Source organism: Piliocolobus tephrosceles, chromosome X (assembly GCF_002776525.5).
Source record: "Piliocolobus tephrosceles isolate RC106 chromosome X, ASM277652v3, whole genome shotgun sequence".
Lineage (NCBI taxonomy): Eukaryota > Metazoa > Chordata > Mammalia > Primates > Cercopithecidae > Piliocolobus > Piliocolobus tephrosceles.
Window position 1 is genome coordinate 67,006,707 of NC_045455.1, and position 250,192 is coordinate 67,256,898.

Here is a 250,192-nt window from a genome sequence, read left to right on the forward strand (position 1 = left end):
TTGAGATGGAGTCTTGCTCTGTGGCCCAGGCTGGAGTGCAGTGGTGGCCGGATCTCAGCTCACTGCAAGCTCCGCCTCCCGGATTTACGCCATTCTCCTGCCTCAGCCTCCCAAGTAGCTGGGACTACAGGCGCCCGCCACCTCCCCGGGCTAGTTTTTTGTATTTTTCAGTAGAGACAGGGTTTCACCATGTTAGCCAGGATGGTCTCAATCTCCTGACCTCGTGATCCACCTGTCTTGGCCTCCCACAGTGCTGGGATTACAGGCTTGAGCCACCGGGCCCAGCCTACTCCTCCAAATTAAAAAAAAAAAAAAAAAAAAAAAGATTTAAAGTAAGTTCAAACTCTTTGGTCTAATTTTCAGTACTTTCTATAATCTGATCTGCTCCAACCTCAAACGTAGCATATTGTAGTAGAAAGTAAAGAGTGCTGAATTTGGGAAGTAAGCAAACCTAGGTAACACAAGTAGCAATGCTGGGATTGAAACTTTAGGTAAGATATTTGATTTTCCAGGTGTTAGTTTCCTTTGCAAAATAATGGATTTTGATTACATGGTCTCTAAAATCCCTTCAAACTTTAAAATTCACTGTTTATGTATCTTTCTTTCCTACCCCCAGTATATAAGATTTTGAACCTACATCTGATTCCCCAAGTCTGTGCTCATAAATTTTGAATGTGCCGCTTGCCACTTTCCCCCTTAAACCTTATTTTAGCTGCAGAACCGTTTTTTGACTTACTTACGAAACATATGACAGAAAATTATTTATCTTAGCCGGGCGCGGTGGCTCAAGCCTGTAATCCTAGCACTTTGGGAGGCCGAGACGGGCAGATCACGAGGTCAGGAGATCAAGACCATCCTGGCTAACACGGTGAAACCCCGTCTCTACTAAAAAATACAGAAAACTAGCCGGGCGAGGTGGCGGGCGCCTGTAGTCCCAGCTACTCGGGAGGCTGAGGCAGGAGAATTGCGTAAACCTGGGAGGCGGAGCTTGCAGTGAGCTGAGATCCGGCCACTGCACTCCAGCCTGGGCGACAGAGCAAGACTCCGTCTCAACAACAACAACAAAAAAATTATTTATCTTGAAATTTTGTAATATGCCACAGTTTCATTGATAGAAATAATTAGAAAAATGTAAAAAAAAAAATGAACTAATTTTAAAATCTGAGTTTAGGTCTCTCCCAGAAAAGCATCACAAAATTAAATACCCAGAAAAATGCATTAAAACTGCAGGATTGAAAGTTCTGATTTGGGAGGGAGTAGAATCCAATATATTTGCAAATTTGTAGTCAATAGTATGAATAACTTCTATTTCTTAGTTTTGCCCAGAAAATCTATTATTCCTCCAAATAGTTTGGATCTGTAGTATATCCAACTTTTTTTTTTTTTTTTTTTTTGAGATGGTATCTCACTCTGTCGCCCAGGCTGGAATGAAGTGGCAGGATCTTGGTTCGCTGCAACCTCCGCCTCCTAGGCTCAAGTGATCCTCCCATCTCAGCCTCCTGAGTAGCTTGGATTACAAGCACGTGCCACCATGCCCCGCTCATTTTTTATGTTGTTGTTTTTTTTTGTACAGCCGGGGTTTCGCCGTGTGCCCCAGGCTGGTCAAGAACTCCTGGACCCAAGCGATCCGCCTGTGTTGGTTTCCCAAAGTGCTGAGATTACAGGTGTGAGCCACCACACCTGGCCAACTATATTTTCATTTATTATTCTTTGAAAAATATTATTACTAAGTACTAACTGGCCACCAATGCTGTAGCTTGGAAAACTAAGCCATTCATTTAGTATGTACAAAACAGGTTGTATTAAAATTCAAGATGTGAAAATTGAAGAATGCTTCTATGCTTTTTTATACTATACATGTCGTTTCAGAAACTCTGAAAGTACATGCCTCTCTCTAGTCCTTTCACTGCCATAAGGATCTCAACATAAAATGAGGGTCAAGAAAAGTATTCTGTTACAGTGTCACTCTGAAAACTGTCAAACTCAGTATTTTTGGTCTGGTTTTGATATACATAAATGAAATACATATGTATACAGATTTTATATAACCATATTTACATATATCACATTTTTTCTTTGAAAGTAATGTTTTAAAATTGTAAACAGAATGTGTTAACTAGAGAAATGTTGGAAACCACAAAAGTATTGTCATCTGTAATCCCACCAGCCAGAGAAAAACCAATGTTAACACTCATGTTTCCTTCCTGTATTTAAAATATATAGTTGCTAATTACTACAGTTTTATATCTTATTTTTGTCACTCAGTAGTTTATAATGACCGTTTTTGCATGTTACTGAATAGTTTTGAAAACCTGTTTTTAATATCTGCATAGCATTCCAACATACAGATATACCAAAATTTATCAGTCTCCTCATTTTTAAACATTTAGATTGTTCCTCAATTTCTGCAATTATGTCAAGATATTTTTAGAATCCATACTCGTCAACTAATAGTCAAAATACTGTTGTTGGCTCTCTCTTCTGTCTTGTTCCTGTGTGTGTGTGGGCGGGGGGAAGTTGTTATTCCTTCTTCTCATGTACTCCGGCCTATACATGCCTTTCTCTCAACATGAAAACTCCACTCTGGACAATGTTATACAGCCTGTCCTTTCTCCTTTCTAAAACAGTATCATCCCTGAGTGAGGTCCATATTTCTGCAGCTCTCCTGCAGCAAAAGAATGTGAATTAAAGCCAATTCATGCTTGTATAAAGTCTGGATAGTGTATATTTTAGCTTTAACCAAAGTTGAAATCCAGGAGATTAAAACTCCACCAGCAGACAGACAAAAAATCATTTCTGTTAGCGATACTGAAAATATGACTTAGCACTACATAAGTAGAGAGACAGGGAGTGTGTGTTAACTATGACTTAGCTGATTTTGCCATGATCCTGAATATGCTATTATATGAATTGTTATTACATTGAAACATTACAGTATAAACATACAATTAGGAAGAGTAAAATTTAAGATTTTTAACTGGTAAATTCACTGAAAAACTATAAAATCCGCTGTCTAGTTTTTGACTTTTTATAGTATTATTTCAATAACTATCACATTCTGTATTAGCTTTGATATTATTTCTCCACTCATGGAGTAAAGTATAGAAATCAGAGAAGTGACACAGTGCTTTAAAATTAACTAGCCGGGCACTGTGGCACTCACATGTAGTCCTTACTACTCAGGAGGCTGAGGCAGGAGGATAGCTTGAGCCCAAAAGTCAAGGCTGCAGTGAGCCGATCACACGTCTGCATTCCAGCCTGGGCGACAGCAAGACTTCATCTCAAAAAAATGAATAAATAAAATAATAATAAATAAAATTACTCTCAAAAACTTTGAATAAGTTAAAAATCTTTTCAATTTAATAGCTTGTTTGGGAGAAGAGTATAACCTCTGTTGTGCCTTGGTGAGAGTTAAACATTTTTTTAAAATAATTTCAAGTTTCTGTGAAGCACTTGGGCCTCTATAATATCAACTTGAAATCTGAAGAAATGCTCATGTTAAAAATTATTTCAAATAGGCCGGTCGCAGTGGTTCACACCTGTAATCCCAGCACTTTGGGAAAATGAGGTGGGCGGATCACCTGAGGTCAGGAGTTCGAGACCAGCCTGACCAACGTTGAGAAACTCCATCTCTACTAAAAATACAAAATTAGCCAGTGGTGGGTGGGGGAGGGGGGGTGCCTGTAATCCCAGCTACCCCTGAGGCTGAGGCAGGAGAATCGCTTGAACCCAGGAGGCAGAGGTGGTGAGCCAAGATCGTGCCATTGCACTCCAGCCTGGGCAACAAGAGCGAAACTCTGTCTCAAAAAAAAAGAAAAAAAAATATTTTGGCCAGGTGCAGTGGCTCATGCCTGTAATCCCAGCACTTTGGGAGGCCAAGGCGGGCAGATCACGAGGTCAAGAGATTTAGACCATCCTGACCAACATGGTAAAACCCCATCTCTACTAAAAATACAAAAAAAAAAGCTGGGCGTGGTGGTGCACGCCTATAGTCCCTGCTACTAGGGAGACAGAGGCAGTAGAATCGCTTGAGCTCAGGAGGTGGAGCTTGCAATGAGCCGAGATTGCACCACTGCACTCCAGCCTGGCTACAGAGGGAGACTCCATCTCAAACAAACAAACAAAAAAATTGGCTGGGTGTGGTGGCTCACTCCTGTAATCCCAGCACTTTGGGAGGCCGAGGCAGGCAGATCACGAGGTCAGGAGATTGAGACCATCCTGGCTAACAGGGTAAAACCCCGTCTCTACTAAAAATGTAAAAAAAATTAGCCGGGTGTGGTGGTGTGCACTTGTAGTCCCAACTGCTCGGGAGGCTGAAGCAGGAGAATGGCATGAACCCAGGAGGCGGAGCTTGCAGTGAGCCGAAATTGCACCACTGCTCTCCAGTCTGGGCTACAGAGCAAGACTCCGTCTCAAAAAAAAAAAAAAAAAAAAAAAAAAATTTCTACCAGTAGCTCTGGACATTGTAGTCATAGAAGGGAGAATGTTTAGTGAAAAAAGTAAAGTTTTTAAGTGATACAATCCAACTCTCATTTTACAGAATAGGAACATGAAGCGCAGGTATGTGAAATATCTTTACTGCTCAAAGCAGTGTACTTTTTTTTTTTTTTTTTTTTTTTTTTGGAGAAAGGAAGGAGCTTCTAATACTATTATGGCCTACTGCCTGCCGGTAGATAAAAGGTTATAGGAATAATGTGTAGCCATCGCTATTGGACAAACCCAAGAAAGATCTTATTTTGATCCTAAGTATATATTTTCCCCTCAAGATTCTTGTTGGAGGATCCATTTCACCTTTATCTACTACCACAGACACAAAAGGGAAGTTCCTTTACACAAATTGATATTCATCCACAATAAAACCCATGAGAGAAGTTGGAGTTAGTTGGCAAAGCTACAGCATTTTACCACTCCTAGGAGGAACATTTACCTATATTCATATGTATGCATAGCTGTAGCCGCTCAGTTGTGCTTCAGAAAAATTCCATTTGCATACATTACCATGTAAATGGTGACCACTGGAGTTGTGTATCATAGGGACATTGCATATATGTTTTATATATCAAATTAATGAGGGTAGGCTAATTGCCATAATAGATCATCCCAAAAATATATAGTGGCTCAAAGCTGTTCTTGCTAAACAAGTTTACTACTTGTTTACTAGTTTCCAAGGTCTTTCTGTACCTAAGCATTTAGGAGCTAACTTCCAAGGTTTCCTTGGAGGGGTCAGTCTGTTGGGAGTTCTTTTTAGGGACAGGAGCTTAAAGTTGTTGATTTCTTTAGTTGACTTAAAGAGCTTAAAAGTAGTTGACTTCCATTCTCATTCCACTAGCTAGAGCTTAGTCATATGCCCACATCTTAACTGCAAGAGAGGCTAGGAAATAAAATTTATCTGTATGGTCATGAAGTAAGAACATGGATTTTGATGTCTAGCTGGCTGTCTTTGCTTACTTGAGTGCCCCCCTCCTTCCCAAATTCCTAAGTGGTTACCAAAAAATAAATTAGCAGACACAGTTATGCTTCAAATAGAAAAAGTTAATAGTGAAACAAAGGGACTTTTATTTAAGAATTAACCTCTATCCTTTACCTCCTTTAGGCAGAACTGTTAATTAATGCATACCAATAGTCAACTAGCAACTGAAATCTCAAAATGAGGAAAAACCAAATTTTTACAAGCATTACCTTTACATACATATTTAAATGCAGTTTGGCTTGGTTTTCTTATTCCATTACTAGTCAAATTCAGAACTCAGACTTATAGTTTCTTGCTTGTTTTAGGGGCTACCCTATTATTAAATGATGTTTGAAAAATACTCAGCTTTTTACAACAAAGATAGCAATTCCACAAATGAAAATAGCAGTAAGTTAGGTCTGTTTGTTTCCTTTGGATAAGTTGTCATAATCCTCAAACTGTAGTCAACTATTCAGTTTTTCATAGAAGCACTGCATGGTTGCACTTCTGAAATCAAAAACAGGAAGTATGCCATATAAATGTCAGTAAAACTAAAACTCAGTTCTATGGTTTGATGTTTCTCTTCCCCCTATATTTTCATGTTAATGTCTGATTTTATGTGTACTTAGAATGACTGCATAAAGGTAAATGGTAATCTTACCTGATTTGTTTTCTTTGACAGCCTAACACAGTTTTAGGTTGGGTATGGGGGGCATGGAGGAAACGTGTGAAATAACCTAATATTGTAACTTTCATGGAGGGAAAGGAAAGGACCAAAGAAACTGCTGTTAATTTGGCATCCTTAGAAATTGCTTTATTACTGCCAGAATACAGTATAGATAGATAAATAAAGAGGCCAGAGTCTTTTAACTATTTGAAAATCTACTACAGAAAAAACTGTTACACTTTGTATAGTCATATTTTGATACCTGAGCAATTCCTTGAATGTGTTCCACTACCTTAATTCCTTCATGAGACAACTAAGGAGTGGCTTAAATACTGTGAAAATCCAGGATATCCCTGCTTGTTCTCTGTGAAGTAGGAGTCTTCTTATAGTTCATTTAATATTTCCAATATAACATAATTCCACATAAATTTCTATAGAAATTCCAAGGAAATATTTAAACTGACCAGTCCAGAAGTTTTATATTACTTCAAATATTTCTGGAGAAATGTTACACATAGGTGTCTCTGTAACTTTAAAATGTTTTTCTTTAGGAAACTGTTTCTCCTCTTAGTTTGTACTTAAATTGAACACTGAAGGAACAATTTACAAAGTCACACGCTATAGGAGTGAAGTAACAAAAAATAGAGCCTGACTATCTAAACTCCCTTGTAAGACCACACTGACCCAGAAAATATGGCTTAAAGACAAAAAGGTACCCTGATTGTTTACTTTTTTTTTTTTTTTTTTTTTTTTTGCAGCATATGAGGCACTGTTGAGTATATATACAACATTTAAGGCATTATCTTTTGATTTAAAATACAGAAGAGATATGGGTGTATGTGAGAAGTAACATAAATAAGGGTATGTTAATTAAGTGCAAACTACACGTAATTGCTAAAGAGATATGGGAAATGAAGTTATTTAACTCTAGATTGATATTGGGTAGAAGTTTGCTGGAATAGGCAAATCTTTTTTTTTTTTTGGAGACTGAGTTTTGCTTTGCCCACGCTGGAGTGAAGAGGCATGATCTCGGCTCACCGCAACCTCCGCCCCCCAGGCTCAAGTGATTCTCCTGCCTCAGCCTTCCAAGTAGCTGGGATTACAGGTGCCCGCCACCATGCCTGGCTAATTTTTGTACTTTTAGTAGAGATGGGGTTTCGCCATGTTGGCCAAGCTGGTCTCAAACTCCTGACCTCAGGTGATCCACCTGCCTCAGTCTCCCAAAGTGCTGGGATTACAGGCGTGAGCCACTGTGCCCAGTCAGCAAATCTTACATAGAATTTTTTTTTTTGAGACGGAGTCTTGCTGTGTCGCCCAGGCTGGAGTGCAGTGGCGCGATCTCGGCTCACTGCAAGCTTCGCCTCCTGGGTTCACGCCATTCTCCCACCTCAGCCTCCAAGTAGCTGGGACTACAGGCGCCCGCCACCACGCCCGGCTAGTTTTTTGGTTTTTTTTTTTTTTTTTTTTTTTTTGTAGAGACGGGGTTTCACCATGTTAGCCAGGATGGTCTTGATCTCCTGACCTCGTGATCCACCCGCCTCGGCCTCCCATAGAATTTTTAAGGAGTAGTGAATTTGGATTGCCAGAGAAAAGATAACCATTCATTCATTCAGCAAAGGTTTATTGAGTGCTTACTGTGTGCCAGGCACTGTTCTAGAGACATAGCAGCAAACAAAACTGTTACAGAACAGGAACAGGCAGGTCATCTCCCAGGTATGACACTTTGATAGGAACACAAAATACAAATAGGAGAGTAGAAAGAGATGAAATACAAAGGGAAAGAGCTGGTATTGGGCTTATATTAATATTAAAAGGCCTTACATGCTAGATGTTTCTAAGTGGGAGAAACATGCTGGAAAGATACTTGGCATGAATGAACTTATGTCCCTATGTTCAGAACAGACTGCTTTCCCTTCTCTGTTGGTTGGCTCTTCTAGCCTCCTAGGAACCTTTATAATCACCTGTGTGATCCAATATAAATACTGCACATATGAAGGTTCCCAGTTGAGGAGTTTGGAAGCAAAAAGGGAAAGAATGGCTGGAATAGACTTCAATCTTCTCTCTCCTTTTATCTTCCCAATGGCTAGTAGAAAATACTATCATCAGTCTCTTCCTTGCAATAATCTCCCATATGATATTTGTCTGCATTGTGACTCAATTCCTGAAGGTTCTGTTCTTCATTCCTTTCTGGTAGAATAACTGAAAAGAAAGGAGATTACATTTACATTTGCTTTTTCTAGTCAATCAGGTTTTTCTTATTTGCCCAGCAACACCTCTACAGAGAGTTTGATGCAAATTATTTTACGTTTTATATAGGCTAGTGGGGACATGGGTATGGCAGGATGAGGCTATATAGTACAAGCTTGAGATTTAATAGCTTGAATTAAATGGGCAATTTTAAAAATGAAAAGAAACATATCTGCAGTGCCTTACAAAGAAGTAACTATAAGAAGTAACATCTTTAGTGATCATTTACCTATAGGGAAGAAATAAAATAAGGAAATGAACCTAAGATTCTAAACTTAAAGGTCCAAAAACTTGTGTTGTCACCAATAATAGCCAAGAAATCTGGAAGAAATACCTTGAAAAAAATAAACTTAATGTCAGATCTAAGTGGGATATTACTAGAAGACAGAGGACAAGCTTTCTTGATAAGCTATCTGGCCTGCTGATGTACCTGTGAAAGTCATCATCATACAGAAATTGAGTCCAGGCACAGTGGCTCACGCCTGTAATCCCGGCACTTTGGGAGGTCTTGAGCCTGGGAGTTCGAGACCAGCCTGGGCAACATGGCAAGGCCCCATCAATACAAAAAAATTTTTTAAAGTTAGCCAGGCATGATGGCACACCCCTGTAGTCCCAGCTACTCTGGAGGCTTAGGCAGGAGGATCACCTGAGCCCAGGAGTTAGAGGTTGAAGTAAGCCTGCACTCCAGCCTGGGTAACACAGCAAGACCCTGTTTCATTAAAATAAATAAAAGAAAGAAAAACTGATTGACACTCTATGGACTAATGAGGGAATGGAATGAAGATCAAATGTTTATATATGAACTTTGATTGCAAGATAAGTTATCAATTTCTGACAAAAAAATTGAGTAACATACTGTATTATTCCACATATATCAGTTCTAGAAAATGCAAACTGGTCTATAGTGACAGAAAACAGGCCAGTGGTTTCCTAGGGAGAGAGGTAAGAGGAGGCAAGGATTATAAAGAGGCAGGGGGAACTCTTAGGAATGATGGCTATCATCAGTTGTATTTCTTCCTTTCTAACTTGAATGTGGTTTATTTCTTTTTCTTGCCTGATTTCCCTGGTCAGAACCTCTGATGTTTAATGAAAGTGGTCAGAGCAAAGAAAATATCTTTGTATTATTCTTTATTTTAGGAGGAAAATGAAAGCATGCAGTTTTTCATCGTTACGCATAAGGCTATCTGCAGGATTTTTATAGATGTCTTTGTCTGGTTGAGAAAGTATCCTTCTATTCCTAGTTTGCTAAAAGGTTAGTGTTTTTGTTTGTTTTTAAATCAGGAACAAATACGGGATTTTGTCAGATTTTTTTTGTGTGTGTCTATTGAGATGATCAGATTTTCTTTTTTAGCTTAATATAGTAACTTACAATGATTAATTTTTAAATTTAAAGCAATGACATATTTTTGGGATAAACCTCATCCAGTAATACTAACTTTCTTATATTTTGTTGGATTTTACTTGTTTAAAGTTTAGTTTAGAATTATTGCATCCACGTTTAAGAGGGAAACTGGGCTATAGTTTTCTTTTCTTTTAATGGCTTTGTGTGGTTTAGATATCAGGGTAATGCTGGCCCCAAAAAATATATTGGGAAGTATTCCTTCCTCTTCAGTTTTCTGGAAGATTTGTGTGTAATTGGTATACACAGTGTTATCCCTAAGTGTTTGGAAGAATCCAAATTCTTAGAGAATATTTTTAACTATGAATTTAATTTTTAAAAAATAGATATATAGCTTTGGAGGTTATCTATTTTTTCTTTTTTTCTTTTTCTTTTTTTTTTTTTTTACACAGGGTCTCAATCTTTCACCCAGGCTGGAATGCAGTGGCATAATCAGGGCTCAATCTTGCGAGCTCAAGCGATCCTCCCACCTTAGCCCCGCAAGTAGCTGGGACTACAGTCATGTGCCACCACATCCAGCTAATTTTTTTGTATTTTTAGTAGAGATGGGGTTTCTTCACATTGCCCAGGCTGGTCTCAAACTCCTGGACTTAAGTGATCTGCCCACCTCAAACTCCCAAAACGCTGGGATTACAGACATGAGCCACTGCACCCGGCTCTGTTTCTTTTTGAGTAAGCTTTGGTAGTTACGTCTTTCAAGGAATTTGACCATTTCATCTAAGTTGTTGAGCTTTTTTTGCTTAAGCTTTTTTTGCTTAAGGTTTTTCATAATATTCCTTTGTTATCCTTTAAGTATCTGTAGAATTTGTCATATTTCACCTCTCATTCCTGATATTGGTAATATGTGTCTTCTCTTTTTTTTCCCCCTGAGCAGCCTGACAAAAGTTTATCAATTTTATTTATCTCAAAGAACCAGGGTTTGGTTTCATTAATATTCTCAATTGACTTTGTTTTCTATTTCATTTATTTCTACTTTGATCTTTATTATTTCTTTTCTTTTGTTTCTTTGTGTTTAATTTGTTCTTCTTTTCTAATTTCTTAAGGTGGAAGCTCACTGACTTGAGACCTTTAATATTTTCTAATAGAAGCATTTTGCTTATAAATGTCTTTCCTACATACTGCTTTAGTGGCATGCCACAAAATTTGATATGCTTTGTTTTTATTTTTGTTGAGCTCGAAATGCCTTCTAATTTCACTGCGCTCCTATTTTAATCAATGTGTTATTAGAAGGTTATTTAGTAGCATGTTATTTTGTTTCCAAACATTTGGGGATTTTCCAGACAGCTTTCTGTTATTGATTTCTAATTTTAATTCTACTGTAGTTAGAAGACATACTCTGCATGATTTGAATCCTTTAAAATTTACTGAGACATGTTTTATTGCCTAAAACAGGGGCTGGTAAACTTCTATAAAGGGTCAGACAGTACATATTTTAAACTCTGTGGGCCACATATGATCTTTGTCACATATTTTCTTCCTTTTTAAATAAATCTTTCAAAATGTAAAAACCATTTTTAGTTCATGGACTATACAAAAACAGACTACATTTGGCCTCAGGGCCATAGTTTGCTAACCTCTGGCCTAGAACATGATCTATTTGGGTAAATGTTTCACGTGTACTTTAAAGAGAATATATCCTCTATTACAGGTTGAGTATCCCTTATCCAAAATGCTTGGGACCAGAAATGTTTCAGATTTCAAAGTTTTTTGGATTTTCTGAATATTTGTATATACATAATAAGATATCCTGGGAATAGGACCCAAGATAATTGGGTCATGTTGGTGCTAAAAAAAATTTGGATTTTGGAGAATTTTGTATTTCAGATTAGGGAGGCTCAACCTGTACTGTTAGTTTGGTTACCGTGTTGTTTGAGTTTACTATATCCTTGTAAGTTTCTACTTGTTTTAGCAATCATTTAAAGAGGGGTATTGAAATCTCTGACTATAACTATGGATTCGTCTGTTTCTCCTTGCACTTCTGTCAGTTTTTGATTTACATATTTTGAAGCTTTATTATTTGAGACAAAACCATGTAGGATTATTGTATTCTTCTGATTAACTAGCCCTTTTGTTATTATAAAATGGCCTTCTTTATTCCTGGTAATATTATTTGCTTTGAAATCTACTTACTTCATGTTAATATAGCCACACCAGTTTTCTTTTGACTAATGCCAGCATCAGTATATCTTTTTTCATCCTTTTACTTTTTTTGTTGTTGTTGTTGTTTTTGAGACTGAGTTTCACTTTGTTGTCCAGGCTGGAGTACAGTGGCGTGATCACCACTCCCTATAGCCTTGACCTCCTGGGTTCAAGCTATCCTCCCACCTCAGCCTCCCGAGTAGCTGGGACTACAGGCATGCACCACCACATTTGGCTAATTTTTTGTGCAGACAGGATCTCACCATATTGACCAGTCTGGTCTCAGACTCATGGGCTCAAGTGATCCTCCTGCCTCAACCTCCCAATGTGCTGGGATTACAGGCATGAGCCACTGTGCCTGGTCATCCTTTTACTCTTAATGTTATTATGTCTTTGTATGTAAAATGTCTTTTTTTTTTTTTTCTGTCTCCCAGGCTGGAGTGCAGTGGCGTGATCTCTGCTCACTGCAACCTCTGCCTCCTGCATTCATCCAATTCTCCTGCCTCAGCCTCCCAAGTAGCTGGGATTACAAGCACCCTCCACCATGCCTGGTTAATTTTTGTATTTTTAGTAGAGACAAGATTTCGCCATGTTGATCAGGCTGGTTTTGAACTCCTGACCTCAGGTGATCTAACTGCCTTGACCTCCCAAAGTGCTGGGTTTAAAGGCGTGAGCCATCGCACCCCCAGCCTAAAATGTGTTTCTTATTGACATTATACAGTTGGATCTTGTTTTTTATTTTCCCCCCAGCATCCAAAATTTTTTGTTTCAAGACAGGGTCTCCCTCTGTCACCCAGGGTGGAGTGCAGTGGTACGATCATGGCTCACTGCAGCCTTGACTTCTGGGCTCAAGCGATCCTCCTGCCTCAGCCTCCTAAGTAGCTGGCACTACAGGCATGTACCACCACTCACAACTAATTTTTTTTTTGAATTTTTTTTATAGAGATGGAGTTTCACTTGTTGCCCAGGCTGGTCTTGAACTCCTAGGCTCAAGTGATCTTCCCACCTTGGCCTCCCACAGTGCTGGGATTACAGGCATGAGCCACTGCGCCCAGGCCAAAATCGTTTTAATAAGAGTAGAGGATCCAGGGTTAGTTTTTATAGCCTTGGCTGGCCCATCAGCCTCTGATGTGCTTGAACTTGGAGTGGTCACAGGGCTTAGTGTGGCTGTGCTGGGTTCCCAGGGCCTTGCCAAAATTTCAGTACACCTCTTGGCCCTTGTAAGGACCAGAGAGCAGGATGGTGCCACAGCCTTTGAGGGTGTCCAGGGCCAGCTGGTTGAAGGTGAGGATCTCGTCCCCAGCTTTGGCGATCTGGCTGCAGGCCCAACTGCTCACATGCAGTGCACACACCTTCAGTTTGGGCACGTCCTGAACCCATTATGGTCCCCACAACCACAGCTGTTTTGTTTTCCTGGCCAGAAAGCTTCATCTTCCAGGTCATCCAGGAAAGAGACAGAGATGGCCATTTGGTGCAACTCATAAATAACCTCTTCACCACAACTTGGTTGAAGGTAGAGTTTCTTCTGGCCAGAAACATATACAGCTTAACCAACAGCCTTCAGTAGATGTCCTGGCTCTTGGGCTCCTGGTGTTGAACCTTTCAGTCATTGTTGTGGCAGGAGACGATTTCCGTGATGGTGCTTCCTGTTCATCCAGGTCCAAAAGCAGTCTTGCTTTTTATCTGACAATCTGTGTCTTTTAAGTGGGATATTTAGATAATACACATTTAATGTGATTGCTGATATGATTACAGTCTATTGCCTTGCCATTTTTCTATTAGTTTCACCATTTATTTGTTCCTTTTTCCATTTTTTTTTTTTTTTTTTTTTTGTGATTCTATCTTATCTCCTTTGTTGACTTATTAGCTATAACTGTTTTGTTATTCTACTGGTTGCCTTAAGGTAGTATACATCTTCAACCTACCACAGTCTACCTTCAGTCTACCTGATGGTAAAAAATTATTTGTTTTCATATGTCTGAAAACATCTTTATTTTTGCCTTTGTTTTTTGAATGATATTTTGCTGAGTATCAAATCCTAGGTTAACATTTTTTTCTTTCAGTACTTTATGTTCTACTATCTCTTCACTTGCAATATTTCCAATGAGAAATCTGCTGTCAGCCTTATCTTTGTTACTCTATAACATGTGGCTGCTTTCAATATTTTTTATCATTGGCTTTGAATAATTTGATTATGACATTCTTTGTGTAGTTTTCTTCTTGTTGAGTTCTTGGATCTGTGAGTTAATAGTTTTTGTCCAATTTGAAAATTTTGGCCATTATTTTTTCAAATATCCCTTTTGTATCTGCTTTTCTCCTCTCCTTTGATGCCTTTGATTATGTTTACATTAGGATTCTGGAAGTTTGTCCCATAGCTCACTGATGCTTTTGTCATTCTTTTTTTTCTCTTTCATTTTTGAATAGTTTCTTTTGCTATATCCTTCAAGTTCACTAACCTTTTCTTCTGCCATGTCTAATCTGCTACAAATATCATTAGCAGATCTCAGATATTGTAGTTTTCATCCCTAGAACCACATCAAATTTTTTAAAATGTCTTTCATGTCTCTACTTTCTGAAAATATAGAATATAGTTATAATAATGTTCAATGTTTTTACTAGTTCTAACATCTTTCTCTGCTTAAGGTCACTTTCAGATAATTGATTATTCTCATCATTGTGGATCATTTTTCTGGCTTCTTTGCATGCCTGGAAAGGCACTGTGAATTTTATCTGTTGGCTGCTGGATATTCTTTTGTTCCTCTAAATGTTCCTGAGTTTTGTCCTGGGATGCAGTTAAGTTACTTGGAAAAGTTTGATTCTTTGGGTCTTATTCTTGTGATTTGTCAAGGAGTGCTCAGTCTATAGTTCATTACATAAGGAAGAATAATGCAATATAGCTAAATAATATACTTCAAGGCAATCTTTAAGTTTAGACTTAAGATTAAGTCTAATCTTAAAAGACTGAAAAAGACTTACTAAATGATCTTAGCAACAAATTTAATCCTCTAATAAAAAACATGAAAATAATAATTTCAGAAAAAAAAATCACTTTCATTAAAAACTGCAAAGCGCTAGAAAGAAAAAGTGAGAGGGACAGAAACTGAGAACAGTGGGTACTTCACAGATTAATTCTGTGAGTAAAGATGAGTTTTGTTTAAGAATTGGTCTCTACTATATGAATGTATTTCATTCTGAGGATAGTGGTTAAAAACAGAGACATTAGGGGCAGACAGACTTGGATGCACATCAGACTCCTCCACACGTTAAAACTCAACATGTATGAGCCTCAGTTATCTCATAGATCTATAAAATGCCATGTTATTTTACAAAGTAATCTAGAAGAATAAAAAGTCTTAATTTCACCAATTAAAATATACAGAAAAAAGGAACTTAACCATTCCCTGATAAGCAAGCAAACTATACATCTAAATTATACATCTAAATATTGTCCCCTTTTCTGGCACCCTCACAATTTTCAAACGGTTTTGAATGAATCAACAAACATTCACAATTTTAAAAAACACATCTCTAGTGAGAGTGTATGATTCAAACCCTATACACATATTATCCTTGCTTTTTTCCTTGTAATACAACTATTATTCTATCTATATCAGCTTAGTAACACTTAATTCTAGAGCCCCATAATTTTTCATTTGAATATAAAAGATAATGCTATCTCAAATAGATTCCAATGCTAAAATTTAATTCCATGTAACTCTTTACATAGACAGCATACTGTTGAATAGAAGCAGTCCAAAGTGAATTAATGCTTGAACCCGTAACTGACAACATAAGTTCATTATTCTTGAACAAATCTTACTTGGAAAAATCAGGTTAAATCATTTCCATTCCTAAAGTATGTATTAGCTTTTATGGCCAAATATGCCTTTTTCAAGAAGACAGTACAAAAGCTATATGAACCCCTTTTGTTTTATTCTACCAATCACTTATTTTACATTGTTACGTATTAGAAATTTTTGTTTTGCCTAATAACTGGAACTGAAAACTTACCACACAAAATAAACCAGGGACACTCTGTAACTCTTGACTAGGTTTTAGGTTTTTAAAAAGTAATGCAACTCATAATTTGGTAAGCATATTAGAATACCACTAGTTAGGAATCTTCAGTAATTAGAAATCAATGAACCTCTGCTAACTCATTTTTGTGACTTACATTTTTTTTTCTACCAATGAAGGCTTCATTTCAGAAGTATTGATTTGCTTATTTTTACTCCAGTTTTTTCATATTCCAGCAGCCTCTTTCATGTATCCTATCTATTCCTTTCTAAAATTCTACTGTTCTGAGCTCTGAGCTTTATGTCCCAAGCTTGAGAAACAACAACAACAACAACAAAAAACTCAAGTAGTCTACTTTGTATCTTGGAGAGTACTAAAATATTTTTAACCTTTTAATTCTGAGAACTGGGGTGCTTTGAAGTTACCCAAAAAACAGGTAGGAAGAAGAAAGAAAAGCCGAAGGGAAGGAGAGAGGGAGGGAAAAAAAGAGACCGTTCTAGGATGGCTTAAAGTGGTTTTGTGGGGTCAGGTAGATAACTTACATCTTACCTCTTGTTATGTGTAACTCTTTTCCTTTTGGTGTAATTGGAAAGACCCTCAACTAGGAGTTAAGAAACTCAGACTTTAGTTCCAATTTTGCTACTATCCTTCAATGTAATCACCAATCTTCTGAAATGGGATCAGGCATGAAGAACAAAATTATTACACCTGGGCCGGGCGCGGTGGCTCACGCCTGTAATCCCAGCATTTTGGGAAGCCGAGGCGGTTGAATCACGAGGTCAAGAGATCAAGACCAGCCTGGCCAACATGGTGAAACCCCGTCTCTACTAAAAATACAAAAATGAGCTGGGCATGGTGTCACGCACCTGTAGTCCCAGCTACTCGGGAGGCTGAGGCAGGAGAATCGCTTGAACCCAGGAGGCAGAGGTTGCAGTGAGCCAAGATAGCACCACTGTACTCCAGCCTTATGACAGAGCGAGACTCTGTCTCAAAAAAAAGAAAAAAAAAAAATGTATTACACCTGAGAGGGTTTACAAGTCTCTGGAGTCATAATGCATGGATAGTTGAAAAGTTAATACTCTTTGGAAAGGTGGGGCTATGGCCCTAGCCAGCACGTGAAATTATTCTCTTTATTTGTATAATAAGATTGTCTCATAGCATTAATAATGATGAAGTATGCATGATTACTAGGGCAAATATAATATAAAAGGATACTTCTAAATTTTTACTCTGTGAATTTCACAGTTTCTGTGACACATTTGAAGAGGGTGAACATCAGTCTACTCCTTGACATACACTACTATAAGTAGTCTTAGCTAAACTGTAAAAGAAAAATGAAGGCTGGGTATGGTGGTTCACACCTGTAATCCCAGCACTTTGGGAGGCCGAGGCAGGCGAATCACCTGAGGTCAGGAGGTCAAGATCAGCCTGGCCAACATGGCAAAACCCCATCTCTAATAAAATACAAAAATCAGTCAGGCATGGTGGCACGCACCTGTAATCCCAGTTATTCAGGAGACTGAGACATGAGAATTGCTTGAACCTGGGAGGCAGTGGTTGCACTGAGCCGAGATCCCAAGATGCCACTGCACTCCAGCCTGGGTGACAGAGCAAGACTTCGTCTCAAAAAAAAAAAAAAAAAAAAAAAGCCAGTGTGGTGGCTCACACCTGTAATCCCAACACTTTGGGAGCCAAGGCAGGAGATCTCTTGAGGTCAGGAGTTCAAGACCAGCCTGGCAAACATGGTGAAACCCTGTCTCTACTTAAAATACAAAACAGCCAGGCATGGTGGCGGGCACCTGTAATCCCAGCTATTCAGGAGGCTGAGGCAGGAGAATCGCTTGAACCCAGGAGATGGAAGTTCCAGTGAGCTGAGATTATGCTACTGCACTTCAGCCTGGGTGACATGGCAAGACTCTGTCTCGAAGAAAGAAAAAAGAAAAATGAAAAGAGGCATATTATTCAACCATGAAATGGCTTAGAACCTTGCCTCTGAAAGTCCTGCTTGGGGCAAGGGGGACTTTTGGTGTGCCAGCAGGAGTTAAAAGCCACTGAAAAAACATGGGGCATCTCCTTAGAGATCAGTCTCCATCAGAGATTTTGAAAAAATGTATAATCATTATATTTTTACTAAATATAGGAACATTATGGTAAGTAACACTACGTTTACATTAAATCTAAGACAAAACATGAAGCTAAAAAGAATTCTAGCTTGGGACCAAGTTTTTAAGGCAGTTGTTCACTCCTCTCTGCTATTAACCATACTTTTGTGGAAAAGTTTGAGGTAGAGTGACTTTGATAACTATTCAAGACTGGTATATTAATACCTCTACTAGTTACAAAGATGAATGGTGGTGATGGTTACAACATAATGAATGTATTTAATACCACTGAAGTATACACTTAAAAATGGTTAAGTTGATAAACTTTATGAAGTATTTTGCCACAGTTTTAAAATTTATGGAAAAAAACCTCTACTAAAGTTCAATATTATCAACAAATATAGACTATTATAAGAGGTTTTTATTTAATTTGAATATGCATTTCTGAATTGACTACTATATCCTGTATTCAGCTCATGAATCATCTGTTACTGTGCTCATGAAAACTATACTTGATTCCAAGTTTTCAAAATACCCATCATTCTTCTTGTGAAGAAGGACCTATGATTAACAGTTCTCACTTTTGTGGCTGTCAGCATGCCTGCATCAGTCAATACCTGCAACACTGTCCATTGTCCAGGATTCCAATCCTGGATGGAATGCACATAAATAAGCCTGTTAGAAATGGCTGTAAAATAAAGATAAATAGGATCTCTATGAAGCCACACTAGAAAATCTACTTCTAAGAATCCTTATAAGTAAGGCAAAAATTTAGCTATTATGCTGGGCGTGGTGGCACACACCTGTAATCCCAGCACTTTGGGAGGCCGAGGTGGGCAGATGACCCAAGGTTAGAAGTTCAAGACCAGCCTGGCCAACATGGTGAAACCCCATCTCTACTAAAAATATAAAAATTAGCCGGGCGTGGTGGCTGCACCCGTAATCCCAACACTTTGGGAGGCCAAGGCGGGCAGATCACCTGAAGTCAGAAGTTCAAGACCAGCCTGTCCAACATGGTGAAATCCTATCTCTACTAAAAATACAAAAATTAGCCAGGCATGATGGCACGCGCCTGTAGTCCCAGCTACTCAGGAGGCTGAGGCGGCAGAATTGCTTGAACCTGGGAGGCAGAGGTTACAGTGAGCCAAGATTGTGCCATTGCACTCCAGCCTGGGGTGACAAGAACGAAACTCTGTCAAAAAAAAAAAAAAAGCTATTAGATTTTTCGTTTTACTCATAGAAGAAACTTGGGTGGAATCAATATAAATGCCCCAAAATAAGGAACTGCTTAAATTATAGTACATCCTTATATTCCATAAGAAAATACTTATTTAGACATTAAAGTATACAACTGAATATTGCTAGAAAAAAAATATATGAACAACAAACAGATTTAAACAAAAAGTTTAATAACAAAGGGTGTTGGGGGTAGGTATTTCAGGCTGATGGGATTATTTTTTCCTACATCCTGCTTATTTGTACTTTCTTTAATACTAATTGCTTATAATAATAAAAAAAACCTGAAGTTTTCTGAAATACTTATTCAACATGAGCTTATCATTCACTTATTAATTCAACAAATATTTGCATTTGTTGAATTAATTCAAACATAGTCCTTACCCTCTCCTTACCCTCCCTCATGTCTCTTAATTTACAAGGAAAAAAAAAAAGGCATGATGAAACAATCTTGGAAATTTTTTACTCCTTTCTTTCATTCTTATTAATTACCCAGTCATTCCTTTTTGTTGAGGTCTCTGGCCCTTTGTTGACAGTATCTACCTCCCCTGCATTTTCTGCCATCGCCTCCCACTTCAGTGTCCATGTAGAAAACCCATTGAAAAACTATGAACTCTGACTCCGTAAAACCACTTCATTCAGTAATCCATACCCAAAGCTACAGCCTCTATCTTCTGATAACCAAGAAATTATTCTACAGCCTTCAAGTCCAATATATGGATCTCTGACTACAACTACTTATTCTTGCAGTTTTTTACTCCATTACTCCCTAAATACCTGCTTTCTTACCTAATTTTGACACCCATTCCTCAACTATTCTCATTTCTTCAAACTACAATCTCCCACGTTTTGTGTGTTTTCTTATCCAGCCTAGGTTCTCAGGTACGTCACCCTCTTCTGCTAACAACCTTCCTCCCTCGTTAATTCCCTCTTCCATTACCTAGAGCATATGTTTTGTACCATCTTACTTCAATTCAAACTTGCTACTTCACCTCTACCCTTATCTCTTTTATGACTCCTTTATCGGAAAAATAAAAATAAAAAGTAAAACCATTAGCTATGAACTCCCTCAACTTCCTGCTCTAGATTTACAAGTTATACATAAAACTATCTTACCTGTTCCCTTCTAGTCTCAGAGGAAAAGGGATCCTTTCTCTTTTCCAGGTTAATTCCTTTACCTGCACCTTTATCTCCTATTAGATCTCACTATACTTTATCCTTTCTTATTTCTCGTCTCTGATGAGTCTGTCTCCATAGTTTATAAAAATGTTAAGCTCTCTTCTCCTGTAGATCTCCTCCTCTATTCTGTAACCTCCTCCCTAAAATTATCTTTTGTTTTTAAGAAAATGTCAAGAGACTTGAAATACTACACATTTATTGTAACCTTTCTCTTTTTTCTTTTTTTCTTTTTGTTTGGGACGGAGGTTTGCTTTTGTTGCCCAGGCTAGAGTGCAGTGGTGTAATCTCGGCTCACCGCAACCTCTGCCTCCCGGGTTCAAGCAATTCTCCTGCCTCAGCCTCCTGAGAAGCCGGGATTACAGGCATGCGTCACCATGCCCAGCTAATTTTGTGTTTTTAGTAGACAGGGTTTCTTTATGATGGTCAGACTGGTTTCGAACTCCCAACCTCAGGTGATCTGCCAGCCTCAGCCTCCCATAGTGCTGGGATTATAGGCAAGAGCCACCGTACCTGGCCCCTTCCCTATTTTAATATACTTTTCAACTCAACACAAACAGAATTCTGCCACCATTGTTTCATTGAAAGTGTTCTGGCAAACATTACTAATGACAGAACTGCCAAATCCTTTTATCTTTTTCAGTTTACTTGGCCTGTCTTTACCTTCTGACACTCCTAACTTCTTTCCTTTCGAAACCTCTCTACCACTGGCTCCTTTAACTCTGAGCTCTGCTGGTGTTCCTGCCCCTCTCTCTCAGCCATTCCTTCTCAGTATTCTGCTGCTTCCTCTTACTTTGCCCGTTTACTAATTTTGGTTCTCATTTCTCTATGTTTAGTCTCTATGAGCAATGGCATCCATTTCCCTCATAATCTCAACTGCCACCTATTTAGTGATATCCATTTCCAGCCCAGGCCTTTCTCCTAAGCCTCAGTCGTGTATATTGAGCTCCTTACTGAACTTCCCTACTTAGGTATCCCATGAGTGCTTAATCTTTCATATTCAAAATGTCCTCACTGGACTTGGTGTCTCCCTCTCCTGTCCCAGCGTTCCATCCCACACCCATAAACACACACACACACACACTCTCTCTCTCTCTCTCTCTCAAAAGCCATGATCCTCCTCCACTCGTCCCTGTCCGGGTTAATGATACCACCATTGCACTCTACAACCAGGACAGGGACCAGGGAGTCATTACAGATTTTCCCCTCATCTTGTCATCCCAGTCATCACTACCCTAGTCCAAAAGCTCATGATTTCCCACCATGACTATAAAACCACACAAAAATACTTCCATTTAAATAACAATAAAGAGCATTTTTACAACATTCCCCCTAGTATTTCAATTATGAAATGACAACAGATTACCTTATTAGCAAACCATGAAGATATACAGCTTACACTATTCACAGTATTTAAAACCCTTGTTTATCGCAGTACCTAATACTGTTCAGCACATGGCAGCTTGTTGCTTATCAGTTCACTTCTTAATAAAGTGAATGTGGCATATTTAAAGATATCCGTAATAATTATTAAGCTATATGTTAAGCAGTCTGGGGGTCAATAACATGATATATAACAAAATACAATTATCACACCTTGTTAGTTCACCAGAATCTCTTTAAAACGCACCACCCACACATACCCATAAATCAGGAAGTAGAACTGCTATAAATGAGCTTCCATTCACTCCCACCCTACTGTCATGGATAATACTTAACCTATGTATGCTCCTTCACTTTCTAACCATTCCTCACCCCAAAATGATGAAAGTAAATACACCCTCGTGACCCCCTTAGAGGAAAAATAGTGTATCCTTAGGTGAATCAGAGGGACTTTGCTTCTCTAAGTCTTTCCTACTTTGCTCTCTGATGACTGAAAGATGAAACCTTCTGTCCCACAAGATATCAAACTGTAATTTTCCTGAAGAGAAACAAAGTACAGTATTAAATACGGCTAACTGGATGAACTGCAATCATGCTAATATATATAAAAGACAAACATGGAGCATTCTTTGGTCAACTGGGAAAGGAGTTGAGGAGACAGGTATATTGGTAAGAGGCCTTCAGAAGCAATGCCTTCCAATCATTCCTGATTTTTTTCTCAGTTTTCTTTAATGCACATGTATTTTATAATTAGGGGAGAAAATGTTCAAAAGCAAGTCCACAGGTCTAGTTTAAAGGTCAAATAAGGTGGGTGCCATGGCTCATGCCTATAATCCCAGCACTTTGGGAGGCTGAGGCAGGAGGATCACTTGAGATCAGTAGTTTGAGACCAGCCTGGCCAACATGGAGAAACCCTGTCTGTACTAAAAATACAAAAATTAGCTGGGCATGGTGGCTTGCGCCTGTAATTCCAGCTACGTGGGAAGCTGAGGAATGAGAATTGCTTGAACTGGGGAGGCAGAGGTTGCAGTGAGCTGAGATCACGCCCCTGCACTCCAGCCTGCATGATACAGCAAGACTCTGTCTAAAAAAACTGTAATAATAATAATTTTTAAAAGGCAAATAAAAGTTATGTACAAAGTGAATTACATCAAGTGGTTTAAAAGAAACCTTGAACTTAATTTAACTGTATATACTAACTTTTTTATATCTAAAAGCTTAAACTTTCAGAATTTCATTTTTCTGTAAAAGAAAGTAAACGAGCATAAATAAAGGTAGAGGCAGAATTGTTACATTCGGTCATACACTATAAAAATTTCTTATCAGAGGCCGGGCGCGGTGGCTCAAGCCTGTAATCCCAGCACTTTGGGAGGCCGAGACGGGCGAATCGTGAGGTCAGGAGATCAAGACCATCCTGGCTAACATGGTGAAACCCCGTCTCTACTAAAAAATACAAAAAACTAGCCGGGCGAAGTGGCGGGAGCCTGTAGTCCCAGCTACTCGGGAGGCTGAGGCAGGAAAATGGCGTAAACTCGGGAGGCGGAGCTTGCAGTGAGCTGAGATCCAGCCACTGCACTCCAGCCCGGGCGACAGAGCGAGACTCTGTCTCAAAAAAAAAAAAAAAAAAAAAAAAAAATTCTTATCAGAAAAGGGTTTTAAAAAGGGTTTTATACCTACTATATTAGTAGTCTTGCAGTTTATTAAAAGTATTGCAGTTCGGTCATGTCGGCTTTGGGTTGTTTTGCCAATGGCATAAACATCTAATTATTAAAAAACAAAAAACAAAGCCTCTATGCTGATAAAAATACATCCTCCAATAAGGGGGAAAAAGTTCTTTGATTAAATACATACGATATTTTTCTACATGGAAAGTTAAAATGAATTTAATCTTCTGTTTCATATCAAACCTATCTTATTTTTTAAGAGTTTGCTTAAAATTAGGTAAACAGTTTGTATATACTGTCCCAAGTTCACTAGGTCAAAAGTTAACAGTATGGGGTCATCAAGTAAATTAAACATTAACAGCAAAACTTAAAGGACTTAAATTAAAAACATAGGGTCTAATCCTATGATGAAAAAAATAAGGAAAAAGTATTCCTATAAGAGCTATAAACTGCTCACCTATTTAAAATAAATTACTTCTTCAGAGCTGCCTTAAAAGGTTAATTTATTTTAAACATATAAGAATTTCCTAGCCAAAAGGGATTTGCACTATAAGAAATAAATTTTATATATTAGGAATAGAAATGTAGTATGAGGCTCAACTGATCACACATCCTCAGTCATATCTCCTACAGACCAGAGTCTCAATTTTACTCCTGTTTATTAAAAATAAATAAGACATGAATGTAATAGATTCCTGGCTCCCTATCCTCCACAACTTCCAATTCATCCCAACTCAATACAGTCTCTGAGAAAGTCATAAGTTGTAATTTTTAAGTTTTTTACTCCTGCAGTTTACATTAAAACTTTCTTTTCATACATTTCCAATACATCCATTTCCATTATTTATGAGTCCTTGTTATGATCTAAAATTGTTCTGCAAATACAAGAATTGTAATGGATAGGACAAAAAGTTAATACCCACCCATGGTATATTTCAGACTATATAGTGTGTGTGTGTGTGTGTGTGTGTGTGTGTGTGTGTGTATATAAAATTAATACCATTCTGGGTGTCACTGTTTGAGAGGGGCCTTGTTAAACAAGAATAACCAGAAGAAGGAAACTAAGATGGTGAAGGGTTTAAGATCATAAAACAATTAAAGACACATTAAAGGATGTTGGAGAGTGGGAATTCTGCTGTCATCATGATTCAAAAAAATAATGATCATATTTAAAGGGTTATTGTAAGTAGGTAGGAAGAAATTTGTTCTCAGTAGCCTCACACTTAGACAACAGGTGGCAGTAAGAAGAGACATATTTTAACTCTTAAGATTCTATTATTCCAATCCTGAATAGGCTTTTATTAAGTTCTTACAATCCTTTATTAAGTTCTTACAAAGTATATATTATTTCAAAAGCAATGTTTCAAAACACTATTTAATATCTCATTTAAGGCCAACATTTTAACATTAATTTTAGAAAGATTAACAAAAACAAATGGGTTTATCCCTTTCCAGGAATCCTTATTGGTAAGTGAAAAAAAAAGTTCATACTTCCCGGCCGGGCGCAGTGGCTCGCGCCACTTTGGGAAGCCAAGGCGAGTGGATCACCTGAGGCCAGGAGTTCAAGACCAGCCTGGCCAACATGGCGAAACCCCATCTCTACTAAAAATTTAAAAATTAGCTGGGCCTGGTGGTGCGTGTTGTACCAGCTACTTGGGAGGCTGTGGCAGGAGAACTGCTTGAACCTGGGAGGCAAAGGTTGCAGTGAGCCGAGATCATGCCATTGTACTCCAGCCTAGACAACAGAGCAAGACTCTGTCTCAAAAAAAAAACGAAAAAGGTCATACTTCCTCAATAAGTGTTGATCATTATTAGTTGTAAATGAATTTTAGTTTAGTTCCACGATTTGTGGCCAAGAATATTGTAAGCAAAATAACTCCTCATACAGGAAAAAAAATCTTAACTCAGTATCTTCAGAGAATCAAAGTTGAAAATGCTATATATGAATCTGTTTTAACCACTTCTAGAAATTGGAGCTCTAAACCATGTAAATTTCCCAAAACAATTACATTTCCTGATGTGTGTATAAATTTTCCCCCATGTAACTAATATTGGTATCCTTTTAAAAAATCACAAAAAGTTTCTTGTTCATAAAACATTTATAGATAATTAAGTACCTATATTGATCTTCCATTAAAATAATCTACCCAACTGCAAAATAAATCTGTTTCTAAACAGTTTATTCTCTTAAGCTGATACCTAGGTAATTAAAGCATGTAGTTATATACTGTTTAAATAACCTCTGAGGAGAATTTTCGAATTGTTTTTAATCTGTCAGCTACAGGGAAAAGAAATTATCCAAGATACTTGACAGAACAAAGATACTGTCAACATAACTGTAAATCAAAATGTTGCATTTTAAAAAGGGAATGTAGATGGATAAATTTGTGGGAAAAGCTCATCACATTCTTACCAAGAAATTTCAGTAAATCTTGTGTAGGTATATAATTTCAGTAGCAGATAAGATGCTATATCTAATTAAATAGTTGTCCATCTTGAGGTCTGACACTTCACAGACCTTTTAAAAAGATAAAGAAGTACTTTTTATGGATTTGTTAATCCATTAAAAAAAAAAAAAAGTACAGAACAGCCCAGGCAACATGACGAAACCCCACCTCTACCAAAAAATACAAAAAATTAGGTGGGTGTGGTGGCAGGCACCTGTGGTCCCAGCTACTCAGGAGGCGAAGGTGGGAGGATCACTTGAGCCCAGGAGACAGAGGTTAAAGTGAGCTGAGATCACTCCACTGAACTCCAGCCTAGGAGACAGAAACCCCATCTCAAAAGAAAAAAAAAAAAAAAAAAACCCAGAAAATACGTAGGTGGTATTAAAATATATATATATGTACACATACACACTTAATTACTACCATAACCACACATCAACATACATACAAAATGACTGTTCACATCCTTTATTAGTTTCCTAATGCCATAAAATTACCATAAACAAATTACCATAAACTTAGTGGCTTAAAACAACAGAAATGTATTGTCTTACAGTTCTGGAGGTCAGAAATTCAAAATGGGTCTTAGCGGGCTAAAATAGCGATGTAGGCATGGCTACATTCCATAAGAGTCTGTTTTCTTGCCTTTTTCAGCTTCTAGAGCTCATGACTATTCTTTGGCTCATGGCCTCCTTCCACCTTCAGAGTCAGCATTGGCTTTCTCACATCTCATCATTGACACGGATTCTTCTGCTTCCCCTTCACACACTTAAAAGACCATGTAATTAGGCCTCCTCAGGTGATCCAGAATAATCTATTTTCAGATCATCTGAGTAACAACCCTAATTTTTATCTGCAACTTGAATTATCTCTCACCATGTAACATATTAACAAATCCCACATAGATTAGGACATGTACATCTTTGGATATCTTTGGTAGACCATTATTCTGCCAACCATATGTATGAATAATTTTTTCTTTACTTTTCTTCAGGAACTCCATGGACCATCATCCAACTCTGAAATGATATGCAAACTATTCACATATATGCATGATTCTAAAGAAAGGGTCTATAACTTTCAACAAATTTTCAAAGTTTAGGAATCACTGAGCTGGGTGCAGTGGCACTTGCCTACAGCCCCAGCTACTCGGAAGGTAGAACGGGATGATCACTTGAGTCCAGGAGTTTGAAGCCAGCCTGGGCAATATAGAGAGACCCTGTCTCTTAAAAAAACAAAAATCGGGCTAGCTAATAGAATACCAATGTTCCTTAGAAGAATAGTTTCGCAGTGTCAACAATGCAAAATTTTAGATTGGCTTTTTGATGTGTATATTTTTAACTATAATCATAAAACCTTGATATGGATTGAAATTTTTTTTCTTGTATTTTTCCTCTGTGTGTTTTTATAGACTGTGTATAGAGAGAGAGAGAAAAAAAGAAAACTTACCCATGTACAAGAGCAAGCAAATTATATGGATGTTCTTGGAACTCTTTTTAATATTGTAACTTTTTGTAAATTTGAAATTATTTCCAAAAAAAAGATGTATTTTTTAAATTAAGTCCATCTCAAAGAAACAAGACCAACAGGAAAATAAAAGGAACCCGAAAACCCTGCTAAGCAAACTTTTTAATACATTCAATAGTATATACTGTTTTCAAGTTACTGTTCAAATGTTTTCTTCAAGAGTCTGCATTCTTTCTTGAAAGATGAACAGACCTATAGCTTTCACAGTTTTATCTAAGTAAGTTAATATGTTGAAGCCAACATTGCATCAGTTGTAGCTTACTCATTACAAACGGCAGGAGGGAAAAAAAGCATAGACATTACAAGACCTCTGTTCTTCACACTACCCATATTTACCATCTATTTGCTGGTGACTGCATTTCAGTTTCCAAGAGCAAAACCCCAGATTTTAAATTATGACTTCAGTTCTACTCCTATGACAAGTAAAGAGGGGTATGCAGAGACACTAACTGTGAGTGGAAAGGGGTAGGGGAGGGATGATTCACTCTTGACTGTATTGAAGAAAGCAAGCTGACACTTCTGCCCTAATTGAGCACCTAAGTAATTGAGTTCTTTCTTCTTATAAAGTACATTACTTTTAGGGTATTAAAGTTCCAGGCAGGAATTCTTACTAGTTTTTAACCCACGAATTTAATGGTCTGAAGTAAAAGCGCTTTTTCCGTTTTTTCTTTGAAATGTAACTCAGGAATTTGCACCCCCTTGTGGTCAAACATAAATTTCTTAGTTTTCAAAAGACCATTTTTTACAGTTGGGCTCTCTGTTCAGGCACAGGAACTACTGTATGTTAGTTGGTTTTGTTTTCTCCCATTTTGGCAAATCAAGAAGCTTTCATGAAAGAATTTTTCTTACATAAGACTTTAAACACAATTGGACTTAAATCTTCTAAAAATGACTTCCACATAAACTTCAGTCTCTGCAAAATAGAGATAATTGCACCCACTTCATGAGTTACATGAGGATTCAATGGGAAAATGCATGTACCTGTTTAGCCCAGTGTCTGACACATATTAGGTCTTCAATAAATGTTATCATTTATCATCATCACTTTAGAATTCTCTTAACAGATTATATCTAGAAGGGGACTAAGATAAAAAATTCTACAGTGAGGAAACCAGATTGTGTTACTTATTTGTAAGTTCTATTACAATTTTACACATGTCTCCCAAATATGCCACTTATCCAGACCCTCCCAGCTGATTGTCCCCACAGGTATATTTTTCAAATATATACAATATGTAGTTATCCCTGGATGCTAGAAATTTGGATGATTTTTACTTTATATATTTTAGATGGGCCTGGGTTTTTTAACTTTAACAATCAGAAAAAGCAATAAATCTATTCCATTTCCATATTATTATTCTTATGAGATGGTAAAATAAAGTAACATCCTTATTCACCTAACAGGGATCATTATTCATATTTGGGAAAAATCATTATGCTAACCCCGACCGGTGTGATGGCTCACGCCTGTAATCCCAGCACTTTGGAAGGCAGAGGCGGGCAGACAGGTCAGGAGTTAGAGGCCAGTCTGGCCAATATGGTGAAACCCCGTCTCTACTAAAAATACAAAAATTAGCTGGGCGTGGTGGCGCGCACCTGTAATCCCAGCTACATGGGATGCTGAGGCAGGAGAACTGCTTCAACGCGGGAGGCGGAGGTTGCAGTGAGCCAAGATCGCGCCACTGTACTCCAGGCTGGGCAACAGAGTGAGGCTCCCTCTCAGAAAGAAAAAAAAAATGCTGACCCCTAATGGCACTAACTGTAGTATGATTTTTAAAACAACCATTAAAGAAGCCAGTTTAAAAGATCAATGACTGACAATAACATTTACTAATATTGCAAGCACTGTTGAAATTCCTTTAATATTAGCTCATTTACATCATTACAACATCCAATGAGGTATTAATAGTACTTGTTTTACAAAAGGTCCAACAGATAATTTACCCAACAAGGCCACACAGCTAGTAAGTAGTGGAGCTGGGATTCAAACCCAGGCAGTACAGTTCCAGAGTCAAGCCCACTTAAGTAGTGCACAAAAGTACCAGAGATTAAGTAGTGTATTTATACTACTATGCCATGTTACTTCTTGATCTCAAATTGCTAAAATCCATTTCTTTTCCAATACACTTCAATAATGCAAACCATGCTACGCTTCTCCCACTTCCTTAGTACTTCGGGCACTTTAATATCTACTGTCTTATTTAACATTCACAATGAAAGTTTTAAAATATTTACAACTTTATTATCGTTAATTGTCCTATCAGAGTGCCCATTTTTTTGAAAGTAGACAGGTTTGCCTAGATAGGGTGCTTCTACTTACCAGTTCTAAGACTTTGGGGCAGATTTCTTAATCTGAGCCTCAGGTGTCCTCATCTGTAAAGCGAAGATAATACCTACTTCATAAGGTTGTTGTGAGCAATAAACACGATTAATCCGTAAATCATTTATTTAGCACAGTGCACAGCACACAGTCAATACGTGGTAGCTGTCAGTTTACCAATGCGTTGCACAACAGAAACTCGTCTTTGCTGGATTCAGTTCACTTACCACGCCATTAAAAAAACAAACAAAAAAAACCTAAGTGACACGGAAAACTACCCATTCCTATCTCAAAAGTTTAAGAACAAGTTAAGACGTAAGAGAAACTGGTTTCAATGAAAGCGCCTTCGCAATAGGCAGCTTAGGGCCGGAAAGAAGGGCTTCAGCAAACTTAATCATTAACTTTAGGCAGGCGCGCGCGCGCACACGCACACACACACACACACACACACACACACACACACACACACCGTTGAGGAAGGAGACCACGCCTCCCGTGTGGGCTCAGGTTGGAGGGTACAGCGTGGTAGAGAACTTCAGGGCTGCTGAATCTGACAGATGTGGATTCATCCACTTCTGTGCCACTTGTGCTGTCTTGGGCAAATTACTTAATGTCTCTGAGCCTAGGTTTCCTGGTCTTCAAAACGAGAACAGTAATAGTTCCTACCTGGTAAAGTTGTTCCGAGGCTTAAGTGCGATAACCCCTGTAAAGCGCTGGCGAACGGCAAGAGCTCTACACGCCGGCGGGGCCGTTTTAAATGCACGTGTATCCATATGCAAGGTCTCACTGATACATTCCGTTGTTTGGAGTTTAGACACTGGCTGTAAGACGTTTTTCTTTTCTCCTAAGCTGTACCCGTATTTGTTTACCTCCAACGTAGATTAAATGCCTGTGGGCTGATAGCTATAAGTGGACCCTCGGCCCCACAGCCTCTACATTCATTTCACCTCCGTGGCTTTGCAAAAGCGCTACACGCACGCGCAATAAAAGAAGCAAGAGGACTGCGACCGTAGAAGCAAAGGGAGAGCCGCGCACAACTATGATTCTGCGCATGTGCACGGCGGGAGGAGGCCGAGAGTGGGAGTTTGCGCATGCGCGAAAATGTCGGGACAGCAAGAGAAGTAGGGGTTAAGAGGCGGTATTGACAGCTGTGGAGGCTGCCCGCGTTCCCGGCATGCCCCGGGGCGGCGGGGTTGGCTCTAACGAATTTGAATGAGGAGCCTCAGCGCTTTCGGCGCCATTTTCGAGTGATGCCTGATCTCATCAATCTAGCGGGAGAGACAGGATAACCTGTCCGAGAGTATAGCGCCACTATGACTCCGCCGGAAAAATTACTTTAAAAATCACCAAAAATTATTTGGAGCAAAGGGCAGTCGGCGGAGCTTCGCCGAGGCTGGCGCAGTCGGTAAGAGCCTGAAGAAGTAGCAGAGCGGGACTCGGGAGGTGGCAGTGGTGGGACCCGGAGGCAGTGGGGGGTGCAGGGAGTGGGCGCAGGGTCTGGTCTCAATCGCGAAAAATCCGAGAAAGTGGGGTTAGGGGCAACTTGGGCGTCTGCGAGTGGGCGGCGGCGAGCGGAATGCGGCGGGAGCGCAGAGACACGGGGCTGTGGGGGGAGGGGAGCTGCAGTTTGAGCGGGACCTGGACCGGCTGCGGCGGAGCAGCCGCCGCCCAGCGGATCTGTCAGCAAGACCCCCCGCCCGGGACCGGAGCTGGGGACGGCGCACGGCGGGGTCTCTGCAGGCAGCCGCTCCTTGACAGGAGGACTGGACGCGCGCCCCTCCCCCATTTCCGAACCGGGCCGCCTTTTCTCGCCTTTTTCCCGACCCGGTGATGGCCATCATCTCGTGACAAGAAACTTAAGGTCGACAGAAAATTCAGGACCCGGAGTCATGGGTCCCTCCGGTGGGTCGTGGCAACAGTCCCCCCCGCCACCGCCCGGCACCCATCTATCTATATTGTCTTTTGACGCTGAAGGGTGAGGTGCCCCAGGAATGAAAGTTTCCCAAGCCCTGGCTGCCCTCCCCCGGCGCGCCGGGTCCCCGTGAGGTCTCTAGGCAGGTAGGACTGGCCGCGGCTCGCGCTTCCAAGATGGGGCAGGGGCAGACTTTTGAGGTTGTAGCGGGCTCTTAGGAAAGATGCTGGACTTTAGCTTCTTTCTGGGGATTTTTGTCATTTGCTCTCGCAGCGTTGTCCTTTCTCAAGGGGGAGGGGTGTTCACGGGTGAGATGAAAGATGGGGCTTCGAGCTAGCGATTTCCTTCTCCTGGCTATTTCCTCCGAGTCGCACTTTTCTTAGAAGACTTTTTTCTTCCCCGGTGTTTGAAACATTTCGCAAGGAAAAAAGCAATCTGTTTAACTATTGATGTTTTCCTCCCCCAAAAGTCTTTACCCGAACAACTTAATGGTAATTTTGCGATCCCCACCTTTTCTTGACGCTGCGGAGGAGGGACGAGAGTTGTTATTTGTCTTTCCCTTCGGTGATTTTTCCCCCCCTTAGCTGGTGGTTTCTATCAATTCCTACTCCACAGCTCTTGAGTAATGTGAGCCAGTGACGGCATTAACTTTAGGTAATACTTTTATGGCCTTTGTAAAAATCCCGCGTTAAGGATGTATTAGATCTTGAGTTCTTTTCCGCGCTGGAGGCACCACTAGATTAACCCTTTGCCGGTGTATTGCGTGTCGGGCGCACGGCTCTGGGTTGCAAATATTCCGGAGATGCTTTTTGCAACAGCTATTCTGTTCAGTTGTTCGCAAAGAGGAATAACGCTTCCTGGGAACCGCAGTGACACCCTTCTTTAGGACTGCCTGCCTACAGTTTTTCCCCCTGGAATTGATATAACGATTGATTTATTTTTTATATTCTATGAAGACTAGGGGACCCGCCCTCGCTTAGAATGTTTCCCGGAGGAGAATAGAAGAGTGCAGTGTGATGTTTTTCAAATTGTGTCTAACGGAGCTCCCTAAACTCTGGACTTGTTACCCCCTGATTGGCTGGAAGGAAGCGGGCCTTGGGGGGTTTGAATGTTGAAGGCTAGTTTATAATTCTCGACTTTACGAAAAATTATGCTTTTAGCCAGAGAACCACGGAAATAGCTACGAAACGTTAGGACGAGAGTTTAGAAAAAAAGTTGGTTTTTAATAGTTTTTTTCTCTCAGAAAGGATTTTCGTGTAGTTCTCAAATGTATATTAAAAGTAAAACTGAAGAGGCTGTTTTCGCAAAATTATGTTTCTGCTGGTTGAAATTACAACACATTTATATATTTGTCACTGTTCTTTATTGGTTAAAAACTGAGTGAAAAATTTAGTTTTTTTTCCTTTGATAGGACTTTTTCACCTTAAACTACATATATTTGTTGGATGCAGATTACCGCACAGTTGTTTCTTTTATTTTGATACAAAGAAACTTTAATTTCCTTAATGTTCACGAATGGTCTTTTTAACATTTTCCATAAAAATTGAACATCTTGTTTAAAAAAACTTTTCGCATCTAGTGAAAATAGACATTTTTCTAATTCAGTAACTGCAGTGAACTAAAACTTTAATTTACAAGACATTCATGTTAATTTAGACAACAGGTAAGCACAGGTGCGTATATATTATTTCGTTCCTTTGATAAATCCATTATGAAGAAATATATTGTATACAACAGTGTCAGTGTGCTGTTTTTTATGTGGTTGATTTTCAGTTGATTTTTGTTCGATGTTGCTTGAGACAGCCGTCAATATATTTCCATTTATTACCGAGCTTGTCATTCCATTTAATTGCATCTTGATAAAAGGCAGGTGTGGTTTTCAAAGAAAAGCAGTAAACTCACTGATAAACAGCTGTAGATGCTTTAAGAAAGAATTGTTTTAATTTAATAGAAGTTTATATTCTTTTATGAATAGTAGTTAAAATTTTGAAGCTTATAGTGTGCATGTTCGCATTAAGTCAAATACGCATTGTTAAAAAATATTCAAATAAAAAATCTTATGGCTTTTATAAATCTCTGTAGGGCTGTAAATATAATTTATATTAGTAAGTGGAATAGCTGAGTTTATAATTCATACCATTTTGTACTGCCCTCATAACAAGAATTGTGATAACAGACCCCTTTTCATTACCTTTGTTCGGAGCTATTTATTTTCGGTCATCTTATGAAAATTTCATAAAAAGTGCTAATTATCTTCTCTATAAAATTTGATTTAATGAAATTATAGGAGATCTCATTTCTATTTTAAACGTAATTATACCTAAAGTACCAGAACTCCTGGGTTTTGCTTTTTACTGATGGTTTTTGTTTTGAGTTTTGTATTTTCATTCAAATTATGAGTTTTGGGGAGAGTTGGGGGCAAGCTTTAAATTCCACCAGGCTGGTTAAGTATAACCATACATTTTTAGCACTTTGGTTTATGAGTTTTTTTGTTTGTTTAGGGAGTAATGGGTAAAGAATTATATGTTTAATAAGCCATTTTTAAAAGAAGAGAGTGATTCCTTTATTTAAAATACATCACTTCAAACTTGAGAATACACTAGCGCCTAAATAAAATCCACAGCATTCAAAATATTTTCACTTTTATGTGATGCTATATAAAAGGAAGATTTTGGTTTTAGATTTGTGGGCATATAGATATAAGGTACAACAGATGTGTATTTTTTAATGTTTATGTGCACTTATCCATATTTCTCTGTAGAAATTGACAGCTGTAATTTGTATTATAAGGACTAGTAAAGTCATTTATTACCATAGGAAAGCAACTGCAGGGTGTGGTGTTGCTATGATAGGTCACCTTTTTTTAAAGCTATGTTTACATATTGTGGGGGAAAGGGGACTAGAGAGGGTAAGGTATCAGTCTTCCTGGTAGCATTGATTTTCATTTGTTTACCTCCACACTATTTTTAAAAATTCAAATAAAAGTGCAATTTCAGACTTTTAAAAAAATGCTGTTAACCTTAGCTGTACATTTACAAAATGTAGCCTCGAGTGTTTGTATGTAACGCTGCATATTTTTTCTAATCAGATTAATATCAGTTTTAATGTTTTGTATGAACTACAGCTAAGGATGAAAATTTTAAAGTAGCTTTCATAATCTGAATTCCTAGTTTCATCATGCTTTATGTAGTTTGTTTTTTTGTTTTGTGGAGACTTGTATATATTTTTGTTTGTTTGTTTATTGGTAGGTAGTAACTATTTAGAATGTCACAGAATACTTAAAGCCAGAAATATGGGTCAGTTGATTTGGTTTACAAAATGAAAAAAAATTCCTAGAGACTGTATTAGATAATTCTTGTATATGACACATTAGTTTTCTTCAAAAGAAGATTATAAATTTATAGTTTCGAAAAATTATTCTATAAAAATTTCTCTTATTTTAAAATATTACCTAAAATTGGCTCTTGTCTTTTTTTTCTTTTGTCTAATAAAGCTTAAAAATTCACATATTAATTTCTTTTTAACCCCTTTTTAGAAGACACAGATTTTTGGTCTTATTATAACTAGAAAACACATCTTAGAAAAAATTGTCATACATACAGTTTCGTGGGGGTTTTTGATTTTATTTTGTTTTTAATTCAGCAAACTTTGAAACATTGTATGCCAGGCAACTAATTTTGGCACATAATTAGAGCTCAAACTATGACTTGCTGAAATTTTGTAGCCCCAAATCTCATAACACCAAAGGAAATCAGTAATAAAATACCACTTTATTTCAAATAAGCATTGAAAATGAAATTAAGCATTTAATTTTTAGAAGTGACAGTATTTTAAAACTTTAACGTGATTGTCTTAAGAGTAACAAGATGGATTTTTAGAATATCACATTACTATTATATGTTTATTTATCTCGTTATTTGCAAGTACAAATGATTGTAGATCCTTCATATAAATATTACTTTCTGGTGGGGAACTGAATTTTTTTTATTTTTTTGACTCGGTTGGGTTTTTTGTTTTTATTTTTTGGTCTGTATAAGAGATGCTCTAAAGGATCTTCCTTTTAGAAAGACAAGTTTTAAGTATTGGAATTGATATTAAATATATATTTGAATATTATTAATATTTCTAATCAAATTATAAGAAGTTTACTATACCTTTGTTTAATCCTGCCTTATTTCAGTAAAGAAAATTTGTACTGGGATAACTCATAGTGGTTTCTAAGAATAAATAGGAAGCTCTATTTTGTAATAGATTTTAGATTTGAGTTTTACTATTTGAAGTTTTTTTAATATCATCTTTTTTATCATACACATTGGTTCATTATTTTATTTATATCCAAACCTCTTTTGCTTCTTATTGCTTAATATTTTTCGTCTCCTTACTATTTAAAAATTTAACATTTGGCATGTAGTACATTTTGTTTTCTACTATTTTCCTTCTATGATTTTTAAACTTAAGATACCTTAATTTTCAGAGTGCTCAAATATAGAAAACTGTCTTTTGAGGAAGACTGTATATAAATGATTGTAATTTTTTAAAATGTCATGGTATTTGGATTGGTGTTTGTAAGTTATGGATGATTGTGTGGGTTTTGTCATTAAACAATCAAATATTTGGAATCAGAGGAATAAAGGTTCTAGTTTTTTATTCTTTCATTTTTCTAAGCTATTCTTAAATATAAGTGGAAAATTTATTCAGAGCATTATGATTTACATGTAATACATGATACACCTTTGGTAATTTAATATTTTTATATAGTCGATTGCCACTGAATCATTATAATTCAGAAAGGTGAAACAAATGAAAAAAACACTTAACATATATTCAGCTACATCTCACTGCTACTTAGAAGCATTAAAAAACCATTTGGTCTACTAGTGGTCCATTTATTATTTGTAAATATGTTAACTTGTTAAAAAAGAAATAAGCTCCACATTTTGGTCTGTTAGGACTGTAATGTATTAAAATATTTGGAAATCCTGATGTTTTTCACTTAGGCTTGGCAATAGACTAAATCTGAAAATAATGGTAAATTCTTAGCCAGGCATGGTGGCGGGCGCCTGTAATCCCAGCTACTTGGGAGGCTGAGGCAGGAGAATCCCTTGAACCTGGAAGGCAGAGGTTGCAATGATTCTATATCGTGCCATTGCGCTCCAGCCTGGGCAACAAGAGCAAAACTTCGTCTCAAAAAAAAAAAAAAAAAAAGAATGGTAAATTCTGTCATCCTTAAAACATCTGATAATTTGGAGAGAAAGTTAAATTTTGTCCCTGTCCCTTCAGTAACTTTTTAAACTGTGGAATTTATGAGTTTTACAAGTACAAACTACGGTTCTGATATTTTCTTTATGAACTCCTCTTGTACCAGTCCTCTAACAGCTACCCGCATACACACTCAGCCATACTACTTTGAACATGAATGCCCTAAAGAGAAATGAAAGCAGAAACATATTAATCTGATTTGTTTGAAGAGGCTTCGGCGGATAAAGCATATCACAGGTGTTTCTAATCAAGTTATTTCTATTTTAAAAACATTTTCAAGTTAGAGCTTCCCTGAACATTGGCAAGATTGGGGTCATTTTGAAGACCATACCTCTGTGTTCAGGGATCAACTGTGGAACTGCAGGAGATGGAAATCTGTTGAGTGTCTTCATGCTATAATACATGACATTTTTATTGCAGGTTTTGACCTGTAGCAGAGAACCAATTCTGGAGAACAGCCTCACTTCTTTGATTGAATACTCACATAATGCATTGGAACATGACATGAGATTAAGGTATACTAATGAATTTTAAAACCATATAATTTTATGCCTTCGCAATATTTATTAATTGGACTAGACAATTGGTAAAGCTGAAACTTTTACGTGAACTAAAATCAATAAATAATTACTAATAAACAGAAATCATCATGTGAAGTGGCCATAGCTGAATTGTCTAGCTCACTAAAACTCCAGATTTTTTTATACAGTTAATGTTCTTTTCATCATCCTAAGGTGTAACTCCAACTGAATTTATTCCAAAAATATGTATATATAGTAATTTTTGTTTTCTTAAGGTTATTACAGTGTACTCAGTAAAATATGAACTTTTCATCTTATAAAATGGAGAGTTTAAATCAAATGGAATTTGGTGCTTAGCTGTTTGACAGGTGGTAGAGTAGTAGGTAGAGCCTGCAAAATTAGGTAAAATTGATGAGAATATTTTAAGAAAATGTAAAGTATTCCAAGTACTGCCCTAACCAAAAGTGGCAATATGGTCGAAACTGAAAAAACCACTTTCTTAAGCAGAAATTACTAGTGTCTTACTCAAGATACGCTGAGTAAAATAAGTTGTTAATATCAAAAGTTGCAGACTCTAAAAATAAAATTGTAGAATCCCTAAACCTCCAGTGATTTTTATAGTTTTAGTTGAAAATTTCAGATAGTATTTAACTAACACAGCTTTTATTTTCTAAAATAGTAATCTGGTATAGTGAAAATGAACTTATTGAACAGTATTACTAAGTATTACTTGGTTAATTCTTTCATAGTAAAGTATTAATCTTATATGTACGTGTGTGTGTGTTTATGTAAAAACTACTTGCTAAAGTAAGGTTTACTAACATAGTACAAAATTTATTTTGATTTTTTCACCTAAAATACTTATATACTTAGAGGAAATGTCAAAAGTTGTTTTCATAAGAAAATTATTATTTAGTCTTAAGAATGAAGTATATCATCATGATCATAGAACTGCTTTTAACTTCCAACAATGTAAAATTTTTAAAGGTGAATTCTGAGATGTGTTTAAGAGTGAATGTTGAAATACATATCAAAATACTAAAAACTGAAATTTGATATTTCTATATTGTTGGATATTAGGTAGATAATCCAGGAATTAATCGATTAACAGTTGACGTTAAACAAAATGTAAAAATGTTTAGAAATCAGAGTTTAATATAAGGGTGAAGTTTAAATACTTTTATATTGGTGTCATACTGTAATGTGATTGAGATAATTATAAGGTATAGAATGTCTTCATATGTTTGTTTTTTTTTTTTTTAATGAAAAAGTAGCTTAGTTTAAATAGAATGAAAATAAATACAATTTTTCCCTCGCTGACTTAACAAGTATTTTTCAGGTTAGAGAACATTAAGAAGAAAAGTGAAAAATATGGTTACCTGAGTGTCTGGGGAAAAAAATCCAGGTTCAGTTTATCACTTTCAGTGCATATCTTTAGAACAACCTTAATGAGTTAAATAGGAAAAGAGAGACAGCATTTGAGTTTATATGGTAGATAAGATATAAATCCACAGAGTTGTTCCAAATTTAGAGAGTTTATGATTTGTGATCTTTGAAGATATCGAAACTTATTTTGAACATAAATATTTAGCATCACATAATTGTTCTTCCTATAGTTATTTTACTAGGTTATAAACTTCTAATAATTTAGCTTAGTAAATAATTTCATATCTAGAAGAATCAATACAAATATTAACAGTTTACTTGTATTTGGTCAATTCTTACAGGGTGAGAAACTTTAACCTAATTAGGAGTATGTTATTTTAGGAGGCCAGCTAACAAAGGGTTTAACTGCTATGTATGATTGGCTGTCTTTTAACTACCCCTTGAAAGACATTTTGTAAAGATTTTGACTGTTTTAAATTTGCAAACCTGATTATCTAAATTTAAGCCCTGATATGTAGTTAATTGTGTGGGAATTTGGGGGAAGAGATTTATTGTGTTAATTTTTATCTTTTTTTCACTGATTTGTATCGCCTTTGTTCAATATTTATGTTTTTGGCTAAATGCACAATCAGGGTTAAATAACATTCACTTTTGGGAAAAATTCTTAGCTGTCCCTAAAATACAGTTATACCATGGTTGTTCCTGTCTTACTGAAATGGTTTTTTTAGGATAGAAAGAATATTTAAATGAACTAGAATAGAGGTAACTTAACATATCTACATATGAAGGAACTTAAAATTATTTGTTATTTGTCAGATGTATAATGCTGGTTTATAAGGATATGTTACATTTTAGGCAGTTTGTCAGCTATGACAATTTTAATAGAGGTGTTATATATTGCTTAGAATTTGTTAAATAATAGATACAATTAAATTTTTAAATAAAAGTTTTAAAAGTATTTATTTGAAGCCGTTTTGTACATGTGTGTGTTTTATGTGTTTTTTCTTAAACTAGCAAATAACATCCTTAACCTATTTCAGTTGTTTTTCTTCAAATGAGATCTAATGTATCAGAATTATATTTTCTGATAAGCATTTTTCAAAGGGTAATAATTAATGTGAGGGTTTAAAATTTATATTAAATACATTTTGAGGTGAAATTTCTATTCACAGCACCACAAACCATGCTTTTGATACTTCATTAACATATTTGATTTAGTTTTACTTTCCAATTTTCATTGTTAGAATCTTGGAGGAGATATGTGAAGCATGTTTCACATGTGGCTGCTGAGACTAATTAATCCTACTGGTTAATAGTTTATTAATCCATTACTGTTTCTAAGTGTCTAGATTTTTAAAAATCTTTCTTTAGGATTTGCTGTTAGTCTTTTTTATTTTATATCCTTTATACCAAACAAAGTATCTTATTATCCTCTGATCTTCAGAATTATTTTTTTTATTATTAACATTTTTTGTTCCTCATTGAACTGCTAAGCAGAAAAATTTTTCAATTTTGATAAAAATAGAAGATGGGGGTTGGGTTTTGATTTTTTACAAAATATCTAAATTTAAAATATTGCTACTGTTTCATACTCTTATTTTAAAATGTCTCAAACTTAGCTTTCTTGATTAAGTATTATTATTTAAACTTACTGGCCAGTTCTAGCCTATGTGGGTTTTTCTTTTTAATAGTTTATAAATCTCCAAATTTTTCTGACTTTTTGTATTTTTCTGAATCACAAATTGCTTAAGGTTCCAAAAGATGAGTTGCCTTTAGTGTTAAAGCTGTAAATCTATAAATAGCATCACATTACATTTAAAGGTAATTGAACAATGAATATTTCTATTTCTGTTACTCATCAATTAATACTATGTACTTACTGAGTTTTTAACTTTGTATTACACATTTAAAATAGGTAAATTGCATATGGAAGTTTTTTTAATGGGATTTATGCAAAAACATGGACTAAAATCTTACTTCTTTGCTAATAGTGTCTAAAGTCAAACATATGGTGGTAATTAGATATGGGGTTCTTGGGAGCCAGAGGCGTTTTGTAAGCAAAATAAAGTATCATTTCTTGATTGGAGTTTGACACTTTCTTATTTTCCAGGAGAATAGGTAGGGAAGTTACTCTCTTTATGAATTTACCCCAACATTGGTTAAAACTCTTCAGAGAATTTTGATAATTGAGCGGTTAAATCTAAACTTACAAGGGGAAGATTATTATATACATCATTAATTTCCTTTTCCTTGCATACATTATAGGTTCCCTTTCTAATCAAAACACCAATTTTGTCTTTTTTCTCTCCCCACCCCACTTTTTAAAGAAAAAATTATTTTAAAAATAATTTTATCATATAGTGATATAAGCAGACCTTGAGAGGTAGGTTGATCTCTGAACCATTTTTCCTCTGTGTCAGTTGTATAGTCTTTTCTCAGCTTGCTGTTTAAGAAGCAGCAGCAGCAGCAGCAGCAGCAACAGCAGTGAATAAACAAGATATCACCACAGCCCTTGTTCTTACCCCTTACAGCTGGGAATAGAGGCTGGGAGATCGATGCTGCTTGTCAGCTGTTGTGCAGAATAACATCAATATGCAATAATGGTAGCCAAAGGAGCCTGCACCCATGCGTTTTTACAAACCCAGGTGGGAACAGCCCAACTGTCACTGTACCACATACACAGTATAGAGAATACATTCTTTAGCAGAAAGGTTTCAGCATAAAGAGAGCAGTAGATGCTTGTAGTTCTTAGACTCTATTATTTTTTTACTATTTACTCTATGGCTTTAGTTCATTTAATTTTTATTCAGTTAATTCCATCCATTAGAATGGAAAACCTGTCTTGTTTCTAGAGGTATAGGTAGTATGTTTCATGTGTATATGGTATGTTTCATGTTTTCACTTTTAAGCAGGTAGACTGAAAAAAATTATAAGTAGTTGCTGATATCACAAGTTAGGTAATATATTGAGGATAGAAAAGAAAAGTTGGCCATGGCCACACAGGAGTGTTTCTTTCACTTTTGGACCATATTATCTTTGTTTTATAAAAGCCCAGTCTAACAAGGCCAAATTCTTGTTGATTTCACTATAATAGAAGAAAGAAAACAACATTCTATATTAACTTAGTGTTGTAAATAACTAAAAGCAGGCAACAGATGAAAACTTATGTCTTTTTCTTGCTACTAAACTATTTTTCTATTTACCATTTCTTACTGAAATATCTTTTATCTGAACTTTTTATCTAGAAAGCTCAGATGATTCTAAATCTTTTGGAAATTGGACTTTCTAATTTCAAATACTGTAGAAGAATGTTTTTATTTTTATAATTTGAATTTGCACAGATTTTTATAACCTAAATATTCAATTTTTTTTCTTCCTTTTACATCTAATTTCAATAGGTGAGAGTTACAGAGAAGTGTGGATATTGGATTTCTGTAAATGTTCTGAATTTATTTGTAGAATTCTTGGTGGGAAACTACTAAGGGGGTGTGTGTGTGTGTGTGTGTGTGTGTGTGTATAAAACCAAATGTCCTGTTAAAGTTTGACATTTGCAGTAGCTTTCTGTTGAAAAGGTAATCATAGTTGCTTTCTGGTCATCTTCATTAAAATCACTCCTGATCACTCTCACTCTTAATATTTTCCTGTGCCAATCACAGTAAATTCAGAACATTAGTTCCCTGCTAATATTACTAAAAAGAGCTTTGTCATAGTATGTGTCTAGTTATCTGAAAAAATAAATGAGCCCACAACCTTTTCTGGCATTGTGTCAGCCATAAATTGAGGTTACTTTTTCGTTGTTGTTGACTAATGCTAGAGGTTTTTAAAAATATATGTTTATGTAATTTAGCAGATAACATATTAACTACTGTTACCTCCCCTAACTAAAACATGAGTTACATAATCCTCTGTGTTGAAAACACCTCATTTTTAATCATTACTTACTACTTAATGCCTGTGAACCACCTGTATGAAAATAACCTAGAATTTAAAAAATAAAATAAAAACATTTTTCCAGACCTGGAATTTGCATTTTTTTACAAGGTCTAAGAGATTTTTCTTAGGAGCACCAACCACATTTGTGAGAAGCACTACCCAAAATGAACTTGGGGGAGGGATTGTTCATACCAACAAACCAGCTACTTTTCCTGCATATTTTTTTCCCCTCTTTGGTCATCTTGAATCTAAGCTTAATATTTAATTAGGAATCTTATTTCTAGATTAAGTTCTTGAGTCTTAAATTCGGCTGATTAAAAAATAGATTAGGTCTTGGTATTTCCTCAGTCATATGAGGAAAATCTGTGTTATCAGAGCTTTGTTTTCATGTAAGTGCCCTGGGCCAAATTTCAGTTTATTCTCTTTGTTTGGAACATTTAGTATACCTATGTTAAACCGATACTTGAAAACCAAAGGAATTGATCACTTACAGATTTTTAAATTTTCATATAGATAGTAGCTGTTTTTCTTAAATATGCTTCCAAATGTTGGAGGAAATATAAAATGAGGAACTTTTCATATGCTGCTTGTTGGAGCATTTAGCAATATCTTTGTAAAATTGAAGATACAATAGGCTTTCACCCAACAATTTTATTCCTAGATGCTCTAGATAAACTCAGACATGTAGAAAAAAGTCTTGGTTATTTGTAATTAGAAAAAAAATGAAAGCAATGAAAATGTTAAGCAAGAAGAGAATGGCAAATTGTGACATCGTCATGTGATGAACTGTATAGCTAATAAAATGAGAGCTGTGTTTGTCATCATGGGTGAATATCCAACCTCAACAAACAAAAATAAATTGCATAAAGGTTATATACAGAGTAACATGTATATAAAATATGTATGATATTATACCATTTATCGATAGCTTGAAAGCAATGATAAAATTGGACATCATCTGTATGTGTAATCAATTTTCATAAAAAACAAAGCAAAGTAAGCATGGCATAGTTTTAGATTTCAGTACAGCTGGATTGGGAGTCCAGAGATAGGATGTGGAGGTTCATTTTGGTATTCCCTTGATTTTTCTATGAATTTTGAAGCAAATGATTTTGAAATTTTTAAAAACATGCTGTTCTTCTTCTGTGAAGATTAGTCTACAATAAAACATATACTTGCAGTTCTCCGTTAAGAAAATGGATGGATTTGTCGTATTCTTTCTATTCTTTATCTTATAGTAAGTGCTTAACTATTAGTTGATGTAACAGCTACATCTTAGAATCATGACCCACAGAAACCAAACATGCTAACCAACTCAAATTACCAGCATATCTTTAAAAATATGTCATATGTTCCTTCCTTTGCGTACTTGGAATTGTGCAGTATACAATACATGGATTATAGATTATGCAATTGTGTGTGTGTGAGAGACATGAATCAGTCTTGGGATATGATCTTGAATTTATCTTAAAATATCTGCAAATATATGATGTCCTCTAGAAGCTCTCTGGACTCCAAGTTAGAGTTTTAGCTTTGACTAAAATTTTTGAGTTAAACTTCAAGAGGGCAATAGTAATAGAATAGCAAATTATAAAAGCCAATGATAAGCAGGATGTAGTGGCATGCAGGCCTGTAATCCCAGCTACTTGGGTGGTTGAGGCAGGAGGATAGCTTAAACTCAAGAGTTTGAGGTTGCAGTGAGTTAAGACCACACCATTGCACTCCAGCCTGGTTGATAGAGTAAGACCCCGTCTCTTAACAAAAAAAACTAACAAGAATGCTGCACTGGGCTGAAACATACAAATGCTGCTGGGTGTTTATAATCTGATTGTTCTGTGCTATATAAGGATCAGAATACAGTTGTGGCAACCTCAGTTGAAATGTTCTAACTTACATATAATGTGATGAAATTTTTAAAGTCTTCCCTCTTTTTCCTAGGTTTAATAATGATAGAATGAAGACCATAATAAAAGAGATCCCCACTTAGCTCAGCAATTCTTACCTTGTAAGTATTAACTCTTGAGTCTCCCTATCATTGTCATAAAAGGTTACTGTTTGGTGTCATGTTCTGGTTTATTTCTGATTTTTTTTTTTCCTGCTTGTCCTAGTATGCTCACTTTCTAGCCTCTCCTAGCCCCTCTACATGTTGAGATTTGATGTTAATTAATAGTTTAGAGCAAGAATAATGCCATTGCCCTGGTAAGTTATTTAGGGAAGTATTTTATACCCGGGCCCTATAATCTCCAAGTCTGAGTATCACAATTTTGAGCCCTTTTCCTTCAAAGGAATTAACAGATAAGTAATTGTCTTTTTTAGTACCATCATTTTTCAGGTTTATTGGTCTTATGGTTTTATAAATTGAGAGTATTCTCTCCACTTGAGAAATTATTTTGTAAAATTTATTTTTAATTTCATCAGGTTACACTTAAGACTTTGTGAAGAGCTTAACATTTAGCTGTTAAAACTTGAGGAGGTGGGAGAAACATGAAAGCAGTCCCTCTTCCTTCCCTTTTTTTTTTTTTTTTAAATTTATTCAGTGTATATTTCTTGAGCATCTACCATGTTCCTAGTACTTTTCTAGGAGCTGAAGGTATAGCAGTGAACAAAACAGATAAACAAGTAAGTACATAAATTAGAAGATTTCTGACATGGATTCAAAGTCAGAGGTTTCGGGTCGGGGCCAGGACCCTGCATCTTTAACAAGAGATGGCAGCTGATCTGTGGTCCATGCATAGTGTAAAGAACCCGCTCCAAAGAGCCAGGGAGCAGTGTCCAGCTGCAAGTCCCCCTTTCTTCTGTCAGGGAAGTTTGCAGAAGTGAATCAGTGGATAGCAACACCCAAGTGATACCTTCAGGGTAGACAGGAAGGCAGTCTGTTTAGTTGAAGGTCAGGAACAGTCACCTTAATTATTCAAGACATCATTTCTCGCCCTGGATTGCCCCATCACCTCCCAAGCTAAACCTCACATATTTCCTGCAAATATCAAAATGAGGATTTGTTTTTCTCCTTTTTCCTTCCTTTTATATATACACATGCATACCTCTTTTTTAGAATAAGAAGCATTTTTCCCCAATTCATTTAACTTTTGAGACACTTAGAAATTCTAAAAGAATAATTTTAACAAGTTAACTGAAATTAATATTATGCCTCTAGAAAAACTCACAAGATCAAGGACATATAAAATGCTCAGGATACTTATTTCCATAGAAGTATATTTGAGACCCTAAAATCAGTTACCAAAAAATGTCATTTCCATCCATTCCTTGAGCTAATTCTGCATCTCTAAAGAAAAACTGAAGGGCAAGACTTTCTGTTCTTAATGATGTTGAGGGCATGTCTCTGTTAAATGAAACAAGTGCTTCAGATGCTTTTATTACATTATCTCACAGTGACTCAAATAATGTGTATGTGTTGGGGATGACCTTATGATCATAGACAATCAGCCACTGAACTCAATAAGGTGAGAATTTTTAGGTGGGGGATCAATTAAATATTGAAAACTGTTAATAATAAGCCAGTTTGCAAAGTAGTAGCCAAATGCCACAGGTCACTTTCTTTTTCTGGTTTTCTCCCGGTTACATTTTTGTCTCTGGAAAATTAGAATGGAAACATTTGCAAATCCCTAAAGAATCCTATATAGTCCAGGCTTGAATTCCTTAATTAGTCCCTTGGAAGCCAGCTCAGCCCTTCTTCAATTTAACTCTTAAAAAAAGAAGTCTTTTTAATTCTTATTACACTTAGACTGGAGGGCAGTCCACTTTTCAAAAAGAAATAGGTATCATTTAATTTCTAACAGATACATAAGCACAGATAACATCACATTCTTCATTTCATCTCCTTTATAAATTTCTAAGCTAGCAGTCTTTCTTGGATACTCTCCAGCATCTTTTAAACATAAGCCATTTATCATATTTCATAGTTGGAATGCTTTCTGTTGTCTTTTCTAGGTAGATTCCCCTTAATCTTAGATCCTAAAATGGTGATGTTTCCAATTAAACAATACCCAGAATAATAGGTACATAGTGACTGACAATGGTGAGTGTGATTGTGTGTTCCCCTTCTCTCATTTTTTTAATGTTTGTTTAATGCCATTTTTTAAAGATGGGATATATATAAATAGGGATATATATATGTATAGATATATATGTGTGTGTATGTGTGTATATACATACATACATATATATATATATATATATATATATTTTTTTTTTTTTTTTTGAGACAGAGCTTCGCTCTTGTTGCCCGAGCTGGAGTGCAGTGGCACGATCTTGGCCCACCAAACCTCCACCTCCCGAGTTCAAGTGATTCTCCTGCCTCAGCCTCCTAAGTCGCTGGGGTTACAGGCATGCGCCACTACGCCCAACTAATTTTGTTTTTTTTGTTTGTATAGATGGGGTTTCTCTATGTTGGTCAGGCTGGTCTTGAACTCCCGACCTCAGATGATCTGCGTGCCTCAGCCTCCCTAAGTGCTGGGATTACAGGTGTGAGCCACCTCGCCCAGCCTAAGATGGGATTTTTTTTTAAGCTGTTTGTTTGTGGAATGTGGATGTTCTAGAAGTTGTAGAACAGTGATGTTCATGTATACAATGCTGTCAAACAATGGCAGTTTGGGATTCATTTTTACAAATTAAATATAGAGATGGAATATTTTTCAAGTTTATTTTTCAATTTAGAGATTACTTAAACTTTCGTTGCTTAACAAAAAATTAAGAAAGAATTATATGTCTTTTCTTTTTCTTTTTTGAACTATTTTTATTTTTCACATGGCATTTTTGAATAGATAAATTATATATTTCTGTTTGTAAATGTAAACATATGATTACCTGCAAAGGTAATGCATGTTTACATCTTTTATGTAAATTTAAATATATATTTGGTGCTTAAAAAACATCTTTAGGTACATTGTCAGCAGTTAAGAACATTACATCTCTCTTTTTAATAATCTACAACAATAAAAAATCTTAAAACATTGACTTTATAAATAGAGAAAGAAAAGATGAAGCAGAAAATTCACCAGTGCTGTCAATGTTAGTTCCATAAACGAAAATGATAGACATAAATTACTTCCTAATTCCAAAGACTTATTAAATTTGGCTGCTATCAAGAACAAGGCTAGTAAAAAGAAATAACAAAATATTTCTCACATATGACTATTTTTAGAAGTATTATCAAGTTAGCAATAAAAGCAATGGCATGTAATCATATCAGCCTAGAAAACATTGTCAATTGTTAAATTATAAATAGTACAAATGTAGGACTGACTGAAAATACTGCAAAAAAAATCACAATATTCAGTGGAGCAGTAAATAATCGATGATAGGGCAAATTATATAAAATCTGTTGTGCTTTCAATAAAATCATAATGATGTAATTATGTTATGCACTAGACATAGCCAAAGTTTCTCCTATTTTTAATTATTGTGATAGAAATTTACTGTTGTGTAAATTGCTGTATACCTGTGCCACTGATGAGGAAATTCTAATTATCTTGAATAGTTTTAAAAATGGGAATGTTTCTGGGAGAAAGGAATTTCCCAAAAGAGAAAAAATAAATTGCTCTTTTGGCAGTTGGATTAGTGGTGAAGAGTGTTATAATCCAAAAATTTCATAAAGGTACCAGCTATTGTCAGCATTTGGTAATAAAGAGAATGTCTTATAAACCTATTGATATGAAGTGCCATTAATTTAGTAAATATATAAAATCTAGGCTCTTGTGTATTCTATAATTTATGAATATAGAGAAAGTTCACAATATGCTGCAACTGTGTTTCATTGTTCAAATAATTGCTGTTTTTGAGAATTAGACATTTAATAAAAACGTCAGGTGTTCCTTGTCCTCATTCTTCCATATTTGTCTTATATATGTTTAGCAAAATGATTGAGTTAAATACGAGCTTTTATATTCAAACGATGGCTGTGTTTTTGCTCTTAATGAAATTGCAGCCATAAAATTTGATTTTTAGTGCCAAAATTATAAAAAGGGGTTGAGTTTGTTTCAACCCAAACAACTTGTTACCTTCAAGATGGATGATTCAAAGAGGAATAATAGGGAATTTCTTATTTATGAAGTTACTTGGTTGTTTTCTTAGGAAAACAAAAACAAAGTAGAATTTAACAGCATGGGGCCTGATTTAAATAGAAAATAAGTGTACTGATATAATCAACTCTGCTGTCATGGGGATTTCAAGTTATAAATGTAATAGGTAATATCCCCTGACTTATTCTATATATTTTTGCCCTAATCTACTACCTATCAGTCTGAAACTTGAGTTTTTAAACTTAATCTCCATGTAAAAACAGGAATAAATTGAATGCATAATTAAAATATATGTTGTCAATTATCATACCTTTTTGCCTAGACTATAAATAAGCTTCATTTTTCCTGTTATAGTCACTAAATTAATTTATGCTTATTTTTCCATTAAAACAAATTACTTTGGCTGGGTGCGGTGACTCATACCTGTAATCCCAGCACTTTGGGAGGCTGAGGCGGGCAGATCATGAGGTCAGGAGTTCGAGACCAGCCTAGCCAACATGGTGAAACCCCATCTCCACTGAAAGTACAAAAATTAGCTGGGCATGGTGACCGGCACCTGTAGTCCCAGCTGCTCAGGAGGCTGAGGCAGGAGAATTGTTTGAAACCAGAAGACAGAGATTGCAGTGAACTGAGATCACGCCACTGCACTCCTGCTTGGGTGAAGGAGTGAAACTCCGTCTCATAAATTAATTAATTAATTAATAACAAAAATTAGCCAGGCATGGTGGTGCACACCTATAATCCCAGCTACTCAGGAGACTGAGGCAGGAGAATCGCTTGAACCTGGAAGGCAGAGGTTGCAGTGAGCTGAGATCGCACCATTGTACTCCAGCCTGGGTGACAGAGCAAGACTCCATCTCAAAAGAAAAAAACAAGTTACTTTAAAATGTCTTATAAAATCTCAGTTTCTTATAGTAAAACTATTTGTAGCTAATGAAAATGAAGTTTTGATACATTTAACAGTACTACCACTAAGAATGCCATCCTTTCAAGTACTCTACCACTGGTCAAATTTCAGAACCTCAGTTTAAAATGTGTAGGGAGGCCAGATGTGGTGACTCATGCCTGTAATCCCAGCACTTTGGGTTACTAAAGCAGGTGGATTACCTGAGGTCAGGAGTTCAAGACCAGCCTGGCCAACATGGTGAAACTCAGTCTCTACTAAAAATACAAAAATTAGCCAGGCGTAGTGGTCAGTGCCTGTAATCTCAGCTACTGGGGAGGCCGAGGCAGGAGGATAGCATGAATGCAGGAGGCAGAGGTTGCAGTGAGCCAACATCAAGCCACTGCACTCTAGCCTAGGCAACAAGAGCGAAACTCCATCTCAAAAAAAAAAATGATTAGGAGAACAGCTGGGCGTGGTGACTCACACTTGTAATCCTAGCGCTTTTGGAGGTCGAGGCAGGTGGATCACTTGAGGTCAGGAGTTCAAGACCAGTCAGGCCAGCATGGTGAAACCCCCTCTCTACTAAAAATACAGAAATTAGTTGGGCATGGTGGTGCGTGCCTGTAATCCCAGCTGCTTGGCTGAGGTGAGAGAATAGCTTGAACCTGGGAGGTGGAGGCTGCAGTGAGCTGAGATCCCACCACTGCACTCCAGCCTGGGCAACAGCACGAGACTCCATCTCAAAAAAATAAAATAAAATGTTTAGGGAAACAATATCTGAGTTAAAATTCAGAACACTTCAATTTTAAATGTTCATTATTTTTAGTCTTTATATCCTAGGTCAACTGTTTGTTTCTTTATGCCTCTAGTATTTGGTGCCCTGTAGTCAGAACTTAAAACTGGTAATCTGTCTTCCAAATCCTTAACAAGATAAAATAGTAAAGTACACTGAATTTTTCTAAGTCAATTTTATGTTAAATTGAACTTTATTAATTTTATTTTGACTCTAGAATATTAGAATTAGAACCAGAGTAAACAAATGTTTTCCTTTATGTTATAAATTACATTTACGTTAATTAACATAAAATAAATTTCTCATCAGAGGGCAGGTTTCAACTTAGGACAGTAAGTCCTCACTTAAAGTAATGAATAGATTCTTGGAAACTGCAGCTTTAAGCTAAGTAACATAGAATAAAACCAGTTTCACCATAGGCTACTTGATAAAAACAAGAGTTAAGTTCCTACAGCCTATTTCTGGTCGCAAAGAACATCACCAAACTTCTAAATAAAGATCCAACACATTTCAACATTGTGAAATAAATGTGAGTTATGCATACATTTAAGAAAGATTAATAGAAACAAGATCATTACACAATTTTTGATGAGTCAGTGAGCGACGATGGTCATAGTGGTGGTGAGTTAAAATAAGGAATAAATGTTTGTAAAGCGGAAATTATAAGGAGCACCTTCTACCACCATGTTCAAAAACAAGCAATAACAAATATGGCATGCTTGCTGAGCACTTTAATACTATATCATTTGTTGTCGTGCATTTGTATGATTATTGTATATTTGACAAGTTTTTATTTTGCAATAATTTACATTCATTCATTTTCCAACCCACTTACTCCACTTTGGGGTTGCAGGTGGCTGGAGCCTATCCTAGAAGCTCAGGATGCAAGGTGGGAACAAACCCTGGATAGGATGCCATTCCATCACAGGGTGTCCTCATACCCCCACACTCAGCCATACTGAGACAATTTAGATGTGCCAGCTAACATAACATGCACATCTTTGGGATGTGGGAGAAAACAGACATGGGGAGACATGGAAACTCCACACACCGTGGCCCCAGACAGAAATCTATGTATTTCTCCTCTTCAGTGTTAAAAATGAAATGATGTTGAATGAAACAACATCATTTGAAGATCTTCTGTGTATAACTTTGTTCTCTGGCCCTAGATCTGTCTAAAAATTGTTTTTATATCTTTTCTCTAACCTATACATTCTCAGATCCTTCCACTGTTGTCATAGCATTAATTTCTAGACCATTAATATCCTGGATACCCCACTTTGCATCTGTTACATTTTGTTAGTATTCCTTTTAAAATAATTGTATATAGAATTGAGCCTATTAATGTGGCCACTTAATGTGGTATAGGTACAAAACACATTGCATTTATGAAGTTCTATAGTGCAGTCTGATTGCACTAGCTTTTTTTGTTTTCATCAATACTACTGGGTCGTGTTGAGCTGCAGTTCACTGAAACACTTAAGTGTGTTAGAATTTCAAATCCTACTGTAAATTTAGATTCAGTAGGCATTTATTGAATACCTGTTCACTACTAGATGTGCTTGTATAAATTTCTGCTGTTTATTTTACTGATAATAAGTTTAAAATGTAGAAATTGACCAGTAGATTTATTGTACTGAGAGTGATTTTATAGTTTAGGAGACATGACTAGAATTTCAATGAGAACAGATTGTGAGAACAGAAATAAATTTAAAAGAATTTCTAAATGGTTTTGTTAAATGCAATAGCAATTTTATATAAAGTACAGATGAACTAGTATTAGAGCACATGTAAGAAAATGTCTAAAAATGTTATTGGAAATAAAATTAGAGTTATAAATCATTAACAAGAAAAAACCATTATATACAGTTTATTTTTTCCATATTTCTTAAAATATATTAAATTCTAATATAGAAAGAAAACCAACTTAAGATATTTAAAGATTCCCATCCACTCAGATTTATTATATTCAAGTTGGATTATTAAGCAAAACATTTACTTATTTTGTCTCACCTTTCAACATAACTACTTCTTTTCATGGAAGACTGTAAGTATGGAGAGTTCTGGTATATCAAAGGCCAGTAGAGATGTTAAAGACCCACACCCCAGAATATAAGCCACCAGACTTGGAACTATGGTTGTTGTATAAAGGATAAGGACTGAATGATTCTGTCTTCGGAATATTTTTGTGTTTTTTTAGAAGCTCTTTTCTTTGGCTCTACATCTAGCCATTAGGGCTCTTTCTGTATCTGGTTAGGGAAAGTGGCTTTTCTTTCAGCCAGCAAATGTAAAAGCAGAGATTTAAGGGATGGAGTCACGATGGTATTTCCAGTGGACTAAGATAAAGGATTAAAGAAATGGCATGGTCTATACTAGTAAAGATTTCCTCACAGCTAGTCCATTTTGAATGGAGAGATAGGTATGGAATAGAGAAACCACTTATCTGGCCAGCACAGTATCTAATAATGAGAATATTCTGTATTCAAAAGTTCTTAGTGGTTGTTAATGTCTTAAAAGAGACCATTTAACTGGAATAGAAGTGTTTTCTTTGGAGAAAAGTAGGAAACATTGGATAGGTCATAATTATACAGACCTTAGACAGAAAGTAGAGATTCTACTTAGGAAACTAGAAATTACTTTTTTTTTTTTTTTGGAAACAAGGTTTTGCTCTGTCACCTGGGCTACAATGCAGTGCAGTGGCATGATTATGGCTCAGTGCTGCATCAGACTCCTGGGCTCAAGTGATTCTCCCCACTTCAGCCTCCTGAATAGCTGGTATTACAGATGCCCAACTGATTTTTAAGTTTTTTGTGTAGGGGGGCTAAATGATGAGAACACATGGACACATAGAGGGGAACAACACACACTGTGGTCTTTCGGAGGGTGGAGGGTGGGAGGAGGGAGAGGATCAGGAAAAATAACTAATGGGTACTAGGCTTAATACCTGGGTGATGAAATAATCTGTGCAACAAACTCCTATGACAGGCCTGGCATGGTGGCTCACGCCTGTAGTTCCAGCACTTTGGGAAGCTGAGGTGGGTGTATTACTTCAGGTCAGGAGTTCAAGACCAGCCTGGCCAATATGGCAAAACCCTATCTCTACTAAAAATACAAAAAAAGTTAGCCCAACTTGGTGGCACTGGCCTGTAATTCCAGCTACTCGGGAGGCTGAGGCAGGAGAATCACTTGAACCTGGGAGGTGGACATCACAGGGAGCCGAGATTGAGCCACTGCACCCCAGCCTGGACAACAGAGCATGACTCCATCTCAGAAAAAAAAAACAAAACTCCCATGACAAAAGTATACCTATGTAACAAACCTGTAGTTGTACCACTGAACTTAAAAGTTAAAAAATAATAATAAATTTTTTTTTTTGTAGAGCTGGGATGTTGCTATGTTGTCCAGGCTGGTCTCTCAAATTCCTCAGCAGTCCTCCAACCTCAGCTGCCAAAAGTGCTGGGATTACAGGCATGAGCCACTGTGTCCAGCCTAGATACATTCTTGAATATGTAAGTTTGGGAAGTTTTATTAATTGATTAAGGACTAGGAGGTTCAGCTAAAATGCAATTGGAGTTATAAGGTACTTAAACCTAGATTTAAGGTATGAAATCAAGAATGGCAAAGAAATCAATGAACTAAGGTCTTAAGGAATCAATTGGTTTTATTGACTCCCTGAATACAAGGGATGATTGACACAAGATGAAAATTGAGTGTTAAAGAATAACAATGGGCAATTATGAATAATTAGGACATAAAAGGAAGCAAAAGAAGAATGTAAAAAGAAAAAATGTAAATAGTGTATTTATTAAACCTTTTATATTACATTTCTTGACTAACATGATGTGTTTGTAATTTAGTCATTGTTAGTATTTAGGAAGTAAAATCATCAAATAAAATATGAATGATTTCTAAGAAGTTTAACTTTTTGTATAAGGAAATGATTATAAGAGAATCTAATATTAAAATAACATTTGGGGAGCTTGTATAGTCTTGACTTTCTGGAATAAATTTTCCAGATTGAAATCTACTTCATACACAGTTTTTAAGCAATCTTTCAGTCATTTCTTCATCAGAAGAAATAAAGGCAGTTTAGAAACAGTAAAAATTTATATTTGCCTAAACTCAACAACTAGGTTTTTTATATTATAAAACAGTCATTTTGGATTAAATCTGATTATTATTTTATTGAATGCCTATTCCTAACACTGAATTTTAAAGGTATCCTCTCTAGTTAATAGAGCCTTTTTGTTTTTAAGTATTTATATTCCAGAAACAAGAATCAAGCAAAAGCACATTTTAATCTTTCCTGTAAATGTTATGTATTTGGACACTTTATAAGGCTTTCAACTACATAGTAGGGTAATAAAAAATTACCATGTTTCCCCAAGCATGGTGGCTTATGCCTGTAATCACAGCACTTTGGGATGCCAACATGGGATCATCATTTGAGGCCAGGAGTTTGAGACCAACCTGGCCAACATGATGAAACCACGTCTGTAAAAATACAAACCTTAGCTGGGCATGGTGGCATAGACCTGTAGTCCCAGCTACTTGGGAGGCTGAGGTGGAAGGATAGCTTGAGCCTGGGAGGAGGAGGTTGCAGTGAGCTGAGATCATGCTACTGTACTCCAGCCTAGGTGACAAAAGAACACTCTGTCTCAAAAAATAATAATAATAATACCGTGTTTAGTGAAATTGTCATGCAATTTAGTTTAGACCCCATAACTCAGGCCTTTACATAAAGATATTAAAGAATAGCTATTTATAAATTTTCCATCTGGTATAATACTGACATACTGTGTATTATTCCACTGTCATTGAGCAAGGATAATCATTCTGTATCTCAGGCACTGTATATACACAGTTCCTTAGAGCTTCAAGTGCAGAATAGAATTAAGGCATATTTGGAGAAAGGAATTACCATTACAGATTGTGTTGATGCTGGATTGAAAGTAAAATTAAATGTTCAGAAAACCTAAAGTAACGTAGTGCCATATAAGGACATGTCTAAACAACAAACTAGCAAAACCATATTGACGGCATGTATTAGTATCTGAATATCCCTATCGTGTGAGTAGAAATAGTCTAAACTTATAGGCTCACGGAAATTTTAAATGTAAAATAGTCCCAGTTTGAAGGCATAGTACAAAACCTACTTTGGCAGCCCCCAAGTCAAAGATAAGTAGAAAGGAAAAATCAAACCATACCACATTGGGAGGAGATTATTATTGTTATTAAACACAAGAAAAGAAAGAGGTATATCTTCTCTATTGCCTGGAATTGTTCCACTAAATCTTTCAATTTGTTATACATTTAAATGAAGAATTTTCATTTTTTTTCTGGAGAATTGCAATAAACATTTTAATAGTTTAAATGTATCAGGCTTTCAAATATAAATCAGATAGTTAGAAATAAAAGGAAAATAGATAAGGAAAAAAATCTTCCTCCATGGTTGTTTACTAAACATCAGTGATAAAATTGCAGCGTTGTTACAGATAGTAACAATCTTTAGGAGATAAAATTATGCTGAGATAAATTGCAGCACATTTGCCCTTAGGAATCATGCAACAGAGAGAAAGATTAAAGATGCAGGAGAATATCTAAAGAAATATCCTTAAGTAAACAAGTGAGGATAAAAGAGAAGGAATTTGTCTTATGAACAGTGAGGGTTCATTGATGATAGAAAGAAGGAAGAGTTGTATGCGCACAGATACATGTTAGATAGATTTGGTGGGAACTGAGGAAATCTCTGATGCTTTCTGTTTTGTCAATGAAAGTAAAAATGAAAGGGAAGGTGTTGGAAGTTTGAAAGAAGAGAGGGGACACAGCTGTCTGATGTGTTTCTAGGAGAATTAGAGAATGAATGGACCAAGATTGCCAGAAAGCCCTTAAACCAATTTTAGATATAAAAGATAATAGTAAAAGAAAAATTATCTCTGTTCACAGATGATACAATCATGTATGTAGAAAACCATTAAGATTCCACCAAAAACAGTTAGAACTAATGAGTTTAACAAAGTTGTATGACACAAAATCACACAAAAATCAGTTGTGTGTCTGTTCACTAACAATGAACAATTCAAAAAGGTAATTAAAACAATTCCATTTACAAAACATCAAAAATAATAAAATATATGGAGATAAACATAACCAAGGAGGTAAAAGACTTGTGTACAGCAACTACAAAAAAAAAAAAAAAAAAAAAAAATGCTGAAAGAAATTAAAGACAAGAAATAAATGGAAAGGCATCCCACATTTATGGATTGGAAGACTTAATACTGTTAAAATGACAGTACTACCCAAAATGATCTACAGGTTGAATGCAATTCCTATCAAAATCCTAAATTTCATTTAACAGAAATGGGAAAATTTATTCTCACATTCATATGGAATCTCCAAGGACATGAAATAACCAAAACTAATTTTAAAAATAGAGTTGGAGGTCTCACTGCCTGATTTCAAATCCTCCTTCAAAGCCATGGTAATCAAAACATTATGTTGCTAGCATACAGCTAGACATATAGATTCATGAAAATAGACCCAAGGGCCCACAAATAAACCCTTGCATGTATGTTCAAGTGATTTTCACCAAAGGTACCAAGAAGTGCCAAAGATTCTCATTCAGCAAAGAAAGGACTGTCTTCAACAATTGGTATTGGGAAAACTGAATATCCACACCAGAAAAGAACAAAGTTGGAACCTTACCGTACACCATATACAAAAAGTAACTAAAAATTAATTTCTAAATCAAAGACCTAAGCATAAGAGTTAAAAATACAAAACTCTTAGAAGAAAAAGGGCAAAACCTTCAAGACATTGGATTTGGCAGTGATTTCTCAGATATGACACCAAAAGCACAGACAAAACAAGTAGATCAATTGGACTTCATCAAAGTAAAACTTCTGGCCAGGCACTGTGGCTCACACCTGTAATCCCAGCACTTTGGGAGGCCGAGGCATGTGAATCACAGAGTCAGGAGTTCGAGGCCAACACGGTGAAACAACACAAAAATTGGCCAGGTGTAGTGGTGGGCACCTGTAGTCCCAGCTACTCGGGAGGCTGAAGCAGGCGAATCGCTTGACGCTAGGAGGCGGAGGTTGTAGTGAGCCAAGATCACGCCACTGCACTCCAGCCTGGGCAACAGAACAAGACTCCATCTAAAAAAAAAATTTAAACTTCTATGCATCAAAGGACACTATCAATGTGAAAAGTCAGTCCACAGAATCGGAGAAAATATTTGCAAATCATGTATCTAATAAGAGATTAATATCCAGAATGTATAAACTCAATAAAAAGTAAACAACCCAATCAAAAAATGGGCAAAGGACTTAAATAGACATTTCTCCAAAGAAGGTATACAATTAGTCAAGAAACACAAGATGCTCAACATCACTATTCATTAGGGAAATGGAAGTGAAAACCACAATGAGATACCACTTCATTTTCACTAGAATGGCTATTATCAAAAACAAAACCAGAAAATACATGTTGGCAAGGATGGGAGAAGTTGTAAATTGCTGGTGAGAATGTAAGTGTAGCCACTGTAGAACACAGTATGGCAGTTTCTCAAAAATATTAAAAGTAGAATTACTGTATGATCCAGCAATTCCACTTGGGCATATACCCAAAATAATTGAAAGAAGGATTTCAAAGAGATATTTGTACACCATGTTCATGGCAGCATTATTCATAATAGCCCAAGACAGAAACAACCTAAATGCCTATCATCACATGGATGGACAAACAAAATGTATACACACACAATGGAAAACTATTCAACTGTAAAGAGGAAAATTTTGTTGCATGCTACAACCTGGATGAACCTTGAAAAAGTTATGCTAAATGAAGTAAGCCAGACACAAAAAGACAAGTACTGTATGATTCCACTTACATGAGATAACTAGAATAGGCAAATTCATAGAAACAGTAGAATGGTGATTTCCTGAGGCTGAGGGTTAGAGGAGATGGGTGGGCAGTTAGTGTTTAAGCAGTATCACTTGGAGAAGATGAAAAAGTTCTGGAGATGGAGGGTTGCACAACAGGGCAAACATATGTATACCACAGAAGTATACACTTATAACTGGTTAAAATGGTGACTTTTATATATATTGAACCACAATTTTAAAAATACAATTGACCCTTGAACAATGTGAGGATTAGAGGTGCCAACCCCCGTGCAGTTGAAAATCTATGTATAACTTGTGGCTTCCCTGAAACTCAACTACAGATAGCCGACTGTTGACCAGAAGCCTTGCTAATAACAAAGTCAGTAACACATAAGCTATATGTTATGTGTATTATATATATTATTAAAGTAAGCTGGAGAAAATATATTTACTTTTAATTATATGGAAGTGCATCATCATACAGGCCTTCATCTTCACTGTTCACATTGAGCAGGCTGAGGAAGAAAAGGGGTTGGTTTTGCTGTTTCTGGAGTGGAAGAGGTGGAGGAGGTGGGAGAAGAGGCCAGGCACATTTGATATAACTTTATAGAAATACATTGTAATAAGGCCAGGCGCGGTGGCTCAAGCCTGTAATCCCAGCACTTTGGGAGGCCGAGACGGGTGGATCACGAGGTCAGGAGATCGAGACCATCCCGGCTAACACGGTGAAACCCCGTCTCTACTAAAAATACAAAAAAACTAGCCGGGCGAGGTGGCGGGCACCTGTAGTCCCAGCTACTCCGGAGGCTGAGGTGGCAGAATGGCGTAAACCCAGGAGGCGGAGCTTGCAGTGAGCTGAGATCCGGCCACTGCACTCTAGTCCGGGCGACAGAGTGAGACTCCGCCTCAAAAAAAAAAAAAAAGAAAGAAATACATTGTAATTTCTGCCTTTTTTGCTTTTTTTATTTTTCTAAAAAAATGTTTTTATATATTACCAATCCTCTGTCCACCCATTGCTTTAGTTTTAGTGCCCATATTATAGAAGGGTTCATGTCATAAAATAAATCAAAAGTAGTCTTGAATAATTGCAACCCTTCTGCCAGACTCTCTAATGTCAGTGCCAGTAGTTTATGTCTGGCACTGCTTCTATGTTGTCTTCCTCATCATCTGGCACTAGTTCAGAACCAATCATTTCGATCAAGTTGTCTGTTAATTTATCTGGTGTGGTGTCTGTTAGCCATTGAATTTCTCAAAGATGCGTATCTTGAAACCCTTCACCCCCCCGCCCCCCTGCACCATACCTTTTTTTTTTGTCATATCCACAATCTCTTTCATGATTTCCTTGATTGTCTCTGTCACAAATCCTGTGAAGTCATATATATCATCTGGACACAGTTTTCTCCAGGAATGTGTTTAAGACTTGATGGCTTTCACAGCTTTTTCTGTAACAATAGTGGCATAATCAGTGGTATAATTCTTCCAGACTTTCATGTTATTCTGTCAGGGTTCTCTTCCACAGCATTGGTAGACATTTCCACAGAGTGCAATGTATAAATGAGCTGTAAAGGTCCTTATGACCCTAATACAGAGGATGAAATACAGAGACATTGTGGGGGCACGTAGACCACCTCAGTGCTTTTGGTGTTGAACTTGTGGTTCTAGGTGGCCAGGAATATTGTCCAATATCAAAAGAACTTTAAAAGGCAGACCCTTATTGGCAAGGTACTTCCTGACTTTGGGAACAAAGCATTGATGGAAGCATTCCAGAAAAAGCATTCTCGTTGTCCATATCTTCTTGTACAACCAAAAGACTGGCTGCTGGTGTTTTTTCCCTTTGAGGCTCAGGAATTAGCAGCTTTATGGCTAAGGATAGCAAACCGACTTCGTTTGTACAAAACAGTAGAGTTTGCCTATCTCTTCCTGCCTTAAATCCTGGTGCTTGCTTTTCTTCCTTACTAATAAATGTCCTTTGTGGCGTTTCTTCTGGAATAGGGCACATTTATCAGCATTAAAAACCCATCGTGGGCTCGACGCGGTGGCTCACACCTGTAATCCCAGCACTTTGGGAGGCCAAGGTGGGCGGATCATGAGGTCAGGAGATCAAGACCATCCTGGCTAACATGGTGAAACCCTGTCTCTACTAAAAACACAAAAAATTAGCCAGGCATAATGGCAGGTGCCTGTAGTCCCAGCTACTCGGGAGGCTAAGGCAGGAGAATGGTGTGAACTGGGGAGGCGGAGCTTGCAGTGAGCTGAGATGGCATCACTGCACTCCAACCTGGGCAACAGAACAAGACTCCCTCTGAAAAAAAAGAAACAGAAAGACCTATCCTTTCTCCCCAGTGATTTTCTTAGTGGTGTCTGGGAACTCTGCTGCCTCAAAGCTGTTTCTCCTGTTATGTTGACATTTTTAGAATGAAACCTCTTTCTGAAACCAAACCATCCTTTGCTGGCACTAAATTCTTCAGCTTAAGATCCTTCACTTTAAGTTGTCTTATAATGACTACTCTTTCTGAAAAGACACTATCTGGTATACTACCAACTAATGTAATAACTGGGACAGTGCCTTGCACATAGTAGGTATTCAATAAAATATTTGTTAAATAATTTACAGACATCTTTTGTGTTTGAAAAAAATTAAGTTTTTATCTGGAAAATGTACGTGATGAAGGGGACCCTGAAGGACAATTCCTTAATATAATTGATAAATACAAATATATGTTATATATTTCTCAAGTGAATGCAAACGGATTTATCTTTGTTACATGTTAAAACTTGTGCAGGCCAGGACAGGCGCAGTGGCTCACGCCTGTAATCCCAGCACTTTGGGAGGCCAAGGCAGGTGGATCACCTGAGCTCAGGAGTTCAAGACCAGCCTGACAAATGTGGTGAAACCCCGTCCGTCTCAAGAACAAAAAAAAAATGTGCAGGCCAGACATGGTGGCTCTTGCCTGTAATTTTAGGACTTTGGGAGGCCAAGGCAGGAGGATTGCTTAAGGCCAGGAGTTCAAGACCATCCCTGGCAACATAACAAGACCCTGTCTCTACAATAAAATAAAAATGTAAAGAGCTGTGTGTGGTGGTGTGCACTTGCAGTCCCAGCTACTTGAGAGGCTGAGGTGGACAGATCACTTAGGCCCAAGAGGTCAAGGCAGCAGTGAGCTACAATCATGGCACTGCATCCCAACCTGGTCAACAGAGTACTCTGAGATGAGAAATAAAACAAATCCTGTAGCTCTTGATCTTCCTATTCCCTACCTATTTCTGGTCCATTTACCAGGTAAGGAAGTATACTCCTAAAGTTTCCACTTACTCAGATGTAGAAATGAGGTTTGTTTTTTTTTTTCCTCTAAAAGATACAAAAACTACTCTCTTTAAAAAAAAATAATAAATAAAAAACAAAAAAAATGTTGTGCAGAAACTTGAGACAATAAGGAGCAGAGTTATATATGAAATCCAGGTTGCTTAGATAGGAGATTAGCTACATATATTTTTTATTAATGGGAAAAATACTCAGAAAAAATTCATATGGAATGTGACCCTGTGCTTTGTATAAATAATTAGATATTAGAATGGAAGAACAAATTTTAGGGCTTTGGTTGTGTACATTGCCTTACTATTCTGTAACAGATGTATTCTAACTTCAGCATAGTCATTTTAATGATGAGAGCATGGGGCAAAAAAAGATTGTCTAGGCTTGAGTGGTGGCACCACTAGGGTGGTGGCAATTTTCTGATATCTTTTAGATAGAAGGAATTTCATTTCTACATCTGAGTAAGTGGAAACTAATAGTTTCTTCCTTACCTGGTAAATGGGCCAGAAATAGGGAATAGGAAGATACAAGAGCTACAGAATTTAATTCTCATCTCAGGGTACCAAATTAACTCATCATCCCAAGGATTCATATTTTAGAATTACTGTATCAAATGATACCCAACTCTAAGGGAACTTGTAATATGGAGATCAATGTTGAAAGAAAATATTTAGGTTATTAATAACATTATTTAAGGGAGAATTGGTTTGTTTAGAGTTTTTTTTTTTCTTAACTATTTAGAATTAAAATAATTACATGTTTAATAAAATTAACATTTTATTTAGAATTAAAGTATTTTTCTTTAAAAGTATATTTGCATTTTGCTAGCTTAAGTTTATTGAAACTGAGCTCTTGTATGTCATTTCATGTTTTTCCCTTGATATGAAGTCTTACCTATTTGATGAAGATGTCTTTTGAAAGGTGTACTGCAAGGAACAAAATGTTTGTAAATTCTGCTTTTACCAAGGTAAAGATCAAATTTTATAAATTTACTTTTTTGTTTATACAAGGAAAAATAACTTCATATATTGAATATATTCAAAAGTTTAAACATTTAATTGTATTGCCCTGTTAAGCTGGCATGGCAAATAAATGCTTTTCTTTTCCTCATTTTATTCTTTGTGTTTCCTAATCTATAGCACTGTGCTGGGCACAGAATGGACTTCAGTTAAGTTTTTGGTGTAGAAATGTTTTATTTTTCTACTTAAAATCTCCTTTAAAATAATTATGCGTATTACATCAATGTTATAATGTTTAAACATAGATTTTTTTACATGCATTCTTTTTTTTCCTGAAAGAAAATATTTTTTATATTCTTTAGGCATGAATGTGTGTTTAAAAAAAACAAAACCTTGGAGTAAAGTAGCAGCACATAATGGTTTGTGGATTTTGAAAAGGTGCAGGCCATATTGTGCTGCCTCAAAAATACAAGGATCTGATCTTCTGAAGAAAATATGTTTCTTTTTATTCATAGCTCTTATGATAACAATGTCAGCAGTGCCTTAGCAGCACGTAAATATTGGCGTTAAGATTCTAAAATTATCTCCAGTATTAACTGTGCTGCTGAAGTAAGGTTGACCATACTCTACAGTTGCATTTTAATGTATATTAATGTTACTAATGTGTTTTCAGTTTTATTGATAGTGTCTTTTCAGTATTATTGATAATCCTGTTATTTTTAGTATGATTCCGTGAAAATAATACTAATTTTTCAGATGTATTATCTCTTAAAATAGTATAATTGCAGTTTTATAAGTGTATTGAATGCCATCAAGAGTTTTTTAAAAGAGCTTATGCAGCATTAGAGGAATTTTAATGTACATTTATATTCAACATAGACATTAATTCAGATTTTTTACTTGGGATAAAACAAATTCTAGTTTTCCCTTTGTTTTGAAATTACTTTTAAAATATGTCTTTATAGATAAATATAAAATATATTAAGCATTTTGAACAGAGCTTAGAAGACAATATTTAGTACTGTTTCTGAATATTTCTTTATATCTGAAGGGGAAAAGCCGTCAAAATATGTGAATTAAATACCTGAAATTTTGGTTCTCAAAATGCCGCACTTAACCATAACTTTAAAGGTAGGAAAACCTAACAAGTGACCAACCCACTCATTGGATAGCTGAGGAAACACAAAACTCAAATAATTTGCTACACATGGCAGATTCGGGTGTCAGTCCTATGTCTTCTAACTTTATAACAGTATACTGTTTTTTTTCATGTTTTTATTAAAATGTTTTCTTAAGTCCTTAGCCAAAGATTTTTGACAAGTCAAAAATAAGGTCTTGTTTACCTTACTTTTTTATATTGAAGATTTAACTCAGAGTAAGACCAAATTATGATTGTAGTTAATTTTATAGATATAAATATGTAAACAATTTTTTTTAATTTTTTATGTTTTTTAAAATTTCTATTAAAAGTAAAAGTAGATGGCTGGGCGTGGTAGCTCACACCTGTAATCCCAGCACTTTGGGAGGCCGAGGCAGGCGGATCAGGAGGTCAGGAGATCGAGATTATCATGGCTAACACAGTGAAACCCTGTCTCTACTAAAAATAGAAAAAAATTAGCCGGGTGTGGTGGCAGGCGCCTATAGTCCCAGCTACTTGGGAGGCTGAAGCAGGAGAATGGCCTGAACCCGGGAGGCGGAGCTTACAGTGAACCGAGATCACACCACTGCACTCCAGCCTGGGTGAGAGAAGGAGACTCCCTCTCAACAACAACAAAAAAAGAAAAGCAGAGCTGGGCATAGTGACTCATACCTGTAATTCCAGCACTTTGGGAGTCCAAGGTGGGTGGATGATCTGGGGTCAGGAGTTCGAGACCCACCTGACCAACATGGTGAAACCCCGTCTCTACTAAAAATACAAAAAATTAGCCAGGCGTGGTGGCACATGCCTGTAGTCCCAGCTACTCGGGAGACTGAGGCAGGAGAATTGCTTGAACCCAGGAGGCGGAAGTTGCAATGAGCGGAGATCACGCCATTGCAATCCAGCCTGGACAACAAGAGTGAAACTCGGTCTCAAAAATAAATAAATAAATAAAAATTTAAGAATTAAAAATAAATAAATAAAAATAGAGACAGGGTCTCACTATGCTGCCCAGGCTGGTTTCAAACTCCTGGACTCAAGCAATCTTGCTTTAAAGCTGCCCACTGTACTGGGATTACAGGCATGAGCCATCACCCCTGGCCTAATTTAATTAAAATCTGAACAAAAGGCCGGGCATGGTGGCTCATGCCTGTAATCTCAGGCCAAGGCACGTGGATCATGTGAGGTCAGGAGTTCGAGACCAGTCTAGGCAGTGTGGTGAAACTCTGTCTCTACTAAAAGTAAAAAATTAGCCAGGTGTGATGGCGGGCGCCTCTAATCCCAGCTACTTGAGAGGCTGAGGCAGGAGAATCACTTAAACCCAGGAGTCAGAGGTTGCAGTGAGTGGAGATCGTACCACTGCACTCCAGCTTGAGCAACAGAGCGAGACTCCATCTCAACAGCAATAACAACAAAAATCTGAACAAAAATGCTCATTTACGTTCTTTTCCTTATCTGTGGTGTTTTCAAGTCATTAAACTTATGATTAAAAGTCATTAAATGATGTTCAGGAGAAGATGAGTATATTTGTGTAGTGTATCATAACTCTGATGTTATTTTGTACAAGGAGTGTCTTAGAGTTTTCAGTTGTAACCATGCAGAAGATCTACAAAATAAAAGCAGTTGTTAATTAGTCCTTTACAATCAGAATTGTCTATTTTGGAAATGTATGAAGTAATTTAGATTTAATTTAAGAAATTATATTTGAGCCAGGTGCGGTGGCTCACGCCTGTTATCCCAGCATTTTAGGCAGGTGGATCATGAGGTCAAGACTTCAAGACCAGCCTGACCAACATGGCAAAACCCCATCTCAACTAAAAATACAAAAATTAGCTGGGTGTGGTATGGCGTGCGCCTATAATCCCAGCTACTCAGGAGGCTGAGTCAAGAGAATTGCTTAAACCTAGGAGGCGGAGGTTGCAGTGAGCCGAGATCATGCTACTGCACTCCAGCCTGGGTAACAGTAAGGCTCTGTCTCAGAAAAAAAAAAGAAAAGAAAAGAAATAAATTGTATTCGAGGCTGGGCGTGATGGCTCATGCCTGTAATCCCACCACTTTGGGAGGCTGAGGCGGGTGGGCATTCATCTGAGGTCAGGAGTTCAAGACCAGCCTGGCGAACATGGCAAAACCCCGTCAATACTAAAAATGCAAAAATTAGCCAGGCATGGTGGCGGGGGCCTGTAATCCCAGCTACATGGGAGGCTGAGGCAGCAGAATCACCTTAACCCAGAAGGCAGATGTTGTAGTGAGCCGAGATCACACCACTGCACTCACTGCACTCCAGCCTGGGTGACAGAGTGAGACTCTGTCTCAACAACAAAAAAAGAAATTGTATTCGAAAGCTAAAAAACCTTTTTGCTTAAATTCTAATTTGAAGATAAAATATTATATAAAAACTCTGTTTTTATCCAGCAACGTTTTGTTCCCAATATATGATACACAGTGGATAGAACTAAATGCCAGCGTTTACATGGAAACACTATCTTGGTGCTTTTAAAAATCATTTATCAAGCTCTTAACTTATTTTATTTCCTTTCAACCATTGCATGAAAGACTTCACCAAATACATAATTTTTGATTCCACTAAAAATATTCTAGGACCTAACACAAATGCTTAGAATATTTATTGAATGAGACCAGGCGCGGTGGCTCATGCCTGTAATCTCCCAGCGCTCTGGGAGGCCCAGGCGGGCAGATCACGAGGTCAGGAGATCCAGACCATCCTGGCTAACACAGTGAAAACCCTGTCTCTACTAAAAAATACAAAAAATTAGCCAGGCATGGGTGTGGGCGCCTATGTAGTCCCAGCTACTCGGGAGGCGGAGGCAGGAGAATGGTGTGAACCTGGGAGGCGGAGCTTGCAGTGAGCAGAGATCGGGCCACTGCATTCCAGCCTGGGCGATAAAGCAAGACTCCATCTCAAAAAAAAAAAAGAAAGAATATTTATTGAATGAATTACAAAGTTTACCCAATACTGCCTAATATTTTTCAGAACAACTCTGGAGTTAGGTATTGTTTGTTTCTTTTTCTTTGTATTCCTAAATGTATCTGAAGTCAGGTTTTAGAAAATTATATTCAATCTGCCTTCTAAATGACAAGAAAACATTTGCATTTTACATTTTCAGATGACTCTTTACATCTTTAAGTGCTCTTAAGCGTGAAGAAGGATCATTTGGAGCTTTTATAGCTAAATGAAAACTTTTCTTGTTTTTAATCCTGACAGTGGATTTAAGGAAAATTGAAATATTTGAGAAGTAAGAAAATACAGGAAAAATGCTTCATTAAAACTTATTGAAGTAGTATATACATTCCAGTCTCTTTTTTTTTTTTTTGAGACAGGGTCTCACTCTGTCACCCAGGCTGGAGTGCGGTGGTCGGATCTCAGCTCACTGCAAGCTCCGCCTCCCGGGTTCATGCCATTCTCCTGCCTCAGCCTCCCGAGTAGCTGGGACTACAGGCACCCGCCACCTCGCCCGGCTAGTTTTTTGTATTTTTCAGTAGAGACGGGGTTTCACCGTATTAGCCAGGATGGTCCCGATCTCCTGACCTCGTGATCCACCCGTCTCGGCCTCCCAAAGTGCTGGGATTGTCCAGTCTCTTCTTAGAGAAGAAGAGCTGGCCTGTCGATACCGAATGAAAAATAACATTTAGGAAACTCTCAACAGTACTGGATGTTTTATTTGTAGAGTTGTAATTTTGAAACACATAAGGAGCCAGCAGTAAAATGAAAGTTTATACCTTTCAGTGTTAATCTTACTTTGGCTTTTTGTTTTGCAAAACAAACTGCACATAGTTATATGGGGGTATATATTAAGTTTTTCATTTTGTCTTATTTGGAAAAAAATACTAATATTTTTCATTTAGGTTTCTTTTTTAATTGATGCCAAAGAGTTCCAATATTGAACATCTTAAGTCTGTTATTTGGAGTATGGATTGATTTTGGAGCTTACTCAGAGGACTACAGGAGAGTATCCAGGAGGTAGCAAGAAATGTATTTCAGTTATTCTATTTGCATTTTATATTCAAGTACAAATCTCTCAAGATCACACAGATTAATATGTGATAGTAGATTTGAAAACTTAGCCTAGCTGTAGACTAAGTTCCATATTTAATATTAAAGATTTTCTTCAGTTAGTTATGGATCTTTTTGGTAAATGCAGAGTTATAGGTGTTTTTAAGCCACTAAGTGTCATTACTGGTACATGCATCAGTTAGCCCTACTTGGATTAGCAAGATTATACTTTCATAAATTATTCTTTCTCTAAATATATTTATATATTTAGAAGTTGACATTCTAAATCAAATTGTATTTTTTTCCTTTTGCAGGTGGATAATTACTATACCTTCCTCATGGAAAAAGTTTTATTTAAAGTGTTGTTTCTCATTGAATGCTATCAAAAAGGAAAACAAAAATGACCTAAACTTTTGAGATAGATTTGGCTCTAGTAAGTATTCAGATATATCACTTGCATATCTGGGAGAAGAAATAAGAGACTATCATCAATACATTCCCATCTACTAAAAAATTTTATTTTACACATGTCAAGGGATTACTTCCATTTTATTACTAACAGCTTGAACTCTTTTAATGAAGACCTAACTCCTCCACCAGAAATTTAAGTTTATGTTCTTTCTTTGTTTACTTATAAAATACATCTCAGGTATTTTGGATGTCTTTTTTTTTTTAAGCCTATATGCAATGAAAACTATATTGGCAAAATAAATGTTTAAACCTTTTACGTTAAAATTACTGTGAAAGATGACAAGTTAGCTGCTGTTTTTGTCTACATTATACTGAAATTAAATGTTTATAATTTATATTTTGGGTTTATTTATTTATAAATCATGGAATTTATGCAAAAACATGAGTAGTACAGATTCTCCTCCAATTCTGTAGGACTTTGAATAATGTGATACTTTTCTTATAATTGGACCCTTGTGTTTTGAAGAAATGCCAACTGCTTGAAGAATCTCCTTGTTATTTGTATTATTTGCTATAGGGTTAGATGTTGAGAAATTCTGCTGACAAAAAATTTTAAGCCAGTTTTACACTAATATTCCTCGGTCTGATTTTTTATTGGATGTATTCTGTATCTTTTGTAATTTGTAACTTTTATCCACTTAGCACGAATGATTCTATTAAAGAAAATCTTTAGAAAGTGGTAGAAACATCAAATCGCCCCATAGTTTGCCTGTTTCCATATTTTATTATCTTACAATCTTCGGGAGTGCTTACACTTATGGAGCTAACATTTTCAGAATTACAGGTTCTCATAGTACCACTAAAACTTTTTTCCTCTTTGGACTGAATACCTGTGATTATAACTATATGGTAGTTTAAGTTTCCTTGTGATTAGTCAAAAATACCATTTTAGTATGAAGCAATGAAGTCTATTATTTGTTGTCCCATAATTGAGAAAGTTTAAATGTACCTTTTATTAAGAGTTTGTAAATTTTTGCTTAGTCTACACAGATTTTTATGTCAATTTGTTTATATTTTTATTAATGTCATTTCTGGAAGTGTGAAAATGTTAATGTTCGACAAGCAACATTAAAAATAGATTTGAAACATTTATATATAGAGAGGTACACATTTATTTACTGTTTAGGTGCTGAAGATTATCACTGAATAAAAAAGATATATCCCAGCCCCCATGGAGCTTGCTAATCTTGTGGGTAGAGGAGTGAGTTATGGAATGAATGGACAGAAAATCTGGTAGGTACTATATTTGGTATGGCAGAGAGTGACCAAAGTTCTGTGGAGAAAATAAGGCAGGGAAAGTGGGAATGATGTGATAAAAGTGTTTGTAAGGCAGAAGAGAGATATTTTTAAATAGTATGGTCAGGAAATACCCTGCAGAGATGTCATTTGAACAAAGACCTAGAAATAATAAGGGAACAAACCCATGTAGGTACCTGGGAGAAGACCCTTCTGAGCAGAGGAAATAACAAATACAGAGACCCTGAGGCTGAAGTGTTTTTTGTGTGTACATGAAACAGCAAAGAGGCGCATGTGGCTGTGATCAAATGTAAACAGGAAGAATAGTAGCTAATAGGATCAGAGAGTTGATAGGGGCCATATCTTGTAGCTGTTTAAGCTTTTTACTTGAGCTACAGATTCAGTTTTTCATACTTTGTTTGAGTAAGAGTCTCGCTCTGTTGCCCAGGCTAGAGTGCAATGGTGCAATCTCGGCTCACTGCAACCTCCGCCTCCTGGGTCCAAGCAATTCCTGCGTCAGCCTCCTGAGTAGCTGGGATTACAAGCACCCGCCCACCATGCCCGGCTAATTTTTTTGTATTTTTAGTAGAGACGGGATTTCACCATATTGGCCAGGTTGGTCTCTAAAACTCCTGACCTCGTGATTCGCCCACCTTGGCCTCCCAAAGTCCTGGAATTACATGCGTGGGCCACCATGCCCGGCCCAGTTTTTCATACTTCTTTAAGACAATCTTGGCAGGTGTATGTGCCTTAGCCTATTTGACGTCTGCAGATAGGACAGGATATTTTTATGAATCTGATTTGAGACCCCCCCCTGCCTCCATCAGACCACTTAGAATACAAACAGAAGGCCAGGCGCGGTGGCTCAAGCCTGTAATCCCAGCACTTTGGGAGGCCAAGACGGGTGGATCACGAGGTCGGGAGATCAAGACCATCCTGGCTAACACGGTGAAACTCCGTCTCTACTAAAAACAAAAAACAAAAAACTAGCCTGGTGAGGTGGCGGGCGCCTGTAGTCCCAGCTACTTGAGAGGCTGAGGAAGAAGAATGGCGTGAACCCGGGAGGCAGAGCTTGCAGTGAGCCGAGGTCTGGCCACTGCACTCCAGCCTGGGCAACACAGAGAGACTCCGTCACAAAAAAAAAAAAAAAAAATACAGAATGTTTAAATGGGTGGTTAATAGGTATATGTGTGATGATCAGGACTGCAAATTTTGCATTGATGGCTTTGAAATTGTTTTCTGCGTGATCAGTTTAGGTGGATCCAAAACTAATGACCCCAAGAAACACTGAATTTGCTCATGTTTGTCATATACCCAAATGAACCACAGTGTCTTTGATTCCTTCATCCTTGAAATTTCTACTATAATTAAGTACTTCGTTGTTTTTCACTTATTTCTATTTAGCAGCATTTTAACTAGTTCTTTGCCTCCAGCTGTTTTGGTTGTTGTTGTTATTTGTTTTTTGTTTTTGTTTTTTTGAGACGGAGTCTTGCTCGGTTGCTCAAGCTGGAGTGCAGCGGCACTATCTCAGCTCACCGCAACCTCCACTTCCCAGGTTCAAGCAATTCTCCTGCCTCAGCGTCCTGCGTAGCTGGGATTACAGGCATCTGCCACCACGCCCAGCTAATTTTTGTATTTTTAGTAGAGACACGGTTTCACTATGTTAGCCAGGCTGGTCTCAAACTCCTGACCTTGTGATCCACCCACTCGGCCTCCCAAAGTGCTGGGATTACAGGCGTGAGCCACCACGCCTGGTCACCTCTAGCTGTTTTAAACTAACAATTTCATCTTCGCTATAGTATATACTACTATTTTAATCTTCCTAATTTTTTTTCCCTATAGTATAAAATTTAAATTTCTAACTTTGATATGGTCTTGTCCCAACATTTTCTATGTTGTTTAATTTTTCTTCAAATTAACTAGCTCTAATCCATTTTTCTTTCTCTTTGCCTTTATTTATGCCATTTAATTACTCCAGTTCTCCCCCAGCTAATGCCTGTACATTTTTTTTTTTTTTTTTGATAAGGCAGAATTTCTCATGTGCACTGTTTCTTGACCTTAACAGTCTAACATTAACCATCCTTCCCATGGTATGACCTGAGGTATATAACACTTCTATCATTGTTTCTCATTTATTCATGTAGGTTAACCTTTTAAATGTGTTAGCAATATGGAAAAAAAAAAAGTTAAATTTAAGAAACTTCAGAACAGTAGCCTAAACATCACGTCCTGAGGTTCAGATATTAATTTTATACTGACAAGTTATATAGTTGGCTTTTTAAATTCTTCAAATGGTTATGTATGAACCAGTTATAATATATCCTTAAGATTTATGAACATTAAAAGAATAATTATCAGTTTTCCAATACTGTAAAAGCAATTAACAGATTCACTTTTTAAAGAAGTAATCCATATGTTTGTTATAGTATTATTTATAAAGCATTCAGTAATAAAAGGCTGATTAAATAACATGTTCAGTAGGATACTGTGCAGTTATTTAAAATATCAAGTGAATATTTAATGAGCTAAAAAGTTGTTCATTATTGAATAAGTAAAAGATTATCAAATAGTTGAATAGATTCAGCAGAATAATTCATATGCTAAACTGTTTTGCTGGTTTACTCTGGGTGAGAGATAAATCTTATTGGGGTGAGAGGGATCTTCTTGATTATAAATAAGCATGTATGATTTTTGTGATGGGCAAAGTGTTTTTTGAAAAGGAGAGAGAGAAATCCTTGAAAAATAAAAGATTATTTGAAGCAACCTTACCTCCACATAATTATTTACTTTGGAAATCTATAAAAGGGAGTTCTACTGTGTTCAGGAACTTTAGACATGATAATGAATTAACTGTCATAGAAGAAAACTTTCAAAGTCAGATAAGTTTAAAATCAGCTTCAGAGGAACAGCTTGCTCTTAAGTTCTCAAAGCAATATTGAAAAGGAATTCAAGAATTTACTTCTTTAGTTTGTGGTTGAGAGATTTCACTGTCCTTTCCCTGCTCTTCAAGCCCCCCAGACCTCGAGAAAAGGTAAGTGTAAGAAAAGGGATATTTAAATCTCTTAATTTGAAACTGTATTAGTAAACAAACTAGAGAAATACAAATCTGGTTTATTTTATACTGATAAAGATTTGATAATGCAATGAAACTTTTGTATCTAAAAATTAAGCATTTTTCTGTTAAGTTTAATTTTTCTTATAAATTAAAATAAAGTACTATATAGACATAGAAACCTCAGGAAGAGCAAAAAAAAAATTATTTAAAAATCATTTTTATCATCCAAAGTCAGTTGTTATTAGCCTTATATATACCCTTCTAGTTGGATACTTCGATTAGTGAATTTATTTCTTAATCCAATTCATTACTGTGCCAGGGACTAGAAAGATTATATTTACCTCTAGAGAAGAGGTTTAGTGCTATGCCTCTGGCTCAGAAATATTTTCCTTAAATCCGAATTTTATCTAAAAATTACCAACTTTATATCTATTCCATAGTATTGTAATATAAAAATGCCTAAGATTAGAATTTTTCCTCAAGATCGAGGATACAGAAAGATGCATCTTGTTTACTCTGGCTTCCTCCTCTACCATATCCACATGTCATCCCCAAGGATACCTTTTCATAGTGAAAAAAAAAATTTGAGGCAAGGGAGGTCATGAAGTATTCAGAGCAGGAGGGTAAGAAAAATAACTTCTGAAATACGTGTACTGGTCAGAATTTGCTTAAAGAGAGAAATCTGGCCAGGATGGCTCACACCTATAATCCCAGCACTTTAGGAGGCTGAGGCCAACAGATCACCAGAGTTCAAGAGTTCGAGACCAGCCTCGGCAACATGGCAACACCCTATCTCTACTAAAAATACAAAAATTAGCCAAGTGTCGTGGTGCACGCCTGCAGTCCCAGCTACATGGTGGGGGGCTGAGGCAGGAGAATTGCTTGAACCTGGGAGGTGGAGGTTGCAGTGGGCCAAGATGGCACCACTGCACTCCAGCCTGGGTGACAGAGCAAGACCCTGCCTCAAAAAAAAAAAAGACCTGTATATCAAATTATGAGTTTGTTTCTTCTTTTGTACTTCAATAGTTACATTTAGCAAAAAGCTGAGCTGTTATAAAATTGTGGAATTCACATTGGATATTCAAAAAAATTTCTTACTATTAATGACAGCCAATAGTTATGGACATTTCATTTTAAACATATGATTATAAAATGTAAACGACACAAATAATAAATGTTTGGTCTATCTAGTATAATATGTTTTTCTCAGAATGTGACCCATTTATGATGTAAGCGAAAATGATATGTCTTAATCCATTTATCTCACACACTTAATTTTATAATGTAAAAGAGCAATAGTAGTTTCATTCAGAAAGGCCAAGTTTAAGGCCAGGCACAGTGGCTCACACCTGTAGTCCCAGCATTTTGGATCACGAGGTCAGGAGTTCAAGATCAGCCTGGCCAAGATGGCGAAACCCCGACTCTACTAAAAATACAAAAATGTGGCAGGCGCGTGTAATCCTAGCTACTCAAGAGGCTGAGACAGGAGAATCGCTTGAACCCGGGGAGTGGAGGGTGCAGTAAGGCGAGATCCTGCCATTGCATACCAGCCTGGACAACAGAGTGAGATTCCATCCCAAAAAAAATGTTTAGAACCAGAGAAACAGCTGGGCTAACAGAATAAACTACATTATTTTGGAGGTCTAAAAGTCTGGCCATTTTAGAGGAGGGGTGTTTGTTGCCAAAACAGGCCTATGGTTCAGATTTGAAGTCAAACCCTCTGTTACGCCACTTTTGTCAGCATTTTAATGGGTGCTGGGCAAAAGCGAAACTTCGTCTCAAAAAAAGACAAAATTACTCAGTTAAGCTGTTATGCCATTTTTGAATTAATGATTGTTAGATGTATTTAGATACCTCCAAAACCCGAGGAATTTGGAGCTTTTCCTTTTTGTTTGGGTTTTGAGTTTTTCTTTTTCTTTTTCTTTTTTTTTTTTTTTTTTTTTTGCGGCAGGGTCTTTCTGTATTGGCAGTGCAATGGCACGATCATGGCTCACTACAGCCTTGATCTCCCAGGCTGAAGTGATTTTCCCCACCCAGCCTCCTGAGTAGTTGGAACGACAGGCATGCACCACCACACCCGGCTAATTTTTTAAATTTTTTGTTAGTGATGTGGTCTCACTTTGTCGCCCAGGCATGTCTACTTCTGGGTTCAAGCAGTCCTCCCACCTCAACCTCCCAAAGTGCTGATATTATGGCATTTGCCACCATGCCTGGCCTGAATTTGAAGCTTTAAGAATTGATAACTTGTTTTTTCTAGAAAGTTCTACATAGGTATAACCTCGGGAAAAAATTTGTAATGATTTTAAAATACTCCTTATATTCTGTTCATTAAGAAACCAAGTCCCTTTGATGTTTCTTTCTTTTCAATAATGCCAGATGGTTTTGGTTTCTGTATACTCAAGTTGGAGAATTTAATTTGGAGTTTATAGGTAAAGGTTCAGCAAATTTCAAAGCTGGCATGCAAATTAATTATTTATTTGGGTTAAACTGCTATTTGCTGATAAACATTTGTTCCCCCAGACCATTGTTAATTGGCAGTCTTGGTATGTAGCTCGTATCAGGCCACATGTAGAGTATGTAGATGAATATGAACCAACTAGAGTGGATTCAGAGAATGGAAACTATATGAGGTGTTTGAATGTCGTGAGGAGTGGCTAGAGGTACTGAGAAGCCTGCTTGAAAAAGGAAAAAAATAATAATAATAATCTTGAGGCTTGTTTATTCTTTATTGCACAAGAGGGCAAAACTGGGCAAATCAAGTTTCAGGGAGGCAAATACTCCAAAGCAAGGGTTTTCTACTAATAGTGGATGTGTACATTATAGAAATGACTGCCTTACAGGACCTTAAAATTGGTAAAATGGGAAAAACACTGTTAGTCAAGATAATAAGACATCTTTTGAAGTGAAGCAAATCACCATATCAGCTTGAACAAATGTAGCTTTAAAAATGTAAGGCAGAGCCGCGCACTGTGGCTCTCGCCTGTAATACCAGTATTTTGGGAGTCTGAGGTGGGCGGATCAGGAGGTCAGGATTTTGAGACCAGCTTGACCAACATGGTGAAACTCCGTCTCTACTAAAGATACAAAAAAAAAAAAATCAGCTGGGCGTGGTGGCGCGCACCTGTAATCCCAGCTACTCAGCAGGCTGAGGCAGGAGAATCACTTGGACCTGGGAGGTGGAGGTTGCAGTGAGCCGTGATCGCGCGGCTGCACTCCAGCCCGGGCAACAGAGTGAGACTCCATCTCCAAAAAAAAAAAAATTGTAAGGCATTAGTGCTAACAAAAGATGATTTTTGACTAAAGGAAATGGTAAGAAAGTTGGATTTTGTTTAAATTTTAGAATAGTTTTTACTAGAAATAAGCAGAGTTTTAACAGAACTGACAGTATTGAGACCTATAAAACAAAAATATTGGCCAGGCACACAGGATCACGCCTGTAATCCCAGCACTTTGAGAGGCTGAGGCGGGCAGATCATTTGAGGTCAGGAGTTCGAGATCAGCCTGACCAACATAGTGAAACCTTGTCTCTACTAAAAATACAAAAAATTAGCCGGGTGTGGTGGCTCATGCCTGTAATCTCAGGTACTTAGGAGGCTGAGACAGGAGAGTAGCTTGAACCCGGGAGGCAGAGGTTGCAGTGAGCAGAGATCGCTCCACTACACTCCAGCCTGGGTGACAGAGCGAGACTTCGTCTCAAATATATATATGCAATGAAAATACTAGGGCTGGGGACATAATTTTTAGATATATCTAAAAGTTTTTGTAAGTTAGCGCTTGTCTTCAAGAAGAAGATTTCTTGGAGGCAGTAGGAAACCCAGTATAGAACTGGATTATTAAGTAGTCATTTCCATCTTAAGACCATAAAAGCAAATAAAGGTGAAGAATCTGGATAAACTGGAAGGAATCAATTCCACAAGGATATACAATCATACACTTTTGATTTGGGGAGAATTGAGTTAATAATATCAAAAGAGGATTTTTTGATGTTTATATTCTAGGACGCTTAGACATTAGTGAGACTACAGAGCCATAGCTTAGGTTTAGAAGTACTACCCTTGGAATTCTTTTTCTGTAGTTAAATAGGAATTTAGCTTCAATTAGAGGTGTGTGTGTGTGTGTGTTTCCCACTACCAGGCACATGCTAAGTTATTGATTAAAAGGAGTGTTCACAGTAAGTCAGTCTTACTCTGAAATTGACAGTGAGTCAGTTGATTCTGGCATCATATATGCAGAAAATACTCATTCTGTACTGTCTTTGCCAATCTTTTGAACCTAAATTATTGTTGAGAGTTGATTAAACAATATCGCTTGGTTGAAAAGATTGTTTTTAGTGCATCCTTTAATGCAGGCTCTTCAGTTTTCAAGTACTTTTTAGACTACCTTGGTTCTCTTCCAAATTATAAGATTATGGATATGAGAAAGAATTGTAAATGAACATCAGCCCTGACACATTTGTTAATATTTATTTGCCCCTCTGGAAAATAGGCCAGTAAATTTTTATTATTTTATGTGATTATTATAGTGAAAAGAACCCAAACCATCAAATAAAAACATTTTAATACCTACCTGAAAGGGTTGTTGATTTTTCTAAAGTGTATATGTAAAACTCAAGGTTTATGTGCTATTATTAGCGGTAGAAATAGTAACTGCTAACACATTTAGTATTTATCCTTTGCCAGCAACTTTCACATTTATAAACTCATTTAGTCCACACAACCACCCTCTGAGAGAGGTCCATTGTTATCCATATGTTATAGGTAAGGAAACCAAGTCACAGAAAAATAGCATGCCTCATGTCACATAACCAGCAAGCCAGGGAGTCCAGATTCAAGCTCAGATGCTTTGACTTCGAAGTTCATGCTTTTAGAAATTATATCTACAGCTTCTATCCTGTAACCAATAAGAGGCAGAGGAGACAAAACTACATAAATAAATGCTTAAAATGATAGTGATGCCCTCCTTTTAGGTAGTACTTGTAGTTTCCAAAGTGCTTTTAGTCTTACTTTATTGTCTTGTTTAATGCTGGTATCTTGTTTAATGCTAGTTGAATGCTTCTTTCATGCCCAGGTCTTCACACATTGTACTGACTGCTTCCATTGAAATAGAAATCAGAGATAGTATGATAGGCTTTTGCGAACTTGTTTTAGAAGGGAAAAAAAATATTAGAGACGAATAACACTGACATTTTTACAACTTGTTTTTTGTAATGCCTTAAAGATAGGTTTGTATGTGAAAATACTAAGTACAAGTTATCTTCTCATATTCTCTACTGGTCCCACCACCAGGGAGTCATGCAATGAGAAATATATTTGAGTAACATTGGAGATGAGGTGTATATGTGTTCATGTCATGTGTGTATTTGTGGTACATGGATGTACATACAGACAAATGAATTTAATAGAGTCCTTAATGTAATGGCATAGTTCCCTGAGAAAACTACCTTCACCCTCAGAGTAAGTCTACACAATGTAGAGGTCATACTTGGTTGTTTTTAAAGTAAAGCACCAGGCCAGGCACCATGGCTTACACCTGTAATCCCAGCACTTTGGGAGTCTGAGGTGGGTGGATCACCTGAGGTCGGGAGTTTGAGACCAGCCTGACCAACATGGTGAAACCTTGTCTCTACTAAAAATAAAAAAATTAGCCGGGCATGGTGGTGGGTGCCTGTAATCTCAGCTACTGAGGAGGCTGACGCCGGAGAATCGCTTGAACTGGGGAGGTAGACATTGCAGTGAGCCAAGATCGTGCCACCACACTCCAGCCTGGGCAACAGAGTGGGACTCTGTCTAAAAATAAATAAATATATATATATATATATATATGTATATATGCACCAAATGTCAGTTAAGGACACTGTCCGTCTTTGGATGCTTACCAAAATCTAGAAGAGAAAATATACCTTTTGCAACTAAAAGGCTGCAAACTAAATAATCCAAATTCTAGACATACAACTTTCTTCATATTTCATGTCAATTTAAAGATTTGGACTTATGGCAAGGCTTAATAACAATCACTAATTTCATTCTACCTCTTGTAGAGCAATCATGGTAGTGTAGCAAATTCCTATTCATCCTTCATTTTCTTAGGTATTACCTCAGAAGGGCAACCCCACCTCCCACATATACACTTGTGTTAAAATTAATAACTGCCGGCTGGGCACGGTGGCTCACGCCTGTAATCCCAGCACTTTGGGAGGCCAAGGCAGGAGAATCAACTAAGGTCAGGAGTTCAAGACCAGCCTGGCCAACCTGGTGAAACCCTGTCCCTACTAAAAATACAAAAATTAGCCAGGCACGGTGGCGCATGCCTGTAATCCCAGCTACTTGGGAGGCTGAGGCACGAGAATCACTTGAACCTAGGAGGCGGTTGTTGCAGTGAGCTGAAACCATGCCATTGCATTTCACCCTAGGCAACAAGAGCGAAAGTCCATCTCAAAAAAAAAAAAAAAAAAAAAAAACTGCCTTTTCTCTACTGTCACCCTTAAAACAGTCTCATTATTGCTTATGTTAAATCACATTATTTACATGCTTCTGTATTTCCCTGCTATTAGCCTGTAAGGCTAATAGGCTTGAGCCCAGAGACTCTCTTATTCAACTCAGGTCATTTGGTGACTAGTATAGTAAATAGAGCTGGTTACCTCATATTCAGTAATATGTTAATTCTCTGATTAAAAAATACATTGATACCAATATTGGTATGGCTACTCAGAAATTATATTTTCAGTAGAATTCTCCTGGCCTCAATTAGATCAGATTTATAGATCATCAACATCACAGTTTCATTGAAGGATCAGAGAGGAAAAAAATGAGAAGCATGAAATGGTACTTACCAAGTACAATAATGTAGTTTTGCGTCAAAGATAAGTCTTTGTAAGGGCTCTATTTCTCATTGAGATAATGTGTCAGCAGAGGAATAAATTTTATGCTTCTTTTACTTCCTTGGTAACAAGGGCAAGAGAAACCTTGACAATATATCTGATGTAAATCTTAAGTCTCTTAGCAGTCTAAAATGGATTCCCAGATGTTCTTTCTGAGATGTTGCAAGAAAGCACTACAGAGGTCAGGAATTCCAGTTAGTTTTGCTGCTAGCTCAAGATACAGGATTTTTTAAAGTATTAAGTTGTAATACTTTCTAAAAGTATTTAATTGCTGTTCTTTTCATTTCATCATTCATCTGGTTGGCCCTATGGTTTCTCTACAGTTTATTCTTTAAGACAACTTCAAAATCCAAGGCAACCTTGCTTAGGCTGATGAATTCAAATTAGCTTGTATGTTAGAATCCAATAAGAACAGGAGTTAATAACTTCCTTGTTCTACCTCATTAAGAAACTATTTCATTTGTATCTGTCCCACCTGAATTGTAAGGCATGACCCCTTTTCCTAGCATTGCATTTGTGTTTTTCCCAGCATCTGAATTCTACCTGCCCACCCAGACCCACAGTACTCTGCCTCTGGATCTTGCCTACCTAAATCCGTATCTTTCAAATGCTTTGCCCTGAAATCATCTGGCTTTTGGACTACACTGGAAAATCGTCTGGCTTCTGGACGACTTTGTATAGGGACCCAAGATTAGGCCTTCCATGGAGAGAACTCCTTTTTTAAAAAGTAGTTGAGAATTACCTTTTTTGTTTATTTATTATTATTATTATTTTTTTTTTTTTGACACAGAGTCTTGCTCTGTCACTCAGGCTGGAATGCAGTGGCCTAATCTTGGCTCGCTGCAATCTTCGCCTCCCGGGTTATTCGATTCTCCTGCATCAGCCTCCTGAGTAGCTGGGATTACAGGCGCACACCGCTATGCCCAGCTAATTTTTGTACTTTTAGTAGAGATGGGTTTCGCCATGTTGGCCAGGCTGGCCTCAAGCTCCTGACCTCGTGATCCACCCACCTCAGCCTCCCAAGTGCTGGGATTATAGACATGAGACACTGTGCCCAGCCTAGTATTATAATCTTTTATATAAAACTGTGCTGCTTAATTTTCATTTTAATGTATTCATTTAGAATGTATAATTTTATAATTTGTGGTATCTATTTTAACTAAACAATTTTCTTCCATATATAAAGAAAACATTAAAATGAAAATATCTGACACAGTAGATAATATCTGTTTGAATTAATAATGATTTAATCTGACTTATTTAGCATGGCAGTTTTAAAAGATAAATCAGAATTTTAAGAATCCTATTTCCAATAAACAAAATCTTAGGGCCTTCTGTTTTTCAAACTATGTACTTTTCATATTCAGTATTTTTGTATTTAGCTTCTCTCAGTTGAAAAGATAAAAGTTCTCATAGAAATAATAAAGTCAGTTTTTTGGATTAAATAATCCTTTTTATAATCTTTCAATTATCTTACTTGCTGTTATGGGGGAAAATGGTTTAACAGGCATGTCTAAAGAAATAACTTAGGATTCATTGAATTCATACAAGAATTAAGAATAATATGCAAAATGAAGTAAAATTATAAATTAGAAGTGAAAACATTCATTAAATTAATTTGATGATTCTTATGTTGAGAATCTATAAGTTATTTTCTGCATTGTCCTCATTTTTAAAGTCTCAAACAATGGTCAGTTATGTGTGTACAGCTATTCATTCATCCAATATGTCTCTTTGTTCAGAGGCACTTGCCTCTGTTACTAGTCTCTTCAGTGTCATCGGGATGCATTTTATTAAGATAACAATTGAGCATGTACAAGAAGCTAAAGCTTACCCACAGGTTTAGAAGGCCATGACATGAATCAGAATAAAAGATTATAATGTGTTATAATAAAATTCATATTTGTGAATATTGTGATAAAGAAGTATTTAGGTAGCTTGGTAACTTTGCCAGAGAAATGATAGTGTAAACAGAAGCTTAAACTATTCCTGTTCCAGAAAAGTTAATTGTGGTCATATTCAAATACTTGAAAATTGGCTCTGCCATTGCTTAGTTGAAAGACTTTAAGTTACTGTCTTTCTCCAAGCCTTTAAATTTTAAATAAGATATTGAACTTGGCTTTATCTTGTCCTAGATTTTTATAATCCTAGAAGAGAATCAGCCTTCAATATATTCATTTTTGAAATATTTAGTACACTGGTGTATTACTTAAAACAGCAGATGGGAAAAATTAAATATAATCTCATAGATTTATGTGGAAAATTCAGTATCATCTTAGAATTCTGGAAATTGTGTTTAACTTTACCATTATAGAAATTATGTTAGATTTCATTTCTCTCACCCTTTGTCAGATCGACACTTTGACTGTGTGAGATATGATTAACAAAAAGGAAAGCTACCCCCACTGGAAGTTGTTAAAGGAAAGGCAATGTAAATGAAAAAAAAGAAAAAGAATTTCTAAAAGTTTTATCAGACAAAAATTTAATTGAATCAATGGGGCAATTTGGAGTTCTGGATGATTCTGTTAACTGAAGTTTACAATCATTTTAATTTTATTTTTATTCATTTATTTACTTATTTATTTACAGTGTGAGACAGTCTCACACTGTTACCAGGCTGGAATGCAATGGCGCGATCTCGGCTTACTGCAACCTCTGCCTCCTGGGATCAAGCGATTCTCATGCCTCAGCTTCCTGAGTAGCTGGGATTACATGCATGCGCCACCACACCAAGCTAATTTGTTTGTTTGTTTGTTTGTTTGTTTGTTTGTTTGAGACGGAGTATTGCTCTGTCGTCCAGGCTGGATTGCAGTGGTGTGATCTTGGCTCACTGCAAGCTCCGTCTCCTGGGTTCACTCCATTCTCCTGCCTCAGCCTCCCAAGTAGCTGGGACTACAGGCATCTGCCACCACACCCGGCTAATTTTTTGTATTTTTAGTAGAGACGGGGTTTCACTGTGTTAGCCAGGATGGTCTCGATCTACTGACCTTGTGATCTGCCCGCCTCAGCCTCCCAAAGTCCTGGGATTACGGGCGTGAGCCACCGCGCCCGGCTGTTTTTTTGTATTTTTATAGAGATGGGGTTTCACCATGTTGGCCAGGCTGGTCTTGAACTCCTGACCTCAGGTGACCCGCCTGCCTCAGCCCTCCAAAGTGCTGGGATTACGGGCATCAACCACTGCACCTGGCCTAGTTTTTAAAAAATTTTTTATTTAACACCTATAAAGCTTCTGGAGTATAATTATTTTAAACCTTGTTTGAATATTTTCTAAAACGTTAATAAAAACTATTTCAATATATTTTCTTGCCTTAATAAAGTGTATGCGGAATATCATTACATTTTATAAATAAACATGCACCTTATTATCAAGTCTTATGTAATACAGTAATGTCTCCCATTTTCCACGTATTTAGTTACACAAGTCAACTGAAGTCTGGAAATATTAAATGGAAAAACTCCAGAAATAAACAATGCTTAAGTTTTAAATTGTGTGTCATTCTGAGTAGCATGATGAAATCTTGCACCATCTTGCCTAGGATAGCAGTCATCTCTTTGTCCATTGTATCTATGCTGTAGACACTATCTGCTTGTTAGTCACTTAGTAGCCATCATGGTTATCAGATTCACTGTTCCAGGATCACAGTACTTGTGTTCAAGTAATCCTTATTTAATTCATAATGGCCCCAAGCCACAAGAGTAGTGCTGCCTGCATTTTTTTAAATTGTTTTATTTTACTATTATTCTTGTTAATCTTACTGTGCCTAATTTACAAATAAAACTTTATCATATGTATATATAGGAAAGCACATAGCATATATATATAAAGTTTCATACTATCCACAGTTTCAGGCATTCACTGGCGGTCTTGGAAGGTATCTCCTGTGGATAAGGGTGAACTACTACTGTATTCTGTAATGTAGGTACAGAGGTTTTAAAAATTGTGCTGAATGTGTTTTAAGTCAAGGATGTTTGATCGCAGTTTTTCCTAAGATTGACTTTTTTTTTTTTGGAAGTAGAGTGCTAGTGACTAATGCAAGTTAACTAAAGCTTCAACTTGAATAATTGTCACTTCCTTTAAGCAAAATTTCACTTCATTCCAAACTGAACAAAATTACGTTGTATTTATGATTTCACTACACATTTGAAAGATGCACACTCCAAAGGATTCAAATTACAACCTTTTCCATTATAGGCCTAGTGGTTGTTAGCAGGCTATATATTTGTAAATCTCTGCTACTGCCAGAAATTGTTTGGTTCAGAGGGGATTGGGTTATCAAGAATGACTGCTGCTTTTGTTCATGGCTGTGTTGTGTATAAGTGATAGAGTTGGACAGTTTTATTCATATGCAAATCTTTTTTTTTGGTTTGTTTGAGATGGAGTCTCGCTCTGTCGCTCAGGCTGGAGTGCAGTGGCACTATCTCGGCTGACTGCAAGCTCCGCCTCCTGGGTTAATGCCATTCTCCCACCTCAGCCTCCTGAGTAGCTGGGACTACAGGCGCCCGCCACCAGGCCCGGCTAATTTTTTTTTTTCTATTTTTAGTAGAGACGGGGTTTCACCGTGTTAGCCAAGATGGTCTCGATCTCCTGACCTTGTGATCTGCCTGCCTCAGCCTCCCAAAGTGCTGGGATTACAGGCGTGAGCCACCGCACCCCGCCGCAAATCTACTTTTTAATAGCATGATGATCTGAGGTGATAATTTGAGGTTTCAAGTTCTGAAAAGAAGAATGAATATAGTTTTATTTAATCTAAAATAATTATTGTTAAAATACTACTTTTAAATGCCTTAAGCATTTTCTACTTGCATTTTTAAAGTGACATTATCTTTATTATTAAGGGCCTATTTTAGGCCCAGTACTTCACTATAGTCTATAAAAGATGGTCCCTGTCAGCAAAGAACTGTAACCTATATGGGAGTATTATGCTAACATACAAGAAACAAGCAGAGAATAATGGAATGTAAACTCTGGCTTGCTAACCTAAGTGTGGTAGAAGCTTGAAGGAAATGTGGACTTAAACTTATCAGAGAAGACTTGTAAGAGGTTATGAAAGGCAAGCTGGCTGAAAAAGTGGTTAAGATTGATTATGTGAAATGAAGGAATGATAACTTGCAAGTGCAGAAAACAACATGAACCAAGACATGATGAAGTAGCAAGGAGTAAAGTAGATACAGTAGAATGAAGGCAAAGAGTAGGTACTAGAGAATTGAGTAGGGAAATGAGTATAACCATGTTTGAGATTGTTTTCTTTCCTTTGCATAAGGTACCCTCATTTCTAATCAAAGAAAACAAGGGTAGTCAGATTGCCTGCAGCCCTTCCAGAGCCATGGTGTGTTGCTTTGAAGAAAAAAAAAAAAAACTTGTAGGAAATACTGGAAGGAAACCTAGGCATAAATAAGTTTACCCTAAATAATTAGGGGTCTGTGGCTTTTAACTTAGCAAATCAGGTGAGAAATCTTGAGAGGAAAGGGTTAACTAGGCAAAATGCTATATCTAGGATATTTTTTGCCTTAAGTAAGATTGACTTTACCACTATGGGAGTAATTGTGAATGAATATTGTAATACTGTTGTTAAGCCAAAGAGAAATAATACTTTTTCAAACCTCACTCAGATTTTCATACGAGCCTTAGCTCAAGTTATTTACTCCTAGAATGTCCTTTCCCTCATCTTCAGTTGTCTAAAACTTAAGCTGTTTAACCCCTACATGAAATTTTTCCAGTTTACTTTTCCTCCTCAGCCAAAAATACCATTTCTCTCATTTAAACTTCCATACCTGACTTAGAAGAAATACATCCTGTCTTATAGGAAGGGGCCATCTTATTTTTTATTGTATATTCTGCAAGTCTAGCCTAGTGTCTTAAACATGGTGGGTGTAGAATAAGTGACCATTGATTGCTGAAAATCAGCAGTAATACCTTTATGGTAATGTGGTAGAAAGGCTGCATACCTGCTAAATACAGAAATATGCAGGTTATTTTCTGATAATTTAGGAGTGCTCTCTACCTTTTACTACTTCACTGATCAAAGCTCTTCTCATTCTATGTCAGCTATTAACTAATATTCATTCCTCAGGTCTCAGGTACCTTAAAATGTCTTTTTTTTTTTTTTTTTCCAGCAAAACCAGAAACATGTGGGTAGGGGTGTGAATAATCAGGCCTGTGAAATTTTGATATCCTTTTGGAGGTCATTATTGATCCAATTGATCATTTCTAACCTTTCCAATGAAGTGTGAAATTCTATAAAGTTTAACTGTTATTTTTTGGCCTTTATTTGTGTATCTCTGAGGAGATAGGTCGTGGTGGTAGAATAAAGAATCCTTACGTTTAAAAATACTTTTCCATATTACCATAAAGGTATTACTGCTGATTACCATAATGACAGAAACAAAAGCATTGAGGATCTGCTATAATTCTTTAAGGTAGCTCTAAAATTAATGGAATGTTTTTGAATGCCTAAACTTACTGGAGCCACCTTATTGAATGATATAGGCTTTCTCATAAACTTTCTTGGACAATTTTATAGGAGACCAAATGCCTTTCCTCCTCCTCCCAGCTCTGCCCTTCAAAAAGAAACCAAGTCACACCAAAATTTTCAAAAAAATCTAAGAAGTCAAAGAAAGTTGTGCATCAAATAAGTACCATTTATTTACTGCTATGACATTTAAATCATTTATAATAAGGATATATTTTATGTACCCTTATATAGCATTTATATACAATTTATAGGACATTTCTATCTGTTTTCCAGAACCCAATGTATAAGTTACGTTGATTGAAAAGCCTGTTGCTGTTGGTTTTGGTTTGGCTTTGAGGGTGGTTGACATATTTGTTATATTTACCTTTTAACCAAAAGTCAATAATTCAACCAGCAAGTAAATAATAATTCCTGTGGTAAAGCACTTTCCCTTCTATATTGATTTTCTTTATGACCTGTTTTCCAGGTGTAAATTTTGATACCGTCATTGCCGCCCTCCCCTCAAAAAAGGTGAGAACTGACTAAACTACTGGTACTTAGACCATGTGCAGAAGGAACTGAAAATGGAAACAAACACGTCTGTACAGAGCAGAGTGTCAGACAATAGCTCACTTTAGTAGAGGGCAATAAATGCCACATGAGATGATCACACCTCAGCAGAAAACTGTAAGTAACGGGGACTTGCAGGAGAATTGAACAGTTGTTTCTGCTTAGTAAAAATGTCTTCATTTTATAATTTGTGGCCTGCATGCTTGTAAATTAAGATGCATTGAGTTGTCAAGTAATGGACTTGTTTGGTTTGTAGGTAGGAATTTAAGCCAAAATTGAATGCAACATTCCCCCAAAAGTAACCTGGGATCTGTGCCATAAAGCCTAAGGCAAAGGTTACATGAATTTGGATTACTAGGTTAGAACTAGGCTATTGAGCCTTTGCCTAGAAAACCAATTAGAGGATTTTAGTCTTGATATAGCAGGGAATAGGGAGGCATTATACCCTATTGATTTGTTTGGAATTAAATGTGGCAATACTATATATAGAAATGTCTAAGAAATAAAGTATGATAGCAAGGAAACTGGGCATGTGACTATTGTAGTAATCTAGGGGTGAAGAAAACCTGAATAGCAATAGTGGCATGAGAATGGAGGTGAAAGAATAAATTTAAGATATTTCAAAGGAAAAAGTTGTTGAATATCATGATGGGTTGGATAAAAGGGAGGTGTAAAAGATTATACATTTTCTGTAATGGAAGACAATGGAGTTATCACTGAAAGAAAGGAGATAGTTAAGAAACTAGTTTAAGGCTGGGTGCGGTGGCTCATGCCTGTAATCTTAACACTTGGGGAAGCAGAGGTGGGTGAATCACTTGAGGTCAGGAGTTCAAGACCAGCCTGGCCAACATGGTGAAACCCCACCTCTACTAAAAATACAAAAATCAGTCAGACGTGGTGGCTCATGCCTGTAATCCAGCTACTCAGGAGACTGAGGCAGGAGAATCGCTTGAAACTGGGCAGTGGAGACTGCAGTGAGCCAAGATCATGCCATTGCACTCAAGCCTGGGTGATAGAGTGACTCTGCCAAAAAAAAAAAGAAAAGAAAAGAAACTAGTTTAAGAGGGGGAAAATGTGTTCCATTTCTGCAATGTATTTAAGGTGATATTTAGACATTAAGCTTGAAATGTCTTCATTTAAGGTCGCTGGATATACAGAACTGGAATCCTATGTAAAAGTCAGGCTGGAGAGGTAAATTTGGCAGTTACATAAGGCTGATAAGGGTAGAAAAGCTCACTGAAGCTCTTTATGAAGGACAGTGGGTCCCTTTTAAAAAAATATATGAACACACATTTATGTAAATAAACTATCATTAGGTATGTAATCTTAAACATTTCTAGAATTGAATAAGAACTCTCCCTTTTTTCCTTAGAGTGTCATATCTCAAGCCTGTACCTGTTAGAAAACCCCTACACTTGGCATCAATTATGAGAGTCAATGACTGAAATGTGTTAATACTCTTGAACCTTTCCTTCTCTTAATAAAACCAAGATCTTTCCCAGTTTTAGGCTAAGGGAATGAAATTGAGAACTTAAAGTCAAATAATTCAGTCAGTTAAAACTTTATAAAATTGACATGGCTTTAATTTCTCAAATGGAAAGCAAGTAATTGAATTGGGGGAAGTGTGCTAGTCTCCAGTTTCAAGAAACAGTACAGCACAAAGACCTGGCATTCTAGCTGAAGAGCTGTAATAATAAACAGAAATTTGAAAACCAGGAAGACAAGTTTTCCAAGAGTGCAACTGTGGCATTTCAAAGGAGATTTAACAAGAAATTCCGGAAGATGGCCAAAAATAGGTTTAGATAATTGAGATTCTCTATTTGAATACTTGTTTTTGATGGAGAAACACACTTAAGAGGAAATGAAGGTTCTAAGATCTGAAACTTTTTGTCACCCTAAAGCAGGTTTGCTTCTGAAGAAAACTATTAGCAAAAAAAAAAAAAAAAAAAAACAAATAGGAATTCAGTGCTGCTTAGATTGTAGGAGTTTAAAAAGTGACCAACACAACCTTTTTAGAAAATTAATTGAAAGCAAATATTTTTGTTTTCTAGGAGCAAAACCTTGTTTTCTAGGATTCCTATTCGTAAAATTAAAGTATCACTCTGTTTACCCAGTTATTACTTCCATGAAAAATAGCCTTCCAGCATCAGACAGAAATACGATGTTACTCTACATCTTTAATTGTTTTTTATTCCAGTCATAAAACAGCTTCTGAAATTGACTTTTAATATGGTCTATTTTAATGATATGTAAGGAAACATAAAATGTTAATCTGCATTTTCAAATTAGCCTTGTAAAACCTCAGTAATATGTCTTCTGGATATATCAGGATCTTTTGGACCATTTTACCTTAATTCTTGAACCACTTGATTAATCCAAATTCAGTAAACTTATGACCTCAAATTGAGTTACCCAGAACTAGGAATATTTCTGTATTTCATCCTACTTACATCTGATTTACATGCCTGGTCTGCTAACTTCTCCTTTCTTTTCATGACTCCTAAGTTATGGAGGTAAGTGAAGATTTACTATCAATTATAGTCATGTGACACTCATTTTGAACTTATATTCTCTTAGATTTTTTAATTGCTAACCATTCTGGTAGCATTATATTATTCTTAGCAAATTAAGTATATCCCAATTTTAACTGGACTATTTTACTATGCTTAAACATACAATTTTGTGTAATTTGCAACAAGTTTATATCCCTATATACATCTATATTTTCATCTCCTTTCTGTATGGCATTACGCAAGTAAACTTCTTCTTCTTTTTTTTTTTTTAATGGAGTCTCATTTCTTTGCCCAGGCTGGAGGGCAATGGTGCAATCTCAGCTTACTGCAACCTCTGCCTCCCAGGTTCAAGCAATTCTCCTGCCTCAGCCTCCCCAGTAGCTGAAATTACAGGTGTCTCCCACCACACCTGCCTAATTTTTGTATTTTTAGTAGAAACGGGGTTTCACCATGTTGGTCAGGTTGGTCTTGAACTCCTGACCTCAAGTGATCCACCCACCTCGGCCTCCCAAAGTGCTGGGATTACAGGCGCAAGCCACTGCACCTGGTCCCAAGTAAACTTCTAACTAAAAATACTCTTTCTGTAATCTGTAACTTGAGTCAACTCTTTCAGATTGTATTATTTAAATTATCCTCATCCGTCTTTGAATCTACTATAAATCTTGTTTTTCCAAGCATCTATTTACTGAGACTGTAGTTTACAAATGTTTCAAGCTCACTTGAGCTTGTTAGATGCCCAGCACGGTGGGGGAGTATGAAGACCACTATAGCACAGTCTCAGTCTTCATCTTAAAATAACTCATGGAACCTTAAACATTGCAGCCAGATTTCCTCAGAGGTCTCTTATTACAAAAAAAGGGTAGACCAGGTGCAATGGCACACACCTGTAATCACAACACTTTAGAAAGGTGAGATGGAAGGATTGCTTGCGCCCAGAAGTTTAAGACTAGCCTGGGCAACATAGTAAGACTTCATATTTACAAAAACATTTAAATATTAGCCAGGCATGGTGGCATGCATTTGCAGTCCGAGGTACTCAGGAGGCTGAGGCTAGAGGATAGCTTGGGCTCTGGATTTTGAGGTTACAGTGAACTATGATAGCACCACTGCACTCTAGCTGGGTGACAGGGTGAAATCCTGCTTTTAAAAAAAGCGTAAAACAAATCTCTCCTATTTGGCCTCATACGCATGAACCTGAAGAAATTCACATTCTTTCCAGAAGTGCTGTGAGATGATGAAGAATAAATAATATGAAATGAAACAGTTATTTGGTATGTTTTACCCTACTGATAAAAAGCCATTTGTTTAATAAAAAGCCATTTGCTTTAATGATTTCTGGATTTTGAGGTGTTGGTGTGAAATCTGAAGGTGCAGAAGACTACCTACCTAAAAGCCTTGTGTGGTTAGTCAAGTCTTAAGCACATTTTAGTTTTGGGAGGAAGGTCCTATTTATTTTGATATCTGTTTAGTTCTGTTTTCATTCTGTGCCATGCTTAATATCGATTGTCCATTTTCACCCATATAAGATTTTAGCCTTTTATCCATGGAAATATTTTTATGATTGGATCTCATAGTTTAGTTAAATATTAAGGTATTTTAGATGATGAGGTTTTTTGATAAAATTTGTACTTTTCATTTATAATAGGCCCAACAGAAACCCTTTCTTTTTCTTTGAGACAGAGTCCCATTCTGTCACCTAGGTTGGAGTGCAATGGCTTGATCTCGGCGGAGGCTGCAACCTCCGCCTTCTGGGCTCAAGCCATTCTCCTGCCTCAACCTCCTGAGTAGCTGGGGACTATAGGCACATACCACCATGCCCAGCCAATTTTTGTAATTTTTGGTGGAGACAGGGTTTCACCATGTTGTCCAGGCTGGTCTCCTGACCTCAGGTGATCCACCCACTGCAGCCTCCCAGAGTGCTGGGATTACAGACGTTAGCCACTTCGCCCAGCCAGAAATCCTAATAAGTCTTGAGGTATAGTTCTACGGCAAAGCCAGTGATTGTGATTGTTGTTGTTGTTTTTTTTAAATAGAGAGATGGGGGTCTCACTCTTTTGCCCAAGCTGATCTCGAACTCCTGGGCTCAAGGATCCTTCTGCCTTGGACTCTCAAAATGCTGGGATTATAACCACCAAGCCCAGCCCAGTACTTATGTTTTTTACTAGGTCATCGATATTCCAGAAATCTAAGTATTTTTAGTAATTTTTAAATTTCCTATCTTTATTTCTGAGCATTTGCTTAAAAATGCTAAGTCTGATGCCACATTGCTGTCTCCCGTGAGTCCTTTGGTTCCAAGAAGGTAATAAAATTTCATAAATGTATTTTCGAAAATTTCCTCACAGTAGCTTCTACATTGCTAAACTTGCCATTACAGTCAACTTTCCTAGCACAGAGGAAAAATAGCAGTAGAATATAGAAGATTGAGTGCTCTTAGCAAATCCTTTATTACCCCAGCATAGTCTCTAGTGGTGTAATTCTCTATTGATGTGAACATTCCTATTATTTATGATAGAGAATCAGTACAAAAGTTTATAAACCAATGAAGTTTGTCACTTGTAAATGGTGTAAAGGACAAATTAGAAACAGATTATGATTTCCTAAACCATATATTTCTCAAGCTGCTTTCTTGTGACCATTTTATACTACTTCAGGCTCCTGATTTCAAATACATTTTTAAAGCAACCTAAACAGGCCAGGCACAGTGGCTCACGCCTGTAATCCCAGCACTTTGGGAGGCTGAGGCGGGCGGATCACCTGAGGTCAGGAGTTCAAGACCAGCCTAGGCAACATGGTGAAACACCATCTCTACCAAAAATACAGAAAATTAGCTGGGCGTGATGGCATGCACCTGTAATCCCAGCTACTCAGGAGGCTGAGATGGGAGGATCACTTCAGCCTGGGACATTGAGGTTGCAGTGAGCTGAAATTGCACTATTGCACTCCAACCTGGGTAACAGAGTGAGACCCTGTCTCAAAAAAAAAAAAAAAAAAAAAAGGCAGCCTAAATTAATCTTGACTTTACCATACCCTAAGAACTCTTTGCAATTACAACTTGGATATTAAATCCAAGAGTAAAATTAAGCATTAGACCTCTTTTTCAGAAAAGATTTGTAGGGAGAACTTCTAATCACTTATAAGGTAAATTATTGAGGTTCAAGAATCGTAAGCTAAAATCTTGGTGCCTTGGCTAGGCATGGTGGCTCACACCTGTAATCCCAGTGCTCTGGGAGGCCAAAGTGGGAGAATCACTTAAGGCCAGGAGTTTGAGACCACCCTGGACAACATGTGAGACCTCGTCTCTACAAAAAATAAAAAATAATTACCCTGGCATGGTGGTATGCACCTGTAGTCCCAGCTATTTGGGAGGCTGAGGTGGGAGGATCACTTGAGCCCAAGAGTTTGAGACTGCAGTGAGTTATGATTACACCAGAACTCACTACAGCTTCCAATTCCTGCACTCCGGCCTGGTGACAGAGTATTATATAAAGAGTATTAAATAAATAAAATATTTGGTGCCTTGCCAGAAATGAAACTGTGATTGATAAAAACATGCTGGGGCCGGGCATGGTGGCTCACGCCTGTAATCCCAGCACTTCCGGAGGCCGAGGCGGGCGGATCACAAGGTCAAGAGATTGAAACCATCCTGGCCAACATGGTGAAACCCCGTCCCTACTAAAACTACAAAAATTAGCTGGCGTGGTTTTGCATGCTTGTAATTCCAGCTACTCAGGACGCTGAGGTAGGAAAATCACTTGTACCCAAGAGGTGGGGGTTGCAGTGAGCTGAGATCGCACCTTTGCACTCCAACTTGGGCAACAAGAGCAAAACTCCATCTAAAAAAAAAAAAAAAAATGCTGAAACAAACATAAGTGGGAAAATACGGGAGGCCCAACTATTTTCTTGTTTACATATAATATTTCCACATATTTATTGGGTACATGTGGTATTTTGTTACATGCATGGAATGTATAATGATCAAGTCAGGGTACTTAGGGTATCCATCAGTTTGAGATCAATTTTTTTTTTTTAGACAGTCTTGCTCTGTCACCCAAGCTAGTGTGCAGTGGTGCAATCTTGGCTCATAAGCATTCATGAAGAAGAGTAAGGGAAAGATGTATTGAAGGTAGAACACATACCAAAGCACCAAGTACATGGAGTTGTCTAGAGAGCAGCAAGCATTATGGCTTAAGCACAGTTGGGGCCTGGTTGCCCAGAGATGGCATGGTAGCAGATGAAGCCAAGAGTTAGGCTGAGTATAGATTTGGCTAACATGTATGCCCTAAATATGTAATGAAACAAGAAAAATGACAATTTCTCTTAATAGACAACTTCATTTCTTTATCTGAGATTGCTCTGGTATGTAGTCTCTGGTTTTGGTGTTTCATTCATGATGAGTGCTTCAGGGCTTTTTATCTTTTCAAAGCTATAGCATTCAGTTTTGTCTTCAGAGGGTACTGTTCTAGTGCTGACCAAATGAAAGCCTTCCTTTTAATAAAGTATCAATCAGTAAGCCGAGGACATTTGTTCCGTTGGCCAATTTTCGGTTATCAGGTTTTATAGAAACATACCTAGGACACACAAAAAGAAGCTTAATTATAAAGCATCCCTTTAATAACTAGCAAAACTATAACATAAATTTGACTTACAACCTCAAAGGCATCATACCTTCTCAAGACAGTTTTTTTTTTTTTGAAATTTCATTTACAAATCCAAATCAGTAATTTCTTTTTTCTTTTTTTTTTTTTTTCCTTTTGACATGGAGTCTCAATCTCACCCAGACTAGAGTGTAGTGGTATGGTATGATCTTGGCTCACAGCAACCTCCGCCTCCCAGGTTCAGGTGATTCTCCTGCCTCAGCCTCCTAAGCAGGTGGGATTACAGGCACACATGGCCATGCCCTGCTAATTTTTGTATTTTTAGTAGAGAGAGAGTTTCACCATGTTGGCCAGGCTGGTCTCAAACTCCTGACCTCAAGTGATCTACCCCCCTCAGCCTCCCAAAGTGCTGGGATTATATGCATGAGCCACCATGCCAGGCTGCCAAATCAGTAATCAGGTGCTGAAAATCGAGACCTTGCTGTGATTTTAAAAGTCATTTCAATTCCATATTTAGAAGTAAACCAACACTCATCAATTTGAGAGATTATTTTCTAAAGAAAACATTTGATCAAACATTAAATTGTCTTATTTTATATAACTATTTCCAATTTTGTTTTGAATTTGCTACTATTTAATTAGTTGATTGAATCAAATATTTCAATGAATGCTATGCACTTACAGTTTCCCCTTCAGATTTAATCTTATCAGTTAATAGCACTGACATCATGGATTTTCCTTTGTGACTTACTCCTATCAAATCTACCTTTTTTTAAGTGAAAATTTGCAGATATGAAATGTCAAGATTTTATTGTCGCTTTTTATGCAATAACTCTGCATTGTCAAAGACCACAGCTTGGGGTCAAAAGCCTCTGGAGTGGAAAGAGCAAAATCTTCTATTCAATGAGGTGCTCCACAGAACAAATGCAGTACACAGAACCAATTCAAGAAAAATGCACATGAGGAGGCAGAGCTTGCAGTGAGGTGAGATCATGCCACTGCACTCCAGCCTGGGCAACAGACAAGACTCTGTCTCAAAAAAAAAAAAAAAGGAAAAGAAAAATGCACATGAACTTTTCAGATTAGCTATCTGTTGGCTTTAATAATGTCAGCATAGGCTGGGCACGGTGCCTCACACCTGTAATCCCAGCATTTTGGGAGGCCAAGGCCAGTGGATCACCTGAGGTTGGGAGTTTGAGACCAGCCTGACCAACATGGTGAAACCCCATCTCGACTGAAAATACAAAACGTAGTCGAGGTGGTGGTGCATGCCTGTAATCCCAGCTATTTGGGAGGCTGAGGCGGGAGAATCGCTTGAACCCCGGAGACGGAGGTTGTGGTGAGCCAAGATCACGCCATTGCACACCAGCTTGGGCAACAAGAGTGAAACTCCATCTCAATAATAATAATAATGATAATGTCAGCATAACATATCTGCATGGACACAGCTTTATGACTCCTTCCTTATCTGCCATCAAAGATGTTTTCATAAAACTCTTTGTGTCGGCGGGGCGCGGTGGCTCAAGCCTGTAATCCCAGCACTTTGGGAGGCCGAGACGGGCGGATCACGAGGTCAGGAGATCAAGACCATCCTGGCTAACACAGTGAAACCCCGTCTCTACTAAAAACTACAAAAAACTAGCCGGGCGAGGTGGCGGCGCCTGTAGTCCCAGCTACCCGGGAGGCTGAGGCAGGAGAATGGCGTGAACCCGGGAGGCGGAGCTTGCAGTGAGCTGAGATCCGGCCACAGCACTCCAGCCTGGGCGACAGAGCGAGACTCCGTCTCAAAAAAAAAAAAAAACAACAACAACTCTTTGTGTCCTCCCACCATTAGTTTATGAGATGTGAAGAAAAAGCTAACTTAGATGAGTTCAGGCAGAAACCTAAACCATCTGTAGTTTTAAATGGATAAAATGATCCTTGGGGACTTCCCTAACCTTCTTCTAATGATCACACTTGAAGTAGAGTGGTTTTTGTAGTTCACATTTAGAAACTCATTCTAAGCAAAGAAACCAATAGTAAAATCTAAGAATTACCAAACTACAATGCACATCTCAAAAAATGTTTATTATGTTTGATACAACAGATTCTCAATATTAGCAAATCATTCCACTTACCCCCAAGCCCCAGATCTTGACTGTATAGTCTAGAAATATTTGTCAAAGAGAAAAAATGTTACAGAACATCTCATAAAACAATTAAGATACAAATAGTATATTCAGATAGTAGATAGTAATAAAGCGGAATGTACTTGCAAGAAATCACCTAGCTAAAATACTTGATTCCGTATGAGGACAAATAGAAAAATAAAAGATTTCAAGCACACAAAGGACAGAATAGAAGAAACCAAAGGAAAATAGAAAGTCTAAACTTATTTTTTAAATTTAAAAGCAACTACACTTTTCCATTTGAGCCAGTTCAAAAAGAAGTCAGATAAAGACTCTAGAATCCTATGACCAACTATAACTTGAGCTTGATAACATGAATGGCCATCTGAAAGATGCAAGCCAAGTATTTCTAGTACTATGACCTTGAGAGATAATAACTGAGCAACCTGCTAGATTAACCTTGAGTGGTAAATCATATTGATAGAACAAACTGAATAAGGTGAATGATACACCAGACAATTAGGCACCAATTAGGCTCACTTCTCCATTTTCCAAACCAACCAAAAATATCTGAATAGACAGATTCAGAGCAGGGAGTGAGCAAAAAATAAAAATGATTGCTAATTAGGCAATTATATACTAAAAGTGGGCCTTTTAAGGCCAGAGTTTTCATCCCAATTACCAGAGATCCCCATAATGTCACTGTATTCAGATTGGCTATCTCTACTTTTAAATTGGCACTGTCTAAAAATTCACAAACATTTATGGAATGAAAAAAATTTTGAGCTCCAAACAATTGAATACCATTTGGTGATGCAAGAAAATGCTAATTTGTAAAACAGCTTCTGATTTTGGAATTATGGAAGTCTAAATATGTCTTCTCACTTTTTTTTTTTTTACTTTTATTTTTTTTGAGACAGAGTCTTGCTCTGTCGCCCAGGCTGGAGTGCAGTGGCCGGATCTCAGCTCACTGCAAGCTCTGCCTCCCGGGTTCACGCCATTCTCCTGCCTCAGCCTCCCGAGTAGCTGGGACTACAGGCTCCCGCCACCTCGCCCGGCTAGTTTTTTGTATTTTTTTTAGTAGAGACGGGGTTTCACCGTGTTAGCCAGGATGGTCTCGATCTCCTGACCTCGTGATCTGCCCGTCTCGGCCTCCCAAAGTGCTGGGATTACAGGCTTGAGCCACCGCGCCCGGCTTCTCACTTTAAAATGGAAAAAACTTTTGTGCTGTTTCTAAAACACAAACACTTAACATAAAAAGGGCACTGTGTACACACAGGAACATCCCAGTTTTAGTTTCTAATCATGTTTTTCAAGATAAGAATTACTTTCTCCAAATGCATGGTTTTTAAAGAGTATTTCGTATTTCCAGGACATCTTCTTTTGACCTAGTGTGTTTCTTCTTAAAAATCAATGACACTTTTTTCTCAAGGTTTCTGACTTTTTGAAGCATGATCCCCAAAGAGGTCATAATCACTCAAATTTTAAAAACCAAAAAATATTTCATTTTTGTTAAAGTATCCCATCAATGAAAATAAAGTTGTACAGAGGTTTGAGATAAAGATAAGGTATTAGATTTTCTTCACAATCAGCCTACTAGCTTGACTGGCTCTCTTTTCCCAAAATGACATTTCAACCTCTTTGGAAGGACAGGAAGTTATAAAATGTAAATACTTAAGAACTGTCATACTCAGTTATACTACCTAGTATCCTCCAGTTGGTAAGCAAGACCAAGGGGCGTGTTGTTAAGACAGAGAGACACTGGTATCCTTCATGTTAACTACTGCTGAAGTTAAGAAAATATCTTAAAATACGTCTACCTTTACCACAAAAAAAAAAAGTATATTTTAAATGCTATCAATAAAGAACACATGCAGGCTTTTCTTTTCCTCCTAAAAACTAAAGCCAGCTTTCATAGTTGGTAAAATAATGGTAGGACAGCATTAAGACATTTTATGGGGGGAAAAAATGTTTGTGACAGCAGAGTGGAAATCAGCATTAGGATCCAGCCAAGAACAACAGAGGGAGTAAGTGAAGAATTGACTCAGGAGCAACTATCCTTAACATACTGACAGCCTATCCCAATATGTTGAGTTAAGAGCCAAGGCTGTAACAGGATACCAAATTTGCCATGAGATGTATCTGTCTTTAAGGGTGTTTAAAAATACAGTCAGCTGAAGGAAAAACAGTAGCTGAATCATAAGAACTGAAAGAACAAATTATATAGTATGTAAGGAACTCAAGAGAAACCAGTGAGCGAGCCTTTACTTTATATAAACCACTGAAAGAATCTCTTAAAATAAGGCAATTCTTTTGTAAGTCAAATTCATTAGCAATGGAACATAATCTATTAAATTATTTTCTCCTATGATTTGAATGTCCATAGTCTCTGTGTTTTTTGGGCAGTCTTCATTTATTCCTTTTGTCCCACCTAATAATAGCCCCTTTCACTCTAACAAGTATCCCAGTTTAGAAAGTAATTATTTGGTCATTCTACCCAACTCCACTGGTTACCCCAAAACATTATTTTGAATAATCATCTTTTCTAGGAGAAGTTACAGGCCTGAGGAACTTCAAGTTTTTAGAGAAAACATCACAAACTGGTATACAAGAGAGACACTGCAAAGTACAAAATACTTGACTCCAGTTTGGTTATCAGTACTGCTGTCAGAACCACACTGGAAAACCAGGTCATGGTAAGAAGGTCTTTGTGGAGGCAGTGGAAGTAAGGTCATCTGAGGAGGGAAAGAGTTACTACTCCAGGTCGGCGCTGAAGGTTGTTCTGTAAACACTGTAATCCTCCCAGTTAGCGTCTCAATTGTTTTGCTGCAAGAGCCAAACACCCTGAAAAAAGCTTGAGTGTTCCAGCTTAGGAAATGCACCTCCACAAGAGCAGGTCTTGGCTGTAGCAGGTATGGGTTTAAGAGATCAACTAGAGAACGAAGTTCATAGAAAAGAGCCTCTCTCTGAAGCCTAAGATAGTCTGAAAAGTCAGTAGATAATAAAAGCTGGTGAGTTCTCAAAAAATCTAAGATGAAACTAAATAAAACACCATCTCTGTCTACAAAAATCTGGCCACCAACCATCTTGAATTCTTGGTCTCTGCCATCTAACATGCGTGCCAACCGAGAAGCAGGAAACTGCTTTATCGTAGAAAACCTTGTCGTGAATATCTTCCCTCCCACATTCAAAGTGACCAGTTCCTGACTACTCATTCTTCCCTCACTTCAAACTAGAGGTGACCATCAGCCACACTTAGGAAATCAACGTATAACCTTAAATGTTGCTAGTTATACATGATTATACAACGGAGGAGAGGGAAGAATAACAAAAACCAGAGACTTAGATTCCCAGGAAACTACTGTAAGGTAAATAGCGTATCCATGGCTGTGTTTGCAAATTTGAGTTGCCTGGGAACTTGCAGTATACAAAATGAAAAAGCAACAGATGAGGAACTAAATAGTTTGAAGGAAAACTGCCAATATAGCTGAAGATAGACATCAAATAGAGCCCTTTCCTGTCTTACATTTAAAAAATTCTCCATGAAAACCTGATAAATGTAAAACTATATAGATTTTTTTTTTTTTTTTAATTACTGGGAGGGAAAAAGCACTTCTCCCTCCCCATACCTGTCTAGCACACAGAGGCTAGACTTAAACATTTTTCTTAATTTCTTATGATCTCCTTAGCAATTTAGTGGCTAAATCATGAATTACATGTTAGGAACGCAACAGCCATTACCTCACCTGGCAAGCTCAATTTGACTATTCTCATAGCTAGAAAGAAATCATTTCTTCTGTGCTTTAAATTTAGTTGCCACCTTTTATCCTGTCCCCATTTTCATTACCTCCTCTCAACCAAATTAAAGGAAGACTGAGGTAAAGATCTCTATTTTCAGAAAGTCTATTCCACTTAATGGGCTTTCAAGGAGTATCTTACTCTATGGCAGAAATAAGGCAGACTAGAGAGCAGTTAAAAGGTTACTTCTTTGTTATATGAATTCTAAGCAAGGTGAGTTTTTTTATTCCATGAGAGGGTATCTTTATCTCCTGTGAGCAGACAGAACAGCATTAGTGTTCAGCTGGTTACTTTGTACTTTGTAATAGCTGACTGTTTTATCTGTTGTCAAATTAGCAACTACACTAAACATTCTTTCTGTAAGCAAGTGGATTGGTTTGGTTGTACACTTGCCATCTTTGGAACACATAGCTGCCAGAAAAAAAGGTAGTCTTCCCATTTCCTGCTCTTGCCATGTATTTCAGAGAGAGAGAGAGAGAGATATATATATATATATATATATTTTTTTTTTTTTTTTTTTTTGGTCGAGACTGGGTCTCGCTATGTTTACTAAGCTGGTTTCGAACTGGAACTCTTAGCCCAAATAATCCTCCCACATCACTGTCCCAGAATGCTGAGATTATAGACATGAGCCACCATGCCCATCCACTTGATGCTTTTTTTTTAACGTATCTATGCTTTTACTTGCATAGCCACGTAACATTTCTAGTTGATCATCTTTGGTGAAAACTACAAAAACAAAGGAGAAAAGGGCAGACTGAAAGCTCCACTCTCCTAAAAATGTAAACTTATCACAAGAAAATGCCAGGTTTTGTATGTACCATTCATTTTGGTGATAATTAACTCTGTAGAAAATTTTGGAAATCTAACTCAGTACCCTCAGTTGTCTCCCACGTGTGCGTGTGTGGGAAATCTTCTACACTATCTTTCCTTTTTTAGAGCATGTTCACTGTCAAAAAGGTGCTTTAAGAGTAGTCTTTGGCTGGGCACAGTGGCTCACACCTGTAATCCCAGCACTTTGGGAGGCCGAGGCGGGCGGATCACGTCGTCAGATCAAGACCATCCTGGCTAACAGGACGGTCTTGAGAGACAGTGAAACCCTATCTCAACTAAAAATACAAAAAATTAGTTGGGCATGGTGGCACGTGCCTGTAGTCCCAGCTACTCAGGAGGCTAAGGCAGAAGAAACGCTTGAACCTGGGAGATTGAGGCTGCAATGAGCCGAGATTGCACCACTGCACTCCAACCTGGGCAACAGAGCAAGACTCCATCTAAAAAAAAAAAGAAAAGTGGTCTTTACTGCGTGCTTCATGAACAGTCACTATTATACTACCTATACCTCCATCAATACAATATTAGATCATATGATCTCTCACCTATTTTTATCACAGCATAAATACAACCAATATTTGGGGTGGATGCTTATGTCAAAAGCACTCTTTAAACAAAAAAGGGTTCAGGTCTATACTACTAAATTTCACTTTTATCTTTATGCTACCTAATTTGAACATGTATAGATTATTTTTGGAAGGAATACTTTTGGAGGAAAATATGTGACTAGAATCATTAACCAAATCTGAATTACCACTCTCTATTCTCTGACAATTTCTAACAAAAGAGAACTGCATACTTGAAACAGATTTTATAATAGTTTATATTTGCACACAAATTCTGCCGCATTGTTCAGTACCACCAACGTAAAATTCTTGAATCTTTCATTGAAAATGAAAAACCCATCTGTCACCTGTTCCCAGTAAAAAACTGATTGTTCTATAAAATCGACTGATTTAGTCAGATAGGAACTAAAGTCTGAAAGACAGTCTTTCCAAGTTGCCAGGTCATCAAATAATGACCATTCTAGGAACATGGTAGGACCAAAGAGAACGACAAGGCCAAGCAGGACTAGCAAAAATAACTTATAAAAGCTCCAGGGAATCTTGTTAATGAATGTGCCAGTGTCTTGAGGCAAAGAAAGTTTATCCACATCAACTAGTTTTATGTCTTCCCATTGACTAGTATCAAAGTTCTTCATTAAGGGGCTTGCAGGCAAATTAGAGGGAGGTAAAGGAGTTTCCTTGATTACTTTGATTTTCTCCCTGAACTCCTGCATCTGTTGCAGAAATACAATGGGTTCTGACACATCTTTGAAAGCCTCAGCAATGTTAAAGGCCATCCGTTGCTCCTGCAAGATGGTGTTGAGTTTGTTGATCTCTGGGTCATATGCTTGCATAACAGCAAGTTTCATGGTCTCAAAGTCAGACAGAATTTCATTCTTCTTTTGATCCAATGTGTGTTGTAACTTCTCAAAAAATTCCTTCACTTTATCTGAATCTTTAGTCAGTAACTGTAGGGATTTCCTCTTACTAGTTTCCAAGGTATCCAAGCGAGAAAGAGCATCTCCCCGACGCCAGGTCTCAAAGCTCTGAAAGAGGGACTCAAAGGCATCCCTTTCCTGAGCATAGGCATCTTCAATAGAACAGAAGACATGCTTGGTGTGGTCCCCACGAGTAGCACAGATCCCACAAATCAGCTGCATATCAGTCAGGCAGAAAATGTTGAGAGGCTGCCCCAAGTGTCCTTTGCATACTGGCATTTTGGGAGAGATCTTGATCTTGTTATACTTTTCCACAATACCCTTCAGGGAGTAATTAACCTGCAGGCTATTAATTCCAGTAGCTGAAGTTTCCTTACGGCACGTAGGACACTTGAAAGGAGCTGGTCTCCACAAGGAATTCCGCACACTCCCCTCTAAGATCCCTTCTAAGCATTTTTTGCAGAAGTTGTGGGAGCACGGCAAAACCCGTGGATCATCAAACAGACTACAACAAATAGGGCACGTGAGATCTTCTTCAAGCAGCTCCATCACATCCTACCAGAAAAAAAAAAATTTATTTTACTCCAATAATCGTCACCACTTATGACTATGCAATAATTAGAAGAAACTGTCTTCACATTAAAATGATCATTCACTGAAATAACCAGCCACACAAAGGAAGTGAGAATTAGTAAGGGAATGCACACCAAAGCAAATTTAATCCGCTGACACTAGAACATGCTCCTTTAATAGTAAGGCATCCTATACACAGGCCTTTGTGTGGGCTTTCCAACAAGAGTCTTTGGATAAGACAGACTCAGGACTAGGACAACTGCAAGTTGAGCCAGCAGGACCCAAACAATTGTTTTAAACCAGAGCTGACTACTGACAAAAACAAGGCTATTCAGTGTCTAACAGAATGAGCTCTTTACTCTGGGCCCACAAATATAAAATGGTATGTTATATAAAAGAAAGCAGCACAGAAATATAAATCCAAACATGTACTCTTCATGCAGACTTTATTATGAATTGGCATATTTTTCTATTTCAAAGGCAAGATTACAATTTTTAAAATCACAGGTAAAAGCAGAAGATAAGAGTTGCAATTCACTCTTCTAGGCAGGAGAACTAAATGAGGTTTTTTGTTGTTTTTAAACCACCAGAACAGTAATTGAAGCCATTTTGTATTATCTAGAATCATCAATTTTCACAATGTGGTGGGCAAAAACCTGGATGTCCCTCTTTCGGGGCATCTGTGAGATCAAAACTGTTTTCGTAATAACACTCAGATGTTACTTGCTTTTTGCACTGTCAACATTTGTACAAATGGTGTAAAAGCAATGGTGTGTAGACACTGCTGAAGCCTTAGTAGGGATCGAGCAAAGCTGTAAGCAGCACTGAATTGTATTCATCATCACCACCCAAATTAGGGTTGAAGTACCAGTTTCATTTAAGAATGTTCTTGATGCAGCAGTAAAAATTATTCATTTTACTAAGTCTTCAGCCTGTGTACAGTTTTTTAATATATTGCGTGACAAAATAGGCAGTACACATAAAGCACTTCTGCATACCAGCAGATGCTGTCTGGAGAAAAAGCACTTAAGTGATGAGCTGCAAGCTAAACCAGCTGCTTTTTTTCATGGAACACCATTTTTACTTTCTGAAAGAACAAATGATAAACTATGGCTATTCAGACTTAGCTACCTGACATCTTCTTGGAAAAAAAAAATGAGCTTGTTACTTCAAAGAAAACAACTGACAGTATCTCTTGCTAACGAAAAGGCTGGGTTTTATGTAAAAATTGGAATTCTGGAAAACATTTTATATTTATGAGCCTGACAGCTTTCCATTAATTAAAGACTTTTATGATGAGATGGGTAGTGATATTAATGAATGTGAGGATTTTTTGAGGGGAAAGGAGTACTGTATAATGAAAAGTGTCAATATTAGGAGATCTGCAAAACACAGTGAATATCATTTCAAGTCACTAACGCATGTTATAAATCAGGCATGGGTAAAAGATTCATTTGAGGTTCACGAAAGACCAACAGGTTCATAAATACAATTTCAGATTCCATACTCCAACAAAGAAACTAGCACTTGCTGAGTTTTTGTATAGTATCAAAGAAGATTCAGGCTGGGAGCAGTGGCTCACGCCTATAATCCTAACACTTTGGGAGGCTGCAGAGAGTGGACTGCTTGACCTCAGGAGTTCACGAGCAGTCTGGGAAACATGGTAAAACCCCACCTATACAAAAAAAAAAAAAAACAAAGAAAATTAGCCAGCTGTGGTGGCATGTGCCTGTAGTCCCAGCTACTCAGGAGGCTGAGGTATGAGAATCCATTGAGCCCAGGAGGCAGAAGCTGCAGTGAGCCGAGATGGCACGACTGCATTCCAGCCTGGGCAACAGAGTGAGACCTTGCCTCAGAAAAAAAAAGGGGAAAAAAAAAAGATTAACTTACCTGAAAAGGCTAAACAGTATTCCTTCCTTTACCAACTACGTATCTGTGTAAGCCTAGATTTTTGTGTACTTCCTTTTTTTAAGAGACGGGAGTGTCTCACTCTGTAACTCAAGCCGGAGTGCACTGGCACGATCATAGCTCACTGCAGCCTTGAATTACTGGACTCAAGTGGGATCCTCCCAAGTAACTCAGACTTCAGGTGTGCACCACCATGTCTAGCTAATTTTTAGTTTCAGTGGGTTTTTTTGTATTTTGTTTTTTGTTTTGAGATGGAGTCTGACTCTGTCACCTAGGCTGGAGTGCAGTGGCGCTATCTCAGCTCACTGCAACCTCTGACTCCCGGGTTCAAGCAATTCTCCTGCCTCAGCCTCACAATTAGCTGGGCCTATAGGCGCATACCACCACGCCCGGCTAATTTTTGTATTTTTATTAGAGACGGGGTTTCACCATGTTGGCCAGGCTGGTCTTGAACTCCTAACCTCAGGTGATCCATCCGCCTCGGCCTCCCAAAGTGCTGGGATTACAGGGGAGAGCTACCATGCCCGGCCATAGATTTTTTTATAAACTACATTGCCCAGGCAGGTCTAGAAATCCAGCCCTCAGGCAATCCTCCCACCTCCACCTCCCAAAGTGCTGGGATTACAAGCATGTTCTACCACACCCAGCCTTCTTTGTATATTTCAATCAAAATAATTTATTGCAACAGGTTAAATACAGAAGCAAACAAAAGACTCCAGCTGTCTTCTATTAAATAGCCATTCATTACAGGCCTATATTGCAATGCCATGCTTCTCTGTATTTTGTTTTGGAAAATTGTTATTTTCCTAAAGTATTTGTTAACTTGTAATGGGTTTATCATTGTTATTTTAAATAAGTATTTTTTAAAAATAGTTTTAATTTATAATAGAGTAAATATTGACAGTATAAAACATAAAAAATTTCTTGGGATTCTCAATTTTTTTTTGAGACAGCTCTTTTAACCCAGGCTGGAGTGCAGTGGTGCAATCTGAGTCCCCTGCAACTTCTGCCTCTTGGACTCAAGTCCTGCCTCAACCTCCGAGTAGCTGGGACTACAGGCATGCACCATCACACCCAGCTAATTTTTTTTCTTTGTAGTTTTTTTTGTAGAGACGAGGTCTCACCATATTGCCTAGGCTAGTCTCAAATTGCTGGGCTCAAGTGATCCTCCCACCTCAGCCTGCCAAAACACTGAAATTACAGGCCAAGATTCTCAATTTTTAAGAGTGTAAAAGTGTCCTATGACCAAAATATTTGAGATCCCTGATGTAGGCAATACCATTTCTCAATGCAGGGTTATTATTTTTCATTTTTGAGAGACAGGGTCTTGCTCTGTTGTCCAGGCTGGAGTACAGTGGCCTAATTATAGCTTACTACAGCCTCAAACTTCTGGGTTCAAGCAGTCCTCCTGCCTCAGCTTCCTAAGTAGCTAAGACTACAGGCATGCACCACCACACCTGGCTACTTTTTTTTGTAGAGACCAGGTCTCACTAGCTGGCCTCAAGCAATCCTCCTGCCTCGGCCTCGCAAACCACTGAGATCACAGGTGTGAGCCACTGCACCAGGCCACAAATTTATTTTAAACATACATTTATTTCTATAGTTAAAACACCAAGAGTACTACATATTTCTACATTGTTTACTCAGGGATATATACACATACCACATTGTCACCAAAATAATAGTAGGCCATCTATAATAAAAAGTGAAACGTTTGCCGGGCGCGGTGGCTCACGCCTGTAATCCCAGCAGTTTGGGAGGCCGAGGCGGGCGGATCACAAGGTCAGGAGATCGAGATCATGGTGAAACCCCGTCTCTACTAAAAATACAAAAAATTAGCCGGGCACGGTGGTGGGCGCCTGTAGTCCCAGCTACTCAGGAGGCTGAGGCAGGAGAATGGCATGAACCCAGGAGGCGGAGCTTGCAGTGAGCCGAGATCGTGCCAGTGCACTCCAGCCAGGGGGACAGAGCGAGACTCCGTCTCAAAAAAAAAAAAAAAAAAAAAAAGTGAAACTTTTTTAACAGTAACTTCAACAGCCATACATGACTAGACTATATCTAGAAGGTAAACAGTATTTAAAAGACAAGCTGAGCTTGCAGGGTTAATGTTTATTGCTTTTTTTTGAGACTAAGTCTCACTCTTGTAACCCAGGCTGGAGTGCAAGCAATGGTGTGATCTCTGCTCACTGCAATCTCCGCCTCCTGGGTTCAAGCGATTCTCCTGCCTCAGCCTCCAGAGTAGCTGGGATTACAGGCACCTGCCACCACGCCCAGCTAATTTTTGTATTTTTAGTAGGGACGGGGTTCCACCATGTTGGCCAGGCTGGTCTCAAACTCCTGACCTCAGGCGATCCACCTGCCTCCCAAAGTGCTGGGATTACAGGGGTAAGCCACTGCGCCTGGCCTTTTTTTTTTTTTTTTGAGACAGAGTCTCACTCTGTCTCCCAGGCTGGGGTGCGGTGGTGCAATCTCGGCTCACCACAACCTCTGCCACCCAGATTCAAGCGATTCTCCCGCCTCAGCCTCCCGAGTAGCTGGGATTACAGGCACCTGCCACCGCACCTGGCTAATTTTGTAGTATTTTTAGTAGACACGGGGTTTCACCATCTTGGACAGGCTGGTCTTGAACTCCTGACCTCAATGATCCACCTGCCTCAGCCTCCCAAAGTGCTGGGATTACAGGCACGAGCCACCGCGCTGGGCCCTAAGTTTTTATTTATTTATTTATTTATTTATTTACTTACTTACTTACTTACTTACTTACTTACTTACTTACTTACTTACTTACTTTGAGACAGTCTCACTCTGTCACCCAGACTGGAGTGCAGTGGCACAATCTCGGCTCACTGCAACCTCTTGCCTCCTGGGTTCAAGCGATTCCCCTGCCTCAACCTCCTGAGTAGCTGGGAATTACAGGCGCACACCACCACACCTGGCTAATTTTTATATTTTTTTCTGGAGACAGGGTTTCACCATGTTGCCCAGACTGGTCTCAAACTCCTGACGTCGAGTGATCCACCCACCTCAGCTTCCCAGAGTGCTGGGATTACAGGTGTGAACCACCACGCCCAGCCAGTTTATGGCTTTATATTAGATTGTAAGATACATGTATTTATAATATATAACATAGGGAGAACTAAAGCAAAGATTATTCTGTCTCAAATTTAGTGTCATATTGCAAAAAAAGGTGTAACAGCTGATTTTTCTGAAAAATCCTTTGTGATATGACAAATCATATAACCTTTGAAAAGGATTGGGAAGAGAATGGCTATAAAGACTAAATTTTGTCTTCTGAAAGGTCACCACGCAGCTGTAAGACACAAATTTTCAGAACAGTGAAGTCAAACTTTTGATGATCTGCCAACCCCAGTCCTGCTCCACACTTTTTCACTTCCATTACTGTCATCTTTTCCCTAAGAATTCTACACAAAGGCCAGATTTTTGAGAAGGCAATAGAAACAGGAAAGTGGTAAGGGCAACACTCAATAAAATAAACCTAATTTACCCATCTTTGCAATGTTAATACTTCAATGTTAATACCAGAGTATCCTATCCAAGCATATTAAATAAGAAGAAAACAAAGAACATACCCAGTGATTGGGTGGGATGAGGAGGAGAAAAAGGACACCGAAGGCAAAGAGAAACTATGAAGAAAATTGAGGATACAAAACAGGGGCCAAGAAGAATTTTCAGGCAAACAAATGTGACCAAAAGTGAAAAGGAAAATGTCACACACAGGAAAACTTAAAATAATAAAGTCATCCCAAGGTCATGATCAACTTACAGCTCTTAAAATGAACCAGAGGGAAAAAAAATACCTATTTGGAAAGTCTCTTTTCTAAAAAAATTGCATCAAAATTACAATAGATCCTCTTGTTTCCTTTTTAGTGATTTAACTTACAAATTTTGGTTTATAATTTAAAGATTCTTATTTTCATTCACTTTAAAATCTAATATTTCTGGCCGGGCGCTGTGGCTTACACCTGTAATCCCAGCACTTTGGGAGGCCAAGGTGGGCAGATCACCTGAGATTGGGAGTTCGAAATCAGCCCCGGCCCACATGGAGAAACCCCGTCTCTACTAAAAATACAAAATTACAGGCGTAGTGGCGCATGCCTGCAATCCCAGCTACTCAGGAGGCAGAGGCAGGAGAATCGCTTGAACCCGTGAGGCAGAGGTTGCCGTGAGCCGCAATCGCACAACAGCGAAACTCTGTCACAAAAAAAATTAAATTAAATTAAAAATCTAAATATTTCCTTTTCTCTTCTTCCTTTAGTTTTGTGTCTTTTTTTGTTTGTTTTGTTTTGTTTTGTTTTGGAGATGGAGTCTTGCACTGTTGCCCATGCTGGAGTGCAGTGGCGTGATCACAACTCACTGCAACCTCTGCCTCCCAGGTTCAAGTGATTCTCCTGCCTTAGACTCCCTGAGTAGCTGGGACTACAGGCACCTACAACCATGCCAAGCTAATTTTTGTATTTTTAGTAGAGATGGGGTTTCGCCATGTTGGCCAGGCTGGTCTCGAACTCCTGACCTCAGGTGATCCACCCGCCTCGGCCTCCCAAAGTGCTGGGATTACAGGTGTGAGCCAACACGCCCTGCCTATGCCTTCTCTTTATACTCAAAACTTTCTCTAAGACAAAACTATGTGACCACTTCCACAAGATGAATACCTGATCCAAGAAACCTTGGTAGACATCTTTGTTGCCTCCAAAGTTTTAAAGGATAAGTTAAAGCTTTTAATCTCATAAATAAAAGGTACTCTTCACAGCAAATTAACTTACAGAATCTTAAAGTACGGCTAACACAAAATCTGAAATAATCCACCCAGCTTACTCCTTTGACCTGAACTAAAAAAGCATACATCCCCTCCGCCTCTTTTTCGGGGTTTCTTTTTTTTTCTTTTCTTTTCTTTTGAGAGGGAGTCTTGCTCCTGTCGACCAGGCTGGAGTGTAATTGCGCCATCTTGGCTCACGGCAACGTCTGCCTCCTGGGTTCAAGCGATTCTCCTGCCTCAGCCTCCTGAGTAGCTGGGATTACAGGTGCCCACCACCACACCTGGCTAATTTTTGTATTTTTAGTAGAGATAGGGTTCCATCACGTTGGTCAGGCTGGTCTCGAACTCCTGACCTCAGGTGATCTGCTCTCCTAGGCCTCCCAAAGTGCTGGGATTACATGCATAAGCCACCGCACCTGGCCTTTTTTTTTTTTTTTTTTTCCCCAAGACAGGGTCTCAGTCTGTCACCCAGACTGGAGTGCAGTGGCGCCATCTTGGCTCACTGGCAACCTCCCCACCAGCAACCTCCGCCTCCTAGGCTCAAGCGATTCTCTTGCCTCAGCCTCCCGTGTAGCTCAGATTACAGGCATGTGCCACTACCACCTGGCTAATTTTTGTGTTTTTAGTAGAGACAGGGTTTCGTTATGTTGGCCAGGCTGGTCTTGAACTCCTGACCTCAAATGATCCACCCACCTCAGCCTCCTAACGTACTGTGATTACAGGCATGAGCCAACGTGCCCTGTTTTGTTGTTTTGAGAGAGTATCACTCTGTTGCCCAGGCTGGAATGCAGTGGCCCTAACACAGCTCACTGTAGCTTTGACCTCCCCAGGCTCAGGTGAGCCTCCCACCTCATGATACTACAGGCACATGCTACCATTTCCAGTTAATTTTTGTACTTTTTTTTTTTTTTTTTGGTATAGATGATGTTTTGGCATGTTGCCCAGGCTGGCCTCAAACTCCTGAGCTCAAGCGATCTGGACTCAGCCTCCCAAAGTGCTGATTATACGGGCATAAGCCACTGCACCTGGCCTCAAGCTAGTTTTTTCTCCAATATAGAAGTCAAAAAACTTTATGTAAACAAAATTAATATTCACTGTTCAAATTTCAACTTTAAGTAAAGTCAGATTAAGCACATAAAGGCAAACAAGTTTTCCAAAATTCATTTCTTCCTTTGAATGTTTCTGAATACTTAGAAAAGTCTCAAATTTTGAAGCACAAATACCTTTTTCCCACTAATTAAAAACTTCCCAAATGTTTTACACCAACAGTTTTAAAAGCTGACAACTTTTTAAAGTTTCACTTTTTAAAGTTTCCAGAGAGGTGGTAGTAAACACTAGTTGCGGGAAAAAAGTCAACCTTGTTCTCCTGCCATATTGATATTTTCTAATATACTTTTAAATTTACATACAATGAAATTCACTTTTTGATTTAGTTTTATTTTTAACAAAGTTGCAATACCACCACTACAGATTTATTTTTTTTTTAACAAATTGTCAAGCTATCCACAAACAAGGATTATAAAAAGTGCTTTATCAATCCTACCTCAATTAGTATTTGGCAACAACAGCTTGTATAAATGAAAACCATAACACAATCACTAAAATAATAAAAATGGAAAAGCCAATACTTACAAAGTTAAGGTGTAATAATATAGTAGAGTTAATATATATGTATTGGACTTCTTCCTTCTAGAAATTCTTTCAAGAGATCAACCTAAAATGATTATACTGCAAAAGGTACTCATTCATTTACTCTGAAACAAAAGTTAATTTTCTCCTTATAAAATCTATTAGTAAAAGAAACTTTCCTATTGAGGTCTTTAAATTCCACTGGCTGTTAGCAATATAATAAAGTTGTTCAAAATATTACTCTTTTTTTTTTTCATATCCCATTAGGAAGCAAAAAGAAAAGTCAATAAATATATTATGCTTTTATCTTAAGGATTTAACCCAAATTTCCTTCCTGCTTTGAGGCATCTTTGAATGCAAGAATTTCAAAAAGTACCTATCAGGTGGCTAGACAGCAAACATTGAAACTCACTTCATAGACATTAAATTATGCTAAGCTTTACTGAACTGAGAGTCACAAATGTTACTTCGAAATAATTCCTATAATAAAATGGCTCATTAAAAAAAAATCATTTCCTCTGAGCACACTAATCTTATCTTCAAATAGTGTACTATATTCTCCCATCTCAGCCTCCAGAGTAGCTGAGACTACAGTCATGAGCCACTGCACCTTACTATATATCAGTATGAGATCCATTAGGCCAGGTGCATTGGCTCATGCATGTAATCCCAGCACTTTGGAAGGCTGAGCCGGGTGGATCATGAGGTCAGGAGTTCAAGACCAGCCTGGCCAAGATGGTGAAACCCTGTCTCTACTAAAAATACAAAAATTAGCTGGACGCGGTGGCAGGCGCCTGTAATCCCAGCTACTCAGGAGGCTGAGGCAGGAGAACCACTTGAACCCAGGTGGCAGAGGTTGTAGTGAGCCAAGATCTCACCACTGCATTCTAGCCTGAACGACAGAGTGAGACTCCATCTCAAAAAAAAAAAAAAAAAAAGGAGAGAGAGATCCATTAATAAATGTTTTCTTGAAACTAAGTAAGGGTCTAATTAACAACTATTAAAATCTAGGTAGAGGATATAAGAATACTTACTGTAATATTCTTCTGAGTTTTCTCTGTTTGAACATTTTCACAATAAAATGGATGGAAAAACTAAAGAGCCAATTATAAGAAAACCATATTGAGTTTAAAAAGTAAAACTTTGAAAAGAGCTAAATATAAGCCTCATAAGAAGTTTAATCTGCTGTAGTATGGTTTTGGTTTTTGTTTTTAGACAGTCTTGCTCTGTCGCCCAGGCTGGAGTGCAGTGGTGCGATCTCATCTCACTGCAGCCTCCACTTTCTGGGTTCAAGCGATTCTCCTGCCTCATCCTCCCAAGTAGCTGAGATTACAGGTGCCTGCCACCACGTCAGGCTCATTTTTATGTTTTTAGTAGAGACAGGGTTTTCACCATGTTGGCCAGGCTGGCCTCAAACTCCTGGCCTCAAGTATCTTCCTGCCTTGGCCTCCCAAAAGTGCTGGGATTACAAGCATGAGTCATCATGACCAGCCTATGGTTTCATCTTTCATAAATTTTTTTTTTAAATGTATTACTGGAAGTCTCTAAATCCAGACCTGTGAGGAGACTGACATACTTGTCTGGCTCTCAGTCTGTAACCTCTGACAAACGCCTTATACATACTAGTTTCTCTCCTCATTTGTATAGCTATTTTAAAAGGTATATGAAAATTACTTATAAAGTTTTTATTTTAAATACTCTATATCAATGTGTCATTACTCTTCATTCTTTTAGAGACTGTCCCGGTGACTTATATGATCAAAACAGGACAAAGTAAGATACAGAGATCAGGTTTCAGATATAATCTCTAAAAATGAAAATTAATATATTACATATAGCACCTCTGTGATGTATATGATCAACACAGGACAAAGTAAGAAACATCAGGTTTCAGATACCTCTAAATATGAAAATTAATACATTACACATAGTATCTAAAGTAATTATGTGGCTTTTGCAAACAATATAAAAGTTACCCATGTGTCCATATAAGACAGAAAGTAACCAACCTTTTCTGGCATTATCCTAGAATGAATAGTTAAAATTTCCAAGATATTTCTAGCAGGGACCCTGACAAGGCAAAATAGAGCTAGTACAGAAGGTTCACTAGGCTTGGAAAGTTCATCTACTCAGAGAGTTCACAAAGGGTTGTCAGACTAAGATGAAATTCTCAAAAATATAAACCAGGCCATTCATTACCTCACTAGTTCAGAGCACTAAGAAAAACTTTTTCCTTTTCCTTCATTCTCTTCTCTGTACCACAGTTTAGCCTTGACTCTTTCCTGCTTGCTTTTTTTTTGAGACAGAGTTTGTGCTCTTGTCACCCAAGTTGGAATGCAATGGTGTGATCTTGGCTCACTGCAACCTCTGCCTCCTGGGTTCAAGCGATTCTCCTGCCTCAGCCTCCTAATTAGCAAGGATTACAGGCACTTGCCACCATGCCCAGCTAATTCTTTGTATTTTTAGTAGAGACAGAGTTTTACCATTTTGGCCAGGGTGGTCTCGAGCTCCTGACCTCAGGTGATCTGCCCGCCTCAGCCTCCCGCAGTGCTGCGATTATGGGCCAGAGTCACTGCACCCGGCCAGGTGCTGTTATTCTAGAAGGTATGATAAATACCTTATAAAAGTCACATAAAAATAAGTTTCAGAGATCTGTTCATGTCTATAGTTAACACTGCTGTACTGTACACTTAGAAATTTGTGCAGAGGACAGGTCTCATGTTGAATGTTCTTACCACAATTAAAACCATAAAATATTGACACCATACTGAAATCGAAGTTATCCATGCAACTAGCTTTTGTGTCTTCTTAAATTATAAAAGCAACTTCTTTTCATTATAGAAAATTCAGAAAATACAGAGAAAAAGCCACCCATAATCACATCAGCAAGAAATCACCACTACTATTATTTTGGTGTCTTTATTCCAATCCTATGTGTCTGTGCATGTGCACACATTTTAACAAAACTACTAGCATAATACAATTTTGTATCTTGTCCCCTTATTTTATTACATGCCTTTCCCCTATCATTATATATTCTAGAAAAACATGACAGTCCATGTTGTGGATATGCTTTCTTATTGCTTATTTATGAGTTTGTTCTTCTTGTTGTGTTGTTTTGTTTGTGGGTTTAATTTATTTTTTGGGTATTGTAACATTTAGATAAACACCTTATAGAGAAAAGTCTTGCTCCACAGCTCGTATTATTTCCTAAGACAATTCCTTTAAATGTACTTCTGGGTCAAACAATAAGGCCTTTTTTTTTCTTTTTTTGGAGACGGAGTCTCGCTCTGTCGCCAGACTGGAGTGCAGTGGCGCGATCTCGGCTCACTGCAAGCTGTGCCTCCCAGGTTCATGCCATTCTCCTGCCTCAGCCTCCCAAATAGCTGGGACTATAGGCGCCTGCCACCACGCCCGGCTAATTTTTTTTTTTTATTTTTTAGTAGAGATGAGGTTTCACCATGTTAGCCAGGATGGTCTCGATCTCCTGACCTCATGATCTGCCCGCCTCGGCCTCCCAAAGTGCTGGGATTACAGGTGTGAGCCACCGCGCCCGGCCACAGTAAGGACATTTTTAAGGCTCTTGAAAAGATGACTAGGTTTCTCTCTAGAAAGGGTTTATATCACTTTATGAACTCTAACCAATGATGTATTAGAGTGGTCCACCTCTTGATGCAGTTCCTAACCTTACAAGAAAACCTTACTTTTATAGGACTTAGTAAAAAACCAAGAATAAGACACACTTGTTACCATACCTACTCGAGTTTAAAATATAAAAGTTTAAGGCAGTTAACACTAGTCTGCATCTGTGTCTTACCTATATATACATATATATAGGCAATAAATGGTAATAAAATTTATGGGGTAGGAATAGAAATACTGGGCTTAAAAACATCTTAGAAATCATCAAAACACCTAACTTTAGGAGTCAAAAAAACTAAGACACCCCCAGCACTCAAAAAATGGAGACTTATCAGTTGTACACAGCAAACTAGGCATCACAGAGCCTGAGTTTTCTAATTCTTAGACCTTAGCACTATATCTAGAAAGTGAGTCAAGAACTCAGTATTCTTATTCATAAAATGAAGAGGTTTAATCATAAGTACTCTAAAATCCCTTCTAAAATTTTGCAGTTTTTACAAACTAGGTTTAACAGGCTCTCCAGTGAAGGGGAAAGCACAAAACCTGCTTTTGAGTACCTGTGTTCAAGAACCAGTTTTATCCTTCATAAAATTAGGATTTTTATATCTGGGAATGGTGCCACACACTTGTAGTCCCAGCTACTCAGAGGGCTGAAGCAGGAAGATCACTTAAGCCCAGTTCAAGACACAGTTGAGAATCCCATCTCTTGGAAAAAAATTAAAAAACGAATTTTATAGTATTTACTTCATAATGAAATGGCTCCATTGTCTGGGGGATACACCCGTAGTTGTCTTGAGCCAAGAAAGAATTCAGGACATGGACACACACGAGTGGGTTTAGGAGCGGAAAGTTTAACAGAGAAACGTTCCTCATGCTGAGAAAGGTCACCCAAGAGAGGGTCTCTGGGTTTGAGGTGAAACGCAATCAATTTTGTACAGAGCAAGGAGGTGGTGATTTACAGAGCCCAGGGGATTGGTTTGACCAGGTGTACCATTTACATAGCCCAGCTAAAGACTGACCCTCCCACCCTAATTTTTTGTTATGCAAATATAGCTTCTATCTGGGGCCACCATGACACCTGCACCTGTGGTTTTACCTAGTGATCGCCAAGACACCCACATAGGGCGACAAGGAAAAGGAAGCAAGAAACCCCATACTGAATGTACCTGGCTTCCAGATATAGCTGGCGACATTTACATACAAAAGCTTCTAGCCTGCATATTTCTGCTTGCAGCCTGACTTTTCAGGCTGCCTTCTGTTAGAAAATAAATGGTTTGGGGGCTTTTTTTTTTTTGGTAACCAGAGTCTCACTCTGTTGCCCAGTCTAAGAGTGCAGTGGCGCGATCTCGCCTCACTGCAACCTCTGCCTCCTGGGTTCAAGTGGTGGTTCTGCCTCAGCCTCCCAAGTAGCTGGGATTACAGGTGTGCACACCCCCATCCCCAGCTAATTTCTGTATTTTTAGTAGAGATGGGATTTCCCCATATTGGCCAGGCTATTTGAACTCCTGACCTCAACTTCCCAAAGTCACCGGCCGGGAGCTGCTTTTTATTAAAGGAAAATTCCACCGAGAACTCTTTTACCCTTTCTAGCTGCCTAAAAATAATTTTTCAATAACTCCTGTATTACAGTAATGTGTGAGAATTCCATAAACTACAAAACTATACAAACTTAAGGTTTAATTACATATATGCAAACTCTACACATTTAAGGTGTTATTGTGAAGCACCAGTGTATCAAGCAAGAAAAGGTTCTAAACTTGAACTGTGATTTCAAGGCAAGGCAAAATACATATTACATAGGGTATCAGGTACAAAGCAGTGTCATGAAAATGAGCGTATCTGAACAAAAGCTGTGGCAGAATTAAGGCCAGATAACCTATCATAAATGTATAGAATGAACAGAACAGCCCGGTGTTAGGCAAGGACTTCCCAGGGAGGTTTAGTAAGCCAGCTGGTAGAAAGGAAAAAAAAAAAATTTTATTTTTAGGGAAGGATAGGGAAGCTCCCATTGTGCAAGAAGGAAGTATAGTCAGTTAACAGCTCCATCAAGTTCTACTAGAAGGAGTGCCTATGTAAATAAAATTCTGCATTAAAAATGCCTACTATATAAAGGTCTCTAGAAAACTCAAGCCCTGTTCTATAAGCCCTCGCAGCCTGACAATTCCCTAAGCATAGGAGAAGGGAAAAAAAACTAGGAAAAAAGTGTGGAAGCTCTTTTCTTCTTTTGCAATATAAATGTTTGGATATATTTAAGATAAATACCACATAAATAGATGCTAAACGTGGATTCTATTTTTCTAAGTTTTAACAAAATATGAAAAGAACAAAGACCACCAATGAAAAGTGGATGGGAACATACTTATTCTGCACACAGTTCCATTTTGGAAGGTTCTGGGGCCTACTGAAATTGGGTATTTAAAAAAAAAAAGGATAACACAGGAAAATTATTGTAGTATTTTACCTCTGTCTCCTATAAGCTGATGTATTTGGCAGGGTTACTATTTCCCAGGGCAAAGCAGGTCTTTTTTTTCACGTTTTGACTAACGAACTACAGGCTACTGCAAAGAGAGAAGAAAAAGAACAGTATTAACGCATTTATTTGCACAGGACCCCAATCTTGACCCTCAATTTTTTCAATCGCCCCCAAAAATAAAGCCAGGCTGTTTAGACCTGGTGAAACGCCAGGAACCTGGAGCTCTTTGTATTAAGCAGCTTCTCGGTTAGGGCGCCCTCCCCCGGCGCCATGCAACCTCTCCAGGTCAGCGACAGACGCTGGCGGCGCGCTCTAACCTACGGCCCACACCCGTCTTTTCTTTCCTAGGGAATGTGGAGACGCTGGTAGCAGGGCCGGAAAGGCTCCGGGCAGAGCAGGTTTTCTGGACCACACACACACTGCCCCGGCGCCCACCGCAAGCCGCTCCTCCCCATGCCCGTGACAGTGCCCCGCTGGTTTCCGCCGCGCTGCCGGGACTGGAGCTCAGACGGCCTTCGCCAGCTCCCCCCACGCAGTTCCCTGCTGACCTGGGCAAGTCCCCACCCTCGCTGCAGGTTCGAGGACCACCCCGCTTTCCCGAGAGGAGCCGGGCGGCGGGTACTTATCTCCGACCTCCGGCGAGTGGGAGAGGCAGCGCGACCGCCTGTCCTCCAGCCGTGGGGACCGTATGGTACGCGCCAGGCACAGCCGCAAAATGGACTCGCGTCTCCGGCGAGCCCCGCCCCCTCCCCTCCTCCCCCCTCCCCATTCCCCTCCCCCGTCCCCCTTCCCCTCCCCTCCTCCCCTCCCCCCCCCCGTCCCCCCCCCCCCCTCTCCTCCCCCCTTCTCCCCCCCTTCCCCGTCGCCCGCCCCCCCTCCGCTGCCCTCCCCCCTTCCCCTTTCGCCTTCCCCCTTCCCCGTCGCCGCCTCCGCCTGCACCTCGGGCCCCGCCTCCCCGGTCCGCTTCGCTCTGTCCCGCCTTCCCCGCCGCGCCTAGCCCCAGCGGAGGGAGCCGGGAGGTGAGACCGCGCTCCTTCCGGCGTCTCCAACCGCCGCCGGCTCCCGCCGTCCACGCGCGCGGGCCGCCTGGGAGGGGGAGGGCCGGGCTGCGGGCTTTTCTCCCTTCCAGAGGCCTGCGCGCGCCCGAAACCCTCCTGCAGGGGCTGGGCCGCGGCTCCGGGAAGTGGACGCTGTTCGCCCAGACGGTGGGCTCGACTGAAACGGCGCCGTCCCGGGTGGGGCCGCCCGGGAAGAAAGTCTCCCAGTTAAGCTGCCGTGCAATTAAGATGGTTGGGTTTGGATTGTTGTACTTTTTTTTTTGTTCGTTGCATTTTTAGGAACAAAAAAAAAAGCCCAACCCTTCACACCACTTCATCCGCATCTCAAGACCAGAAGCCGACCCCAGCGGCTCGGAGAAATGGAGCCCGCACCCCCCAAGGGGGAGGGTGGGACGGGCACCTCCGCACTGCGCGGCCTGCGGAGTCACCGATTCGCGTTGGGAGCGCGCCAGGCTTCTAGCCAGGGGCTCAGGGCAAGGCGCAACCAGAAGAGGGTTCAGTGTCCCCCATCGCCCCCACCCCCAACCGTGACCCTCTTTCTTTGAGGGCTTTAGGTTGGACACCAGAGACCCAATTCTGTTTAAAATTCTCTTTTAAGAAAAGGAACGCCTGTTTTTGCCTTTGGGGGAAAGGATGAACTTTCAAATTGACTTTGAATTATCCACCACGAGCAGTTAGTCGCTAACCTGACTATTCTGACGTCCGCCTCGCATTTGAGGATCTTGCCCAATAGCAAACGTGCTAAGCACTTAACTATGAACAGTGTGGAGGATGCAAACATGGATGATGAGGAATGGTTCCTCCAAAATTTACAATATTGGGAGAAGTGAGGCGAGTACAGAATCTCAGAACATGCTGCAGGATTGAGTTTGATCCCAGTTGAGGAAGTTTGGGTTTGGGGAGGAAATAGGTTATTTTGGAGAAATTGTATTCAAGATCTACCATATATAGCAGTTCAGCTTCTTGACTAATAATGCTTAGCCCAACCCCCATAAAAAGCCCCTGGCCACATCTGTCTCCTGAGATTCCCACTTCTCTGTACGCATCTCCCTTCCTGCTGTAAGAAACCTAACTTTGCCTTCGTAGAACACTTCTTTTAATTTCCGTCATTCAGTCTCTTAAGAACACTATGTAATAGAAATTATGATCTTCATCCTATATAGATGAGAAAACAGGTGAAGTGACTTTTCCAAGGTAAAAAAAACAAGAGGCAGAGCTGAGGCTAAAGGCAGATTCCAGATATGGGTTCTTTCTACAGCACTGTAACTGTCAGTGACAAAACTGCACCCCAGTTGCTTACTTAAATTTAGTGTTTTTAGGCCAGGAGCGGTAGCTCACACCTGTAATCCCAGCACTTTGGGAGGTCGAGGCGGGCGGATCACCTGAGGTCAGGAGTTCCAGACCCGCCTGACGAATATGGCGAAACCCGGTCTCTACTAAAAATACAAAAATTAGCCGGGCATGGTGCCGCATGCCTGTAGTCCCAGCTACTTGAGAGGCTGAGGCAGAATCGCTTGAACCCCGGAGATGGAGGCTGCAGTGAGCCAATATCGTACCACTGCACTCCAGCCTGGGCAACAGAGCAAGACTCCATCTCAATTAATTAATTTAGTGTTTCTTAAAAAATCACTAAATTATAGATCTAAAACTATAGATCTAAAAAAGTGATCTATAGAGACATCTCATTTATTTGTTGTCATTGTTTGCTGATTAATTTTGAGACAGGGTCTAGCTCTGCCCCCAGACTGGAGAGCAGTAGCACTATCATGGCTCACTACAGCCTCAACCTCCTGGGCCCAAGTGATCCTCCTCCCTTAGCCTCCCAAGTAGCTGGGACCACAGACATGTGCCACCACCCCTGGCCAATTTTATTTTTTGTAGAGATGGAGTCTCACTGTGTTGTCCAGGCTGGTGTCAAACTCCTGGGCTCAAGTGTTCCTTGGGCCTCAGCCTCCCAAAGTGCTGGGATTACAGGTGTGAGCCACTGCACCCAGCCATATGGAAACATTTCAGATATGCTAATATTTAATGATATTTCACAAGAGTGGACAGTTAACTCATGTGAAAGGAAAATCTTGGGGCCCCAAAATCACTAAGCTAAAGGAAAAAGTCAAGCTTCCGGGAACTGCTTAGGGCAAACCTGCCTCCCATTCTACTCAGTCACTCCTCTGCTCACTGAGATCATATCTGATTGCCTCCTTTGGAAAGGGTAATCAGAAACTCAAAAGAATGCAGTGATTTGTCTCTTCCTAAAACCTGGAAGCCCCTCCCTGTTTTGAGTTGTCCCTCCTTTGCTTCGAATTGTTCCACCTTTTCTGGACCAAACCAGTGTTCATCTTACATACGCTGGTTGATATCTCATGTCTTCCTGAAGTGTATAAAACCAAACTGCTCTGACCACCTTGGACACGTCACAACTTCCTGAGGCTGTATCATGGGCACTTATCTTCAACCCTGGCAAAATAAACTTTCTAAATTAACTGGGACCTGGCTCAGATTTTTAGGGTTCACACTCAAAACCCACAAATCATCCTTAATATAATTATGTAATACATATTTATGTAGTTAGATCTGGTTGGTGGTAGATACTAATAAGCTTTTGCCCAACTAAGTGTAAAACACATTAAATCTGTATAGCAATCTCTAGACTATTACACAAATTAAATACTAACTAGAAAACACAGTATATTAAATTATCTTAAGTGTGGAAAAAATGGTGAAGGAAGAATAACCATTTCTCTCCTCCCGTGATCCTAACACACAGAACAGCGACTGGGAAACTGCCACAGGTAATGTGACTAGAAAAAGATGACTGTCCAACTAAAACCTGCATACACAGCTACATCCTTCCCTGGAAGAGCACGGTGGAACTAGATCCTAGTAGAGAAAGCACAGGGATTGTCAACATTCTTGTCACACTGAAATTTCCTTCTTTTGATCTTCAAATAAGTAACTAACAGCTGAAACTTGGAATTTATATATCAGCACAGCACTAAGATTATACAGATATCTAATCTTATGTAAGTTTCATCTTGTGTGATAAATGTATCACCCTCCCCCCACTCCCATTGGCCCCTCTGAGAAATGTATTTTTACAGGGTAGAATTTCTAATATATATAAAATATATAATATTAAATAATGTTTATATATTATATGTTATATATTAATATTAAATATAAAATATACTACATATATTTTTAAATATAAAATGTATGGTATTGCATTGATTTACTTCCTGGTGTTTTCATCCTGGGCCTTGACAAAGATAAAAACTTCTCAGCCCTCCTCCCCACCTACCCAGACAGAAGTGATCAGATGTTTCATAACAAAAGGGACAGTGCCAAATTTAGTGTATACTGAAATGTAAATTGTCAGAGTGAGGAACATCTAATAACAAAGCCTGGAGCAACTGTGCATAGGGGAAGGGGTCTGGTAAGCCTCCCCAGATACAGTGGAACTTTTTTATTATTATTCTGTCCTTCCCTTTAGCTGCCAGAGTTATAAATGCAAACCCCAACATTCCCCAGTGAGAATTCCTGCCACTAAAAGACACCAACAGTGCAAGATGTAGAGAAAAGAGCATAGGCTTTGGAATCAGTTCTGCATCCAAACTCCAGCTCTGCCATTTACCAGTTGTTCAAGTTACTTAGCATCTCTAAGCCTCGGTTTCCTCATTTGTAAAATGGGAATCATGATACATTTGATCATGAAAATTAGGTAACATATAAAGCAACCAACATTGTGTCTGACATATAGTAGGTGTTTAATAAGTAATTGGTGCTGTTATATGCAAAAAGAAAACCTTGCTCATTTGTAAGCATGATTTCCCTAGATTTGTAAACTTAGGACTCAAGTACAATAGTCTTAAGCAGAGCTAAACTGCCTATGCAGTAAAGGAAGCTAGCACCATAATTTCTGCTTTTCTGCATCTAGCCCAGGGTGGCTTTTCAAAAGCATGTATCCCTCTGCTTTTATACCTCTTCCCCTGTGCTTGGAGAAAGGAGAGAAAAACAATAAACATCAAACTCAATGAAAGAAAGACCTTACTGTTTTTTGGGTTTTTTAAAGTTCTGTATTTTTGGAGAAATTGAACATTCAAATATTCCATTAAAAGGAAGGTAAAAATGCATTTATCACAAAACACAGGAACTTACCTAAGACTTGATGAAATTAAAGGGAATTAGTCCCTGGTTTGAGGAAAATTCCAGACTCTGTATATTTCAGTTGCACAATGAAGAGTATGCATTAAATGGAGACAACAGCAAGATCAGTTAGCTTCAAAAGAGAATGAGAGACACTTAAGCAATAGTAAATATGGCCTTTAGTTATACTATTTCTGTAGATAGAAAAACTGTACAAATAAAGTAAAATAGGTCAGAGGTAAGGTAATACTAGCATATGCTTATAATTTTATACTCACTCAAATTTTGTAATTCTCAGGATTGTGCCAGGCATCAAAGGTAATTCCCATTCGGTTAAGAGACACAAGGTCGGGCACAGTGGCTCACACCTGTAATCCCAGCACTTTGGGAGACCAAGGCAGGTGGATCACCTGAGGTCAGTAGTTCGAGAGCAGCCTGGCCAACATGGCAAAACCCAGTCTCTACTGAAAATACAAAAATCAGCTGGGCGTGATGGCGGCACCTGTAATCCCAGCTACTCAGGAGGCTGAGGCAGGAGAATCACTTGAACCCGGGAGGCAGAGGTTGCAGTGAGCCAAGATTGCACCATTGCACTCCACCCTGGGCAACAGGAGCAAAACTCCATTTCCTGAGATTCCCACTTCTCTGTGTGCATCTCCCTTCCTGCTGTAAGAAACCTAACTTTGCCTTCGTAGAACACTTCTCAAAAAAAAAAAAGCGGGGGGGGGGCACAAGTACTGTTAGTACATAATAGTGGTTGTTTAAAACCCAAAATCAGTGATGAAGACAAGGCCAGAGGAAGGCACCAGAAGCATAAGGGAAGATTTCATAAGGGAAGTGGGTGGGAGTTGAACTGTAACTTTAAAAATCACAAGATTTGAAGAAGAGAAAGAGGAAGAGCTTTCAAGGTGAGGAACACACCACAAGCTCAGGGTGGAGATGAGGAGCATGGCCTGCTTTGGAAATAAAGTTTGAAGTCAAATATTGAAATGTTTTACATGTCAGAACAAAGAGCTGAACTTCATTTTGTAGGAAGTGGGGAGCCACTGAATAATATGCATAAATGAAAGCAAATTTTTAGAAAGATTGATCTGATGACTAGGTCCAAGATTTAAAGGGAAGAAATTTATTTATTTATTTTGAGACAAAGTCTCACTCTATTGCCCAGTTGCAGCTCACTGCAGCCTAGGCCTCATGGGCTCAATGGATCCTCCCATCTCAGCCTCCGTGGTAGCTGGGACTACAGGTACCCTCTGCCACACCTAGCTAATTTTTGTATTTTTTTGTAGAGATGGTGTTTTGCCATGTTGCACAGGCTAGTCTCAAACTCACAGACTCCAGTGATCCACCCGCTTTAGCCAATCAAAGTGCTGGAATTACAGGTATGCACCACAGTGCCAAGCCAAGAAATTTAGTATTTTAAGATTTGTTATTGAAAATTACAGATTTTTTAAAATGCTACATATAAAAGTACAGCATATATGGTTCAGTCTTATTGAACCATTTAATATATATTTTGTCAAAGTACTTAATTTATAAACAAAATATAATTGTGACAAATATTTTCCTAAAATCTTCCAAAAGGAAATTATATACATGTGAATACATATGATTTGCTTGTATATCAATCATATGTATGATTTATCTTTTTTTCTCAGAGTCTTGCTGTGTCACCCTGGCTGGAGTGTAATGGTGCAATCTTGGCTCACTGCAACCTCCGTCTCCCGGGTTCAAGTGATTCTCCTGCCTCAGCTTCCCGAGGCTTACAGGTGCCTGCCACCACACCTGGATAATTTTTTGTAATTTTAGTAGACACGGGGTTTTGACATGTTGGCCAGGCTGGCCTTGAACTCCTGACCTCAGGTGATCCACCCACCTTGGCCTCCTAAAGTGCTGGGATTACAGGCATGAGTCACTGCACCCAGCCAATTTATCTTAGTAGAAAGATTGTAACTGTGTTGTGTAAAAGGCCGGTGTTAATAGGTTGCTTAGCTACATTTTGGAGTATGCTCTACTAGAGTTTTAAAAATCATTACATATATATTCTCTGAAATGTATTATACTGCTTTGATATTTTAACAATGACTAATTACATTCAATTATGACAATTAAATGTTTTTCTAAATTCCCATATATGTAGAATTTTATTTTTTACAAACAGTAACTTTATGAGGGCCTTAAGAAATGATTAATTCAGCTAAAGACTAATAGATACCGTATATTTGCAATTGTTAGAGAGCTTGATTTGTTTAAATTGTTTATTTTGAATCTTTCAGAGCTCACTCATCATTATGTGCTAATTTTTACCCTGGGAAGTGTCAATTATGATAACATTTTGGGTTAGATAACTACTTTCATCCTGTTTTATGGGAGATTTTAGAGCATTTTTAGAGCATTCTATAAACAAGGATACATCATGGATAGGGGTTCTGCAGTTTTCAGTAGCTGGTGGACACCTGTACCTAAAGCACACTCTCTTTGTCTTAAATAAAGACAATAGACCAATGCATAGAATTTTGGTTCTGAGGATCTAAACTTATCAGATACTTCCTATACAGCATTGCATAAGACATAGATGCTTCATTGTTTTTAACATGAGCCCAAATGGGTCTCTCTAATATTAAAGCATTGGGTAATAAATGCCTTGTTAAAATGTGTTTATCTTATAATGGTCTTGTTTGTAACACTATCTGGATTGTTGCTAGAATGCCCCCACATCTCCAGAAGTGTGAAATTTGATCTACAGTAACCCACACCCCTCCCAATCAGGCAAAAGATACAGATAATTCAGAAGATGCTTGAAACTAATTATACAATATCAGTGCATTTTAAGCATTTGTGAAGGTCATTGGCCTCCATGTTGCAAACTCCAACAGATATTTTTTCAGTTCTCATTTTCCTTGATCTTTTGGTAGCCTTCAACTCTGAGTACCACTGCCTCCTTCTTAAAAGGCCCTCTTTTCCTCTGCCATTAGTAACACTAAACTCATTCCTGGTTTTTCTTCTTCAGACTCAGGAATACTTGCTGGGTCATCCTTTTCTACCCAGTATTTAAATTGTGAAATTCCTCAAATACTCAGTTTTAGGACCCTTCTAGGAGTTCAGTGATCATTTGTTGACTCTTACAATCCCTGTAAAAAACACGAACTGTTTGCCTATTGTTATTCTATTTTTAAATGATGAAAACTGAATTTTAATACTTGAGAGGCATGTCAGTTCTTCCTCTCCCACAATCCTTACTCTCTGTTGGCATTTGGGTTAGCCCTTGTGTTACCTGAGGCTCATACTGCTTCCAGTAGCCAGGCTCATGCACCCTTAGTTCCTTCTCTTATGAGGTCCTCACCAGCCACCTCCCATCCCCATCTTCCAACCATAGCACAACTGACAGTCTCAGGTGAACTTTCCCAGATGTTTCTGGCCAATTAACAGACTCTGTTAATCATCTCATACCATCTAATACTGCTCTTCGATCATGCACTCTGCAGTTCGTTAAATTTATTTGTGTAATTATTTGATTAATGTTTGTTTTCCCACTTGACTATAAACCCCATAAGAACTGGGATTGTGTGTGTGTGTGTGTGTGTATGTGTGTTTTCTCATCATTGCATTCCTAGTACCTAACCCAGTGATTTCATGAATGTCTTAAGGAAGTAAGAGTCTATTTCACAGTATTGATGTATTTCAGACTTCTAAAAATTTGCTGTTGAGACCATCTGAAATGGTAAGTACTCTGAATTTTAATTTACTCAAAATAGGCACTTCAATACATTTTATTTTATCAAAACAAAGTAGCTTTCCATCCTTTCTTTACACAGCAAGGTTTACCATACTTCTCCGATAGTCAGACTCTTCCTGGAGTTTACACAGAAGTGCTGGTAGTCTTCATTTTCACAGAACAGCATAGCATAACTCTTAAAATGAGGAGAATTTCCTGAAGAGTCATCAGAGAATTCCTTTTTTTTTTTGAGACGGAGTCTCGCTCTGTCGCCCAGGCTGGAGTGCAGTGGCGCAATCTTGGCTCACTGCAAGCTCCGCCTCCCGGGTTCACGCCATTCTCCTGCCTCAGCCTCCCAAGTAGCTGGGACTACAGGCGACTGCCACCACGCCTGGCTACTTTTTGTATTTTTAATAGAGACGGGGTTTCACCGTGTTTGCCAGAATGGTCTTGATCTCCTGACCTCGTGATCCGCCCACCTCGGCCTCCCAAAGTACTGGGATTACAGGCGTGAGCCACAGCACCCGGCCCCCTTTTTTTTTTTTTTAGACAGTCTTGCTCTGTCACCAGGCTGGAGTGCAGTGGTAAGATCTCGGCTCACTGCAGCCTCCACCTCCCGGGTTAAAGCGATTCTCCTGCTTCAGTCTCCCAAGTAGCTGGGATTACAGGCACACACCACCACACTTGGCTAATTGATGTGCTCTCACTAACGTTAAGAGTCTATTTATGCCTGGGAGATTGAGGAAGCCTACAGTCTGGAAGCCTGAAGCAGCGTTCAGGCCCAACTACTGGAGTATTTGTAGCAAAGTGATGCTAAATTCTCATTTGCCAGTGTTCTCTATTCATGTTTTCCTTGGGGGATCTTCGGTGTGGTTGTATGTGGTTACAGCATAGAGATGAGATTCTATCATCTTTGTGTTAGGCAGCTATAGTGCCTTTTTTTTATTTTGTTTTTTGTTGTTTTTGTTTGTTTGTTTTTGAGACAAAGTATCCCTCTGTCACCCAGGCTGGAGTGCAGTGGCCCAATCTTGGCTCACTGTAACCTCCACCTCCTGAGGGCAAGTGATTCTCCTGCCTCAGCCTCCCAAGTAGCTGGGATTATAGGTGCATGCCACCACACCTGGCTAATTTTTGCATTTTAAGTGGAGACAGGGTTTCACCATGTTGGCCAGGGTGGTCTTGAACTCCTGATTACAGGCGATCTGCCCACCTTGGCCTCCCAAAATGCTGGGATTACAGGCCTGAGCCACCACGCCTGGCCTATAGTGCCTTCTTTTTTTTTTTTTTTTTTTTTAACACAGAGTCTTGCTCTGTCACCCAGGCTGGAGTGCAGTGGCACAATCTCAGCTTACTGCAACCTCTGCCTCCCGGATTCAAGCGATTCTCCTGCCTCAGCCTCTCGAGTAGCTGAATTACAGGCATGTGCCACCACGCCCGGCTAATATTTTGTATTTTTAGTAGAGACGGGGTTTCACCATGTTAGCCAGGATGGTCTCCATCTCCTGACCTCGTGATCTGCCCACCTTAGCCTCTCAAAGTGCTGGGATTACAGGCATGAGCCACCGCGCCCAGCCTTTATAGTGCCTTCTTAAGATGAATAGTACCTCACCCGATTTTTAACATGTAGCATTTTGCATTGCACTATATCTACTGACAATGTTAATCACTTCTGCATCTTTCCATAGCTTTCAACATGATACTTTTCAATGGCTGCATAAGTTCATTAATACACCTAAATGTAAGGTGTATGTAAAGGAAAAAGACAGTTAAATCCTTGTGTGGCTATTCATACAAGTCCTATTTAGGGAGCAAATGATTATGTGGGGCCAGGATATCATGGTTGTTAAATGACTGCCCATGTGACACTGGGCAGGGAGTGTCTCTAATACTAGGCAGGCTAGAGGTGATGTTTTTGGAACCAGGAGGGAAAAGCTAGAAAAAGTGGCATAAATATAGGAAAATAATAGGAATTTCAAGAATTGAGTATAGTCTTAAATGTTGACCAAAAAAAAGTAAATTGAGCCCTGAAAAATGATAGAATGTTCCAATTAGGTTACTAATGATTTTACCAGCCTGGCCAACATGGTGAAACCCCATCTCTACTAAAAATACAAAAAAATTAACGAAGTGTGGTGGCACATGCCTGTAATCCCAGCTACTCAGGAGGCTGAGGCAAAAAAGTCATTTGAACCTGGGAGGCAGAGGTTACAGTAAGCCGAGATCGTGCCACTGCACTCTAGCCCGGGTGACAGACCAAGACTCTGTCTCAAAAAAAAAAAAAAAAAAAAAAAAATCAATTATGTTACTAATGATTTTAGGAAAAGAAATTTTATCTCTGTTTTGGGCCCAAAGGTAGAGGAAGGAAAGGGTTAAAATTAAGTATTTACTGGCCAGATGAGGTGGCTCACACCTGTAATCCCAGCACTTTGGGAGGCCGAGGCGGGCAGATCACCTGGGGTCAGGAGTTTGAGACCAGCCTGGCCAATATGGTGAAACCCCGACTCTACTAAAAATATAAAAATTAGCCGGGCATGGTGGCACATGCCTGTAGTCCCAGCTACTCAAGAGGCTGAGGCAGGAGAATCACTTGAACCCGGGAGGCAGAGGTTGCAGTGAGCTGAGATTGTACCACTGCACTCCAGCCTGGGAAACAGAGTGAGACTCCACCTCAAAAAAAAAAAAATAAAAATAAAAAAAATAAGTATTTACTATCTGCCAGGGACTATGTTGGAAATTTTTCTTGCATTACCTCATTTTACAAGTCAGTGGGGAAATTGAGGGTTGGAGTTGTTCATTAACCTGCCCACAGTCACACAGGGCAGATTACCCAGGTCAGTCTTCATTCCACTGCAGTCAGAAGTGAATTAAGATTAAGGAAGTGGAGACAAGGAGTATGAACAATTCTTTCTGGAAGAATGATGGGGAAAGAAGAGAAAGGATTGATAAAGTATAGGGACAGGGAATCACTGCTTTTATAATAAAAGTAAAGCTCAGCTTCTCTGAGGTTGACACTGAAAAAGAGTCCCCAAGTAACTGCAGGGGCCAGAAGCAGAGACAAACCTGGCCCCTGGCCCAAGGACTCATCTTTCTCCTGAGACTCTCTTACTGATGATCTTGGCTTCATCTTTGGGTCATTTCTTCCTTTCATATCTGAGGTACAGGCAATGGGATGACAAAAGGCATTTTTCAACATCCATCCACAACTAAGTCAAAGCTGAAAAGTTTAAAGGACTTTTCTAAACATGAGGGCAATGTTTCCCAACCTTTTGAGGTCATAGAAACTGCTCTGGACACCAGTTTAAATATACAGAATCTTGGGGGACTTGGATTTTGAAGGTCTGCAGTGGGAGCCTGGGAAAAAGGTATTTTAAAGTAATACCAGTTACCCTTAAATTTCTGCAAGTTCTAGTATCACTGTGCTGGCAAGTAACAAAAAGAAATAAACACAGTAGCATAAAGCCTGGCATGTAGCCTGGCTCACAAAAAAAAGACCTGCTTATAACCCCATTCTGGAGTCCTCACCTGCCCCTGCAGGTTTGATGCTATCTTGGCACATGCTGGCTGTTTTTATCTCCTAGAAAACAATCTAGGCCCCACAGAGGGAGGTCGTTTGCCAAATTATAAAGTGGTGGGGGAGGAAGGGAAGAGGCTTCTTCATTCAATAATTTTTCTTTTTCTTTTTTTTCTTTTCTTTTCTTTTTTTTTTTTTTTTTTTTTTGAGATGGAGATGGAGTTTCACTGTTGTCACCCAGGCTGGAGTGCAATGGCCCGATCTCAGCTCACTGCAACCTCCACCTCCTGGGTTCAAGCAATTCTCCTGCCTCAGCCTCCCGAGTAGCCAGGACTATAGGTGCCCACCAACACACCCGGCTAATTTTTTGTATTTTTAGTAGAGATGGGGTTTTACCATGTTGGCCAGGCTGGTCTCGAACTCCTGACCTCAAGTGATTCACCCGCCTTGGCCTCCCAAAGCACTGGGATTACAGGCATGGGCCACCGTGCCTGGCCACTCAATATTTTTCAAAGACCAGGTTGTTAGTCTTTTTGTTTTATTTTTTGAAACTGTGTCTTGCTCAGTTGCCCAGGCTGGAGTGCAGTGGTGCAGTCATAGCTCACTGCAGCCTCTAACTCCTGGGCTCCAGTGATCCACCTGCCTCAGCCTCCTGAGTAGCTGGGACTATGGGTGCATGTCACCAGGACTGGCTAATTTTTTTTTTTAACTATTTTTTTTTTTTTTTTGTAGAGACAGGGTCTCACTAGGTGGACCAGGCTCATCTCAAACTTCTGGCCCCAAGCAATCCTCCCACCTTGGCCTCCCAAAGTGCTGGGATTATAGGCATGAGCCACTGTGCCCAGCAGCTGTTAGTTCTTTACCAGCACACCATGTAAGTCTTCCCAACACAGACAAGGTCTAGCTTGGCCCACCAGACTGCTTCTGCCTTGTTGTCCCTCCAGCAGTGGGTGGCAGAATGATGGCAGCCAGCTTTCTCCCACAGGCTGCCCAGTCTGACTACACATTAGTATTAGGGAAGGTGACCATATATGTTCAGGTTTGCCTGGGAAGAGTCCTGACCACACCTTTGAGCCCAGACTCTCCTCCACTTAATCTTTCATTTTCATTTATTCATTCCCAGTTTGGATGATAAATGACATAGTCACCCCATCTGTGAACAACAGAGCTAGAACAAAAATACAATTCCACAAAAGCAAGAAGTAGACTGCCAACAAACTTAATAACTTCCATTGATCAAGCAAATCATGTGAAACCACACACATCATTTCAACTCATCCTCACAGCAACCTCACAAGGGAATTTTGGAGACATGAATTTTGCAGATGAGGAAAGTTAACAGGGTGAAGTGAGTTGGCCAGGGTCATCCAACTATGAGGAACAGAGCTAGGGTCAAAGGTCCATCTGCACGAGCTCAGCTTCTGCTCTAGATGGGCCTACTGCCTCCTCAGGGCATGTGGTCACCTCACTCACCAATTACTGACTGCATTCAGAAATATAACTTTACCAAGAAAGTTGCTTGATTTCAACATGAAAGAAATACTCTCAATATTCATATTTTCCATCTTAAATTTGAAAATAGAAATCTGCTTTCTGCAGCTGTGTGTCTAATTCAGCTCTTGTTTCTGTAACCTAGTTTGAAAGAAGCAAATAAGAAAGAAACTTTGAAAGAAGCTTCCAAAAGAAGCAACCAAGTCTCCAAAGGCACAGTTTGACTGAAATGGATCCAACTGATTAGCAAATGGAAAATAACATGGAGGAATATATTTTACATGACAAGCATAGCAGCTCCAAGTCATCCCTAATGAAGCTAAAAATTTAAGTGCAACCCAGAGAATGGATGGTTCAGAATCTTTTTAAAAATTTTTTTATTTTTTTATTTTTTCTGAGATGGAGTTCCACTCTGTGGCCAGGCTGGAGTGCAGTGGCGCAATCTCAGCTCACTGCAACCTCTGACTCCCAGATACAAGTGATTCTCCTGCCTCAGCCTCCTGAGTAGCTGGGATTACAGGCACATGCCACCATGCCCAGCTAATTTTTGTATTTTTAGAGACGGGGTTTCACCATGTTGGCCAGGATGGTCTCAATCTGCCTACCTTGGCCTCCCAAAGTAATAGGATTACAGGCATGAGCCACTGCGCCCGGCCCAGAATCTTTGCCTTATGTTTGCATAGTTTAATCTTCTAAACTAGTTGCTTTCCCAGAAAAGGTGACTTAAAGTCATAGCCTTTGTATTCATCATCATACTCTCCACAGTTTTACAAATTATTCAGTTTATTTTTAAAAGGGGTAATTTTTAAAATTTTAATTTTTAATTCCAAAGCATTCCTTTTAATGCATTCTCTTGGGGGGAAAAAAATCACACATAGTGATTGTGTGTGGCTTAAGTGGCCATTGATCAATACCCCAATCTCAAGCCTGTACACTGTTACTGGTTGACTGGTTGGTTGCCTGGTGGGCTTTTTGTCCTTCCGGATGCGGATGTTTTTCTACCTTCTGCCTTTTCCAATAAAGTTTCCTTTATAGGAGTATTTTCCTTCTTCCCTGCATACCCCACAGAAGGGAAGCTGCTAAAATCACAGAACCGGAAAGTTCCAAGGGGGCTGCAGCAGCCCCTCTCTCCTAGTTTTTGTTCACCCTTACTAAGAGCAAGGCCACTCAAGTCAGACTGCTGTATGTGCATTTTGGCTCCATCATTGAGCGAGTTCATTTATTCACTATTCATTCAACAACATTTGAGCACATATGTCTTCCTCCATGGCCACCATTCTAGCCCATTCCACCATGATTTATTGTTTCTGTCTTTGATGCCGAGCCTGTCTCCCAACAGCCACATCATCCTTCTACACAATCATATCACTGCTCTGCTTACATCCCTTCCCCAGCTTCCCACCCACTTAGTCCAAGTCCAAGTCCCTTGGTTGGGAGCCAACACATTCCTACAGGTCTATCCTTTCCCCAACCCATGGCTAAGCCATTTCTGACTTCTGCCTGCGCTCTCTACTTCTAGCCACATTGGCCTCCTTGCTATTCCTCACACATGCCAAACTCGCCTCTTCCTTAGCACCTTGACATTTGCTTTTCCCTTTGCCTAGAATGTTCTTCCTCCAAAGTCTACTTGGCTCACTCCTTCCTCTCCTTCAGGTGTTCTGCTCAGATGTCACCTTCGCAGGAAAGTCTTCCTGGCCATCCTATTACAAATGGTGGCCTCTCACTGCCTCACAGCACTCCCTGGTCTCCTTTCCTGCTTCATTTTTCTCCATGCCACTTATCACCACCTGACATACTTTGTATTTCTTTGATTACTGTCTCCTCCCACTAGAATGTGAGCTCTGTACAGAAGCAATATGCTAGCAGCTATGAGTGTCTGGCACATGGCAGGACCTCAGTAAATATTAGTTGAATGAATGAATGAAGAGTTTGCATGCAGCAATGGGGAGCCAGATCATGTAAGGCCTTGTAAGTCCTGGAAAAGACTTTGGGTTTTATTTTAAATATGAAGAGAAGCTATTGGAGAGCACATCATCTGATATACAGTTTAGAAAGATCACTCTGGGCTAGGAGTGGTGGCTCATGCCTATAATCTCAACACTATGGGAGACTGAGGCAGGAGGACCACTATAGGCCAGCCTAGCAGCCATGCATGGTGACTCACACCTGTGATCCCAGCACTTTGGTAGGCCAAGGTGGATAGATCGCCTGAGGTCAGAAGTTCGAGACCAGCCTGGGCAACATGGTGAAACCCCGTCTCTACTAAAAATACAGAAATTAGCTGGGCATAGTGGTGGGCACCTGTAGTCCCAGCTACTCAGGAAACTGAGGCAGGAGAATCACTTGAACCCAGGTGGTGGAGGTTGCAGTGAGCCAAGATCACGCCACTGCACTCCAGCCTGGGCAAAAGAGCAAGACTCCATCTCTGAAACAAAACAAAACAAAACAACCAGTCTAGGAAACATAGCGGGACTGCATCTCTACAAAAAATTTAAAATTAGCCAGGTGTGGTGGTGTGCACCTGTAGCCTAAGCTGCTTGAAAGGCTAAAGTGAGAGGACCACTTGAGCCCAGGAGATTGAAGCTGCAGTGACCTATGACCACACCACTGCACTCCAGCCTGGGCAATAGAGTTAGACCCTGTCTCAAAAAACAAACAAACAACAACAAAAAACCCCACCCTGTCCATTGTGTGGAAGGAAGATGGTACTGAGGGTAAAAGTGGCCCCAGGGGACAGTTTGGAGGCTGATGCGACATCCAAGCAAGAAAGATAATGAGGACTTGAGCTAGGGTAGGAAAAAAGGTCATATTTTAAAAATATATTTTGAAGTTATAGCTGACAGAACTTGTTAATAATTTGGAGGAGGGGCCTAAGAGGAAAAGAGAAATGGAGGATAACTTCCAGGCTTGGGGCCTCAATACTGAATCTCCCGGAACCTGTTTACTCTTCTGTAAAAGGGGGGTAACTGGACCCCCCTCCTCACGGGATCTCTGTGAGGAAGGAGGTAGAGGATACAGAGTGCCCATACTGTCAGGCACATGGTAAACCCTCAACACACGTTAGCTCTTATCATTGCCCCAGAGATGACTGTGTTTTCCCTGCTTTGTCCATAAACGGGATTACAAAAATAACCACCCCATAGAGATTGGGGAAAAAATTTCTTGTAGAGTGTACCCTCCCCTCCTAAGGGATAGATTTGTACTTTAACAGAATACTTAACAATAGTGTTGGAACATGTTATTTGCACACAGATAAATAAAAGAGTTCCTCACATTTCAAAAGAAGTGTGATGCTGTATTAAGTAGTATTTGTCCATTCAATACTTAACAGCAGGAGTAACTAAAAACTGAAATTACAAACCCCTGCTGATTAAAAAGAAATCAAAACATAAGATAGGCCGGGCGCGGTGGCTCAAGCCTGTAATCCCAGCACTTTGGGAGGCCGAGATGGGCGGATCACGAGGTCAGGAGATCAAAACCATCCCGGCTAACACGGTGAAACCCCGTCTCTACTAAAAAAATACAAAAAACTAGCCGGGCGAGGTGGCGGGCGCCTGTAGTCCCAGCTACTCGGGAGGCTGAGGCAGGAGAATGGCGTAAACCCCGGAGGTGGAGCTTGCAGTGAGCTGAGATCCGGCCACTGCACTCCAGCCTGGGCGACAGAGTGAGACTCCATCTCAAAATAAAAAACAAACAAAAAAAAAAACATAAGATATAAAGCACATGTGAAATAATAATTTTTGTTTTGTTTTGTTTTGAGACAGAATCTTGCTCTTGTCGCCAGGCTGGAGTGCAGTTGCATGATCTTGGCTCACTACAACCTCCGCCTCCCAGGTTCAAGCAATTCTCCTGTTCAGCCTCCCCAGTAGCTGGGACTACAGGCACAGCGGCACCATGCCCAGCTAATTTCTGTGTTTTTAGTAGAGACAGGGTTTCACCACGTTGGACAGGTTGGTCTCAATTTCTTGACCTCATGATCCACCCACCTCGGCCTCCCAAAGTGCCAGGATTACAGGCATGAGCCACCACACCTGGCCATATTTTTTTTAGATGGAGTTCGCACTTGTTGCCCAGGCTGGAGTGCAATGGTGGGATCTCAGCTCACCACAACCTCCGTGTCCTGGGTTCAAGTGATTCTCCTGCCTCAGCCTCCTGAGTAGCTGGGATTACAGGCATGCGCCGCCACCCCTGGCTAATTTTTTTATTTTTTATTTTTGTATTTTTAGTAGAGATGGGGGTTTCTCCATGTTGGTCAGGCTGGTCTTGAACTCCTGACCTCAGGTGATCCACCCACCTTGGCCTCCCAAAGTGCTGGGATTGCAAGTGTAAGCCACCGTGCCCGGCCACAATAATGATTTTTTTTTAAAAAAACAAGCGTTTACTGCATTTTCTTATACTAGAAGCTAAAATACCATGCTGTCCAGTTCAAAACAGGACACCTGGCAACCCTGTTCCTAAGTATAACTAAGCTTTCTGCAAAGCCAACACCCAGTGCTTTCTGGCTGCATTGGCCTGTCCTCATTTCCCCCTGGAAAACTGTTTTAAATAGTACAGATAACATTCTGCCTCTATTACAATTTAGCAGCTTCTCTCACCAGGTTACCTAGTTTGGCAAGTGCTAGTGTGGAGTAACCTAGTATCTTCTTTCAAAACCTCCCAGTGGCTGCCTTCAGGTAGCATGTGAAAAGCTACCTATGGAGAATTCAGCAGGCCCTCCAGGCCTTCCAAGGTCTTTCTTGCTGGCATCATCTTCTGCCTCACCAGATCGCCCTGATTATTGATGATCTGGGCCCCCTACCTAATGGAAAACCAGCCACTCTTCTTCCCAGCCTCAAGGGATATTGATGAGGGGGTCCTTAAATCTGGGATCCTTTCCTCTCCTTGCCCAATAATTGAACTCCTAAAATCCTTTTAGTACCTGGGAATCTGCAAAGACAACCTTGAATTTGAACTGGAGCTAGGACTTCCTCCCAACGAATTTGCCCATGGGTGACTCTCTGATACATGGTCTCTATTGTTCAACTTTCTCTATTCTGAAGTCTAGAAGACACCCTTGCTTCTGAAAGTGGGGCCTAAGAACCTGCAGCCTCACCAGGGAGCTTGGTAGGAATCCAGAATCTGAGGCAGGATTCTAGACTTACTGGATCAGACTCTGCATTTCAACAAGATTCCCCAGTGATCCCCAGGCATCTTCAAATTTGAGAGGCCAGGAAAATGCTCAGGCCCTTCCCTTCCCGTTGGCTGGGGAGAATTCCTGTAATTTGCCCTGTTTAAGGGTCCTTAATCCCAGCTTCACTGTCCTCACTTTCCAAAGAATCCTGAGTGGCTTCCTTCCAACACCTCATCTGTTTTCCCCTGTGCCCCTGAAGCCAGGGCCTCTTTTCTTCAAGGCCACCCTCCAACTCATCTCAGGCTGAGGCTCCTCTCTTGAGGCCATGTCCCATGGTAGCATTTCTTTCAGGGCTGCTTTTCTGCTGTTCTTCTCCCCAGGTAGGGCCTCTAATACGGATGGAAGTGAAGGGCTACCCCTCAGAACTGCTTCAGCCCTTAGAGCTGGGCCAGGGTCTGAGTGGGCCTCTCACGGGGCCATAGGACTGCCCTTTCCCCCAGTTTGCCTAGAAACTGAGACCACTCACACCACATGAACATGCTATCCTTGTTTCCCTTTCCTGCCAGCCTCAACACAAACAGAATATAGCCCAGTAATGGCTGCCTACAAATGGGAGGCACCCAGGGAAGGGAGGGGGGTGCTGATCAAGAACCAGCCTGGAGGAGGGTCATGGTTTCTCGGAAACAAGAAGGAGGTGAGGGTTGATGCGGAAGGTATATTATAAAGGTTTTAAGCACTTGATGCTTTGAGGGTTTGGGGATTTGAGTTTGGGTTTGTTTTTTAAGCTTAACTATGTGAAAAAGATGTCAAATAACTTTTCTGAACTGTGGCAATCAGAGCCTTGTCCAGAGTCATAACTTAATGGCTTTTTGGCTCTCAATTTGATGGTCAGTTTGACTAACCAACACTTTTTACTTCTGTATTATTTATTGCACAGTTGATCCCCCCCATAACATGTTAAAAGCCTACTTCCAACCTTTTAAAAGGTATCCTTGGAGTGCTGTCCGGATTCACCATTAAGATAGTGTCTTTCCAAAGTCTTATGTATTTTATTCAGCGGTTACTACAGTACTTTTTTTTTTTTTTTTTTTTTGACAGGATCTCATTCTCCAGCCCAGGCTAGAGTCCAGTGGTGTGATCACAGCTCATTACAGCCTTGACCTCCTAGACTCAAGCTATCTTCCCACCTCAGGCTCTTGAGTAGCTGGGACTATAGGCACATGCCACTATACCTGGCTAATTTTTAATTTTTTGTAGAAACTGGGTCTCGCTATGTTGCCCAGGCTGGTCTCGAACTCCTGAGTTCAAGCATTCCTCACACTTTGGCCTCCCAAAGTGCTGCGATTACAGGCATGAGTTGCCATGCCTGGTCATATTTTTATTTTTAAATCTATTTAAATAAGGAGAGGGAGAGAGAGAGAGAAGGCTCTAGGTGCATTTTTTTTCCAAATGGACACCTTGCCACATGTTTTCAACACATCTAAAGCCTGAATTGAGAGTATAATTTTTCTGTAGATACATCACCTTGAGGAATTTTATGAACTTCAGTTTCCTCATCTGAGAAATGAGGTAGTTGGATTAGATGAACTGGCTCATCAAATGAGTGTAAGGCGTTTTCCAAATTTAATAATTACTAATATTTCCCAGAAGACTAACCAGGCAACTTTTCTTCTTTAGGTTAGACTTTCTGAGATGTCATGGCTTAGTATTCTTTAAGCAAATCCTGGAATGTTCTTGTCCCTTTGGAATAACTGTAATGTGGATTTGTTCTGTGCAACTGATGATATTCTAATGTGTTTGGGCAGGTTTAAGTCTAAATTTCCAAAGCCTCACACCTGTGGTTTTACCGAAAAGGTACCGCTCCAGGAAACCAGTGATGGACAAAGGATGCACGGTATAGCTATGATGCAAGAGCGCCCTCTGCAGGCCACATGAAGGTGAGTCTGTTTCTTAAAGGGTAGCTCTTTCACTGTTGGTGTACAGCACAACCCTTCCCTTCCTCCTGTAGCATTCTCATCAAGAAACATTTGTTTAGTGCTTACCCTGAGCTAGGCACAGTGTGCTTAGGGCTGGGAACACAAAAATAAAAGCATCCTAGCCTTAAAGGATCTCACAGTCTAATGGGGCACATCCCAATCAGATCATTATAATGCAACTTGAGAGGTGTGTCACTGGAGCTGTGCCTCATGTCCCCATTAGTTTGCAATCACAAGTTGCACACAAGAGCCGAAATCAAACAACACAGTACAATGCTCTTTTGTTAGGAAAGAAGGACTGGTGACTCACCCAAGCATTTTCTCTTTGCACAGAAACAGATTGCCTGCCCAGAAGCAACATGGCTAATGGGTGCTACCGCGGAGACCCAGGCAACCTGAGAGTAGTCCTGGCAGCCAGACCTCCAGGGTGGAAACGGGAAGAGCAACAGAGAAAGGTCAGGATTTAACAGGGAAATGGAGGAGGGCAAGAACAGGGGTCAGGGGGTATCTATGCATTTTGATATGAAATTAAGAAGTTCATTTAAAATATACAGCCAAGGCCCGTGGCACTTTTTGTAACAAGATTCTAGCTTATCTTCCCACTAGATCTTGTTGGACTTTTTTCAAACTGTATCTGATTGTGTTTTTCAAACTAGGCCAGGAGGGCCCCTCAACTTCTAAAATACAAAATTCTTTCTGCTCCTCTTTTCAAATCTTCTCAGATTCTGGACACACCCAGCAATTCCATGTGCCTTTTCATTCCTTTAATCCTGTTAACTTTTTGTCTCTTCTTAGCAATGACTTCCTTTCATTTTAGAGAAAGCTCTGCTGGTAACATACTATATAAGCCAGGAGAGAAAAAGAACTTGAAAGAGGAACACATTTTTCTTCTTTTTTTTTTTTCAAAAGAGGTAAGGGAAAAAAATAAAGCAAGAGGAGAAATATACTACTCAATACAGTTGTCAAACAAATTTCTTGGAACCATGGCCAACAAGAATACCTATCTTAACTGCACTGCACTAGAAACCACATTTTCATATTCCTTTTGTGATAATTCTAAGATAATGAATTAGATGTTAGCCATTGTTTTCCAGAATAGAATTTCTGGAGTTACTGGTAGTTCAGGGAATTTTAGTCACAAGATATATGTTTTCTATAGCTTTGTGTGTGTATATATGAGTGTGTGCATGTATACTTATATACATGCACATATATACACATAAAAACATACATGTGCTATAGCTTTTGAATGGAGATATATGTGGGCGTACACACACACACACACAAACACATTCATTCATTCATTTATATCACACAGCTTCCCTGAAGACCAACAGAAGAAAAATGCAGGAAATATAAGGGCAACCTGGGGTTGGTCCTATGCAGTGAGCTCTTTGAGGTCTCTATCAGAAATAAAAGATTTCAGTCTTTTTTGGCTGGGCACAGTGGCTCATGCCTGTAATCCTAACACTTTGGGAGGCCAAGGTGGGAGGATTAACAAAAAATACACAAATTAGCCGGGGGTGGTGGTGGGACCCTATAGTCCCAGCTACCTGGGAGGCTAAGGTGGGAGGATCACCTGAGCCAGGGAGATAGAGGCTGCAGTGGGCCATGATCGTGCCACTGCACACCAGCCTGGGTGACAGAGTGAGACCCTGTCCTAAAAAAAAAAAAAAATCAATCTTTTCATAGTTATTCAAATTAAAACAATAAAATAGAGATGTGAAGACTTGGCTCAGGAAGATTCAGTCATCTGAACAGTCACTGTAAAGAACTGCCATCAGACTCCTTTTGACTCTAAATGGAAAAGGATACCAACACTGTTCTTCCTAGGAAGCTAATCTATAGTTAAAATAGGCACATTATATAGCTCTGTGTATGTACAGTGTTGTAACTGTCTAACAAAGCGGAGATACTAAATGCACTCAGTGCATAAAACATGTTTTATTTAAAATAGAGAAGAAATTCCTGAGGAAACAATAAAATCAAGGATGTTACAGTAATTTCATGAGCCATCCAGATATAATTACCAACCAATAAAAATAAAACATTTCATAATGCTCTCAGTTTTCTTTAAATATTGGCTTATAAGGCATTGTTCTGTTATTTTCTTTGGTTAAAACAAAGTTTTTAAAATCAGTATCTCATACCTATTAGTATGTATTAGTAGGAAACCTTTATAATAAAGGAATTTTATGTGCAAAAGCTGCCTCGTTTCCAGCTCTGGGGCATTTAGGGAGCACAAACCTCAGGGGCATCATTGTGGCCCAAAGAACCTGGGGATTGAGTTGATGGGGCCTAAGGGCCTAAACAACACAGTAAAAGATGGAGAAGCAGGCTGGGTGCAGTGGCCTCCCCAAGGCAGACAGATCACCTGAGGTCAGGAGTTCGAGACCAGCCTGACCAATATGGAGAAATCCAGTCTCTACTGAAAGTATAAAATTAGCCAGGTGTGGTGGCACATGCCTGTAATCCCAGGTACTCGGGAGGCTGAGGCAGGAGAATCGCTTGAACCTGGGAGGCAGAGGTTGCAGTGAGCCGAGATCACGCCATTGCACTCCAGCCTGGGCAACAAGAGCCAGACTCCATCTCAAAATAAAAAATAAAAAAAAGAAGAAACAGAAGCCCGGGGTTCAGCTGTTAAGAAGCCCAGAGTTCAGCTGTTAAGATAGGCCTGGCAAGGGATGGTCAATAATGGGAGAACAGTAGGGGTTAGAACCTGGATGCCGAAAATAAGATAAAACAAGGCTTCACAAGGCCTGAATCAACTAGAACTAAGTTTAAAACTAAAGGTACGGATGACAAGATATGCAAGAATATTCCTTGTCCCTCTTAAATTAGCAATTTAATTTACACTGAGAAATGTATGGCCATAAGGGACCAAAATGTTGACATGATTGGCCTATTTTTTTTTTTTTTTTTTTTTTTTTTTGAGATGGAGCCTCACATTGTTGCCCAGGCTAGTGTGCAGTGGCGCGATCTCGGCTCACTGTAACCTCTGCCTCCTGGGTTTAAGCAATTCCCCTGCCTCAGTCTCCCAAGCTAGGATTACAGGCGCCTGCCACCACTCCCAGCTAATTTTTTTTTTATTTTTAGTAGAGACGGGGTTTCACCAGGTGAGTCAGGCTGGTCTCGAACTCCTGACTTCAGGTGATCCATCCACCTCACCCTCTGAAAGTACTGGGATTGCAGGCATGAGCCACCACACCTGGATTGGCTTATTTCCTTCTCAAATTCTAGACACGTGGTGTGACAGCTCTTAATCACAAGCTATTTTATGGGTTTACCTGAGAAAGCACTGTTACAGAGACTAGAAATACCCAAAGAAATACTGCATCCTCTCTGCAGACCTACATGGGATTCAGAAGGTGGACTGCTGAACAACGGATCAGCATAAGAAGTTCAAAGAATGAAGTTGCAATGTCATTCATTAGGCTATGATAGCTTAGGCATCCATCTGACTGTTGGAGTATCTTATTCCCATACAGCATCTATATTAGGGCTAGATTTGCCACTGGGGCCAGAAATGCTGGCAGTCCTATGGTATTCAGAGCCGTAAAAAAAGAGGGAATCAAAAAGACTACGAGTTCATTTTGACAGCCTTGGCAATGTATAGGATTTTGCGATTTTCTTTTGTAAATTAGAGATTCTCTTTTTCATACATAAAACATTTTTCATAGAACCCTAAAAAGCTCCCAGACCCTTGGTATGGGGTCTATACTATTCAATGGATAAAATGGTCCTGTCTGTCATAGCCTCAAAGATGTAGGAACCAGCATTCCTGATAGAATTAAGGGAGTTGGAGGTGCTAGTTACTGGGAATAAGCCACGATGGAAGCTCCAGGGGAGCAGAAACAAAACCATATCCCCAGCACCTACACAGGGCCTGGTCCCTAGTAGGGAAAGGTAAATATTTGAAAATGAATGAACAAATTACTAGATAAACCAGAAAGTGAAAGTAGAAGGGAGATGAGATCATTAGATTTAAGTAAACCAAACCTCAAGAGATCAGAAATCAAGAAATTATATCAAGTATAAAAGGCTCTAGCAGGCCAGACGTGGTGGCCTATGCCTGTAATCCCAGCACTTTGGGAGGCCGAGGCAGGTGGATCAAGTTCAAGACCGGCCCTACCAACCTGGTGAAACCCTGTTTCTACAAAAAATACAAAAAATTAGCTGGGCATGCTGGCAGGTGACTGTAATCCAGCTACTTGGGAAGCTGAGGCAGGGGAATTACTTAAATCCGGGAGGTGGGGGTTGCAGTGAGCCGAGATCACACCATTGCACTCCAGTTTGGGTGACAGAGCGAGACTCTACCACCCAAAAAAAAAAAAAAAAAAAAAGGCTCTAGCATCTGGTAACCAGAATACAGGTCTAATCTTTCACAGTTCCTGCTGACCTAGAGTAGCATCACATTTCTAGACATTTCCCCAATATATTATTGTGAAAATTTGCAAACATATAGCAAAGTTGAAAAATTTTATAGTGAACACCATATACCTATCATGTAGACTACCACTAACATTTCACTATAGTTGGCTTATCACATGTCTATACCTTTCTCTAAGTATTCATCAATCCCTGTTTTTGTTTTTTTTTTTGGACGCATTTAAAAGTAAACTGTAGACATCAGTAGTAGACTTCTGCCTAAATAACTCAGCATGTATATCATTGACTAGGTTAAATATTTGTTGACTTTTTTCTTTTGGAGTAAAATATGTAGACAATGAAATGTATAAACCTTATGTGCTTGTGTGTAAATTTCCAAGTTTTAATAATAATAAATGCCTATACCTTTGTATCCCAAATTGCTATCAAGACATAGAACATTACTATCACTTCAGAAATTTTTTTTTTTTTTTCTAATTGAGACGGAGTCTTGTCACCCAGGCTGGAGTGCAGTGGCACAATCTTGGCTCACTGCAGCCTCAACCTTGGGCTCAAGCAATCCTCCTGCCTCGGCCTCCAGAGTAGCTTCTTTATAGAGACAGGGTTTCACAATGTTGCCCAGGCTGGTCTTGAACTTCTTGGCTCCAGCGATCTGCGCACCTCTGCCTCCCAAAGTGCTAGAATTATAGAACTGAGCCACCGCGCCCAGCCCCATAATTTTTCTTTTGAGACAGAGTTTTGCTCGTCGCCCAGGCTGGAGTACAATGCCATGATCTTGGCTCACCGTAACCTCTGCCTGCTGGGTTCAAGCGATTCTCCTGCCTCAGCCTCCAGAGTAGCTTTTTTTTGTAGAGACGGGGTTTCACAATGTTACCCAAGCTGGTCTTGAACTTCTGGGCTCCAGCAATCTGCCCTCCTCTACCTCCCAAAGTGCTGGGATTATAGGGCTGAGCCACAGCACCCGGCCCCATAATTTTTTTTTTTGAGACGGAGTTTTGCTTTTGTCACCCATGCTGGAGTACAATGGTGTGATCTTGGCTCACCGCAACCTCCGCCTCCCGGGTTCAAGCAATTCTCCTGCCTTAGCCTCCCAAGTAGCTGGGATTACAGGCATGCGCACCACACCCGGCTAATTTTGTATTTTTAGTAGAGATGGAGTTTCTCCATGTTGGTCAGGCTGGTCTTGAACGCCTGACCTCAGGTGATCTGCCCACCTTGGCCTCCCAAAATGCTGCATGCGACTACAGGCAAGAGCCATCGCGCTCAGCCGATAGGCCCCATAATATATATATATATATACACACACACATACATACACACACACACATATATATATATATATTTTTTTTATTGCTGGGGGTAGAGGACAAGGACAATAAAAATGTTGAAACTTCAATATATTCTGATTGCAGTTTAAAACAGCTGAGGACAATTTGCAGGAGGCATTACATTAGGGAAGCTATCATTGCAGGAGGTGTTATACATCATCTTAAGAAATTATCTCAGGCCAAGCACAGTGGCTCATGCCTTTACTCTGGGAGGCCGAAGCAGGAGGATTGCTTGAAGCTAGAAATTCGAGACCAGCCTGAGTGACATGGTGAAACCCTGTCTCTACCAAAAATACAAAAATTACCCCACCATGGTGGCACATGCCTGTGGTCCCAGCTACCTGGGAGGCTTAGGTGGGAGGATGGTTTGAGCCTGGGAAGCAGAGGTTGCAGTGAGCTGAGATTGTCCCATTGCATTCCAGTCCGGGCAACAGAGCCAGACCCTGTCTCAAAAAAAAAAAAAAAATCTCAAGGAATGAGATCTAGGAGAACGATTACTTGCTTACTTACTATTCTCAAACTTCAGTCTCCAGTTGAAGAAAAGGCAAACAAACATAGAGCCTTAGCAAACCTCTTTCCTGTTTGACATGCACCCTCCATTGACAGACACTCAGAAGAACAGTGCTCACTGACACCCCCACCTTCTGTCCTATAATTCAGATGGCCAAGGGGCCTGGAACTGCTGGGCTCCAGACTGCTCTGGGGAGCTTTCTGTACTTTTCCTAATGCCTAGGCAAATTCAGTTCTTAAAACCAACAAGCCAATAATTCAAAATGCTTTCTAAGTATATATCTTAATAAAATAAAATTTACATTCCAGATTGGATCTTTATGTAATGAGCAATTTTTTGTTGTTGTTGTTGTTTGGTTTTTTTTTTTTTTTTTATTGAGATGGAGTCTCACTCTGTCACCCAGGCTGGAGTGCAGTGGTGCAATTTCAGCTCACTGCAACCTCCGCCTCCTGGTTTCAAGCGATTTTTCATGCCTCAGCTTCCCAAATAGCTGGATTACAGGTGCCTGCCACCATGCCCAGCTAAGTTTTGTATTTTTTTTAGTAGAGATGGGGTTTCACGATGTTGCCCAGGCTAGTCTTGAACTCCTGACCTCAGGTGATCCACCCACCTTGGCCTCCCAAAGTGCTGAGATTACAGGCGTGATCTCAAAATGAGCAGTTTTCTATGCAACATTTCAGATGGAGCTTCTGGTTTTAGAACATGGAACTTCAGTCTCATCTGTGCAGTACCTGGACATTGTGATATCATTTAAAAATACCATATTAAAATACACTTTTAAAACTTTTATTGTGGAAATTTTCAATCACACACAAAAACAGAATAATCAATCCTCCTGTACCCATCACCCAGTCCCAACAATGATCCTCTTAGGAAAATGCATTTTAAGATTGACCCATGTTTTTGTATGAATCAATAATCTGTTCCTTTTTATTGCTGAGTAGTATTCCCTTATATGGATTACCACAATTTCTCATTTTTAATTGCTCATTTTGGGAAAATTATGTATAAATACTCATATACATGTTTTGTATGAGTGTAAGCTTTCATTTCACTTGGATAAATACCTAGAAGTGAGATTGCTGGGTCATATAAGTATATGCTTGACTTTATAAGAAACTGCCAAATTTGTTTTTCCAAAGTGGCTGTACCATTTTGTATTTCCACCAGCAATGAATAACTCTTTCTGTTACTCCACATCAAGGCCAATATTTTGTATTCAGTTCTTTATTTTAGCCATTGTAATAGGCGCATAGTGGTATCCCACTGTGGTTTTAATTTGCATATTCCTCGTGACTAATGATGTTGAATATCTTTCCCTGTTTATTTGCCATCCATATATCTTCTTTGGGGAAGAATCTTTTCAGACATTTGCTCATTTTTAAGTTTAATTATTTGTTTTATTATTGTTATGGTTTAAGAGTTATTTATATATTCTAGATACAAACTCTTTATTGGATATGTGATTTGCAAATATTTTTTCCTTGTCTATGGCTTGTATTTTCATTCTCTTCACCGATTTTTTTACAAAGCAAAAGTCTTTTTTTTCTTCTTCTTTTTTTGAGACATAGTCTCACACTTTCTCCCAGGCTGGAGTGCAATGGCGCAATCTTGGTTCACTGCAAACTCCACCTCCTGGGTTCAAGTGATTCTCCTGCTTCAGCCTCCCAAGTAGCTAGGATTACAGGCGCCCGCCACCATGCCCAGCTAATTTTTGCATTTTTAGTAGAGATGGTGTTTCACCATGTTGGCCGGGCTGGTCTTGAACTACTGACCTCGTGATCTGCCTGCCTCAGCCTCCCAAAGTGCTGGGATTACAGATGTGAGCCACCATGCCCAGCCCACAAAAGTCCTTAATTTTCATAAAACTCAATTTCTCATTTTTTTCTTTGATGGGTTGTGCTTTTGGTGTCATATTTAAATACTCATAGTTGGCCGGGCGTGGTGGCTCATGCCTGTAATCCCAGCACTTTGGGAGGCCAAGGAGGGTGGATCACCTGAGGTCAGGAGTTCGAGACTAGCCTGGGCAACATGGTGAAACCCCATCTCTACTAAAAATACAAAAATTAGCCAGGCGTGGTGGCACAGGCCTGTAATCGCAGCTTCTTGGGAGGCTCTAGTAGGAGAATGACTTGAACCCAGGAAGCGGAGGTTGCAGTGAGCCAAGATCACGCCATTGCACTCTAGCCTGAGTGACTAGAGCGAAACTCCATCTCAAAACAAACAAACAAAAAAAAACCTCATAGTCAGACTCAAGTTCTCTTACACTTTCTCCTAGATGTTTTATTGTTTTTTATTTTATATTTAGGTCTATAAACCACTTTGAAATAATTTTTATACAAGGTATGAAGTATGTGTTAAGGTTCCTTTTTTGCATATGGATGAAGAATCATTCTAGCACCATTTGTTGAAAAAACTGTTCCTTCTCTATTGAATTGCCTTTGAACTTTTGTCAAAAATCTGTTGACTATATTTGTGTAAGTTTAATTTGGGCTTTTTATTCTGTTTAATGTATATACGTGTCTATTCTTTCAACAATACCATGCTGTCTTGATTACTGTAGCTTCACAGTAAGTCCTAAAGTAGTGTGGGTCCTCCAACTTAGTTATTTTGTTGTTGTTTTATTTAAAAAAAAAAAAAAATTGGGCCAGGTGTGTTGGCTCATGCCTGTAATCCCAGCAGTTTGGGAGGCCAAGGTGGGCGGATCACTTGAGGGCGGGAGTTTGAGACCAGCCTCGCCAACATGGTGAAACCCTGTCTCTACTAAAAATACAAAAATTACCCAAGTATGGTTGTGGGTGCCTGTAATCCCGGCTACTCAGGAGGCTGAGGCAGGAGAATCACTTGAACCCGGGAGGCAGAGGTTGCAGTGAGCCGCGATTGTACCACTGCACTCCAGTCTGGGCAACAGAGGGAGACTCTGTCTCAAAAAAAAAAAGAAAGAAAGAACGAAAGAAAGAAACCAAAAACCAAAAAAAATTGGCTCTTGTACTTTAATTACCTTTTCCATTGTATGTATGTATGTATGTATGTATGTATGTATTAAAAATAGAGACAGGATCTCTCTGTGTTGCTGCCCAGGATGGTCTCAAACTCTTGGGCTCAAGTGATCTGCCCACCTTGGCTTCCCAAAGTGCTGGGATTATAGGTGTAAGCCACCATGCCCAGCCTCCATATAAATTTTGAATCAATTTGTTGGTATCTAAAAATGTGCCTGAGATTTCCTTGAGATTGTGCTGTTTGTGGGAGAATGACATCTTAATCATATTGAGCCTTCCAAACCATGTAGACACTTTATCTGTACATTTATTTAGATCTTCATTTCATCAATGTTTTGTAGTTTTCAGCATATGGATGTTGTACATATGCCTTAAATTTATACCTAAGCTTTTAATTGTTAGTTGAGCTATTTTAAATGGTGCTGCCTTTTAAATTTCAAATTCTAATTTTTCATTGTTGTTATACAGGAATATATGATTGACTCTTTTAAATTAACATTATATCCTGTGACCTTGCTATAAAGTTGTATTAATCCAACAGTTTTATTGTAGATTCTTTAGGAATTTATTAGCAGTAGTTTTTTTTATAGATGCCATTTAGATTAAGGAAGTGACCTTATATTCTTAGTTTCTAAGAAGTTTTTTGTGGAGTTTGTTGCTTGTCTGATTGGTTTAATCATGAATTGAATTTTGTCAAATGCTTTTTCTATACCTAATAAGAGCATTCTTTCTTCTTTTCACCTATTCTGTTGATGAATTATATCACTTGACTTTCAGATGTTGAAAACACCTTTGAATTCCTGGTATAAACCTCTTTTTTTTTTTTTTTTAGATGGAGTCTCACTCTGTCACCAGGCTGGAGTGCAGTGGCGTGCTCTCAGCTGACTGCAACCTCCACCTCCCAGGTTCAAGCAATTCTCCTGTATCAGCCTCCTGAGTAGCTGGGACTACAGGTGCACGCCACCACACCCAGCTAATTTTTGTATTTTTAGTAGAGACGGGGTTTCACCATACTGGCCAGGCTGGTCTTGAACTCCTGACCTCGTGATCCACCCACCTCAGCCTCCCAAAGTGCTGGGATTACAGGCATGAGTCACTGCACTCAACCCTCATTTGGTCCTTAATTGATAAACTTTAGTTTTTAGATCAGTTTTAGGTTTATAGCCAAATTGAGCAGAAAATACAGAGAGCTCCCATATACCCTATTCCCCCACAACACAACCTCCCCAACCATCAGCATCCCATACCATAGTGGTACACTTGTTACAACTGATGGCCCTACAATTACACATCATTATCACCCAAAGTTCATATTTTAGAGTTCATTCTTGGTTTTATACTTTATATAAATTTTGACAAATGTATAATGACATATTCACCATTGCAGTATTATACAGCATAGTTTCACTGCCCTAAGTCCCATGTTTCACCTGAATTCATACCTCCCTTTCTCCCAACCCCTGACAACCACTTATCTTTTTATTGTCTCCATAGTTGTGTCTTTTCCAGAATGTCATATAGTTGGTGTCATACAGTATGCAGCCTTTTAGATCAGCTTATTTCACTCAGTGATAAGTATTTGTTCCTTCCATGTATTTTTATGGCTTGATATCTCATTTCTTTTAACTGCTGAATAATATTCCATTGTCTAGATGTACCTCAGTTTATTTATCATTCACTTAGTGAAGGACATCTCGGTTGCTTCCAACTTTTGGCGACTATGAATAAAGCTTCTACTCACCTCCATGTGCAGATTTTTGTGTGAACACAAATTTTCAGTTTATTTGGGAAAATAATAAGGCATGCATTGCTGGATTGTATGGTAAAAGTATGTTTAGTTTTATAAGAAGCTGCTGTCTTCTGAGGTGTCTGTACCATTTTGTATTCCCATCAGCAAGGATTAATATGCCTGTTGCTCCATATCCTTGCCAATATTTGGTATTGTCAGTGCTTTGGATTTTAGTTATTCTAATACATGTGCAGTGATAGCTCATTGTTTTAATTTGCAATTCTCTAATGATGTAATATCTTTAAATATTTTCATATGTTTACTTGCTATCTGTGTATCTTCTTTGATTAGGTGTCTGTTCAGGTCTTTTGCCCATTTTTTAATTGGCTGCTCACTTTCTTATTGTTGAGTTTTAAGATTTCTTTGTGTATTTTGAATACAAATCCTTTATCAGATGGTTCTTTTGCAAATATTTTCTCCCAGTCTGTGGCTTCTCTTCTCATTCTCTTGACATTGTCTTTGGCAGAGCAGAAGTTTTAATTTTGTTGAAGTTCAGCTTATCAATGAGTTCTTTCATGAACTGTGATTTTGGTATTGGATCTAAAAAGTTATCACCATACCCATATGTGTTAGTCTGTTTCGTGTTGCCCTGAAGGAATAAGTAAGGCTGAATAATTTATAAAGAAAAGAGGTTTATTTGGCTCACAGTTCCACAAGCTGTACAAGAAGTGTAGTGCCAGCATCTGCTTCAGGTGAAACCTCAGGAAGCTTACAATCATGGCAGAAGGCAAAGCGGGGAGCTAGTGTATCACATGGTGAGAGGGAGCAAGAGAAAGGGGAGGAGGTGCCAGGCTCTTTTAAAACTAGTTTTTGTATGAACTAACAGAGTGAGAACTCACATATTATCTCAAGGAGGGCACCAAGTCATTCATGAGGGATCCACCCCCATGACCCAAATACCTCCCACCAGGTCCCACCTCCAACATTAGGGATCACATTTCAACATGAAATCTGGAGTGGATACACAGCAACGTCATCTAAGTTTTTCTCTGTTATTTTATAGGAGTTTTATAGTTCCCATTTTACATTTAGGTCTGTGATTCATTTTCAGTTAATTTTTGGGAAGGGTGTAAGGTCCATGTTTAAGTTTATTTTTTGCACACAGATGTCCAGTTGTTCCAGAACCATTTGTTGAAAAGACTATCTTTGCTCCATTGTATTGTCTTTTCTCCTTGTCAAAGGTTAGTTGGTTCTGTTTATGTGGGTTTATTTCCGGGCTCTCTGTTCTGTTTCATTGATCTGTTTCACGAATATCACACTGTCTTGATTACTGCTTTCTATAAATCTTTTTCTTTTTTTTAAACATATTAGAAACCAGGTCTTGCTATGTTGCTCAGGCTGATCTTGAACTCCTGGGCTAAAGTGATCCTCCCACATCAGACTTTTGAGTAGTCGGGGTTATAGGTGTGAGCCACCATGCCTGATCTCTAGTAAGTCTAGTAAGTTGGGTACTATCAGTCCTCTAACTGTTCTCCTCCTTTATTGTTGAGTTGGCTATTCTGTGTCTTTTCCTCTTCACATAAACTTTAGAATCAGTTTATCAACATCCACAAAGTAACTTGATTGGATTCTGATTGGAATTGCATTGAATCTATAGATCCAGTTCAGAACTGACATCTCAACAACACTGGGTCTTCCTATCCATGAAATAGACTATATCTCCATTTATTTAAGTCTTCTTTGATATTTTTCATCAGAGTTTTGTGGTTTTTCTTATATAGATCTTCTACATATTTTGCTAGATTTATACCTATTTCTTTTCAGAGGGATATAAATGGTATTATGTTTTTAATTTAAAATTCTACTTGTTCATTGCTTACAGTATATCAGAAGGCAATTGGCTTTTGTACATTAACTTTTTATCCTACAATCCTGCTATAATTGCTTATTAGTTCAAGGACGGTTGTTTGTTGATTCTTTTGGATTTCTACAATCATGTCATCTGCAAACAAAGATAATTTTACTTCTTCCTCCCCAATCTATATACCTTTTCTTTTTCTTGTGTTCTTGCATTAGCTACGACTTCCAGTATGATGTTGAAAAGCAGTGGTGGGAAGGGACATATTTGTTATGTCCCTGATAGTATGAGAAAATCTTCAAGTTTCTCACTATGACGTATAATGTTAGTTGTAGGTTTTTTGGTAGATGTTCTTCATCAAGTTGAGGAAGTTCATCTCTATTCTCAATTTATTGTGAGTTTTAAAATCATGAATTGGATTTTGTCAAATGCTTTTTCTGCATCTATTTATATGACCATGTGATTTTTCTTCTTTAGCCTGTTCATGTGATGGATTACATTAATTGATTTTCAAATGTTGAACTAGTCGTGCCTACCATGGATAAATTCCACTTGGCCATGGTGTGTAATTCTTTTTTTACATTGTTGGATTCAACTTGCTAGTATTTTGTTCAGGATCTTTGAATCTATGTTCATGAGAGATACTACTCTATTGTTTTCTTGTATTTTTTTTTTTTTTTTTCTGAGATAAGGACTCACTCTGTTGCCTACACTAGAGTGCAGTGGCATGATCATAGCTCACTGCAGCCTGGATCTCCTAGGCTCAAGTGATCCTCCCACTTCAGCTTTCTGAGTAGCTGGGACTACAGGTGTGTGCCACCATACCAGCTACTTTTTTTTTTTTTTTTTTTTTTTTTTTAAGTAGAGACGAGGTCTTGCTATGTTGCCCAAGCTGGTCTTGAACTCCTGAACTCAAGTGATCCTCCCACCACAGCCTCCTAAAGTGTGAGATTACAGATGTGAGCCACTGCACCCGGCTTTTGTAATGTCTTTGTATAATTTGAATATTAGGGTAATGCCAGCCTCATAGAATGATTTAGGAAGTATCCCCTCTGCTTCTATCTTCTGGAACAGATTGTAAAGGATTGATATAATTTCTTCCTTAAATGTTTGGTAGAATTCACTAATGAATCCATCTGGGTCTGGTGGTTTCTGTTTTGGAAGGTTAATTATTAATCCAATTTCTTTGATCACTATAGGTTTACTAAAAGTATTGATTTCTTTTTGTGTTAATTTTGGCAGATTGTGTCTTTTAAGTAATTGGTCCATTTCATCTAGGTTATCAAATGTGTGGGCATAGAGTTATTCATAATATTCCTTTATTATTCTTTTAGTGTCCATGGAATCTGTAGTGATGCCCCCTCTTTCACTTGTGATATTAGTAATTGTGTCTTCTCTCTCTTAGTAAGCCTGGCTAGAGATTTATCAACTTTATTGATTTTTTTTAAACTAGATTTTGGTTTTGTTATTTTTCTCTGTTGGTTTCCTGCTTCCAGTTTCATTGATTTCTGCTATAATTTTTACTTATTTTATTCTGCTTATTTGGATTTAATTTGCTCTTCTTTTTCTAGTTTCCTAAGGCAGAATATTGGATTATTTTATTTTACTTTCTTCTTCAATGGCATGTTGGAGATGGCTGGTGTTATATGAACTCAGATTCAGGACAACTGAAGAAAGCTGCACCTTGGCCTTCTCTGAGCTAAAAGCTGAAAGCTGGATTAATGATTTTAAATCTTCTTTTCTAATATATGTATTCAATACTATAAATTTCTAAGCATTGCTTTTGCTGTATCTTACACATTTTGATAAGTTATATTTTCATTTATTTCAAATTTTTTTTTTTTTTTTTTTGAGACGGAGTCTCACTCTGTCGCCCAGGCTGGAGTGCAGTGGCAGATCTCAGCTCACTGCGAGCTCCACCTCCCGGGTTTACGCCATTCTCCTGCCTCAGCCTCCCGAGTAGCTGGGACTACAGGCGCCCACCACCTCGCCCGGCTAGTTTTTTTTTTTTTTTTTATTTTTTTATTTTTTTAGTAGAGATGGGGTTTCACTGTATTAGCCAGGATGGTCTCGATCTCCTGACCTCGTGATCCGCCCATCTCGGCCTCCCAAAGTGCTGGGATTACAGGCTTGCGCCACCGCGCCTGGCCCTATTTCAAATATTTTTAACTCTCTTCATCAGACTTTTTCTTTGACTCATATATTACTTAGAAGTATTTGGTTAATCTGGGAGGCCAAGACGGGTGGATCATGAGGTCAGGAGATCGAGACCATCCTGGCTAACATGGTGAAACTCCGTCTCTACTAAAAAATATTAAAAAATTAGCTGGGCATGGTAGTGGGTGCCTGTAGTCTCAGCTACTTGGGAGGCTGAGGCAGGAGAATGACATGAACCTGGGAGGCAGAGCTTGCAATGAGCCGAGATTGCACCACTGCACTCTAGCCTGGGCGACAGAGCGAGACTCCATCTCAAAAAATAAAGAAAAGAAAAAAGAAAAAAAGATAGAAGTATGTTGTTTAATCTCCAAGTATTTGTGATTCTCAGCTATCTTTCTGATATCAATTTCTAGTTTAATTTCATGAGGTCTGAAAGCAGACACTATATGACTTCTTTTGTATTTGTTGAGGTGTGTTTTATGGCCCAGAATGTGATCTATCTTGGTGAATGCTCCATGTGATCCTGAGAAGAACTGTAATCTGCTGCCTGCTGCTGGGTGAAATATTCTATAGATGTCAGTTATATACAGTTGATTGATAGTGTTGTTGAATTCAACTATGTCCTTACTGGTTTTCTGCCTGCTGACTGTGTCCATTTCTGATACAGGAGTGTTAAAGTCTCCAACTATAATAGTAGATTCACCCAGTTCTTCTTGCAGTTCTATCAGTTTTTCCCTTACATATTTGGATGCCCTGTTGTTAGGTGAATACACATTAAGAATTATTATGTCAGTCGGGTGGAGTGGCTCATGCCTGTAATCCCAGCACTTTGGGAGGCTGAGGCAGGGAGATCACCGAACGTCAGGAGTTCGAGACCAGCCTGGCCAACATGGTGAAACCCAATCTCTACTAAAAACTACAAAAAATTAGCTGGGTGTGGTGGTGGGTGCCTGTAATCCCAGCTACTCAGGAGGCTGATACAGGAGAATTGCTTGAACTGGGAAGCAGAGGTTGCAGTGAGCCGAGATTGTGCCATTGTACCATTGTACTCCAGCCTGGGTGACAGAGACAAACTCCATCTCAAAAAAAAAAAAAAAAAATTATTGTGTCGTCTTGGGGTATTGAATGCTGTTTCATTATGTAATTTCCCTCCTTATCTCTGATAACTATCCTTGCTCTGAAGTTTGCTCTGCCTGAAATTAATATAGCTACTTCTACTTTCTCTTAATTAGTATTGGCATGGTATATCTTTCTTCATCCATTTACTTTTAATCTATATATGTCCCTATATTTCAAATGTGTTTCTTTCTTTCCCCCCACTTTTTTTTTGAGAAGGAGTCTCACTCTTTTGCCCAGGCTGGAGTGCAATGGCATGATCTTGGCTCACTGCAGCCTCTGCCTCCCAGGTTCATGCAATTCTCCTGCCTCAGCCTTCTGAATAGCTGGGATTACAGGTACATACCACCACACCTGGATAATTTTTGTATTTTTAGTAGAGATGGGGTTTCACCATGTTGGTCAGGCTGGTCTCAAACTCCTGACCTCATAATCCACCCACTTGGCCTCCCAAAGTGTTGAGATTACAGGCATGAGCCACTGTGCCTGGGATAAAATGTGTTTCTTGTAGACAACATATAGTTAGGTCTTGTTTTTAGATCTGCTCAATCTTTGTCTTAGTGAAATTTAGATCATTAACATTTACAGTCATTATAGATATAATTGGATTAATATATCATGTTTGTTACTGCTTTCTATTTGTTGCCCTTGTTTTTTATTCCTGTTTCTGTTTTCCACTGTTTTTCTGCCTTTTATGGTTTTAATTGAGCACTTTATACAATTCCATGTTCTCTTCCTTCCTGGCATGTCACTTTTACTTCTTTTTTTACTTTATTTAGTGGTTGCCCTAGAGTTTGCAGTATACATTTATAATTAATGCAAGTCTACTTTCAAATAACACTGTACTACATCATGGGTAGTGTATCTTGTAATAGTAAAATATCATTAATTCATCCCTCCTGTTTCTTGTATCACTGCTACAAAACATAGCTTTAAAAAATTAAAGAAGATACAAATAAATAGAAAGACATCCCATGTTCATGGATTGGAAGGCTTAATATTGTTAAAATAATAATACTACCCAAAATGATCTATAAATGAAATGCAATTCCTATCAAAATTCCAATGGCCTTTTTATTTTTTTTGGCAGAAAAAAATTAAAAACCCTAAAATGCATATAAAATGTCAAAGAACCCCATATAGCCAAAAAAAATTTAGGAAGAGAAACAAAGCTGGAGGTCTCATACTTCCTGTTTTGAAACATATCACAAAGCTACAGTAATCAAAATAGTATTATATTGACATAAAGACAGACACACAGACTAATGGAACAGAAGAGCAAGCCCAGAAATAAGCCCTCACATATACTGTCAAATGATATTTGACAAGGGTGCCAAGGCCACAAAATGGGGGAAAGACTAGTCTCTTCAACAAATGATGTTGGGAAAACTGATTTTCCATGTACAAATTTAAAAAATGACTTTACACCATGTACAAAATTAACTCAAAATGTGTTAAAGGCCTGAACATAGGACCTGAAACTATAAAACTGCTAGGAGAGACAAGTGAAATGATTTTGCTCCCAACCTCTCTGGTCATATTAATCAGAGTGGCTGATGGAGTGGCATGCTCATGTAAAAACCCAAGTTTGGCCAAGAACATACTGGGCTAAGGGTTGTATTTTTCCAACAGGCAATCCGTCATTGGCCTTGAGTATCCCTGTATGTTCTTGCTGGGCATACCAGGAATGCAAAGCCCTGACCCTTCTTTACCAGGGCTATTTCTCAGGAGAGTGTTTGCACAAACAAACCTGAAGGATGGGGTAATATCTTCCCGAAAGAGTGGGCTGGCTTCCACTTGCCTTAAAAACAATGAATACCCCAAACTCAGTGTTTCTTTACTGTAATGCGACCAACTACATTCTACGGCATCCATCATGAGCCCTTTGTATCACTTCCAGTAAGACTTGTGGGGCATGGAGACTGACACAAACAAATATGAAGTTCTGAATACTACTTTTGCTGTGGGCAGTAAAATCCTTTGTCTCTGACTCAGGAATCTTCTGTCTCCTGCCAGCATCCATGAAACCAAAATAGGCTAACTTGTTAGCTTATAAGTGAGGCAAAATCCCAGGCCTTGCACAGCTCTTGACAGTCCCACATTCTGTATTTAGCTGATTGCACTCTAACAGAGTTATTTAACTTGTTCTTTACCCCATATTTTTTATAGACTAAAAAATAAATTGAGAAATTTCATCAGATTCAGGTTCAGCTTTTAAGGCAGGAATACTTTGCAAGTGGTGCTGTTTTCTTATTGCATCACATTAGGAGACATAATGTCAGGTTTTCCACTTTTAGTGATATTAGGCTTATTCAGGTTATAGTTTTACCATTTATTAATGATCCATTATTTCATTAGTTCCTTTAACCACTAGAATTCTGCAGTAATAGAGAACTTTCTATCATCAACTTTGTTGCCCTAAAATTACTTCAGCCTAGGCAGCAGGGCACTTTTCCCTGGGTTCCTTGTTCCAGGGGGCCCTGCATTTTGGGGTATCTTCCTCACAATTTTCTGAGTCTCCCTCTGATCCCTGGGACTGACAAGGGCTATCAGAGCCATCCAGGTGAGATGCCCCCATCCCACACTGGGGCCTGTGTGTGTCCTAGTTTCTGCTTTTTCCCTTTGGGGTATTCTACAACTCTCTATCCCATACTTGGGATGGACCAGATGCCCTGAGAAGACACAAAAATCAGAGCTGGAATCCAAAAAGGAGACCTGGAAAGTGAATTGCTCCTGTTGGCATAGTATTTCTTTCCAGAGATTGTGCAAGATTGGGTTGTCAAATGGTGATGACATGCTGATTTTTAATAGCTCTTGGCTCTGGGCTACCTGTGGTTCACTATCAACCCTTGAGCTTGAGCCATGTGTGTGGATCTGTGTATCCTACAGCACCCCAGGTACCTCATGTCACTGGCACTCAGGGCAGTCACCCCACAACACACAGGCTCTGTATCTCATGCCAGGCAATCCTTCCGGAGTGGCAGTGCCTATCTCCCTTGAAGGCTTTTGAGACCATACCTCTGCAATGTCAGTCAGCCCTTTTAATCAGTATCCTCTCCTGCTTCCTGTTAACTTGGTGACATCATGATCTCCCTGGTTGATCTTAAGCTTTGCTAGCCAAATAATGGACATTCCTTGTGTAAAGAGGAGAGCCTCTCACCAATCCTCCCTACCAGTGGTGGTGTGTGAAAGGTAGGGATGTGGTCAAATAGGAACATTCTAGGAATATAAAGGTTACAGTCTAAAGAGTTCAAGAGAAGACCTGGTCTTCTCTTGAAAAAAATTCCCAAACAATAAATTTAGCATGACAAGAAAACAAAGTATTTTTCATTTTTTTCTGCATAATCTGGGTGAACCCTGTGTTTGTGGTCATGATTGCAGTACCATAACCTGTGAGAAAGTCATTAGAAGCCAGTATTCTTGGGCAGCACAATGAAGGATGTAGCCTAATGAGTTTTGATGCAATCGGCATTAAATAAATGCAGGGCAAGAAGATCTATGTTGCTTCAATACATTAAGATTATGAAGAACCATGGTGGCATGTGAGTAATAACAGAATGCTACTTGTTTCTCACATGAAACATGAAACTAAACAGGAATGATACATTGATACTATCAATGATACACTGACAATAAAGAACATGAAGAGATGGTTCCTGGACACTACAAGAAACCTGTGGTCCCAGCTACTCAGGAGACTGAAGTGAGAGGATGACTTGAACCCAGAAGGTCAATGCTACAGTGAGCCATGATCATGCCACTATACTCCAGCCTAGGTGACACAGCAAGACTCCATCTCAGAAAAAAAAAAAGTAAAGAAGGAAGGACGGGAACGAAGGGAAGGAAGAAGGAGGGAAGCAGGGAGGGAAGGAAGGAGGGAGGGGAAGAGGAGAAGGAGAAGGAGAGGGAGGAGAGGAAAGAAGAAAGAGGAAGGAAGGAAGGAGGAGGGAAAAGGAGAAGGAAGAAGAAGAAATGAGAAGAAGGAGAAGAAAGGAGAAGAAAAAGGAGGAAGAAGAAGAAGTAGAAGCAGCAGCAGCAGCAGCAAGAAGCAGAAGCAGCAGCAGCAGAAGCAGATGCAGAAGCAGCTGAAGCAGCTGAAGAAGCAGCAGAAGCAGCAGCAAGAAAGGAGGAGGAGGAGGAGGGGAAGGAGGGGGGGGGGGGAAGGGGGAGGGGGAGGAGGAGGAGGAGGCAGCGGTGGCAAGAGGGGACTGGTCCCAGCAGGGTAGGAATCTTTAGATGGTTATTAAGAAATGGAATGAATAAAATGGAAATTGATGGGGTTGGCTGCACATGGTGGCTCACACCTGTAATCCCAGCACTTTGGGAGGCTGAGGTAGGAGGATCGTTTGAGCCTAAGAGTTCAAGACTAGCCTGAGCAACATAGTGAGACCCCCATCTGCAAAAAATAACAATAACAACAAAAAGGAAATTGATAGAGTTAAAACAAAGGTCTTAATGTAACACTACCCTGAAGGTTGGGTGAACCAAAGGGATCCAGCCCCTTTTGGTCCTTCAACATTAAAGGGCCCCAAACCAATTTGCTGTATTTCTCCCAGTTTGGAGAAATTTAAAAAGCTAACAGGCAGAGGTTACAATGAAAAATCTGATCTGAATGCAATAGTCGAGCAGACTAACCAAGATTTTAAAGATTAACAAGAGGACCAGGGTTCTTTGGGTCAACCCTTGGCTGGGTACCCAAAGACTTTTACACAAGAGAGGGTAAATGGTCTGGGGGTGGAGAAGAAAAGTTCCTGAAACTAACACAGAAAAATGTGGGGGTTGATAGGACTATAAAAGTCGGTATATTTGAACACACTTCATGTGAAGTAGTTGCACTTTTTATTTGATTGTATCATGGGAATGAACATTGTATCTGTGTGGGGGACTGTTTTCCCTACCTGGTACTATAAAAGAGAAGGCATGTAAATCCGCCCTTCAAGCAGTATTAATTGGACATGCTAAGTCAGAACCAGGGAGACTGCCCAGGCCCACACAATGCAGAATAGAAGCTACAGTGCTGGTAGGGACAAATTCTCCACTTGATAACCCTCTATGGAGCATTTCCTGGAGCTTATGGCAAAAGTCTGTGGGCACCTCCCAGCAACAACTACTGGGACTTTGGACTAGAGAATTTCCACTTGAACGGCATTTACTGACTTGCAATGAAATGTTTACTGAAGCCACCCCTCTCATACCTGAGATAGGCATGCTGACTCAGATGATGTCAGAGAAACATTCTAATGGGGATGGCAGTGCCCAGAAGAGTTCCATGACACAATGGAAATGGTTTATAGAGGATCATGCTACTCAAGGAATGCAGGGAATTTCTTTTCTCCTAGGACTGACTCTGGGACTGTGTGAGAAACTGCTGGATTCTACAGTGCCAGATAAACAGCTCTCAACTGACCAAACAAGAGCTGCTTGGTATATGGATGGCAATTCCAAGGCACAAAATGCTAGGAAGAACTGTTCTGTTTCTCAGTAAGACAGACAGAAATTGGCTATGGGAAAGATTTCCTGGTGGGAAGGCCTTGAACATAGCTGGCAAGTGAGACTGATGCTGGCAGCCTTGGGGGACTACAAATGGAATAGGAATTCTTGAAAGGAATAGACACTGACTCTAGCAAAGGCTTTGCTTATCCAATGGAAGATGAAAGTGTTCAGAGTGCCATAAAAAAAAAAAAAGATATTTCAAGGATTTGGATGGCTGACCATTTCTTCTTCAGACAAAGGAACACACTGTACAGCCCATAATGTCCAACAATCGGCAGAGAAATATCCTCCCTAGAGTAATAGTTTGATAGATAAGTAGAATGGGCAATTAAAATATTGGTTATCTAAAACTGGGGAAGATAAAAGCATGAAAACCTGGCTTATACTCAACATGAGTGAAACTACAGTGCTCCTGGTAGGTTTTTTCTCTGTTTTTCTGGTTGATCTGGGAAAAGGGAGTGGGGAGAATACTGAGATGACTATGCAGTTCTCACCAAGAAAGGAGTACACTGGTAAAATGATGATATATTTTCTTTCTTCCCAAAATCACCTCAAAAATAATTTTTCTCGGCTGGGCATGGTGGCTCACGCCTGTAATCCCAGCACTTTGGGAGGCCGAGGCAGGCAGATCACGAGGTCAGGAGATCGAGACCATCCTGGCTAACTTGGTGAAACCCCGTCTCTACTAAAAATACAAAAAATTAGCCGGGTGTAGTGGTGGGCACCTGTAGTCCCAGCTACTTGGGAGGGTGAGGCAGGAGAATGGCGTGAACCCAGGAGGCGGAGCTTGCAGTGAGCCGAGATCGTGCCACTGCACTCGGGCCTGGGTGACGGAGCAAGACTCTGTCTCAAAAAAAAAAAAAAAAATTTTTTTTTCTCTCCCCTACCTGATGCAGTGGTCCCAGGGCCACAGCTGCAACTACAAGTGCTAGAACAGCAAGAAAGAGTTGTAGGCAAAAAAACTATGTTTTTAAACCTATGTCAAAATTTCTAAGGGCATGATGGGGGTGGATTGTGCCTTCACCCCATCTAGCAAAATTGGGGCTAACAGTGAATGCAGCTATATTGCCTGGTGGTGAAAAGAGCTCACTAGTTCTGTACCTATATAACCTTACCCTATCTGAATGGGAGTGAGATACTTGCTAGACTTGAATTGAGGAGGAGATACTTGCTGGACTTGTATTGCTACCTGCAATCTAGACCAGCATAGTGGTGATTCTAATGTCCCTTCCAAAGGTGAAAAGGTTTGGGTATTAACGGAGAGAAGGAAAAATAATAGCTGAGAGTAAATAAATAAATTAAGCTGGGCACATTGGCTCATGCCTCTAATCCTGAAACCTTGGGAGATTAAGGCAGGAGGACTGCTTGAGCCTAGGAGTTTAAGACCAGCCTGGGCAACATAGGAAGACCTTATCTCTGCAGAAAAAAACAAAAAGTAGCCAGGCATGGTGGTGCATACCGGTGGTCCCAGCTATTCAGGAGGCTGAGGTGGGAAGATAACTTGAGCCTGGGAGGTTGAAGCTACAGTAAGCAGAGATCATGCCACTGCACTCCAGCCTGTGTGACAGAGCCAGACCCTCTCTCAAATAAATAAATGAGTTGTTAACTGAGGAAAATTCAATATCACATTAACAAGTCAAAAGAGTCTCAGAGTAAGAGATGACATTGTCTCTTCGCTCAATTATTCCAGATGACTGAAAAGGTGAAACTGTATTTACCGAGGCCACTTCTGCTTTTGGAACCTGACAAGATTGAGAGGAAACCTGTAAACCCTAGTGACCTCATCATGGGAGTCATTCAAACAGTATAATGGACTGGATTAATTACTAATGATTGTGTATGTATATATACATAATCATTAATAAAACATATATATTTTATGTAAAGGATCCATGGTTGAAAACCAGAGGATGGCATGTGGTGTTACGCTATATATTGGTTTTTGTCCACAGTTCCTGGCTCCAACTGCCATAGAGCTTGTTACAGTTTTTTGTTAGAATATTGGGTGGGTTAGGGCTGGGCACAGTGGATCACACCTGTAATCCCAGCACTTTGGGAGGCCGAGGTGGGTAGATCACTTGAGGTCAGGAGTTTGAGACCAGCCTGGCCAACATGGTTATATAAACCCCATCTCTACTAAAAATACAAAATTAGCTGGGCATGGTGGCACGCTCCTGTAATCCCAGTTGCTTGGGAGGCTGAGGCAGGAGAATTGCTTGAACCCTGGAAGTGGAGGTTGCAGTGAGTCAAGACTGTGCCACTACACTCCAGTTTGGGCAACAGAGTAGGACTCTGTCTCAAAAAAAAAAAAAAAATACATATATATATATATATATATATATGGTGGGTTAAGACTCAGGGCCAGGCCTCTGCCCTCCCACCCTCCTTCTAATGTTCCCCAGCCTGTCTGATTATAGATCTTAAGACCTTCTCATGAGAGGGTACCACCCTATACCCTGGGGGAAAGAATGCTGCCATCATGAAGCTTCCATAACAACCCAAGAGGACAAGGTTCAGTGAGTTTCTGGATAGCTGCAGGTTTCTGGAGGGTGGCGCATCGAGGGAGGTGCATCCACAGAAGCTCCGCACCCCTTTCCGCATACCTTGCCCTACCTGTCTCTTCATATGTATTTTTTTGTAATATCCTTTATAATAAACCAGTAAATGTAAAAACAAAACAAAAAAACAACAGTTTTCTCATATTATAGTTCTAGAGTTTAGAAGTCTAAAGTGGGTCTGAGAGGCTGTGTCAAAGGCATTTGAACCAGAGCAACTCCATCTTGAATAGGGGCTGGGTAAAATGAGGCTGAAACCTACTGGACTACATTCCCAGACAGGCATTCTAAGTCACAGGATGAGATAGGAGTCGGCACAAGATACAGGTCATAAAGGCCTTGCTGATAAAACAGGTTGCAGTAAAGAAGCCAGCTAAAATCCACCAAGACCAAGATGGCAACAAGAGTGACCTTTGGTCGTCCTCACTGCTACACTCCCACCAGCACCATGACAGTTTATAAATGCCATGGCAATGTCAAGAAGTTACCCTATATGGTCTAAAAACAGGAGGCATGAATAATCCATCCCTTGTTTAACATATAATCAAGAAATAACCATAAAAATGGGCAACCAGCAGCCTTCAGGGCTGCTGTCTATGGGGTACCATCTCTACTTTCTTTTTGAGATGGAGTCTCGCTCTGTTGACCACACTGGAGTGCAGTGGCACAATCTCAGCTCACTGCAGCCTCCACCTCCCAGGTTCAAGCAATTCTCCTGCTTCAGCCTCCCAGGTAGCTGGGACTACAGGCATGCACCACCATGCCCAGCTAATTTTTGTATTTTAATAGAGACAGGGTTTCACAATGTTGCCCAGTCTGGTCTGGAACTCCTAACCCCAAGTGATCCACCCACCTTGGCCTCCCACCCAAAGTGCTGGGATTACAGGAATGAGTTATCATGCCCAGCCGAGGTGGATCACCTGAGGTCAGGAGTTTGAGACCAGCCTGTTCAAAATGGTGAAACCCCATCTCTACTAAAAATACAAAATTAGCCAGGTGTGATGGCTCATGCCTGTACTACCAGCTACTTGGGAGGCTGAGGAAGGAGAATCGCTTGAACCTGGGAGGCAGAGGCTGCAGTGAGCCAAGATCACACCATTGCACTCCAGCCTGGGCAACAAGAGTGAAACTCTGTCTCAAAAAAAAAGATAATAATAATGTTTTAAGAAAGTTTACAAATTTGTGTTGGGCTACATTCAAAGCCATCCTGGGCCACATGCCGTCCGCAGGCCACAGGTTGGACAACTTGTTCCAGAGGCTGTCCACATTCCTTGTTCCACAACACTCCAGCCCCTGCTTCCATCATTATATATCTGATCATCCTGCCTCCCTCTTATAAGGACCCTTGTGATTGATTATATTTGGCTCACCAGGAATAATCTGAGATAATCTCCCCATCTCAAGATCCTTGACTTAATCATATCTGCAAAGTCCCTTTTGCCATATATTCACAGGTTCTGAGGTTTAAGATATGGAGATCTTTGGGGGCCATTATTCTGCCTAACAGTTATGAATAATTACATTTTTTACCCTGATTTTTTTTTTTTTTAAAGACAGGCTGGAGTGCAGTGGCAGGCTGTTGCCAGGCTGGAGTGCAGTGGCATGATCTTGGCTCACTGCAATCTCCACCTCTCTGGTTCAAGTGATTCCCCTGCCTTAGCCTTCTGAGTAGCTGGGATTACAGATGCCCGCCACCACACCCAGCTAATTTTTTATATTTTAGTAGAGACAAGGTTTCACCATGTTGGCCAGGATGGTCTCAATCTCCTGACCTCGTGATCTACCCTCCCTGGCCTCCCAAAGTGCTGGGATTATAGGCATGAGCCACCGCACCCGGCCTTACCCCAATTTTTAAATAAGAAAAAAAAATAAATCTATGAATAATAGATTTAAAAACTGTGCAATGATAATGAAAAATAATTTGAAATTGGAATGCCTTCTCTAAGCTTGTCAAAGGAAGTTATTTTAAAAGACTTTGTTCACTATTTGACAGTATTGTAGAATTTTTTGGTTCAATGAAAAATTAAACACTTGAAGTTAAAATATTGTAAAATTATATGATATATATTTTCAATATATTGAAAAGTTAAATGAGCTCTTTTTAAGTACCAGAAAATGAGAATAATCTTATTAAAGTGAAGGATATTATCATGGAATTAATTAGCAAATTTACATTATTTTAAAATAATCTTTTTCTTCAAGATTTTTAAATTTCACCCATCACCTGAGCATTGTACACTGTACCCAATGTGTGTAGACTTTTCTCTCTCACCCCTCTCCCACCCTTTCCCCAGAGTTCCCGAAGTCCATTCTATCATTTTTTATGTCTTTGCGTCCTCATAGCTTAGCTCCCACCTATGAGTGAAAACATACAATGTTTGGCTTTCCAGTTTTGAGTTATTTCACTTAGAATAATGGTCTCCAATTCCATCCAGGTTGCTATAAATGCCATTATTTCTTTCCTTTTTATGGCCGAGTAGTATTCTATGGTGCATATATATACATTTTCTTTATCCAATTGTTGATTGATGGGCATATGGGCTGGTTCCATATTTTTGCAATTGTGAATTGTGTTGCTATAAACAGGCATGTGCAAGTGTCTTTTTCTTGTAATGACTTAATTTCTTCTGGGTAGATACCCAGGAGTGGGACTGCTGGATCAAATGGTAGATCTACTTTTAGTTCTGTAAGGAATCGCCACACTGTTTTCCACAGTGGCTGTACTAGTTTACATTCCCACCAACAGTGTAAAAGTGTTCCCTTTTTACCACATCCATCTTTTTGATGGGACTGTTTGTTTATTTTCTTGCTGATTTGAGTTCCTTGTAGATTCTGGATATTAGTCCTTTGTTGGATGTATAGATTGTGAAAATTATCTCCCATTCTGTGGGTTGTCCATTTATTCTTCTAATTATTTTTGTTGTACAGAAGCTTTTTAGTTTAAGTTCCATCTATTTATCTTTGTTTTTGTTGCATTTGCTTTTGGTTTCCTGGTCATGAAGTCTTTGCCTAAGTCAATGTCTACAAGGGTTTTTCTGATATTCTCTTCTAGAATTTTTATGGTTTCAGGTCTTAGATTTACGTCTTTCATCCATCTTGAGTTGACTTTTGTATAAGGCGAGAGATGAGGATCTAGTTTCATTCTTCTACATGCGACTTTCCAATTATCCCAGCATCATTTGTTCAATAGGGTGTCCTTTCCCCACTTTATGTTTTTGTTTGCTTCGCCAAAGGTCAGTTGGCTGTAAATATTTGACTTTGTTTCTAGGTTCTCTATCCTGTTCCATTGGTCTTGTGCTTTTTTTTTTTTTTTAGACGGAGTCTTGCTCTGTTGCCCAGGCTGGAGTGCAGTGGTGTGATTTTGGCTCACTGCAATCACCGCCTCCTGGGTTCAGCAATTCTCCTGTCTCAGCCTCCTGAGTAGCTGGGATTACAGGCATGTGCCACAACGCCTAGCTAATTTTTTATATTTTTAGTAGAGATGGGGTTTCGCCATGTTGGCCAGACTGGTCTCGAACTCCTGACCTAGGTGATCTGCTCACCTCGGCCTCCCAAAGTGCTGGGATTACAGGTGTGAGCCACCACACCCAGCCTATGTGCCTGTTTTTATACCAGTACCATCTTGTTTTGGGTGAGTATGGCCTTATAGTATAGTTTGAAGTCAGGTAATGTGATACCTCCAGTTTGTTCTTTTTGCTTAGTCTTGCTTTGCCTATGCAGGCTCTTTTTTGGTTCCATACTAATTTTAGGATGGCTTTTTCTAGTTCTGTGAAGAAGGATGATGGTATTGATGAGAATTGCATTGAATTTGTAGATTGCTTTTGGTAGTATGGTCATTTTCACAATATTCCACCCATCCATGAGCATGGGATGTGTTTCCATTTGTCTATGTCATCTATGATTTCTATCAGCAGTGTTTTGTAGTTTTCCTTGTAGAGGTCTTTCACCTCTTTGGTTAAGTATATTCCTAAGTATGTGATTTTTTTGCAGCTATTATAAAAGGGGTTGAGTTCTTGATTTCTCAGCGTGGTCGCTGTTGGTGTATAGCTACTGATTTGTGTACATTAATTTTGTATCCTGAAACTTTGCTGAAGGAGCCTTTTGGATGAGTCTTTAGGGTTTTGTAGATATACGGTCATCAGCAAACAGTGATAGTTTGACTTCCTCTTTACCAATTTGGATGCCCTTTATTTCTTTCTCTTGTCTGATTGCTCTGGCTAGGACTCTATCATTTTAGAAAATTTATTTTGCAGGTCAGGCATGGCAACTTACACCTGTAATCCCACACTTTGGGAGGCCAAGGTAGGCGGATCACTTGAGATCAGGAGTTCGCGACCAACCTGGCCAACATGGCAAAACCCTGTCTCTACTAAAAATACAAAAATTGGTCAGGTGTGGTGGTGCATGCCTGTAGTCCCAGCCACTCGGGAGGCTGAGGCAGGAGAATCGCTTGAACCCAGGAGGCAGAGGTTGCAGTGAGCCGAGGTCATGCCATTGCACTCCAGTCTGGGCAACAGAGTGAGACTCCATCTCCAAATTGCCAGAGTTAAGGACGCACCCATCACACAGCCTCAGGAGGTCCTGATATGTGCCCAAGATATGTGCACAGTTTGGTTTTATACATTTTAGGGAGACATGAGACATCAATCAAATACATTTAAGATATACACTGGTTCAGTCCAGAAAGGCAGGACAACTTGAAAGGTGGGGGGTCCAGTTACATGTAGATTAAAAAATTTTCTGATTGGCAACTGGTTGCAAGAGTTACTATGAATAGAAAGGACACTCTGGGTTACATAAGAGGTTGTGGAGACCAAAGTTTTATCATGCAGATGAAGCCTCCAGGTTACAGATTTCAGAATAGATTGTAAATGTTTCTTATCAGACTTAAGGTCTGTGTCGATGTTAATGCTGGTCAGCTTTTCCTGAATTCCAAAAGGGAGAAGGGCATAATGAGGCATGTCTGATTCCCCTCTTCCCATCATGGCCTGAACCAGTTTTTCAGGCTAACTTTGGAGTGTTCTGGCTGAGAAGAGGGAGTCCATTCAGACAGCTGGGGGAAGAAGGGGCCTTAGAATTTTATTTTTTATTTACATATTTAAAGATTTTTATAAATTTAAAATACTGAAGTGGGTGATTTATACATTTGAAATGAACATGGTCCATGTTAGCTAACTCTGTAGGAATCCTTAAAACAAATAACATACTAAAAAAAAGAAAAAAAAAAAAAACAAAGATTTTGAGATCATAGAACAATTTTTTCTTTCTTTGAGAAGGAGTCTTGCTCTGTCACCCAGGCTGGAGTGCAGTGGCACCATCTCAGCTCACTGCAACCTCCACCTCCCGGGTTCACACCATTCTCCTGCCTCAGCCTCCCAAGTAGCTGGGACTACAGGCGTGTGCCACCACGCCTGGCTAATTTTTTGTGTATTTCATAGAGATGGGGTTTCATTATGTTGGCCAGGATGGTCTCGATCTCCTGACCTCGTGATCTACCCACCTCAGCCTCCCAAAGTGCTGGGATTATAGGCATGAGCCACCATGCCTGGCCGGCTTTACTACTGACTTTTACAAAAGTAACTGTAAAATGAATAGTCAATAGAAAAACTCCCAGCAGTATTTTCAACCATAAATCTTCCATACAGGTATTTTCAAAATCTTGGTATGATTTCTGACTACCCCTATTTACAAATATTAAACTAAGCATGATTATTCTTTGTAGTCAAAATCTTAGTTAATTCAAGTTATAAAAAGTCTTGTATAATTTTCAACAAGGGTGACAAAACAATTGAACAGAGGAAAGAATAGTCCTTTCAACAACTGGTGCAGAGACGATTGGACATCTATGTGCAAAAGAATGAAGTTGAACTCCTTCTTCACACCATATACAAAAATTAACTCAAAATGTACCAAAGACTTAACTGTAAGAACTAGAAGCATGTAATTCTTAGAAGAAAACAGAGGAGTAAATCTTTCTGATCTTGGATTAAACAATGGTTTCTTAGATATAACACTGATTAGTTGAGGTTCTCCAAAGAAAAAAACCAGTAAAATATACATACAGACATATAAGAGGAGATTTATTATGGGAATTGGCTCACTCAATTATGAAGACTGAGAAGTCCCACAATATGCGGTGCACAATCTGGAGACCTAGGAAAGCTAGTGGTGTAATTCAGTTCTAGTCTGAAAACCTGAGTACCACGGGAGTCATTGGTGTGGCTTCCAATCCAAGGCCCAAAGCCTGAGCCCTGAGGAGGGGGAGTGTGCTGGTATAAGTCTCCAAGGTCAAAGGCCCAAGCCAGGAGCACTGATGTCTGAGGGAAGATGATGGTATACCAGAAGGGGGAAAGGGAATTTGCTCTTCCTTCACCTTTTTGTTCTATTTGAGCCCTCAACGTATTGAATAATGCCTGCTCACATGGGTGAGGGCACATCAACTTTCTCAGTTTACTGATTTTTTTTTTTTTTTTTTTTTTGAGACAGAGTCTCACTATGTCACCCAGGCTGGAGGGCAGTGGCATGACCTCACCTCACTGCAAACTCTGCCTCCCAGGTTCAAGTGATTCTCCTGCCTCAGCCTCCTGAGTAGCTGGGATTACAGGCATCCACCACCACATCCTGTCCGGAGCCATGAGGCCCGGAGTTAGCCGACCTCTGTTGCTTGATCTCCGCAAAGCGGAGACAAGATGGCACATTTCCGGGTTCTTCATTACAAACCTTTCCCACGCACGCCTAAACTGTTCCCGCGTGTGCCTAGACTTTTCCCGTGCGCGCCAACCTTTCCTGCACGCGCAAACATTTTTCCTGCCCAGGAAGATATGCAGCCTATGGTGCAGGTGCGATCCGGTACCCGGGAAAATTACAAACCCATGGCGCATGCACAATTGTAATTTGAGAAAATCCGGCCCCCCGTCACCGCCCTGGCCCAACCTCTTCCTCTGCCAGCCTATATAAGGCATTGCACTGCCACCATTAAATGAGACTTGATCAGGCTATTTGTCTTGTCTCCATTTCTCGTGTTTTCTTGTCTCCTCCATTCCCACTCCCCCTTCCAGGGTCCGTGTTGACTGTCCTGCAGGTCGGGACACCTGGCACCTGAACAGGGACCTGGACATGGGGGAAAAAGTGAGGAAGAAGCACTAAAGTCGGCCGAAAGTGAAAGTGGAAGAAATTCCTCCGGACGTCGCGGGAACCTGCCGCGTTGGAACCAGAGGTAATAATAGTGTCTGATTATGGGACAAGAATTAAGCCAGCATCAAATTTATGTAGGGCAATTAAAAGAGGCTTTAAAAGCACGAGGAGTAAAGGTTAAAAGTAATGATTTGTTTAAATTTTTTTATTTTGTAAAGGATACCTGCCCTTGGTTTCCACAAGAGGGAACCATTGACATAAAGAGGTGGCATAGGGTGGGAGAGTGTTTTCAAGATTATTATAGTACTTTTGGACCAGAAAAGGTTCCGGTGACAGCTTTTTCTTATTGGAACTCAATCAAAGATATAAAAGATAAAAAGGAAAAAGAAAAAGATCCTGAGGTAATGGCGGTGGTTACTCAGACTGAGGAAATATTAAGAGGCAGCTCCCAAACCGACCTCAAAAAATCCATACCTAATAAAGAAATAGACCTTATATCGCTACAAAGTGACGAGGAAGAGGCTGGGGTCCCCTCAATAACAAATATAGAAACATCAAATAAGGAAAAGCCCAAAAAATACCCAGTTTTACCTACAACTAATGAAAACAAAAGTAAAAATAACCGTAACCATTCAGAAGTAGACTGGGATAATTTGGAGGAAGGGGCAGCAAAATATCATAATTCTGACTGGCCACAAACTCTTACTTATCCTCCTCCCTATAATAAGGCTTCTGCCCCCACAGTTATGGCAGTAATAGACCCAAAAGAGGAGCTTAGAGAAAAGATTGCACAACTTGAAGAGCAAATAAAGCTCGAAGAACTACATCAGTCTTTAATCACTAGATTGCAGAAATTAAGGACAGGAAGTGAGAGCGTTCAATACCCTAAAGGAATAGAGAAACACTCTCACCCTCAGAGACCCGGACAGCATGTCCCAAAAGGAAGGTCGCTTGGTAGTAGGGATAGAGAGGATTCCTCTCCTCGAGATGTTTTTCCAGTAACTGAAACTACAGATGCGCAGGGCCGAGCCTGGAGACACCACAATGGGTTTGAATTTACCGTAATAAAAGAACTAAAAACCGCTGTCTCGCAATATGGAGCTACTGCCCGGTACACCCTGGCCATAGTCGAATCTGTGGCCGAAAATTGGCTTACTCCCATAGATTGGAATACCTTAGTTAGAGCAGTTCTTTCCGGAGGCGACCATCTGATTTGGAAGTCAGAATTTTATGAAAATTGTAGAGATACGGCCAAGAGAAACCAACAAGCCGGAAATGGTTGGGATTTTGATATGCTAACTGGCTCGGGTAACTACACAGAAACCGATGCTCAGATGCAGTACGATCCTGGACTGTTTTCTCAAATCCAAACAGCGGCTACCAAAGCCTGGAGAAAACTCCCTGTTAAAGGGGATCCAGGAGCTTCGCTCAAGGGGGTCAAACAAGGACCTGATGATCCTTTTGCAGACTTTGTACATAGACTTTTAACCACGGCCAGCAGAATATTTGGAAATGCCGAGGTGGGGGTGGATTATGTAAAACAGCTAGCTTACAAAAACGCTAACCCTGCTTGTCAGGCAGCAATCAGACCTTATAGAAAGAAAACAGACTTAACAGGCTACATCCGCCTCTGTTCAGACATAGGGCCCTCATATCAACAGGGCTTGGCTATGGCTGCTGCCTTTAGTGGACAAACTGTAAAAGACTTCCTCACTAGTAAAAATAAGAATAGCAAGGGGTGCTTCAAGTGCGGAAAAATGGGACACTTCACTAGGGATTGTAAGGGAGAGCTGGCTAAGACCTTAGAGGCAAAAGCTCCAGGCCTCTGCCCTAGGTGTAAAAGAGGAAAACATTGGTCCAACGAATGTAAATCTAAAATTGACAATCAAGGAAATCCCCTAACACCTCAACAGGGAAACGGATTGAGGGGCCGGCCCCAGGCCCCGAAACAAGCTTATGGGGCTGTCAGTTTTGTACCAACCAACAACAATCCGTTTCACAACTTAGTAGAGCAACCCCAGGAAGTGCGAGATTGGACCTCTGTTCCACCTCCCACACAGTATTAACCCCTGAAATGGGACTCCAAGCCTTAGGTACTGGGGTATATGGACCCCTACCCTCAAACATGTTTGGATTAATCCTAGGGAGAAGCAGCGTCACCATGAAAGGCCTACAGGTCTTTCCGGGAATAGTTGATAGTGATTATATAGGAGAAATCAAAATCATAGCCAAGGCTATTGACAACATCATTATCATTCCTCAAGGGGATAGAATAGCACAGTTACTCCTGTTACCATCGCTAAAAACAGCTAATAAAGTCCAATCGCCCCTAAGGGGAAAGGGAGGATTCGGATCCTCAGACATCTACTGGGTACAGCCCATTACTAATCAAAAACCCTCTCTCACCTTATGGCTAGATGGAAAGTTATTCACAGGACTGATAGACACAGAGGCCGATGTAACAATTATCAAACAACAACATTGGCCCGCCAGTTGGCCCACTTCAGAGACCTTAACAAATTTACGAGGAATCGGACAAAGTAATAACCCTAGACAAAGTTCCAAATACCTCATCTGGAAAGATAAAGAAAATAATTATGGTCTCATCAAGCCATTTGTTATCCCTAATTTGCCTGTTAACCTTTGGGGGAGAGATCTTCTCTCCCAAATGCGGGTCATGATGTGTAGTCCCAATGATATAGTCACTGCACAAATGTTAGCTCAGGGCTACCACCCTGGAAAAGGGTTAGGAAAAAAGGAAGATGGCATTCTACAACCAATCCCAGCCTTAGAACAATTAGATAAAAAGGGGTTTGGAAATTTTTAACCATGGCCGTTGACATGCCTGCACCCCAAAAATTTGCTGATCCAATCACTTGGAAGTCAGATGAGCCCGTTTGGGTTGATCAATGGCCACTAACCAATGAGAAGCTTGCCGCTGCCCAACAGTTAGTGCAGGAACAATTAGAGGCAGGACACATTACAGAAAGCAACTCTCCTTGGAACACCCCCATATTCGTCATAAAAAAGAAATCTGGAAAGTGGAGACTCTTACAAGATTTAAGAGCAGTAAATGCTACTATGGTTCTTATGGGTGCCTTACAGCCAGGGCTACCTTCTCCAGTTGCAATCCCTCAAAGATATTTTAAAATTATCATAGACCTTAAGGATTGCTTTTTTACAATTCCCCTTCATCCCACTGACCAAAAACGATTTGCCTTTAGCTTACCATCTGTAAATTTTAGAGAACCAATGAAGCGATACCAATGGAAAGTGTTACCTCAAGGTATGGCCAACAGTCCCACCTTGTGTCAAAAATATGTGGCTACAGCCATACACTCGGTTAGAGAGACATGGAAACAAATGTATATTATACACTATATGGATGACATTCTTATAGCAGGACAAGTAGGAGAACAAGTTTTACAGTGTTTTGCTCAACTCAAGCAAGAACTAACCACAGCGGGGTTACAAATAGCTCCAGAAAAAATACAACTACAAGACCCTTATACATATTTAGGTTTTCAAATAAATGGACCTAAAATTACTAATCAAAAGGCAGTTATCCGTAAAGATAAGTTACAAACCCTCAATGATTTCCAAAACTCCTTGGAGACATAAATTGGCTTCGACCCTACTTAAAACTCACCACAGGAGACTTAAAACCTTTATTCGACACCCTGAGAGGTGACCCCAACCCTAGGTCCCTTAGGTCGTTATCAAAAGAAGCTCTTTTATCACTTAATAAAGTAGAGGCGGCCATTGCTGAGCAATTTGTTACTAATATAGACTATTCACAGTCATTAACCTTTTTAATTTTTAACACAACACTAACACCTACTGGTTTATTCTGGTAAAATAACCCTATTATGTGGGTCCATTTGCCTTCATCTCCCAAAAAGGTATTACTCCCCTATTATGATGCCATAGCAGATTTAATCATCTTAGGGAGAGACAATAGCAAAAAATATTTTGGAATTGAACCCTCTACAATCATATAACCTTATTCTAAGCCACAAATCCATTGGCTAATGCAAAACACTGAAACGTGGCCGATTGCTTGCGCCTCTTATGCCGGTAACTTAGATAACCATTACCCGCCAAATAAACTTATCCAATTTTGTAAACTACATGCTTTTGTCTTTCCCCATGTCATCAGTAAAACACCTTTAGACAATGCCTTACTAGTTTTCACTGATGGGTCATCTACAGGAACTGCTGCATATACTTTTGCTGACACTACTGTTAAATTCAAAACTAGTCATACCTCGGCTCAGCTAGTAGAATTGCAGGCCCTAATCGCGGTGCTGTCAGCCTTCCCTGATCAGGCCCTTAATATTTATACTGACAGTGCATACTTAGCTCACTCAATACCTTTACTTGAGACCGTAGCACAAATCAAACATGTGTCAGACACAGCCAAGTTATTTTTACAATGCCAACAATTAATACATGACAGAACAACACCCTTTTTTCTTGGACACATCAGGGCTCACTCAGGACTGCCAGGACCTCTATCTCAGGGCAATCAAATGGCTGACTTAGCAACTAGAACAATAGCTATAACTACAAATACAAACTTAACCCAAGCACAAACCACTCATGCCTTACATCATCTTAATGCTCGAACCCTAAGACTAATGTTTAAAATAACTAGAGAACAAGCAAGACAAATAGTCAAACAATGTTATACCTGTATAACACATTTGCCAGTCCCTCATTTAGGAATTAACCCAAGAGGACTAGTTCCCAACATGATCTGGCAAATGGATGTCACCCATTATTCAGAATTTGGTAACTTAAAATACATCCATGTATGTATAGATACATTTAGTGGGTTTATACTTGCCACCTTACAAACAGGAGAAGCTACCAAACATGTCATAGCTCATTTACTACACTGTTTTTCCATAATCGGAAAACCTAAACAAATAAAAACAGATAATGGTCCTGGCTATACATCCAAAGCCTTTCAAGACTTTTGTCTTAAATTACAAATAAAGCACATTACTGGAATTCCATATAACCCTCAAGGACAAGGAATAGTTGAAAGAGCACACCTATCCTTAAAAACCACCATTGACAAAATAAAAAAGGGAGAATGGTACCCTACTAAGGGCACCCCTAGAAATATCCTTAATCACACACTTTTTATTTTAAATTTTTTAAATTTGGATAACCTGAACAGATAAGCAGCCGATCGATTTTGGCATTCCGAGTCCAAAAAACAATTTGCCATGGTTAAATGGAAAGACCCCTTAGACAACACATGGCATGATCCAGACCCAGAGTTAATCTGGGGAAGAGGCTCAGTTTGTGTTTTTTCTCAAACTCATGATGCGGCCAGATGGCTACCAGAGCGACTGGTAAGACAGGTACCTAACAATAACCAATCCAGGGAGTAATTTTCTCCCTGAGAGTACTCTTTTCCTCTATTGCAGAGATGAACTTCAACTACAAGCCCCTCTGGACCATGGCGCTGATTTGCCAAGCACTCCAGGTATATGCCGGCTTCGGTAATCCCCATGAGGCCCGTGCATATATACAACAATGATACGGTAAGCCCTGTGATTGTTATGGGGGATATGTGACCTCCCTTCCAAATACGTACATCTCAGCTGTGTCCTGCTCCGCTTACACAGCATACCTGTCTAGTGACTCTCTTAAGTGGAGGTGTGTGTCAACCTCAAGATTATTTAGTGGAGGGGATACCACAACCTGCCCTTGTGACACATTTGAGACTGCTATGCATAGTTCCTGCTACACTACTTATCTAGAATGTACCTCTGGCGGTAAAACATACTATACTGCTATCTTAACAAGATCTAGAACCCCCACTATAGGGGCCAGTAGTGTCCCTACAGTTGTAGGAAATACCAATAACCTTGTATCAGCTGGCTGTACTGGAATTGTAGGACAGCCTGTCTACTGGAATATTCACCCCCCTCTTCATATCTCTGACGGAGGAGGACCACAAGACAAGGTCTGAGAAATTATGGTATACAAAAAACTTGAAGAGTTGCAAAGGTCCCTGTACCCGGAAATTCACTACCACCCCTTGGCCTTGCCCAAAGCTCGAGGGAAAGAGAAAATTGATGCCCAGACCTTTGATCTCCTCACTGCTACTCATAACCTGCTTAACAATTCCAACTCTAGTCTAGCTAATGACTGCTGGCTGTGTCTGCAATCAGGAGATCCCGTTCCTCTTGCCATACCCAGCAATGACTTAAATTATACATCCAATACCCTTTGCACCATAATTCCTCCCCTTAAAGTACAGCCTTTAGAATTTCCTAGTTCCTCTTGCATCTACTCCCCTCCCCTTAATAACACTTACGACCTTGATGTAGGATTCAATGAGTTCAATAATTGTTCCACCATGGCAAATATTTCCCAAACGTTGTGTGCCCCAAACAGCTCAGTTTTTATATGTGGCAATAATAGGGCTTATACCTATTTACCTACTACCTGGACAGGACGCTGTGTCCTAGCCACTCTTCTGCCAGACACAGACATTATCCCTGGAGATGAACCTGTACCTATCCCAGCTATAGATCACCTTTTAGGAAGAAACAAAAGGGCAATACAATTTATCCCCTTACTTGCAGGATTAGGCATAACTACTGCCGTAGCAACTGGGGTTACAGGCCTAGGGGTTTCTGTTACTCAATACACCAAATTGTCTCGCCAATTGATCTCAGATATGCAGGCCATTTCAAGTACTATACAAGATTTACAAGATCAGGTAGATTCTCTGGCAGTAGTGCTCCAAAATAGAAGAGGCCTAGATTTACTAACTGCAGAACAGGGAGGCACCTGCTTGGCTTTACAGGAGAAGTGCTGTTTCTATGCCAACAAATCCGGGATCGTCAGAGACAAAATCAGGCGTCTACAAGAAGACCTAGAAAAACAACGAAAAGAAATAACCGATAACCCGTTTTGGACTGGGTTCCATGGACTCCTTCCCTATCTTATGCCATTCTTGGGCCCCCTGCTTTGCCTATTGCTCTTACTCTCTGTAGGACCTTTGGTTTTTAATAAGCTCATAACATTCCTTAAGCAACAAGTCGAGGCTATCCAAGCGAAACCTATACAGGTCCATTATCATCGCCTGGAACAAGAAGATCGCGGTGGTTCATACTCACACCCATTATGACCACCTTCCCTGTGCGCTGAACTGGACAGCCAATGACGGGTAAGAGAGTATCATCTCTCACTAACCTAAGACAGGAGGGACATCATAAGCTACTGCCTAATCCCATGACGGGTACCAGTGATGAGATTACTCCAACCTAAGACAGGCACAGTTCCCAAGGGACAATCTTCTAGCCACTATTATACACAAAAAAGGGGGACCTGTCCGGAGCCATGAGGCCTGGAGTTAGCCGACCTCTGTTGCTTGATCTCCACAAAGCGGAGACAAGATGGCACATTTCCGGGTTCTTCATTACAAACCTTTCCCGCGCGCGCCTAAACTGTTCCCGCGTACGCCTAAACTGTTCCCGCGCGCGCCTAGACTTTTCCCGTGCACGCCAACCTTTCCTGCGCACGCGCAAACATTTTTCCCGCCCAGGAAGATATGCAGCCTATGGCGCAGGTGCGATCCTGTACCTGGGAAAATTACAAACCCACGGCGCATGCACAATTGTAATTTGAGAAAATCCGGCCCCCCGTCACCGCCCTGGCCCAACCTCTTCCTCTGCCAGACTATATAAGGCATTGCACTGCCACCATTAAACGAGACTTGATCAGGCTATTTGTCTTGTCTCCATTTCTTGTGTTTTCTTGTCTCCTCCATTCCCACTCCCCCTTCCAGGGTCTGTGTCGACTGTCCTGCAGGTCAGGACAACATCCAGCTAATTTTTGTGTATTTTTAATAAAGACAGGGTCTCACCATGTTGGCCAGGCTGGTCTTGAACTCCTGGCCTCAAGTGATCCACCTGCCTAAGCCTCCCAAAGTGTGGGATTACAGATGTGAGCCACCATGCCTGGCCCAGTCGACTGATTTAAATGCTGATCTTTCATGTAAACACCCTCACAGAAATACCCAGAAATAATGTTTACCAGCTCTTGGGGCATCCCTTAACCCAGTTAAGTTGGCACATAAAACTAACCATCACAAGTACCAAAGCACAGGTGACAAAAAAAATAGATAAATAAATCTCTGTCAAAATTAATTTTTGTGCTTCAAAGGCAAGAAAGTAAAAAGACACCTCATGGAATGGGAGAAAATATTTGCAAATTATTTATCTGATAAGTGGCTTATATCTAGAATATATCAAGACTGTTACAACTCAAGAAAAACAACAATAACAATATCCCAATTTAAAAATGGACAAAGGATCTGATTAGGTATTGCTCCAAAAAAGATACACAAATCGCCACTAAGCACAGGAAAACATGCTCAGCATTATGTGTCAAGAGGGAAATGCACATCAAAACGACAATGAGATAACACTTCATACCTACCAGAATGGCTAAAATAAAAGAGACAGATGATAACAAGTACTGGCAAGAATGTAGAGAAATTAGGACTCTTGTACATTGCTAGTGGGACTATAAAATGGCACAGCCACTTTGAAAAGCAGTTTGTCAGTTCTTCAAACAATAGAGTCATTATTTGATCCAGCAATTTTGCTTCTAGATATACAATGAAGAGAATTTAAAACATATGTTCACTCAAACACCTTGCAGCATTACTCATAATTGCCAAATAGTAGCAACAACCCAAGTGTCCATCAACAAATATATGGATGAACAAAATATGGTATATCCATATGGTGGAATATTATTTAACCATAAAAAGGAATAAAGTATTAGGAAGGAATAGATACTATAACATGGATGAACCCTGAAAACATCATATTAAGTGCAAGAAGCTAGATAATGAAAAAGACCATATGCTGTATGATTCCACTTATATGAAATGTTCAGACTAGGTAAACCCATAGAGTCAGAAAGTAATTTAGTGGTTTTCAGGGGCTGGAGTAGGAAGGAATGGAAAGTAGCTGCTAATAATACGAAGTTTATTTTTGGGGATGATGACAATTATACAACTCAGTGATATTCTATAAACCAATGGTTCATTCTATAATCATTAAACATATACTTTAAAAGGTTGAATTCTATGATATGTGAATTATATCTCAATAAAACTGTTATTTTTTTAAAATCTGTGGCCGGGCACGGTGGCTCATGCCTGTAATCCCAGCATTTTGGGAGGCTGAGGCGGGAGGATCACTTGAGGCCAGGAGTTAAAGATCAGCGTAGGCAACAAAATGAGATCCCCCCATCTCTACAAAAAATTTAAAAAATTAGCCAGATGTGGTGGCAGGCACCTTAGTCCCAGCTACTTGGGAGGCTGAGGCAGGAGGACAGCTTGAGTCCAGGAGTTCAAAATTGCAGTGAGCTATGACTGTACCACTGCACTCCAGCCTGGGTGACAAGAGTGAGACCCCATCTCTTAAAGAAAAAAATTGTTTATAGAAATCCTTTATATAGCAACCTGCCCTAGTGCATTTAATGTGGAAGTGTTTTTCTAAGAATTCAGTTTACATACTACTTTCTGGGTTGTAGATTAAATGAGGTGTAATTAGAATGTATTTACTTGGCCGGGTGTGTTGGTTCATGCCTGTAATCCTAGCACTTTGGGAGGCCGAGGCGCGTGGATCACGAGGTCTAGAGATCAAGACCATCCTGGCCAACATGGTGAAACACCGTGTCTACTAAAAATACAAAAATTAGCTGGGCGTGGTGGCATGCACCTGTAGTCCCAGCTACTCAGGAGTCTGAGGCAGGAGAATCACTTGAACCTGGGAGGTGGAGGTTGCAGACAGCCGAGACTGTGCCTCTGCACTCTAGCCTGGCAACAGAGCAAGACTCCATCTCAAAAAAAAAAAAAAAAAAAAGTATTTACTTATTTGGGGAGCTTCATTAATTTGTCATTTTTATAAATACCTACCGAGTGCTCACTATATAGCAGACATCAGTGAATTAAGGACATATAAAATGGAATTTTCCTTTTTTTCTAAGAAACTGGAAAAATTAAAGTATCTTCCTAACTTCTCCCTTCCTTTCCAAGGCTTCACATATATTTTTTTTTAAGAATGTATTAAATGTTTGATGTGGACTGATATCTGCATTAGATGTAAGACATGATATCTACAAACAGGAAGTTTACCTTCTTAAGAAGGGATGTAAAATAATTCTTAAGGGATTTGGGCCGAGCCTGGTGGCTCACGCCTATAATCCCGGCACTTTGGGAGGCCGAGGCGGGTGGATCACGAGGTCAGGAGATGGAGATCATCCTGGCTAACACGATGAAACGCCGTCTCTACTAAAAATAGAAGAAAATTAGCCAGGCATGGTGGTGGGTGCCTGTAGTCCCAGCTACTCCGGAGGAGGAAGGAGAATGGCATGAACCCGGAAGGCAGAGCTTGCAGTGAGTCGAGATTGCGCCACTGCACACCAGCCTGGGCCACAGCGAGACTCCGTCTCAAAAAAAAAGAAAAAAAGAACAGGATTTGGTTAAAAATTTGGAATAGCTAAAAATAAGAAAACAAGTATTTTAATTATACTCAATTCTTTGCAAATCTATTCTGTGACACTAAAGTGGTCTTGGCCATAAACATATCCCTGGAGCTTCTTCTCACTAACTCTTGGTATTTCAAAGTTATTCCACGTTTTTGTTCTTGTATTACAAATGGGATCTTGCTGCGCTGCCTAGGCTGGAGTGCAGTGGCTATTCACAGGTGCCATCACAGCATACTACAGGTTTGAACCCTTGGGCTCAAGTGATTCTCCCACCTCACAAGTACGTGGGACTACACACATGTACTATTGTACCCAACTCTCACAGGGTTGGTTTTTTTTGTTTTGTTTTGTTTTTTGAGCATTTTTCAAACAATCCAGAGTTTCATAAACTTTCACCAACAATTTTAAGTAGTCCCACCTTCCCTATGACTCAGGTTACAGAATCTATAAAGCATAGTGGCCTAGCAGTTGTCCTCAGAACTACACTAATTCTATCCGGCACCATATCTACAACCATAGACACGCTTGCTTTAACAGAAGTATAGCAGTTCCTTCTCAACACAAAAGCCAGGTTTCTGACAGTCCCTGGGTCTAGGATATTCATCTGCAGGGCCATTATTGAGAAAATAGGTTTGAAGGGATTGTCACTATAGGTGGAGCCTCTTGAAAAACTTTACAAATATTTTTACATTCACAAAAATAAAATTATAGAGACTAAATGACATTGTATCTACCCTAAACTAGTAATGTTGGGTACATTTTAATAATCCATGTGACCTTCCTTGTTACTAGAAATATTTTAGTAACAATTCACAATTGTTTACATATTTTAGTCACAATTTCAACAAAATATTTATAATTTCGTTTTTTTGCAGATATTATATATACCCAGAAGCGTTTTTTTCTTCTGTCTCGTCCTTTCTGCAAATGTCGAGTGCTTTTTTACTTTGTAATCTGGAGATGGTGACTTCTTGCTCTTTGGCCCCTACTGTACTTCAAAAACAGCACTTCAGGAGGCCAAGGTGGGTGGATCCCTTGAGCTTAGGAGTTCAAGACCAGCCTGGGCAACATGGTGAAACCCCATCTCTATAAAAAAACACAAAAAATTAGCCAGGCGTGGTGGTGCCATTGCACTCCAGCTTGGGCAACAGAGTGAGACCCTGTCTCAAAAACAGAAAAAGAAAAAAAAAAGTATTAAATATCCTTTTTTCTCCAATACAGATAGCCTGTTAAGGACAAACCTGAAAAATATTAATATTCAAAGGCACTGCTAACAGAACCAACTAATGGCAGTCTGTTTGCAGTTACAAGGTTCACATTATTTTTCTTATTTATTTTTGATTGTTCAATCTAGGTAATGTAACTTATAATTCAGAAATCCAGATTAAATGAGCACAATTCATGCCAAGTAAATTTAAATGTCAATCTCTGAGGTAAGGGGACAGAAGGAGACAAATACAAATTAGGAATGTATATTTATTTATTTATTTATTTATTTATTATTTTGAGACAGAGTCTCGCTCAGTTGCCCAGGCTGGAGTGCAATGGCACAATCTCAGTTCACTGCAACCTCCGCCTCTGGGTTCAAGTGATTCTCCTGCCTCAGTCTCCCAAGTAGCTGGGATTACAGGCACACACCACCACACCCAGCTAATTTTTTTGTGTTTTTAGTAGAGACAGGGTTTCACCATATTGCCCAGGCTGGTTTCGAACTCCTGAGCTCAGGCAATCCACCTGCCTCGGCCTCCCAAAGTGCTGGGATTACAGGTGTGAGGCACCGCCCCAGACCTAGGAATGTATTTTTAAATGTAACACCCTAGGAGGCAGTTTGCAGAGTGGTTAAGAACACAGACCCTAGAGCCAGAATGTCTGTTTGAATTTAGCTTCATCTTTCATTGACTGTGCAACTTTTGAGTACATTTCTTATTTTTTCTTCAGCTTCCTCATCTGTAAAGTGGAGGATAGTTTTTCCCTCACATGGCTGTTACAAAGACTAAATTAGTTTATTTTAAAAAACACTTAGAACAGTGCCTGGCAATAATAAGCACTACATAAATGTCAATTACTATTAGTTACTCAAAATTATAGTAATTAATTGGTTAAGGCTCCAGAAATATGTCAGTTTTTAGAAAAATAAGTTTTTGTTAATGTTTCTGATTTTTAAAAGATCACAAATGCAGTTTGGATTAGTCTAAGGAAAAATATTTTGTTTAATAACTGATTAATGAGTTAAGAACTCATTTCGTATGACCCAGTACAGAATGGGAAATTCACTAACAGAAGACATCCAGCTGGCATAAAAAAACATTAAAGAAAATCTTAAGCATAACGTTAATCTCAACTCTGAAACACAAGCTTTACATTATTGTTCTCAGTTCTCGAGTTCCTGGCATTACTTGGAAGCAGACAGACTCTTTTTTTGAAGTAGTCCTTCTTACTGCTTTTGACTTAGATAAATGACCTTGAGAAACTATTTTTGGCTTTGTTTGTGATTGTTATTTAAAGCGATAGCTGTGAAAGAGTGTCAAAACATCTTTAACGTGCTTTTCAAAAAGAGGATAATTCCTTTGAAAGTAATAATGAATGGGTATTAGAATCCCAGATATCAGAAGGAAAAGCGAGCTCATGGATGGCGTTAATCTGCCAAGACAGGGAAGTCTGTTTCGGGAGCTAACCAGTTTTGCTAACTTCATTCTGCTAACTTCATTCTGCTGAGTTGCTAGGATGGGGGCAAAGTGCACTGGGCAGCGCCCCAGCAGATTACTTTTCCAGCCAGGAAAGACTATGGCCCTTCTGCCTCTCTACAGTAATGTCCACTTCACGGCCATTTAGCGTCTGGCTTTTTACTGAAGATGTGACTGACCTGAATGGCCTAAATGTTTACTACATATATGATACATGTACTTCTTTTAATAATATTTCTGAACAAAACTTTTATAACAACTAATTTTTATTCTATTTTATTGTCTATACATGCATTATGGCAGCTTATATCCAATGTGGAGATAAATGAAACACACAAAAAAGGGCAAATCTGCATTTTGAATTGAGAGCTTGTTTAAGGGGATTATAGCATTAATTATAAGAGTTAGAAAGAATTTGAGAGGCAGTGTTAAAGCAAAATAAATATGGCCTGAGAAGGACTCTGTACTTCTGTATTTGAGTCCTTGTGTACGAACTGTAACCTAGGTTAATAGGCAGACAAGCTTGAAAACCTAATTTAGGGGTATGCACCTGTAAAAATAGCTGAGTCTTGGCCAATCCAGCGGCCATACTTCAACCAGTCATACACTGCTGATTGTTCAAACTGTTCAAATAAGGCAAGCACCCACCTGTAACCAATGCAGCTCTTTCTGTACCTCACTGCCAATTTCTGTACGTCACTTCCCTCTTTTTGTCTAAAAATTTGTTCTGACCACGAGGCATCCCTGGAGTCTCCCTGAATCTGCTGTGATTCTGGGGGCTGCCCAGTCGTTCATTGCTCAGTTTAACTCCTTTAAATTTAGTTCAGCTGAAGTTTTTCTTTTAACAGGAATCAGACTGGTAAGCCTTGAATCCTGTTTACCTCCTGCTCATCTGAAGTTGTAAAGTTTAGTACCTCTAGGCCTATTTCTTCACCTATAAAATGGGGACAAAACTGACCTTGAAATCTTGAAATAATTCAACAATATATATATATGTATGAACGGTAGAAAAATTTTGTCTCTCCAACGTTCTGTTCAAATTTTCACCACCCGCCCCGCCCCCAGCACCTCCCGTTGCGGGGGAGCGGGGGGCGGGAAAATCAAAGCACTTAATTCCCAGCATAACGATAGGTTTCCGTAAAAGAAAATTTCTTATGGGAAATGATTACCAACAACGTACTGTATACGCAATGGGGGAAAGGACCAACCCTCAATCAGTTTAATAATCACCTTGGTTATTAATTCTACGGTAACAATTTCAACGTACAAAACTTTCCCTTAGTATTGTAATGAAAGCACCATTTGTATAGATAGTAAAACAGAACCAGGAACCTGAAAAATTCCCCTCATTGCATAGATAGAAATCCTCCTTAAAAAACATTTGTAACTCGGGTCACTGAAAGTTATGTATGGGAACTCATTATTTAAGTAGTGGGCATTTTATGTCGTTTCCCAGGACTTGATGATCCATCCCTAGGGAAGCCCTCAGGATGAAACTGATCTGGGAACAGAGGTTTGAGCTAGGTTAATTCTAGACCGGACGCCAAGTGGTATCTTACTTTTTTTTTTTTTTTTTTTGGAGTCTGTGTTCCCAGGCTGGAGCGCAGTGGCGCGATCTAGGCTCACTGTAACCTCCGCCTCCCGGGTTTAAGTGATTCTCACGCCACAACCTCCTGAGTGGCTGGGATTACAGGTGTGCACCACCGCACCCGGCTAATTTTTGTATTTTTAGTAGAGACGGGGTTTCACCATGTTTGCCATCCTGGTCTCGAACTCCTTACCTCAGGTGATCCGCCCACCTCGGCCTCCCAAGTGCTGGGATTACAGGCGTGAGCCACCGCACCCGGCCTGAAGATGTAAAATCTACCACGGAAGGATGATCTAAGTGGGGAAGGAGATGACAGGTGACCGCCTCCTGTGTGGAAGCAGGAAGGAGCGGAAGGTAGGAGCCGAAGGCTTCCCTCGGGACCCAGCAGGCTTCCCGCAGCCTCCAGGGTTCCCGTCACATTCCTCGGAACCCTCAGTGCACCAGACTGGGGGAGCTTGGAAGAGGCAGGTCACGAATCGCCTCCGACCCCGCCCCAGTGGTGTGCTCCCAGGGGCCTCCCGCGCGCCCCGGACCGCGCAGCCCAATGGGCCACGTAGAGCGCGTCTCCGCACCGAAAATGCATTAGGGCACGCGTGAGCCCCGGTGCACATCCACAGTGCAGTCACTAACAGGCATTACTCCTGGGGCCCTCGTGAGTCTATTTAGGATGTGAGGGAAACCAGCCACGGCAGGGAGACGAGGGCTCTCCATGGCGGCAAAGCCTGCTCAACCTGGGCCCGCGGAGGGAAACCTCGGAAGTCCTTTCTATTAGCTCCCCTTCCCCCAAACTGATTCGCTTCTGTCAATCCGTCCATAGAAATAATGTCGAGACCGGGACCAAGGGGTGCTGCGTTTTAAAAATTCTGCATTGGAAAACCCCTCAGAGTACTGAGGGACAGACAGTCGCACTCACCTGTCAGCGCTGGGGCCGTGCGCGACCGCCCAAGGAGAAAAACCAGCTGGTGCGCAGGCGCACGGCGTCCCACAGCCTCAGGCCGGCCACGCCACGCCCCCTGCCTCGCCTCCGCGCGCCACTAGCCCCACCCGTCTCCCCGGCCCCGCCCCGCCGCTCGCCCTGTCGGGTCCCTCCACGGTCCCTTTGATTCTCCGCGTCTTCCTCGCAGGCCAGCCTAACCTCAGCCTGCATTGCGCCCTCCCGGCCTAGGGTGTCGCTGTACCGGCCTCCGAGCTCCACACAGACAAGTCCAGCGCTCGGGCGGGGGCAGGAGACAGAGCGGAGCGGCGGGGGGCGGTGTCGCCTCTGTCTAGGGACGGCGGCGGAGTCGGTGGTCCCTGCGCGATGGCCACCTCGGTGTTGTGCTGCCTGCGGTGCTGCAGAGACGGCGGGACTGGCCACATCCCTCTGAAGGAGATGCCGGCCGTGCAGCTGGATACGCAGCACATGGGTAAGGGCCCTCCCTTCCCCAGACCCAACGGCTCACGGGGCCAGGCGCGGCGGGCAGGGGGACCTGCAGGGTCAGAGGGTCCCCACGCTGCCCCGCCGTGCAGGCGACGCTGCCCCGACACCATTTCGTCTCACAGATCTTTCCAGACGCCGACGGACTCCACCTGGGCCCGGTTCTGTGTTCAAGGCTGCGCAGCCCTTTCTGTGTCTGTCATCGCGAGTGGGCGTGTGGACCTCCCATTTTCCCAGGAACTCCGAGGGCTTCCTCCGGAGATGTCACACGTCCCCAGGCGAGGGGGCGGAGAGTGCCCTCCTGCCGCGCCCCAGTCAAAACCTACACATTTTCAGAATGCTTCTAGGTCCGGTTTTGCTCCTCCTCTTGCCCTGACTGTCGGTCGGGTCTCTTGAGCCCCATCATTTATAGGTTGAAGCCTGTATTATTGGAAGTAATTTTCCTATCACTTAAAGTCAAAACAAGGCAGACTGCAGAAGTCTGAAGTCGCACCTCAGGTCAGAACTTGCCATTTCAACTAAAACCTCCCATTGCCCGACTCCTTAGTCATTGTTAGAGGTACTGTAATTTCATCTGATGGGTCTCTTCCCTACAGGTCAAGCTGTTGCAAAATAAAATAGCACTTTGCTCCTTTGCATCTGCTTTATCCTTTTAATTCCAATCCATATAATTTATCTAACATTCTTCCTCTCCTGTCATAGCCTCTTACTACCTTATTTCTGTTCTTAGACTTTTCCCAGGTAGTTTCATGCTTCTGGAATGTGGTTCTAGAAGGAGAGATTTCCCAATATAATTATTTCAGTTAGAGTAATGTGTTTTGTGGATTATTTTATTCTAACTATACTTCTGCACTTTTGATTTTTCACACATTTCTGATTGTTTAAAGGACAGTGCCTTGAAATAAAAAGGCACTTCTTAATATTTATGATAAAACTCTCTCTTGCCCATATTCCTAATAATTCTGGAAACACTCTGCCCACTACATTTTTGTATAACACATACTAAATGTGATAATTATGTAATCACCTTGTACATGTGTATTTACTTTTAATTCTTAGATCTCCCAAATGTAGTACAGATCCTTAATACATAAGTAATCTTTAAATTATTTTTTATCCATCATCATTTATAGACGATGGAGTTCAAATCCTATAGTTTTCCCCAGAAAATATTTCCATTTCAGTTACACATTTACTGAAGTAATATTTGTTAAGCAACTATCAGGTGGCAGGCATTGTTATAAGTGCTTAGAATATAGTGAAGGACAACCATACATAGTTCCTGGAACTCATGATCAACTGCAGCACTTCTTATCTTTACTGTTAGACTCTTGAATTACTGCAGTCTGCTCTTTGGAGCATTCCTTTTCTCTGCCGTCTGTTTCCTCTAGGAAGAGCTGGTCAGATACACTCATTCCACTATGTTTTATTTCTCCAAAGCTGTCCAGCAACTGTCAGCTACTAATTGGATGAAATAGAGTAATGTCATCTCCAAATTTTCTAACTGCATGGAAGATTTTTCTTTTTTTCTTTTCTTTTCTTTTCTTTTCTTTTTTTTTTTTTTTTTTTTTTTTTTTTTTTTTTTTTTTTTTTTTTTTGAGACGGAGTTTCAGTATTGTTGCCCAGGCTGGAGTGCAGTGGCACAATCTCGGCTCACTGCAACCTCCGCCTCACGGGTTCAAGCGATTCTCCTGCCTCAGCCTCTTGAGAAACTGGGATTACAGACGCTCACCACCACGCCCCACTAATTTTTGTATTTTTACTAGAGGCGGGGTTTCACCATGTTGGTCAGGCTGGTCTCGAACTCCTGACCTCGTGATTTGCCTGCCTCAGCCTCCCAAAGTGATGGGATTACAGGCATGAGCCACCGCGCCTGGCCAGGAAGCTTTTTCTTAACCTTTCTGTAAACTTAAATTATTCAATCACAGAGGAGCCTGATTTGAGAACCTGAATAAAATGAAAGAAAAGGGTTGTTGAGTTAGAAGAGCATGGATTGATCTTGACTTGAAACTGGAAATACATGGATTTGGTTGTGTGAAACATTATTATATTAAATAACCTAAGAAATATGATTTTTTTAAATAAAATTGTCTGTATACTTCAAGTGATTATCTCTCAGGGTTATCATTTTGGTGATGTTGTATTACTTAAAACCACTTTGGAATTCTTCTTTTGGAATTTTCTGTGGCATAGTTTTTGTAAGTATTATCATTGATGCCATATCTTTGGCTTTTAATTGTGAGTTGACATTTTAGAAACAAATGACTTCCAAGGTAGCTACTTTGAAAGGGATACCACTCATTTGGAAATTTATGTTTCTTAAAACATCCTCTGTGGCTATGTTTATGCGGCATTCTGGCTGTACTCAAATTTGCCTTGACTGTCTAAGCAGTACCAATCATTAAAACTACAGATTCAAATACAGGACATTTGTATACTTAAGAGAAATGAGATAAGCTTAAAATGATTCCCTAATGATTCATAAACACCCTGAATATTCTTTCTTTTTTTTTGAGAGACAGCCTCGCTCTGTCACCCAGGCTGGAGTGCAGTGGCCTGATCGCAGCTCACCGTAACCTCCGCCTCCTGGGTTCAAGTAATTTTCCTGTCTCAGCCTCCTGAGTAACTGGGACTACAGGTGCCCACCACCACGCCTTGCTAATTTTTGTATATTTAGTAGAGATGGGGGTTTCACCATGTTGACCAGGCTGGTCTTGAACTCCTGACCTCAAGTAATCTGCCTGCGTCAGCCTCCCAAAGAGCTGGGATTGTTGGCCACCGCGCCTGGCCAAGAGTATTTTATCCCATTGTGCTGGCAAAAGTCCTGAGATTCTAATTGTAGTTGATTAGGTCATGTAGCAGTTCTTAGTTACTGTGGCCAAGAAATGTGCAGGGCACTGATTGCCTTAACCTAGGTCAAATGTTGTACACCTGAAGCAGAGATAGTCAGCTTTCTTGGAACTGTTTTGATCTCCAGAGGGAAGTCTGTGGGGAAAGGGAGAACAGATGCTGCATGTCCACTACAAAGTGCTTAGCACAGCATATTCATTCATCCTTTATCAGTTATTTGATGAGCAGCTGCTCAATGCCAAACACTGCATGGTCTTTGCCATCAAGGAAGATGCTCTCCAGTTGAAACTACTGCAGGTATATGCAGTAGAAAGATGCAAATTATTTATAAAGGTACTTTCCCAGAATTTGGGAGTTAACTTTTTAAATTAGAAAAAAAAAGGATGCTAATGAATTTTTAGTAATCATACAATAGGATCTCAGTTTTACCTTGTTTAAGGGAGAGCATTTCTTAACCAGTTTAGAATTGTGTTAGAATCTGAAAATTTTGCATTTCTCTTATGTATTTGTCCCAAATAATTTTGTTTACCTGTGAATTCAGCTTTTTGTTACTATGACATAATTTTTTTAACCCCTTCTGGAAGAGTCCCATATAGTTCTAATATTCAGATCTGCTTGGCTGGTACAGTTATTGCCAGCAAAGTGGTAGTAGTGGCCACAAGTATTGGGAGTTATATGCATTGGTGTATGGGCTATTGCTTACATGTTAGAATTATGTGTATTCTCTGATATACATGTTTTCCTAAATCAAATTGGGACTAGGAACACATCAGGAGACAGTATCTCTCTTTCTCACTCTCATCTATAGATGTTGTTTCATCTAAAATAAAAATTTTCCACAAGAATAAAGTGCATGTAAGAATGTTAAAACCTTGTTTACATATTTGCAATGTGATTGAAGTAGCTATCTTAATAAACATTTTAAGATCCTAAAGTTAGCAGTTTTTCACTGTCAGGTACTTCAACATAGATGTGTGTTCTTTTTCATATTCCCTGTACTCTTTGGTTCTTACATGACTCATGCACAAGTATGGTAGCTTGTATTTAGTAGGCATTCAGGTGGCTTTTAGTAAATTGTTTTAATTCATTTGAATAGAATTGAAAACTACCAATTTACTAAAGTCTCTTGTGTTTATGTTTTGGTTTAAATTAAGAAATTATGAAATCATCAAATTGGTATCCTGGCTAAATATTAAAGGAGCTAGTCTATTTCTACCTTAAAAGTGTTTTAAACGTTCAATACAATTCAGAGTTATTACAGTTTACTTGAAACTGCTTAATTAAAACTTACTTCTCTAGCCCAGGCTAGAGTGCAGTGGTGCAATATCAGTTCACTGCAACCTCCGCCTCCCAGGCTCAAGTGATCCTCCCACCTCAGCCTCCCAAATAGCTGGGACTACAGGCTCATGCCACCACACCAGCTAATTTTTGTATTTTTTGTAGTTATGGGGTTTTGCAAGGTTGCCCAGGCTTCTCGACTTCCTGCACTCAAGCAGTCTGCCCATCCCGGCCTCCCAAAGTGCTGGGATTACAGGTGTGAACCACTGTACCCAGCGTGCTTAATTAAAATTTATACATACAAATGAATATTACTTATAAATGTTCTCTTAGGAAAAAATAGTGAATTAAATATTTAAAATAATTCAGCTATATTTCAAAGTACTTACAGTGTACCTATTTTTTGTGGACTGAGTTAGAACTGAACAAATTAATCCTGATTGTTGGATTGAAAATACAAAACTTGGCCGGGTGCAGTGGTTCACGCCTGTAATCCCAGAACCTTGGGAGGCTGAGGTGGGCAGATCACGAGGTCAGGAATTCAACGCCAGCCTGACCAATATGGTGAAACCCCTGTCTCTACTAAAAATATAAAAATATAAAAATTTTGCGGGGCATGGTGGCAGGCGCCTGTAGTCCCAGCTACTCGGGAGGCTGAGGCAGGAGAATCACTTGAACCCAGGAGGAGGAGGTTGTAGTGAGCCAAGATCATGCCACTGTACTCCAGCCTAGGCGACAGAGAAGACTCTGTCTCAAAAAGAAAAGAAAAGAAAAGAAAAGAAAAGAAAAGAAAAGAAAAGAAAAGAAAATACAAAACTTTACATAGTGTCTGCATTTTTTATTTAGGAACAGATGTTGTTATTGTAAAGAATGGAAGAAGAATATGTGGAACAGGAGGTTGTTTAGCCAGCGCACCTTTACACCAAAACAAAAGCTATTTTGAATTCAAAGTCCAGTCCACAGGTTGGTATAATGGTATTTTACTATTAAAAGTCCTTATTGTTCTAAATATTAAGAGTAAATTGTAACATATAAAAAAGATTCAGAAGGTAATATAAAAGCACCAAACTCTTAGAAGATCTGGGTCTTCTACTTCTTATTGTGTGATCCTGGGTAAATTAGTTAATTTAGTTAAATTAGGTTCAGTTTTCTTATCTATAAAATGGGTATTACAGGAGCTGCCCTTTCTGCCTCACAGGAACTCTATGTATGAAAGTGTTTTAAGACAAGACATGCTGTATAAATATAAGGCACTAGTATTTTTAATGGGATCCAGATGAACCCTCTTGTTTGGTCAAGCATATAAGGTCAAACATATAAGCAGCATATACTGTTGTTTTGGAGTACTTACACTGTTCCAGGTGCTTTACTTGGATTATCTTGTTGTATGTTTTCATAACCTTGTGAGGTGAGTACTGTTAGAATCCTCAGTTCACAGATAAGGAAACAAAAAGAGGTTAGGTAATTTGCGCAAGATGATGTAGCAGAGTCAAGATTTAATCTTCATTTGCACAATTCCAGGGCCCACTCTCTTATCTCCTAGGCTGCATTACATCTGTGGAGAACATAGTATAGTTTGCAAACTACTTTTATTTTATTTTATTTTATTTTATTTATTGAGACAGGGTCTGGCTCTGTCACTCAGGCTGGAGTGCAGTAGAATGGTCATGGATCACTGCAACCTCAACTTCCCTGGCTCAAACAATCCTCCCACCTCAGCCTCCTAAGTACCTGGGGTTACAGGCGCATGCTCCCATGTCCAGCTAATTTTTGTATTTTTTATAGAGACAGGGTTTGGGCATGTTGTCCAGGCTGGTGCAAACTACTTTTAAAAGAAGATTTTTTAAAAAAAAGTAATAGAAAACAATTTAGTGATAATGCAGCACTTCCTTTAAAAAGTTTATACTCCCTTTTAAAATAACTCTGTTTATGGTTGTAGTCTTCAGATTTTGAGGGCATTTAAACTATTATATTTTTAGGAATCTGGGGTATTGGTGTTGCAACTCAGAAGGTTAACTTGAATCAGATTCCTCTTGGCCGAGATGTGCACAGTCTGGTGATGAGAAATGATGGAGCCCTTTACCACAACAATGAAGAGAAAAATAGGCTGCCAGCAAACAGTCTTCCACAGGAAGGAGATGTGGTGGTGAGTTCCTTCGTGGAGTTGCTTTCCACTGTAAATGACGAAACTTGAACTGCTTTTAGTATCTACAGCTTTGCCTGGGAGTTTGTGGTTTGAATTCCAAAGCAATGGAATTGGATCTAATGAGATGGTGCATTTTCCAGGAGAGCACTTGGTGTAAATGTTGTGCCCTACTCAACTGCCCCCTCGTTTTTAGAGCTGCCACTGGCCAGGAAAATCAGTGTGAACCCTTATTTCTACTCTGGAGAATTAATGACAGGCTGGCTGCTGACCACACATTCCTGTTTCTCTCATATTAGAGAAACCTTGGCCCACAATTGTAAGTTTGGTTTGCTGAAGCTTATATTAGAAAATGCTAGATATTTTTGAGGCTGGATATCTCTTAGGGAAAATGTTCACATTTATTTCTTGGATTTTGTTTTGTTTTGTTTTTCTTGGAGTCTTGCTCTGTCACCTAGGCTATAGTGCAGTGGCATGATTTTGGCTCACTACAACCTCCACCTCCCAAGTTAAAGCTATTCTCCTGCCTCGGCCTTCTGAGTAACTGGGATTACAGGCACACACCACCATGCCCAGCTGATTTTTTTGTATTTTTAGTAGAGATGGGGTTTCGCCATGTTGGCCAGGCTGGTCTCGAACTCCTGACCTCAAGTGATCCACCTGCCTCCGCCTCCCAAAGTGCTAGGATTACAGGCCAGAGCCACCGCACCTAACCACACATTTATTTCTTAATTTGTTATGAAATTCTGTTAGAGAATTACAGCATTTTATCAGAAATGTTCATCTTCATTAAACTTAACCTAATTAAACTCTTCAGAGAACACAACTCAAAATCCTAAAGCTTGATTGTAGAAAAGTTTTTCTTTTTTAGAAAGCAGAGGATAGTAAAAGTTACATGTTATTAAGACTTTTCTGTTTTTACTCCTAACTGGCTATATTTAACTCTTTACAAAGCTAGCACATTGAAAATGTAATCCAAAGATTTCTTTCTGTCTTTACCAGATACTTCCTCCCACACTGCATATCCAAAACCCCTCCCTATCCACTGAGGTCAGGCTACTGATTGAGAACAGAGTCCTAGAGTCTCCTTGAGCCGAGGTGCCATTGTACACCGAACCTTGGGTTCTCAATTCTGATATCAAGTTGAGAGGAATCCGTGAATAATCAGAGAAAGTTTCTAATAAGATGATACAGATAAGAGAAATCCAGGTTAATTAATTATAAAAAAGTACAGTATTTTAGAAAGAATGAAGAAAGGTGTGGAAATTAAGATTCTTAATTATGGCCTGATCTTTCTTCTCTTTTTTGCAATTTAAAAAATATGAACAACAGTAAGTTTTTAATTGTTGGAAGTTTTTTTCCGGAATTTACTAAAGAAAAAAGGAGATGAAAGGCATAAGCCATTTAAAAAATCTGCTTTTCCCCATTCTTTTTGAATAGCTGGTTCTATATTTGTAGATCATTGCCAGATGCCCATAATATGGAACATCCTTATTCAAATGGTGATTTCTTGAAAGAGAATCTTGAAGTCAAGTTGATGCTGTCAACCTGTTTACCCTAAAAGATGAAATTCAAACATAAGAAAGGATAATCAGTAACAAATGTTTTTCTTTGTTGATGAACTGAAACTTCTACCTGCCTTCCTATCTCATTTCATTCATTGTAATGTCTGATAGCATAATGTTACAGACTGAAGAATGCCACTTTTAGTCTGTCAGTGTCGTTAAATTAGACTTCAAGTTTTCATACTTATTCTCATAAAAGGAGAACTAAAACTATGAAATACATGCAGAGCCAAGAAAATAAAAACATTACCCTGCCATATTAACTTTATCTTCATAGTTCAAACACTAGAGAACAAATTTTACCAAATTGTTAACGGTGGCATGGAATAAGTAGAATGGATTATAAGACAGGAAAAGCATTCTCATGTGTTTAGAGAAATCAAGAAAAATAAGCTCTGAACATCTAACCAAATGATTTTATGATTATATTCATATGATTATCACCCAGTACAGCATAGCCTGCTACAGAACTAGAAAGAGATACATGACACAGTTTATGCTTACTTTCCCCTTTTTCTTTTTTTTTTTTTTTTGTGACAGAGTCTCACTCTGTCGCCCAGGCTGGAGTGCAGCGGCATGATCTCGGCTCACTGCAAGCTCCACCTCCCAGGTTCATACCATTCTCCTGCCTCAGCCTCCTGAGTAGCTGGGACTACAGGCTCCTGCCACCACACCCAGCTAATTTTTTGTATTTTTTACTAGAGACGGGTTTTCACCGTGTTTGCCAGGATGGTCTCCAACTCCTGACCTCGTGATCTGCCTGCCTTGGCCCCCCAAAGTGCTGGGATTACAGGTGTGAGCTACCAGCCTACTTTCTCCTTATACGTATAATTCTGAAAAGTTCAAATTTCATTTTAACATGCATTTATCAGTTTAATTTTAGAGAAGTCTTATAAACACTCTAATAATAACAATAACGAACACTTCTAAGCTTTTATTTATTTATTTATTTATTTATTTATTTATTTATTTATTTATTTATTGAGATGGAGTCTCACTCTGTTGCCCAGGCTGGATTGCAGTGGCACCATCTCGGCTCACTGCAGCTTCCACCTCCTGGATTCAAGCAATGCTCCTGTCTCAGCCTCTTGAGTAGCTGGGACTACAGGGACGTGCCACCAGGCCTGGCTAATTTTTGTATTTTTTAGTAGAGATGGGGTTTCACCATATTGCACAGGCTGGTCTCGAACTCCTGACCTCATGGTCTGCCCACCTTGGCCTCCCAAAGTGCTGGGATTACAGGCATGAGCCACCATGCCCAGACCTAAGTATTTATTATGGGCACTGTTCTAAGTGCCTGGCAAGGATTAAATTGTTTAATGCTCATAATGGCCTTTTGAAATAGGTATTATTATTATTATTATTATTATTATTATTATTATTATTATTATTTTGAGATGGAGTTTTGCTCGTTGCCCAGGCTGACGTGCAATGGTTCAATCTCAGCTCACTGCAAGCTTCCCCTCCCGAGTTCAAGCGATTCTCCTGCCTCAGTCTCTCAAGTAACTGTGATTACAGGTGCCTGCCACCACTCCTGGCTAATTTTTTTGTGTTTTTAGTAGAGACAGAGTTTCGCCATGTTGGTCAGTCTGGTCTAGAACTCCTGACCTCAGGTGATCCACCCGCCTCGGCCTCCCAGAGTGCTGAGATTACAGGCGTGAGCCACTGTGCCCATACAGTAGTGGTAGTATTATCCCCATTTTACAGATTAAGAGAAGTTAAGTAACTTCTTATGTGAGTTAATTATGAGACTATATAGCTCGGCCAGGTACTATGGCTCATGCCTGTAATTCTAGCACTTTGAGAGGCCAAGGCAGAAGGATCCCTTGAGCTCAGGAATTTGAGACCAGCCTGGGAAACATAGTGAGACCCCATCTCTATAAATAAATAAAATTTAAAAAGAAAATTAGCTGGGCAGAGTGGCATGCCGCTGTAGTTGCAACTACTTGGAAGGCTGAGGTGAGAGAAACGCTTCATCCCAGGAGATAAAGGCGGCAGTGAGCCATGATCCTGCCGCTGCACTCCACCCAGCCTGGGCCACAGAGCAAGACCTTGTCTCAAAAACAAAGACAAAAACCAAGATCGTACCTGAAGCAGTCTAATTTCAGAATCTGTTCACTAACCTGCACACAATTATTAATGAAGACATAGAACACATAGTATATTTTGCTATTATTTTGGCAGAGTCAAACCCAGTTTCTTCATCACAGAATAGATTAGGTTAGAAAATACTTGAACTGGCCCATCACAGTGGCACATGCCTGTAATCCCAGCACTTTGGGAGGCTGAGGCAGGTGTATCACACTGAGCCAAGATCACGCCACTGCATTCCAGCCTGGGCGACAGAGTGAGACCTAGTCTCAAAAAGAAAAAAAAAAAAAAAAAAAAAGGAAAGAAAATACTTGAGTAAACTATGCTGGGGGTGGGACTTCTCACATCCTTCCTCTCTTCTTTGGTACTGGGATCTTGCTGCTGCAGGCTTGCGTTTAATACTTGCTTGTTTGAGGATGGGCGTGGTGGCTCACACCTGTAATCTCTGCACTTTGGGAGGCCAAGGCAGGCAGATCATTTGAGGTCAGGAGTTCAAGACCAGCCTGGCCAACATGGTGAAACGCCATCTCTACTAAAAATACAAGAATTAGCCAGGCATGGTGGCGGGTGCCTGTAATCCCAGCTACTCGGGAGGCTGAGGCAGGAGAATCTCCTGAACCTGGGAAGCGGAGGTTGTGGTGAGCTGAGATCATGCCATTGCACTTGAGCCCAGGTGACAGAACGAGACTCTCTCAAAAACAAAAACAAAACTTGTTTGTTTGCAGTCGACCACTGGGGGGTGAAGGTGCCTGGATTACAGCCTCACTGATCTGAACTGCTAGATTTCTGGTAGTCCCATAATGAAAGTAACATGCTTTCTTTTTTTATGTAATTAAGTTTTTGTTCTTTAAAATGAAAACAGACTTTTTCATTAGAAAAGTGAATCCCAGCCATCAGTTAGCTTTATTACTATATCTAAAGACACAAACTAAAGTGAAACAAAGGCAATCTATGTACTATTTATCTTTCTCAATATTCCTTAATTATTAATAATTGTTTAAGTTAACCCTGGCTTTGTTAAGAATTGAGAATCTTTCATAGCACTTACCACGTTAGCTTCTCTGGGCTTTTGCTGTCTTGCTTTTAAAGAGAGAGAATTAAGACTAAGATGATCTATAAAATCTTTTTTACCTCTAAAAAGCTTTTAACTTGGTAGAATTTTTCTACAGTCAGAAATCCTGAAATCCTTGAAGTGGTTTGCTTATTGGTCTATGATGACTTCTCTATTGAAAGATCTCTGCTGTCTTTCAAGGGAAAGATCTCTTTTTGTTATCAGTAGCTATTGTATAAAGTTTTAAAGAGAGATATGGTGATTAAGAGCAAGTGTTTAAAGAGAGGCATGGTGATTTAGAGAGAGGTATTGTGATTAAGAGCAAGTATTCTGAAACCATACTGCATGGATTTAAATCACAGCTTTTCCACTTCCTAGCTGTGCAACCTTAGGTAAATTACTTAATCTTTCTGTGCTTTAGCTACCTCATCTGTAAAATGGGGATAATAATTCTATCTTCTTGTGGGGATTAAATGAGTAAATAGGAACTGCCTAGAATAGTAGCACTATTGGTATATAATATGGGCTAACTCTTTTCTAGCATTTTAACAATAATTATTAACATCACTAATTGTGATTTTTTTCCATCAATAGTGTACTGATTAATTTTTATTACATTGTTTTTTAAGTCATTCGAGCTGTTATTTTTCTATTTTTTAACTTGAGACTAATTACCAATTTTATTCAGTTATAAACACCAGCTTTTCCTTGATAATACACTTGACAAATTTGAAACCAGGATAAGGAGATGTAGAAATGTGTTATTTCTTTCTGGAAATAAATTGTATAGAGATGTTTCTTCATAATTTGAAAACAGTGACAGGTAGTAAGTCCTGACAGTGAAAAAAACCTTTGTTTTTCCTTCTTAAGATCAAATTCTGTAGAGAGAGAGCAGTGTTTTCTGTATGAGTGTGAAAGTTTTATCTATTCATGGTATGTAGTACTTATATTATCTTAGCATTCAAAATATAAAATCCAGATTAGACAAATATAATTCTAGGATTTAAACTGAATCCTAGTTCAGTTTTACCTTAATGCTTTACCTCTAATGTGGACTCTTGGGATGTTACCTGACTTTATCCCCCCTCATAATCACTACTGATTTTTTTAGCTCAGTTCAAGTAGACTTCTACCAAATTGTCAACCCTTAATGAAAATCGTTGTCAACCTATGCTTAGCTTTTTGTGTTTCCATACTTCCCAGTCAATGCTTTCTGACAGCTCAGCTTTTATGGAACATTTCTGTTTTTTCCTTCCTAGGGTATTACATATGACCATGTCGAGTTAAATGTATACTTGAATGGAAAAAATATGCATTGTCCAGCATCAGGTATACGAGGGACAGTGTATCCAGTTGTTTATGGTAAGCTAAAATATTTCTAGTGTATTATTAGATGTAAACTTTTGTTTGGCATGTGTATCAGTCCATTTTCATACTGCTATAAACACATACCCAAGACTGAGTAATTTATAAAGGAAAGAGGTTTAATTGACTCACAGTTACGCAGAGCTGGGGAGGCTTCAGGAAACTTACAATCATGGCAGAAGGGGAAGCAAACACATCCTTCTTCACATAGCAGTGGGAAGGAGAAGATTGAGCAAAGTGGGGGAAAGCCCCTTATAAAACGATCAGATCTTGAGAGAACTCACTCACTATTACAAGAACAGCATGAGCATAACCACCCCTATGATTCAATTACCTCCCACCGGGTCCCTCCACAACACGTGGAGAATATGGGAACTATAATTCAAGATGAGATTTGAGTGGGGACACAGCCAAACCATATCAGCATGTATGTTACTTTTATAGCTATTATCTAGAAATCTGGGCACACTGTTAATAAGGACCTTTTTATTTTATTTATTTATTTATTGTTTGAGATGGAGTCTCGCTCTTCACCCAGCCTGGAGTACAGTGGCACGATCTCGGCTCACTGCAACCTCCGCTTCCTGGGTTCGAGAGATTCTTCTGCCTCAGCCTCCCGAGTAGCTGGGATTACAGGTGCCTGCCACCACGCCTGGCTACTCTTTGTATTTTTAGTAGAAATGGGGTTTCACCATGTTAGCCAGGCTGGTCTTGAACTCCTGACCTCAGATGATCCACCCGCCTTGGCCTCCCAAAGTGCTAGGATTACAGACATGAGTCACCACGCCCGGCCATAAGGACCTTTTTATATGGAATGTAGTCAGTAGGATATTACAATCCCACTTTGCAAGATTAAGGATAGTTTCTGTTCCCCATGTATTAAAAAAAACTTGCTAACAACAATGATTATACTTAAATATGCAATAACCATACTCCCTTTTTCAACATGTAGTTTTATGTTTTAGAAAGTTTCAAAAAGCTTTATTGAATTTAGAAAATTTTTTCTGCAAGTTATTGGGAATGATTGCATGACCAGGAAACATAATTATAAATAATATTTTGGAATTAGAGATGGGAATTTTATGTAGACTGCGCATTAATAACCTTTACAAAATTCCCTAAACGTTAACACTTTTCTGAGGGAAATAGTGACTTGGAATAGTTTCAAACTGATTGTTTTGCTTTGGTAGTCGCATATGTATAAGTGCTATTATTTCTATACAAGTGTGTCCCTCCAAGACTTGGGCTACTTGAGAGATGACTCTATACCACTTAATTACTTTAATTTTTTGTTTTTTGTTTTTTTTTTGCAACAGAGTCTTGCTCTGTCCCCCAGGCTGGAGTGCAGTGGCTCGATCACAGCTCACTGCAGCCTCAAACTCCTGGGTTCAAGCAATCCTCCTGCCTCAGCAACCCCAGTAGCTGGGACTACAAGTGTGCACCACTATTGGGATTACAGGCATGAACCACCACATCCAGCCTACCTTAATTTTATTATAGAAAATTCCAAACATGTACAAAAGTAAAAAGAATAGTATAATAAACCCTCATATACCCATCAGCCAGCTTCAAACAGTTATCAACTTGGAGCCAGTTGAGTTTCATCTACACCCCCCCAACCCCCAACGCTGCTATTGTTCTTCACTTACCCTCCTTGGGTTATTTTGAGGCAAATGCCAGATAATATATAATTTTATTCATAAATGTTTTATTCATATCTCTAAAAAAAGGTCTCTCTCTTTTTTTTTTAGAAAAACATAACCACAATGTCTTTATCCATTCTGCTTCATTTTTTATATTATCAACTTTTTTTTTTTTTTTTTGTTGAGACAGAGTGTCTCGCTCTGTCACCCAGACTGGAGTGCAGTATTGTGATCTCGGCTCACTGCTGTCTCCACCTCCTGGGTTCAAGCTGTTCTTGTGCCTCAGCCGCCAGAGTAGCTGGGATTACAGGTGTGTATCACCACGCCCTGCTAACTTTTGGGTTTTTTTGTTTTGTTTCGTTTTGAGACAGAATCTCGCTCCATCACCAGGCTGGAGTGCAGTGGCGCGATCTCTGCTCACTGAAACCTCTGCCTCCCAGGTTGAAGCGATTCTCCTACCTCAGCCTCCTGAGTAGATGGGACTACAGGCACGCACCACCACGCCCAGCTCATTTTTGTATTTTTAGTAGAGACGGGGTTTCACCATGTTGGCCAGCGTGGTCTCAATTTCTTGACCTCGTGATCTGCTTGCCTCGGCCTTCCAAAGTGCTGGGATTATAGGCATGAGCGCCTGGCCAACGTTTGTATTTTTACTAGAGATGGGGTTTCACCATGTTGGCCAGGCTGATCTCAAACTCCTGAGTTCAAGTGATCTGCCCACCTCGGCTTCCCAAAGTGCTGGGATTACAGGCATGAGTCACTGTGCCCAGCCTATTTTATATCATCAACTTTAAATAAACAGGTATATGATTTTTCTGCCTGTAGTTTTAGTAAGTCTAAAAATATTTTCTCATTTAAGTTCTTAAATTTGGGTTATAATAAGAACTAATTAGGACCAGCACGGTGGCTCACACCTATAATCCCAACACTTTGCAAGGCCGAAGCTGGTGGATCACTTGAGGTCAGGAGTTTGAGACCAGCCTAGCCAACATCGTGAAACCCTATCTCTAGTAAAAATACAAAAAATTAGCCAGGCATGGTAGCGCACTCCTGTAATCCCAGTTACATGGGAGGCTGAGACAGGAAAATCGCTTGAACCCGGGAGGTGGAGGTTGCAGTGAGCTGAGATCGTGCCATTGCACTCCAGCCTGGGTGACAGAGCGAGACTTCGTCTCCACAAAAAAAAAAAAAAAAGGGAAAGAAAAAGAACTAATTACGCCGGGCACAGTGGCTCATGCCTGTAATTCCAGCAGTTTGGGAGGCTGAGACAGGTGGGTCATTTGAGGTCAGGAGTTCAGGACTAGCCTGACCAACATGGTGAAACCGGGTGTGGTGGCACACACCTGTAATTGCAACTCCTCGGGAGGGTGAGGCAGGAGAATCGCTTGAACCCAGGAGGCAGAGGTTGCAGTGAGCCGAGATCACACCGCTGTGCTCCAACTTGGGTGACAGAGCAAGACTCCATCTCAAAAAAAAAAAAAAAAAAAGAACTAATTAAATGTTTTATAGTTTACTGTAAAAGCAGCACTGGTGCAATGACTCGTGCCTGTAATCCCAGCACTTTGGGAGGCTGAGGTAAGAGGGTTGCTCGAGTCCAGGAGTTGAGGACCAGCCTTCAGCAACATGGTGAGAACCTGTCTCTACAAAAAAATTTAAAATTATCCAGGTGTAGTTGTGCATGCCTGTAGTTCCAGCTACTTGGGAGGCTGAGCTGAGAGGATCTCTTGAGCGTAGGAGATGAAGTCTCCTGTGAGCAGTGGTCATGCCACTGCACTCCAGCCTGGCACCAGAGTAAGACCCTGTCTCAAAAGCAACATAAAATTAAAATAGCGTATCAATGATGACAAACTGGTATGTCAGAAGTATACAATAACAAATATAATAATATGATAATAGCCAAAGCTTGTGATTACCTTTTAGTTTAAGGTTTTCATTAGCCTTCTTTTCTCCTAAAATTACTTTTCACTCATTTTACCTTCTGTGTCCTTGCATGTAAATGTGTATTTTAAAACTCAGTTTAGTGTTGCATATTGGGTAAGCCTAAAAGCAATTCCTTTATTTACTTGAGTAAATGGAAATTTAGCTTGATATTTGAAATAGGTTAGCCTGAGAAATAAAATAAATATCAGTAGAGTGACAGTTATACAAGTTAACTGTAGCAAATAAGTTTAATGCTCTGTTTCTTTTATTCAGCATTATTTGTAATGTACTAAGGTTATAGATACTAAATTATATTTCATAAATTGAACTCATAAATCAGTCCAATTAAACCAAGTATTTTAATAGCCTGATCCTGTCAAAGATAAACATAAAACTTAAATCCCCTTACCCTTTTGTCTTCCATCCCTAATCCCTGATCAATCCAATCATTCATTTTGTCTCTTCTTACACTTAACCTATAGAGAGAAAAAGACTGGATAACATTGAAGAAGTGTGGTTACAAAGTTATGACTTCTTGGCCGGGCGTTGTGGCTCACGCCTGTAATCCCAGCACTTTGGGAGGCCGAGGCAGGCGGATCACAAGGTCAGGAGATCGAGACCATCCTGGCTAACACGGTGAAACCCCGTCTCTACTAAAAATACAAAAAATTAGCCGGGCGTGGTGGCGGGCGCCTGTAGTCCCAGCTACTCAGGAGGCTGAGGCAGGAGAATGGTGTGAACCGAGGAGGCGGAGTTTGCAGTGAGCCAAGATCGTGCCACTGCACTCCAACCTGGGTGATAGAGGAGACTCCGTCTCAAAAAAAAAAAAACAAAAAAAAACAAAGTTATGACTTCCAGCCTAATCTGAGCTCTCAATAATTTTCAGCAATTCTTTGTGCATGTCTGTGCATTCTGTGCTTCTTGCATTCTCTATTCATCCTCTGAAAATGCCTTGCTTTCTACTTTACAAAAAACAGACGATCACAAGTGAACTCCACCTTCCCTCTCTCTTCAAGTCCAGTCCTGCCTTCTTTCCATGTCATCTCAGAAGTGGTGCTCGGCATGTTGCAGATACTCTTATCTGTAGTCTGGGTTCCAAACTCCCTAACTCTGGAATGTCACTTTGACAGTTATTTCATCAATATCTCATGTCATGGGCCTCCCTTTTCACTGCTTTTTTTTTTTTTTTTTTTTTTTTGAGACGGAGTCTCGCTCTGTGGCCCGGGCTGGAGTGCAGTGGCCGGATCTCAGCTCACTGCAAGCTCTGCCTCCCGGGTTTACGCCATTCTCCTGTCTCAGCCTCCTGAGTAGCTGGGACTACAGGCGCCCGCCACCTTGCCCGGCTAGTTTTTTGTATTTTTTTTTTAGTAGAGACGGGGTTTCACCATGTTAGCCAGGATGGTCTCGATCTCCTGACCTCGTGATCCGCCCACCTCGGCCTCCCAAAGTGCTGGGATTACAGGCTTGAGCCACCGCGCCCGGCCTTTCACTGCTTATAAACATTGAGTCCCATCCCAAACGCCCTTCTTTGGGCATGCATCCCTCACTAGTCCTGTGTTTCCCCTTCCCTGGATGGCCACATTTCTTCTAGAATAACCTACATCTGCCATCTTTATTATTTTTCTTTCTTTTTTTTTTAACATTTAGGTTCGGGGGTACATGTGAGGGTTTGTTACACAGGTAAACTGGTGTCACGGGGGGTTTCTTGTACAGATTACTTGACTAGCTCAGGGGGTAGAGCATTTGACACCTTTATTGTTATTGTTCGTTTGTTCTACAGCCCCATCCAGCTGCCATTACACCACTCATTAAAACCACTCTTGTTAAAATCACTGGTGACTTCATGAATGTCAAATCTAGTATTTACGTTTTATTCTGCATTTATGCTGAAATATAAAGTATATAGTAATGTGCATTAAACTTATATGTGCAATTTAGCAAATAGCTATCAAGTGAACACCCACATTATTATGACTTAGATCAAGAAATAGAACATTTTCTTGGCCCAGATGCAGCCCACACCACAGCTACATTCCTCAGCCAGGGGGAGTAATCAGTATTGGATGAGAGTGCTAATTATTTACTTGCTTTGCTTTACAGTCATGTTTTGTTTTGTCATCACCAGGGTCAAGTTAATGAACATACTCACCATCCCAAAGGTTTCCTTCTACCTTTTATATCCTACTCACCTCTCCCTACCCCAGCCCCAACCAACCAACCACTGATCTGCTTTCTGTCACTACAGATTACCCTGCATTTTCTGGAGTATTATCTTAACAAAATCATATGGTCTTTTCTTTTGGTCTGGCTTCTTTCACTCAGCACAATTATTTGAAGATTCATTTATGCTGTAGCATATATCAATAATTCATCAGTTTTTAATGCTGAGAAGTGTAGCACTGTGTGAATATATCACAGTTTCTTTATCCTTCACCAGTTGATGGATATTAGGCTTGTTTCCAGTGTGGGGTTATTACAAATAAAGCTATCGTGAGCATTTGAAAATATGTCTTTGGATATACACATTCATTTCTCCTGAGTAAATGCTGATAAAAACATTTCGAAGCTGAGTAAGGCCTGCAGTCTGGTTCACAGTAGTGTGCCAATATCAGTTTCCTGGTTTGGATGTTGAGCTGTAGTTATGTAAGATGTTACCACTGGGGCAAACTGGACAAAGGGGGCACTGGACACTCAACATTTTTGCAACTTCCTGTGAATCTATACTTTTTCAAAGTTAAACATTTTTTTAAAAAATAATATATCTTAATTGTATACAATTGAGAAAATACAGATAAGCAAATAAGAAAAAAATTACTCATATTCACATCCTCTTGAGAGAATTATTAATAATATTTTTATATATATCCTTCCAATGTTTTTGACAGATTTTTATTTTTGTTGTGTCTGTTTTTACCCATAGGATTATGTTTTGTAACAGGGACAGCAGATATATTTATTCTTCTTACCTATTAATATTGTAGTATTATGGAGACAGTTTATTTTATTTTTTAATTATGTATTCATTCAAATTAAAGTGTTTGTTTTTAATTTATTTTCTTTCTTTTTGTATCCTTTAGTTGATGACAGTGCAATTTTGGATTGCCAGTTCAGTGAATTTTATCATACGCCTCCACCTGGTTTTGAAAAAATATTATTTGAACAGCAGATCTTCTGAATGTATTTGTTTTTGAAACTTGTATTTCTGCACTGTTAAAAAATGTTTATCATTTAATAAAACTTTACCTGGCCTATAGATGAAAATATATTCTTAAAAATATGCTTGTTGATGCTAAGGAACCAGTGTATTCAGTATACCACCCTGAAGTTGTGATTTGAAATACTTTATGTTTTGTGAAATGAAAATAAGCATTTGGGCAGTTTATTTAATTCTTATTTAAATAAATAGAACTATGGGTTTAATTAACAGTATAACATGGCTATATATACATATATATATATATTTAAAGGGGACTCTTTCTTACATAATATATTTGTTTTGATAGAGATACAGAGTTGGGTGGGTGTTTTTGTCACTCTAAAGTGTAGACCTCATTCAGTATTTTAGGTCTGCAATTGGATAATTTTGCCGCTTAGTGTCCTTTTTTATATACAATATAACAAAGTGAGAGAAATTTATGTTATTGGCAATTTTATTTTTGGCAATCTATTTACTGTATCATGTACCACTTTCCTTAAAACTTAAATTGCTTATTTTGTTGTGTAATGTCATTGCTTTTGATTTGCTTTGTGAAAGGAGATAAACGTTTCAGTAATTGTCAGAGCATTTTATTGCCTCAGGCTGTATTACCTCAATTTCAGAGTAAGTAGTGGTTGATTAGTAATGTAGTATACACTGGCAGACATCTAGAATAGTATGATGCTTTATATTTAAATGAGATTATTCTTTTAAGGACTTTTATTTGTATGTTTTCTGTAAGAAATAATAAAATAATTGTAATTAAGGGATATGCCATACTATATTAAACACATTCTTCCTATGTTGTTAGTTATACACTAAATTCACATCACCTGTGATTATTTCAGTTCCGAGATAAGTGAATCCTCTTCACGACCCTGAGTCTTTGCCGGGTTCCTAGAATCACTGTCCTTTAACTGTTAACGCCCTGGGACCTGAACCAATTACTCTATACATCTTTAGATACGTTGTCTGTTTTCAAATGAGCATGGCAAGGATGCATACTTTTCCCTCCTTTATCAACTAGAAACAGTACATTGTTCAGGAAAACATGGGTGTTAGAAAGAGATCCAAATTGTAGTTTTGCTGCTCATCACATTTTCTCTTCTCTAAGTCTCAGATTCCCATTTATAAAAGGAGCAATCATACTGACATAAGATTCTATGATTAAATAAGGTAATACATGTATAACACCTTAATAATCATAGGCACTTGCACCAGGTGCGGTGGCTCACGCCTGTAATCCCAGCACTTTGGGAGGCCAAGGTGGACGGATCACAAGGTCAGAAGATGGAGACCATCCTGGCTAACACAGTGAAACCCAGTCTCTACTAAAAATATACAAAAAATTTAGCCAGGTGTGGCAGGTGCCTGTAGTCCTAGCTACTCAGGAGACTGAGGGAGGAGAATGGCATGAACTCAGGAGGTGGAGCTTGCAGTGAGCCGAGATTGCCCCATGCACTCCAGCCTGGGTGACAGAGTGAGACTCTGTCTCAAAAAAAACTAAAAATAAAATAAAAATCATAGGCACTTAATAAGTGTAGTTTCCTGGATGGTAAAGCACCAGGGAAAGTGGTTTTCTTCTTTTTTTTTTTTTTTGAGACGGAGTCTTGCCTCGTCACCCAGGCTAGAGTGCAGTGGCGAGATCTCAGCTCACTGCAACCTCCGCCTCCCAGGTTCAAGTGATTCTCTTGCCTCAGCCTCCCGAGTAACTAGGACTACAGGTGCCCGCCACCATGCCCGTGTGATTTTTGTATTTTTAGTAGAGATGGGGTTTCACCATGTGGGCCAGGCTGGTCTCGAACTCCTAACCTCATGATCCACCCACCTCGTCCTCCTGAAGTGCTGGGATTATAGTGCTGGGATTATAGGCCTGAGCCACCACGCCTGGCCAGAAAGTGGTTTTCATGATGTGCCTCAGACCGACAACATCAGCATCACTGGAACTTGTTAAAAATGGACACTCTCAGACCCCACCACAGACCCACCAAATCAGAAAGTGGGTCATAGCACCTAGGAATCTGTGTTTGAACAGTCCCTTCAGGTGAATCTGATACATACTAAAGTTCAAGAACTGCTGTTCAGTGGAGAATTATTTGCCTACTGTAAATTTTCAAGATGCTGTTCTTGAACTATAGAAAGCCAGACAAAATGCATAAGTAATACATACATAGCTAAATTTCATATACCTTCAGGAAAAATTTGGGATTTATGAAAATAAATATCACTCAAGTATATCTATCTTTTCAAAGCATATTTTCCATTTTTGTCTGCCAAATAAACAATAAAAAAGGATTTTGTAGGATTCTTTGAGCCTATAGGTCAAAAATAGCCCATGTTATTCCATGATGCTGTCTTCTCTTTTTCTATAAATACAAACTGTTCTAAAAAACTAAGTCGACCGGATGTGGTGGCTCACGTCTGTAATCTCAACACTTTGGGAGGCCGAGGCGGGTGGATCACCTGAGGTCAGGAGTTCGAGACCAGCCTGGCCAACATGGCAAAACCCCGTCTCTAACAAAAAATACAAAAATTAGCCAGACATGGTGGCATGTGCCTGTAATTCCAGCTGCTCGGGAGGCTGAGACATGAGAATCACTTTAAACTGAGAAGCAGAGGTTGCAGTGAGTTGAGACTGCGCCACTGCACTCCAGCCTGGGTGACAGAGACTCCGTCTCAATAAATAATAAATAAGTATATTTTAAAAAGTACATTGACTAGGAGAACTTTTAAAATGAAACCTTTTGTTAAGCCAATAGAATGATACTAATACAGTATAATGCCCATACCTTAAATATATAATGATAGCTAAATATGAATGTAGATGAGACACAAAACATTCTCGTATTTTAACATGCAAAGACGGCCGGGCGCGGTGGCTCAAGCCTGTAATCCCAGCACTTTGGGAGGCCGAGACGGGTGGATCACGAGGTCAGGAGATCGAGACCATCCTGGCTAACATGGTGAAACCCCGTCTCTACTAAAAAATACAAAAAACTAGCCGGGCGAGGTGGCGGGCGCCTGTAGTCCCAGCTACTCGGGAGGCTGAGGCAGGAGAATGGCGTGAACCTGGGGAGGCAGAGCTTGCAGTGAGCTGAGATCCGGCCACTGCGCTCCAGCCTGGGCGACAGAGCCAGACTCCGTGTCAAAAAAAAAAAAAACATGCAAAGACTTGCATTTTTTCCTGGCACAAGAAGGCATTGTTCACTGTCTTGATTCTGTTTATTGCAAAAGTCCATTTGTCCATACTAGTGTAGTTTTTCACACTCAGACTGAAAATTAATGATATATTTTCCATGTTATTTCAGTGATTTAAACTTTGCAAGATAAGTAAGTGAAACGATGAAAATTTTATGAACAATCAGTTTACATATTAAAAACCAGAAAAAGAATTTGGTTTTTAACTGCCTTTGGCTCATCAGGCAAAATTACTGAGCTATGTTGTAACTTGGATTACAAACTATTAGGGGTTAAGAATGGTATAAAATTGTAATTTGAATTAAGGCTTTTCTAAATCACTAACAAAAACAGACAAATGCATGGTGTTTTGCTCACATCTTTTTACTTTATGTTTACTTCTTAACGTAAGTCTAGATAGGGACCAGAAGCATAACTGGAGATGTAAGTGAAATCTTGAACGTGGTAAGAGACATTAAATCAATAATTTATTTTAGATAACACAATAACCCTGAAAAAATTGTGAGAAAAGAATCTGTAATCCAAACTGGAATTTTTCTGTATGAAGGCATAACCAAGCATAGTACTCGTAAATGGAATATAATCAACTACTACTTATATTAATTTGCATTATTAATGCAACCTGGCAGGGAGACACTATTGGGAGCTGACTGGGCTGTTCATATGGATGAGTGGAAACAATAGTAGAATCAATTAACTATTGTTCTTCCATTTACTGTGTCAAATATGAGACTTTCTTCCAACTTGCTTTTTTAAAATAATTGGGACCAAATTATTACAGTAAATAGTGAATACGAACACAGAATAATGTTAGCTATAATTAGTGATGTAAATGAATCACACCATCCATCTAAGAGTTCTATGGAAATTTAAAGGAAAAGTCCCATTATTGGTTGAAATGTGTAACCTGTAGTCTCAGAGGAATCATTACAAGATAGTCATTTAACAATTGAATCACCTATGTGTTGTGTTTCATAAATACAGTCATGTTGCTTAATGATGAGGATAGTTTCTGAGAAATGCATGTTAGGTGATTTCTTCATTGTAGGAACATCATAGAGTGAACTTACACAAACCTAGATGGTACACACCTACAGACCCACACACCTACAGCCTCCTACACACTTAAGCTATGTGGCATAACCCATTCTTCCTGGTCTACAAACCTGTACAGCATGTCACTGTATGGCCTACTGTGCACAATTAAAACACAATGACAAATATTTGTGTATCCAAACATAGAAAAGTACACTAAAAATATAGTATAAAAGATTTTTTTAAAAGATATGCTTGTATAGAGTACTTACCATAAATAAATAGAGCTTGCAAGACTGGAAATTGCTCTGGGTGAGTCAGTGAGTAAGTGGTGAGTGAATGTGAAGATCTAGGACATTTCTGTACACTACTGCAGTCTTTATAAGCACTACACACTGAAGCTACACTAATTAATTAAAACTTTTTTCTTCAATAATAAACTAACCTTAGCTTACTCTAACATTTTTACTTTATAAACATTTAAACTGGGGCCAGGCGTGGTGGCTCACACCTGTAGTCCCAGCACTTTGGGAGGCCAAGGTGGGCAGATCACGAGGTCAAGAGATCAAGACCATCCTGGCCAATGTGGTGAAACCCCGACTCTATTAAAAATACAAAAAAATTAGCCGGGCGTGGTGGCAGGCACCTGTAGTCCCAGCTACTCAGGAAACTGAGGCAGGAGAATCACTTGAACCCGGGAGGCAGAGGTTGCAGTGAACTGGGATCACGCCACTACACTCCAGCCTGGACACAGAGCGAGACTCAGTCTCAAAAAAGAAAGTTTAAACTTTTTAAAATGTTTTTACTCTTTTGTAATAACACTTCACTTACAACACAAACACATTATATAGCTGTACAAAAAGATTTTCTTTATATCCTTATAAGCTTTTTTTCTATTAATTTTTTTAACTCTTTAATACTTTTTTGTTAAAAACCAAGACATAAACACACACATTAGCCTAGGCCTACAAAGGGTCAGGATCATCAATATAAGTGTCTTCCACCTCCACATCTTGTCCCACTGGAAGGTCTTCAGGGGCGATAACAGGCATGGAGCTGTCACCTCCTATGATAACGATGGCCTCTTTTGGATACCTCCTGAAGGACCTGCCTGAGGCTGTTTTACAATTAACTTTATATATAAGTAGGAGTACACTGTAATGACAAAAATTATAGTACAGATTGGTCCAATGGCAGTGGGTTATCATAACATATTAACATTTAGTGTCACTAAAGTTGGTATACAGCCCACTACTGCTAAATTTGAATGGCTTACTTTTTTTTTTAATTAAAAAAAAAAAAAAGGCTGGGTGCACTGGCTCATGTCTGTAATCCCAGCACTTTGGGAGGCTGAGGTAGGCAGATCACTTGAGGTCAGGATTTCAAGACCAGCCTGGCCAATATGCTGAAACCACATCTCTACTAAAAGTACAAAATCAGGCCTGGTGGAGCACACCTGTAATCCCAGCTACTCAGGAGGCTGAGGCAGGAGAATCACTTGAACCCAGGAGGCAGAGGTTGCAGTGAGCCAAGATAGATAGCACCACTGCACTCCAGCCTGCACTATAGAGTGAGACTCTGTCTTAAAAAAGAATCATATAGTATATACATAAATCAGTAACATAGTTGTGTACTATCATTATCAAGTATTATGAACTGTACATAATTGTGTGTGTTATACTTTTATATGACTGGGAGTGCAGTAGGTGTGTTTATACCAGCATCGCCACAAACATGAGTAACATTGTACACTAAGACGTCATGATGACTCTGATATCACTAGGCAACAGGAATTTTTCAGCTCCACTATAATCTTATGGGATAATTGTCATATATGCAGTCCATTGTTGACTGAAACACCATGTGGTACATGACTGTACTTAAGATAGTCCCTGCCCTAAGGCCGGGCGCGGTGGCTCACGCCTGTAATCCCAGCACTTTGGGGGGCTAAGGCGGGAAGATCATGAGGTCAGGAGATCAGGACCATCCTGGCGAACACAGTGAAACCCCATCTCTACTAAAAATACAAATATATATATATATTAGCCGGGCATGGTGGCATGTGCCTGTAGTCCCAGCTACTCAGGAGGCTGAGGCAGGAGAATGGTGTGAACCTAGGAGGTGGAGCTTGCAGTGAACCGTGCAGTGAGCTGAGATTGCACCACTGCACACCAGCCTGGGTGACAGACCGAGACTCTGTCTCAGAAAAACAACAAAAAAAAAGAAGATAGTCCCTGCCCTCAAGGAACTCTGCTAATAATTGTAATTCATTCTTAAGTATGGCTCTAGACTATCCAAGATATATTGATAATTGAGAAAAGCAAGTTGTTAAACATTTGTATGTATAATTTTATCCATTAAAAAAAAAACTAGAGCTTTACGCAGAGGAAAATGTATGAAGTAATGTATACCAAAATATTAGATCTTAGGAATAAGAATATACAGAACTAGCTCTTTTATATTTATCTGATCATTTTTCTACAGTTAACATGTATTATCTCACACCTGTAAACCCAGCACTTTGGGAGGCTGAGGCAGGAGCCCAGGAGTTCAAGATCAGCCTGGGCAACATCGCTGCACCCTGTCTCTACAAAAAAAATTTTTTTTAATTAGCTGTACATGGTGACACACATCTGTAGTTCCAGCTACTCAGGAGGCTGAGGTGGTAGAGTCACTCGAGCCTTGGTGGTCAAAACTGCACTAAGCCATGATGGCACCCCTACACTCCAGCCTAGGCAACAGAGCAAGACAAAAAAAACTTTTCGTTCTTGAGTTTTAAAATTTTTTTAAGTAGAAGGAAAGAAGGATGTTGTAATGAGGCCCATATACTTAACAATGGTGAATTTTACATACGTAACTAAAAATCCAAAAAGCTACGGTAGTGGCCAGGTGCTATGGCTCATGCCTGTAATCCCAGCACTTTGGGAGGCTAAGGCAGGGAGATCACCTGAGGTCAGGAGTTAGAGACCAGTTTGACCAGCATGGAGAAACCCATCTCTACTAAAAATACAAAATTAGCTGGGCGTGGTGGCACACACCTGTAATCCCAGCTACTTGGGAGGCTGAGGCAGGAGAATCGCTTGAACCTGAAAGGGTGAGATTGAGGTGAGACAAGATCGCACCATTGGACTCCAGCCTGGGCACCAAGAGCAAAACTCCGACTCAAAAAAAAAAAAAAAAAAGCAACTATAGAATTACTTAGTTATAGGATACAATGTGTTCCGTGGTGATTGATTTAGAAGGACCCAGACATGTTGATCAACGGCATACCAAGCAATAGAACATACCCACTCTCTAGATCAGGGAAGGAATCGTGCCAGGGATGCCATGTGTGGTAAGCCACTAATAGTAAATCCACATTTTATTTTATTTTTTTTCAGATGGAGTCTCACTCTGTCTCCCAGGCTGGAGTGCAGTGGTTCCATCTCGGTTCACTGCAAACTCCACCCCTCAGGTTCGAGCGATTCTCCTGCCTCAGTGTCCGGAGTAGCTGGGATTACAGGCATACACCACCATACCCAGTCAATTTTATTTTTTTGTATTTTTAGTACAGACCAGGTTTCACCATGTTGGCCAGGCTGGTCTCAAACTCCCGGCCTCAACTGATCCACCCGCCTTGGCCTCCCAAAGTGCTGCACTTACACGTGTGAGTCTCCATGCCCAGCCTACACCACATTTTAAGAAAGACACTGATGGCAGGTTGCGGTGGCTGATGCCTGTAATCCCAGCACTTTGGGAGGCGCAGGTAGGTGGATCACCAGGTCAGGAGATGGAGACCATCCTGCCTAACACGGTGAAATCCCATCTCTACTAAAAATACAAAAAGATTAGCCGGGTGGGGTGGCAGGCACCTGTAGTCCCAGCTACTCTGGAGGCTGAGGCAGGAGAATGGCATGAACCTGGGAGGCAGAGCTTGCAGTGAGCCGAGATCACACCACTGCACTCCAGTCTAGGGGGACAGAGTAAGACTCCCACTCACAAAAAAAAAAAAAAAAAGAAACACAGACTCTGATAAACCAGTGAAGGCTGTGTGACTCCTGAGGGTCTGCTTAATTGATCTATGAAGTTAACAGATCAGGTGATGTCTGGAAATAGTTTGCAACTCACAGTTTCCAAGAGCGGGGCATGCCACACCATGCAATGCCACAAGCAAGTGCTTGCATCCATCTAGAGGCAGAGAGGCGTGGAGAAAGCATGGCCACAATTCTTTGTTGTGGTTTCCACAGCAAGGCAGGGTAAGCCAATTTAGGATTCACTTGCCTAAATAATTTCTCAGGCTGTGGGACATAGCGGTTGTGTCCCTAGTTGTCTGGTACCTGGCACTGGGGTGACCAGGATGGGAATACTGACCTGGAGTCTAAGAGCCTGTATTATTTATGTGACTGCTCTTCATTAGCACAAATAAACAGCAGTTAATTATTCACCCACCATCGTCCCTGGGTTACATGCAGACAAGCAGGTATGGCCCTAAGGGCAGATAGTGAGAAAACATTGTGTGTGTGCGTTTGTGTTCCATTCTTGTATTTCTAGCTATCAATTCTTCCACTCTTTTTTCAAGATTTCCATCCTGTTTTCCAGTCACCTCTAATCCACCTGTTTTTGTGTTACCACATCTGTCCTCCAATATGATACAAGTACTGCCTCTGCGACACCTCACTGTGTTCTCAGAAGCTCCTTTCTGTGATCTTAAACTCTCCCACATCCTCCATCTCTTCTCCTGCCCTACCTGAAACATGGCTGTCCCCAAGGCCACTGTGGCACTTAGGCAGTGTGTCCTCATGGCTTGCAGTTGCAGTTTCCAATTTCTATTCCCTCCTCCAAAACCTCTAGCTCTTCTGAAGATCAGGTCATCTAACTCCCTTGACCTTCTCCTCCTTTAAGCTGTGAGCTACATTTTGGCCATGCCCCTCCATGCAGGAGAGACTTGAACTTAGCTTCCTGCTTTCCCCTCCTCCCCAACTCCTGCCATGTCATTTTTACCCATTCTTGTGACCTCAGCATTGATTGGTTGGAACCACCTAACACCATGTAGTTGAACCATTCAATGCTCTGGCTTCTTAGGTCTTTAACAGACGTGTCCTCAATGATCTTTTTCACCATTCCACCTCAGCTACACACTCACACGGTCACTTCCTTGGAATCAACAGAATTGAACGCACTTGTGAAATCTTTATTTAAGCATCCTACCTTCTGACCACTGCCTCTTTCCTTTCTTTTTTTCTTTTTTTTGAGACGGAGTCTCGCTCTGTCGCCCAAACTGGAGTGCAGTGGCCGGATCTCAGCTCACTGCAAGCTCCGCCTTTCGGGTTCATACCATTCTCCTGCCTCAGCCTCCCGAGTAGCTGGGACTACAGGCGCCCGCCACCTCGCCCGGCTAGTTTTTTTGTATTTTTTAGTAGAGACGGGGTTTCACCGGGTTAGCCAGGATGGTCTCGATCTCCTGACCTCGTGATCCGCCCGTCTCGGCCTCCCAAAGTGCTGGGATTACAGGCTTGAGCCACCGCACCCGGCCGACCTCTTTCCTTTCAATTCACTTACTCAAGTGCATCCACTACCATACTTCTTCAGCCTTTTCAAAATCTTCAACCCAGTGGCCCACCCCAGCATGGCTTGACATCCATCAGCTCCTATATGACTTCATTCTCCTCCTGGTCTTGCCTAGATTTCATGGGCTGAAGTTTAAATTGAAGTAAAACATGCTTGTAGAAAAGTGTAGAAAAGCAACAGCCCAGAAGAAAGAGGAGCAACTGCTTGATGGGTATGGGGTTCCCTTTTGGGGTGAGGAAAATATCTTGGGACTAGATAGAGGTGGTGGTTGCACAATGTTGTGAATACACTAAATACTACTGAATTGTCCACTTTAAAATGGTTGATGGTCAATTACATGTTATGTGGATTTTACTTAAATTCTTTTTTTAAAGTTGGGCAGGCACGGTGGCTCACGCCTGTAATCCCAGTATTTTGAGAGCCCGAGGCTGGTGGATCACAGGGTCAAGAGATCGATACCATCCTGGCCAACATGGTGAAACCTCGTCTCTACTAAAAATACAAAAAATTAGCCGGGCGTGGTGGTGCATGCCTATAATCCCAGCTACTCAGGAGGCTGAGGCAGGAGAATTACTTGAACCCAGGAGGCAGGGGTTGTATTGAGCTGAGATCTCATCACTGCACTCCAGCCTGGCGACAGAGTGACACTCAGTCTCAAAAAAAAGTAAACAGTTTGATTAATTACCACACGGTGAATACACATATTTAATCACCACGTAGTTCAGAGAAGAGAACCTTACCAGCACCCCAGAAAACTCCTTGATGCCACTTCCACTTGCAACCTTCTATCTTGCCCAAAGGCAACCACTATTTTGTGTCTTGATTATTTTGTCCAATGTTTATGAAATTCATCCATGCTATACATAAATTGTAGTTCATTCATTTTCAATGTTGTAAATATTCCTTTTTTTTTTTAGATTAAGGTAGTCACTTTATTTTGAACAAGGAAGTAGCGTAAGCAACTCAGTGTGTGTCCTTAAGATGGGAGCTCTTCCCCCATATCACTCCCCACCCCAAGGAATAATTTTGGGAGAAAAAAAGAGTCTTCTATCTGGCTACCTGTGTTACCTATGATTGCACCTTCTTATATGGCAGGCATGTCATCATGTCCAGACGAGCATCTAAGGAACTGCATTTTGGGAGCTGAAACTTTCATTTGGGTCCGAGATGAATGCATGAACTAACACAGGGCCATGGGCCCACTAGTCTTGATCAAGTCAGAGAAAATGAAGGTGACTATGTACACTTCCAAGTTGCTTTCTAGATCCTTTCATTAAAAAATATTCTGATCAGGCCGGGCACAGTGGCTCACGCCTGTAATCCCAGCACTTCGGGAGGTCGAGGCGGGTGGATCACAAGGCCAGGAGATCAAGACCGTCCTGGCTAACACAGTGAAACCCCGTCCCTACTAAAAATAAAAAAATAAAAAATAAAAGAATTAGATGGGTGTGGTTGCTGACGCCCCTAGTCCCAGCTACTCGGGAGGCTGAGGCAGAAGAATGGCCTGAACCCAAGAGGTGGAGCTTGCAGTGAGCCAAGATTGCGCCACTGGACTCCAGCCTGGGTGATACAGTGAGACTCTGTCTCAAAAAAAAAAAAAAAGAAAAAAAAGAAAAAAAAACTGATCAAATACTCTTACAAAGGAGAATAACCTGGCTTCGAGTCTACCCTATAAAAGCAAAGAGAAAATGATTAACTTTCTGCTCATTCATCGTATTGAGGACCTTTATGAGGCACGTGTTAGTTCCCAGGGAGCACTCCTCGGCTGTCAGTGCCGTAAATTTCATGTACTGCCCCTGGGCTTCGAAATGGTCAGCGGGCTAGTTGTACACCATCCACATGATTCTCCCACCAACAGCCGCACGGCCTTCGCGTAGTTCTTTACGTCCACTGTGAAGTGGTGATAGATCCCTGTGGGGAGCGTTATCATGTCTCCCGCCTCCATGAAGATTCGGATCCACTTGTCCTCCTTGTCCCTCACATTGAAGTACCCACTGCCGTCCAAGATGTAGCGGATCTCATCGTCCAAGTGCAAATGCTCTTCGTAAAACATCTTATTCTTTTCTTCATAATTTGGTAGTTTATCTTTGCATATGGTTATGATGTCCATCCAGGAGTAGTTCCTCTCTCTTCAGATCTTTTCTTTTTCTGGATCATTCTCATATTTGTCAGCATCCAGCTTCCAGTAGAGCACCCCGAGCCACCACAGCTGCTCCAGGAATACCAGGCGGTCGGGATAGGGGCGGTGGGGTCACCCTGGGTCGCTCGAGGCGTCCTCCATGATATACCATGCACCATGGCATGCAGCGCGGGGGCTGCATTTGAACCCAGAGGCCAGGCATTAATTTTTTGTTTTTTATTTATTTATTTTCTGAGACAGAGTCTCACTCTGTCGCCTAGGCTGGAGTACAGTGGCACAATCTCGGCTTACTGTAACCTCTGCCTCCAGAGTTCAAGTCATTCTCCTGCCACAGTCTCCTGAGTAGCTGGGACTACAGGTGTGAGCCGCCATGCCCAGCTAATTTTTTGTATTTTTAGTAGAGACAGGATTTCACCATGTTAGTCAGGATGCTCTTGATCTCATGACCTCCTCATCTGCCCGCCTTGGCCTCCCAAAGTGCTGGGATTACAGGCATGAGCCACCACACCTGCTCCCTCTTTTTTTTTTCTTTTTTTCTATCTCACACTTTATTTAACCATCCTGCCATAGATGGACAATTGGATTGCTTCCAGTTTGACCTATTACAAATATTAATGCTATGGACATTCTTATTTCTGCCTTTTTGTGCACATGTGCAGTCCTCTCTGTTGGTTTTATTATATCTAGGAATAGAATTGCTGAATCAGAGTCAGTCTTGTGTTTTAAGATAGTCACATTTCTCTCTAGCTGCTTCCTCTTCTCAGTAAAACCTCTCCACAAAACTGTCTATACCTGTTGTCCCTATTCTTTTTTTTTTTTAATTAAAAAAAATTTTTTTTCTAAGACAGAGCTTTGCTATGTTACCCAGCCTGGAGTGCAGTGACTATTCACAGGCATGATCATTGTGCACTGTGGCCTTGAATTTCTGACCTCAAGTGATCCTCCTGCCTCAGCCTCCCAAATGGCTGGGACTAAAGGTGCATGCCTCCACACCCAGCTGCCCCTATTTTTCATCTCCCCTTCATTATTTTGCATCCTTGTTTAATTTCTGACTGCTTTTCTTCCATAATCTTTTATTCTTTTTTTTTTGAGACAGAGTCTCACTCTGTCACCTAGGCTGGAGTACAGTGGCGTGATCTTGATCTTGGCTCACTGCAACCTCTGCCTCTTGTGTTCAAGCAATTATCCTGCCTCAGCCTCCCAAGTAGGTGGGATTACAGGCACGCACCACCATGCTGGCTAATTTTTGTATTTTTAGTAGAGACAGGGTTTCGCCATGTTGGCCAGGCTTGTCTTGAGCTCCTGATCTCAAACAATCTGCCTGCCTCGGCCTCCTAAAGTGCTGGGATTACAGGCATGTGAGCCACCATGCCCAGCCATAATCTTTATTCATTTTTAATAGCTATTATGCTTTTACTTTTCTTTGAGTATCTTAAACATACTTATTTCAAAATCTTTGTCACACTACCCCCTTACTATAGGTAATGTACTCATGAAGAAAGAGAACACCCAGGAGGAGTCTGGAATTGGGAAGCCTGGTCCCTGGCTCTTCCCTGTGCATTGAACCCCACAGCCAATGAAAGTAACACTGCCTGCTTCCCATTGGACATGCCTTTGCATGGGCTGTGGCCTGAGGATTGAGTCATATCATTGTACATTATCCCCTCAGCCTCCATACTATCCTATCTGAGGTGGTGTCTACAGTAAATGACATAGATTGATTCTCTAGAGCTGTAACTAAGAGTGACAAAACTCAGAAGTTAGGTCCTGATTCAACATTCATGGCTCAGCAAGATTTCTAGTATTACTAATGAAATACACTTTAAGTGAAATTCAAAGGTAGTTAAGGGGGGTTTAAAAAGAGCTATATTGTCAGGGAACTCCAAGTTTGGCAAAAAAAAAAAAAAAATGGAGTCTGTGATTATACAATTCCATGTACCATCTATCTATGGGACATGAGCTGCCAAGGAAAAAAGCATGCAGGATCTTCCCCAGTATCCCTGTAGGGGTACTGCAATGGTTTGAATGTTGCTGCCAAAACTCATGTTGAAATTTAATTGCCATGGTAACAATATTAAGAGGTGGGGCCTTTAAGACACTGTTAGGTTATGAGGGCTCTGCCCTTTTGAATGAATTAATGCCATTTTGGATTAGTTATCTTGATAGTGGGCCACTGATAAAAGGAAAAGTTCACCCACTATTCGCTCTCTCTGTCTCCTGCACTCGCTCACCACATGATGCCTTCTACCATGGAATGATCCTCCCCAGAAGCCAGCATCACACTCTTGAACTTTCCAGCCTCCAGAAACATGAGCCAAGTTATTGGGGGAACCTGCCCCCAATATTTCAGCATAGGTTCTTTCTATTTTCCATAAGTGTCGGCCGGCCGAGAAAGAGTGACAGTAAAAGAGAGGAATTTTACAGCTGGGTCACCAGGGGTGACATCACATATCAGTAGGACCATGATGCCTGCCTGAGTCTCAGACCAGCAAGTTTTTATTAAGTGTTTCAAAAGGGGAGGGGGTATAAGAACAGAGAGTAGGTACAAAGATCACATGCTTCAAAGAGCAAAAAGCAGAACCACTAATAAGGGTCTAACAAAGATCACATGCTTCTGAGGGAACAGGACAAAGGGCAAAAGCAGAACCACTGATAAGGGTCCAACAAAGACCACAGGGCAAATGGCAAAAGCAGAACCACTGATAAGGGTCTATTTTCAGTGGTGCATGTATTGTCTTGATAAACATCTTAAACAACAGAAAACAGTGTTCGAGAGCAGAGAACTGGTCTGACCACAAATTTACCAGGGTAGAGTTTTTCCCCACCCTAGTAAGCCTGAGGGTTCTGCAGGAGACCAGAGCATATCTCAGTCCTCATTTCAACTGCACAAGACAGACAGAGCAGCCGTTTATAGACCTCCCGCAAGAAACGCATTCCTTTCCCAGGGTATTATATTAATATTCCTTGCTAGGAAAAGAATTTAGCAATATCTTTCCTACTTGCACGTCCATTTGTAGGCTCTCTGCAAGAACTAAAATATGGTTCTTTTTGCCTGACCCTGCAGACAGTCAGACCTTATGGCTGTCTTCCCTTGTTCCATAAAAATCACTGTTATTCTGTTCTTTTTCAAGGTGCACTGATTTCATATTGTTCAAACACACATGTTTTACAATCAATTTGTGTAGTTAACACAATTATCACAGTGGTCCTGAGGTGACGTACATCCTCAGCTTATGAAGGTAATAGGATTAAGAGATTAAAGACAGGCATAAGAAATTATTAAAGTATTATTTGGGAACTGAAAAATGTCCATATTAAGATGAAATCTTCACAATTTACGTTCCTCTGCCGTGGCTCCAGCCAGTGTCTCCATTCAGGGTCCCTGACTTCCTGCAACACCAAGAAAGCTTCTTGTCTTGTCTTTTTCTTTTCTTTTTATTCTCTTTTTTATCCTCTCTCTCTCTCTCTCCCCCTCTCTCTTTCAGGTGGGGTCTTGCTTTATTGCCCAGGTTGGGGTACAGTGGCACAATCACAGCTCACTGCAGCCTCAACCTCCCTGGCTCAAGCAATTCTCCCCCCTCAGCCTTCCAAGTAGCTGAGACTATGGGCACATGACAGCATGCCCAGCTAATTTTTGTTTTTTTTGTAGAGACAGGGTCTCATCATGTTGCCCAGGCTGGTCTTGAACTTCTGGGCTCAAGCAATCCTTCCCTGGCCTTCCAGCATGCTGGGATTACAGGTGTGAGCCACTCTGCCTGGCCTAAACTGTTTTCTTATGAATGACCCAATCTGTGGTCCTTGGTTATAACAGCAGAAAAAAAAGAAAATGACAGGTACAACAGACAAGGAAGATCCTCTCACATGGGTGAGAGGGTGGTTATTTGGCTGACCAAGGAACTCAGCAAACTTCTGGAAAATGAGAAAAGGTGATATGGTTCATGCTGTTGACCCACACCAGTATTTGTTGCTTCTCTGCTCCCATTTTCACAACTTTATTGAAGTATAATTTTGAATAATAAACTGCATATATTTGAAATGCACTATTCAATACGTTTTGGTAAATATATGTAACTATGAAACCATCTCCACAAACAAGATGTTGAACATTTCCATTGCCATTGAAGGTTTTCTCATGCCTGTCTGCAATTCATTGCACCTTTTAACCTGTCCCCAGGCAACCACTGATCTACATTCTAGCTACATAAATTAATTTTTATTTTCAAGAATTTCATATAAATGAAATAATATAATACATATTTTGTGTCTGGCTTCTTTCACTGAACATAATTACTTTGAGATTTAATCAAAATCAGTTTTGATTTTGCTCAAGTGATCCTCCCAACTCAGCCTTCCAAATAGCTGCAACTATAGGCACGCACAACCCTGCCTGGCTAATTTTTAAAATTTTTTGTAGAGTTGGGGTCTTGCTCTGTTGCATAGGATGGTCTCGAAATCCTGAGCTCAAGTGATCCTCCTTCCTTGGCCTTCCAAAGTGCTGGGATTATAGGCATTTTGGGTCTCTCGCTTCCAATTCTGGCAGGGGAAAAGCCCGATTTCTTTTTCTCTTATTTTATCAGCATTCTTGGAGCCTCTACTGATCAAGGCCAAATTCAGTAACAAAGCATACTTTTAACTGGCCTATTTAGCAAGTATTTTAAAGAGCAAAAATCTTTTCTATCAACTTCCACAAAGGTATCCAAAGTCATGCTTTTAAACTGGAAAGAGTTCTTAGGGAATTACACAATGGTATGTACAAACCTGAACAGGCTGTACTCATGAGGACAAATACGTGATTTATCTAAGCATAGTAAATACTTCAGAGTTTAGTTTTCAGGGTTGGAATGTCTACTGTAAACAGTAGCAATGACTATCCCTGTAGCAAAATTACCAAGCATAAGAAATCAAGTTTTTCAAGAGAACATTTGCTCAGTAATACCTTTGCCCTTTTATTTATAGGGTAAAAGAGGGAAGAAATATGAGAAACATGCTTATAATACTTTTTTCTTCCCATATCCTTTTCCTTACCATAAAAAAATGTTCTGTGGACTGGAATTCAAGATCAATGATGTATCACTGAAGCCATGAAGTCCTGCAAGTTTACATCATGATGATTTAGTGCTCCTGGATTGGCAAACCTTCCTCTCTGTGTGTAAGCCTCCCTCAACAATCCCAGGCCCCTGTGTCAGTACTGCTTCTGAACAACTCACTAGCAAGCCCTTGAAAGAATGCAAACCTCTTTAATATAGTCAAATGAAACAGATTTGTGCTCTGTCAACTCAGTCTTGACTTTTGCCTCCAGATTGTGGATTACTTGAGATGCCTGAAACATATTGCTTTTAAAACCGAAAGGCAGCTCCATCATTTCAAAAGCAGATAGTAGAGATGTTTACCAAGAAAAACACAGCCAGAACATCACATTCCAACCCATGGGCAGTGAAGATTAGATTTTCCTGTTATCTTCCACCTGTTTTTGTTGTTGTTGTGGCTTTTTGGTTTGTTTTCATCTCTGCTGTACTCCCTGATTAACTCTTAATTTTTCAGGTTGTTTCATGTATTTTGGCCCACCACTTCCTGCCAAAACTATCTGCTATCTGTACATCTCTAGAAGGTTCTAGCAACTATGCTGTTCTTTTTTATAGGAACTGATTCTTTTTTCTTTTTCCCACCCACAGAGCTGATTCTACTTGAACTCAATGAACTTTCAGTCTGTGTTTCTTTATTTTAATTAATTGAGCTTTCTATCTAAATTGGCACACTAAATTCTGAACAATCCAGATCTGCATGTTTGGTCTAGACTGGTTAGACACACTGCAAGGCATAGAGTTAGTGTGGAAAACATATTCCAATTTCCAGACCCTTGTGAAAATCAGAATTAGCCAGAAGCACCAGTTTGTAGAATCATGGACAAATCTGGAAAAGCCCAACAATTTGGGGGATGTTTAGCCCTAGATGCACAGGATTGGGTCAGAATTAGTTCTAATCAACCAGACACAATGGCACACGCCTGTAATCCCAACACTTTGGGAGGCCAAGGCAGGTGGATCACCTGAGGTCAGGATTTTAAGACTAGCCTGGCCAACATGGTGAAACCCCATCTCTACTAAAATTACAAAAATTAGTCGGGCATGGTGGCACACGTCTGTGGTCCCAGCTACTCGGGAGGCTGATCCAGGAGAATTGCTTGAACTCAGGAGACGGAGGTTGCAGTGAGTGGAGACTGCACCACCCGGCTCCAGCCTGGGCAACAGAGCAAGACTCTATCTCAAAAAAATAAATAAATAGGCCAGGTATGGTGGCTCACACCTGTAATACCAGTACTTTGGGAGGCCGAAGTGGGTGGATCACGAAGTCAAGAGATCAAGACCATCCTGGCCAACATGATGAAACCCTGTCTCTACTAAAAATACAAAAATTAGCTGGGAGTGGTGGTGCGCACCTGTAGTCTCAGCTACTTGGGAGGCTGAGGCAGCAGAATTGCTTAAACCCGAGAGGCGGAGGTTGAAGTGAGCCAAGATCGTGCCACTGTACTCCAGCCTGGCAACAGAGCGAGATGCCATCTCAAAAATAAATAAATAAATAAATAAATAAATAAATAAATAAATAAATAATAAAATTGAGGATGGTTTCTTTACCTTTATTATTTTGAGAATACCATACCATTCCTCCACCATTTTTTTCTTTTCTTTTTTATTTTTCTTTTCCTTTTTTCTTTCTTTCTTCATTTTTTTTTTCTTTTTTAGAAATGGAGCCTCGCTTTATTGCCCAGGCTGGAATGCAATGGTGTAATCATAGCTCTCGACAGCCTCAAATTCCTGGGCTCAAGAAATCCTCCCACCTTAGCATCCTGAGTAGCTAGGCCTGCAGGAGTGCACCATTGTGCCTGGCTAATTTAAAATATTTGTTTAGAGATGGGGTCTCACTATGTTGCTCAGGCTGGTCTCAAACTTCTAGTCTCAAGCAATCTTCCCATCTCACCCTCTGGAGTAACTGGGATTACAGGTGTGAGCCATTATGCCCAGCTCATTCCGCTATTTTCTTACATCAGTTGTGGCTGTTAAAAAATCTGACGTCAGGTCGGGCATGGTGGCTCACGCCTGTAATCCCAACACTTTAGGAGGCCGAGGTGGGCAGATCACCTGAGGCCAGGAGTTCAAGACCAGCCTGACCAACATGGTGAAACTCTACCTCTACTAAAAATACAAAAAAAAATTAGCCAGGCGGCCGGGCGCGGTGGCTCAAGCCTGTAATCCCAGCACTTTGGGAGGCCGAGACGGGTGGATCACGAGGTCAGGAGATGGAGACCATCCTGGCTAACACAGTGAAACCCCGTCTCTACTAAAAAATACAAAAATCTAGCCGGGCGAGATGGCGGGCGCCTGTAGTCCCAGCTACTCGGGAGGCTGAGGCAGGAGAATGGCATAAACCCGGGAGGCGGAGCTTGCAGTGAGCTGAGACCCGGCCACTGCACTCCAGCCTGGGCGACAGAGCAAGACTCCCTCTCAAAAAAAAAATAAAAATAAAAATAAAAAATTAGCCAGGCATGGTGGTGGGCGCCTGTAGTCCCAGCTACTCAGGAGGCTGAGACAGGAGACTTGCTTGAACCCGGGAGGTGGAGGTTGCAGTGAGCAGAGATCATGCCACTGCAGCCTGGGTGATACAGCCAGACTCTGTCTCAAACAAACAAACAAACAAACAAACAAAAAAATCTGATGTCAATCTGACTTCAATCCTCTTTTTGTGATGTTCTCTTTCTCTTGACAATCTTTTAGAATTTTCTCTGCTTCTTTGAAATTCTTTTTTCTTTCTTTCTTTTTTTCCATTTTTAAATTTTTTTTTATTTTTAGATGATGTCTTGTTCTGTCACCCAGGCTGGAATGCAGTGATGAAATCAGTTTACTGCAGCCCCAACCTCCTGGGCTCAAATGATCCTCCCACCTCAGCCTCTTGAGTAGCTGAGACTACAAGCATGCATCACCATGCCTGACTAATTTTTAAAACTTTTTGTAGAGATGGGATCTCACTTTGTTGCCTATGCTTGTCTTGAACTCCTGGGCTCAAGTGATCCTCCTGCCCCAGCCTCCCAAAGTGCTGGAATTACAGGTGTGAGCCACCGTGTCCAGCCTAGAAAATTTTAATTTTACTATAAAATGTTCTAGTGTGGATTTTTTCTTATCTTTTTTCTATAACCTTTTTTTATCTTTCTTTCATCTTTTTACAGTTACAGAAGATCATCTCATTTTTCTTCAAATATTTATTTCTGTTCATTTTTCTTTCTAGAATTCTTATTCCCTGGATGTTAGTACTTCTGTCTTCCACATAACCTAGTTTTTTCTTTATATTTTATATGTCTTTGTTATTTCCTTCTCTCTTCTGAAAGATTTCCTCCACCTGTTCTTCCAAGTTGACAATCAGTTTTGCAAATTGTCATTTTGTTATTTTTTATTTGTTTTTTTATTTCTATCTATTTTGTTATTTATTCATGTGATGTGTTCACTTCAACTATGATATTTTACATATCTAACATTTCTTTTCTATGTTTTCTTGTTCTTATCTACATTGTCATTATCTTCTTTTATCTCTTTTTGTATATTTATTAGGCCAATATTACATTATCTATGTAACTGTTTTTATATGCATAGTTAGATTCTGTAAACTAAAATGCAGTTTTTCATTTCACGTAGCTGTGATTCTGAAATCTGCCACTTTGACCTGTGAATTCATGTTTTCCTGAAGGTATATGCTCCTTTTCTGGGAAGTGCATATAGGGAAAGGCCAGTCCTAATTAGCTCATTCCCAGTCAGCCCCAGTTAGCTCTAAGGGTGGGAATGGATGAAGCCCAGGGGGAAGAAGCAAGCCAGGGCACAAGGAAACCACTGTCATTTACTCTCCACCTCACAACACAATGGGGTCAGAGCTTCACTCTGCCTTCCAGGGCGCTCAGCATTCGGAGGAGACCTTGTTGGACTGTCATTTGCCAGCTCTGGGGGTTTGGTGGGAAGGGGAACTGATATCCCAAGGTAATTCATCCTCACTTCAGGCACAACTATTAAATTTAAGGTTGTGAATGTGATTTGATGCCCTTATGTGGTATCACTGGGAGGCAAATCCCTGGGTGATTATCCATCACTGGGCACTATTTGCACTAATATTCTCCCCCAGTGAGTACCGTGAAATCCCCCTTTTCCAGAAACATCACTTTTTCAAGAATTCCCCTATTCCAATCCCATTCCTTTGTACTTCTTCCCTTGTGATTCTTCTCCCACCTTTTCTTCTTCAGACATTTGTTAAGGGCCTAATGTGTGTCATGTACCAGGTTGTGAGTCTGACAGGTGTGAAGAGCAGATGTGTTTGAAGAATAAGTAAAATAGGCTGCGCGTGGTGGCTGACGCCTGTAATACCAGAACTTTTGGGGACTGAGGCGGGCGGATCACGAGGTCAGGAATTTGAAACCAGCCTGTCCAATATGGTGAAACCTGTCTCTACTAAAAATACAAAAATTAGCTGGATGTGGTGGCATGCGCCTGTGATCCCAGCTGATCAGGAGGCTGAGGCAGAAGACTCACTTGAACTCAGGAGGCAGAGGTTGCAGTGAGCCGAGATGATGCTGTAACACTCCCCCCAGCGGGGAAAAGGGGGGGGCACGCAACAAAAAAAAAAAAAAAAAAAAAAAAAGGAATAAGAAAAATGGGAACCGAAATGGAGCCTAGGTTGCAGAACTAAAGACAAATTTGGCCTCCTTTCCTTGGCAGCGAAGCAAGGAGAGGGCATAGCCTTCCTCTGAGGTGGAGCCTATCAAATGGTGATGGGAAGGTGCTCTAGTCAATGGTTCTAATCTTGACCTCTCCTTAGAACCATCTGAGGAGTTTTGTTTTAATCCCAGCATCTAGACACATTTAATTGGCACAACTATGTCAACTATGTTCCAATTAAATCGTAATCTCTTGAGGTGAACTTACAACCATATATATATACACATATATATATATGTATATATGCACATTATTTTTGAGACAGAGAGTCTCACTCTGTTGCCCAGGCTGAAGTTCAGTGGTGCCTTCTCAGATCATTTGCAACCTCTGCCTCTTGAGCTCAAGCAATTCTCGTGTCTCAGCCTCCTGAGTAGGTGGGATTACAGGCGTGTGGCACCACGCCTGGCTAATTTTTGTATTTTTAGTAGAGAAGGGGTTCCACTATGTTGGCCAGGCTGGTCTCGAACTACTAACCTCAGGTGATCCACCCGCCTTGGCCTCCGAAAGTGCTGGGATTACAGGCATGAGCCACCACGCCCTGTCCACAAATATATTTTTTTTTAATTTCCAGGAAATCCAATATATATCCACGTTTAAGAACCACTGCTTGGGCCGGGCGCGGTGCCTCACGCCTGTAATCCCAGCACTTTGGGAGGTGGAGGCAGGTGAATCACGAGGTCAGGAGAACGAGACCATCCTGGCTAACATGGTGAAACCCCGTCTCGCTCTGTTGCCCAGGTTGGAGTGCAATGGCACAGTCATGGCTCACTGCAGCCTCAATCTCCTGGGCTCAAGCAATCCTCCCACTTCAGCATCCCTAGTAGCTGGGACCACAGGCGTGTGCCACCATGCCCAGCTAATTTTTTAATTTTTGTAGCGAGGGGTCTCACTGTTGCCCAGTCTGGTCTTGAACTGAGCTCAAGCAGTCCTCCCTCCTCAGCCTCCCAAAGTGCTGGGATTACAGGCGTGAGGCATCGTGCCCGATCTTACTGAGAGGTTTAAATGGGTGAAGTAAGTGAAAGCATCCTGCACAGAGATAAGAATATAGTAGGTGCTCAGTAAATGTGCGTTAAATCTGAGTCTTTCCTGCCTAAACAAAGAAACTTTTCCAGTTTAACCCACCGCGGTCAGTTCAGTGGCCTGAGGATGCAGGCTGGTGCAACCGGATTCCCTCTAGGGCTCCCAGAAACGATGGAACAGCCTTTGTCCACTCTGGTAAAGGGAAAGGGAAAGGTAGCCCCCTTTCCATGCTGTCCATCGGCTTAGGGCGTCCCAACACTTTTCATTCAGCCTTGTCTTTGAAGCAACTTTTGAAGTCGGCCACTAGAGGGCGGACTGTCTCCACAACCCGCAGCGGCGCTCAGCGGCGCTCAGCTGCGCTGGCAGGAGAAAACGCGGAAGGCGGCCCTGGCCGCGGGCGGTGCTCGCCCCCTGTTATTCTCCACCGTCCCCGCAAGCCGTTTCCAGGCAGTAATCCTGGGCGGGCGAGGTCCCCTGCGTGCCGGCGCGGCCCCGAACGTGCCCTGACGCCCAGTGTGCTACTTCACTGACTCTGAACAGTCCTATTGTTCCTCCCAGATGAGTAAATTAAGGCTCAGAGACAGTAAGCAAATGGCCGAGGGTCACACAGCTATGGGAATTAAATCTTGGCAGTGACAGATGTCTGCTTGACTCCAAAACCAGCAAAACACGTGTGGTCAAAATGAGCCCCAATGCCCAGCTCTCCACAGGAGGGCAAGTGACTTGCAGAGCTACTCAGTGGCCCAGCAAGAGACCCCAGAAGCAAGGAGGGTCAGAACAGCCTCTGTTACCCTCCCTTCTCTGCCTGGAACCCCGCTGCTGCTGCCACGGTCCTGAACCAGTGTTTGCCTCCACTGGTCATCTTTTTTACTGCCCTAACCTAGTCTGAAAATGAAGATGTTAAAGTAATTCCTTTTGTTTTTCTTTTCTCCCCCTTTGTATCTGTGAGGATGATCGATTTTTGCAGTCACTCCAAAGGAGTACTTAGGATGATTTAGAAGCGGGTTTAAATTGCTTACTGGCTCTCCATTGAAGGAGCCAGGACCCATTAAAAAAACAAAAACAAAAACAGTGGTAACTACATGTACTCGACTGCTGATGTCTACACTGCAGGGCAGTGGAAGAGGTGTTCCCCCAAGACATAGCCTTTCATACCAGAAAAACTAATTTGATGTTCTGTGTCACTGAACTTGTATTTGGAGGTGGTCCAGGGGATATTCTGCAACTTCTTCCAGCAATCACCCATCCATCCCTCCCTCCCTCCCTCTCATGCAAGGGTCTGTGCTGTGGCTGTGGAGAGATGGCCCCAGCCAGACGTCTTTCCACAGGACATTTGTGATCCAGCACAGTGAAGCTCACTCTCAGAACTGGTACCAAGAGCACGATCAGAAAACTTTTTTTTTTTTTTTTTTGACAGTCTTGCTCTGTCACCCCAGGCTGGAGTGCAACGGCACCATCTCGGCTCACTGCAACCTCCACCTCTCGGGTTCAAGTGATTCTCCTGTCTCAGCCTCCTGAGTAACTGGGATTACAGGTGCCCGCCACCAGGCCTGGCTAATATTTTTGTATTTTTAGTAGAGACGAGGTTTCACCATGTTGGCCAGGCTGGTCTTGAACTCCTGACCTCAAGTGACCCTCCCTCCTTATCCTCCCAAAGTGCTGGGATTACAGTCATAAGGCACCGCACGCGGCCAGAAAACTTTCCTTATTTTTATTATTGATGTATTTATTTAGCGATGGGGTCTTGCTGTGACACCCAGGCCAGAGGACAGTGCATGATCATAGCTCACTGCAGCCTCAAACTCCTGGGTTCAAGTGATCCTTCCACCTCAGCCTCCCAAGTACCTAGGATTACAGGTGTTGGCCATCGCGCCTGGCTAATCGTTTTTATTTTTGTAGAGATGGGGTCTTGCCATGTTGCTGGGGCTGGTCTTGAACTCCTGGGCTCAAGCGATTCTCCCACCTTGGGTTCCCAAAATACTGGGAATTAAAGGTGTGAGCCACTGTGCCCGGCTGGAAAAGTCTTTCATGAAGGCAATGCTCATGCAGAAGATGCCAATTCTTCCAGGAGTTTGTGTTGTTTGGGCGCGGCAATTTTTTTTTTTTTTTTTTTTTTTTTTTTTTTTGAGACAGAGTCTCGCTTTGTCCCCAAGGCTGGACTGCAGTGGCGCGATCTCAGCTCGCTGCAACTTCCACCTCCTGGGTTGAAGTGATTCTCCTGCGTAGCTGGGACTATAGGCGCCCGCCACCACACCTGACTAATTTTTTGTACTTTTAGTAGAGACGGGGTATCACCCTGTTAGCCAGGATGCTCTGGATCCCGATCTCGTGATTCATCCGCCTCGGCCTCCCAAAGTGCTGGGATTACAGGTGTGAGCCACCACGCCCGGCCGGCAGTTCTTTTTAAGAGGATTAAAGCCATTGAGTAACACATGGGGAGGCTGGGATTCCGTTGCACTGAACAATCCTGGGCCTGGAGACAAGGCCCTCGGTTTCTGTGTATATGAGATAGGGAACATGGGCTCCTTCCTGGCTCAGCCTGTCTCTCATGTCACATGCTAGCACAGCTAGCACAGCTTTGAAACTCCTCAAATTGCTCTCCTGCCTGTACCAAAGTTCACAAGGCATCATGCTGTTCGTGGGTAAAATGGGCTGTATTAAGATCCCTGGAAAAGAGACCCCAGGGCTGTGGCAGCCTCCTTCAACCCCCTCCGCCCCCGTGCATTTGTTCTTTTGTTTTGTTTTGCTTTTTTGAGACTGAGTCTCACTCTATCACTCAGGCTGGAGTGCAGTGGCATGATCCTGGCTGACTGCAACCTCTGCCTTCCAGGTTCAAGCAATTATCAGGCCTCAGCCTCCCAAGTAGCTGGGATTTCAGGTGCCTGCCACCAGGCCCAGCTAATTTTTGTATTTTTAGGAGAGAGGGGGTTTCACCATGTTGACCAGGCTGGTCTCAAACTCCTGACCTCAGGTGATTTGCCTGCCTCAGCCTCCCAAAATGCTGGGATTACAGGCGTGAGCCACTACAGCCAGCCCCTCTGCGCATTTGTTCTATAGGTTAGAGGACGCAAGGAGCCCACCTGCCTCTGGAGCCCTCCCTGGGCCCTTAGTTCTTCCATCATCTCTGTTGAAACATTTCACCACCAAATATCAAAGCAAATAGTATTGGGTGCCATGGAAGGTTAAGACATTAGAGAGCTGCTTGTGAATAAAAGTCGTAATAGCAGAGCAGAAAGTCCATAGAGCAATTCCTGTGCCTTGGGTAGGGTCAACTGAATCTGATCCTCAAGCCCCAGCCTTCAGCATCCTTTCCTTGTCTAGCTAAGCTCCCTTTCCCCAGGCTTGACGCCTGGTGCCCTGACCCTGCCCATCCAAAGCTGCTTGCAAAAGCAGGGAGACTACAGCATCACAGGCAGGCACAGTCAGGTGCTGGCTCTGCCCTCCACAAGCTCTGTGAATTTGGTTAAGTCCCCTGGTCTCTGAGCCCAATGTCCTCATCTATAAAGTGAGCATAGCAACATCTAGTGCACAGGACTCCTTCAAGGCATATGAAATAGTGAATATGAAACACCAGCATGTAGTACGCAGTAAATAAAAGGTAGGTATATTTTGTAGAGTGTTACCATTCCAGGGGTACTGCAATTTTATAGGCAGAAAGTCCAGTCAAAGGATTGACTTCATACAGTGAATTGAAAGCCATAACCAGGAAGGAAAGTGTGTTTAAAGGGAGTGGTCATCTTTCTACTGCCATCACATGATAGCAGGTGGGCAGCTACCAGCAAGAAAAGCAGTTTTGAGACGGGTGGATCACGAGGTCAGGAGATCGAAACCATCCTGGCTAACCCGGTGAAACTCCGTCTCTACTAAAAAATACAAAAAACTAGCCGGGCGAGGTGGCGGGCGCCTGTAGTCCCAGCTACTCGGGAGGCTGAGGCAGGAGAATGGCGTAAACCTGGGAGGCGGAGGTTGCAGTGAGCTGAGATCCGGCCACTGCACTCCAGCCTGGGCGACAGAGCGAGACTCTGTCTCAAAAAAAAAGAAAAGCAGTTTTGATAACAGAATATTAGAATAATTATTAGACTATTTGGAATACTGCCTTATATTGAAAAAACTTTAGAATTAGGAATAAATTTGGATTTGCATTGGCTCATTTGGCTCTAACAGTGTTGCCTTTAGGTAGTTCAGGCAGATATTATAATCCCAGTTTAAGAAGTGCAGAAATGGTGGGGTGTGGTGGCTCACACCTGTGATCCTAGCACTTTGGGAGGCAGAGGTGGGTGTATCAAAAGGTCTGGAGTTTAAGACCAGTCTGGCCAAGATAGTGAAATCCCATCTCTTCTAAAAATACGAAAAAAGTAGCCAGGCATGGTGGCAGGCACCTGTAATCCCAGCTATACAGGAGGCTGAGGCAGAGAATTGCTTGAAGCCAGGAGGCAGAGGTTGCAGTGAGCGGAGATCATGCCACTGCACTCCAGCCTGGGCAACAGAGTGAGACTCTGTCTCAAAAAAAATAAATAAATAAATACAGAAACAAAATAAATACAAAAATAAAATACAATAAAATAAATGCAGAAATGGACTCACAGAGGTGAAATGACTGTGGGAAAAGACTTAACCCCAGGGCTGATTCCTCTGGATTCCAGGCTCAGTGTGCTTTCCACCATGCCCTCAATTGCAAGTGTGCAATATTGGCAAGCTTAACTGGACCACAGACAGCCACCGTGTGTCATTGTTACACCATGTCCCAGAGCCACCAGTGCAGCTTTCCTCCAAGAGCATGTCTTGCATTTCATGTGGGGAACTAGGGCAGAATGTGGTTCTTGCCCACAGCATTACTTTCCAGCCAGCTTCTGTGGAACACATGTGTCCCATGCAGTGGACAGAACAGAACTTTTGATCTTGCCCTGCCCCTTGGCTCCTCCTCCAGCCTCCCTATGCCTTTAGGGTGCAGGATACTCCCAACCATGCACTACCTCCTCCCAGAAACCTGGCGCTTCCCACTCCTTCCCTGCTACACCTTGCTACCCTGTCCTTATTCTTCCCTTAACAAGCTGTAGCTTCATCCACTCCCTCTCCACTGCCCTAGTCCTTTCACTTCAGCTTACATCAGAATCACTGGGGGAGCTTGTTAAAACTCCAATGGCAGGGACCCCCCACCAGAGTTTCTGATTCAGTAGATCTGAGGTGGGGCCCCAAAATGTGCATTTTTAGCAAGTTCTCAGTGATGCTGATGCTGCTGGTCTGGGGTCCACCCTTTGACAACCTCAGTCTTAGTAACTGTAACAGCCTCCTAATGCCACCGAACCTCCCCCCAATCTGTTCTCTATATAGCAGTCCAAGAGATCTTTTCAAAATCTAGCTGGATCATGTAACTTTCCTTGCCTAGACCCTTCCTTGCCTAACCTACTTCACTTAGGAGGGAGACTACGTCTATCTTCTATCCCAGTGCCTTGTAGATGCTGCACAAAGCTCCCTTGAAATTCATGCCATCAGATGAAAATCCTGCCTCCCTCCTGGTTGCTGTCACCTGCCAGTACCCTGGTCATTCCTCCTTATCCCTTAAGGACTTGAGCATTGGGCTCGCTTCATTTTCAACATCTACTAGTGTCACTCTTTGGAGAGTGATCCATCTGACACCTTGGTCTCTCAGTTCCTTGACCTTCATGCCTCCAACGATCTTGAGCCTCTTACTCTGGAGGTCACATGCTTGACCTTGTCATCGCCAATGACCGTGTCGCCCCTTATTCTAATTTTCAGGCCCCTCACTTCCTGACCACCTTGTCCTCTCTTTCCAGTTTAGTGGCTCTGATGCTCCCACACCAGCAATTATTTAATCTCATTAAGAACCATAATTCATTGGCCTTGTGAACAGTCAATTTAGGAAGTTAATTTTGCCAAAGTTAAGGACACGCACCTGGACACAGCCTCAGGAGGTCCTAATGACATGTGCCCAAGGTGGTCTGAGCACAGTTTGGTTTTATACATTTTTGGGAGGCATGAGACATTGATCAACATACATACGATGAACATAGCTTTGGTCCAGAAAGGCAGGACAACTCGAAGAAAAGGCAGGACAACTCAAAGTGGGGAGAGGGCTTCCAAGCCATAGGTAGATAAGAGACAAATGGTTGCACTCAAGTTTCTGATTAGATCAGATATGCAGTGAGCAGAGGGGTGACTTTGAATAAAATGGGAGGCAGGTTTGCACTAAACAGTTCCCAGCTTGACCTTCTCCTTTAGCTTAGTGATTTGGGGGTCCCAAGATTTGTTTTCCTTTCACAGCCCCTATCATCATCCATCATCTTTTAGTTTTTCACTTGATTCCTGACCCAGCTCAGATTACATGGTACATCATTAAAAACACTTCCTTTCAAATATTACTATCTCTTTGGCTCTCCCTTCAGTCTTGATTAAACCCACTTACTCCATCTCTGTGCCCAAGCAGCAAGAGAAAAACACCAGCTGGGTGAATGGACTCACCTTAAATTGAGTTCACAAACCTCAAAGGTCCATGCTCGCAAATCCTATTCACCTCTTGTCTCAGTCTGTTTGTGCTGCTGTAAAAAAGCCATAGACTGGGTGATTGATAAGTCATAGGAATTTATCTCACAGTTCTGAAGGCTGGAAAGTCCCAGATCAAGGCATCAGCAAGTTCAGTGTCTGGTGAAAGTGGTTCTCTCTGCTTCCAACACCACCATCCCTTGCTGCTGCATCGTTTAGAGGGGATGAATGCTGTGTCCTCACATGGAGGAAGGCAGAAGGGCAAAAGGACCCAGCTAGTTCCCTCCAGCCCTTATATAAGGCTACGAATCTCATCCATATGAGGGCTGAGCCCTCATGACTTAACCACCTCCTGTAGGCCCCACCTCAATACTCTTGCATTGGGGATTAAATTTTAACATGAATTTTGGAGAAGACACATTCAAACCATAGCACTTCCCTTCCTAACCAAAACGTGGTGCTGGACCAACAGCACGGGCATCACTGGGGAGTTTGTTACAAATGCAGGAGGCCAGGCCCCACCCAGACCTACTGAATCCGAATCTCCATTGTAACAAGGGCCCCAGGCGCCCAGGTGATTCATTTCCACAATTAAAGTTTAGAAGCACTGCCCTAGTGGTTTGCTTTTTGGATCATCAGGACAGTCATTCATTCTCGTCTTTTTCTTTCCCCCTCAAACCTTCTGAACCCCTGTGGCCATCACCCCGAGCCTCAGATTCCATTGAGAAACCAGAAGCAGTCACATGAAACCCCTTCACCTTCCAATCACATCTCCAACCTGCTTCCATCTGCATCTGCATCCTGCCTTCCCTCCTGCTATTTTATTTCTATTTTTATTTTATTTTTTTGAGACAGTCTCACTCTGCCACCCAGGCTGGAGTGTAGTGGCACAATCTCGGCTCACTTCAACCTTGCCTCCCTGATTCAGGCAATTCTCCTGCCTCAGCCCCCTGAGTAGCTGGGACTACAGGTGCCCACCACCACACCCAGCTAATTTTTGTATTTTTAGTAGAGATGGGGTTTCACCAGGGTGGTCTTGAACTCCTGACCTCAAGTAATCCGCCCACCTCGGCCTCCCAAAGTGCTAGGATTACAGGCATGAGCCACTGCACCCAGCCCCCTACTGCTGTTAATACAATGGGAGATGGGACCCAGCTCCGGTCAGAGGCCATTTCGTTTCATTGGTGTCTGGATTTCACCTCTCTTCTGCATCCCTGAATCACGAGTTGCTCCTTGGCAATAGACACATTCTAGTCCCATCTTGTTCTAGTCGTGTCTTGAAAGACTCTCTCCTGATCTCGCATTCACTCCCCCTGCCATATATATATGGAAGGAAATATATATGACTACATATATGAATATATATATGACTACAGGCACATGCCACCATGCCTGGCTAATTTTTTATATTTCTACTAAAAGGCCAGGCTGGCCTTCAACTCCTGAACTCAGGGAATCCACCTGCCTCAGCCTCCCAAAGTGCTGGGATTACAGCGTGAGCCACCACACCTGGCCCTCCTCCCATATTCTTGCGGTTCACTCCCTCTCTTCATTTAGGTCTTGGTGAAAATGTCACCTCTGCAGAGGGGCCTTCCCTCACACCTTCTGTAAAATAGCACACACACTCCTATTCAGCTTTAATTATGTTTATAACTCTACTATCTGGTGTGTCCTGTGTTTCTTTGATATCTGTCTCTCCTTACTGAGGGTAAGTTCCAGGGAGCAGAGACTTTGTTCGAGGCCATATCCCTGAGGCCTGCTGCTCACTCTTGTTGTGCAGATGAGTGGGAGCCAGCTGGAAATGTCACATACCAGGAAGAAACACCAGGCTACCACGAAGACAAGGCCACAGAGACCCCTATGTTTGCTAACAGGAGATGGGACCAATAATAGTGTCTTTTTCTCCCTTCATCGCTTTCTTAGGGTCTGTCTGCTCCAAGGACATAGAAATGTGCTTATAGACACAAGGAAAAAAGGGAGGTGAGTGGCTCTTCTAAGAGCAAGCAGGGTCTCCCTGAATCCTTTGCAGGAAGTTCACAGGGGCCTCCCAGGCATTGGGAAGTCACCAGATGGCCTTCAGTGATTCTCCCCTCCCTGTATTCGTGCCTGGTATGGGGCCCTCCTACACAGGATGGGCTTGGCCTGTGTGCCACCAATAGGATTGTGGAAACAATGGCATGTGGCTTCTGAAGTTAAGTCATCAAGGACATTGCAGCTTCTGCCTGCTCCCTCTTGGAGCCATGAAAGCATTTAAAAACGTCACTTAGCAGAGGGAGCTAGTTTTCCCAATAGTGGCCCTCTCCTTCTCACATTGGAATACAGTTTTTATTTGGGCACACGACAATCCAAAATAAAGACAGCATTTTCAGCCTCCTTTATAGCTGGGTGTGGCCATGAGATTAAGGTTCGTACAATGGGTTGGGTGGAAAAATAGTATGTGCAACTCCCAAATTATACCCTTAAAATGTCCCAGCCCCTCCTTCCTGGTTCTCTCCCTCCATTGTACTGCTGAGCCAGTGTGGACCACATAGATGAGAGTAACCACCCAGGGCTGCATGATGACTTTCTTTTTGAGACGGAGTCTTGCTCTGTCGCCCAGTATCTGGAGTGCAGTAATGAGATCTCGGCTCACTGCAACCTTTGCCTCCCGGGTTCAAGTGATACTCCTGCCTCCGCCTCCTAAATAGCTGGGATTATAGGCATGTGCCACCATACCCAGCTAATTTTTGTAATTTTAGTAGAGACGGGATCTCACCATGTTGCCCAGGGTCTGGAACTGCTGACCTCAAGTGATCCACCCGCCTTGGCCTCCCAAAGTGTTGGGATTACAGGCGTGAGCCACCACGCGTGGCCTGCATTGTGACTTTTGGGAACCCTAAGCACCTTTGCCTTTGTGGGCCCCTTCTTCTATTAAAAAAAAATATTAAAAATTTTATTTTACTACTGTATTAGTAAAATGGCAAAAATAATTCAGCCTGGATTTATCATTATATTCATTTTTTGCTTCTGATTCTAAATGAAATTAAAACATTTTCATGGGCCCTAGGCACTGTGTCTGCTGTGCCTCACATAGGTCGAGGTCGGCACATAGAAGAGTCCAGGTACTGGGAGGGCCTTCACTGGGCAGGACTCTCCCTTGGAAGAGAATTAAAGGTCTGCCTTTTTTCTAAGTTGCTGTTACTTTGGGTCTCTCTGACATCCGTCTGAACCTTCACGGGGGGCCGGGAGGCTTCCTGTAGAGGTGACATCATGAAGGTTGAATAGAATGTGACCAAGTGGGCAGGGGACAGTAGAGGAGCGTGTTTCTGGCAGATAAAACAGCTTGAGCAAAGGCTGAGAGGAGACAAAGGTGAGAGGAACTGGGGGAACTTCATTGTGGATGGAGCTTAGAATGCAAAGCTGTGTGTGTGTGTGTGTGTGTGTCCTTTGATCTCTTCTTGGAGCCACTCTGGAATTTGGCCACACCCTCTAATCTCTTTACCACCAATATCTGCAGGAACCAGCCCAGGCATGAATAAGTGAAATGGCCACAAGACAGTGACAGTGACTCGCCTCTGCAAAAGGAGAGTGAGCGTGTATGAGGTCTAAGGGACCACCACTGCCCGGCTGCTGCCATTGGCATGTGAGATTGCCAGTTCAGGGGTGAAAGAAAGAGCTACCCATTTTTTCTAGAGAAGCCAGAAGTTTACTTGTGAAACTCCTTTTAAGTGTAGGCCATTAATTAAAATAAATAACAGACACTGTCTGCCCTGTGAGTCCCTGAGTCACCACCTGGCACCGTGGCTTGTTGAACCCCTTGGGCCTCTGTGCTGGGTGCCACCCTTTTCTCTCCACAGTCTCCAGCGTCAGCAGCTTCGGTTTGGGATGGGGAACAAGGCCAGATTTGGAATCTTTAAAGGGCTAAAACAGCCGTTGCCTGAGCTGTTTTATCTGCTTTGATTCAATCTGGGTTAATACCATTGTTCAATCTTATGCCACAAGTTTCAGTGACACTTAACGGAAACTCTGAGTGAAAAAAGAAAAGCAAAACACAATCGCTTTGAGGATCCAAAGCGATGACTGTGCACATGGAGATGAAGGGGGAAGGTCAGCGAAGATTTATGTATTGCTCACCGTAATATTTAAGTTAAGTCTGTCTTCTTTCTGTAGCTGGACATCATGTAGTTGGGTTTCTGGTACTTAGTGTTTGGACGAACGGAGGCAAGATGGTGCACTTCCAGGTTCTTCTTCACCACCAACTCTTCCCGCACCAGGGAAAATGCAGCCGGCGACCTGGGAAGGTGCAGATCAACTGGGCATGCGCCAGGTGACGTCAATCCAAAGAGACTAAGATTTACCTGGTCGCACCTGTGGAACACCCCCCGGACACGCCCGTGCCCTGCCTATTGCCCTCCCACTCCTAGAAAAGCCACTCTCGGCCAGCGAGCCACAGCGGCCTTCTCACAGCTCCACTCCTGTCGGGGTGTGGGGACTGTGGGAAGTCCGTCCGAGAGCCCCACCGGGGGACTCTGCCGGCCTCCTTCGCCGGAGGCCAACAGACTTCTTCCCCACACCTTAAGTGACAAAAATAAACTTGCAGTTTGGCTCCTGACCTTTGCCTACTCGCTGGTTCTTTTGTGCTCGCTCTGGTGGTCTTAGAAAAACAAGTCACTTAGAAACTTACTTCTTGTCATAGAGTTTAATTTCAATAGTTCTCTTCCAAGGACAGTTGACTTGTAACCTTGAAACTATGCATATTTGTTAGAGAAAATTGCATTTGTTGAAATGTTTGTGGTAATGAATGTATTTCTTGACTGGGCACGGTGGCTCACGCCTGTAATCCCAGCACTTTGGGAGGCCGAGGCAGGAGGATCATGAGGTCAGGAGATTGAGACCATCCTGGCTAACACGGTGAAACCCTGTCTCTACTAAAAATGCAAAAAATTAGCTGGGCGTGGTGGTGGGCACCTGTAGTCCCAGCTTCTTGGGAGGCTGAGGCAGGAGAATCGCTTTAACCCAGGAGTCGGAGGTTGCAGTGAGCTGAGATCCCGCCACTGCACTCCAGCCTGGGTGACAGAGCGAGACTCCGACTCAGAAAAAATGTATTTCTTAAGCCAGGCATGGCGGCTCACGCCTGTAATCCCAGAATTTTGGCAGGCTGAGGCGGGCGGATCGCTTGAGCTCAGGATCTCGAGACCAGCTTGGGCAACATAGTGAGACCCACCTCTGTCTCAAAAACAAAACAACAAAAAAAGAATGTGTTTCTTCACTTAAAATGACCACCACTGTGGTTTTTCTAGAAGGTTGCATTTGCTTCCCAGCCTTGTCATAAATACCTGCTGAGAATGACCTAATTAATGTAATTCAATTATTATATAAACTGTCCATTTTCTTATTTAGTTAGGCAAAGTGTGTGGAAGCCTCTTTTCTCTGCAAAGGGAATTTCTGCAAGTAAAGCCAGTCAGGGGCTTCAACAGATTTATTGTTAAAGCACAAAGCAAACGCTGATCCTCCCATGTCGTGTAGATAGTTGTTGAAACCCCGGGCTGTGTAAGAGATTGCTCAGAAAGAGTGAAGACTGAGAGGAAAAGACAGCTGTGAGAAGGGCCCCAGCGGAGGGGAGCTCAGCATCCCAGACACCTCTGGGCCTGTCTCCCGCCCCCGGCCCATCCTTTTTAATTTTGTTTAAACTTCAGTTATTGCTGTGGCAATGGGTTCAGCTGATACCCCGGCCATCCCTCCCCTCAGCCTCCTGTCGAATCTCTAGCATCCAAAGGGGCTGGGGATCCTTGTGGGGACCCACTGAGCCATTCAGATTTGTGTGAAAACCTGAAAGTACTAGAGAGTTCTTCACCTTTGGGCACACCTCGAGCAGTTGGGGCTGTCAGTGCGGAGGGCTGTTCTCCCCAGCGACTCAGCGTCCCCAGTGGCATGGCGTCCTAGGGCCCATAGCAGTACTGGCTTGAGAATACTGCCTTGAACTCACTCTCCCTCCATCCTGCTTTTACTCAGACACCACTGCCATTCCTGGGGTCCCTTCCTAATGAAACAGTTCTGTCCAGGGCCCCACCAGTGAAGTAGGCAGCACTGAGTGTTTTAAACCAAGAGAATGTATTCAGAGAAATGGTTACATATGTGACAGAAGAAGTTGAGAAGCCCACCAGGGGCAGGGAGACCCCCAGTCAGAAGTCATTGACACCTCCAGGCAGGAGAGACAAAGGACAGGGGTGATGTCACTAGAGCCTAGAAGAAAGCAGAATCACGGGGCGGGGGAGGGACCTGTCCAGCAGGCCCTGGAGCTGCGTCTGGAAGTGCTGCCCCCACCTCCAGCTGGTGCCCTGCTGGCCTGGCCAGAGTCCAGCCAGCAGCTGGCTGACCTGGGAACCTAGGAGACGTCAGGGATCAGCTCCCTGCAGGAGGCCGTGGAGCAGAGGGAGGGCAAGGAAGGGATTCGAGGACAAACTGGTCTGGACTTGCACAAAGAAACAGGCACTGGGAAAAGGAAAACAAAAGAGACTGAGACCGAGCAGCCGGAGAACTCTAAATTGGTCCAATTTTTCAAAGTGTGCTTTGTAAGATTAAAGGAACCTTCCTGACTATTACACACACATATATTTTCCTGCTCTGTCAGCTGAGAGGGCCTGGAATTAATGACACCCCAGTAGTAATGACACAGCTAGAGCCCAGCTCTTGGTTCGTAATACCATTCTTCACGAAAAGGAACTAGGGCTTATTGAAGAAATGGCTGACTCTAGGACTGGGTGAGGAAATACACAAGGTGAGCCTGGAGCATCTTTAGTGCCAGAAAGTAATAAAGTGTTAAAACAAACAAACAAACAAACCGAACCCCCCACCCCAACAATGATTGCGGTTTGCCAAAGTGACACAGAAACCAACTGACAGAGCTCCCAATGGCTGGGGCCGGGAAAATTTGAGCAACAAAATAAAGCAGTACTAGGCCGGGCGCAGTGGCTCACGCCTGTAATCCCAGCACTTTCGGAGGCCAAGACGGGTGGATTACCTGAGGTCAGGAGTTCAAGACCAGCCTGGCCAGCATGGCGAAACCCTGTCTCTACTAAAACTACAAAAATTAGCTGGGCGTGATGGCACGTGCCTGTAATCCCAGCTACTCAGGAGGGTGAGGGAGGAGAATCGCTTGAACCTGGGAGGCAGAGGTTGCAGTGAGCAGTGAGCCGAGATCCCGCCATTGCACTCCAGCCTGCGTGACAGAGTGAGACTTCATCTCAAAGAATAAAACAAAATAAAACAAAGCAGTACTAGATGATGACCCAAAGTATAAAGCAAATATCCATGAGTCCATACTGATATAAATAAATGATTAAATAAATGAGAAAGGATAGACGAATCCCCAGGGCAGAAGAATTCCACCCTCAAGGAAATAGAATATAAACCGCCATTCCTAAAATGTGGGCTGCACACAGTGACTTTCTTCCAAAGCCTACAATACGGAAAGGGGGGAAATGAGCATCTTTACAGTGGAGAAACCTGGCAGACACTACCTCGGCCAGGTGATCAAGGTCAACATCATCATGGTAAGTGATATTGACAGTACGTACCCTTGATATGATGTGATCCCAGTGGCACTTTAACTATCTGGTCTTCCTCCCTAAATCAACCCCAGTCAAATCAGAACAAGAACAGCAAAAAAATTACAATTGAAGAACACCCTACAAAATGCCTACCCAGCATTACTCAAAACTGTCAAGGTCATTAAACAGAAGGAAAGTCTGAGAAACCGTCACAGCCAAGAGGGGCCTCAGGAGACATGACAAGTAAATGTAATGTGGGATCCTGGAACAGATAAAAGGACATTAGGTAAAAACCATGAAAATCTGACATAGTGTGGACTTTAATTAATTATAATGTATAAATATTGGCTCAAGAATTGTGCCAAATGTACCATACTAATATTAGATATGAATCACACGGGCACTGGGTGCAGAGCACATAGGAACTCTAGGAACTCTTTGTGCTATCTTTGCCATTTTTCTATAAATCTAAAACTGTTCTCAAATTTAAACTTTGTTTTTTTTAAAACCTACACAAATGTAATTTTTTTTTTTTTTTTTAAGACAGAGTCTCGCTCTGTCACTCAGGCTGGAGTGCAGTGATGTGATTTCAGCTCACTGCAACCTCCACCTCCTGGGTTCAAGTGATTCTCCCCACCTCAGCCTCCTCAGTAGCTGGGATTACAGGCTCCAACAACACCTGGCCAATCTTTGTATTTTTAGTAGAGGTGGGGTTTTGCCATGTTGGCCAGGTTGGTCTCAAACTCCTGACCTCAGGAGATCCGCCCACCTCAGCTTCCCAAAGTGCTGGGATTACAGTCGTGAGCCACCACGCCCAGCCCAGTTGTCTGCATTTCAATGACTACTCACCACACCCATCCATGAATATCAGACTTCTCTCAGCCTCATGGGCTTCCTCAGCTGCCTGCTTTGCCTCAGGTACTGTGTGTGGCCCACACACCTGCTCCCTATCTGGGGTTATGGCTCCTCAACCACTTCCAGACTCAGATGAACAGCCAACCCACAAGGCCTGGGAGCTAACTTTCCTAGCACCTGCTAAAGAGGCTGCATGACACCACCCAGGAGGAAGGGGTTCTCGACTCCCCATGGGACAAACTTGGGCCAGTAGAGACAAGAGACAGGGGAGAGAGGGCAGCAAACTCCCTCTCCCCTTTTCTCTCCCATGGATCATTCTGAGGTGAGATTTTTCCACGCAGCCACTGTTCCCTAAGGCCAAGAAGCCATTCCTGCCATGAGACCAGGTGTGGTGCTTCGTGGCTCACAGTAAAGTGGTAGCCAGTGTGGAAACGCATCACCTTGCATTTGCTTCCCATCTTCCCTTTCTCACTCCCCTACCCCTCACTCCCACTTCCCTAGAATTGCACCTCCCAAGAGCATTGACTTAGATTCTATTTTTTCAGGAAACATCAGCAAGTTGTCTGGGCCTCAGTTTCCTCATCTGTAAAATAAAAGAAATAATAATACCTAACTCATAGAGATTAAATGAAATGATTCATGTAAAACACTTAGGTCAGTATTTAGTATATAGTAAGAGGTTGATAAATATTAGCTATTGTTATCTAGAGCAACCTCTCAATCTTATATCTGCAGCTTATAAGGTTCAGAGAGCCTGAGGGAATTGCCCAGAATCACTTAGCAGTCAGTGGCAGAAATAGGATGAGAACCCAAAGGGTTGCACTTTTTATACTTGAATGAACTCAAGAACACAATTGTATTAGTCTGCTCTCACGCTGCTATGAAGAAATACCCAAGACTGGGTAATTTATAAAGGAAAGGAGGTTTAATCTCACAGTTCCACATGGCTGGGGAGGGCTCATAATCATGGTGGAAGGTGAAGGAGGAACAAAGTCATGTCTTACATGGTGGCAGGCAAGAGAGTATGTGTAGGAGAACTGCCCTTTGTAAAACCATCAGATCTTGTGAGATTTATTCACTGTCACTAGAACAGCATGGGAAAACCCACCCCCATGATTCAATTACCTCCCACTGAGTCCCCACCCTCCCATGACACATGGGAATTATGGGACCTACAGTTCAAGATGAGATTTGGGTGGGGACACAGCCAAACCTATCAATAATGCTTACAGACATTACACATTATAAACATAATACATTATAAGTGATATAATGAACATATAACAGTGAAGGCTGAGCGTGGTGGCTCACGCCTGTAATCCCAGCACTTTCAGAGGCTGAAGCAGGTGGATCACCTGGTGGTCAGGAGTTCGAGACCAGTCTGACCAATATGGTGAAACCCCATCTCTACTAAAAATACAAAAATCACCTGGGCATGGTGGTGGGTGCCTATAATCCCAGCTACTCAGGAGGCAGAGGCAGGAGAATTGCTTAAACCCAGAAGGCAGAGGTTGTAGTGAGCTGAGATCACACCACTGCACTCCAGCCTGGGCAACAGAACAAGGCTTTGTCTAAAAAAAAATAAATATATAAAATAAAATAAAAACACATAATGATGAACATAGTACATTATGAGTAACATAATGAATATGGAACATATAACCATGAACATAATACATCATGAATAACAATGAATGTATAACAATGAACGTAATATTAATACATTATGAGCAACCTAATGAACATCTATGACAATGAACAAAATAATGAATATTAATGTTCATAAACTATTGATTTTATATTAACGAGGAGGTCTTGACTTTGGACAGCTGTTCCAGTGGGGCACACAGTGTAAACATCAAACTGTGGTACCCAGAGCCCTCCTTGCAGGCATGCTCAGGAGGAGATCAGTATCATTTCAGGGATACTGGGAAGGTTGTTAATACTCTCTAGAGTCTTTTCTCATCCATAATTTGTTGCCTAAAATTTGACCTTCAGTATTTGTTTTTCAAAAGGCTTTAACTCTTGTTTATGCAAATCCTCCAGGGACAGATAATACTTTGAGGTTTTTATCTAATGGTTAATCTTTTTTGAGGGGGGCGGGGGAGACAAGGTCTTGCTCTGTTGCCCAGGCTGGAGTGCAGTGGCATGATCAGAGTTCACTGCATTCTCAACCTCCCAGGCTCAAGGGATCCTCCCACCTCAGTTCCCTTAGTAGCTGGGACTACAGGCACACGCTGCCATGCCTGGTTAACTTTTTTCATTTTTGGCAGAGATGGGAGGGTCTCCCTTCATGCTGCCCAGGCTGGTCTCCAACTCCTGGGCTCAAGCAATCTTCTCACTTCAGCCTCCCAGTGAACTGGAATTACAGGTGTGAGCCACCGCGCCCGGCCTTCTAATGGTTAACCTAACATAACTGTTTGTACACAGAAAGCCCTATGGAATAAATACTACTGAGTAAACAAATTCATAAAAGTGCCTACCTGCACTTTGGTGACTATGTCATATAATAATGATCCCGTGGGGATGGCTTAGGTGAGATAAAGATGCTTCAGAGTCCTGAGAGACAGGGTCTGAGGAAGGTCCAGCAATTAGAAAAAAGGTGAAGATGGAGCAAGCCAAGGGGCTGAAATTTTATCTTACTCTTCAAATCTTTTTCCTAATAATGATAGCAAAATTCTCTATCGCAATAAAACTCTTGCAGATATTGCGGATACCTAGGGAACTGAAGGAGTTTCAAATGTAGAATTGCCAAGCATGAGGGAACCCCCCCAGTACAGAGGGAGCAGGAAGTGGCATGAAGAGGCAGTGACAAACCAAAAGCAGAAGCGACGGGGGTGTCAGTTCTGCTAACTGCTGCCAAGGAGAAAAGTCCTCAAGGACTAGTGGATATAATCTGGGACGGATCGCAAAGACACATAGGATTTGGTGTCAGGGGCCTTCGCAGGTTAAATGACATATTCTCCTGATTATCAACTTAAAATAAGGATGAGGATAATGATAACAATAATAGTAATACTTAATTTGTTGGGTTGTGTGGATTCAAATATCCATCCTAATTTCTATCATCGTTGGTTTCCAGTTTAGATACTGGAAAGTCACTTTACTTCGAAAAGTGTCCTTTTCACAGGAACTCCTTTTGCTGAAATTTCTCTTAGAGTCAATTTACTGCAGGTAAAACCTCTCCATCCTCAGTCCTCTGAGAGGCCAGCCAACAGGCTGACTCTGGGGGTCAGGACCAGGCAGAGCACTAAAGATGCCCACCTTCAAACAGAGGGCTAACACTTGGATATTGTTTTCATGTTATTTGATAATGATTCAAAGGACCCATGTTTGAGTAAAGAAATGGGGGAGGAGAGATAAATCTCCCATGCAGAAATCTAAATAATTTCTGTAAACACTTCACCCATAAGGATGTGCAAATGACTCCTACTCCTAGTGTGGACTGTCATAATGACTTCCTTCCAAAGAGTACAGTGTAGAAAGGGGAAGAGGAGAATAACTTTACTGCAGAGAAACGTGGCAAACATCACCTCAGCCAGATGACCGAGGTCGACCTCAATCATAAGTCATAAATCATGTCAACAATATGTACACTTGATGTGATGGGATGAAAATGTCATTTTGCATCTGTGATCTTCTTCCCCCAAATCCATAACCCCAGTCTAATTATGAAAAAAAAATCAAACAAATCCCAATAGGGGGCCTTTCTATAAAATACCTGGCCAATACCTCTCAAAATTCTCAAGATCATCAAAAAAAAAAAGGAAAGTCTGAGAAACTGTCACAGCCAAGAGGAGCCAAGGAGACATGAGGTCTAAATGCAACATAGCACTCTGGAACAGAAAAACTAAGAAAATTTGAATAATGCATAAACTTTATTTAATATTAATGTATCAATACTGGTTCATTAAATGTAACAGATGTACCATATTAATGTAAGATGTTAATCATAGGGCAAACTGCATGGGTATATGGGAACTCTATCTTATCTGTAATTTTTTTGTAAATCTAAAACTGGCTTGAAAATAAAGTTTGTGTTTTTAAAAGTTTAATAAGAAAAACAAAATTAATTTTAAAACAATAGTGGAAGAGATGTCCCAGTGCCTCATACAATTAATTGACAAATTAATTATAGAGAAAATAATTGTTCTGAAAGTTCAGGAGAGAGAGAGAGAGAGCGCACTTCAGGCTAAAGCTGCCAAGGAATGCTTTATGGAGACAGCAGGATAAGAACAGAGTCTCACTCTGTAGCACAGGCTGGAGTGCAATGGCGCGATCTCGGCTCACTGGTACCTCCGCCTCCTGGGTCCCGGTTCAAGCAATTCTCCTGCCTCAGCCTCCTGAGTAGCTGGGACTACAGGCACGTGCCATCATGCTCAGCTAATTTTTGTACTTTTAGTAGAGACGGAGTTTTAACATGTTGGCCAGGCTGATCTGGAACTCCTGACCTCGTGATCCACCCGCCTCGGCCTCCCAAAGTGCTGGGATTACAGGTGTGAGCCACCCTGCCTGGTCAGAAATGTCTCTTAATGATTGATCAAATGTTTACAAATAAAAATTGCACCAACTATACCTTATGAGTGTTTGCCATATCTGGATTAACTAATTGATGAATTGTTCTATAAGTCCAAAAGTAATTTAAACACTACTAACACTAGTTAGCTATATGTAAGTACTGGTTTTAGTCCATCAATTTTGAGACCAGCCTTTGAATACAAAGGGAACTTGTTCCTGCCCTTTCTAAAAAAAAAATAGAAATAAAAAATTTAAATAAAAAAATGGGAAACAAAACAAGTAACAAAAAGAATATATGAAACTCTTTGACCAGTCTCTAAGTAGATAATTTAATAGGCAATATCTACTTCTTCAAAAAGCAATTAATACTAAAACTATTTCAGGATAATTAAAAGAGATAAAATATGAAGCCCCTTGAGAATTTGCGTATTTTGCACATTCAGTGACCAGAATAATACTGAGCTCTCCTGGTTGAACTCTAACCTTTTTGACTCTTTTCTCAATCTTTTTTTACTGCATGTTCCTCTATTTACTCATGAGGATCCAAAACAGATATGGAAGAGATAAAGAGAACTAAAAGAAACTATTCTGTGCAACACTCTAGAAATGCATCTGAAAGTAGAGGAAATTGATACCTTCCTAGTAAAATATAACTCAGCAAAACTGAGCCAAGAAAAGGAAGAAAATCTAAAGAGATCAATGCCCACAGAAGAGACTAGAAAGGCCATTTAAATCTAACAGTTGAAAAAGCACCAGGCTCTGGTGGTTTTTTATCTGTATTCTGTTACCCTTTACCCCAGTGCTACTCAAGTAGCTAGTTACAGAACTGTTTGCTACCAGCCTGCAAAATGTTAAGGAGCTTGCACTGGAACATAAATCAGTATATTGCTTCCTTCATCAACGAAGTCTTTGCTAAAAAAAACAAAAACAAACAAACAAACTCAGCTAAATAGTACGTTTGAACTAAACAGTATGTTTGATTTATACTTTAGTGCCTGCAGAACTAAATTTTGAGTAGTATTGCTTTATGAATAGATAATTTCTGTTATGTAAACTCTTTCAGGCTATAGGAAAAAAACACTAAAAATCCCTAAAACATTGTATGAAGGCATCTCAATCTAAAAATCTAATTAAGATACTAACAGAAAAAAAGGAAAGAAAAGAAGAGAAAAGGAAGGAAAATAAATACTCTAGATATTGGAGATCTCACAGAGAACAAGGCAGAGTGTTGGCTCGAGGAGATTATGGTTTAGTGGAGGGAGACTGGGCACAGCATAAAAACAAAATGCTGACTAGTACTGCTAAGAAGATAAAATAGGGAAATATGGTGGTGAGTTACTGGAGTGGGAAAAATCCACTTTAGCTGCTGTAACAGAGATCATTGTTTTTTGAAAATACAAAAATGTAAATAGTTAATACATGCACTTTGTACAAAATTCAAAAGCTATAAAAGTCAGGAGAGGCTGCCAATTTGGGGGAATAGGTGGAAATCCCAAATAGTTCAAAACGACTGTGACACTTGAGAGAAGGAAGAGCTGGGGGTATGTGTTATGACACTTCTGCCCAGCAGCCTTCCAGGTGTGCAGTCCCTAAGAGCCTACAGCCAGGACCTAGTGATAACGCACTCAGAAACAATTTAACTTGCAGGAAACAGTTCAGTGCCAGTTGTTAATTTATTGCTAGATGTTACTGTTTTTTAAAAAATGTTTGGGGGAATTGTTCTTCCTCAAAGTGAGAGATGAACATGTGTATAGGGTATAGAACTATAGCTTTTCTGGGCTCATCACTGAAAAGGGAGCACTGGGAGAAAGAGAAGAGGACCCATAGGCATTGCACACCTACTGTGTACCATGCATTCTGCTTGTGTTACTTCCCTTCATGCATATTTGGAAGCCTCTCTTCTGAACAGAGCCCCTTACCCCACTGAAGATCCAAACCAAAGCCGCCTTTCACAGGAACCACAGCAAGAGGCAGCCAGTCAACTGCTCCTCTGGGAGAGAGAGAGGGAAGGGGCAAAAGAGGAGTAACAGCATGGGCTCTCCAGCCTCAGTTCTCCCATGTTGCCATTCACTACATTGCCTCCTTGTTGAACCACCTAAAATTCCCCTTCACACCATTTAATTTCCCCCTTCAACAAAGACTCTCTCCTTGACCCAACCTGACTCATGCTCCTCTGAGTCCTCTTCTCCACTAAGACTCCACTAAGACCTTGGCACCTCTCCTGTCTTTGGTCTCTCTAGCCCAGTGTGAACAAGAATATTGCTACATCAGTTTAGGGAGAATTCCCTCCATTTTGTCGTCTGATCACCACTGATACCTGAGTAAGTTCCTCATCCTCCACCTTTGATGTCTAAGTCCTTGGCTTTTCTTCAGTGAGAATCCTGTTAGTTCAGTTTAGCAAGAATCTCTCTACCCTTGATGTCTCCTCCTAGTAATTTTTCACCCACCAACCCCCTCACTCTGCTCCTTGACTATAAATACCCATTTATCCATGCTGTGTTCAGAGTTGAGCCTGATCTTTCTCTCCTATTGCAATAGTCTTAAACAAAGTCTTCCTTACAACATTTCAACAAGTGTCAGAATGACTTTTTGGTAGTACCCCTACACCTTTGTACACCAGAAGCCCCTAAAATGAGACTTTGTCATTGTCCTACCTTCAGGCCAGCAAACTGATCAAACTTGATCATCTTCCTTTCCCCTTACTGTTAGTGCATAGCGTAGCATTTACCTTTCAGATTGTCTATGACAGCCTTTAGCACAACATTCCATTATCCATCTTCTTTTCTTCCTTTTTTTCTTTCTTTCTTTTTTTCTTTTTGAGATGGAGTCTCACTCTTGTTGCCCAGGCTGGAGTGCAATGGCACGATACCGGCTCACTGCAACCTCCGCCTCCCAGGTTCAAGCAATTCTCCTGCCTCAGCCTCCTAAATAGCTGAGATTACAGGCACACACCACCATGCCCGGCTAATTTTTGTACTTTTAGTAGAGATGGGGTTTCATCATGTTGGCCAGGCTGGTCTTGTACCCTAACCTCAGGTGATCTGCCCGCCTCAGCCTCCCAAAGTGCTGGGATTACAAGCGTGAGCCACTGTGCCCATCCACTTTTTTTTTTTGAGACAGCATCTCACTCTGTTGCCCAGGCTGGAGTGCAGTGGCATGATCAAGGCTCACTGCAGCTTCGACCTTCCTGGAGTCAGGTGATCCTCCTGCCTCAGCCTCCCAAGTAGCTGGGACTACAGGCATGCACCACCATACTTGGCTAGTTTTTGTATTTTTTTTGTAGAGATGGGGCTTCGCCATGTTGTCCATGCTGGTGTCAAACTGCTGGGCTCAATGATCCACCAGAGAGCCCCTAGACTGGGGCTTAGCCTTGGAGAATTCTTGACTTCACCCAGGAAAAAATTCAAAGGTGAGTGGGTGGTGGTAGACAGCAATCTTTTATTGAACGGTACTACTCCTTGCAGAACAGGGCTAACTCATAGGCAGTGCACCCAGACTCAGCAACATATGGGCACTTGGAAACTATTTATACTCACTTATACCCACTTTTAAGTACACGCAAATTAAGGGAAGGTTAATGCAAAATGAGATGGGTTGTTTAGAACTTTCTTGGAAAGGGATGGTAACTTCTGGGTCATTACCATGGCATTTATAAACTGTCATGCCCCTAGTGGGAGTGTCTCACACTAATAAGCAAGGAGGGCAG

The 250,192-nt window shown here is 40.3% G+C and overlaps 3 protein-coding genes, 2 long non-coding RNA genes and 2 pseudogenes across 12 annotated transcripts; 3 read left to right on the forward strand and 4 right to left on the reverse strand.

Moving 5' to 3' along the window:
* Positions 1-12,862: 12,862 nt before the first annotated feature.
* Positions 12,863-19,820, reverse strand: LOC111523037 (annotated as a pseudogene).
* Positions 19,821-44,762: 24,942 nt separating this feature from the next.
* Positions 44,763-88,425, forward strand: LOC111523038. Its single transcript, XR_004228684.1, has 6 exons — positions 44,763-44,789; positions 62,589-62,667; positions 67,662-67,687; positions 68,055-68,242; positions 69,407-69,513; positions 86,388-88,425. It is a non-coding gene; the product is annotated as an uncharacterized LOC111523038 (long non-coding RNA).
* A 4,424-nt stretch (positions 88,426-92,849) lies between these two features.
* Positions 92,850-100,632, reverse strand: KCNRG (potassium channel regulator). The gene is given in 4 exon segments (XM_023187436.1): positions 92,850-93,345; positions 93,348-93,471; positions 93,473-93,551; positions 98,324-100,632. Coding segments are annotated over 4 exon segments (813 nt in total). The 5' UTR covers positions 98,902-100,632; the 3' UTR covers positions 92,850-93,313.
* Positions 93,012-184,820, reverse strand: TRIM13 (tripartite motif containing 13). Of its 7 annotated transcripts, none has more exons than XR_004228678.1 (3): positions 184,789-184,809; positions 100,682-102,353; positions 93,012-93,551 (listed from the first exon to the last, which is right to left on the reverse strand). XR_004228678.1 is itself a non-coding variant. In XM_031934933.1 (3 exons), exon 3 carries the CDS (start codon positions 102,345-102,347, stop codon positions 101,127-101,129), a length of 1,221 nt encoding a protein of 406 aa, XP_031790793.1. In that variant the 5' UTR covers positions 102,348-102,353; positions 116,786-116,882; positions 184,789-184,820; the 3' UTR covers positions 101,118-101,126. The 7 variants fall into 7 exon arrangements, 6 of the variants coding, with proteins under 6 accessions (XP_031790793.1, XP_031790794.1, XP_031790790.1 ...); XM_031934933.1 differs by lacking the exon at positions 93,012-93,551 and adding an exon at positions 116,786-116,882 and having other exon boundaries at positions 101,118-102,353; positions 184,789-184,820; XM_031934934.1 differs by lacking the exons at positions 93,012-93,551; positions 184,789-184,809 and adding exons at positions 116,786-116,882; positions 122,011-122,053 and having other exon boundaries at positions 101,118-102,353.
* On the forward strand, positions 107,285-117,492 carry LOC111523105. The gene is made up of 2 exons (XR_002725435.1): positions 107,285-107,331; positions 117,146-117,492. It is a non-coding gene; the product is annotated as an uncharacterized LOC111523105 (long non-coding RNA).
* Positions 184,821-184,908: 88 nt separating the features above from the next.
* Positions 184,909-205,196, forward strand: SPRYD7 (SPRY domain containing 7). 2 transcript variants are annotated; one of them, XM_023187434.1, is made up of 6 exons: positions 184,980-185,281; positions 185,418-185,639; positions 190,267-190,383; positions 191,400-191,566; positions 197,530-197,632; positions 204,276-205,196. In XM_023187434.1, exons 1-6 carry the CDS (start codon positions 185,176-185,178, stop codon positions 204,371-204,373), a joined length of 813 nt encoding a protein of 270 aa, XP_023043202.1. In that variant the 5' UTR covers positions 184,980-185,175; the 3' UTR covers positions 204,374-205,196. The 2 variants fall into 2 exon arrangements, with proteins under 2 accessions (XP_023043203.1, XP_023043202.1); XM_023187435.1 differs by lacking the exon at positions 185,418-185,639 and having other exon boundaries at positions 184,909-185,281.
* A 10,642-nt stretch (positions 205,197-215,838) lies between these two features.
* On the reverse strand, positions 215,839-216,508 carry LOC111523039 (annotated as a pseudogene).
* Positions 216,509-250,192: the final 33,684 nt, after the last annotated feature.

What these genes read in the sequence shown, in the direction of transcription:
- TRIM13 (XM_031934933.1), bottom strand. Translation starts at nt 102,347, where the DNA reads ATGGAGCTGCTTGAAGAAGATCTCACGTGCCCTATTTGTTGTAGTCTG.
- SPRYD7 (XM_023187434.1), top strand. Translation starts at nt 185,176, where the DNA reads ATGGCCACCTCGGTGTTGTGCTGCCTGCGGTGCTGCAGAGACGGCGGG. An exon ending in ATTCAAAGTCCAGTCCACAG is followed by an intron (nt 190,384 to 191,399) that starts GTTGGTATAATG and finishes TTATATTTTTAG; the next exon opens with GAATCTGGGGTATTGGTGTT. An exon ending in CACAGGAAGGAGATGTGGTG is followed by an intron (nt 191,567 to 197,529) that starts GTGAGTTCCTTC and finishes TTTCCTTCCTAG; the next exon opens with GGTATTACATATGACCATGT.